The following is a 243,419-nucleotide window of genomic DNA, read 5'->3' as shown; positions in this document are numbered from 1 at the left end:
AAGCCCACCCACCAGGAAATGGGAGGCTGGCACCCCTCACTCCAGGTAGAGGGACGGTGCAACGGGCCATGCTATGGTCTCACCAATCCCTTCCCAAGATTCTGGAACCCGCAGATCACCTCCACCATAAGGACTCGATCCAGGCCCAAGATGAGAAAACACATGCTCCTGGCCAGGCGCAGTGGCTCATGCCTGTAATCCCAGCACTTTTGGAGGCCGAGGCGGGCAGATCTAGAGGTCAAGAGATCAAGACCATCCTGGCTAACATGGTGAAACCCCGTCTCTACTAAAAATACAAAAAAATTAGTCAGGTGTGGTGGCGGGCACCTGTAGTCCCAGCTACTTGGGAGGCTGAGGCAGGAGAATGGCATGAACCCAGGAGGCAGAGCTTGCAGTGAGCCGAGATGGCGCCACTGTACTCCAGCCTGGGTGACAGAGCAAGACTCCGTCTCAAAAAAAAAAAAAAAAGAAAGAAAGAAAAAAAAAAAAGAACACATACGCTCCAGCTAGGCACGGTGGCTCATACCTGTAATCCAGCACTTTGGGAGGCCGAGACGGGTGGATCACCTGAGGTCAGGTCAGGAGTTGGAGCCGCCAGCCTGGCCAACATGGTGAAATCCCATCTCTACTCAAAATACAAAAATTAGCCACGCATGGTGGCGGGTGCCTGTAATCCCAGCTACTCGAGAGGCTGAGGCAGGAGAATCGCTTGAACCTAGGAGGCAGAGGTTGTAGTGAGCTGAGATCGTGCCACTGCACTTTAGCCTGGGAGAAAGCAAGACCTCATCTCAGAAAAAAAAAAGAAAAAGAAAACACACGGTCCAAGTTACTCTGCAGGTTGGTATGAGTATGGACAGGTAGAACAGGTGAAGCAGGCGGCAAGGCTGCGCCCCACCCCACCCCAACATTTGGCAACATCTGAGACATCTTTCATTGGCACAGGGTTGAGGCCAGGGCTACTACTCAACATCAAAGATGCACAGGGTAGCTCCCTGCACAAAGAGTGATCTGGCCCCACATGGAGAAACCACAGGCCGGGCGCAGTGGCTCATGCCTGTCATCCCAACACTTTGGGAGGCTGAGGCAGGAGGATTGCTTGAGGCCAGCCTGGGCAACACAGAGAGATCCCCATCTCTGGAAAAAAAAAAAATTTTTTTTTTCTTTTTTGAGATGGAGTTTCACTCTATTACCTAGGCTGGTGTGCAGTGGAGCAATCTTGGCTCACTGCAGTCTCTGCCTCCCAGGTTCAAGCGATTCTCCCACCTCAGCCTCCCAAGGAGCTGGAATTACAGGCACTCACCATCATGCCTGGCTAATTTATATATATATATAATTTTTTTTTTCTTGAGACAGAGTCTCACTCTGTCGCCCAGGCTAAAGTGCAGTGGAGTGATCTCAGCTCACTGCAACCTCCATCTCCCGGGTTCAAGCAATTCTCTGCCTCAGCCTCCCAAGCAGCTGGGACTACAGGTGCCTGTCACCACGCCCGGCTAATTTTTGCATTTTTAGTAGAGACAGGGGTTTCATCAGGTTGGCCAGGCTAGTCTCGAGCTCCTGACCTCGTTATCCACCTGCCTCAACCTCCCAAAGTGCTGGGATTACAAACGTGCGCCACTGCGCCTGGCTTAATTTTTATATTTTTGTAGAGATAAGGGTTTCACCATGTTGGCCAGGCTTGACACCCCCCCAGGTTTTTTTTTTTTTTTAAATTAGCCAGGGGTGGTGATACACACCTATAGTCCCAGCTACCTGGGGGGCTGAGGCAAAAGGATCACTTGAGACCAGGAGTTCAAGGCTACGGTGAGCTATGATGGCACCACTGCACTCCAGCTTGAGTAACAGAGGGAAACCCTGTCTCAAAAAAAGAAAGAGGCTGGGCGCGATGGCTGACGCTTGTAATCCCAGCACTTTGGGAGGCCAAGGTGGGTGGATCACCTGAGGTCAAGAGTTCGAGACCAGTCTGACCAACATGGTGAAACCCTGTCTCTACTAAAAATACAAAAATTAGCCAGGCGTGGCGGCGGGCACCTGTAATCCCAGCTACCCAGGAGGCTGAGGCAGGAGAAACCCTTGAACCTGGGAGGCGGAGGTTGCAGTGAGCTGAGATCATGTCGAGATCTTTTCAGAGACCCTGTCTCTAAAAAAACAGCCTGGGCGACAGAGCAAGATTCTCTCAAAAAAAGAAAGAAAGAAAGAAAATAAATAGCAGCTATTATTATTGTAGGGGCTCCAGAGATCACGTCCAGTCCCCTTTTAGCTCTTAAGTGAGCCCTTTGCCAGGATCAAGAATCCAAATTGACACCAGACAAATTCATGAGGAGAACATATAAATTTTATTAGTTTTGTGTGTTCATTAGATCTTCACAAGAGAGTGAAATCTGAAGAACTGGCCAAACCAAGATGCTCGTATACATTTTAGATAAAGAGGGATACATTTAGGGTGAGGTGGGTGGATTGCTTGAGGCCTCCAGTTCTAGATCGGCCTTGGCAACATATCGAGATCCCTGTCTCTACAAAAAAAACTTTTTTTTTTTAAATTTTTATTTTTTCCCAGACGGAGTTTCGCTCTTGTCACCCAGGGTGGAGTGCAGTGGCGGGATCTCAGCTCATTGCAACCTCTGCCTCCTGGGTTCAAGCAATTCTCCTGCCTCAGACTCCCGAGTAGCTAGGATTACAGGCATGCAACCACCATACCTGGCTAATTTTTGTAGTTTTAGTAGAGATGGGGGTTTCACCATGTTGGTCAGGCTGGTCTCGAACTCCTGACCTCAGGTGATGCGCCCGCCTCGGCCTCCCAAAGTGCTGGGATTACAGGAGTGAGCCACCATGCCTGGCCTAAGAAAAAAACTTTTTAAATTAGCTGACCATGGTGGCCCACATCTGTAGTCCCTGCTACTCAGGAGGGTGAGGTGGGAAGAATTGCTTGAGCCTAGGAGTTTGAGGCTGCAGTGAGCTATGATCACGCCATGAGCTCCAGCCTGGCTAACAGAATGAGACCCTGTCTCAATAAAAAAACAAAACAAAACAAAACAAAACAAAACAGGAGTTGGAAGACAAAGTTTTGGAGAAGAAGTGAGATTCTCACTGGCCTGGAACACCAAGCAAGAGGGGGCTTGGGGCTGCCTGGGTTCCTGGGAAGAGCTGCCAAGGGACCTGTCCAGTCTGGGGAGTGGCCAGGCCAGCAGGGAAGACAGCAGGAGCATCCCTCCTAGCTGAGGGTTGTCCCCATCTTTTCAAAATTTACAGGTCAGCTGCCAGGGAGGGAGCCACCCAGAGCAGAGGATGGGCTCACTCGGGTTATCTGGGACAATCACAGGTAATCTCAGTCTGTCTGAGGCAGCCTGAGGGTGGGGCAGAGAATTTCCCAGGAGCCCTGTGGGGTGGGGTGTGCCTGGCTGTGTGGGACCCGCTGGGCCTGGACAAGGCAGCTGTGAGAGTTAAGGAGACCGAGCTAGCCCGTCCAGTCTGACCAGAAACCCAGGCTCAAGGTTGGGATATGAGGCCATGGGGGTGGATCCTAGCTCCAGACTCCCAGCCTCAGGGACAGGGCTGGCTTAGTCTTCGTGGAACCACTGGGAGGTTGAGGGATGTGTGTGCCTGCCCCACCCTCCACCCCAGGGATGTCCAGAGAGTCATGAGAAAGAGGGACAATGACCAGGCGTAGTAGCTCATCACAGCACTTTGGGAGGCAGAGGCAGGAGGCTCACTTGAAATCAGGAATTGGAGACCAGCCTCAGCAACATAGCAAGACCCCATATCTGCAAAAAAAATTAAAAAATTAGCCAGGCATGGTGATGTACACCTATAGCCCCAGCTACTTGGGAAGCTGAGGTGGGAGGATCACTTGAACACAGGAGTTCAGGGCTGCAGTGAGCTATGATCATGCCACTGCATTGCAACCTGGGTGACAGAGTGAGACCCTGTCTCTAAAAAAACAAACAAAATAAAAAAGAAAAAGAAGAAAGGCCGGGCTCACGCCTGTAATCGCAGCATTTTCAGAGGCTGAGGCTAATGGATAACTTGAGGCCAGGAGTTTGAGATCAGCCTGGCCAACATGGTGAAACCCTGTCTCTACTAAAAACACAAAAATCAGCCAGGCATGGTGGCACATGCCTGTAGTCCCAGGTACTGGGGAGGCTGAGGCAGGAGAATTGCTTGAACCTGGGAGGTGGAGGTTGCAGTGAACTGAGATGGCACCACTATACGGCAGCCTGGGTGGAAAAAAAAAAAAAAAAAGTCAAGAAAAAGAAAGAGGCACAAGCCTTGGAGAAAGGAGGGGAACCAATGAGGATCCCAGGCATGTGGAGATACAGCAGTGCCCACTCAGTGCTCAGAGAACAAAGGCCCTCCCACGAACACCCCCAATTACAAGTGGCCTCATCATAGCACTGCTGCCCTGCCCCTGCCAGAGCTGCAAAGCAAAGCAGAGAGAGGTTACATTATAGACATGTAACATATGTTCTTATGTACGCCATACACATGCAAAAATAACTGATTTTCTTGAGACTGGGCCTTGCTTTGTTACCCAGGCTGGAGTGCAGCGACATGATCATAGCTCACTGCAGCCTCAAACTCCTGGGCTCAAGCCACCCTCCCGCCTCAGCCTCTAGAGTAGCTGGGACTACAGGTGTGTTCCACCACACCTGGCTAATTTTTTGCAGAGATGGGGGTGTGGTGGTCTTGCCATGTTGCATAGGTTGGTCTCGAACTCCTAGCCTCAAGTGATCCTCCCACTCAGCCACTCAAAGCTTTGGAATTACAGGCATCAGCCACTTTGCCTGGCTTAATTTTTTTTCTTTTTCAGATGGAGTCTCAAAGTCTGGAGCAATGAAACCTCCTCCTCCCGGGTTCCTGATTCTCCTGGGTCAGCCTCCTGAGTAGCTGGGGCTACAGGTGCATGCCACCACCACCAGCTAATTTTTGTTTTTCTAGTAGAGAGAGGGTTTCACCATGTTGTCCAGGCTGGTCTCGAACTCCTGACCTCAAGTGATCTACCTGCCTCGACCTCCCAAAGTGTTGGGATTACAGGCGTGAGCCACTGTACCCTCTGAAACCCATGGTGAAACCCTGTCTCTACTAAAAATACAAAAAGTAGCCAGGTGTGGTGGCACACGCCTGTCGTCCCAGCTACTCGGGAGGCTGAGGCAGGAGAATCATTCGAACCTGGGAGGTGGAGGTTGTAGTGAGCTGAGATCACACCACTGCACTCCAGCCTGGGCAACAGAGTGAGACTCCGTCTCAAAAAAGAAAAAGAAAAAGAAAAAAAACCTCCCAGACTGAAGAGAAGGCTTTGGTAGATCCAGGGGCATGCACCCTCAGCTTCCCCCTCCAAACTGGCTTCATATCCAACCCTCATGGGAGGGAATTTCTGGTCCCAAACAGCATGACAGCACTTTGAAAATTCCAGTATCTGTTTATAAGGTAGTGTCCGCAGGGGTTTGGAAGGTGTCTGGAGAACGCGTGGAAGGCAGCGCGCAGACTTTAGTGGCCTCCCCCAGCCAGCAGCACGAAGGGGTAAAAGGGTCCCAAGAGCCCCACCCCACCGACCGCCACCTCATCCTGAGTCTGAGAGCTGCAGCCCGCACAGACCAGGCAGTGAGTAATTACAGGTTTGCTTCAAGCCTTCCGGGTCGTGAGAAACCAAACAAAGTTTCACTCCGGAAGGGCGCGCCTCGGCAGCAGGGGAGAGAAGGAAGGGGGTTGGGGGTGGGGTGGTCTCAGGTGGAGGTTGGCAGCGAGCTGGCCTGGAGCCCAGGCTCCAGAGCTTACCAAGCCCCAGCTGCTGGGCCCCGGCCCCTCTGGCCTCTGACACGCCCCTGACTAGGCGGCCTCCCGACAGGCCCTCCCTGCCCCCCGGTCTAAAGGCTGAAGCAATGAGCCATTTCCTTTCCCGTGAACTCAGCCAGGGCCCCGCTGATTGCAGACACCACCAGCAAGGATGGGTACCGGGGAATGGCGGGGGCAGAGGGAGGAGATTGCAGCAGCCTCTCCAGTCTAGCAGTTTGATCATGCTCAATAAATAATGTTTACAAAACAAGTAAATAAACAAGTGAGGGTGGGGCGCAGTGGCTCACGCCTGTAATCCCAGCACTTTGGGAGGCTGAGACAGGTGGATCACGAAGTCAGAAGTTCAAGATCAGCCTGGCCAAGATGGTGAAACCACATCTCTACTAAAAATACAAAAATTAGCCGGGCGTGGTGGTGCACGCCTGTAATCCCAGCTCCTTAGGAGGCTGAGGCAGAGAATTGCTTGAACCCGGGAGGCGGAGGTTGCAGTGAGCCGAGATCGCGCCTTGCACTCCAGCCTGGGTGACAGAACGAGACTCCATCTCAAAATAAATAAATTTAAATAAACAAGTGAACAACAGCAAACAAAAAACTTTGTCTTTACCCAGCCCCTGGACTGAGCGTGCACAGATTGACCCCTGGGGAAGTGTTCATCCTGCAGAAAGGGGAGAAGAGAGGAAAATGAAGTGACCTGGCAAATGATTCTAAGAGGGAACCTGGTGAGTGATCAGCCCTGGATATGAGGAAAGAGAAAACAGGTAGCCCAGGAGTGGCAAGGAGACCTGGGGTGCGGCTCTCAGCTCCCAGAAGGAGCTGGTTCCTTATCTGAGAACCAGAGATAGAAGCTGGGTTTAAGCAAAAGTTCACCAACCAGGACAAAGGTCCTCACACTCTCCTCCTCCCCGCCGAAAAGAAAAGAAAAGAAGAAAAATCCGGCCGGGCGTGGTGGCTCACGCCTGTAATCCCAGCACTTTGGGAGGCCGAGGCGGGCAGATCACGAGGTCAGGAGTTCGAGACCAGCCTGACCAACATGGTGAAACCCCGTCTCTACTAAAAAAAAAAAAAAAAAAAAAAAAAAAAAAAAATTAGCTGGGCACGGTGGTGCACGCCTGTAATCCCAGCTACTCAGGAAGCTGAGGCAGGAGAATTGCTCGAACCTGGGAGGCGGAGCTTTCAGTGAGCCAAGATTGGGCCATTGCACTCCCACCTGGGCGACAGAGCAAGACTCCGTCTCAAAAAAAAAAAAAATCCAGGAGAGGAAGAATGTCAATGGACTTTGCTTTACTGGACAGGGTAACCCTGGACACTTTGTTTAACCACTCTGTGCCTCAGTTCCCCTCTGTTCCCTCATCTGTAAAATGGGGCTAATGAAAGTGCCTACCTGGTGAGGCACAGTGGCTCACACCTGTAATCTCAGCACTTTGGGAGGCTGAGGCACGCAGATCACCTGAGGTCAGGAGTTCCAAGACCAGCCTGGCCAACATGGTGAAACCCCATCTCTGCTAAAAATACAAAAATTAGCTGGGCGTGGCGGTGCATGCCTGTAATCCCATCTACTTGGGAAGCTGAGGCAGGAGAATTGCTTGAACCTGGGAGGCAGAGGGTTCAATGAGCTGGTATCGCGTCACTGCACTCCAGCCTGGGCAACAGAACAAGACTCCACTTCAGAAGGAAAAAAAAAAAAAGGCCGGGCGCGGTGGCTCACACCTGTAATCCCAGAACTTTGGGAGGCCAAGGCGGGCGGATCACCTGAGGTTGGGAGTTCGAGACCCACATGGCGAAACCCCCCCCTCTACTAAAAATATAAAATTAGCCGGGCATGGTGCCCATGCCTGTAATCCCAGCTACTCGGGAGGCTGAGGCAGGAGAATCACTTGAACCCAGAGGCGGAGGTTGCGGTGAGCTGAGACCGTGCCATTGCACTCCAGCCTGGGCAACAAGAGTGAAACTCCGTCGCGGGGGGAAAAAAAGGCCTACTTTAGGGCTGGGCTGGGCCCGGTGGCTCATTCCTGTAACCTCAGCACTTTGGAAGGCCGAAGGTGGGAGGATCACTTGAGCCCAGGAGTTAAAGACCATCCTGGGCAACATAGCAAGACCCCTAAAAAAAAAAGAGTGAAGTGCCTACTTTTTATCCTGACCCAGGCTTGTGGTGAGGATTAAACAAATGCATGGAAGTGACCAAGTACAGCATACCTTCAGGGCCTGGGGCTGCCATAAGCATCAGTAAGTCTCTCTCTTGACTATGGGAGAGGTTATCTTATCTGTAAAAAACCGGAAGCCTCCAGGGCAGAAGCAAAGTCTCTGGGGCCTTTGGAGGCTCTCGGAATCTTCCGAGGGCATTTCTCAGACTCTGTGTGTAAACAGAGGGGACTTGGCTTGAAGCCTTAATTAACACAGCAGTTAATTCCCCCAACATGACTTCTCAGGGCTCCCAGGAGAAACAAACAGTTTCCAAGGCTCCCAGCCCTCTCCTGCCCCTTAGGGAGCTCCTAGACTGCCGTGTCCTCTTGGTAGGCCCTTGGGAGAACTTCTACAAGCCAAGGGAAACTGAGACCCAGGCTGCCAAGGGAACTGACTCAGGGATCGTGGCCCCTAGGTAAGCCCAGCAAGGCAGCTAGAACAGTGGTTTGCAGACATGGCTGTTCCTTGGATTTACCTAGGATGCCTGGGTTCCCTGACCCCATCCCTGTCCATGCCCTGGAGATCCTGGTGTAACCTATCTGGGGAAAAGCCTTGAACGTCTCTGAGCTCAGTGCACAGGCTTCTCCCAGGCTAGCCCTGCCCAGTCCCTGACTGCACAGCCCTCAGCAATAGAGGAGAAAGCCCTGTAACTCCATCAAGTGAGAAAAGGTGTGATTCACCTCACCCCTCCTAATCACACTCACAAAAGCCTCAATTAACACAACAGTTAATTCCCGCAACAAGATTTCACCTCGGGCTGCCTCTGCCCCTTCCCACAAGGCGGGACCTGGGAGGTGCTCCCTGCAGCTGCACCCCGAGGAAAGGGTTAACAGGAAATGCCTGGCGTCCTGCAGCCACAGAAGCCCCATTGTTCTCCAGCCTGTCCCCTCCCCCTCGTCCAGGAAGACCCTCTGGGGAGCCCCTTCCAAGGGGCCGTGGAGTCTCTCCAGGCTGAAGGCCAGCCCGTCGGGAGAGTGTGCACAGGAAAAGGAAACCGGCTGGGTGCGGGCTGGGGAGGCACAGCTGTCACTGACGCATCTTGGGCGGGGGGCAATTTCCGAGGAGGGGCGCTCCACCTTGCCCGCCTGGTGTATGTGGGAGGGGGTCAGCCCTCCCTGCAGTCCCCATCTGGAAGCTAAAAGCCTTTGATTTGGGGTTCTTAGGTAAAACTGGATCCTCTGCCTCCCTCCAGCCATGCCCCCGCTCCACCCCAAGCATCCCTGGGTCCGAAAGTTTAACATCCCACCCCTCCTCCATCTGATTTCAGATCACTCCTCCAGGTCCTAACTGTCAGCTTTTTCTGATTAACTGTGCTGGGTGGGGTGGCCTGGATTGGGGGTGGGGAGGTTGCAGGAAGGAGGAGAACTGTTGGCAATTCCCTGGGAGCCCGAGGGGGCGGGCTGGCTGAGGGTGAGCAGCTGGCAACCAGACAGGCCGAGGCCCTGGGTGGACAGGCCGAGGAGGAAATTAATTGGTGCCAGTCGGGTGGCCAGCCGGCTGGGATGACGGCACCCCCGGGGGCCCGGCCAGCCGCCGAGGTGCGGGAGAGCTGGGGGATGGGGGACAGTGAATGCTGGGATTATGTCTTAACTAAGACTCAACAGTGTACTGGGGGAGGGGCCAATTGGGCCAGGAGGCTCGAAGACAGTGCAGGGAAGGGCAGCAGGGCTGGGGCCCCTGAGGGTTTCGTCTGAGAAAGGGATTCACCAAAGGGCCAGGCGGGGAGCACAATATGGGGAGGCCTGAGCTCCTGAGCTCAGCTCACTTGGACATGTTTGGGGAGACACAAGCTCCCCTTAACACAGACGTGGGTGGGATGACCCCCTAGGCTGAGCCTCAGGAAACAGGAAAGGTCCTAGTCAGAGCGCTTCTGGACAGAGGTGGAGGAGGTCTGGGCTTCCCTGGACAAACGTGGGGGCTCTGAACTCCTCTGGACACAGGTAGAGAAGATCTGGGCTCCCCCAAACACAGGTGTGTGGATCTGAGCGCCACTAGACACGGCTGTGAGGGTTGTGGGCTCCCCTAGACACTAAAAAACCGGGGAAGGTGTAGGCTTTCCTGAACACGGCGGGTTTTGAGCTCCCCTGGACAGAGGTGTGAGGTTCGGGGCTCCCTGAATACACGTGGAGGCTTCAGCAACCCCCAACCCAAAGAGAGTAGTGTGAGCCTCAAACTCGCAAGTCTCATTACTCTTTCATTCTCTCGGCCCTTTTTCCCTGATTGGGAGCCGAACCCCCAAGGGCGGTGCAGAAGCCACGACTTCCCATTGCCTCTGACGCCCCCGGGACCTGGGCGCGGCCCCCTCCTCCGCCTTCCCGCTGGGCCGCAAGCTCCGCCCCCGCCTCCCTGGGGCTGGCAGGGCGCGTCCGGAAAGGGGGCGTGGCCCGGGCAACTGACTACGCGGGGATTTCTTGGAAGTCGCGGGTTGCAGCGCGCGGGGACGGAGCCCGGGGAAAAGCCAAAGGCGGGAGTCAATTTGCATGCACCGCCCTTGGGCGTGATAGATACAGGATGGCTCCGCCCTGCATAGTGACGACTTACCCACCTCCAACGCTCGGCCTCCCGCTCACATTTCCTTGGCAAGATCAAATCCCCACCCTGCCTGGCTAGCAACTGGGCCGCGGCGTGGCCTGCGTCGTCCCTGCCCTCGGGCGGGTGGACTTCGCCCAAGGTCCTGGAACCGGGTAAACCGGTCTGGGTGCTGCTTCTGGATTGGTCCCGACCTGTGGCCCGGCCCTTTCCCAGATCTACAGAGGCTGAACTGGGGCGCCCTTCCCTTGGGTCCTGCACGGCAGGGCAGGGCAGAGTGGGGAGGAGGCTTCGGGATAGAGGACCCGACTAGAGCTGTCCTTTACTTGCTGTCTTGCAGAGCGAAACTCTGTGGGCCTGTTTCCTCATATATACACAGTGGACGTTAAGAGGACAGATCTCAAACGAAGGTTGCAAAGGCATCATTCATTCACAAAAACCGCTTAACCGTCTGCTAGACTTGGAGGCAGTAGGCTACAAGAGGAAACTAACTCAGAAACAACGGTTTAATTCTACAAAGGTAAAATTGCACTTGTGATAAGTATTAACAAAAAAAAAAATTTTTTTTTTGAGACTGAGTCTCACTGTCACCCAGGCTGGAGTGCATTGGTGCTATCTCAGCTCACTGCAACCTCAGCCCCCCGGCCCCGGGTTCAAACGATTCTCCCATCTCACCCTTCCGAGCAGCTGGAACTACAGGTGCGCGCCACCACGCCTGGCTAATTTTTGTATTTTTAGTAGAGATGGGGTTTCACTATGTTGGCCAGGCTGGTCTCGAACTCCTGACCTCAAGTGATCCGCCCACCTCAGCCTCCAAAAATGCTGGGATTACAGGCATGAACCACCACTCCCAGCCCCGCAAAAATTTATTTTATTATTATTTTTTGAGATGAATTCTTGCTCTGTCGCCCAGGCTAAAGTGAAGTGGTGTGACCTCGGCTCACTGCAACCTCCGCCTCCCGGGTTCAAGCGATTCTCCTGCCTCAGCCTCCCAAGAGGTGGGATACAGGCTCCTGCCATCACGCCCGGCTAATTTTTGTATTTTTAGTAGAGACGAGGTTTCACCATATTGGCCAGGCTGGTCTCGAGCTCCTGAACTTGTGATCCGCCCACCTTGGCCTCCCAAAGTGCTGGGATTACAGGTGTGAGCCACTGCGCCTGGTCTCTTTATTTTTCTTGAGACGGAGTCTTGCTCTGTCGCCCAGCTGGAGTGCAGTGGTGCCATCTCGGCTCACTGAAACCTTCTCCTCCAGGGTTCCAGCGATTCTCCTGCCTCAGCCTCTGGAGTAGCTGGGACTACAGGCGCGTTACCATGCCTGGCTAATTTTTGTATTTTTAGTAGAGATGGGGTTTCACCTTATTGGCCAAGTTGGTCTTGAACTCCTGACCTCGTGATCCTCCTGCCTCGGTCTCCCAAAGTGTTGGCATTACAGGCGTGAGCCACCATGCCTGGCCAAATGTTTTAAATAAAGTAGCTCTTGATCCGAGTGTCAAATATAGGGGTCTTGCCTCCCATCAGAGACTGGTTAAATAAATAAATAAATAATACCAGCCTGGGCAACATGGAAATTCCATCTCTACAAAAAAAATAAAAAATTAGCCAGGCATCGTGGTGTGTGCCTGGGGTCTCAGCTATGCTGGAAGCTGAGATGGGAGGATCCCTTAAGCACTAGACTTTGAGGCTGCAGTGAGCCTTGGATCACGCCGCTACACTCCAGCCTGGGCGACAAAGCAAGACCCTGTCTCAAAAATAGATTAATTAATTAAAATAAAATAAAATAGGCCAGGTACGGTGGCTCATGCTTGTAATCTCAGCACTTTGGGAGGCTGAGGCGGGCGGATCAGGGGATCGAGACCATCCTGGACAACATGGTGAAACCCCGTTTCTACTAAAAATACAAAAATTAGCTAGGTGTGATGGTGGAAGCCTGTAATCCCAGCTACTCGGGAGGCTGAGGCAGGAGAATCACTTGAACCCGGGAGGTGGAGGTTGCAGTGAGCTGAGATCGCACCACTGCACTCCAGCCTGGGTGACAGAGAGAGACTCCATCTCAAAAAATAAAAATAAAAAATAAAATAAAGCAGTCCTTAGGCCAAAAGAGGGTTAGACAGGGAACACTTCCCTGAGGATTTGCCCCTTGAGCTGAGCTGGCTTCACTAGGTGAGCAAGGAAGCTGAAAGATCTTCAGGAGGTCACGGCATATCCAAAGGCCATGTGGCTGAGAAGGCTGTGGAAGTATGAGGAACAAAAAGCAGGTCCATGTGGCCAGAGGGTGATGCACGATTCATCCAGAGATGGGATGGCCCCAGATCAAGCAGGGCCTTGCAGATCATCATAGGAGTTTGTCCCTCTTCCAGAAGCAGAATTTTCCATATTCTGGGACAGTGTGGCAAAATAATTCAAGGTTATTTATTTATTTATTTATTTGAGACAGTCTCACTCTGTTGCCCAGGCTGGAGTGCCGTGGTGTGATCTTGACTCACTGCATCCTCTGCCTCCCGGGCTCAAGCAATTCTCCTGCCTCAGCCTCCCAAGTCGCTGCGACTACAGGCACTCACCACCATGCCCGGCTAATTTTTGGATTTTTATTAGAGGTGATGTTTCACCATGTTGGCTAGGCTGGTCTCAAACTCCTGACCTCAGGTGATCCGCCCACCTCGGCCTCCCAAAGTGCTGAGATTACAGGCGTGAGCCACTTCGCCCAGCCCAATTCAATGTTATTTAAATAACGTGGACTGGATCTCTCCAAATTTCTCCCTTGTCAACTTGCATCCCCCTTCTCAGCCCAAGCATAGTTTTCTTCCCTTGGAAACAATATGTCGTTAAGGCTGGCTAATCTCTCTTTGAAACTATTAAACCTGTTACTGTTTCGGCAGGATCTTTTGACATTGTTTTATTTTCATTGTAACCTTTTAAAAAACTGTTACTTTCTAAATAGGGAGAGTGATTAATAAGTGGGTTAACGCAAAGAAAACTATTACATGAATACAGTTAGCTGGGCATGGTGTCACACGCCTGCGGTCCCAGCTCCTCCAGAGGCTGAGGTGGGAGGACTGCTTGAGCCTAGGCAGTGGAGGCTGCAGTGAGCTATGATGGCGCTGCTGTTCTCCAGCCTGGGCAACATAGCAAGACCCTGTCTATAAATGATAATAATAATAGTACAGTAGTTATGAAAATATCACAAATATCCTGACCCCTCAACCATCTGAGGTTTGAGAAATTCTAAGAGTCATGTAGAAGCCACTGATTTAATGAGATGATAAACATTAAGCATGTAACACCTGTTTACCCAAAACAACCTCATTCACTCATTCAGGCTCAGGCTGGACATTGGTAGAATTAACAGAATTAACTTCTGAGTTAGGGCACAAATCCTAAGTAAAAAATAAATACGTCCAGGTGCAGTGGCTCACGCCTGTAATCCCAGCACTTTGGGAGGCTGAGGCAGGATCACTTGAGCTCAGGAGTTCCAGACCAGCCTGGGCAACATGGTGAAACCCTGTGTCTGCAAAAAATATAAAAATTAACCAGGCACAGTGGTGTGCACCTGCAATCCCAGCTACTCAGGAGGCTGAGGTGGGAGAATCTCGTGAACCTGTTAGGAAGATATTGCAGTGAGCCAAGATCGTGCCACTGCACTCCAGCCTAGGCAATAGAGCAAGACCCTGTTAGAAAAGAAAGAGCCAGGCGCGGTGGCTCATGCCTGTAATCCCAACACTTTGGGAGGCTGAGGCGGGTGGATCACGAGGTCGAGATGGAGACCATCTTGGCCAACACGGTAAAACCCCATCTCTACTAAAATACAAAAAATTTCGGCCAGGTGCGGTGGCTCATTCCTGTAATCCCACCACTTTGGGAGGCAGAGGTGGGTGGATCACCTGAGGTCAGGAGTTTGAAACTAGCCTGGCCAACATGGTGAAACCTCGTCTTTACTAAAAATACAAAAATTAGCCAGGCATGGTGGCGGGTGCCTGTAATCCCAGCTACTCAGGAAGCTGAGGCAGGAGAATTGCTTGAACCCAGGAGGTGGAGGTTGCAGTGAGCCAAGATTGCACCACTGCACTGCAGCCTGGGTGACAGAGCAAGACTTCATGTCAAAAAGAAAAAAAGAAATTAGCTGGGCTTTCGGCTTTCGGCTTGGAGGAGCCCAAGGTGCAACTTTCTTCAGTCGTCCAGAATCCAGGTTTTTCCGACACCAATCACCTCCACCATGCTGCCAAAGTTCAACCCCAACGAGATCAAATTTGTATACCTGAGGTGCACTCGGGGTGAAGGGGGTGCCACTTCTGCACTAGCCCCCAAGATCGGCCCCCTGGGTCTGTCTCCAAAAAAGCTTGGTAATGACCTTGCCAAGGCAACAGGGTGACTGGAAGGGCCTGAGGATTACAGTGAAACTGACCATTCAGAACAGACAGGCCCAGATTGAGGTGGTGCCTTCTGCCTCTGCCCTGATCATCAAAGCCCTCAAGGAACCACCAAGAGACAGAAAGAAAGAGAAAAACATTAGACACAATGGGAATATCACTTTTGATGAGATCGTCAACATTACTCGACAGATGCAGCACCGATCTTTAGCCAGAGAACTCTCTGGAACCATCAAAGAGATCCTGGGGACTGCCCAGTCTGTAGGCTGTAATGTTGATGGCCGCCACCCTCGTGACATCATAGATGACATCAACAGTGGTGATGGCTGGGCGCGGTGGCTCACGCCTGTAATCCCAGCCCTTTGGGAGGCCAAGGCGGGCAGATCACGAGGTCAGGAGATCGAGACCATCCTTGCTAACAAGGTGAAACCCCGTCTCTACTAAAAATACAATATAAAAAATTAGCCGGGCATGGTGGCAGGCGCCTGTAGTCCCAGCTACTCGGGAGGCTGAGGCAGGAGAATGGCGTGAACCCGGGAGGTGGAACTTGCAGTGAGCCGAGATCGCGCCACTGAACTCCAGCCTGAGCGACAGAGCAAGACTCCGACTCAAAAAAAACCCCCAAAAAACCAAAAAAACCCACAGTGGTGCTGTGAAATGCCCAGCTAGTTAAGAAGCACAAAGAAAAGTATTTCAATAAAGGGTCATTTGACAACCGGTGGAAAAAAAAAAAATTAGCCAGGCGTCGTGGTGTGCGCCTGTAGTCCCAGCTACTTGGGAGGCTGAAGCAGGGGAACTGCTTGAATCCGGGAGGCCGGGGTTGCAGTGAGCCGAGATTGCACCACTGTATTCCAGCCTGGCAACAGAGCGAGACTCTGTCAAAAACAAAAAAGAAAAGAAAAGAGAGAGAGAAGGAAGTAAAGAGAGAGAAGAAGAAAAAAAAAGAAAAATTAGCTGGGTGTGGTGGCGTAGTCCCAGCTACTCCAGAGGCTGAGGTGGGAGGATTGCTTGAGCCCAGGAGCTCAAGGCTGCAGTGAACTGTAATCAAGCCACTGCACTCCAGCCTGGGTGATAGAGAGAGAGAGAGAGAGACTCTAGTCGAAAGAAAGAAAGGAAAGAAAGGAAGAAAGGAAGGGAAGAAGGGAGGGAAAGAAAAGAAAAAAAGAAAAAGGAAGGAAGAAAGAAAAGAAAGAAAAAGAAAGAAAGAAAGAAAAAAGAAATAGCTGTGCATGGTGCCTGAGCCTGTGGTCCAACCTGCTTGGGAGGCTGAGGTGGGAGGATTGCTTGAGTCTGGGAGTTCGAGGCTACATGGCTACATTGAGCCATGATTGCACTGAAAACTCTTGGCCTCAAGTGATCTTCCCACCTCAGCCTCCTAAATTTTTGGGGTTACAGGCATGAACCATGGCACCCAGCACATTTAGCATTTTCTATGTGCCAGCACTCTGCTAGATTTGTTGTAAGGATGACATGTGTAATCTCAATCCTTACAACAAATCTAAAAGGCAGGGACTATTATTGTCCCCAATATACAGTTGGGGAAACAGGCCCAGAGAGGTCAAGTGACTCACTCAAGGATGCATAGCAAGAAAAAGAAAGTAGACCTGGTTGTCTCCCTCCCTCCAGAATATCTTTATCTTCTTCTTCTTCTTCCTTCTCCTTTCTTCTTCTTCTTTTTTTTTTTTTTTTTTTTTTTTTTTGAGACAGAGTCTTCCTCTGTAGCCCAGGCTGGAGTGCAGTGACACCATCTCGGCTCACTGCAACCTCTGCCTCCCGAGTTCAAGCGATTCTCCTGCCTCAGCCTCCAGATAGTTGGGATTACAGGCGCCTGCCACCTTGCCTAGTTAATTTTTGTATTTTTAATAGAGATGGGGTTTCACCATGTTGATCATGCTGGTCTCGAACTCCTGACCTCAGGTGAGCCGCCCACCTCAGCCTTCCAAAGTGCTGGGATTACAGGCATGAGCCACCATGCCCGGCCCGGAATATGTGCTTCTTACCTGACTTCTGCAGCTGGCCTTTGTCACTCAGCATCATGTTTCTGGTACCGAATTATCTGTGTGGCCTGTGTGTGTAGTTCTGTCTGGCTCCGGCCTTTTATCCTCTGGAGAGGACCCATCTGGGAGGATGGGCATGTAGGCTGTGCTGTTTGCAGTTTGTGCCAATTTAGTACAAGCCAGCAGCAAACACCTTTCTGGAGTCTCCTGCAGCAGGCTTGGGGTTCCCTGCTGGAACCTGCTGGTCACACGATGGGCGACCTTTTTAGTTTTCACAGCCATTGTCCAATCAATTAGTCCAGGCCTCACCAATGTTATTTGCTGTGACAAGGTTCAATGCTGCCTTTTCTGATGGGTCCAGTGGGGTCTTGGGGATGGGTGTGTCTTAAGAGGATGTGTCTGTAGTGTATTTGTTCCAGCCCCATCTTCAGTCCCATCACTTTCAGTCCCCAGCCCCACGGTGGCCGGGCACCGGAAACCCCCAAGAGGCCCGGGCGGGGGCGGGGGTCGGCCAAGCCGCTTCCCGCGGAAGGAAGGGCCCGGCGGTTCCTGCGACAGGATGCGCGGCGAGGCCCCCTCCCCAGGGGCCCGGGACTTCCCTGAGCCTTGCCACGCTCGCGGGGGAGGAACTCCGACGCGGGTGCATTGAGCTACCGCCTGCGGTGTGGGGCTCCAGTGCCCCCACGTCCCCTGGGGGAGTTGGGTGGGTCAGGACTCGGAGTAGGTGGCGCCTTTTAAAAGTCCCCCCACGTGTTCCCAGGAAGGAATCAGGCAGCCGTGGGGGCGAGCTTGGCTGGAGAACGGTGAGAAGCTCTCCTTCACAATCCACACAGGAGGGGAAAGGGGGTGTGGGTTGGGCGGGAGGGGAGCCAAAGCTCCCAGATTCCACCAGCAGACGTTCTGAGGCCGGCTTGCCCCTCCTTCTACCCTGTGGCCACGGGGTCAGTTCCCCTGGGGTCATGGGAAGCCTGCGGCGGCAGAGCCAGCCGTCGGGGGGGCGGGGCGAGCGCTTTCCCGGCGCCTCCCGCCGCCACCACTCCCCGCACCTGCGACGCCTTTGTCTTCCCGACAGGCCCCCTCCCTTCGCCCTAGGGCAACGCCCACAACCCCACTCCTAAACCTACGTGGGGTATATTGAAAGGGCGTTCTCCTTTCAGGGTGGTTATTCTAGAGCTGGAGAGTGACCCAAGAAAATAACTAGGGCTCTAATGGGCATTTTTAAAAACCTAATGCCGGGTGGAGAAGCTGCTTAGAGGCCCATTTCACAGATGAGGAAACTGAGGCTGCACGTCCCTGCCTGAGACACACAACGATTCCTCGAGGAAGATACGGGAACTGGGGACTAAAGAGCCCTTCAAAGCTCACCCGCTCAGCTCCACCTGAGACTGTAGGGCCCCGGCCGCAGCTGATTCAGTTTGGTCTAGGGGGTGGGGGCGAGATCTACCACCTTTCAAGGCTTCAAACTGCGTGCGATCGATCCCCAGCTCCGCTTGGGGCAGTGTGTTTAGCACTATTCTCTCAACTCAGAAAGCCCCGACCTCCCTGTCCCGGAGTTGTAGGACAATTTCAAGGGAACCCACAAATCTGGGGGAGGCGGGGCTCCACCAGTTAGGGAATGCCCGGGCAGGGAAAAGGGGGCCCAGCCCTCTCTCGCCCACGTGGTAACCGGTCAGACCGGTTCTTGGGGCCCCAGCGAGCGGCTGCCAGCCCCTGACCCTTTAACCCCGCCCCTCCCCCACCAGAGCAGAAAACCAGACAGCACCGGCTTTTTTAGTCAAATGGTTTTTATTTTCCTATCTGACATTTCTAACAAAACGCCAGGTAGACGGAGTTTAAAAGAATCCACCGCACGAAAGGTAAACAAAGCAGACCCTCAGAAACTCCCTGGCAAGGATGTTCCCCTCCCCAGGTTGGCCCAGTTTCACCAGCAACTGGTCTCAGCTCAGCCTTATGCCTTTCCACTGACACCCCCCACCCCTCCACATTCTCGTGATTCAGACCAGGAACTTCTCGGCTGATTGTGTCCGTGTGTCTGAGGGAGGGGCACGCTGGAACCTGGGAACTTACTGGGCACCTCTAATGCAGATGAGAAAAACTTGAATGTGAAACTAGATCAGCCCCCGCTCCCACCCGAAGGTGCAGAGGCGCGGGACATTAACCAGCAGCACGCGGGGGTGAAGTAACTCAGGCCACTCTCCTCCCCATTCCCCAGGGTGAGTGCACGCCCCAGAACCTCCTCCCAGGCCCCACACCCACGCAAGGCGACAGGAAGCTCCCCACGCCTGCCCCATGACGCAACGATGACCGCTTATACAAGTATGTCAGCGGAGGGGGAAGGGGAGTGCCTGGAATTCTCCGAGGTTGGAAACGCAAAACCAACTCTCGAAAAACCTTGAAAGGGCCAGCACAGCCCACAGTACAAAATGAAGTCCGACCCTGAGGAGATCTTTAAAAACAAAACAAAACAAAAAAACCACAAAACCCAAGCCTCCCTTCTCCCAGTCCAGAAGGAGAGCGAAAGGTTCACGTCCCAGTCCACTAAGACAGCACCTGTGGGCGCAGGTCTCTGCGGAAGGCGCCCGCGCCCCCGGCTCAGACTCCTCGGTGCCGTCGCTGCACACTGAAGGCGATGGCTCCCCGGGGACAGAGTCCCTCTCCGGGCCTCTCAGCAGCCCGGGCGGCGGCTTCTCTCCACGGTTTTCGCGGGCGCTTCCCCCGGGATGGAGGGGGGTGGCCTCGCCTCAGGTCTGCGCCCTCGGGCCGACGGTTCGACGCGCGCTCTGGGCTCCGGCAGCGCCGCTCGGGGTCCTCAGAAGGCCACCACGGCCCGCACGAGCACGTTGAGCATGCTGTCCGCCGGGCGGCAAGCGGGCTTTGCCTCGCACGCGGGCGGCGCCGTCGGAGGGGCCGCGGGGCTGCAGTTCAGGAGGCCGGAGAAGCGCCTCTGCAGGACGCGGGCCAGGTTGGGAAAGGCGCCCTCCGCTTGCGCCGGAGGGGGCTGCAGGCGATCGGCGACTTCGGATGACGCCCCCTCCTCTTCTTCCTTTTCTTCCAAACGGGCTTTCTTGCTCGGGACCAGTCCAGCGTCCCCGCCGTCGCTCAGGCTGCTGCTGCGTCGTTTGCGGCTGACTTTGGCGGGGCGCGGGGCACAGCAGGCGGAGGTCTCCTCGGCTGTCGGCGCCTCCTGCGTGTCCATTGGCTCCGGAGACGGGTGCTCACCGTCGGGGGTCGCTGTCTCGGCCGTGGACTCGGCTTCTCGGGGCGGGTGCAGGCGAGGGTCAGAGGGGAGGGCGGCCGGCAAGGACACCTCGGGCTCGAGGGCCTCCACCTTGGCCGAGAGGTAGAGCTCCCGGGCGCTGCGCATGACCAGCGACAGCTGCAGACTCCGGTGCAGCCGCAGGCCACCGCGCTGCATGCGGGAGTGATACATCTTCCACACCGACAGGGTCATGATGCGCTGTGCCTCCTTCTGCACTTCCATGGCGACTCGACGGCGACAGCGGCGGGGGCTCCCGGGAGGGACAGAACAGGCAGCAGGTGCACTCCGGACAACGGGCTCACTCACGCCTCTCTACACAAACCAACCCACGCAGTGACACTGCTAGGACGCTCTGCCCAGACGCCCGCCACCCAGGCCCTTTTATACCCCCAGTGACGTCACTGAGACACCCCGCCCAACCGAAGGACGCATCCGGGCTTTCCAACTCGTCGCGGCCAAACACTCCTTAAAGAGACAGAATGCGATTTACCCAGCAGGGAAAGGGGACGGGAACCCTGGCGAGGAGGAGCGTCCCCCGACTCCACGCTGAGCTTTCTGGGTGGGCTCCTTTCTCTGAGCCCCGCCGATGCATCAGCGCCTTGGCCCAAGGGAGGGGGGCCGGGGGTGGAGCTCACGGCCTACCCACATGCTTCCGTCTGGAGGCCCCAGTGGGTCGTGGGCAGCAAGTTTCCCTTCACACAGGGGAAGACCCGGGTTCCAGCCTGAACATCCCCTGTGGCCACTGTTCTTAGCATTTACCAGGTGTGTCTAATGAGTGTTTTCTGCACCAATAATCATGCTAACAGCGCTTACAACGTGCCAGGCTAGGTTAAGAGCTCTCCTTTTATCAATAATTCACCGATCCCCAGCCTCCACTCCTCGGAGGATACTGTTCTATCTGCTTCCTTCAAGTGGGGAAACCAAGGCAGAGTCACTGGGCCAATATTTACTAAACAAACAATATTTGCTACTGCTGTGAAAGGGGGCCACTGGGGCCTCCAGCTCTTGGGTCTCTAGCTTACGCCAGCCCTTGCTTGTAGGCGGTGACCCGCCCCGGGCTACGGGTTCCCGTGATTCGTACCAAGCCATTCCCCCGCAGTTTCCCGCGACAGGAGCTCCACGGGTGGGTTCAGAGCTCGCACGGCTGCGAACCCGGCGCGCACGACAGTCCCCGTGAACACGTGGCTGCCGCCCCCCAAACAAGGGGGCCGAGTTCCGTCTCCGCGTTCGGGGAGGCGGGGTTAGGTTGGGAGCTGGAAACCCAGCAATGCAGAGACAGAGCAGATAGAAAATCTCCGCCCTACCCTCCGCTACGCGCCGTCTCTCCAAGAAATACTAATTCCAATTCCTCCAAAAATAGGATGCAGAATTGTTCGAATGGCTCCATTCATTCCTGGTGCGGGCCCTTTAAGGGGTGGTGCGCCCCCCCCGCCCCCCGCCCTTTCCGCCCGCACTGGCTCGCGGCGCCTTCCCGCCACCAGCGCCCGCTGACTTCCACAACTAAATTTGGACGGAGTGACGTAGGGCAGTCGCGCGGGCCGCTTCCGGTTGCCCATATTAGGACAGGGCCCGTGATCGCCTTAGCGGCCGGCGGCGGGGCTGCCGGGGGGGTCGCGGAGGGGCGGGGCTTTGCTCTCCGGCCACGCCCCTCCCCATCCGCGACCCGGGCAGCCGGAGCAGGCTGGAGCCCCAGCCTTCCTGACTCGCATTCCAGCCGGGTGGGTGAAGAGGAGAGTTTCACTTCCTTCCCTCCAGGGGCCAGGAAGGCGTGACGCCAGGAAAGCACCCCGCAGCGGGTAGGGGCGACCTGAGGGCTCCCAGGGACGCCATCTCCCAGAGACGCTACAGAACGACCCTGCATACACAGGAGATGACCCGCTGGGGCCCCCTTCATCCCATCTCTCCCCTTCCCAATTATTTCCCCCATACAAGGCCCCCTCCCAGGTTATTCCTGACCCCTGCCCCACACTGATCTTCTCAGGCCTTGGGACATCCTCCCGTCCCGCCCTTCCCCCGCACGCTGGGAACTCAAAAGTTATTCCCCCCTAAAAGACCCTTCCCAAACTCGTCCCCATTCAACGATGGTGCCAGACTGCGACGACCTGCCGAAGACGCCCCCGTCCCCACCCCGCTAACCTTACCACGGAGACCCCACAATGACTTCCCCAGCCCAGGCGCTATCTCTGAGACCCCACGCAGCAACTCTGACGCGCAAGGGGGCGACCCTCCGAGGACTCCCTCAGATAACCCGCCCACCCTCCAGGGGAGACGAGGCCCCCTATCACTCAAAAAAAGTGCTTTCCCGAAGCTCCCCAACACACAGCGCCACTGTCACACATAGGGACGACCCTGAGTCCCTCCGCTGATATTCCTGGCCCCTACCCAGACGGAGACCCCACACACACAGAGCCCCCCTGGAGACCATCCTCAAAGCCACCACACCTCCCGCTACCCCCAGGCTCGCACCCAGAAAGACTCCACACTTCTGAAGAAACCCACCTCCACGCACGCTCTCAAAGGTGACCTCCCCCCGCCGCTGGCATATCTGGGACCCCCCACTCACGACCACCTCGCCCCAAGGCGACCTCGAGGTGCCCCCAACTCCCCCACTTCTCAGGAAAGAGAGATTGGGAGAATGCGGCAGAACTCCCCGGAGGAGCAGGCCCGCTCCTCACCGCGCCCCCGCAGGGAGAAGGGAGGACCACCTCTCCCCCAGACCCTAGCCAAACCTGACACTCGGGACGCTGGGATGGGACGATCTCCCAGGTGCCAGCTCAGGGAGTCCATGAAAAGCTTCAACGAATCGAATGAGCCCCTTCCCCAGCCATAATACCCAGCCGCCAGAGATGAGGGAGGCTATCATTATTTACATTGCCCGTGCCTGGAAGGGAAACTGAAGTTGCGCAGGAACAATCCGAGGAACTGGGTCTTGAACCGAAATTCCGAACTCGGACCCGAACAGGCCCAGACAGAACTCCGACACCGCCCCCTACGGTGCGGCACAAGAGGGCGAAGGGGCGGGGGCATGTGCACCGGAAGCTGCCTCTGCCCACAACCAAGATGGCTGCGGGGAGGGCGGAAGTGTCCGCACGCCGGGCCTCCGAGGCTTCTCTTTCTCCCCTGGCGGTCCCGCTCTCTATGGTGGCGTGACGGGGGCGGGGGTGGCGGCGCGTTCTCCTCGGTTGGGAGGGAACCAGCCCGCGAACCCAGGCCGGGAGGGGGGTTCGGCCTGGGGGGGAAGGGACTGACATGTCTCTCGAAGACCCCTTTTTTGTAGTCCGAGGGTGAGTGACAACGACGGGGGAGGGCGGAGGGTGCTCTGTACCCAAGCCAGCCAGTGCCCGGGTGTCGGCCCCAGCGTGCCCGGCGGGCTGGGCAAGGCCGTCGGGGTGCAGAGTGGGAGGCGCACGCAGGGGTATATAGGGGTCTCCGGAGTCCCCCATGCGTTTGGGTTTGCAGTCGGGGGCAGAGGCAGGCGGGAGGACCGCCTGCCCCCAGCCGCGCCCGCCGTGCCCCTGCCCGCAGCGAGGTGCAGAAGGCGGTGAACACGGCCCGCGGGCTGTACCAGCGCTGGTGCGAGCTCCTGCAGGAAAGCGCGGCGGTCGGACGCGAGGAGCTGGACTGGACGACCAATGAGCTGCGGAATGGCCTGCGCAGCATCGAGTGGGACCTCGAGGACCTGGAAGAGACCATCGATATCCTAGGGCTTTGTGGCAGGGGGTGGCATGGGAGAGCCCATTGCGGTGGCAGCCCACCTTCGGGTAGGGCTGGACCCCTAGGGACGGGGATGATATCTGGCTCCGGCCTTGACCCTTGACTCTCAGCCCACGTATAGTGGAAGCCAACCCAGGCAAGTTCAAGCTCCCAGCCGGGGACCTGCAGGAGAGAAAGGTGTTCGTGGAGCGGATGCGAGAGGCAGTCCAGGTCAGGAAAGGTCCTGCAGGCGGGGAGTGGGGGAAGGTTTGAGTGTGGTTTTTTTTTCTTTTTTTTTCTTTCTTTCTTTTTTTTTTTTTTTTTTTTGAGACACAGCCTCGCTCTGTCGCCCAGGCTGGAGTACAGTGTTGCAATCTCGGCTCACTGCAACCTCCGCCTCCCAGGCTCAAGCGATTCTTGTGTCTCAGTCTCCTGAGTAGCTGGGACTACAGGTGCCTGCCACCATACCCGGCTAAGTTTTGTGTTTTTAGTAGAGAGGGGGTTTCCCCATGTTGGGCAGGCTGGTCTCGAACTCCTGACCTCAGGTGATCCACCCGGCTTGGCCTCTCAAAGTGCTAGGCCACCGCGCCCAGCCTGAGTGTCTTTCCTCCCTAATGCTGTCCTCACCTCCAGGAAATGAAGGACCATATGGTCAGCCCAACAGCCGTAGCATTTTTGGAGAGGAATAACAGAGAGGTAAGCCTTCCTGACCCACCCTGCCCACCTGAGCCCCTGGGGGTAACCAAGCCAGATCCGTCTGTGTGTGTTCACCTGTTCCCTTTTGCGACAGTGCCCGTCCTCTCTGTGGGCAGTTGTCTTCTTGCTGTCTACCTGCCTGCACTTTCTCGGTGTGTGCACCTGAACCTCTCTATGTGTATATGTCCGTGGGTTCCTCTCTACTGTGTCCTCTGGGTCTACACTGGTTTTCTGTTGCAGTAGAGGGCTGGGGGCCTGTGTACCTATCTCCTTTCTGCTTCCATGCCATTTGTCCTGTGTGCACCTGTTTCCAGGACGCATGCCTGCCTTTTACTCTTTTTTTTTTTTTTGAGACAGAGTCTTGTTCTGTTGCCCAGGCTGGAGTGCAGTGGCTTGATCTCAGCTCACTGCAACCTCTGCCTCCTGGGTTCAAGCGATTCTCCTGCCTCAGCCTCCCAAGTAGCTGGGATTACAGGTGCCCGTCACCATGCCAGGGTAACTTTTGTATTTTTTTTTTTTTTTTTTTTTTGAGATGGAGTTTCACTCTTGTTCCCCAGGCTGGAGTGCAATGGTGCAATCTCGGCTCACCGCAGTCTCCGCTTCCTGGGTTCAAGCAATTCTCCTGCCTCAGCCTCCCAAGTAGCTGGGATTATAGGCATGTGCCACCATGCCTGGCTAATTTTGTATTTTTAGTAGAGACGGGGTTTCTCCACGTTGGTCAGGCTGATCTTGAACTCCCAACCTCAGGTGATCCACCTGCCTCAGCCTCCCAAAGTGCTGGGATTACAGGCGTGAGCCACTGCGCCTGGCCTAATTTTTGTATTTTTAGTAGGGTTTTGTCATGTTGGTCAGTCTGGTCTCGAACTCCTCACATCAACTGATCTGCCTGCCTCAGCCTTCCAAAGTGCTGGGATTACAGGCGTGAGCCATGGCACATAACTTCCTTTTTTTTTTTTTTTTTTGAGATGCAATCTCACTCTGTTGCCAGGCTGGAGTGCAGTGGCGCAATCTCGGCTCACTGCAACCTCCGCCTCTTGGGCTCAACGATTCTCCAGCCTCAGCCTCCTGAGTAGTAGCTGTAATACAGGCACATGCCACCACACCCGGCTAGTATTTTTTTTTTTTTTTTTTTTTGAGACGGAGTATTGCTCTGTCGCCCAGGCTGGAGTGCAGTGACGTGATCTCGGCTCACTGCAGCCTCCGCCTCCTGGGTTCAAGCAATTCTGTCTCAGCCTCCCGAGTAGCTGGGATTACAGGCACCCACCACCATGCGTGGCTAAATTTTGTATTTCTAGTAGAGACGGGGCTTCAACACCTTGGCCAGGCTGGTCTTGAACTCTTGACCTCGTGATCCACCTGCCTCGGCCTCCCAAAGTGCTGGGATTACAGGTGTGAGCCACCACGCCCGGCCAATTTTTGTATTTTTAGTAGAGACAGAGTTTCATCATGTTGGCCAGGATGCTCTCGATCTCCTGATCTTGTGATCCACTAGCTTCAGCCTCCCAAAATGCTGAGATTACAGGCGTGAGCCACCGCGCCCGGCCAGCTTCCTTTTTTTTTTTTTTTTTGAGACGGAGTCTTGCCATGTTGCCCAGGCTGGGGTGCAGTGGTGCAATCTTGACTCACTGCAACCTCCACCTTCCGGGTTCAAGCAATTCTCCTGCCTCAGCCTCCTGGGTAGCTGGGACAACAGGAGTGTGCCACCATGCCCAGCTAATTTTTGTGTTTTTAGTAGAGACAGGGTTTCCCCATGTTGGCCAGGCTGGTCTCGAACTCCCTACCTCAGGTGATCCGCCCCCGCCTTTTCATCTGTGCATGCACCTAACCTATTTAGGTGCGTGCACTTGGCCTCTGAGTGTATCTGCACTTTCCCCCCTCATATCCTAATATCTGCTAGTTTCCTCTGTAATGTGCCTGCCGTGTGTGTGTGTGTGTGTGTGTGTGTGTGTGTGTGTGTGTGTGTGTTTCTGTGTTTCTCCTAACCACCTCTGTCAGTCCATTTTTTCTCTTGGTGGTCTCTGTTGATATTTTTCATATGTTGAGAACCACCAGCCTTTCTCTCTCCCTCATAAGCGTACGTGGGGTCGGGGAGGGTGGGGGACTGAGGCTTCTCCCAGTTTGTCATCCCATAGCAGTGCCCACGTGCCTTCCAGATGTGCTGCCTTGGGGGAATTCAAGTCCAAACTCTAAAATACATCTGTTGGAGCCGGGCACGGTGGCTCACACCTAAAATCTCAGCACTTTGGGAGGCCCAGGCAAGTGGATCACCTGAGGTCAGGAGTTCGAGACCAGCCTGGCCAACATGATGAAACCCTGTCTCTACAAAAAATACAAAAATTAGCCAGGCGTGGTGGTAATCACCTGTAATCTCAGATACTTGGGAAGCTGAGGCAGGAGAATTGCTTGAACCTGGGAGGTGGAGGTTGCAGTGAGGCGAGATCACACCACTGCACTCCAGCCTAGGTGACAGAGCAAGACTGTCTCAGACAGACAAACAAACAAACAAACAAACATCTGTTGGGCCAGGCATGGTAGCTCACGCCTGTAATCCCAGCACTTTGGGAGGCTGAGGCAGGTGGATCACTTGAGGTCAGGAGTTCGAGACCAGCCTGGCCAACATGGGGAAACCCTATCTCAAGTAAAAATACAAAAATTAGCCGGATGTGGTGGCAGGTGCCTGTAATCCCAGCTAAAATCCCCCCAAAAATAAACAAATAGTAAAATGTGACATTTACTAGCATTACTATGTGTTGGGCACTGCTGTAAGTGTCCCCCATCAATTAATTCTTTTTTTTTTTAGTTTTTTTTTTTTTTTTTAATTGATCATTCTTGGGTGTTTCTCGCAGTGGGGGATTTGGCAGGGTCATAGGACAGTAGTGGAGGGAAGGTCAGCAGACAAACAAGTGAACAAAGGTCTCTGGTTTTCCTAGGCAGAGTGTTTGTGTCCCTGGGTACTTGAGATTAGGGAGTGGTGATGACTCTTAAGGAGCATGCTGCCTTCAAGCATCTGTTTAACAAAGCACATCTTGCACCGCCCTTAATCCATTTAACCCTGAGTGGACACAGCACATGTTTCAGAGAGCACAGGGTTGGGGGTAAGGTCATAGATCAACAGGATCCCAAGGCAGAAGAATTTTTCTTAGTACAGAACAAAATGAAAAGTCTCCCATGTCTACTTCTTTCTACACAGACACAGCAACCTTCCGATTTCTCAATCTTTTCCCCACCTTGCCCCCTTTTCTATTCCACAAAACCGCCATTGTCATCATGGCCCGTTCTCAATGAGCTGTTGGGTACACCTCCCAGATGGGGTGGTGGCCGGGCAGAGGGGCTCCTCACTTCCCAGTAGGGGCGGCCGGGCAGAGGCGCCCCTCACCTCCCGGACGGGGCGGCTGGCCCGGCGGGGGGCTGACCCCCCCCACCTCCCTCCCGGACGGGGCCGCTGGCCGGGCGGGGGGCTGACACCCCCACCTCCCTCCCAGACGGGGCGGCTGGCCGGGCGGGGGGCTGACCCCCCCACCTCCCTCCCGGACGGGGCGGCTGGCCGGGCGGGGGGCTGACCCTCCCACCTCCCTCCCGGCCGGGCGGCTGGCCGGGCGGGGGGCTGACCCCCCCACCTCCCTCCCGGACGGGGCGGCTGGCCGGGCGGGGTGGCTGACCCCCCCCCCACCTCCCTCCCGGACGGGGCGGCTGGCCGGGCAGGGGGCTGACCCTCCCACCTCCCTCCCGGACGGGGCGGCTGGCTGGGCGGGGGGCTGACCCCCCACCTCCCTCCCGGACGGGGCGGCTGGCCTGGCGGGGGCTGACCCCCACCTCCCTCCTGGACAGGGTGGCAGCTGGGCAGTGGGGCAGAGGCGCTCCCCACATCTCAGACGATGGGCGGCGGGGCAGAGACGCTCCTCACTTCCTAGATGGGATGGCGGCCGGGAAGAGGCACTCCTCACTTCCCAGACGGGGTGGCGGCTGGCAGAGGCTGCAATCTCCGCACTTTGGGGGGCCAAGGCAGGCGGCTGGGAGGTGGAGGTTGTAGCCAGCCGAGATCTCACCACTGAACTCCAGTCTGGGCACCATCCAGCACTGAGTTAACGAGACTCCGTCTGCAATCCCGGCACCTCCGGAGGCCGAGGCTGGCGGATCACTGGCGGTTAGGAGCTGGAGACCAGCCCGGCCAACACAGCGAAATCCGGTCTCCACCAAAAAAATTCGAAAACCAGTCAGGCGTGGCGGCGCGTGCCTGCAGGCACTGGGCAGGCTGAGGCAGGAGAATCAGGCAGGGAGGTTGCAGTGAGCCGAGATGGCAGCAGCACAGTCCAGCTTTGGCTCGGCATGAGAGGGAGACCGTGGAAAGGGCAGAGGGAGAGGGAGGCTCGGTATGAGAGAGAGACTGTGGAGAGGGAGAGGGAGCAATTAATTCTTTAAATCCTCATTTCAACCCAGGAAACACGGATTCTAGCTCTTCCCATTTTATTTTATTTTATTTTTTTGAGGCAAGCTCACTCTGACACCCAGGCTGGAAATGCAGTGGTGCGATCTCGGCTCACTGCAACCACCGCCCCCCAGGTTCAAGCGATTCTGCTGCCTTAGCCTCACAAGTAGCTGGGATTACAGGCGTGTGCTGCCACACCTGGTAATTTTTTTTTTTTTTTTTTGAGAGAAGGTCTTAATCTGTCACCCAGGCTGGAGTGCGGTGGTGTGATCTCGGCTCACTGCAACCTCAGCCTCCCAGGTTCAAGTGATTCTCCTGCCTCAGCCTCCCTAGTAGCTGGGATTACAGGCACCCGCCACCAAGCCTGGCTAATTTTTGTATTTTTAGTAGAGACGGGATTTCACCATGTTGGCCAGGCTGCTCTCAAACTCTCGACCTCGTGATCCATCTACCTCGGCCTCCCGAAGTGCTGGGATTACAGGTGTGAGCCACTGTGCCCGGCCCAATTTTTGTATTTTTAGTAGAGATGGGGTTTCACCACGTTGGCCAGGCTGGTCTCGAGCTCCTGACCTCAAGTTATCTGCCCACCTCCACCTCCCAGAGTGCTGGGATTACAAGCATGAGCTACCATGCCCCATCCTGCTCTCTGCATTTTACAGATGAGGAAACTGAGGCACAAAGAAGCCAAATGATGGGGTCTCTGGGTCACCTTGCTAGTAAGTGGTGAGTGGGGAATGCAGGCTGTCCTGCCCCAGAGTCTGCCTCCCTGACTTACCACCGTGGGGATTTGCCCCACAGGCCCTGCTGTGAGTTGGGGTCTCTCCCTGAGCCTATGTTGTGTGCCCCTGCAGATACTCACAGGCAAGCCAGCTGCCCAGAAGTCACCCAGCGACCTGCTGGATGCCAGCGCAGTCTCGGCCACATCTCGCTACATCGAGGAGCAGCAGGCCACACAGCAGGTTTTGGGGCCAGTGGGGTGGATCCTGGGAGGGGAGAGCCTTGCAGACTGATCTGAGGTCTGGGGTCCCTTTTTGTTGTTGTTCTTGATATGGAGTCCCGCTTTGTCGCCCAGGCTGGAGTGCAGTGGCGCGATCTCAGCTCACTGCAACCTCCGCCTCCCAGGTTCCAGTGATTCTCCTGCCTCAGCCTCCCTAGTAGCTGGGATTACAGGCGCCCACCACAATGCCTGGCCAATTTTTATATTTTTAGTAGAGATGGGGTTTCACCATGTTGGCCAGGCTGGTCTCGAACTCCTGGCCTCAAGTGATCCGCCTGTCTCGGCCTCCCAGAGTGCTGGGATTACAGTCATAAGCCATAGCGCCTGGCCTTCTGGGGTCGTTTTCAACAGCATCTCCCACCCCTTCGCTCTGCAGCTGATCATGGATGAACAGGATCAACAGCTGGAGATGGTGTCTGGGAGCATCCAGGTTCTGAAGCACATGTCCGGCCGCGTTGGGGAAGAGCTGGACGAGCAGGGCATGTGAGGCCAGGACCCTGGGGGTGGGCCAGGGGCTCTCGGCCGCCCTGGTGTGTCTGGGCCGTCTGGGGCTGATGCCATCCTGTTCTTGGCAGCATGCTGGATGCGTTCGCCCAAGAGATGGACCACACCCAGTCCCGCATGGACGGGGTCCTCAGGAAGTTGGCCAAAGTATCCCACATGACGAGTGGTGAGTCCCCTCGGGGGAGGGGTCAGTCCTGGTGGGGGCAGGTTGTAGGTGGTACCCTCTCCCCGTGACCCCTGACCTTCTTGTTCCCAGACCGCCGACAGTGGTGTGCCATCGCCGTGCTAGTGGGGGTGCTTCTCCTCGTTCTCATCTTACTATTCTCTCTCTGACCCCAGCCCTCCCTGGCAGGCTGGTCCCTTAAGCCTGGGGAGCCACCAAGCACTTTGGAGCTGGCCTCGCCCCCTAGCAGGAGAGGGTCCCTCCTGGGTAGCTGGAGAGTAGAGGGTCCCGCCTGGGGAGCTGCCCCCATGGCTCTCCCCTAGAGCCAGTGGGACCCTTCAGGACCCTGGGCCGGAACCACCACCACTGGTCCTGTCTCAAGTGCACTTAGGGGGTGGTGGAGGCAGGGACACCTGAGATACACCCGTCTCCATTTCCAGTTCCAGGACTCCAAAGCCATTTGCCCCTGTGCCTTATACACGTGCCAACCTGGAAATAAAATGTCAGCCTTTTTTATACGTATTTGTGTCGTGCGGTGTGTGTTGACTGCAAATGCGTGACCGAGCCCTGATTGGGACTCCCATTCTAAGCCACTGCTTGCACAAGTGCTCCAGTGTGTGTGTGCACGTGTGCGTGTTCCGGGTTTCTTTTCTTTTTTTTTTTTTTGAGACAGAGTTTCACTCTTGTCACCCAGGCTGGAGTACAGTGGTGCAATCTCTGCTCACTGCAACCCCCACCTCCTGGTTTCCAGCAATTCTGCCTCAGCCTCTCAAGTAGCTGGGATTACAGGTGTGTGTCACCACACCCAGCTAATTTTTGTATTTTTAGTACAGATGGGATTCCTCATGTTGGCCAGATTGGTCTCAAACTCCTGACCTCAAGTGATTTGCCTGCCTCAGCCTCCCAAAGTGCTGGGATTACAGGCGTGAGCCACCGCACCCATGTGAGTCTTTTTTTTAATGGTTTAGGTTCTCTTGATCTTTTTATTTTTATTTATATTTTTTTGAGACAGAGTCTCGCTTGGTCGCCCAGGCTGGAGTGCAATGGCGTGATCTCGGCTCACTGCAACCTCTGCTTCCTGGGTTGAAGCGGTTCTCATGCTTCAGCCTCCTGAATAGCTGTGATTACAGGAATGCTCCACCACACCCAACTAATTTTTTATTTGTAGTAGAGATGTGGTTTTGCCATGTTGGCCGGGCTCGTCTTGAATTTGAACTCCTAACCTCAAATGATCCGCCTATTTCAGCCTCCCAAAGTGCTGGGATTACAGGCATGGGTCACTGTGCCTGGCCTATTTTGGGTTTGTTTGTTTGAGACAGGGTCTCTCTCACTCTGTCTCCCAGGTCGGAGTGCAGTGGCATAATGATGGCTCACTGCAGCCTGGAACTCCTGGGCTCAAGGCAGCCTTCCACCTCAGCCTCCCAAGTAGCTGGGACCACAGGCACATGCCACCTCGCCTGGCTATTTTATTTTTGTAGAGACAGGGTCTCCCTATATTGCCCAGGCTGGTCTCAAACTCCTGGGCTCCACTGATCCTCCTCTCTCAGCCTTCCAAAGTAATGGAATTACAGGTGTGAGCCACCATGCCTGGCTTCTATGTTATTATTTGTTTATTTATTTATTTTGAGATGGAGTCTTGCTCTGTCACCCAGGCTGGAGTGCAGTGGCGCAATCTCGTCTCACTGCAACCTCCACCTCCTGCATTCAAGTGATTCTCCTGTCTCAGCCTCCTGAGTAGCTGGTATTACAGGCACCCGCCACCACACCCAGATAATTTTTGTATTTTTAATAGAGACGTGGTTTTGCCATGTTGGCCAGGCTGGTCTTGAACTCCTGATCTCAGGTGATCCACCTGCCTCGGCCTCCCAAAATGCTGGGATTACAGGCATGAGCCACCGTGCCCAGCCCAGTTACTTTAATCTTGTGTTATCTTTGAGTCTATGGGGACCCACGGTGCATCCATGGTTTTTCCTACTTGATAGAACCATTTGTCCTTTTATATTCTTGGGACCCTCTTGTCCACCCAGATATTTCCAATACCAGTTAAATTTTGTGATCTCTTTTTTTTTTGAGACGAAGTTTTGCTCGTCACCTAGGCTGGAGTGCAATGGTGCGATCTTGGCTCACTGCAACCTCTGCCTTCCAGGTTCAAGCAATTCTCCTGCCTCAGCCTCCTGGGTAGCTGAGATTACAGGTGCACTCCACCACGCCCAGCTAACTTTTGTATTTTTAGTAAAGACGGGGTTTTGCCATGTTGACCAGGCTGGTCTTGAACTCCTGGCCTCAGGAGATCCATCCGCCTCAGCCTCCCGAAGTGCTGGGATTACAGGCATGAGCCACCGCGCCCTGCCGATCTCTTTTATGTTCTTTTAATACATGAATGCTCTTCTGAATGCGGCGTGGTGTGTGTATGGGATGTGTTTCTGGGGCTTGGCATATCAGCCACGGCACAGGCGGGCACCGAGTGAGCCAGTGTTGCTGTAAAATTGACAGAGCCACAGCTCCCTTTTTTTTTATTGAGATGAGATCTGACTCTTGCCCATGCTGGAGTGCAGTGGTGCCATCATAGCTCACTGCAGCCTTGACCTTCCCAGTTGAAGTGATTCTCCTGCCTCAGCCTCCAGAGTAGCTGGGAGTACAGGTGCATGCCACCACACCCAGCTAATTAAAAGTATTTTTTCAGGCTGGGTGTGGTGGTGGCTCATGCCTGTAATCCCAGCACTTTGGGAGACAGCCTGACCAACATGGAGAAACCCCATCTCTACTAAAAATATAAAATTAGCTGAACCTGGTAGTGCATGCCTGTAATCCCAGCTACGCAGGAGGCTGAGGCAGGACAATCATTTGAACCCGGGAGGCGGTGGCTGCAGTGAGCCGAGATCGCGCCATGGCACTACAGCCTGGCAACAAGAGCGAAACTCCGACTCAAAAAAAAAAAAAAAAAAAAAAAAAAGAAAATGCTGGGCGCGATGGCTCACACCTGTAATCCCAGCACTTGGGGAGGCCAAGGCGGGTGGATCACCTGAGGTCAGGAGTTCGAGCCCAGCCTGACCAACATGGTGAAACCCTGTCTCTACTAAAAATACAAAAATTAGCCGGGCATGGTGGTGGGTGCCTGCAATCCCCACTATTTGGGGGGGCTAAGGCAGAATGGCTTGAACCCAGGAAGCAGAGGTTGCAGTGAGCCGAGATCGCGCCACTCTAGCCTGGGCGACAGAGTGAAATTCCATCACAAAAAAAAGAAAGAAAAAAAAATTGTGTGTGTGTAGGACCAGCTCATATGTTGCGTTATCTGTATCTGTTGGGGTAACTTGCATGCATGTTAGAATCGGAGGCTGTCAGTTTGCAGTCAGCAACCTGGGTCTGCTGGGCACAGTGCAGGTGTGTGTTCCTCCCTGGGCCCCCCAGTAACGAGCATGCGGCAAGGCTGTTACAAAGGCGTTTAGTTTATTCTCATCAGTATCACTGATATTCTCATGGTTCACATTTGCCAACGCCGCTCCTCTCCTTACAGTAGTTAAATGTGCAATCTCACTTGGGGGCCCAGGGAGGGGTGGGGGCTCGGCCCAGGGTGGGGAGGGCGTTGGCACTTCACGTGGACAGGGTGGGCAGCCTGTCCTGCGTGAAAGAGGTGTGGGTGAGTGGGCGGCCAGGGAAGGGGAGTTGGCAGGGGAGGGCCCCACAGTCTTTTTTCTCTGGTGGTTGGTGATTCTCCATTCAGATTCCTTCCTGGCTGCCCAGGGTGGGGGAACCATGCAGCTCAGGGCAGGGCAGGGGAGGAAGAGAAGGAAAAAGCAGCAGGCCGCCCAGGGGTAGGGGTGGAGGGTGAACGGCAGGGCAAGGGGGGTACAGGGGTGGCTCCTGGGGTAAGGCACAACCCTGTCTTTGGCTCTCCTGGTGAGGAGTTTCCTCCCCTGCACCCCCTGCCCGACCCTTCTCCCCACCCCCCACCCCCCGGACCCACACACAGTCCTGGGAGCCAGGGGGCACCTCCTGGGGTCCCTGAAACAAGTGGGCTCTGCCACCAAAGCCAGTGCCGCAGGGGCTCGAGGAGGGACACCCGAGGAAAAGGCAGAGAGGGGCGGGCAGGGGCCTACCCAGGACAAGGGGGTGGGGGTGAGAAGACCCCAGGCCCAGGAGCTGGCCCCCCCGCCCCAACTAAGGCCTGGAAGTGGGGGAGCACCTGCTTCCTTTCAGGGGTCTGGCTGGAGCCCCGGTCTGCCCCTCGGCCTCCGTCAGGCCCAGCCGCTTGCCAAGTGACCAGGGCATTGTGCTTTGGGGTAAACGCTGGGGTGGGGTGGCAGGCCAGGAGGTGGGGGGAGAGGAGGAGTGACTAAGGTGCTTGTGCTTTAGCTGGGGGTGTCAATATCCCCCACTCAGGCCAGCTGGGGGCTAAGGTGCCAGGCCCCGGCCAGGAAGACAGTGCCAAGACCCCAGCCAGACCCTGGCACTCATGACTGACCCCCGCAACAAGCAGATGTTAAGAGGGACCCCCAGTGGGCCGGCAGGGCTGCTGGTCCCATCGGGGGGATGTTCTCCAAATCAGATTACAAGGGTCCAGTAGGGGCTGGCCCCCACCCCATCTCCTAAAATCCCCCTGCCCCTGGAGAGACGCCTGGGAGCAGTGGGTAGGTGGGGGGTTGGGGAGGCAGATGAGAGGCAGGGAGGACGAGGGCCAGAAACGCAAACAAGGATGTGGATGTGGATGGTGAAATGACACCCTGCATAGGGGGATGGGGAGTTAAAAAAGAAAAAAAACTCTGCCTTCACATGAAAATCTAAAACAACAACAAAAAACCACCCACTCTGGGCGAGAACAAAAAGAGAGGAATGGTAAAAGAGAAAATTCTGCAAACAACTGCTAACAATGGAAGTGGACCCGGCCCTGCCCTGCCCTGCCCAGCCCAGCCCCCAGGAGCTGGGCCCAGCCAACCAGCCAAGGCCTGGGACACCCTTAAACTATAGCCCTGTTGGGGAAGGTGAACAGGGGAGGGGGAACCCGGTCGGACCCACAGGAGCCTAGGCAGCAGCTGGGACTGGAGTCCTACCATGGAAACACACACTCACACTCCACACATACACACCCACACACACACATTCAGCCTGCCCCCCAGTCCCCCAACACTGCCCTGCCTTCCAAGGCCCCCCACCCCTGGGGACCGAGGGGGACAACAGACACAGCCCCATTGGTTTGAAAAATAAAAGGAATCTTATACTTCAATATTTCATTCGCTAAAAAAAGGTTTTAAAAATTATGTACAGGAGGGTGGGGGCCAGGAGCCCTGCTGTGGGGTGGGGTGGGGGTGGGGAGATGGAGGGAGGGGCAACAGCCCCCCAGTCTGCTCCCCTGGGTTCCAACCCAGGTCCTACTGCCTCTTGTATCTTCATTTGTTTGAAAGCAAAACTTCTGCACACACACACGCACACACTCTGCCAGCCCTGGAAACCTCTCATTCTATCCTCCGAGACCCTCGGTCTGCCCCCAAGAGACCCCCCCCTCCTTTAGGACCTGCCTCTCTGAGGCCCCAGAGGACCAAAGGGAGCAACAGAGGCGGAAAAGAGGAGAAAGGGCACCAGGCACGCCACTGCCGGCCACCTTAGGTCGGTTGTGCAATTTCTCGGAGCCTGTTTCCCCAGCTATAAAATGGGTAGTCCCCACGGCCTCGCCTACCCCAGCCCCCAGGCGCAGGGATAGACGAGGGTGACAGGAAGGCGCTTTTGGAGACGTGGAAGCACTGGGAGGTGGTGGGAGGGGTCCTGAGAACCCCTGGGGCCCGCCTCAAGTCCCAAGGGGCTGCAGTGAGGGGCGGAGGCTGAAGGCTTCCGCGAGGTGGCCTAGGGCCTGGGGAGGGGCCTTCCCAAGACCCCCAGGCCAGCCCCCTCCCCTGGTGGGCCTGGTGAGTGTGGAGATGACGGCTAGGGGTTAGGTTGGGGAGCCAGAACTCCCCCACTGCACGAGTGTGTGTTAAAGAAGGCAACACGGACCTCACGCCACCTGCCCTGCGGTCCTCTCCCGGCCCAGCTCTCGGTGGGGAAAGGGGGTAGGACAGGAGGGGCAGAGGGCCGGGAACATGCAGCACCCACCGCGGGTCCTGGGGAGGGACAGACAGTAGCTCATGACCAAGATGGCGGGTGTGTGTGTGTGTTGGGAGGGGAAGTGTGCGGCCCCGCGGGAGGCTGGGCGGGTTACTGCAGGGCTTCAGCCGAGGGACCCGCCTCGCCCTCGTGGCTGGCGGTCTCGAAGCCATGCTCCACACCCATCATGTCCGGCTCGATCTTGCCCGTTTCACTGATGAAGGTGGTGTAGGCGTCATCCTCAGCCTTGAGCACCTTGACCTTGGGCATCCAGCTCTTGCGCACGACGCGGCGGGCGTTGGTGCACATGTCGGCCGCGATGGCATTCATCTCGCTCTCCTTGAAGTTGGGGGCGAAGTTCTGGCAGTAGTCTGTGGGGCAGGGTGGGTGCGGCCTTGGCACGGGGGCCAGGTGACTCCCACAAGGCCTACTCACTAGCTCCCCTACAGCATCTGCGACTCCCTCTCAAAGGGGAGACGAGTGAGGCCACGCGGCCAGGACACCACACTACGTGCACCCAACCCTACACCGGACTGAGTTCAGCCATGTGTGGGGATGTGTTGGTTTTGATGGGATGGCCCCGTGTTCTTGAAAAATTCAGATCATTTGCCAGAATTTAGTAACTGGGAGTGGCCACTTGAAAATCTAGATGCCCCCCATGACGAGTGGCTAGCACTGTCTGGCTGCCTCACCCTCCCAGACTGCCCTGAGTTCGAGACCCTCCTGCCTGACACAGGCTCCCTGGCTTCCCTTCGGCACGTGCATCCCCCAAACACGAAGAAATCTAAGCAATCACAGCCGGTTTCCCAGCAAGGCTAGAATGAGCCCCAGAATGCTTCTCAACACTGAACTCTAGCCCTCTCTGAGAGCCAAGGCTGGGAAAAAACATCAACCTGCGTGCCCCAGGCCCATGCCCCGTCCAGCTGGGCCAACACTCACACTTGACAGCGTGGAGCACGCGGCTGTCCAGGGGCTTCCGACGGGGATCGTTGGTAGAAGAGCGGATGCCGGTGCCACAGCTGTTGGCCAGCGTGTTCCTGGGGGCAGGGGACGTGGAGGGAGTCAGCGCTCAAGTTGGTGGTGGGAGGGACATGGGGAAACCCCACCCCCCTCCCTGGGGCTCTGGCAAGGGCCTTACCGGTCAAAGAAGGAGGCCAGGAGCCGCCGCAGTAGGACCTTGTGCCGCGTGCCTGCGCTGACGTGGCAGTTCATCAGCTGCGCCCTTGTGATGTACACGTTGGTGCCTGGTGAGGAAGCCGGAGGATGGCCTGGGGTGCCCCAAACCGCCACAGCCCCCATGATACCAGGCCTCATCTCAGAACACCCCAGGCCCTCCCTGCTGGGCTCTGGGTCCCAAGAACTCACCCAGGGACCTTCTCCCCTACACCTCTACCCACCAAGGGCAGTCAGGGGAGGCTCCCTGGGGCTCCCCCAACCTCATCAGTGCTCAGGAAAGGACAGAAAGGGTGGCTTCACCATCCTCGGGGCGCCTGCTGTGTGGCCTGTCGTGCCGCAAGCCTGTGTGAGGTGGGCACGCTGGCAGTCACCAGCTAGAGATGAGCCCAAGCTCAGCAGGACCAACAGGGAGTGGAGGCTCACACCTAGGCACTCTGACCCAAGGACCAAACACAGTCTTCTTCTTCTTTTTTTAAGAGATAAAGTCTCACTCTGTCACCCAGGCTGGAGTGCAGTGGCCACCATAGCTCACTGCAGCCTTGACCTCCTGGGCTCAAGGGATCCTCCCACCTCAGCCTCCTGAGTAGCTAGGACTACAAGCATTCGCCCCTGTGACTGTCCAAATTCTTAACCTAGGTAGTAGCTGGCCTTCACAGGAGCCCGGGAAGTAGCTAATCTACCCATGCGGCCAAACAATAATAGCCAATGCTCGCCCCAACCCCTTAAGCCAGAAACCTAGAAGCCAGGCCTTGCTGTATCAGCTCCTCCATCTCACCAACGCCCCCACCCTTAGGGTGGCTGTTACCAACACTACAGCACAGATAGGTAAACTGAGGTGCTGGGGGCTCCTAACCAGCTGCCCAGCCCAGCCCAGGACGGCCGGCTCCAAAGCTGCGGAGGGGAGAGATCTGGGGCGAGACCGGCCCACCTGTCACCAGCTCCAGCTTCTCAGAGGGGTCGCCCTCGTCGTAGAGCTTGGGGTGGCAGCGGTTCCCAATCTGGTTGATAAGTTCAGCCGGGAGAGACGCCAGGTCTTGCCGAACCCGGATGCGATTTCGGGACTCGGGGGCTACCTGCTCCGGGAGGGCCTCCACCTTCTCGGCTGCAGGGAGAGAGTGGCGCGCGAGTGGCAGGAGGAGCAGGGGTGGCTGGTGGGATGGGGGACAGGGCGGCACCTCACCTGTCTGGCCGACGTTCATCATGCTGTACATGGTGTACATGTTGCAGATCTGCCGGTACTGCTCATCCATGCCCTCCTCGCCACCGTCCTCCTCCTCGTCCTCCTCATTGTGGTAGGAGCCAGGGCTGTCGCTGGTGTAGGCGCTTGAGGTGCCTGGGCTGGTCCGCTCCGACGTGCTGGGCCCACTCACCACACCCCCTGCTGCCGCCACCCCACCGGCTGGCTGCCCTGCTCCCGCAGCCACGGCGGGCTGGGCTGCTGCCACCACCGGAGCCTGTTGGGGTGGCGGGGGCTGGTGAGGCCGGTTGGCAGCCAGGTCCGGCGTGGAGAACTTGGCCATCTTGCGGCTGCCATTGCCGCCGCCCCCGGCCTCCTTCTGGCCACTGTCCCACAGCCGCTTGGCCACGGGCATGCACTGCACGGAGTCCGACTCCTGCTGCTCCGTCTTCACCCGCGACACGAGGGGCAGCGGGGTGCTACAGGCTGGCCAGCCCGATGTCTGCGCCACGGGGCTCTGGGGCTCCGACGATGGGGCCTCCTCCGCATGCAGGCCCTGGGAGTCGCAGCTCGGGGAGCTCACCTTGAGGAAGAACTCGGTGCCCTTCTCCATGATCTCCTGGATCTGCAGGAAGCCAGCTGTGTACATGAGCAGGAACTGGTCGCCCACGTTCATGCTCAGCCGGCCCGTGTAGCAGAAGCTGAGGATCTGCTGGAAAGACTGGGGCTGCACGGCCGCCGGCAGCTCCACCACGGCGCTGCGGCTGTTGTTGAACAGGTCCCGGAAGTAGGAGCTGCTGGCAGCTAGCACGGCCCGGTGGGCCTTGAAGGCATGGCCCTTGACCACCACTGACACGTCACAGTACAGGCCCTGCAGCCGCTGCTCATTGAGGCACTCCAGGATGCTGTTGCCGAAGTTCGGGATCTCCATCTGCAGTGTCTGGGCCATGGCAGCGGCTGCACGGGGGGCAGGGAGGAATGGAGAGACAGAGACAGAGGGACAGGGTCAGGTGGCAAATGTGGGTGCTGGCCTAGCCCTGGCCCCAAAGACCTCCCCTGCTGGAGGGACATCCGCACGATGGAATCTACCATGGTGCTAAACCACACAGGGCCCTCTACCCTATCTGTCCGGGTACAGACTCACTTTTACAATATGTGGTCAAATCTGCTAAGCTAGCTGCAGACCAGGGTGGCCACACGCTATCCCTTGCAAAGAGGAGGGGGCAAAGGCATACTTATTCATATGTACTTGAAGAGTAACTGAATATGCTTAAGTGCTCGGAAGAGTGGCTAGGACACAGTGTGCTACCTCTGAGTGCCAGCTATTGCAAGCACCAGGTACATATATGGTATCTCTTCAGGGTACTGGCATGGAAATGCCAGAAAGGCAGGGTCATCTGACTGTGCAGCAGAGTCTGCAGTGCTGGGCACATGCCCTTCAATCACTGTTTGTATAATGACTAAATGACCACTCAAGAAATTACATGAGGTCAGGCGCAGTGGCTCACTCATGTAATCTCAGCACTTTGGGAGGCTGAGGCAGGCGGATCACTTGAGGCCAGGAGTTCGAGACCAGCTTGGCCAACATGGCAAAACCCTGTCTACCAAAAATACAAAAATTAGCCAGGTAAGGTGGTGTGGGTATGTAGTCCCAGATACTAGGGAGGCTGAAGCCAGATAATTACTTGAACCCAGGAGACAGAGGTTGCAGTGAGCCGAGATTGTGGCACTGCACTCCAGCCTGGGACATAGAGTAAGACTGTCTCAAAAAAAAAAAAAAAAAAAGGAAAAAGAAATTGCATGAGGCTGGGTGCAGTGGCTCATGCCTGTAATCCCAGCACTTTGGGAGGGCAAGGCGTGTGGATCACTTGAGCCTAGGAGATTGAGACCAGCCTGGGCAGCATGGTGAAACCCTGCCTCTTACGAAAAATACAAAAATTAGCCCGGCATGGTGGAGCACACCTGTGGTCCCAGCTACTAGGGAGGGTGTGGTGGGGGGTGGATCTGTTGTTGAGCCCAGGAGGTCAAGGCTGCAGTGAGCTGTGATTGCGCCACTATACTCCAGCCTGGGATACAGACAGAGACACTGTCTCAAAAAAAAAACAAAAAAAAAAAAAACAAAAAACTTACATGAAAACGTCTCTAGTCATCAGGGAAATTAGAAGAAAACATCACCAGGGAAATGCAAATCCTAACCACAATGAGACACCATCTCACACCCACTAGGATGGCTAGAATCAAAAAAGTTGGTGAGGATGAGAAATCCGGAACCCATTTCCACTGCTTGTGGGAATGTCAAATGGCACAGCCACCATGGAGAACAGTCTGATGGTTCCTCAAACGGTTAAAGAGAGTTACCATATGACCCAGCGATTCTACTCCTGGAATTTATGCCCAGGAAAAACGAAAACATTTGCCTGCATTGAAAACCTGTACACAAACGTTCACAGCAGCATTATTCACAATAGCCCAAAGGTGGAAACGATCCAAACGTCCATCTGCGGATGGATGGGCCAACTAAACATGGTCAGTCCATACAATGGGATATTATTCAGCTATAAAAAGAAAGGAAATTCTGACACATGCTACAACATGGATGTCCCTGGAAAACATTATTCCAAATGAAAGAGGCCAAACAAAAGGACCACAGATTGTATGATCCATTTATACGAAATGTCCAGGACAGGCAAATCCACGCAGACAGGAGGCAGATTAGTGGTTGCCAGGGGCTGGGAGGCGGGGAGAATGGGGGAGTGGTGAGGGAAAGCAAAAGGAAGGCAAAGGTGTGTGGGGTTTATTCTTTTTTCTTTTTTTTTTTTTTTGAGATGGAGTCTCGCTCTGTCGCCCAGGCTGGAGTGCAGTGGCACGATTGCAGCTCACTGCAAGCTCCGCCTCCCGGGTTCACGCCATTCTCCTGCCTCAGCCTCCTGAGTAGCTGGGACTACAGGTGCCCGCCACCACATCCGGCTAATTTTGTGTATTTTTAGTAGAGACGGGGTTTCACAGTGTTAGCCAGGATGGTCTCGATCTGACCACAGGTGATCCACTCGCCTCAGCCCCCCAAAGTGTTGGGATTACAGGTGTGAGCCTCCAAGTCCAGCCTTTTTTTTTTTTTTTTAAATTGAGATGGAGGCTCACTCTGTCGCCCAGGCTGGAGTGCTGGGATTCCAGGCGTGAGCTATCACACCCGGCCTCCTCTGTAATTCTATAGGGTCTCTAGAGGGCAGTGGTCCTAACTGGGCAGAGTGCGAGTGAGAAGGCTTCCCTGAGTAAGGCAGATCTTTCCAGACACTCCAGCTGGCCAGCAGGAGAAAGTAACAAGTACATGCAAAGGCCCTGGTGCAGGAATGCACACCTTCCCTCCCTTCCAGTTAGCTCTCAAGCACCTTCCATGTTTCATTAGCAACTCCACTCAGATCTGCCTCCCTGGGCTGGGCACTGAGAATACAGTGGCCACTCTCCTCCTATCTGGTAACACCCGTTCCGTCTGAAAGGGCTGCTGTGAGGAATAGAAACGGCAAGTGTTCAAAGGCTCAGAGGTGCAACCTAAGGTTGAGTCCTGGCTCCAGCACCGACCTGCTCCTCTGACCAGGAGCTCCAAATCTCTGCTTTCTCCATTTGGAAATCGAGGCTGAGGAGGTCAACCTGATTCTACAAACTCAACCTACACTTATTGTTACTGAATGATCATTCAAGAAATTACACGGAAACATTACTAGTCATCAGGGAAATGTGAATCCTAACCACAGTGAGATACCATCTCACTTACTGAGCTGCTACCCTGTCAGGCCACAAGCAAGACACAGGCCCTGCCCCTTGCAACACCCAGGCGAATGGAGGAACCAACTCACAACTTCTATGAGCTCCCCGAATCCTCTTAGCAAGATTTCAGGGCTGGTTTCATACTCCCCTTGCAAAGCTGGAAAAACTGAGGTCATGTGGAAATTGAGGACTGTCCTGAGGTCATCTAAAAATTCATTCACCAGGTTCAAAATTCAAAAGATATGTCCTGAAGGGCGGGATGACTCAAGCCTGTAATCCCAGCACTTTTTTTTTTTTTTTTTTTAAGACAGAGTCTTGCTCTGTTACCCAGGCTGGAGTGCAGTGGTGCCATCTCGGCTCACTGCAACCTCCGCCTCCCAGGTTCAAGTGATTCTCAGCCTCCTGAGTAGCTGGGCCTACAGGCGTGTGCCACCATGTCCGGCTAATTTTTGTACTTTTAGTACAGATGCGGTTTCACCATATAGGCCAGGCTGGTCTTGAACTACTGACCTCAAATGATCCACCTGCCTTGGCCTCCCAAAGTGCTAGGATTACAGGCATGAGCCACCACACCTGGCCAATCCCAGCACTTTGGGAGGCCGAGTCAGGTGGATCACCTGAGGTCGGGAGTTCGAGACAAGCCTGGCAAACACAGTGAAACTCCATCTTTATTAAAAATACAAAAATTAGCTGGGTGTGGTGGCAGGTGCCTGTAATCCCAGCTACTCGGGAGGCTGAGGCAGGAGAATCACTCGAACCCAGGAGGGTGGAGGTTGCAGTGAGTCAAGATCGTGCCATTGCACTCTAGCCTGGGCAACAGAGTGAGACTATGTCTCAAAACAAAAACAAACAAAAAAACCCAAGATATGTCCTGAGCTATCTGCTGCCCCTACCACTTACATGCAAAAAGTGGTAAGGCCAAGATTCAAACCAGGGTCTGCCTAGGCACCACAGCCTGTGACTTCCCTTGCTTGTATCTTCCTTCCTCTTCCCCTCCTCAAAATCACTGCCACCATCCTACAAAAACACAAACAAAACAAAACAAAACCCCAAAACCTCCTTAGGGCAATCAGAGGGTGGAGGCTGGATCTAGGAATCCCAGTTACAAGGCAACAAAAATCTCTGCCCAGGAGCTCAAACTCAGAGCTGAATGGGCCAGGAGCTGGCCACTCTGCATGAAGAGGCAGGAGAAACAGGCACCATGTTGGGGGGCAAAGGACAGGGCCCAGAGAGCCTACTTCAGGAGTCCTGGCAGCCCTGAACCACCTCCCTGGGCAGCCAAATTAAAGCCACCCCTGGTACTGGGGCCCAAATGACAAGGACCAAGATGGTCAAGGGAAGAGGCTGGCATCCCAGTTCCTAGAGGGGTGCTCCAAGCTCATTCCCCAGGGAGGAGGACAAAGCCAGGACAGGTGTGCAGTGCTGCCAAAACCCTGCACCTGCCTGTGCCTCAGTTTATTCATCTGTAAAATGGGCTGTTCATCCAACCCATCCTGATGAACCGCATCCTCCTTTGTGGGAGGTGCTGGGGACACAGCCCTAAAAGGACCAGCTGTGCTTATGTGGAGCTGTCTAGTGAGGAGACACCGGGGATGATTTAATTACAGTTGGGGTGGGTATGTCAACCGAGCAGATGGCCTTGGTGGTAGGGACCATTAAAGGTTGAGCAACTGCCAGGACAGAGATAACACTTCTGGGCGGGAAGGTATCAGGTGTGGTCCAGGGACCCAAAGAAAGCTGGTGTAGCTGAAGGGCGATGCAGCAGGGACAGGGCTGCCAGGAAGGGTATGGGACAGGTGGGGTCCTGGCCTACGGAGTGTGGACATCTTTGAAAGTGAGCCCCAGGGTCAGGGCAGCATTTTAAGAGTTATATGTACAGGCCAGGTGCGGTGGCTCACGCCTGTAATCCCAGCACATTGGGAGGCTGAGGCGGGCGGATCACCTGAGGTCAGGAGGTCAAGACCAGCTTGGCCAACATGGTGAAACCCCGTCTCTACTAAAAATACAAAAATTAGCTGGGTGTGGTGGTGCACATCTGTAGTTCCAGCTACTCAGGATGCTGAGGCACGAGAATCACTTGAACTTGGGAGGTGGAGGTTGCAGTGAGCTGAGATCGAGTCACTGCACTCCAGCCTGGGCAACAGAGTGATACTCCATCTCAAAAAAAAAAAAAAAAAGAAAAGAAAAGAAAAAAGAGGTGTATGTACAGTTAACCCCTCCAAGGGCACTGTCAGCTCAATGAAGGCAAACATTCTGGCTGGTTTTATTCAAGATTAGTTCTTTAGAATGAAATAGATGCTCAGTAAATATTTGTAAATGTGTTAAAGAACAGTGCAGAGAGGCTGGGCACGGTGGCTCACGCCTGTAATCACAGCACTCTGGGAGGCAGAAGCAGGAGGATCCCCTGAAGCCAGGGGTTCAAGACCAGTCTGGGCAACATAGTGAGACCCCTATCTCTACAAAAAATTTAAAAATTAGTGGGGCTTGGTGGCTTGCACCTGTAGTCCCAGCTACTTGGGAGGCTCAGGTGGGAGGATCACTTGAGCCAAAAAGTTAGAGGCTGCAGTGAGTGATGATTGTGCCACTATATTTCAGCCTGGGTCATAGAGCGAGACCCTGTCTCTAAAACAAAAAAAGCAAAAACAAAAAACCACATCCCCCGACCCCACTACCCCACCAAAACCAACCAACCAACCAACCAAACAAACAAACAAAACAGTGCAGAACGGGCATAGGACTGCTTCAAGGTGACCTTACCAAGCACCCGGCACCGGCCACAGGTAATTTTTTTTTTTTTTAAAGACAGGGTCTATGTTGTCCAGGCTGGTCTTGAACTCCCCCATTTGGCAATGGAGACTGAAAGGTTACGGGGATAATAGGAGGCAACAGAGATGTGGGGGTTGGGAAGGTGGCCCAGGTCCCCTCCTGAGAATGAGAGCCAACCTGATGCTCAGACTGAGGTCCCCCATACCTTGTGAACCTCAGCTTCAGAGCCCAGCACCACAGCACCCAGGGCTTTGGAGCCTTTGATTAGCAATTGGTCCAAATAGCTCAGCCAATTAGCGCACGGGAGCTCTCCCTCCCTCCATGCTGCTGGGGACGAGCGGAGTGGGGCGACGGGTCTGTGAGCCACAGTGACCTGAATGCTGTTCCGTCTAGTTCCCCAGTGGCCCCCGCACAGAGTGGACAGGGGTGAGCTGCAGTGTGGGCCAGAGCAGACCCATCTCTGGGAACCCCTCCATCCCTCTGTGATTGGCCCAATCCGGCCCAATCCTGCCCAATGGACTCAGGAGAAAAACTATGTGGGCCCCTGCAAGAAGCCCTCACCCACGCTAGCCCCAGGAAGGGAGCTAGCATGACTGGACTCTCAGAGGAAACGGGTCTCTCGCTGGCAGGTCCCTGGCAGGGTCACCTGCTGGCTGAAGCAGGGGTGGGATGGAGTCGGGGGTTGAGGTCTCTAAACCACCTAATGGTTCTAGTCCCCACCAAATCCCCACCTAAGTCAGGCTCAAACACACTGCCTGGTCCCCCTCTACTGCGGTGAGGCCTTTGCCCAAGCTGTGCACCCTGCCTGGAATACCCTCTTCCTCCACCCTCAGCTACTCACTTCTCCAGGCTAGAGAAGATGTCCCTCTCCTGCCCCACCCCAGCCACAGTGCCCTTAAGCTTACCTCTGAGGAAACTAAGTCCCACTTGACTATAAACTCCCCAAGGGCAGAAAACCATATCAGAATCATCTCTCCTTAAAATTCAGCATATCAGCACCCCTGAGGGTGTGGGGGACAAGGGCAGGAGGCCACAGGGCAGCTGGGACCTTCCTGGCCAGGACAGTGCCTAGTCCTGGCCCTGGGCATGAGCAGATCTTCTGGTGAGACCCAAGGGCACAGCACACGGTTTCCATGACTTCCCAACAACTACTCAATAAATATTTGCCAGGTCCCTGCCTGGGCAGGCCACAATGGTGACAAAGTAGCCCTGCCTCTGGAGCTCACAGTCCAGCAGGAGACAGGGCCATTCATCCTTGGTCACACAGATCAATGTGCTACACACTGGGGTGCCTGACCTTGCCCAGAAGGGGTGACACTGGAGCTGAGATCTAGGAAGGGCAGTAGTGGATGGGGAGTGTGGCCCTTCCAGAAAGGGTTTTCACCTCCAGGGGACTGGGCTCAGTCTCAGGGCTCTGCTATGGACAAAGTATGTCCCTCCAAATTCACAGATTGAAACTCTGAGCCCCAATGTGCCTGTATCTGGAGATAAAACCTTTGGGAGCTAATTAAGGTTAATTGAGGTCATAACAGTGGTATTAAGAAGGCAGCTGTCTGCAAGCCACGAAGAGAGCCCTCACCAGAACCTGACCACGCTGGCACTCTCATCTAGACTGCCAGCCCCCAGCACTCTGAAATATAAATGTCTGTTGTTTAAACCACCCAGTCTGTGATATTTTGTTGTGTGGCAGCTTGAGCTGACTAAGACAGGCCTGAAGCACCATCTATTCACTGATGCCTCCCCCACTGGAGTCTTTGGCCCGGACTTCCCTGTGAATGCCAGACTCGCACACACCCCAGACACCTCCACTCAACAATTTCAGGACCTGGCTCCAGTCCTTCCCAAAACCTGTGAATGCCGTAGCTTCACCAGCTCTGGCCCTCCTCATTCAGATCCTTGGATTCATCTTCAACTCCTTCAAAACCACTTTGTACTACCTTGGCCCCAAGTGACACTGCCTGGGCCCCTACAATGCTTTATTGGGGCCCCTGGCAGTCTGGCCCTGCTTGCTCTCGGACCTACTAGAATGGGAATGGGACAGCCATAGCTCTTCATACTCTCCCTGGTCACATAAAGCCCTTTCTCTACTCTTTTGCTTTTGGAGACAGGGCCTTGCTCTGTCACCCAGGCTGGAGTACAGTGGCACAATCATAGCTCACTTCAGCCTCAAACTCCTGGGCTCAAGCAATCCTCCCACCTCAGCTTCCCAAATAGCTGGGACCACAGGAGCTACATCCAGCTAATTTTTTTTTCTTTTTTTTTTTTTGAGGCAGAGTCTCGCTCTGTCGCCCAGGCTGGAGTTCAGTGGTGGGATCTTGGCTCACTGCAAGAATCGTTCAAGCGATTCTCCTGTCTCAGCCTCCTGAGTAGCTGGGATTAAAGGTAACCACCACCATGCCTGGCTAATTTTTCTATTTTTAGTAGAGATGGGGTTTCACCATGTTGGCCAGGCTGGTCTTGAACTCCTGACCTCAAGTGATCCGTCCACCTCCCAAAGTGCTGGGATTACAGGCGTGAGCCACGGCACCCGGCCCATCCAGTTAAAAAAAAAAAAAAAGTATATGTATATGTATGCTTTTTTTTTTTTTTTTTTTTTTTTGGTAGAGACGTGATCTCACTATATTGCCTGGGCTGGTCTCCAGCTCCCAGCTGAGTGGTCCTCCTGCCACAGCCTCACAAAACCCTGCGATTATAGGCATGAGCCACTGCGTCTGACCAACAAAGCCCTTCCCGACACTAACTCCCTGGCTTGATTCTCCCTGCTTGACTTATCCTTCTTGGGAGTTCCTATGATTTATTTAGCAAGCTGGCCATTTTTCTTTTTCTAAAAAAAATTATTTATTTGTGCATTTTTTAGTAATAGAGACGAGGTCTCCCTAATGTTGCCCAGGCTGGTCTCAAACTCCTGGACTCAAGTGGTCCTCCTGCCTTGGCCTCCCAAAGTGCTCGGATTACAGGTGTGAGCCACCACCCCTGCCAAACTGGGCATTTTTTGGGGCTTCATGTCAGTTTCCCTGGGGCAGGGAGTTTGCCTGTGTAGATCCCTGTTGTGTCCTCTACCCCTAGGACCTGGCCAGGTACACAGTGGGTGCTCACAGTCCTTTGTGGAAAAAAATGAACAAAGAATTACTTCCATTCCTCCTAACCTAACTCCCTGTTTTGTTCCACATTACCGTGGCTCAAACAGGAATAGGGCTCAGAAGCATTATCTGTGGCTGGGCAGACAGACGACCTCCCTTGACAGTTGCCAAGGTGGGTAGCCAGCAGTCAGGGGCCTACTGAGACCTCAGTGTTACCTGACGAATTGCTCACACTGCCAGTGGATCCTGCCATCTGCAGGAAGGGGGCTGGCAGGATGATTCCTGGGAGTAGTAACTGCCAGCTCTTAGGGAAGAGAGCCGCGGAATTCCCCAGCCAGCATGGGCCTGTGAGAGACTGTCAAAGGCACAGTCCTTTCCTGATGTCTTTCCAGGGAAGCTGTGACATGGCCGTCGACAGATGCTATGGTCTGAATGTTTGCTTCTTCCCAAAATTCACATGCTAAAGCCTATCTCCAATATAGTGGTATTAAGAAGTGGCGCTGGCTGGGCACGGTGACTCACGCCTGTAACCCCTGCACTTTGGGAGGCTGAGGAGGGCGGATCACGAGGTCAGGAGATAGAGACCATCCTGGCTAACATGGTGAAACCCCATCTCTACTAAAAATACAAAAAATTAGCCGGGCACAGTGGTATGTGCCTGTAATCCCAGCTACTCGGGAGGCTGAGGCAGGAGAATCGCTTGAACTCAGGAGGCGGAGGTTGCGGTGAGCCGAGATCGGGCCAATGCACTCCAGCCTGGCGACAGAGCAAGACTCCGTCTAAAAAAAAAAAAAAAGTTAGGCCTTTCAGCCAGGTATGGTGGTTCACGCCTGTAATCTCAGCACTTTGGGAGGCTGAGGTGGGCGGATCACCTGAGGTCAGGAGTTGGAGACTAGCCTGGCCAATATGGTGAAACCCCATCTCTACTAAAAATACAAAAATTAGCTGGGCGCAGTGGTGCACGCCTGTAATCCCAGCTATTAGGGAGGCTGAGGCAGAATTGCTTGAACCTAGGAGGCGGAAGTTGCAGCGAGCCAAGATCACGCCACTGCACTCTAGGCTGGGCAACAGAGCAAGACTCCATCTCAAAATAAAAAAGAAGTTGTTGATCAAAAATTTAAAAAGGGCTGGGTGCAGTGGCTCACGCCTGTAATCCCAGCACTTTGGGAGGCGGAGACAGGCGGATTACCTGAGGTCAGGAGTTCGAGATCAGCCTGGGCAACACAGTGAAACCCCATCTCTACTAAAAATACAAAATTAGCCTGGCGTGCTGACACATGCCTGTAATCCCAGCTACTTGGGAGGCTGAGGCAGGAGAATCGCTTGAACCTGGGAGGCGGAGGACGCGGTGAGCCGAGATCGCACCACTGCACTCCAGCCTGGGCAACAAGAGTAAATCTCCGTCTCACCAAAAAAAAAAAAAAAAAAAAAAAAGTGGGGCCTTTGGGAGGTGATTCAGTCAGGAGGGCTCTGTCCTCATGAATATGAACTGTGCCCGTATAAAAGAGGGGGAGCTTGTTTGTCCTTGCCACCCTGTGCAGATACCTAAAAGGTGCTATCTATGAGAGATGGGCCCTCACTAGACACAGAATCTGCTAGCACCGTGATATGGGACTTCCCACCCTCTACAACTATGAGCAGCTCATCTCTGTTGTTTATCAATGGCCCAGTCTGTTTTGTTTTTTTGAGACAGGGTCTTGCTCTGTCACCCAGGCTGAAGCGTAGTGGTGCAATCTTGGATCACTATAGCGTCAAACTCCTGGGCTCAAGTTATCCTCTCACCTCAGCCTCCTGAGTAGCTGGGACTAGGGATGTGTGCCACCACGCCCGGCTAATTAAAACAATTTTTTGTAAAGACGAGAGACATATGTTCTCAGGACCTCCTGAGGGCTGTGTCACGGGTGAAAGACAAATTAAAATTAAATTTTTTTGTAAAGATGAGGTCTCACTGTGTTGCCCAGGCTGGTCTCGAACTCCTGGGCTCAAGCAATCCTCCCATCTCAGCCTCCTAAATGCTGAGGTTAGAGGCATGAGCAATGTGCCTGGCTTCCAGTCTAAGGTATTTTATTACAGCAGCCCAGATGGGCTAAGACCTACAAGCCAGTTAAGGGAGACCAGCAACTCCAAGTGTAACAAGGAACAAAGGCCCCAGAGAGCCCCACAGTCCTTCATGCAGCTCAGCAGGATGTGGCTGGATCCTGGCAGCTACTCAGGTTGCCTGCCTGACCCAGAACCAGGAAGACCCCTCTGTAGGGGCTGAATGTGAAGGCAGTCCAGGAAAACGGTTAGTGAAGAACAAACTGTTCAGCGGGGGGCGGTGACTCATACCTGTAATCCCAGAACTTCGGGAGGCTGAGGCAGGAAGATGCTTGAAGCCAGGAGTTTGAGACCAGCCTGGGCAATATAGCAAGACCTCATCTTGCATCAGTATTTTTTTTTCTTTTTTGTTGAGACAGTCTTCCTCTGTCGCCCAGGCTGGAGTACGGTGGCGTGATTTCGGCTAACTGCAACCTCCGCCTCCTGAGTTCAAGCAATTCTCGTGCCTCCGCCTCCTGAGTAGCTGGGATTACAGGCACACACCACCATGCCTGGCTAATTTTTGTATTTTTAGTAGAGACTGGGTTTCTCCATGTTGGCCAGGCTGGTCTCAAACTCCTGGCCTCAAGTGATCCGCCCACCTCAGCCTCCCAAAGAGCTGGGATTACAGGCGTGAGCCACTGCACCTGGCCTGTATTTTTTTTCTTATACACCCATAGATTTAATTCGTTATCTTTTTCCCTGAATGACTGTTGTTAAATCCATGGTGGCAATAGGATTAGTAACAGTGTCCCCTACTCAAGCCTCACTGACTGAGCCCATACCTGGCCAGGGCTCAGACAGGCTCATTTAACTTACTCTTCTTTACAGTTTCTGAGGAAGAAATTAGCCTGCCTGCCATTTCATGGATGGGAACGAGGCCCAGAGAGGTGAAGCCAGAGGCGGGGAACATGTAGCTGGTGAATGGCAGGCACAAGTTTACACCCAGGCCGTCTAGCTCCCGAATCAGGCAAAAATGTGAGGCAGCTGTGACTAGACCCATTTCACAGGTGGGAAAACTGGTGTTCAGAGAAGCAAGGCAGAGACCAGACGGGAACCCCGGACCTGCCGAGCCCAGAGCTGGGGCTCTTTACCTGAGCTACTGGATGTGTCCTCTCCAGAAACAGGGTCTTCTGCCTGTCTGAGGACCTCCACCTCAGGGTCTGGGGTGCCCTCTCTCTAATCCCCAAGGAAGGCCTTCTTCATTCTTTTCATTCTTCCTTTCCCAATCCTCCCATCTGCAGCTATTCTCTAGCCCTTTCTCCCTGCAACCATCATCTCCGGGAATGAGCAGTCTCCGCGTGCTGCCTCTCCCTCCTCCCACTCGCTCCTCCTCGCAGCCCTCGGCAATCTGGCCTCCCTTTGCAGGCAGCAGCTCCAGCTCCTTGGAGAGCCTGGCAGAAGCTCTGCCTCCGTCCTCATGGAGCTCGCAGCCTGCCCGCTCCCTCCCCACCAACTCCAACCATAAGCCCACCCTTCGGAGTTACATCCCACTCCCTGCGTGTAATCAGATCATACCCAAAAGACAGGGCAGCAGTGGCGGCAACCAAGGGTGGAGGGAACAACAGTAAGTGCAAAGGCCCTGAGGTGACCCTGGTGCCGCTAACACAAAGGAGGGTGGAGGGATGGGGATCATCCTGGGAGAGGGGCCTGCTGGGCTGTGCTAGGGAACCACGCAGAGCCTAAGATTTTGAATCCTACTATTGTACTAGGCTCAAATCCCTTATAGAGCTTGTCACTCAGAATTACCCTCAATACTGCTCACCCCCCATATCAGTCTCCCATCTAGAAAATGGGCTGACAGCAGCAGCCACCTCACAAGGCTATTTCAAGGATTAAACAACCAAAGAACACAGGCCGATCGGTGCTCGCCCCGTAGTCGGTGCTCATGAATGCCAGCTGCTGTTAGTCGTATCGCCTGGCCCCGTGCTGGGCCGCAAACTCCCTGGGAGTAGAAGACATCTTATGCCTCTCACCATCTCCCAGACCTTGCACATTTCATGGGATTAACAGGCAGTGATCGCTGGGGTTTTCCCCAGAGCTTTCACAGCACTGTCCACTCACACCCCAGACGCCAACCTCTCCCGCAAACCTCATGATAACCAGACAGTGGAGATTCCCCACCCAGCCACTGCATTTGCGTCAATCATTCTTTGTGGTGGGGGCTGCCCTACACACTGTCTGATGTTGAACCGCATCCCTGGCCTATAGACCCACTAGATGCCAGCAGCACCCCCACCCCCGGCAGGGACAACCAAAAATGTCCCCAGACATTCCCCAAGTGTCCCCGGAGGAGGTAGGACTGTACCCAGTTGCGAATCACAGCAGTATAGTTGTGCCCACTTGTCACTCCTTATCAGAGGAGGACACTGAGGCTCAGAGATAAAGACCTTTGCCCAGAGTCTCATGGCTGAGACAGGGGTGGTGCTAAGTGTGAAATTTCACTCTCCACTAGACCGTGTCTGCTCACCCTTACCTACCCTCTCCCTTTGCTCGATTTAGAAACCACGAACTGGACACAGTCAAAGCCCTCAGAGAAGACGCACAGGTCTCTAAGAACTGAGACCTTCGCCAAGGAGGCAGCACATGAGAAGGCTGGAGGGACATGACCACAACCACACACAGATCACAACCTAAGACACGTCACCTCTGCCGCCTCGGCTGGTCCTCACCCCACCTAATGTGCAAGCAGGCCCAGTCCCACCTCCCGGCCCCACCTCATGCGGCCCAGAGGGTTCTCTAGGGGAAGGCAGTAGCGGCTGAGAGGACTGAGGAGCAAATGCAGACACGAGGAACATGAAAGTGGCTGGAAGGCGGCACAGGGGTGGTAGCCAGACCACTTTGCAGCTTGCGTGAAGGAAGGACTAGGGTGCCTCAGTTGCCTTGTGTGTCAAATGATGATAACAGGCAGGACTTGCTAGCCATGGGCTTAAATGAGTTCGAGTGTGTACAAGTGCTGAGAGCAACCTAGGAGGAGAAACGAGGGGCACGGAGGATCTGAGGACACAGAGTGGCATGAACACTGACTCATGTTTTCCAGCCCCGGTGGCTCACCACCATCCCAAAAGCAATATGCCCCACCAAGCCTGATGGGATCCCTCTCTCCACACAGGCTCTGGCAATGACACTGATGAAATCTAGGGTCAGACAATGTTGGGCCAACCCCAAACTCTCTCCAAACCCCCGGGCCTCCAGGCAGACTCCTTCAATAGATCCTGTAAGGCTGACCAAAACTCACATCTCCTCAAAGCCCAGCTCAAGAACCTGCTGGGGCTCCCTGCTGCCCGGCCAGGAGGCCAGATTTTTTAAATACCCTAGATGCAGGCCAAGGGGTTCTGAACTTCCATCTGGGGGTGATGGGCAGATCCAGGAGACCCAGAGACAAGGCTTCACTTTCTTGTGAATGGTACTAAGAGTCTCTGTCTCCACAGTAGGGTCATCCCCCCACTCCTTCCCTCATGAAGACAAAATGTTTAGAGCACTCAGAAGAAGACTGGTACATACTCAAGAAAAGCTGTGAATGTGCTGTCCCCTGAGCCTAGAACACTGACCCCTCCCTGCGCCCCAGCACCACCCACCCCTTAGCTAATATTATTATTCAGATCTTAGCTCTCCCGGAACACTTCCGGCCACCCATCGAAACCTCCCCATCCCCTCATGGCTCATGATGACTTCACTTTGCTACACCATCTTTGTAAACACAGAGGTATGTCAAATTATGTTGATCCTTTGCTTGTGAAAGTTTGGTCGCTTGAGAGCTAGCTGCTCTGGATCTGTTACTCCGGGATGCTTCCCCAGCCCCCAGCGGGGAGTCAGCACCCAGCAGTGAAATAAAACTGTCTCAACGGGCTGCCTACTTGTTGCACTTGCCCCCACAGAGTCTGTGCATGCTAAGTTCTCACCGAAAAGCAGTTATTACTGGTGCCTTCTCCTCTACCTCTAGGCACAAACTGGAGCTGCCCGAGGCACTGCCTGTCCCCCGCTCACCAGGGCCAACTCCCAACAGTCTCAGCTAAGTGACTGGATGGTACCCCCAACCCCCATCCCTGGTATCCAACCCAGCTTAGGTCCAGGAGGACCCAGTCTGTGCTGAAGCAGACCTGCAGCAATCCTGGCCCAACCAGCCAGGAAGGATGGTTCAGTCTCTTTGCGGGACTGCTGGCCCAGTTCCTACTCCTCCTAGAACCAAGTGGCTAGCCAGACAGGCAAGAAGGGCAGGGCCCAGGTTGGAGGGTGTCCTGGGAACTATAGGGAGACTGGGGAGAATTAGGGTGACAACCCATCATTAAACCCAGAAGAACTGGCTGACACCACTTGACCCAGCAGTTTGTGGTTCCTGCCTCAGGTGCTGAGGATCCCAAATCAAAGTCCCAAGGACACCCTGGTAACAGCCTTGCAATTAGCCCAGAAAGGAACAAAAGCTGCTGCCATCTGACTGGGGGCCAAAGTGGGGCAAAAACAGTCTAGGCAAGCAAAGTCAAGTCCAGCCCTGGTGGTGCCAGGCCTCCTCAGCTTCCCACGGTCAGCCCACAGTTCCATGACTCCTGACCTCTTGGCTCTCAGGAGGGAAATGGGGAAGAAGGGGTGACCAGGCCTCCGAGAAAGATACCTCCACTGTTCCATTCCCCGGGGACACCATGGAAACTCAGTCTGTCCCAAAGGGGATTGACCCATCCCTCGAGGTGAGGAGAAGGGAAGGCCTGGACGGATGAGAACGCCCTCCAGGGAATCCAGAACGAGGAGCTCCTTCAGTCACCCTCCTGGAAGGTCACTTGAGTGACTATGGGTTTGGGCTGAGGGTCAGACAATCCCAGTTCAGCCACTGTCTGCTCATGTGATCTGAGACAAGGCACACCACCCCGAGCCTCAGCTTCCTCGTCTGGACCACAGAGAAGGCCTAAGTTGAACCGGTGGTGGTGAGCCATCAATGAGCTCATCCGACCAGCGAGCTGGGCACAGGGCCTAGCCCAGGACGAGCGTCCCAGAGGTAGATCCCTGGGCCAGGGTGTGAGTGCCTGATTTGATCCCCTTAACTCTTCTCTGTGCCCTGCCTTCACCCCATCGGGAGCCTCCAAACCACCATCAACAGAGTTTTACATGCTCACTCCCTCTAATTCTTCACCCCCAGGGAGGTGGCACACAGAACTCAGGCTCAAGGAGTTGGTGCCTGGGAGGCCATGGTACTAATATATACGATGGTTGCTGTGAGGTCCCATCCACTAGGCTTGAACCACCAGCTTCTGGCCACAAAAGGTAGAGAAAGAATGCAGGATCCTAAAATACCCAGGTAACGTCTGCTGGGCTGCCTCCCTGTAGATATATAAGGTGGGGGTGGGCGAGGGCCACCTTGTGATAAACAAGATGCCTAAGCTAGGTGTTCCAGACTGTCTCCAGCTGCCCACACAAACACCCACTGGCCAGCGCCTTTGAACAGTTGGCAGAGGCTTGCCCAAGGGGTAGGGTCAGGACTCTAGAGGCTTCAGGGATGAGGTGTGAGAAAGAGGGAACCCCTTAACACTTGGAGTTGGGGGCGGTGGGGGGCGCATCTTAGTATATACCTTCTGGTCACACCAGCTTTTCCTGACCTGCCCCCACATCCCCCCTAGCCTAGCCCAAAAGGTTCTGCTCTCTCGACTCCCAAAACTCCTACAGCAGTCCCTCACCTTACCTGATCGCCCCCACATCTAGCCTCCCCCTCCCCACATCTGAGTCCTGACCTCATGTGACCCCCGGAAAACATCTCTGGGATCTCCTATCCGCCCCCACACGAAGTAACTCCGCCCACACCCGCCGTGCCCCACTTCCTGGGCTTCTCCTCAGCCGCCCCCAGGCCTGTAACTTGACCCACCCACCTCCTCCAGCGCCCAGGCGGTACCTGCAGGCCCGGCCCCTCCCCGCCCCGCTCCGGCCGCGCCGCTCTCCTCTCCTCCCCCACTCGGCCTGGCCGGAGCCCGACTCCGACTCCCCCTCCCCCTCCCCCTCCGGCATCCACGGGAACCTCCTCACTTTTCCGCCTCGGACCCTCCAACTTCCCCGGATCCCCGGTACCTGCCCCGGCCAGACCTGACCCCCTCCCTCGCTGGGAGCCGGGGGAGCGGTCCAGGTACGATCCTGCCGCCCCGAAGCTCGGGCTGGACGCTCAAGGCCGCCCGCGGTAGCTGGGCCTCCACACACTCGCCTGCCCGGGCACAGTGCAGGCTGCGGGCCCGGCTCCTCCTCGGTCCGAGAAAGCACCCAGGCCCTCCCCACTCAGCCCTCGGGCCGCCCCGGCTGGAGGAGGCCGGAACCGGGCCTGAGGCGGGCCGCCTCACCTGCGCCGTGGCCGCGCTCCGGGGGGTCCCGGCGGGCTCCGCAGCGGCGGCTGGGGCCGGGCCTGGGCCCGGGGCGCGCCCCGCTGCGCCGGGGCCTCGGCCTCCGCCTCCGCGGCCTCCGCGGCCTCCGCCTCAGCAGCAGCGGCAGCCGCGGCGGCCATTCATTGTGGGCCAGGCCGCCCCAGCCGAGCGCCGAGCGAGCGCAAGCCGCGCCGCCGCCGCAGCCAGGCCAGGGAGGAGCGGCCCCGGCCCCGCCCGCGCACCGCCCTCGGGCCCCGCCCTCCAGGCGAGGCCAGCAGAGTTCCGAGCGCGCCCCTTCTAACCGGCTCAGTTTCCTCTCTATGCCCCTGGGGGGATCCTCGCCAGTACGTCGGCTCAGCTCGATGGTTCGAATCCCGACCCCGCCACCTTCTAGTCCCGCGACCTTGGGCAAGTCGCTCTACCTTTCCGAACTTTAGTTTCCTGTAAAACAAAAACAATAATGACTGCTGTTTATTGTGGCAGGCACTGCGTTACGTTCTTTATGGGAATTAGCTCGTTTAAACTACACAGTAACATTTTTTAGTGAGAACTGTTACAGACACACTATAGAAAATAAAGGCAGCTGGGCGCGGTGGCTCACGCCTGTAATCCCAGCACTTTGGGAGACCGAGGTGGGTGGATCGCCTGAGGTCAGGAGTTCGAAACCAGCCTGGCCAATATGGTGAAACTCTGTCTCTACTAAAAATACAAAAATTAGCCGGGCGTGATGGCATGCGCTTGTAATCCCAGCTACTCGGGAGACTGAGGCAGGAGAATCGCTTGCACCCAGGAGGCGGTGGTTGCCGTGAGCCGAGATCATGCCACTGCACTCCAGCCTGGGCGAGACTCCGTCTCAAAAAAAAAAAAAAAAAGAAAGAAAGAAAAGGAGGCACAGAGAAATGAAGAAAGCTGGTCAAGATCATCACACAGCAAGGAAGTGATGGCAGGTGCCAGGATTTAAACACAGGCTCAAAAGCGACAATAAGAGCTAAGACTTTTATGATGCTTACTTACCGGATGCTAGGTTCTGTTAGCATTTTACCTGCACTAACTCGTTTACTTCTCACTACAACCTAGTAACAAATGGTAAAAAAAGTTCTGCCCATTTTGCAAAAGCGGTAACTTAAGTTCAGAGTTAACAAGTCGCAGGGCGAGCTGAGACTGGAACCCAGGTAGCCGGGACCACTTCGCTGTCCTACCTTCATACACTGGTTAGAACTTTACCGAGCGCTTACAATGTTAGAGTGGTTCTTTGCACACTTTCCAGGAATCTGTCATTTAATCTTTGCTCTATCTGAGAAACCACGATTCTCATTTAATAGGTAAGAAAAGTGAAGCCGCGGGAGTAACCTGCCCAGAGCATGTGATGGGACTGAGATTCAAACCCGGTAAATCCAACTCCAGAGCCTGAGTCATTCCTGCAGGGTGCTCTGAAATAATGTGTATATAGCACCCAGAACACAGAAGAGGACCAATAAGTGTTGGGTTTCTCCGCTTACCGCCCCTTTTCTGAGCCACAACTTCCTCATCTGTGAAATGGGACTAGGGACGTGTCCTCTCCCAGGGGATCCACTGTGATTAACACCCCCGGAACAGCACGATCAGCGCGCTTCCTTTATGGCTTTCATTTTGATCCCGGCCGCCCACCGTACGTCTCCTCATTGACTGGCCAACCACTATCATGTGATTCGCCCACCCACTGTGCCAGCATGGCGGCGCCCAGGTCCTAATTCGGGAAACGTGCACCTTGACTAATTCGGTTTTCTGTGGCTACGAGAGCAGGTGAGGACGGGCTAGGCAGCGCGGGGAGGGATTCGGACTCGGGGCGGGCCTGCACGAGGGCATCGGCTCCACAGGGACGAGTCATCCCCAAAACGAGGGGATATCAGCTTACCGAGGCCGCAGGTCTTCCTAGTCCCTACCTCATAGATATGTAGGACACCCCCGGGCCCGGAATGCGGCTCTCTGACCCTCTCTGTGCCCTTCCCCGCCCCCCGAACCAGGCTTGGCGGGCGGAGGCGCCAGCGGATGTCTCATGCAAGGATCGTCTCTGTGGCTAAGCTTCACTTTCCGCTCCGCCCGGGTGCTCTCTAGAGCCCGGTTTTTCGAGTGGCAGTCCCCAGGGCTGCCGAATCCAGCAGCGATGGAGAACGGCACCGGGCCCTACGGAGAAGAACGCCCACGTGAAGTCCAGGAGACGACAGTCACCGAGGGGGCTGCCAAAATCGCCTTTCCCAGCGCCAACGAGGTCTTTTATAACCCGGTGCAGGAATTCAATCGGGACCTGACGTGAGCAGGGGTCAGACGTTAGCCTGGCATCGGCTAGTGGGTCAGTGTGGATGGCGGGGGCGGGGTATGAGCTAGTCCTCTGTCTCCCACCAGATGTGCTGTGATCACCGAGTTTGCTCGCATTCAGCTTGGGGCCAAAGGAATCCAGAGTGAGTGGAGGTCCAGGCTTCTGGTGGGCGGGGGTCACGCAAGTTTATCTCCCTGCCTGGGCTCTTCTGCCGCCCAAATCCAGAGAGGCTTCAGCCACATAGCAGGCCCTGGGTTCTGCTCCTTCAGCCTTTCCCCAGGGATTTCAGGGACGATATTTTGGAGATTAAGGGGAGGTTTCTCAGAGGGGACCTTGTTATTCTCTGCAGTCAAGGTGCCAGGAGAGAAGGACACGCAAAAAGTGGTCGTGGACTTGTCAGAGCAAGAGGAGGAAAAGGTTGAACTGAAAGAGAGTGAAAACCTGGCCTCAGGAGACCAACCTCGCACAGCGGCCGTGGGGGAGATCTGTGAGGTGGGGCCTGAGCATAGGAGCTGGCAGCCCTGGAATTTAGTGGGAGACAGAGGGCTCCTGGAGGGGGAGAGCTATAGGAGGTGGGTGGTGGGGGCTCCTTGGGGCCCAGAAGAGGATGGAGGTGGAGATGTGAGGGAGGCTTTCTGCTTACTCCAACAGGAAGGCCTGCATGTGCTGGAAGGCCTGGCAGCTTCAGGCCTACGTTCCATTCGATTTGCCCTAGAGGTGCCTGGGCTCAGATCTGTGGTTGCAAACGATGCCTCCACCCGGGCTGTGGATCTCATACGCCGGAATGTCCAGCTCAATGACGTGGCCCACCTGGTACAGCCGAGCCAAGCAGATGCCCGGTAGGTTCTGGGCATCACAGCCTAGCTCTGGGACAAGCCTGCCTGGGGTCAAATTCTGGCTCTGTCATATTCTCACTCTATGACCTTGAATGAGTGACTTAGCCTCTTTGAGCCCCAGTTTCCTTGTCTGTCAACTGAGAAAATTAGTTTTACAGGGGTTGCTGTGATGAGTAATAGATAATTATGGTATGATCCATACTCTATGCCAGAAATAAGTAGCATCCTGGTCTCTGTTTTAACTTCTTACACTCCTTTTATTCATTCAAATGAGCCATAGTATATCCAGTGTCTGCTATGTGTCAGGCACCATTTTCAGCGCTGGAAATGCATCAGGAAACAAAACATGCAAAATTGGTGACCTTCGCAAGAGTTGGCAAACTATAGCCTGTGGGGCTCACAGCCTTTTTTTGTTTGTTTGTTTTTTGAGATGTAGTCTCGCCCTTATTGCCCAGGCTGGAGTGCAGTGGCACGATCTCAGCTCATTGCAACCTCCTCCTCCCGGGTTCAAGCGATTCCCCTGCCTCAGCCTCCCAAGTAGCTGGGATTACAGGCACGTGCCACCACGCCTGGCTAATTTTTATTTATTTATTTATTTTTTGACACGGAGTCTCGCTCTGTTGCCCAGGCTAGAGTGCACTAGCGTGATCTTGGCTCACTGCAACCTCCACCTCTCAGGTTCAAGTGATTCTCCTGCCTTAGCCTCCCGACTGAGTAGCTGGGACTACAGACATCTGCTACCACACCCACCTAACTTTTGTATTTATAGTAGAGATGGGGTTTCACCATGGTGGCCAAGATGGCTCGATTTCCTGACCTCGTGATCTGCCCGCCTCGGCCTCCCAAAGTGCTGGGATTACAGGCATGAGCCACTGCGCCCAGCTATGCCAGGCTAATTTTTATATTTTTAGTAGAGACAGGGTTTTGCCATGTTGGCCAGGCTAGTCTCAAACTCCTGACCTCAAGTGATCTGCCCGCCTCGGCCTTCCAAAGTGCTGGGATTACAGACGTGAGCCACTGCGCCCGGCCTAGCCTAGTTTATCAATGGCCCACAACCCAAGAATGTTTTTTACATTTTTTTTTACTTTTTATTTTTTATTGATCATTCTTGGGTGTTTCTCGCAGAGGGGGATTTGGCAGGGTTACAGGACAATAGTGGAGGGAAGGTCAGCAGATAAACAAGTGAACAAAGTTCTCTGGTTTTCCTAGGCAGAGGACCCTGCGGCCTTCCGCAGTGTTTGTGTCCCTGGGTACTTGAGATAAGGGAGTGGTGATGGCTCTTAACGAGCATGCTGCCTTCAAGCATCTGTTTAACAAAGCACATCTTGCACCGCCCTTAATCCATTCAACCCTGAGTGGATACAGCACATGTTTCAGAGAGCACAGGGTTGGGGGTAAGGTCACAGATCAACAGGATCCCAAGGCAGAAGAATTTTTTCTTAGTACAGAACAAAATGAAAAGTCTCCCATGTCTACCTCTTTCTACACAGACACGGCAACCATCCGATTTCTCAATCTTTTCCCCACCTTTCCCCCCTTTCTATTCCACAAAACCGCCATTGTCATCATGGCCCGTTCTCAATGAGCTGTTGGGTATACCTCCCAGACGGGGTGGTGGCCGGGCAGAGGGGCTCCTCACTTCCCAGTAGGGGCGGCCGGGCAGAGGCGCCCCTCACCTCCCGGATGGGGCGGCTGGCCAGGCGGGGGGCTGACCCCCCCACCTCCCTCCCGGACGGGGCGGCTGGCCGGGTTGGGGGCTGACACCCCCACCGCCTTCCCCGACGGGGCGGCTGGGTTAAAAAAGAATATGCAGTAGGGACCACATATGACTCACAAAGCCTAAAATACCTTCTGACCTTTTACAGAGAAAAAAGTTTTTACTTTTCTGACCTTACTAGAATCCAAATAGTAATCACAGACAATGAAAAGTAATTAGCTGGGCATGGTGACTCATGCCTGTAATCGAGCATTTTGAGGGGCCAAGGTAGGAGGATCTCTTGAGGCCAGGATTTCAAGACCAGCCTAGGCAACACAGTGAAACCCGTCTCTACAAAAATTTTAAAATGAGGTCAGACGCAGTGGCTCACCCCTGTAATCCCAGCACTTTGGAAGGCCGAGGTGGGCGGATCACTTGAGGTCAGGAGTTCGAGACCAGCCTGGCCAACATGGTAAAACCCCGTCTCTACTAAAAATATAAAAATTAGCCAGGCATGGTGGCATGTGCCTGTAATCCCAGCTACTTGGGAAGCTGAGGCAGGAGAATCGCTTGAACCCAGGAGGTGGAAGTTGCAGTGCGCCGAGATCCCACCACTGCACTCCAGCCTGGGTGACAGAGCGAGACTCTGTCTCCAAAGAAAGGAAAAAAAAAAATGTGTTAATACATCTATAAACTGCTTGAAATGGTGTCAGGCAGATACGTCTTATATCAGTATTGTTGTTGTTTTAGATGTGTGGACTGAGTTCCACATGGTGCTTTTCCTAAGTAGGAAAATTGTGCAGTTTAATAAATGACCAAGGCCAATGCGGTGGCTCACACTTGTAATCTCAGCACTTTGGGAGGCCGAGGTGGATGGATCACTTGAGGTCAGGAGTTTGAGACCAGCCTGGCCAACATGTTGAAACCCCATCTCTACTAAAAATACAAAAATTAGCTGGGCGTGGTGGCACATGTCTGTAGTCCCAGCTACTCTACTCGGGAGGCTGAGGCGCGAGAATTGCTTGAACTGGGGAAGCGGAGGTTGCAGGGAGCCGAGATCACGACACTGCACTCCAGCTGGCCGACAGAGCAAGACTCCTACTCAAAAATAAAATAAATAAATAAATAAATGACTGAGCCAGGACTTGAACTTGGGAATCTGGCCGCGGAGTTCAGACCCAAACCACCGTGCTGTAGGAGTTAATATGTGTAGGGGACAGAGAAGGTACCTGGCGCGGGAGGCTGAGGACCTGGCCCTCTTTGCACCCAGGATGCTGATGTACCAGCACCAGAGGGTGTCGGAGAGGTTTGACGTCATCGATCTGGACCCCTATGGCAGCCCAGCCACCTTCCTGGATGCAGCTGTGCAGGCTGTGAGTGAAGGAGGTGAGGCGGGGATGGCACTGGGGTGGGAGCAGGGCTTGGGGTGTTGGAGGGTTCTCACTGCCCAGCCCCTCTCTGCAGGGTTGCTGTGTGTGACCTGCACAGACATGGCGGTGTTGGCGGGGAACAGCGGGGAGACATGCTACAGCAAGTACGGGGCCATGGCCCTCAAGAGCCGGGCCTGCCACGAGATGGTGAGGGGCCCTCTGCCAGCCAGCCAGGGAGACCGGGGGACAGGTGGTTGTCTGAGTCCCTTCCCAATACACTTTCCCCCTCCTCAGACCTGCTCAGCTTTCTCCAGGCTGATGTCCAGATGCATCCCAGGCTGTTAACGACAGGCGTGTCTTCAACCTACATAGTTCCTAAGAGCATGGCTGATAATCGTGGTCATCTGGGGACAGTGGCTTTGGCCAGGACAGGAGTGCATGGCCACATTATTTTAGTTTTCTGTATTAAAACAACTTTTCAAAAAAACATTTTTTTTTTAAAGGTGGTTTTTCCAGGACTGGGTTTAAATCCTAGCTTTGCTGGTGGCTCTGGGCAAGTGACTTCACCTTTCTGGTCCTCAGGTTTTTTTGCATCTGTAAAATGGGCACAATTGATGGTCTGAAGGCCGGGCGCGGTGGCTCACACCTGTAATCCCAGCACTTTGGGAGGCCTAGGCAGGTGGATCACCTGAGGTCAGGACTTTGAGACCAGCTGGCCAACATGGTAAAACCCTGTCTCTACTAAAAATACAAAAATTAGCCAGGCATGGTGGCAGGTACCTGTAATCCCGGCTACTCAGGAGGCTGAGGCAGGAGAATCACTTGAACCCAGGAGGCGGAGGTTGCAGTGAGCCAAGATCACTCCGCTGCACACCAGCCTGGGCAACAGAGGGAGACCCCGTCTCAAAAAGAAAAAAAACAGGCCGGGCGTGGTAGCTCACGCCTGTAATCCCAGCACTTTGGGAAGTCGAGGTGGGCGGATCATGAGGTCAGGAGATTGAGACCATCCTGGCTAACATGGTGAAACCCGATCTCCACTAAACATACAAAAACTTAGCCAGGCACGGTAGCGGGCACCTGTAGTCCCAGCTGTTCGGGAGGCGGAGGCAGGAGAATGGCGTGAACCCTGAAGGCAGAGCTTGCAGTAAGCCGAGATCTGGCCACTGCACTCCAGCCTGGGTGACAGAGCGAGACTCTGTCTCAAAAAAAAAAAAAAAAAAGGGGGCTGGGTGCGGTGGCTCATGCCTGTAATCCCAGCACTTTGGGAGGCCGAGGCAGGTGGATCACGAGGTCAGGAGATCGAGACCATCCTGGCTAACACAGTGAAACCCCGTCTCTACTAAAAATACAAAAAAATTAGCCGGGCGTGGTGGCGGGCGCCTGTAGTCCCAGCTACTCAAGAGGCTGAGGCAGGAGAATGGCGTGAACCCAGGAGGCGGAGCTTGCAGTGAGCTGAGACTGTGCCACTGCACTCCAGCCTGGGCGACAGAGCAAGACTCTGTCTCAAAAAAAAAGAAAAAAAAATAGGCCGGGCGCAGTGGCTCACGCCTGTAATCCCAGCACTCTGGGAGGCCGAGGTGGGCGGATCACCTGAGGTCAGGTGTTCAAGAGCACCCTGGCCAACATGGTGAAACCCCGTCTCTACTAAAAATACAAAAAAAAAAAAAAAAAAAATTAGCTGGGCGTGGTGGTGGGTGCTTGTAATCCCAGCTATTCGGGAGGCTGAGGCAGGAGAATCACTTGAACCCAGGAGGTGGAGGTTGCGGTGAGCCGAGATGGCACCATTGCACTCCAGCCTGGGCAACAAGAGCAAAACTCTGTCTCAAAAAAAAAAAAAAAAAAATGGTCTGACCCTATTGAGTGTCTGATCAGGATTCAAGAAGGCTGAGTGGCGAAGTGCAGCGGCTCATGCCTGTAATCCTAGCACTTTCAGAGGCCAAGGTGGGAGGATCACTTGAGGTCAGGAACCTGGGCAACATAGCGAGGACCCCATCTCTACAAAAAAACCCTAAAAATTACCTAGGTGTGGTGGTGGATGCCTGTGGTCCCAGCTACTCTGGAGGCTGAGGCAGGAGGATCACTTGAGCCTAGGAGTTCAAAGTTATTGTGAGCTTTGATAGTGCCACTGCACTCCAGCGTGGTCCACAGAGGTCTCTTGCCCTTGTTCCTAAAGGGTCCTGTCATGAAGTCAGCCTGGGAAATGCTGTTTCCTTTCCCATATCAGAGTCACACTAGCAGGAAAGCCCTGGCTGTTTTGCTTTTTTTTCTTTTTTGAGATGGAGTTTCACTCTTGTTGCCCAGGCTGGAGTGCAGTGGTGAGATCTCAGCTAACTGCAACCTTCGCCTCCCAGGTTCAAGTGATTCTCCTGCCTCGGCCTCCTGAGTAGCTGGGATTACAGGCGCCCGCCACCACACCCAGCTAATTTTTTGTATTTTTAGTAGAGACGGGGATTTCATCATGTTAGCCAGGCTGATCTCAAACTCCTGACCAGCCTCCCAAAGTGCTGGGATTACAGGCATGAGCCACCATGCCCGGCCCAGGCCCCAGCAGTTCTACAGCACCTAGTATCCCCACTTCCTGCCCACAGAGCCCTTGGGGGCTGGAATGTGGGTCCTCAGTACATGCCACATGGCACACCGATAATGGTGGTCAGAATAGGTTGGATCTATGCTTTCCTCACTCATTTAGTGCCCCCAGCAGTGCCACAGACAGGGACTGTTGTGATTTTGCAGATGAAGAAACTGAGGCACAGAGAGGGGATACTCACTTGTTGAGGGTCCCACAGCCAGGACTTTCGGGGGTGGGCTTGGATCCCAGGGAGCTGGCCCTGAGCCTGTACTTGTGAGTACCACATAGGGCTCCTGGTGGGGTGGGTGGATAGTGGAGGGGAGGCTGACACTCACCCCCCACCCCCAGGCCCTGAGAATCGTCCTGCACAGCCTGGACCTCCGCGCCAACTGCTACCAGCGCTTCGTGGTGCCGCTGCTCAGCATCAGCGCTGACTTCTACGTGCGTGTTTTTGTCCGTGTCTTCACTGGCCAGGCCAAGGTCAAGGCCTCAGCCAGGTCAGCCCGGGCGCAGAGAGTGGTGGTGGATTGAGAGAGGAGACAGGACCTTGCCCTGGGGGATCTGGGGCTTCTTAAGGGACAGAGCCAGTCTAAGGGAGGAGTTAGGGTGTCGTGGTCACGCTGGGAACTCGTGGCCACTGGTACCCCCCACAGCAAGCAGGCGCTGGTGTTCCAGTGTGTGGGCTGCGGGGCCTTCCACCTTCAGCGTCTCGGCAAAGCGTCAGGAGTCCCCAGCGGCCGGTGAGCAGGGAGGAAGGAGGAGAAGGGGAGTCCCAGGGTTTTCCTCCCTCCCTACCAACCACCCCTCTCTGTTTAGGGTCAAGTTCTCTGCAGCCTGTGGTCCCCCCGTGACCCCCGAGTGTGAACACTGTGGGCAACGACACCAGGTAGGGCTAGGCCAGGGGAGGCAAAGGAGCGAGAGGGTCTTGAAGGTCATGGTCCCTGCTCACCTGTCCCCGGTGCGCCCCCAGCTTGGTGGCCCCATGTGGGCAGAGCCCATCCATGACCTGGATTTTGTGGGCCGTGTCCTGGAGGCTGTGAGCGCTAATCCCGGCCGCTTCCACACCTCGGAGCGGATCCGAGGCGTCCTGAGCGTCATCACTGAGGTGAGGGCCGGGCTGTGACGGGGAAGGGAGCTCCACCTGTGCCCACCCATCTCCACTCATGCCCATCCTGTCCCCCATCGCAGGAGCTCCCGGATGTGCCTCTGTACTACACCCTGGACCAGCTGAGCAGCACCATCCACTGCAACACACCAAGCCTCCTGCAGTTGCGGTAAGAGCCCCTGGGGTCGGGAGGAGCCTGTCCCAGACCACAGGGTGGCCTGGGGCAAGTCCGGGGATTCTCATGCATAGAACTTGCGAGGGGGTGGGGAGAACCCGGTGCAGTGTCTCATGCCTGTAATCCCAGTATCTTGGGAGGCTGAGGCAGGAAGATCACTTGAGGCCAACCTGGGCAACGTAGTAAGACCCTATGTCTAACAAATAAATTAAATCAATAAATATATATATACATACACATACATACGTATGTATACACACACACACACACACACACACACACACCCATTAGCCTGGCATGGTGATACATGCCTATAGTCCTAACTACTCAGGAGGCTGAGGTGGGAGGATCATTTGGGTCAGGAGTTTGATGCTAAAGTGAGCTATGATCATGCCACTCCAGCCTGGGTGACAAAGTGAGACCCTGTCTCTTTAAAAAAAAAAAAAAAAAAAAAATTAGGCCAGGCTTATTGGCTCATGCCTATATTCCTAGCACTTTGGGAGGCTGAGGCGGGTAGATCACTTGAGGTCAGGAGTTCAAGACCAGCGTGGCCAAAATAGTGAAACCCTGTCTCTATTAAAAATACGAAAATTAGCTGGGTGTGGTGGCACATGCCTGTAGTCCCAGCTACTCGGGAGGCTGAGGCACAAGAATCACTGGAACCTGGGAGGAGGAGGAGGCTGTGGTGAGCCAAGATTGCGCCACTGCACATCAACCTGGGCCACGGAGCGAGACTCCATTTAAAATATAATAATAATAATTAGGAAAAGAAAAAGGCCAGGTGTGGTGGCTCATGCCTATAATCCCAGCACTTCGGGAGGCTGAGGCGGGCGAATCACTTGAGGCCAGGAGTTCGAGACCAGCCCGGTCAACATGGCGAAATCCCATCTCTACTAAAAATACCAAAATATTAGCCAGGCGTCGTGGCACATCCCTGTAATCTCAGCTACTCAGGAGGCTGAGACAGGAGAATTGGTTGAACCTGAGAGGCAGACGCTGCAGTGAGCCAAGATTGCATCATTGCACACCAGCCTGAGCGACAGAGTGAGACTCCACCTCCAAAAAAAAAAAATAATAAATCAAAAGAAGGCCAGGCACGGTGGCTCACTCCTGTAATCCCAGCACTTTGGGAGGCCGAGGCGGGCGGACCACAAGGTTAAGAGATCGAGACCATCCTGGCCAACATGGTGAAACCCTGTCTCTACTAAAAATACAAAAATTAGCTGGGCGTGGTGGCACGTGCCTATAGTCCCAGCTACTCGGGAGGCTGAGGCAGGAGAATCGCTTAAACCCAGGAGGCGGAGGCTGTGGTGAGCCAAGATTGCGCCATTGCACTCCAGCCTGAGCGACAGAGCGAGACTCCATCTGAAAAAAAAAAAAAAAAAAGAAAAGAAAAGAAATGAACTCTGCAGCCATGAGCCCTTGCCGAAGGTAGTCTTACCCACCCTGGTCAGCTTGGGCTTTGGGGTCAAGGGGTCCGGCATCTCCCTCATAATCCCTGCTGTTCCCCAGGTCGGCCCTCCTCCACGCTGACTTCCGGGTCTCACTCTCCCACGCCTGTAAGAACGCTGTGAAGACGGATGCCCCTGCCTCTGCCCTCTGGGACATCATGCGTTGCTGGGTGAGGGCAGGACTGACCTCATGCAGGTGGGAGGGCAGGTGGTGGTCACCTGGAGGTCCCTTGGGCCTAGTATTCCCTAACCTCTGACCTCTGCCCCCAGGAGAAGGAATGTCCGGTGAAACGGGAGCGACTGTCAGAGACTAGCCCAGCGTTCCGCATTCTCAGTGTGGAGCCCAGGTAGGGGCAAGCACATGCAGGAGCGGCCAGGGCTGCCCACAGACATGGGAAGCACATGTGTGTGCAGACAACACAGATGCTGCCCCACACAGACTCGTGCCCATTCTTCAAGTGAGATTCAAAATCTGCTGACTGGGGCTGGGTAGGTGGCTCACGCCTGTAATCCCAGCACTTTGGGAGGCTGAGGCAGGTGGATCACCTGAGGTCAGGAGTTCAAGACCAGCCTGGCCAACATGGTGGAACCCCATCTCTACTAAAAATACAAAAATTAGCTGGGCATGGTGTGGTGGTGGGTGCCTGTAATCCCAGCTACTCAGGAGGCTGAGACAGGAGAATCGCTTGAACCTGGGAGGCAGAGGTTGCGGTGAGTCTAGATCGCGCCATTGCACGCCAGCCTGGGCGACAGAGAGACTCCATCTCAAAAAGAATAAAAAAATAGCTGGGTGCGGTGGCTCATGCCTGTAGTCCCAGCACTTTGGGAGGCCGAGGCAGGCGGATCACGAGATCAGGAGATTGAGACCATCCTGGCTAACACAGTGAAACCCCGTCTCCACTAAAAATACAAAAAAAAAAAAAAAAAAAAAAATTAGCCGGGCGTGGTGGCGGGTGCCTGTAGTCCCAGCTACTCGGGAGGCTGAGACAGGAGAATGGCGTGAACCCCGGGGGGCAGAGCTTGCAGTAAGCCAAGATCGCACCACTGCACTCCAGCCTGGGTGACAGAGCAAGACTCCGTCTCAAAAAAAAAAAATAAATAAATAAATAAATAAAAATAAAAATAACTAAATCTGCTGACTGGGCTGGGCATAGTGGCTCATACCTGTAATCCCAGCACTTTGGGAGGCCAAGACAGGCAGATCACCTGAGGTCAGGAGTTCAAGACCAGCCTGGCCAACATGACGAAACCCTATCTCTACTAAAAATACAAAAAAAATTAGCCAGGTGTGGTGGCACATGCCTGTAGTCCCAGCTACTCGGGAGGCTGAGGCAGGTGAATTGCTTGAACCTGAGGCAGAGTTTGTAGTGAGCCGAGATCGCACCACTGCACTCCAGCCTGGGCGACAGAGTGAGACTCCGTCCCAAAAGAAAAGAAAATTAGCGTTACCAGCATACCAGGGGTAACTTTTTGTCCATTTTGTTCACTGTGTATTCCCAGCACTGAGAACAATGCAGGCACACAGTCGTTAAATAAAAATGTTTATTAAGGCCAGGCATGGTGGCTCATTCCTATAATCCCAGTGCTTTGGGGGCCAAGGCGGGAAGATCGCTTGAGCCCAGGAATTTGAAACCAGCCTGGGCAACACAGTAATTAAGACTCCATCTCTACCAGAAAACTAAAAAAATTAGCTGGGCATGGTGGTACCTGCCTGTCGTCCCAGCTACTCAGGTGCTTGAGGCGGAGGCAGGAGGATTGCTTGAGCCCAGGAGTTCCAGACTGCAGCTTTGATGGCGATTGCACCACTGCACTCCAGCCTGGGCAGCAGAGTGAGACCCTGTATCTTTATTATTTTTTTTTTTTAGACAGAGGCTCACTCTCTTGCCCAGGCTGGAGTGCGGTGGTGCGATTTCAGCTCACTGCAACCTCCGCCTCCCAGGTTCAAGCGATTCTCCTGCCTCAGCGTCCCGAGTAGCTGTTATCACAGGCACCCGGCACCACGCCTGGCTAATTTTTGTATTTTTAGTGGAGATGGGGTTTCACCATGTTGGCCAGGCTGGTCTCGAACTCCTGACCTCAGGTGATCCACCCGCCTCAGCCTCCCAAAGTGCTGGGATTTACAGGCATGAGCCACCGTGCCTGGCCGAGACCCCATCTCTTTAAAAAAACCAAAAATGTTTATTAGATGAAGGAGAGAATCCTGACATGAGCAGACACCTCGTGCTGTGTTGTGGAGGCAGACAGGCCCTGTGGGGAGTGGGGACACACTCGTGTGGCAGCTTCCCCCAGCCCCAACGCCCCACCCCTGCTTCCCTAGGCTGCAGGCCAACTTCACCATCCGGGAAGATGCCAACCCCAGCTCCCGACAGCGAGGACTCAAGCGCTTCCAGGCTAACCCGGAGGCCAACTGGGGTCCCCGGCCTCGTGCCCGGCCAGGGTGAGTGGTGGTAAGGTGGGGGTGGGGCTCAGCCAGGGAAGGAAGGGGTAAAGGGCAGATGGGGTCCCACCTACTCCTCCCCTCGCACAGGGGCAAGGCGGCCGACGAAGCTATGGAGGAGAGACGCAGGCTGCTTCAGAACAAGCGGAAGGAGCCGCCGGAAGATGTGGCCCAGCGGGCTGCCCGGCTCAAGACATTTCCTTGCAAGAGGTTTAAGGAGGTGAGGTCCCTCCTCCCTTTCCCCCACTGCAGGACACATGAGTCTCCCCTTTGGGCAACAGGGAGAGAATTGGGGGTGCTGGGGCCAGGCAAGTGTTTGGGAGTGGGCTTCCCATCCCAGGAAAGGATCCCATCAGGGGCTGCTGAGCTCCGGGCAGGGGTTCACACCCACCATCGTCCCACCAGGGCACCTGTCAACGCGGGGACCAGTGCTGCTACTCCCACAGCCCCCCGACACCCAGGGTTTCTGCTGATGCTGCCCCTGACTGTCCAGAGACCTCCAACCAGAGCCCCCCTGGACCTGGGGCTGCCGCTGGGCCAGGCATAGACTGAACCAATAAAGAGATGTCACGTCACCTTCTCCCGATTGCCTGTGGTTTGTGTATTGGTCCATACAGCTGCATGACTGGGATCTGTTCCTCTGGGGATCGTTCGCCCCTGCCTGACTGGAGTGTTGAGTCTGTATGGGAGGTAGGAGCTGACCATCTGCACAGTGGTCGGCCCCTCTGCAGCGAGGGTCACTGAGCCACCCCAGAGCCGGAGCCTGCGATTCCCGAAGCGGCCACGGGGCGGCAGCTGTGCGCTCGCTCCCGCGGGGGTTCTGCCCCTCTTCCCCCTCCCACCTTCAGCGATCTCCAGGCCACGGGCTTGCGCATAGTGGGGCGCTCCTGCCCGGTAGCCCCCACGTGTCCTCGCGCCGCTGCCTCCTCGCCGCCTGGTTTCTTTGGCCCAGCTCTCCAGGGGCCGCAGTGGCGGAAGCTGGACCGGAACCAGGCGCCCTGTGCATCCGCTCCAGACCAGGTGCTTCCTGCCCTGAGGCCCGGGGCGGGGGGGCGTGCACACAAAGAGGGACCTCGCAGGCTGCTGCCCAGACACCCAGTGAGGGGGAGCTGTACCCTTCCCTGCCCTCCAGAGTGGGGTTTAGTAACGTTAACGAAGAGTCCTGGGGCAGGATCCCCTCTCTGGCTCCTGCTCCCTTCATCCCCATCTGTAATGAGGCTAATCTTAGGACCCTCCTTGTGGCGATATCAGAGTTAGAGCTCAATTTTTTTTTTTTTTTTTTTTTTTTGAGGCAAGTTCTAGGTGTATGGCCCAGGCTGGAGTACAGTGGCACAATATTGGCTCACTGCAGCCTCCACCTCCCAGGCTCAGGCCATCCTCCCACCTCAGCCTCCAGAGTAGCAGGAACTACAGGCACGCACCACCACAACCAGCTAATTTTTGTATTTTTTGTAGAGATGGGGTTTTGCCATGTTTCCCAGGCTGGTCTCAAACTCATGAGCCCAAGCAATCCGCCAGCCTCAGCCTCCCAAAGTGCTGGGATGACAGGCATGAGCCACCACGCCCGGCCTTTACTGCATAAAACTTTAGTTCCTGCTTCTTTGGAGGAAAGCAATGGAGGTGTTGATCGTGGGGTCCTGGGCTCCACCCCATTCCTGGGGGGGGGGGGGGGAGTCCTGGTGCTGGGTGCCTGCCTGCCTGGGGGCTCTTGCCGTTGCCCAGATACACAGACGGGCCAAAGCATGAGTATAACAAGTGGGTGGCAGTCCGGTAGCTGCTGCTGCCTGGCTGTGCCCAGAGCCTCTCCCTGTGGGAGGCTCCAGTAGGGTCTTGAGGTTTACCACCAAGCCAGGATAACTGCCCCCCATGAAGGGGCTGGGTGCTGTGGGGTGAGGGCCATGGACCACCAAGTTGGAGTTATGTGATCCTGTAGCCAAGAGGCCTATAGTTGTGGGGACCTGTTGGGCATCTACTGGAAGGTCACACCAGCCCTGGCACCCTAGGAAATCCAACTTCCCCACCCCACCCCTGACAGCCGTGGCTCTTCCTCTCACCCTCCTGGGCTTGGAAATGTGTGGATACTGTGCTGAGGGCTTGGGACACCTGCCCAGGCTGGACACCCAAGGCCAGACTGTTAGAACTGTTCCCCTTTGGGTGCCCCACTCCCGGGTAGGGGTGGTGGAGAGGAGGGAAGGGCCTCTGTAAAAAGAGGAACCAGGCTGGGTGAGGAGAGGAGGTGGGGGCTCAGGGTCACGCGGCCCCAACGGGCCGGAAAGGGCTCTCCCTCACCCCCATCAGCATAGACATTCGGGCAGGGAGTGTTCAAAGCCAAAGGGCAGACTCGGACATAAGAGGAGGCAGCTTCCCTGCCTCAGTTTACCCCCTGCGTGCATCCAGGCACCTCCCTCCCCGGCTGCCCTGGGGCCCGGGTCCCCAGAGGCCCGGGGTCCCTACAGTGGCTGGGGGAGCGGAAGGCGAAGCCCTGAGGGGTGGCGGACCGAGTCCTGCCAGCGCCGGCTGGGGGCGGGGCCGGGAGGCCCGCGCTGCTAGGTCCCCGCCCGCTGGTTTCCTCCGGGGTCAGCCAGGCTCCTTATCAGGCGCGGCCAGGCAGCCTGGCCCTTATCTGCACTGGGCCAGCATCCTCCGGCCGCTGCGCCGCCAGGGGTGAGAGGGAGGAAACCGGGCCGCCGGGGGCGGGGAGAAGGCGGGCCGGCCCGGGAGCCGCTCACTTTCCCTGGGGGGGACCTACGCGGAGACCTCGGCTATCCTGGCCCTCCGAGGCCCACGAGGAGGCGCGGCCCAACGCCGGGGCCTGGAGCATTGAGGCCGGACCCTCGCGAGACAGCAGAGCCTGGCCTGACGCTGGAAACCACACCCTGGCCCAGACTGCCAGCCCTGACGGGACAGAGCCAGGGCACTCACCAGGCTGCAAGAACAGTGCTGGGGTAAGAGGGGAGCGGGCCTAAAGGAGGATCCCGGGCCTGGGACCCAGCCTGCATTCCTTTGTTCATTCCTTCATTCATTCATTCACCAGCAGGGACCCACTAGTGAGGGGCCAGGCTTGCTTCCCCAGGGCCTAGCTGAGGAAGACAGGGCAGAGGGGCCAACAGTCTCACACCTTGCTGGGACATCCTGGACTCTGGAACCAAGAGCAAACAGGGATGTCAAAACAGTATGCAAAAGTGTGGATGATCGCGGGGCATCGTGGTGCATGCCTGTAATCCCAGCACTTTGGGAGGCTGAGGCAGGAGGATCACTTGAGCCCAGGAGTTCCAGACCACCCTGGACAACAGAGTGAGAACCTGCCTCTACAAAAAAAATCTTTTTTTTTTTTTTAAATTAGCCGGGCATGGTGGCACATGCCTGTACTCTCAGCTACTCAGGAGGCTGAGACAGGAGGATGGCTCGAGCCCAGGAATTTGAGGCTGCAGTGCGCTATGATTGCACCACTGCACTCCAGCCTGGACAACAGAGGGAGACCCTGTCTCTAAAAAAATAAACAAATTTTAAAAAGTGTGGATGCTGATGAGGATGGGGGCTTCCAAGCCAGAGGGAGGGTTGGGGCATGACTGGACTGGACTGGGCAGTGGGGTCAGTGTTTGGGGGTCTAGGGTCAGCATTTGAGGTCATGGTGTCAGTAGTGGGGTCACAGGGTTGCTATGGGGGAACGTTTGCAGTGGGAGTGGGGGTCACTCAAGCAATTATGGAGCACTTTCAGGGACAGCAATGGGAAGAACCGCAGGGTCATTCTTGGGGTGCAGAGGGTCAGCCTGGGTGGGGGCTGGGGGCCTTCCGTGAAGGGTCAGAGTCCATCTTGGAGGGATTCCAAGCTCACATGGCATCAATGAGTTAATGAGGAGTCTCTGGGTTGGATCTTTAGATCTGAGGATAACAGGGTTAATCTTGGGGTTTCTGGGGATCCCAGGATCAGTTAGGGGCTCCCTGTCTTGTTCCCTCTCAAGCCTGCAGAGGTGAGGGAATTCTGGAAGAAGGAATATTTGCTCAGAGGCTGGGCAACAGCGCCCCTCCTGGGTCACAAAGAGCTCAGGGACAGTGCGCTGCCTAGCACCTGGGGGGCGCCTCCTACTCTAACGTAGGACCCCCCCTCCTGTGTCCTGGAAGTTTCTGGGCCTGCCCCCGCCATCTGCCTTTGCCTACTGAAACTCCTCCCCTCCTCCTTTCCCCCTCCCCCTCCCTCCTTCCCATTTGAGGGGTTTCTTGAGCTAAGCAGGTGGGAGCAGGGCACCTAGTCCTCCTCCCCACTGGCTGCCTTCTTTCCTACAGGTGAGTACCCCCACGTCGGGGTCCATGTGCCCGCCTCAGGCACAGGCAGAGGTGGGCCCCACCATGACTGAGAAGGCAGAGATGGTGTGTGCCCCCAGCCCAGCGCCTGCCCCACTCCCTAAGCCTGCCTCGCCTGGGCCCCCACAGGTGGAGGAGGTGGGCCACCGAGGAGGCTCCTCGCCCCCCAGGCTGCCACCTGGTGTACCAGTGATCAGCCTGGGCCACAGCAGGCCCCCAGGGGCAGCCATGCCCACCACAGAGCTGGGCACTCTGCGGCCCCCGCTGCTGCAACTCTCCACCCTGGGAACTGCCCCACCCACTTTGGCCCTGCACTACCACCCTCACCCCTTCCTCAACAGGTCAGTGGGGATCTGGGGCGGGGGGCAGTGGGGATTGAGGGCCAGGGTCCTTGCCCACAAGGCATTAGTGACCCACGACCCCTTACAGTGTCTACATTGGGCCAGCAGGACCTTTTAGCATCTTCCCTAGCAGCCGGTTGAAGCGGAGACCAAGCCACTGTGAGCTGGACCTGGCTGAGGGTGAGTGTGGGTTTGTGTGCCTTGTGGGTTTGTATGCCTGTATGTGCACTTGTGGGTGCACAGAAGGCCTGGCCGTCTCTGTGTGGGGCTCATGTCTGTCCTCTACTCCACCTCGGGGAGACGTGCTTCCAGCACACACAGAGAACAGCCCACATAGGTTCTACCCATGTGCAAAATCGCAGTCCCATAGCCAGCCCCACACAACCACCGCCACCCAACAGGCCAAGCCTTGTAGCCGCAGTCATGGCAAAACAGAGCATGCCACACCAGGGCATGGGAGCCACAAAATGACAGCTCCACTGGAATGTGCAGCCACGCAAAAGACAGCCACAAGACCACAGCCATGCAAGAGACAGCCACAGGGCCACAACCACACACAAGACAGCCGCAGGACCACAGCCACTTAGGACCACGGCCACACAAGAGTCAGCCACACAACCACAGCCACTCGTGAAACAGCCACATGGCAACATCACACATAACCACAGCCATGAGACATAACAAGAGTCTCACACAGTCATACAAGACACAGGACACAGACAGTCATAATAAGAGGACCTCTCAGACCCATGAGTACACCCAGCCAGCCGTACTTGGGCACAATCAGAATGAGGGCCCCACGGACAGCTTCCCAGACCAAACAAACACAAGGAAATCTTTCTTTAGGGAATCTCAGTCATTGACATAAAGGTGCCCATAGTCACAGATACAGCAGGCCCTTGTCCGTAGGCCGGGCCTGTGATGATTCTTGTCTGGGTGGCTCTTGGGAGGGGTGGGGAGAGCTGCCCGTGGACCCCTTGGGTGGAGAAAGCCCCAGCCCATGGCCTGGGTTTAAGTTCCCACGAGGGTGCTGCGTGTCTAGCGGGAGGGCAGGAGGGGCCGCCCTTTGGGCCATGGCACCAACCCGGCCCTCCTTGTCCACAGGGCACCAGCCCCAGAAGGTGGCCCGGCGCGTGTTCACCAACAGCCGGGAGCGCTGGCGGCAGCAGAACGTTAACGGCGCCTTCGCCGAGCTGAGGAAGCTGCTGCCGACGCACCCGCCCGACCGGAAGCTGAGCAAGAACGAGGTGCTCCGCCTAGCCATGAAGTACATCGGCTTCCTGGTGCGGCTGCTGCGCGACCAAGCCGCAGCTCTGGCCGCAGGCCCCACCCCTCCCGGGCCCCGCAAACGGCCGGTGCACCGGGTCCCAGACGACGGCGCCCGCCGGGGATCCGGACGCAGGGCCGAGGCGGCAGCGCGCTTGCAGCCCGCGCCCCCGGCCGACCCCGACGGCAGCCCCGGTGGAGCGGCCCGGCCCATCAAGATGGAGCAAACCGCTTTGAGCCCAGAGGTGCGGTGACCGCACGCGGCAGCACCTCTGAGCCGGAGGGCACCAGGGACTCGGCCCAGGGCCGTCAAGGAAAGGGCAGTGGACGTGCTGCGCATGTTCGGGAGCGAACTCCCCCGAAGAAGGACCAGTGAAGACGTCAGGGGCAAGGTCTCGGGGGTCCGGAAGGGTGATCATCGACCCCCAAGGGACCCGCAGACCCTTAAAAAAATCACCCACAACCCTCTGGAAGTGGCCTTGCCCGGGTCCCCTTCCCAGGGGCGAGGTCGGCAAAGCAACATGGCAGAGCAGTCATAGGACCCAAGTGGTGCCTCATTTTTTCCGGGCTGGGGTCGCGGGGGGAGGCCAGGAGGAGCTGGGGAGGCTTCGCTTTTCTCACCGTCGGCCCCTCCGGGAGACCCAGGGGCAGACGCTCGTTGACGGCGTCTGCTGCGCTCCCGGCGCTTGGAGAGAGGCGCAGAATCCAAGTCGGGGACGCACCCTACCGACCCCGACCCAGTCCCGCACGGTCGCGTTAGCGAAGGGTCAGGCGCTCTTGCGTTTGTTTTTCTTTATTTCTTTATTTCACATACACATTAGCCATTCAATGGAGAAGCCGGAGAGAGTCAGGCAAAGATGGTATAACAGAAGCGCAGTGACGGGGGCGGGGCGGGGCGGGGCGGAGAGGGAACAGACGGGCTGGCTGCCTACTTGCATTCCGCTAGGACACTGAAAACCCAGAAAACAAAACAGACAGTAAACTACCCTTGTTTCTTATGTATCTCAGTGCAGAGACGGGGGTGGAGGGCAGAGAAGAGGGGGAGACCAGGCTGAAGGAGGAGGAGCAGAGGGAGGGGGACGCTAAGGGGGAAGCACACCAAATCCATTAGTACTATATATAGAGATACTCATATATACTGCGTTTCTTAGCCTAAGAAGAAACTTGTTTGACGGGACGGGCGGCCTTTGCGGTCCGCGATGCTGGTGCTGGTCGGGCGCACGGATCTCCCGGGAGGGGCCGAAGCGGGGCTGGCCCAGGCTGGCTTGCGGGGGGAGGGGGGCGCCCCGAGGGTGGGTGGGGTGGGGGGGAGCAGAGGCGGGGCTGGGGTGCCCCTCGGGCTCTCGATTGGGGGACGAAAGTTCTCGTGACTTTATTGCTCCTTTATTTTCTCTCGTGTGGGGGGGTCTGTTCAGCACGGTCAGGGTGGGGGAGTGGTGGGTCGTCTGAGCCACCCGGCCCCTCTGGGACCCAGAGCGCGGCGTCCGCTCCGCCAGCACGGGGGTGAGAACAAGGCACTAGGTCGGCCGGCCAGCGCGGGGGCGGGTGTGTAAGGCAGTCGACAGGGCTGGTTGCGGGGTGGGGCGGGGCTGTGTGCGGGGCCGTGTGCGTGCGTGCGTGCGGGCGCGGGCCTGGGCAAATCGACCTGTCAGCGTGGCTGGTCCTGTCCTGGAGCGTCGAGCCTTCCCGGTGTTCCCCGGAGGGGGTCGGGGATAGGATGAGAGATGTTGAATGGGGGCGGGAGGGGCGCCGGGAAAGGGGGGAGGAAACTACCAACTTGCTGAGCGCGCTCCTGATAATGCTGGTGAGGGTCAAGTTGGCGTCTGGCTCAAAGAAGGGCGCTCGGGGCGGAGAGGGAGGGAGGGAGGGGACGTTTGTTCGTTGGCATTGACCTCTGCGGGGGAGGGGCCGAGGACCCCTGCCGCGCCCCCGTACCCGGACGGGGATGGGGCGAGGAGGGGTGCTGGGCCCCAGGGAGGGGCGCCCGGGGAGACCCGCGGCCGGAGCAGTCCAGCCGCCGGGGGCACGCCGCTGTCCCGTTCCGTTAAACTCAACAAAGAAGGGATATGCGTATTCCTAACAAGTGCAGGATATTTAATTGATTCATAAACTTATGTATAATAGTTTGTGGGTTCTTTAAAACGTACTTTATAATGTAAGAAGCACCAGGGTTTTATGTTTAATTATCTTAAAAATAATTTTTCTCTCGTCCTTTTCCTTTTTGATCTTGTGTTGGTTGATTTTTTAAATGTCGAGGTGTTTTTTTTAAACTCTAAAATGTGAACGTTTCCTTCAGCCCTCCCACCGAAACAGAACGAACGACGAAACAAATAAAAACCCCAGATCATCCTCGTCAACGCAGGAAAACGACTTAAAAAAAAAAAAGAAAAACTAAAAACGAACAAAAAAAAAAAGGGAAAAACACTCAGCTTTCGTTATCCCCGCGCAGGGCGGGGCAGGCCCGGTTCTTTTAGCGTCCCCAGAGCCGCGAGGACATTACAACAAAAATAGAATTTTTTTTTCTTAATCTCTTAACATACAAAGATAGGAAAACTCTCTGATGCATTGCACTTGGTTCAATGAAAAAAAAAAGTTAATTTCCCCCATATATATTTTTGTTTTTTTTTTTTTTTTCTCTCCTAACACGTCCCCACATCTCCTGTTGCCCTCATTGCCCCTCACAACACCACTTGGGAAAGGAGCAGCCCCCACCCCCTGCCCGCCCGGGCAGCCCCGCCGGGCACGCTCCGGCCCGGGCCCAGCTGGCCTGCAGCTTCCGACCTCGCCCGGGCAGGCGCCCCGCAGACCCTAGCTCCCACAGTCCCACAGAGCCCGAGCCCTCGACTGTCGTCGAGGGAAAGGGCACGTGCGGCCGGACAGGGAGCCCCTTCTGCTTCGCTCTCAGCTCTGACCCTGTTTAGCCAACCGAACTGAAAAATCATTGCACTTTGACCGCGCGTCACGCCCGGCCCACCCGGCCCCCCACCCCCGGGGCCTTACTCCCCACGCCCCGGGAGACTCCCGCAGGATCCACTGCCCCTCAGCCCTGGGGTCCTCTAGGGCTGCACGCTGAGGACAGGGGGAGGGCTTCACTCAACTTCCAACAAAAGCCGCCCCTGGAGCCAGCCACCTTGTGGCTTCCAGCTGGGTAGCAGGCACCGTTCGCCTGCCCCTACGGCCCCAGGTCGCTGACCTCCTCCCCTCCCGTCACTCCCTCCTCTTCCCTCTCTCCGCCAGCTCGGGGCCACAGCCTCACAAACTAGATTCACAATAAATACAGCCCATCGCCCACCCCTACGTGGTGCAATGTTGATTTTCTCTCAGAGGATCCTGACCTGTGCTTTGTGTTTTCATACAATTAAGAAAGAGAGAGAAAGAGAGAGAGGCACAAGGACTCAAGAAGGGGCCAGGGACGGGAGACGCAGGAGGAGGAGTAAGGCACAGAAAGACAAGCCAGAGGGGCCAAGTTACACCCTGGAGGGGAGCTGGGCGTGCTCATCCTCCCCTCCCTCCCAGGGGGGCTTCTGAAGACCCTCTGGACAGGCCCCCCAACCCTCCCTTGAGGGAGGAGGGGGCTGGGGGGGAGAGCTACTTCCTGTGGTGTGTTACCAAATTGTTCCCAAGTTGCTCAAATGGAGGAGGAGTTCCCATTCCAACAGCAAAAGACCCAAACAATGAATGCCCCACCCCTAAATAAAGAGTAAAGACATTACAGCTAAAATCCAGAGAAAAGTGGCCACGTGGGGGGCAGGGAGGCGGGGGAAAGTCGGGGGGCACAGAAAGCTCCAAAACACTTTTGAAAAGGACGACACCCAACACCCTCCCAAGGAACTGAAAGTCGGCGAGCAGGACGCCTACCTAAGCGCAGGTGGTGGCTTAGCGCGGCAGCGGCGGCTGCCTGGTCCTCCTCGCTCGGCTCCGGGGTCCCCTTTCTGCTCCACCCTCCGGCCCAGCCCCAGCAGGGCAGTCTGCATGAGGGGCAGGGGCAGGAACTGATGGGGCGGAGCGAGGGCACCTGCATGCAGGGCTGGGGGCGGGGGCGACCTGGGGCCCGACTCCCCTCCCTCGTGGCAGGAAGGAGGCCCTCCTGGCCTGCAGAGAGAGGGGAAAGGCGGCCTGTCCCAGGCTGGGACGAGGCCGTCGAGAGCATTCCGACTTTTTCCTACGGACTGTACAGAGGGGTCCAGGGCCCCAGGAACTGCTCTTGCGGCTCAGGGTGGGGTGACAGAACACCCTCCATTCTGGGACACGCAACTAGCTCCAGGGGTCACCCCCTGCCCGCCTGGGGGCTTTTAGCCCAAGGGTGGGGTGGGGTAAGTGGAGGCTGCTCTCCCCCTCCTGGTCGGGAGCAGCTGGGGGAAGAAGCTGGAGCCTTGGCAGGGAGGGAGGGAGGGAGGGAGGGAAGGGCGGAGTCTGGAGGGGAGAGCCTGAGGGATCTAAACCCCATCATCTTTACAAGCTGGTCCTCCAGGCTCCCTAGGGCAGCTCCGGCTGTGTGGAGGGTGGGGTTCCCCTAGGAAGGGGTGAGGGTGGAGGCCAGGCCCCTTCAGAACTGTGCTGGTTGCTTTGTTTGGGGACTTTGTTCCTTCCCCAGAAGGCCGGGGCGGGGTCGGGGGGAGGAAGGCAGTTCTGCATCCTTTCTTGCTTTCTGTCCTCTACTTGACAGAGTCCATGTCGCGTGTTTCTTTCTGCTTGGCTGCTGGTGCACAGCTCCACCGAGACCCCTTCCAAGGGCTCTCTGAGAACTGGGCTGCTTCTGGGGCCCGCGGGGGTCCCCGGGCTGGAGGAGAGAAGGGCTGAGTGGCTGACGACGTGTAATTTTTGCTTTTCGGTGGGGCTGGGCTGGGCTGGGGGATTTTTCCATTCTCAAAATTTCTTCTCCCCCCTTTCGAGGAACCTCTTCTTCTCATTTTGTTGTTTCTTTTGTCGATCTTATCAGAGGAACCAGGACTGAAACAGGATGAAAAAGAGGCGATACTGAGAACAGTTGGGGCAGGTCCCATCTCACGCCTAGCTGGCCCAGTGACCTGGCCCCTCAAGGGTCCAGCTCCCAAAGAGCCAGGGTGCCGGGCAGCCACCACCCACCTTGTTCCCATGGAGAAGAAAGGGCATCCCCATTCTCTCCCTCCCTCCTGCGAGAACCCCGCCCCCTCAGAGACTCTGCCCCTAGTGCTAGAGTCCAGCTGGCCTTCCCGTGGGCACTGTGCCCAGCGGGTGGGACCCCCATGGCTGGCGCTGGCACAGGCCTGAGATCTGGCCATGTTTCCAATTGTTTAGGTTTTTGTGTGGGTCCTGGAGGGTGGGGAAGATGCCAGGCTGGGGCTTTTGTACCCAGAGGGGTTTTAGGAATGGGTTGGGGGTGGCCCAGCTTCTTGCTGAGTTTTCTTTCTGTCTCTTTGGATTAAAAGCAGAAATTCCCATCTATACACCCCAGCCAAGGTCCCACAGGCTGAAAGACTGGGGGCAGGGGAACCACATAGCTTCAGTCCCTAGTAGCGCCAGGCCTGGGGGAGGGGCCACGTAGCCCATGGTGCTGGATCCTCTACCCTCAGGGCACCAGACACTGAGGAAGGACTTGAGGCTCCCTGGGGTGAGCGTCACTTCCTTCATATCGCCAGCAGGGGGCGCTGCCTTCCCACAGACAGGGCCTTGTCTGCCTGTGTCTGGTGGCTCAGCTCAGAGCACACCCAGGGCGGACCCCAAGGGTCTGGGCTGCTTGGCTATGCCCTCCATCCAAGGCTCCAGCCCCACCTCCTGGCAAAGTGGTGGGTCAGGGTCTACTGTGGTCTACTGGGCCTGGGTGCACCTGGTAGTACCGTTGGGGCAAAATGAGGGTCCCTGAAAATGCATCTTGGGGCCTCTCCCAGGCTATCACAGACTCTGGTCTGCAGGGGCCAGGCAGAGCCAACTACAGAGCACATACCAGGTCCTGGTTCACTCCACCCCTGCCCTGACCCCACCAGGAAGCTAGGCACAGAGGGGGTGCGTGACCTGCCTGAGGCCACACAGCCCTCGGGCAACAGAGCCAGGGTTCAAATGTAAGGGGCAGTGCAGGCTGTGCTCCTAACTGCTGCCTGTGCTGCGAGCACGAGGAAGCAGGGTCTGTGGTGGCCAGAATGCCTGTGCCCTGCCTAGGGTCAGGGTGAGGGCCCAGGGCAGCTCATCTGCCAACTTTTCAAAAGAAACCAGAAGCCCAAACAGAATTTCATGTGAAAATTTCCAATATTTAAAACATTGCTTTGGTCAAACATTCTGCCTGCAGGCCAGACCTGCTCTCAGGCTCTGGTTTGGGACTGAGGATAGGGACACTGAGTTTCAGAAAGGGCCTTGGAGATCATCTAGCACTTTCTGTGACAATGGAAATGTTCTCATTTCCATTGCAGTAGCCACTAGCCACAAGTGGTTTCTAAGCACTTGAAATGTGGCTACTGTAACTGAGGAACTAAATTTTTCTTTAGTTAATAATTTAAATGTAAACAGCCACACATGGCCCGTGGCTACCACAATGGACAGTGCAGATCAAGAGCATCTGGAAATGTGGCGGTTTGGGATTGCCACAATGAGCAGGCGCTGCTGGGTGGGCAGAAATGCTAAATTTCCTGTATGTGCTGGACAGTACGCACAAGAGACCTGCCCTCCCTCAGCGGGGCTCCTCGAGCACCTGCCCCAAGTCCAACCGGTCAATTGACTACAGGCCAAACAGAGGCTCATTGGGGCCTGGCGAGGCTAAGGCGGAAACCCAGGCCTGAGGCATCCCCAGAGTGGGTGGGGGAGAACCGGCCCGCAGCCAGCTCCTGGGCTTCTGGCCCAGGCCCGGGGGTGGGAACCGCCTGGGCTGGGTGACCCCCACCTGCCACAGGCTTGGGCCTGTTCCCTGGGACCCCCTTCCCAAGGGGAGACTATACAGAAACCCTGTGCCATTGCCCCGAGGTTGAGGGGGAGGCTGACTCTGGTGGTAGAGCCCACCCCTCTCCTCACCAGGCAAATGAGGCTTGGGGACAATAGGACAGGGAGGGCCCCACCTGCCCTATCTGCTCCTGGCAGATCATGCCAGGGCCTCACACTGGCCCCTTTGGGGTCTCCTGAGCTGTACAGTTGGGGACAACTGCCAATGCTCAGACTGGGGGGTCCTCCTCAGGGAAGGAAGACTCTGGTTCCAGGTCTGGAGTTAGGGACAAAGGCTGCCCCAAGGGGGCTCCCCGGCACCTCCCCACAGGTCCCAGAAATGGGGGATCTGCTGCCAAGCACAGAGTGGCTTTCTCTGCTCACCCCTCCCTACTTCCTGAGCCAGGTCCAAAATTGATTAAAACTAAGTAAAAAGCGCTGCCCAGGGAATGACAAAATTGCTAAAATTCTCTTTTCTTCCCTCATTCTATTGTTCTCTCTCCATCTGGTGCTCCAGAGATCAGCTAAAGTCACTGGTTACTGTGGAAACCACCCCCGGCTGTACCCCCTGCGCCCGCCCGTTGCAGCCGCCTGCCTGCCCCCAGGCCCGAGGGCTCCAGCTCCGCTTGTCCAGCTCCCGCTCCCCCAACCACTCCCAGACACACCTGCCTGCTCAGGGTCCCTGGACCCCCGCTGGGACTCCTTCCTCCTACCTCCTGGAGCCTAAGACACAGGGAACATGGGGGGAGACAAACTTTCCCTAAACTCTGACTTGGCCCCCAAACGTCCAAGCAAAGTGAGCAAAGAAAGTAAAGGAGGCAGCGGAAACAGGGTTAGCAGGGAGGGCTCGTGGCAGTGGTCCCCGGAGCGCACGACCGCAGAGCTGTGAGCAGCCCAGGCAGGCGGCAGGAGGGAGGGAGCGATGGAACCCTGAAGCCTGGTGCCAGCCCAGAGCTGGGAGGGGAGGCCCGCCTGCTGTCCCTTCCTCTCGCACCCCCTCCCGCCTCTGCCAGCAGGGCTCTCTCGGCCTCCCTGGCACAGAGCAGAGGGGGCTGGCTCCAGCCCCTGCTCGGAGCCATTGTTTTTCTTCTCAACACCCCCAAGTTCAAGTTCATCTGGGTGTTACATCATGTCTGGTTGCTCCTGGAAACCAGACGGGTCAGACGTGACTCTGGGGAAAGGGGGTGGGAAGCTGGAGGGGGTTGAAGTTCTCTTCCCCTCCCCTCCTTGCCACTAGGGAGCTCTGAAGTTTGAAGTTTGACAAACTTTTTTGGCTTTTTTTTTTTTTTTTTTTTTTTTTTTGAGGGAAGGAAAGGAAAAGAAAAAAAAAAAAAACAATCTCAAACCACACACACAACTTCCATCCACCAACTTTCTCTGGACTCAGGCCCCAGAACAGAGGCAGAGCAGGAGATGAGAGGTGGCCCCAGGGGCTCTTGAGAGAGGTGGATTTCCCAGGGCTGAGGACACCTCCAAGGTGGTGTTTTTGTAAAATGTGCAAAAGAAAGATCTTTGCATGTTCTTTTTCAAAACCCTGGGCTGTAAAAGCCTCAGGCCTCCTAAAGCTGCCTCTGTCCTCCTCCTGAGATGGGTCTTCCCTGTGCCCCCAAGGGCACTGGGCTCTGTGGGCACTGGCCTCTGGGGTCTCCACCTGGAGGGCTAAGAGTAGTCTTATCTCCTGCTTGTGACGGGGATCTGTCTCCTGGTGAGAACTAAGGGTGGTGTCAGCAGGGGATAGGAGCAAGGATGAGGTCTCCAGCATGCTGGCCTTCTCCCTAACATGACTCCCGGAGACTTGGGTGAGGGGCCTCTAGGGCGGCGGCCTGCCCTGCCCTCAGTGCCAGTTCTGGGCACGCAGCCCACCAGGCCCTCTGTCCCTCCTCCACCCGTCACCCAGCCCACCCAAAGCCAGGGGAAAGGGGAGGGCTAGGGGCCAGGGCTTCCAGTCGGGGCAGGTGAAAGCAGTGAGGCAGACTCTATTCTCCTCCCGATGGGCCTCAGGCTTCCATCTTTGCTTCTACCAGGCCTGGCCCAGAGGGCCTCTAGACTTGGGTCCTTGGCCGCCTTCCCCAGGGCCAGGGCTGTCAGAGCTAATTATCCAATTAGCTGATTAGCCAGGGAGCCTGGGGGCTGCCTGGGGAGACAGGCTCAGCTGGGCGTGCGAAAGCCTGGGCCCTCCAGCCCCACCTCAGACCTCTCTCTCCCTGTTAGCCCCAAGGACTCCAGGCTCTTCCCTAACACCAAGATACCCCCCAACCCTGCCTACTCCCCTGGTCCCTGCATCCAGGTGGCGGGCAGGGTCTCCTACCTGAGACTGCTGTGGGATGTTCAGAAAGTTGCCGTCCCGGGGTCCGATGCTGACAAACCGGTTGGCAGAGGAGGCGCCTGTCGTTGCGAATGCTGTGGGGAGCAGGGGAGAGAGGGAGAGACCCTGTCAGGCCTTGGGGCCCACCTGGGCACTGCCCCTCGGGGCTGCTGAGAGAGGGAGAAACTGAGTTAGACCATGCTGCCCGAGTTTAGGCTGGCAGTGGGAAGGACGGGCCAGAGGGGCATCTGAGCTGAAGGCCAGGCTCCGAGCCTGCCCCCCACTACAGAGGGACGACCTCATCCTCTCACTGACCAGGAACACACACTACACCCCCGACACACCCCCACTCAGAAGCCACAGTCTCAGCCAGGCATCCTTTTTCACAGCTGGGATGAGGGAGAGGCCCTGGAGGCTGAGACAAAAGTCTCTTGGACCCAGTTCCACCTGCTAGTGAGGCACTGGGCAGGGCTGGGGATAGCCCTGGTCCCCAAGTACCCTCAGTGGATAACCCTGCTTTCCCACTGGCCCCTCTCAGGTACTGAAGAGGGGGGGCCAGGGGAGGGTGGAGGCTTTGGCAGTCCGGCCCCACCCTGCTTCGGGAAGGCCTTCCCAGCCAGGCTACCTCTCCAACCTGGGTGGCCTAGCTAGATGTTATACCTCTTACCACTCTGGGCAGGCCCAAGGACCAGGCAGGCAGGCTTGGGGAACCCAAAGGGTGCCCAATGGAGGTCTGAGCCAGGTAGGGCAGGGTCAGAGAAGGGCCTAGGAGCTGGCTGCCTGGCTTGGGCCCATGGGTGGCAAGGCTCAGGCCTATGGCATTCTCCTCCTCTGACTGATGCACCAGGTCCAACAGGCCTGTGGTTCCAGGACCAAGGCAATAGAGGAGGAGGAGGCTGGAGAGCCTGGCAGAGCCCTAGGGCTCAGATGCCTGGGAGCAGCCATCCTGGGGCCCAAGGACAAAATGATCTCAACAGCCCTGAGTTCCTCTCAGGTTGTCCAGATGGAGCCCTGCTGGAGGGAACAGGCCCTGCACTCCCAGAAGGGAAGATACCCCCAGAGGAGGCAAGGAGTGTCACAGGTTACCTGGAAGGCCGGCCGCTGCCCTGCACCAGACACACCCAGGGACTCCATGCTTACCAGATTCTGCCCACCTCTCTCCAGAAGTGGCCCCCGAACCCTGTAGCCCAGCTCCCATCCCCCACCCTGCCCACCTCCAATGACTGTGATTTCATGTCTTATGGTGGATGCAGATGGGAAGATGGCATGAAGAGGATGGAGAGGGGAAAAGAACTCAAACCACGAGAAAGGAGGAGAGACAGAGCGAGCGGAGAGCAGTGTGAGATGGGCCACCCCTCCCACCGCCACCGAACTGCCCTGGCCTGTGGCCTGCCCACCCCCAGAGCTGCCCACCCTGGCCCACAGACAGCACCCGCCCCATCCTCCTGTCCTTCACGCCGGGTCTACCTGGGACCTCTCGACTGATTTTTCTTCTTTTCCCTTTGACAAAATTTGTCATTGGTTTAAGAGGAAAAAAAAAGAAAAGAAAAGAAAAGAAAGAGAGACAGAGAGAGAGATGAAGTAAGCCAAAGCCCACAGCCCTCCCTCGTCCTTGGAACATCTAACCTGGGAAAGGAATTGCGGAGAAGGGAGGGGAGAGGGATGGAGGGGGGGGGAAAAAAAAAGAGGAACAACGAGAAACCAAATGTGAGACTGAGGGGGAAGGGGTCGGGGCTGGCCTGCTGCGTCTTTGAGGCCCAAGGGCCCAGGGATGGAGGTGAGGGGCAAGGCAAAAAGGGGATGGTGGTGGCGTCGCCTTGTGGTTACATTTGATTTTCTTGGTGTGGGGGGAACAACGAAACAACAAAAAAATTAAAAAACAAAAAACAAAAAACAAAAAAAAAAAAACAGCAATCAGGCATGAAGATGGCATGGCTGTGCCTCCCCGCCCCCTCCCACCCCCGCCAGCACCCCTGGCCTGCGCGCCCCAGCTGTGCTCTCCCTCCCGCCCCCCAGAGGGGCCTGGGCCAGGGGCCCCGGCTGGGAGCAGCGGGCAGGGGGCTCGTGGGGTGCTGGCTGGTGCGACTGAGGCCCGGGAGGGAGGCTGTGGTTGGGGGGCTCGGCTCTGCTCTTGTCCATGGTGCTCTGGGTTGGGGGGCTTTGGTGGTGGGGAGGGGGAAGGCTTTTCTTTTTGCAGTGGAGACTGTTTGGACGGGCCGGGGACGCTGGGCGTTGTGGTTTCGGTTTCATCGTCCACTTACAAGGTGATGGAGGAGTCAAGGCGGCGCCGTCTGGGGCAGTGCTGGTGGATTTGGAATCAGGCATAGGAAGGGGCACAGGTCTGGCCACTGGAGGCGGCGGCGGTAGCAAAAATGACCCCGGGACTTTGCCCTGGCCGCTACCGTTGGGCTGCGAACAACATAAATAGAGTGACGCATGAAGGCACATCACACACAGACACACGCTCCCCTGCGCGGCCGCGCCAGCTCGCTCCTGAGAGCGGGCGCTCCCGGTGGAAGATCCAGGATTGGGTCCTCTCCTCCAGGGCACAGGATGGGTGAGGGTGTAAGGCCTCTATTTGGTCTCTCAGGTGTTTCTCTTTTTTTTTTTTTTTTTTTTTTGGTCCTCTTTTGAAGTTGTGGGAGGGAGGGAGGGGGTGTTCGACGGGTGGTTTGTTACTTCTTAGGGAAAATGTTTTAGGTACCAAAATGTGCCACCTAGCAAATACGTGCAGCTGCACCTAGAACTCTCACACTCCTGAAGACCATCTCCTACAGCAGGAAAGATGAGCGCGCTCACCCTGCTCCCCCAGCTCCCCAAAGCACATGCCTGCCTCCCTCTGAGGGCTGTCGGGCTGAGCTGGTTCACCTAACCAAGGACGGCAGGCCTGCCAGCACCCACCCCACAACATGTCCTCAGGAGGCCACCAGAAGTTGGGGAGCTCGTCCTCGGCTCCAGCAGCCTGGGTCCTCACTGCCTGCGGGTGGTAGGGCGCTGACCTGTTCTCTCAAGAATGGCCAGGGAAGAAAATCCGTCGCTGCCAGCTCTAGTGCCCGTGAGGTTCTTCAGGAGGACTTCCCTGTACAACGCCCTCAGACGCCATGGATGCTCGGCCACCAGGATGCATTCCTTGTCCTTTATGCCCTCATTTGCTTCTAACTGGATTTTCTCCTCCAGGCCCTGTGCATGGCCTTGCGTGGTTTGGCCTTCTGGCTTCAGGACACATAGGTGCCAAAGGACAGACAGAGGCGCCCCTGCCTCTCCCAGGCAGGTTCCTTGGAGAGACCTCCCTGGAGGTTTGGGCACACACCTCCTGCTGCTCTGAACAGGACCCTGATGACCACTGCAGCGTGGGCTCAGGAAGGCCTGGCCTGCGCTCTTCATCCTAAACCAGCACCTCTCCTGTGGGATAGAGTTCCGCCCTTCCGGGCACCCAGATGCGAGACCCAGAGAGGATCCTGTGTGCTCCTCCTCCTATCGGTGAGCAAGCCCCGAGGAGCCCATCCCCTTGATGTCTCCAGCCAGTGCCTTGTTCTGTCCTCACAGATTTCAGCTGGACGATGACAATGAGTTGGTGTATGGGGCTCCCCTGTGCTGAGACTGTGCTTATCAGCTCAGGACCCTCAGTGTCCAGCCCTGGACCAGGTGCTTTAGTTCTGTTGTGTAACCCCTGACCCACCCCAGAAAGCATCAGTTCTCACCCAGGGGTAATTCTGTCCCCCTCAAGGAGACACTGGCAATGTCTGGAGACACTTTCAGTTGTCACAACAAAGGGGCTGGAGGGGCTGGGTGGAGGCCAGGATGCTGCTCGACATCCTGCGGTGCACAGGACAGCCCCAACAACAAAGGATCATCAGTCCAAGCATTAACAGGCCTGCCCTGGGAAGCCTTGCCACAAAGGAAGCTCTATTCTCCTTATTTCACAACTGAGGAAACTGAGGCTCTGGGCCATTAAATGGTTTATCCTAAGTCACCCAGCTGCAACTGGCCAGACCTGGAATTCACAGCCATGTCTGCCTGACTCCAGGGATGCTAGGATTCTTTCCACCAGGCTCATCAATCCTCTCCCCCAAATCCACATCAGCTCAGGTTTCTCCAGTCCTCTGAAACCTTCCACGGCCCCAGCTATACCCAACATGAAGTCCAATCTCCTCAGTTGGGCATTCAAGGCCCCCATGGATGCCTCTACTGGTCCAGCCCCTACCGCCCCTCTGCACTTCCCATTCCAAACTGACTGGGGTTTCCAGAACACAGGCCGAGCAGGCAGGACTGCACGCTGGCTTGCTGCGAAGCTCTCTGTATGAAAGACTATTTCCCACATCCTTCAAGACCTGCTCAAAAAACGCTGTCCCCTCTGTGGGGACCAGCCAGATCCCCTGAATCACAACCTATCTTTCTCTGCCCTGTTCCTCTAGGACATTCTTGATCTCACTGGAACCTTCAAAACAGGCCACTCCCCCATCCCTGCCAGCTCCCCAACAAGTCGGCAGAAGCATGCAGCACTCAAGTACCACTAAGCACGTGGGATCGACTTGTCCTTCCTGCTGCACTTTAAAGTCACGGAAGCCCAGGCTGGCCTGTGCAGCCGCGCCCTTCTGAACTCTGGCTTCTCTGCCCACTGTTTTTTTACCACGATGACCAGCATCTAGGTCTGACACACTGTCCCTCTAAATGGTTCCTTTGACCCATTCCTGCCCACTCCAAGGGTGACAACTCTCAGTGACCCTTGACAAAAGCAAACCGTGGCTGCTGGTCCCCATATGTGTCATGGGCTGGAGAACTTTTGTGCAGGTGTTGTTTTGGAAAGGGACCCTCAGTTCCAGGTAACAGTGCAGGTCAGAGCGTGGGGGTTTGCAGCTCTGCAGAGAAAGGTGATGCGACGCCTCCCCTCATCTCCACGCGTGCCTAGAAGGAGGGAATGGGACGGTCTGATCACAGCCTCATTCCTCCTCTCCAGGTGTCCCGAGCTCAGGCTCCCAGGGGACTGGGACACAGAGGCCTTCCAAGCAACCACAGGACGGCCTCTGCCTTCCTCCAGCTTCAGAGCCTGTCTCCCCGAGGAGTATCTAAATCGTTAATCCCACCCGATAATGCTAATCCCCGCCTGATATGGCCAGACATTGAAACCTGCTGATTTACAACATTCAGTTTCTAGATGTAACTTCCAACCAGGCTGGCATGTCTCAGCTCTGATTGGGGTACAGTTGAGGTTTTAAAAACCTCAAGGTCTTGTGACTGTGCAGTGCCTTAAAACCTCAGGAGTTAGGAGCTAGAAGGAGCCTGGAAGGTGGTATAGCTCCTCAATTTTTTTTTTTTTTTTTTTTTTTGAGATGGAGTCTCACTCTGTCGCCCAGGCTGGAGTGCAGTGGCGCAATCTCGGCTCACTGCAACCTCCGCCTCCCGGGTTCAAGCGATTCTCCTGCCTCAGCCTCCCAAGTAGCTGGGATTACAGGCACCCACCATCATGCCCGGCTAATTTTTGTATTTTTAGTAGAGACGGGGTTTCTCCACGTTGGTCAGGCTGGTCTCGAACTCCCGACCTCAAATGATCCGCCCACCTCGGCCTCCCAAAGTGCTGGGATTACAGGTATAAGCCACCGCGCCCGACCAGCTCCTCACTTTCACCTTACAGATGAACACGTGGGCCTGGCTGTTCTGACATTGATGGTCAAGACTGAGCCAGGACCAGGCATCCTGCCTCCCAGAGTCATGCTCTCCCATTGGGCCCTGTGATTTCTCCATCATGTTCACTTGGCAGTCTTTTCCTTCTCACTGAAACACAGCTAACCAGGCATCCTCTTAACTGCCCTTTGCATCTCCTCTGCATAGTGTCTCCACATGGCCTTGGCTGTTAATACCCTAGGGTCCAAGGCCAGGCTATAGGTGTGCCCTGGGAACCCTTCTGCAATTGTCTGTAAAATTCTGGGTTTTTTTTGTTTTTGTTTTTGTTTTGTACACAGAGTCTCACTCTGTTGCCCAGACTGGAGTGCAGTGGCGCAATCTTGGCTCACTGCAACCTCTGCCTCCCGGGTTCAAGCGATTCTTCTGCCTCAGCCTCCCAAGTAGCTGGGACTACAGGCACACGCCGCCACGTCCAGCTAATTTTTTGCATTTTAGTAGAGAGGGGTTTTACCGTGTTGCCCAGGCTGGTCTCGAACTCCTGAGCTCAGGCAATCATCTGCCTGCCTCAGCCTCCCAAAGTGCTAGGATTACAGGTGTGAGCCACCGCGCCCAGCCTAAAATTCTTCTATGCAGACATTTTCCTGCAAAACTGATCTGTGACTTCTGATTCTCAAGGAGGTTAGAAACAGCATCAGCATCACCTAGAAAGTTGGGAAAAATGCTAATTCTTAGTCCCCACCCCAGACCTGCTGAATCAGATGCTCTGGGGGTGAGGCACAGCCATCTGTGTGTTAGCCAGGGCTCTAGTTGACTCTCGCGCATGCCAAGTCTGAGAAGCACTGCTTAACAGTGGCTGTAGTGCAAGCACAGCTGGGCGCTGCCACTCCCTACCCACTGGATCAGTGGCAGAGCCGGGCCCTCTGGCTCTCTGCAGCTATGCATCAGCCTCTTGTGTAGCACAGTGCTGTCTCTAGCCTTCTCCCAGAAGCCGGGCGTGGGCTCCATCAAGCAGGCTCCCCGCTGAGCCCCCTCTCCCTCTCTTCAGTACAACGGGCCACACAAGGAAACTCAGAAGTTGCTCCCCAGCTGGGCCACACTCCTTGCTTAATCAAGGTGCCTGTTTGCGGTGTTTTGTCCATGGTCTGCTTGGAGCAAGTGCCTGCCTCAGGAAGAGAAGCTTCTAGGCAAAATGAGTCCTCTGTCGTTTTTTTAAAAACTATGGCTCTATATCAGAGTCCTCAATCTTGAACAGTCAAGTCAAGGGAGAGGCTCAGGACCCAGCCCTCAGGACCAGAGGCTCAGAATGGCCAGAGGACTAAATGACCCACTTTCTCAAGGGTTCTGTGGTTAGGTTTGGCTCCTTGGCCTAACCTTGGCTGGTCTCTAGGCCAGCCTGAATTTGACTCCAAATCCTGGCTGCCTCAGCAGTTAAGAAAGCAGGTAAGGTAATGTTCCAGGCTTCTCTGCGGCATATCCCAGACCCCAGGCCCCTTGGGGGCTGGGCATAGGCTGGTAGCTCCCCGTGAACTCTGCTGGCATCTCTGATGCAAGCACAGCAGCTGTCAGAGGTCAGGTCTGCTCTTCCCTCCATGGCCCTAAAAGTGGACAGAGCTTGTCCAGAGAGAGGTGGGCGAAGCTACCAGTACACTAAGGAGCTGCAGAGTCAGCCAAGAGAAACCCTCGACGGGCAAAGGGAGAAGGGAGACGAGGAGGAAAGGAGCAGGAGGGGAACAGTAGGGAGGGAAGAGGACTGGCTTCCCTTAGGGACAGAGTGAGGAGGCGGAGCCACGGCCCCGCCGCAAATCAATACACCAGCACTTAGCAAATGCTCGCTCTGCCAGAGCACACCAAGGCAGCACGGGGCTGGTGGCAGCAGGCAGCCTCTGGTGTGGGCTTCCGGGATGCCTTTCCCCACCACAGCCCTTTGAGCATCCTCCCTGCCTGACCTCTCGCAGCAGGCTTCCAGGCTGGGAGGGCTGGCTACAGAGGAGCTAGAGCTTCTCCTATTACAGCATGCTGCTGAGGCTTCTGGACTTTTCCCAGAGGTCTAGAAACCTCCACATTCCAACCACGGACCGTTGTCCCACTGAAGGGTCATCTCTGGCCCACCACCTCCTGGGATCATTCTTTCGCTAAGCAACCCTGAGTTTCTGTCAGTGACAGAGAAGGGCTCTGGGGGGAGCCAGTGTGTCTCCCAGGGCTGAGGAGCAGCAGGGTTTCACTCTAGAACCAGGACCATCCTGGGAACCCTTTGTTAAAAGTCCTGCCAGCAGGAGTCTCCGTGGCAGCTATGTGGATTGGGGCTTTCCCTTGACACAGTGCTCCTCACTAGGGACGGTCTTGCCCTCCTGGGCACACTGAAATCTGGAGACTTTTTTTTATTATCAAGACTGGGGAGGACGAGGTGCTCCTGGCATCTAGCAGGTGGAGGCCAAGGATATTGCTCAACATCCTACAATGCACTGGATGGTCTCACACAATAGTGAATAAACAGCCCCAAATGTCAACAGTGCTGATACTGGGGAAACCCTGGTCTAGAATCTAGCAAATCCTTGCAGCCCCGAGGTTTAAGAGGAGCGCTGGGAGGTCAGGGCCCAGATCCGGGTTGGATCATCATGAGTTCACTCCTGCTGAGGGGGCAAGGACCATGGGAAGGGCAAGGAGCCTGACTGAGCAAGGGGGCCCAGATGCTGCCCCCACCTCTCCGGACCATGATAGACAGGCCCTGGCATAATACACAGACCCCTGTCCCCAGACCCAGAAAATCGAGGCGTTTGGTACTACCAGCTCCCTGCTGCTCCAGCCCCAGGTGGGCTCCTGGCTTTTGGGCCCTCTCCCTGTGAGCCCTGAGACAGACAGATAGATGTGGAGATGAGGCTGTAGCCGGGCTCCTGGGGCCCTCTGGACTCACCTGTCCGGTGGCCTGGCCCGAGCCATCCGAGCACACAAACTGCACAAACTCCTTCAGTGAGTCCTGCCCGTGGTGGTGGTGGTAGCGGATGGTCGGGTGCGTGAAATACGGGCTCGACTGCTGGATGATGGACGTGGAGGGGAAGTGCAGGGCTGATGCTGTGGCCCGGGGGCTCCCTGCATGCACGTGGGCAGGGAAAAAAGGGTGTCAGGGCCAAGGAGGCAGCCAGTGGGAGGGACAGGAGAGGAGGGGAGCTGCCGGTCAGAGGGTCCTGAGGATCCAGAGCAGGTAAGGCAGCCGCCACAGGCACAAAAGTTAAGGCGGCACAAAAAAGTCAGTCATCAGGATCCATGATGTTTTAATGCAATACAAAAATAATAATAATAACAATAATAATAATCAAATAGGCAAACTAGGGTCCAAAGGCCAGCCATTTGTTTTTGTAAATAAAGTTTGATCACAACCAGCGCTGGGAGATTAGGATGAGGCAGATGAGGCAGGGTAGGATCTTGTCTTTATTTTATTTGGCTTTTTAAAAAAGTGTTATTATTATTATTTGAGACAGGGTCTCGCTCTGTCATCCAGACTGGAGGGCAGTGGCACAAACACGGATCACGGCAAGCAATCCTCCTGGGCTCATGCAATCCTCCCGCCTCAGCCCCCCAAGTAACCAGCACTACAGGTGCACGCCACCAGGCCTGGTAGATTTTTGCTTTTTTTTTTTTTTTTTTCTAGAGATGAGATTTTGCCATATTGCCCTGGTTAATCTCAAACTCCTGGGCTCAAGTGATCTGCCTGCCTTGGCCTCCCAAAGTGCTGGGATTACAGGCATGAGCCACTGTGCCCAGCCTAAAGAATTTTTTTTTTTTTTGAGACTGAGTCTCGCTCTGTCACCCAGGCTGGAATGCAGTGGCGTGATCTCAGCTCACTGCAAGCTCTGCCTCCCGGGTTCATGCCATTCTCCTGCCTCAGCCTCCCAAGTAGTTGGGACTACAGGCGCCCACCACCACGCCCGGCTAATTTTTTGTATTTTTAGTAGAGACAGGGTTTCACCGTGTTAGCCAGAATGGTCTCGATCTCCTGACCTTGTGATCCGCCCACCTCAGCCTCCCAAAGTGCTGGGATTACAGGCGTGAGCCACCGCACCCAGCCAGTATCTTTTAAATAGAGACGGGATCTCGCCCTGTCATCCAGGCTGTAGTGCAGTGGCATGATCACAGCTCACTGCAGCCTCGAACTCCTGGCCTCAAGCAGTCTTCCTGCCTTGGCCTCCCAAAGTACAGGGATTACAAGCATGAGCCACTGTGCCCAGCCTCAACATTTTAAACCATTTTAAACAAAGACATGGCTGAGTGCTGTGGCTCATACCTGTAATCCCAGTGCTTTGGGAGGCCAAGGTGGGAGGATCACTTGATCCAGGAGTTGGAGGTCAGCCTGGGAAACATAACAAGACCCCGTCTCTACAACAAACATTTAACAATTAGCCAGGGTGGCACACAGGAGGGATCACTTGAGTCTGGGAGTTCAAGGCTTCAGTGAGCTATAATCGTGCCACTGCATTCAGCCTGAGTAATAGAGCAGGAAACTGTCTTTCAAAAAAGAAAAAGAAAAACAAACAAAAAAACTGGTGTTTGCTTATCATACCCTTTTTTTGCAATAGTTTGGATTTTAAAACATATTCCATTAAAATATTATTTATCTTGATGACTGAGTTTTTTGATACTTGCTGACACTATGCACCTAAGGTGAGTGCCTCACTAGCCCTGCCTTAATTCAGGCCCTGGGTGGGAGACTGGGTGGGGGACAAGAGGAGGCAGAGGGTTCCCTGGGGCTCTGGATGAAGACAAAGCCAGCATCTGCTCAGGATGGCCGTCTGACATATGCACACACATCTCCTGAGTGCGAGCTGGTGTGCACCCAGCCACCGCCACCTAGGCGGTGTTCTCATGTGCTCAGCCTCATCACTCACACACGTGTCCTCACATACGCGTCCTTGCACATGCAATTCCCAACCCAGAGCAGGCCCCAGCTCTTCCTCCTCCCGTCTGTTTCCAATCAGCTCGCTCTTGCTCTTGGTTTCATTAGGGGGCTGAGGAAACTTGGCTTCTCTCTGGAGTTCATAAAAGCTGAGGTGGAGCCGGAGGAGCCAGGCCTGCACCCTCCTGCTGCCTGTGTAGAGGGCCTGGGCTCCCCACCCCCACCTTGCGGCCACCACACCCTGCCCCAGCACCGGCTGCCTCTGGGCTCCCAGCCAGGAGGCCCCAAGGAGGAAGCCAGGAGGTAAACCTCCTCATTTTCTGTGTCCTACATACGAGCCCAGGAGATGGCAGGCGGACATAGGGCCATATCCAGAAAAAGTCCAGGCCTCTTGCTGCCAGGTGGGTGCCCAGAGAGGGAAGAAGAAAGTGAAGGACTGACAGGGCTGAGGTCTCAGCTCCCACAGCCTCCTGCCTGATCCTATCTCCTCAGGGCGATCTAGGTGTTCTCAACCTGAGCACCTTCTCAACTGGGACACTGAAGTCAGATAGCAGCCCCACGGCAGTGGGCAGTTCCTTTTCCTGGGGAGCAGCCCAGGTACCACCTGTCCCCTAGACCCAGCCCTTCCTTTCTAGAAAGCGGCAGGGAGGCCCAGACAAGGTAGCTACTTGCCGCAGGAGCCTGGGCTCCTTAGGAGTACTCTTCTCCATCCAGGCCCCACATCAACCTGGGCTCATGCTGGCAAAAAAACAGAGCCTGGGCTCAGCCAGGAGCTGGGAGAGAGGAGCCGGCAGGAGGGCAGAGCAGAAGGCTGTGCCTTCCCGCCCACAGCTGGCAGGACAAAAGGAGAACTGGGCCAGAGTTGGGGACGACTCGGGACAGGCTTGTGTTGTATGTAGCACCCATGCACGTGAGGAGTGAGAAGTGGGAGGTTGCTCAGGAGCCAGGTGGGCAGCCCAGGGGCCCGGCCTGGTCCTCGATGAGGTGCTACGTGAAGCAGGGGCCGGCTCCCATGCCCACCCGCTGCTGCACCATGGCCCACTCGGAGAGCGTGGGGCTGTCACTCGGGGTCAGCTCTGGCCCCTTCACCTGGCCAGCTGCCCCTAGATACTCAGCCACCTCCCCAACTGCCCCCCTCCGGGGCCCCCCATTTCTCACCTGGTCTGACTCCAGCAAGCACAGGCAGCGGGTGGTGGGTGAAAGCCATGCGCGGGGAGCTGCCCTGAGAGGAGAGGGCACTGCAGAAGTCCAGCTTTCCTGACTTCTTTAGAGAAGCCGGGCCTGGGGGGAGGAAGCAGCAACACAGGGCAGGTTTAGCTGGGCTGGGGTGGGCGCGGGGAAGGCGGGAAGCCAGCAGCTCGCTCCTTCTCTCCTCAGCCCCTCCCCACCGCCCCTTCCTCCACTGTGCTCCCTCCTGCTGCTCCTTGCCCAGTCCCAGGCCTTGTTCTAGGCCTGGTTCCGAGGCCCTGTGTTTAGGCCAGCCAAGGGGTGCTTCTAACCAGAGAGGAAAACGAGGCCCCTGGGTAATGTGGGGTGGTGTGTGCCAGGCAGGGGGTGAGCAAGGGCCCCAGCCTGTGCCCTGGCAAGCAGGTAATGAAGTGAAAGGGTGGGATGCAGGACCAACATTGGGAAAGGAGTGCAGGAGGAACCCCAGGGCGCCAGCCTGAGAGCCGGGAAGGGGTAAGTTTGGGAGGGACAGGCTGGGGTCTATGCCATGGTGCCCTGGGCCATGGGAGGTTCTGGTGGGAAGAAGCCAGGGCCCTGTTTAGGGAAGGGAGCACACAGCCATGAGCCCTCAGGAGGGACACAATGCCCAGCGAGAGAGCAGGGACAGAGGCCAGAGGACCTGGAGAGTCCTTGGGCTGCTCAGGCCTAGCCAGGCTGTGCAGGCAGAGACAGAGGGGAGAGGACTCCCCCAGCCAGGGGACCCAGAAGCTCAGCTGCCATAGGATGGATAATTTCAGGGCTCTGCCCTGCTTCTGGTGCCAGAGGTGTGGGTGGCATTCAGCATGAAACAAGGGCACAGAGAACACCTTGTTTGACGTCTGTCTTTAGAAATTCATCTCTGCCCAGTGGCCATAGCATCCAAATGACAAAGCAGGGCCCCCAGGGGGCCAGGTTCTTCTGGAAAGATCAACTCCCATCTTGGGCTGAGCTTTAAGGTTGTGCCCAGGCTGGGAAGGATAAGGTAGAGTTGGGGCAGATCTCAAGAGCTGCCACCCTTGGAGGACAAAATCAAGTCAGTTTGGGTGAGGGGTGGAGGGGCTGCAGAACAGAGAAATAAAGAGCCATCTTAACTGCAGAGGGAAGGGGCGGGGGAAGGGCGAACTCCCAGCCGCCAGCAGAGGTGTTATCTGGCAGCAGCTGTGTGCCACCTGATAGCTGGCACAGTGGGGAGGGGGGAGCATCCTACCAGCTGTGCACAGCTGTCCCCATGGCCGCACAGTGCCTCCCCAGCTGTTCCCTGTCCTGCAGCTGGGCTGCTTAATTGGCAATTTGTTGCAGCCCATGGAAACAACACACAGCGGAGTGAGGGGAAAAGGGAGCCGGAGGGTGCTGCAGGAGGATGTTGGGGGGCCATGCGTGGCAGGACTGCCGGAAGGAGCAGAAATGCAGAAATGGCAGGCACAAAAGCAGACAGCCAAGAAAGGAGAGAGCAGGAGCCAGGAAGAGGGGGGCTCCTCAGGAACTAGGTCTGGGCACAGGAGCCCAGGAGCCCTTGCCCCAGGAGCCAGCTGCAGACACAGTCCTCTATGCACCCCAGGGGCAGTCCTTGCAGAAGGGGTCACCTACTGAGGCCCCGGCCAGGGACCCAGGATGTAGCCCAAGAGTCTCCCGGGCCTTCTCAACTCCTCTCTCTGCCTCTCAAGGCTCCCCTAGGGAAGCATGTGGCCCATGCTGGCCCAAGTCCCTGCCTGCCACGAGGAGAGCCTGGGAGGGGCCCCAGAGTCACACAAGGAAGCCTTCTCACAGAGGCCAGCCTCTGCTGGCCATCTAGAGGGTCTCCAGCCCATTCCCTCAGCCTGAGGCCTGGAGGCGAGCCCTCCTTTCCTCCTCCCAGGAGGAGGAGAAGCTGCCGGAACTTGCATTCGTTCTGGGGCAGCAGAAAAGCAGGAGTGCTTCCCAGCCCCACCTCGCTCCACCCCAGCCTCTGCCTGCCCACTTGGCCCTTCCCAGTAGGGGCATATCTGGAAAACATCAGACAAAGTACCACTAGGTCAGACCCTCACCTTTTGGAGGAGGAGAATGATGCCCAGGGCCCAGGCCTGTCCAGAGCAGACATGCCCTGTGCACAGCCCACACACGTGAGTCTGCACTCCCAGGCCCTGTCACACCCACAGTGAGGATAAACACAGGCTGTACCACTGGCACGTCAGCGGGGACTCTTGCGGCCAGCCTCCTCACACACATGTGCTCATGCACATGCACACACACACACGCACGTGTTACACGCTGTCTTCCAGAGTCCTCTCTAGGTCTGTCTGCACCCTCAGTCAAGAATGGAGGTGAAGGGGGGTGGGTTCAACAAGAAGAAGATCCCTAGAGGGGACTGGGAAGGTCTGAGCTGGCTTCCTCTGTACTTTCTCCCCTTCGCTAGCTTCCCTACCTGGTCTCAAAAGGACTCTGCTCATTCTTCACTAGACTCTGAGCCTCTCTCTGTAAAGCTGGGCCCTTGAGACCAGTGGTTCTCATCCTGGGAGGATTCTGTCCCACTAGGGAACGTCTGACAATGTCTGGAGGCATTTTTGGTCATCAAAACTGGGGGTGGGGGTTTTGCTGCTGGCATCTTGTAGGTGGAGGCCAGGGATGCTGCTAAACATCCTGCCATGCACAGAACAATCCCCCTACACAGAATGATGAGCCCCCAGGGTGAGAAACTGCTTTAAACCATGAGGCCACAGGGTGGGGCAACCTCTAGAGAAATACCAGGAGGGGCTGCGGCCATCCCACTGTGGGGCACCAGAGGCTTGGCACCCCCTCTGCTTCCCACCGCCATACCACGGGCTCTGCTGCTGACTCTCACAGCACCCCTCCTCACCTCCACTCCCTTCCTTCAGCCTGCTCTGCCCTCCCTGGAAGATCAGGAGGCAAGAAAACAGATGGGTAATGCCCCCCGACAGGGGAACAACTGGTGGGAGGCTCACCAGGTAAACTGAGAAGAGGACAAAAAGACTCTGGGCTGCCCTTGCTCTGGGTCAGGATCCCCCGCACCCATACCTGCATCCACATCGTTGGGCCACCCGCTGGACTGGCTGCTGCCAGCTGCTGGGGAACGGCCTGTCCCGGGATAGAACACGTCATCAACAGGGCTCTCCATCTCACTGTCATCGATGGACTTGGGGCGCTTGGTGGTGCTGGGGAAGAAAGAAAGGGTCAGATGGGCCAAGGATGGGCTGAAGCTCCAGGGAGTGACCAAGTGTCCAGGCTAAAGAACTGTGCGTAGATGGCCCTCTGGGTGGGGAGTGGTGCTGGCCGACAGCAGCATTTCTGGGCACTCACTGCGTGCCCAACCCCAAGATCAGCCCTAGGGCCCCTCAGGCCATCAGCTTCAACCTGCTCCTCTTCCTCAAGCCCCTTCCCAATCTGTGATGCCACGGTCCTCCAAGCTGCCCACATCAGAGAAGTCAGCAAAACCCTCAGCTGCCTCCTGTATCCCACCTATGATTTCCTGGCAGCCCCCAGGGCTAGGGTGAGGTGAATGACGTACTCGCAGGGACAAAAATGTCAGGGGGACAAAAATGCCATAAAACTCAGTCATCAATATAAAGAATATTTCAGTTCCTTTTTTTTTTTTTTTTTTAAGATGGAGTCTCACTCTGTCGCCCAGGCTGGAGTGCAGTGGCGTGATCTCGGCTCACTGCAAGCTCCGCCTCCCGGGTTCACGCCATTCTCCTGCCTCAGCCTCCCAAGTAGCTGGGACTACAGGTGCCCACCACCACGCCTGGCTAATTTTTTGTATTTTTTAGTAGAGATGGGGTTTCACCGTGTTAGCCAGGATGGTCTCAATCTCCTGACCTCGTGATCCGCCCATCTCGGCCTCCCAAAGTGCTGGGATTACAGGCGTGAGCCACTGAGCCTGGCCTAGTCCCATATTTTTAAAAAATCAAAATGAATGCCAAAAATCTCGCAATTAATATAAACACCCGTTTAAAAAAAAAAAAAAAAAAAGTGGAGTGGACCCTGCCCAGCACAACTTGCCCTGGCCAGAACCCACATCCCTGCCTCCCAAGCAGCTCCCTCCCTCTCCATCCACCCCACCCTCCAGGCCCTCCCCCACTCTAGCCTTTCCAATGGCCTCCTAACTGGCTATCAGTCCCGCCCACACACACTGCTGCTGGAGAGAGCTTTCTGGAACACACACCCTCAGCATCCCCTGCTTAAAACCCCTCAGGGGTCCCCACTACCCAGGGATGAAGTCTAAATGCCTTCTTCTGGCCTCCAAAGCCCTCTGCAGGGTGCCCCACCAGCCTGTGCAGGCTGAACTGGGATACAGGCTACCCTCTTCTCCTGGAACATTTTCCCCACACCCCCCAACAACCCCCTCTGTGTCTGGGCTCAAATGTCATCTCCCCAAGACAGAGACCTTCTTGGACTCCCACTTCCAGGCAAAGCGATGCCTTGTGCGAGTTTGTGTCCCCAGGGCTGGGTCCTTCATGACAGCACAAAGCAGGAGCTCAGTGGGTGACTGCGCATGGTGGACTCTAAAGTGTTAGAGCCAGTGCCCTCAATGAGAGGTGACATTCTGAAGCACCCTAGCCTCGGTGACACAGCTGACTATAGCCACTGGGACGGCCCTGGCCCTGGGGGGAGTGGAGAGAAGATGGAAAGGCAGGGCCACTGAGCTTACCTGGTGGAAGGAGGGGAGGTGATGGACCGCCGCCCCAGGGTCACCTGGTTGATGTTGTAGTAGCTGGGACTCTCCAGGTCCGCCAGCGAGAAGTTGGGCCCTGATGCTGTTGCAACAGGAGCTGGGAAGAACGAGAGGGTGATGAGGTTTGGAGGTGGGGGGAGGCCTGATGGGGTCTGTTTCGTTGTCATGAACAGCTTCCCAGAAGCCCAGGGTGAGTTTACTGTGGGGCCAGGAGATGGGAGAAAGTGGGCCATCTGGGCTGCTGAGGAACCTCCTCCCAGCTAGTGGGTCACAGAAGAGCCTTTGGTTGTGACTTTTTCTTTTTCCTCCAAAGCAATGGAGACTGGAGACAGGCCTCTCTGGAAGACTCTATTGTACCCAGCCCAGCACCAGTGAAGCCGAGAGTGTCCCAGAAAGCATCTGTCCCCATCCACCTGCCCTAAGACCCCATTAGGAGGACATCCCATGAGGTCCCACCTCCTCACTTTCAATCCCCATCCCTGGCCTGGAAGGAAGGACTCACTTACTCTGTGATACTCTCACCAGCTCCGTCACATTCCAGACCCCGGAAGTCACAAAACAGTCCTGGAAACTTAAGTGCCCTGAAGAGGGGAAAGGATGAGTGAGTCAAGACAAGGCCAGAAGGGGGATGCCTGGCTATTTCCAAAGGTCTTCCCCACTGTTGCTTCTCCCTCCCAAGTCCCATTTCCAGCTCCAGGCTGGCCCTCAGGTCTACACCGAACAGGGGGCGATCCTCTAGGTGTGCCCCCATCCCCTCAGGACAGCAGGCTAAGCTCAGTCAAGGGACAGCTGAATGAAGGGGAAGAAGTGAGGGTGGCCAGGACAGCCAGGGTGGGGGAAGGAAGTGGAGGGGCATGAAGGATAAGGGCAGCTGGGCAGGTGGGGGGCACTGACCGTTGGGCAGTGGTTTGATGTCCGCATCTCCTTGCTGGTTTGAACTATCTGATTGTCCGGATTCTGCAGGAGACACAAAAGGGGAGAATGTGTCAGGAGCAAAGTTCCCCATAAGCACCAGCCAAGCATTGGCCCCTCCAGCCTGGTGCAGGAGCAGGGACGGCCCACCCTGGCTACAGAAACCTTCACCCCATCCTCTCCCCAAACCAGCCCCAGGAGGCTCCGGGAGACCCAAAGCAGGAAGGAAAGACAGGCCCAGTGCAGGTTTCTCAGCCTCAGCACTGCTGACATTTGGGCTGGATTGCTCTCTCTGGTGGGGACCATCCTGTGCACTGTGGGGTATCTGAGCAGCATCCCTGGCCTCCACCCACTAGATGACAGTAGCACCCCAGTTGTGACAACCCAAACTGTCCCAAGACATTGTCCACTGTGCCCTTAAGGGCAAAGTCACCCTCAGGTAAGAAGCACCGGCCAAGAGTCAGGAGCAAAGAGGGGTCCCAAGAGAGAAGTCGGAGACCATCTCTCTCCACAGCGGGGACAGACCCAAGGGTCCCCCATCCCCCACCCAGCTCCAGCTCCCAGAGGAGCATCCCCTTCCCTAACTTGGTTAATTGAAGCCATTCCTGTCTGCCTGTGCCTCCCCCACCTCACCTTTATGCTCAGAGGCAGTGCCTGGCAACCCAGAGGGGGGAGGTTTGCCCTGACGCTGTCGCCCGCTCTGTGCCAGCCTGTCTGGGCTGTCTCATGCCCCGGTGCCACAGCTGCTCAGAGGGAGCCCCGAGACAAGGGCTCATTGTGCAGTGGGAGCTCACAGAGGGCTGGGGGCAGGGTGGAGTGTGTGTGTGAATATTTTGCTGAGCTTGGGAAAGCCCCCCACCCCGGTCCCCCCGGTCCTCAAAGCTTTGTGTGCCAGGGGCACAACGGGGACCTCCAGAATGCCTGCCTAGGCATGACAGCTGGCGAGAGGGTGGTGGAGGGGGGCCAGGCAGGTTGTGGGGCAGGAGGAAGCCAGGCATTTGGTGAAGAATCAGCTGCTCGCAGGGGGACCACATGGGGGTGGCATCTGAAAAACGTGCCTTGGTATTGGCCAGGGCTTTGCCCGACTTCAAACAGCATTCCTGCCTCCTGGGTCTCGCCACCACCCTGATTCAACCTGCTGGCCCCCACCATAAAGGAGGTTCACAAAAGGTGACATCAGCCCTAGGGGTGGGGTGAGGCACCCCATCAGTCACTTGGGAGGCAAGGAACAGAGCTGGGTTCTGGGGCTGGAGGGCAGGATGCAGCCCACCCGGGTGGCACCCCTGCTTGCAGCATGAGGGCCCCACCATGCCCGGGGCTGAAAGCACTGGCCATGCTCCAGGCTGCCTGCCTTAGTGTAATGGGTGAAAAAGGGTGACTGTTTCAGGCTCCACTTCCCCTCCACCCCATCCCCACTTAACTTTTGATTTTTTAATTCCAAAAAATAAATACTATTGTAGCGAGTCAAGAAAAAGTAGTTCTTTTTAATACGGAAAGTGCTAACAAGTGCTTTTAATATGGAAGGATATACTTCACCACCTCTGGTTTGGGGTGTATCCTTCCATACCTCCCCTTTCGCTCAGCCCTGGTGGTGTGTTTGGCAAAAGAGGTTCCCACCCTGAGCCATCTCTTTGTTAGTGGCACTCTCTGCTCTGGAGGAAGCCTACCCATGTTCCCTGAGAGGGCAGCCTCTCTGTGCCATAGCATGGTGTGAATGTGAACTTTCTTGATACTACCTCACTCTTTCACCTTGGCCCATTGCTGGGTTTCTGGGTCTGATTTGAGCCCCAGCCAGTCCGGGAGTGACAGCCAAGGGGTCTACGGAGCAGGCAGCCCACCCCAGGGCCTCCTCAGACCCCAGTCCTATGGCTGCTCTAAATCATGGCTCAGGAAGGGCACAACCTCAGGACCCATGTGCAGAGCTCAGCGAGGGGCACGTGGTCCCCACTCTGCTGCCCAGGGGTCTCTCTGCTATGAACCCCACTCATCCTAGGGACAACTTGGTCCCCACCAAGCCCTCCAGAGCTGGATCAGTGGAATCAGGGGAAGAAGGAGGAAGCCTCACAGTCCACCCCATGGGAGCGGCCCCGACCCACTGCGAAAGGCCAAGTGGAGATGGCAAGTCATGTGCCCGTGCACACGCGTGTGTGGATGCGCATGCGCGTACCCAGCCCAGGGACAGCCGAGAGGGAACCCGACAAAGAGATGGAGGTGGGCCAGCGACTGAGGCAGAGACAAATAGGGCTCCAGGAGAGCGCGACAGACAGGAAATCCTTCTAAATCAGGACACAGCCCCAAAACGTTATTGCTGTTATTACTATTAGCTCTGTGTAAAGGAGCAAGTGGGAGCAAGGATCCGGTGCGAGTGCAGTCCCTGCCACGCGCCTCCGGGCGCTGCTCCGGGCGCTGCTGGCAGCCATTTTAGACCTTGGCAGCCATCTTACGGCTGGCGGCCTCAGCCGGAGGCTCACAATGCCGCGACCGCCGGCCCCTGACATGCTCAGCTCAGCTCCAGGACAAAAGGCAGAGACATGGGAAATCTGGACCCAGGCTCAGAGGCACAGGAGCCAGGCCTGCGGCCGGGGCAGCTGCAGCCAGGGCCCCACTGATCTGCTCAAGTGGTGTTCTCCTTCTCCCCTCTGGCCAGCACAGTGAAAGGAGCAGGGAAGGCTGAAGCCAGGGGCAGGGGACACCGCAGCTCTACTCAAAGGTGGCTAAAGTCCTCACAGGCCATCTCTAGCCAGGGCCTTAACTAGCTCAGCAAGAGTAGACCCCTGCCCCGATAGGGCCGCAGGCACCTCGGGACACCAGGGATGTGACGGGGGAAGGTCTCTGAGCACCCTGTCAGCTTGGGGATGTGCCTTGGATAGACAGAGGAAGGAGGCTGGCAGGAACCAGCCAGTGGCTGCAGGGCCCAGAGAGGCCACTAGGTCCATGGTGAAAGGGCTCCTGGGGAGGCAAGGAGACGTCCTGCCCACCAGAGGCACAACGTGGGCCAGCTTTCTTACCTGGCGTGCTCTTTGGGGAGCCTTGCCTTGAGGTCTACACCTGCTCTGGACAGGTGACAGGAGCTGCAGAGCATCTCCATGTCGTGACTGCCTTCCCTGTCTGGGCTTCCCCAGGGGAGGGGATAACCCTGGGATTTGGGACAGAAAGGAGCAAGGCCCCTTTAGGATGCCCCTCCCCAGGCCCTGCCTCGTGGCTGCTCTGCTTTTATCTGGCAGAATGGGGCTTATCAGAGCCACCAGCTGAACAAATACACAAATCCACGGTTAGTGAGAAAAAACACTCTGCCTGAACTCTTTATCTCCTGTTCGCAGGCCCCGCACACTGCCCACTGCCAACAGCACAGGAGGGGACCTGACTGCAGCACAGCAGGGCTCTGTTCTCCACTCTGAAGGTGGAGGGCAGCCTCCCGGACACCGGCCGGGCCTCCCACTCAGTCTCCACGCTCCGTCTCTTGGCCACCCCCACTTCTTTCCTCCTTGCCCCTGAGCCCGGGGTGGCTCTCCCCTGGCAGTCCCTGCCAGGCAGGCGTACATGAGTGATCCCCTGCCCACAAGGGAGCCCCCTCCAGTGTCTGCTCTCTCACTGGGGACAATGGGCCAGCTGGTGGCCTGTGGGCCAGTGGAGGGGCAGGGACAGTGTTGGCTGGCACAACGCGGGCAGGTGCCGGGCTCCATCTTTCATCTTTTATCCTCTGTCATCGGCCGACGCCCCCGAGGACTGTCTCTCTGATTCCCCAGTCTTCTGGGGCCATGTCCCCTGGAAGGCTTTCTGGCCTCAGGCTTCTTGCCAGCCAGTGGGGACACTAACTGTGCACCCCCAAGTTCAGGGCCACCCAACCACCCTCCCAGTCTCTTCAGGGACTGTGGCTCCCAGCGCTCCCTGGAGATACTGGTTGGAGATGGGATAGAGTGGGTGCTGCTGCTTCCCCTCGCCCCACACCAACTCAGAGTTTCCCTCCATGCTGGTGCTGGAAGCTGGAGAGTTCTTTCTGTGCTCTCAGCTGCTTCCCACTTGGCCCATCGAATGCAGCTGCCTAAAACCTGAGCCCAGCCGCTGTGTCCGACAGGTGCCTTGGCCAGGCTGGCATTCGGGGTCCCTGGTTTCTGGGCCAGGCTAGGGGAGGGAGAGTATCTCAGAGCCCACAGCTCATTCTCGATGCTGTTTGGGGGTGTCAGGCTGGCTCGTGTCACACAAACACGCAGCTCTGCTGGCTGTCCTTCTCTGGGGACCTGGGCTACTCGTGAGATCCATGTCTCTGAGGCAGAGGCCTCCCCTGCCCATGGTTCTGGCCACTTTGCAGGCTTCTGGAAGGGAGGGCTATGAAGAAGCAGGCGATAAGACTGGACTCCCTCCGCATGGGCCCAAGTGGGCTCTGCTGAAGAAGCCTTTGAAACGGGATTTGGCTCCAGGTTCTGGGGCCACTCTGTATTCATCTGCACACCACTGGTCATTCCACAGCAACAACAGCTTGTGGGCTGGAGGCCTCTGGCAGTGCCCAGACCAGAGCCAGGCTCAGCCAAGTGGCCACTCTGGGCCCCTCTCTTCCTTGGGGGCCCCTCAGTATCCTCTGGAACAGCCACAAAGTTCTCCTGCAAAATTGCCCTTCTCACAGCCACACCAGCTCCCCTTCTCAGCCCCTGGAACAAGTCCCCACCTTACTTCTTTTATTCAGCTCTCTGCCTTTCCCCTTGGATCCCCATTTCTGATCTTACTTCCCTGTCTCCCTTGGCTCCCCTCCCTCTGTCCTTCCTTTGCCTCCCCCTCACCTCTTCAGCACCCCCCTCTTCCTTCTGCTGTTTGCAGGCACGTGTGCTTGTGCGTGTTTCCAAGAGGACACTGCCTCTTCAGTAGAGCTCTGGAGGGGAAGCTCCAGCAGCCAGGAGGAGCCTGGGATTGCACATAAACTCCAACTGACAGCATGTTTTTGTTTTTTGTTTTTTTTTGAGATGGAGTTTCGCTCTGTCACCCAGGCTGGAGTGCAGTGGTGCGATCTCGGCTCACTGCAAGCCCCACCTCCCGGGTTCATGCCATTCTCCTGCCTCAGCCTCCCGAGTACTGGGAACTACAGGCACCCGCCACCAGGACCAGCTGATTTTTTGTATTTTTAGAAGAGACGGGGTTTCACAGTGTTAGCCAGGATGGTCTCGATCTCCTGCCCTGGTGATCCGCCCGTCTCAGCCTCCCACAGTGCTGGGATTACAGGCGTGAGCCACCGTGCCCGGATGCATGTTTTTAATATATATATATATTTTCCACCTACAGATGGGAAGATAGTTATGGCTCCCACTAGGGTGAGGGAGGAATTCCTGCTGGCTACAGCCAACACTGCCCTCAGCTCCCGCTCGAAACAAACTTGTACTGTGAAAGGGGCCATGTATAATTTGCTGGCCAATTGCCCCCACGGACTTTGGCCTAACAAGTTTTATGGAGGCTGAGGGGTGTGCACAGATTTGGCCTTAGCTGAACCCACATATGCATACCCAGGTATGTGCATACACTTGGATGCATACACTCATATGCTCAGACTCAGACACACACACATACACACACACGCACACACACACGGAGGTGCCACTAGCCACTTCTTGCTGTCAAGAAAGGGTGGAGTGAGATGGTACATCTGGAGCCACCAGAGAGGAATCCCCTTCAACTCTGCAGGAACCGCTGGCCTTTGGAAACGGGCAGAACAGCCCTTGGGGTGTGCCTGCCCATCCCCTGGCCCTCCCAGGCCTGACATTCCAGAAGCAAGTGGGGGTACATTCTGTTCTGGGGGTGCCTCTGGGCAGCTGCAACACCCCATCCTCTGAAGGGCTGATGCGATTCTGGGGCCAATCACTGGCCCTCCCAGCACTGCACCCGCCTCCTACTTCTCTCCCCCTTCCTCTGAGATTCCGGAGCATCCAGGGCACGGGAAACCCAATCTCAAGGGGAGCCAGAGGCCCCGCCTGTAGCAATCAGAGCTGGAGAATGTAACTATTGTGCCTCCTGAAACTCAAGTCTGAGAATCTGAGACACCCTGAGGAGGGGAACGGTGGATAGATGGGGGGCTAAGGGGACAGGTCACAGAGGGGTTCTCCCCGTCTCAGCAGACAGGAGACTCAGGGGACCAAGGAAGTCCTTGAGAATGCAGGGCAGCCAGAGGGCAGACCAGGGGGATGAGGCTTGGCCAGGGTCTGGGCCCACGGGGCTTCTAGGATCTTCCTCTCCTTCTCTCCATTCCTCACCCTGCTCCACCAGCCACCATGCATGTGCACACACACATGTGCACACACACATGTGCACAAACACACACACATGCACACACACATCCTGGAGTCATCCTGAGGTGGCAGGTTTTTCCCTCCTCTGTCATCCCTAGAGTCTCACATGATTTAAAGCAGGAGCCTGAACAAGAAGCAGAGCCCGCAAGCTGTGGGTGGGGGCAGGGATAAGGACAGGGGAACATGCCACCCCATTATCATCCTCTCCCCTTTCCTCATTCCCTCCCTGCTCATAGATCCAAAGGGGCTTCCGCCTTTGACTTGACTGACCTGCTGGAGATGGGGGAAGAGGACATGGCAGGGGGGATAAGTGACAGGAAAGAGGAAGAAACCGAGTGACACCCACATGTGGTCTAGGCCTGCTCTGGCTGCCCCTAGGGCCTAGGCTCAAGAAAAGCCATGGTGGGGGGAGGGGGGGGTAGGGAAGGCACAGGAACCTGGCAGATGAAGGGCCAGCATCTGGATGGGACATTCCCCTCTCCATCCCCTGACCCCAGGAAGAACTACTTTCTCCATTCCAACACATCCCGGCCTCTACAGGTGCCCCTGGAGCAAGTGCCAGGCCTGGCTACTACAGGACTCACAGCTCGGCAGTGAGGCTTCGGGAAGCGAGGAGAAAGCAAGTCCATCAGCTCATCTTGTACCCAGGAGACCAGCAGAGCAGTCTCACACTTCATCTGAAAGCCTCAGGCCCCACACGGTGTCGAGGTGAAGAAGGCCTGTCTCCTACAGTCCTTGGTTGCCTCCACTCCCCATGTGGAGATAGACTCGTAGCCAGAAGCCTTCCAGCCACACAGCCCATCACTGCCTCCCTCATATAATGAGAAAGGTGTTCCTAAGCTTAAAATTTTCCTCCAAGAAAACAATAGAACTCCCACCTCCCTTCCATCCCCAGCAAGTGGCCCCAGAGCCCTCCAGGGAGTTCTTCTGGTGTGAGCTACTCAGTGTTCTCTGCTCGGCTCCCGTTCATTAGCAGCCGTCCCCAGCCCAGGGAGAACTCCTTTAGATGGGCCCAGGCATGGAGCGGCAGAAGCAGCCAGGAGGCACTGGGGAACTGAATGCTCAGTTGCTCTTCCCCAAGGGATGACAGGCAGTGGCCAGCAAAGGAGAGAGAGAAGGGATATGCCCCTAGTGCACAACAGAGCACCCAGCAGGTGGACAAAGGCCCACCTGCCAATGGGTAGGAATTCCCATCAGAGCAGAAGAGATTGAAGATGACAGGCAAAGATCAGGCAAGGAAGAAGGCAAAGAAAAACATCTTGGGGAGATGGAGAAAGGCAGGAGCCATTGGCCTGGGTCTGCTTCACCTGTCCTCTGAGCCTGCCCTTGGCCTACCCAGGGAGGTGCCCTTGGTCTGGAGCCTGTGTCCACTGAGGGGGTACAACACGGTGCTCTACCACTGTGGATACCCTATCCTGGGTGAGCTGGCCTTGCCCCAGCACAGAGGGGCCGAAGGGGGCATGCTGAAATGGAGGGTAGGAGGAGGAAGGAGGTGGGTGGCCAGCAATGGCATACCAAGGCTCCCCCGAATTCACATCCGTGCTCCAGAACCTACCAGCCTGTGACTTTGGTCAAGTTATGAACTGTTTCCTCATCTGTAAAAGGGAGATAACACCTACCATTAGCATTCCTGGGTAAGGAATAAATGAGAAAATATGTATAATAAGGTGCTTAGCTCAGGGCCTGGCTCATAGTTGGGGCTACATAAATGTTGCCTGTCCTTCCACCTGGATTACTATTTCCCTTCATCTCCATTTGCTGAATGCTTATTCCTCCTTCTCAACTCTGTTCAAATGCCACCTCCCACCCTGGTGGGGGAAGCTGTGGCTGACCCTCAGCTCCCCTCCCCAGGAGCTCACGCTCTTGAGTACATGGTGAGTGTGTCCTAGATTGCAGTTTTTGGTGTCTTACCCCAGGGACCACTGCCAGTGAACAGAGGGGCTCCCTTGGGGCCTGGCCCACTACCATCTACAAAGAGCAACAGATAGGTTTCTCTGCAAATATAATGGCAGAGCCTGGGCAGACACCTGTACAGGCATATCCCTCCCCACATCGGTATGCAATAGCCATCCAACGGTCTCAAGACAGTCACCATACTAGAAACAGGGGTCGGGGAGAGAGGGCCAACAGGGAACAGGGAGGATAGAGCTTGTCCCCCTAGACTCTGGGAGTGCTAGGCCCAAGGCCTGCCCAGCCCAGCCCAGCCTTGGAATACAGAGAGCTGAGAAAACCAGGAGCACAGGCACAGGCCCATGGGCGTCCAGGCCAGGCGCCTCTCCTGGCAGTGCTGGCTGGTGCCACGATTCAGCCGGCAGCTAGAGCCAGCATTTCTGAGAGGGCCTGGGGCCAAGAGTCATGTGATGGTGGGGTCCAGGCAAGCGGCCCCCAGCCCCTGAAGCTTCTATCCCCTCCCCAACTTGACGAAGAAAAACTGACAGTGGAGAATGCCCTCCATACCCCACATGCCAAGAAAAGAGAGGGGCCCTGGGGAGGGGGGGTCCCATCCCGGCAAGGGGCCTGCAGAGCTGCTCTTCCACCCCCACCCGCTTTCTCTATTTCCAGCACTGCCCTTTCTGGCCCTTTGAGCTGCCCAGGACAGGACAGGCTGGCCAGACAATCACCCTCACCCCCAGCTGCTCTTAGGGCTATTAATAGTGTCCCAACCTCCCAGGGCTGGGCATCACCCTCCTCCTACCCCCAAATACACTTGCCCTTGGTCTAATTATTCATAAAGGGACAGAGTCCTCCAGACCCTAATGCCAACCTGGTATGAGAAGCAGGAGGCGGAGGCTCTGCAGGCCACTCAAGGGATGCGCCTGGGACAAGCAAGAGTTTGGAGGAGGGATGCGAGAAGGCAGGAAGCCCCAGAGCCAGAGAGCAACCAAAAGACAAAACTAAAACTAAAAGATAGAGAAAAAGGGAGAGAGAATGAGGAGCCACAGTAGAGAATCAGGGCCAAAGCAAAGAAAGAAGACTGGGGCAAAAAGAATCAGAGAAGTACAGTACAAGATTCTGAGAGAGGCAGGGAAAGGGGACAAAAACAAAAAAGAGCAGAGAGGAAATTATTCCTTTGGGCGAAGAAAAAAAAAACAGAAAGAGGAAAACTTTCCTAAAGATACTCAAGAGTGGCTTTGTGTGCACAACTGCTGGGCTGCATGCAGCTGCCAGCATCTGTCTGGTGGGCACTCAGCAGAGTGAGGAGCTGGGGAGACCCCAGGACAAGGAGCCCCTACTCACCCACCCCTGAATGCTTCTGGGGAAGGGAGGGAAGGAAGAAGAAAAGGAAAAGGAGGAGGCTCAGAGAAGGAACAACTGGCTAAGAAAAGGAAGGTGGAAGAAGTGAGACCCTATAGAGCAGAAAATTGACTTTAGCCCAGGGCAGGGGAAGGTCCCTAAGCTCTCTGCCTATTTGCCTGAGGAAATCAAAAAGGACAGAGGGTCGGCAGGGATTGGGGAGCATCAGCCTCCCCCACCACCTCTCTCTGCCCCCTGCTCTCTTTCTGGCCTTAAGCAGAGCTCTGCTCCTGCCTCCCTCCACTGTTCCCTTTCCTTGGAAGAATCCATCCAGGAAACCTCAGGGCCTGGGATTAGAACTGTAGAACCCACCGACTTCAATTCACCCTGTGGGGAAGGGGAAGTGGGAGTCAGGCTGAAGCCACCTGCCTCCCCTCCTCAGGTGCTAACTTCCTCAACCCCTATGAGAGAGCACTCAATACCCAGGCTGGTGACTCCAAAGGGGCCTCCTTCACCCGGAGACTTGCCTTGGTGCAGCACGGACTGACCCTGGCTCATGGACAAGCAACAAACACAAATGCCCACCATAATCAGATGTTTAAGTGGGGCCCTTCTCCCACCTGGAGGCTGGAAACTAAACAGCCTTTCCTCCAAATCCCACCTACACAGGGAACCTCTGGCTGGTCCACGGCTGGGGAAGTGGGAGGCTCTAGCTCTGGAAGGCATGAGAGCCCCAGAGACCTGGCCACCAGGCCACTCAGGCCAGGAGGTCCTGACCAGGAACACCCCACTAGACCATCAGCCCCTTGAGGACAAGCCCTCTCTGTTGGTTTTGTTTGCTGCTACATCCCCCACATCTCAAAGCACAGCTGCAGTGGATGATAAGACTCCAAAGAGACCCTTCTAGATCCTTCTTCAAACCATGGCTACACTGACCACCCAGGGAACAGAGGCACCAGCTAGCTGACACCTTCCCCCTCCTGAAGAAAGAATAGCTTTCTTGCAACCCAACCACCGACACTCATGTCCAGTGAATTAATGTGGAAACCCTGATGCTGCTAATCTTCCTGCAAAGCCGAGCTGGTTCCAGACACAGGACTGAACATACTTGCACCATACTCAAGGGCTGGAATGACCAGAGGAAGGAACTGGAGCCTCACTGAGAACAGCACAGCAGGGGAAGGCAGCAGAGCACTCTCTCGCAGGCCTGCTCTTCTCCTTGCCCTGGAGACCCGAAGGCAGCCACTGTCCAGAGCTGTCCAGAGGAAATACGAGGAATCTGGGCCTTTGACTGCAAAGTTCCAGCTTGGAGCCCTGAGAGCCTGGGCAGGGATGGGTTGAATAGGACGGCACCGAGTGCTGCATAGAGCCCTGGGCCTGGAATCAGAAGCCTAGGCTCCAAATCCTAGACTTGCTGCTGTTAGACCTCCAGTGTGTCTCTCCTGCTTCTTGGTGCAACACAACCAAGACCCGCTCAGCAACATGAGATGTGAGTGGGGAATTTTACAGATTTTTTTAACATATTTTAACTTTGAGTTTTATATACTATAAAGTACCAAGCTTGCATAAGGACAGCAAAGGCTGCTGAAGGAACAAAGTGACATTGATCCTCCGACTGACAGCTGCCAAATTCCTCATTCATAACTCCCTGAAGGACCAAAAAGAGGTTTTCCCCAGGCTGCCGAGCAGCACGGATCAGGGAGCGGCGCGGCTCAGGAAGCGACGCGGTTCAGGGAGCGACGCGGTTCAGGGAGCGAAGCGCTGCACTCCTGGACGCCATAGCTAGGTGGCGCAGCGAGTTAACACTAGCTGCCCTCCGAGGGCTGCGGCGGGGCGCGGCCAGCGACCGGCCCAGAGCTCCAGGGGATGTGGTTCCCTCTGCATACCCAGGGGGTCCCAAGAGGAAGGAGAAGAACCCACTCAGGCCCAGGCCACTGGGACCCTGGGTTATGCACCAAGGAAGGAGCTGCCCGTGGCAGCGGCTCCTGTTGCTGTTGCTGCCAAACACATCCCGTGATATGAGGGCCGAGTTTCCCGTTCGCATTGATTAGGAACAGCTTGCGGTGCGGGGGCCGGATGGAAAGGGGACTGCGAAATGGGTGGGCGAATAGAAGGCGGGGGACCTGCCAGGTGCATAGCTTGACTGGGGGTTATCCAATGAGCCCTGTCCCACCCTGCGTGGCTGCCGCTCTGAATCCTGCCTGCTTCTTTCAGAACGGAGCTGCCCTCGATTTGGGGGGGAGGGGGGGGGTCTAAGGCCACGTGACTCCCGGAGTATTCCTAACGCACCCAGGATGCCCTCACCTTTTGGCAGTGCAGACTTGTCTCTGCAATTGGTAAACACTTGAAAAGGAAGATCTCTACCCCATCCCCATAAAAAGTGAAAAAAATGGAGAATAAAAGTCAGAGATCAGGAACCAGAGACAGAGAGAAATGGAGAAAAGTCAGGAAGAAAAAAAAAAAAATCAGCGCCCTCTGCAGTGGCGGCAGCAGCCGGGCGGGCACACCCTCCCGGGCAGGCGTGGAGAAAGGCCCCTTTGTTCCGCTGGGAGGTTAGCCGAGGTGAGGCCTACCCCCCCATCCCCCTGACCCTGGGCAGTGCAGATCGCTTCACAGGGCCCCAGGCTGGGCCTGGTTGCTTCCCTGGCCCCCCAATCCTCAGGCCCCAGAGCAAAACAGTCTAGCTGGCTGTGCGAGGGCTGCTCCCTACCCCCCTGCCTTGCCAGGCACCAAGGGTCACACATGTAGGGCTGGACTAGGCTCCTCCAACAGGTCCTTGGACACCCATACTACCAGCCATTAGCAGCTTACCCAGGCTTCTCCTAAGCTATAGGTTTCGGGGTAGATTCTGCACACAGCAGGCGCCCCACAAAGTTGTGGTCAGAGGGTGCAGCACAAGCTGGGAGCTGATGCCCCAGGAGGCAAGGCGGGCTGACCACGCCCCTCCCACCCACAGTGAGGCTCCCGGGCTCTCTCCTTCACCCGTTCCGGATATAGGCCCTTTCCAATGGCCTCAGGCTCTGGGCCAGGAATGGCCCATCCAAGGCTTCCTCAGAGTGGGGGCTGGGCTCTGTACTAGGTCCCTCTGAGAGGTGGGGACTGAGTTCATCCACTCTGTTCTCCAAGAAGCAGCCAGAGTGGAATTACCTGTCCCTAGTAAAGGGGAGCTGAGAACAGGCTTACTCCCACCCCAGAGCCTGCCAAAGCAGAGGCTGAAGTGGAGGGAAGAAATGGAGGCCAAAAGCGTTCCTCTTGGCCGGGTGCGGTGGCTCATGCCTGTAATCTCAGCACTTTGAGAGGCTAAGGTGAGTGGATCGCCTGAGCTCAGGAGTTCGAGACCACCCAGGGCAACAATGGTGAAACCCCGTCTCTACTAAAAATACAAAAAAAATTAACCGGGTGTGGTGGCACATGCCTCTGGTCCCAGCTACTTGGGAGGCTGAGGCAAGAGAATCGCTTGAGCCCCAGAGGCAAAGGTTGCAGTGAGCCGAGATCGCACCACTGCACTCCAGCTTGGGATACAGAGTGAGACTCCGTCTCAAAAAAAAAAAAAAAAAGAATTCTAATTAAATCAAATTAGAAAAAAAAAAAGCATCCCTCTTGCCCTGCAGCACACCCCATCCGCTGGCACCACTCCCCCAATCATTATGGCTCCTGGCCACTCCGGTAGGGTTCCCCAAAGCCCTTAGACCAGACTCTCCACCTTTTAAAGCCAGGTGGCTTACACTTGGCCAAGAAGTGTGTCCACTTTCCAACCAGTGGCAAGCAGCCTCCAGCTCCCACTCCAAGAATGGGCAGCAGAAAACCTGGAAGGAGGGATTTGCCTGGACTGTTCTATTCTGACAGTGCCCTGGCCTCACGCTGGGGGTACCTCCTCCTCAGGAGGCCCTAACCTCCCACTAGCTCCCAGAATGCAAGTGAGAGAAGGGAGGAGGAATACATTGGGTCTCCCCAGCCTCCCCAGGCCCTGTGCTGGGGGGCTCTGGCCTAGGAAGTGAAAGGAGAGAGAAGGGGAAGGGGAGAGGCGACAGGCGCAGACCCAGCCACCTGCCCACAGGGAGCAGCAGCGGCTGGAATTACAGGGAGACTGAACCATCAGCCCTTGAAACGGCTGCAAGAGGCTGCAGCTCAGATACACAATGTCCTGCCAAACCCCAGTCCTTTAATTCAATTAAGTATGGGACAGACTTCCCAGATTTGTCTATGTGTGTGAGTGCATGTGAAAATCCCGATGTGCACAAATCCTGGGATCTATGCGCTTGTGTGCACGTGCATGTGGATGTGTGAATCCTAATGGTGGAGGACTAAGATGAGAGGAGGCAAATGAGGATGGGGGATGGGACAAGAGAAAGGTGAGACGGTGGCTCCGGGGAAGAGTGGGAACCTACATCTTCCTGGAGGGACCAACTCCAGACCAGGGTTCTCAACCCCCACACCCTGGGGATTGGGGCTGTTTCATTCACTCAGTCTAGCTCTTTTCTCAGACCGTCCCCTCCCCACCTTACCTGTCTGGCCCCCAGAAGGAGGCTCAGCAATGGTTTCATAAAGCTGGGTACGTTTCATGTGCTCCTGTACTTCTCTCCCTGCAAGTATCCGGGCCCTGGGCTTTTTTTCTTTTCTTTTTCTTTTTTGCTTTTTTTGAGACAGGGTCTTGCTCTGTCGCCCGGGCTGGAATGCAGTGGTGCCATCATAGCTCACTGCAGCCTCAAACTCCTGGGCTTAAGGACCCTCCTAGCTCTCCTAAAAAATTAGCTGGGGGTGGTAGCATGCAGCTATGGTCCCAGCTACTTAGCCTCCCAAGTAGCTGGGACCACAGGTGCATGCTACCACCCCTTTTTAACTACTAGAAGAGGCAAGTTCTCCCTGTGTTGCCCAGGCTGGTCTTGAAACCCTGGGCTCAAGCGACCCTCTGGTCTGGGCCTCCTAGTGCTGGCATTGATTACGGATGTGAGCTCCTGCGCCCAGCGCACATCCTGAGCTTTTAAAGTCATGGGCCTCAGGTCATGCCTACCGAGGTCCAGATGGAAGCCTGTGCTCTACACAATTCCAGGCAGGGCCTACAGGAGAGGTGAGGGCTTTCCTGAGGACAGATCCCTGGAAAGGTGTCCTGCTCAGCCCCTGGAGCCTGGTGGAAGCCCATGCAAAACCCCTCTTGCCATCCAACCACCCCTCCTGCTTGAAGGCTCCAGAGAAGCAGGAGCTGGGAGGGTCCCCACCTCACCCCAACTTAGGGCAACCCCCTCCCCTGTTCCTAGGGTCACTTGTAGCTGTACTGTCCTGGGGGTGGGGCCAGTTCCAGCTGTCTTCCTCCCCTCAGGCCCCAAGGAGCTTGCCTCTCTCCCCAGCCCTCCAGGATCCCTGAACAGCCCCCTTCTGGGAGCAGAGCCAAAAAGATGGGAGAAGGATGTTTATAAGCTGCTAAAAGGGAAAAGGAAAAAGTGGGAGTTGGGGCAGAGAGGCCCAGGGTTCCAGGTAGTATAGACTAGGGCCTCGGCTGGGGGGAGGGAAGGAGGAAGGGAGGGAGGCTGCCTTCCCCAGGTAGTCCAGCATCTGGCTTACTGGACAAAGAAGTGCCCCCTGCCCTGCCCAGCCCACCACAACCAGATCTCAGTGTACACACTCAGGGGTCTCTAGGCCCCATGCTGGCCTGCCACATGACAGTTTCTGACATTCTTATCCTGACCCACAGGACTCTGAGACACTAGTGGGTTTTCTTTTTATGTATTTATTTACTTTTAATAGCTTGTTCCCCTCTCCTCAGCCTGAGGAGGACATGAGCAGGGGAGGGCCCGGGGCCCTGGGGAGCCGAGGCTGGGGGTGTGGCATCAGGAGCCGGCTTGGTGGGAGCGAAAGCCGAGTCTGCAGCTCGTAGGGCTCCTCGCACACAGCTAATGGGAGGCTGGCAGCGGCAAATTGTTGTTTACTTTTAATTAAGTAAACAATGTCGGCTTTCCGCCTCCTCCCCTGCCATCCCAGCCAGTAATTTGGGGGATGACAATGGGGTTGTTTCCTTCCTCCTGCCTGCTTCCCTCCCTCCAAGCACTCCTGCTCGCTCCCCGCTCTGCACAGGCACAGCCGTCAGAACTTGTCATTGGTGGTGGAGGCTCCACCCGAGGAGGGGAAGGTCCCACTGACCCGCTACTGGCTGGGCCCAGCAGGCTGCAGGTTCCACCTCACCAGGGATATGGTTCCACTGTCAGGTTCACCTAAGTGCGGCCTTGCCCTGAGACTCTAAGCACTGAAGGTGTGATCCATTCTCATTCTGTTCCCTCCCCTCATAGCCCTCCTCCCTAAGCAACATCTCTAAAATCCAGAAAGTTAGAGTCTCTGAGGGATGTGGCAGCAGGGAGACCACCGTCCCAGGTTGGGAAGAGATTCCCCAGGATCCAGGAAACAAGCAGGTGGAACCTCCTGTTTCAGATCAGGGCAAAGGCCACAGCCCCTGAACCAGTGGGCTGCTGGGTGGTACCAGCTTTCCTTGGAAGCAGGGCTGGCTTCATAACCTTGACTTCCACTGTTGCTGTCTTGAAATTCTTAATTTTTGAACAAGGTGCCCTGAGTTTGCATTTTGCACTGGGCCCCACAAATTCTGCAGCTGATTCTGCTCAAGGGTCCAAGTAAGTGAGGAACAGAAAGAAGAATGTAGCTAAGCCAGGTTTTCACCCTGGGTTCCCTGGCCTCGGGTGTAGGCACTGGGCTCCCGAGTGGAAGGACAGGCAAGAGGGTCCCACCCCACCCCAGGGAGGCCAAATTTCAAATGAAGCATCCTAGAAGGTGGGACTCCACGCAGGATCTTTGTGAAAACAAAGTGCTCCTAACACCCTTTAACAGTAAGAGTGAATACCACCGGGTGGGTGGGCCCACCCTATGCGGGCCCACCCTATGCAAGCTCACCTCTCCCAAGCCCTCTGCACACAGTGAGCACCTCATAAGCGCAGCAGAACTGAGCAAAACAGAAAGGAAATCCCTCCCCACTCCCTCCTCTGCCTCCCAAGGATCAAACGGTCGGGTCCAGAGCCAAGCCTGACCCTCAAGCTCCTCCCCGTGAGGCAGAAGAGACTCTTCAAGGTGTGTGCATATAGAACGGGGCGGGGGGGCCTGAGTCATGTGCAAAGCCCGCTCCTCCCCCTGCCCGCCTGCTTCCCCAACTCCTTCCGAAGGGCGGGTACTGCGGCAGCAAAGTTGGCTGGGGCTGGATGCAATTTCAGCCGCAGAGCAGGGCTCCCTGGCTGGAAGCAATTTTCTCATTAGGACCCCAAGCCTGCTTGCTCGTTGCTTTTCAGCCCTCACTCCCCTCCTGCGAAACCGCACCCCACAGGCCTCCCCACAGACCACTCACACGCACAGGGAACCACACGTGTATTGAGTTGAGGGGCGACTGGGGGGTCACCCCCGTGGGGCTGGGTGCAAGGAGAGATTTGCTGGCCAAAGTCCCTGGCCAGGGAGGCACGAGGTGAGATGAGGACTCCTCACCCAGGCTCCCACACCCAGAAGCCAGTCCCTCCTGGCCTGCCCTACAGAGAGGATCCTAGACTGCAGGACCCAGAGGAGAGGCTGGGGAACCTGGGGCCAGCCGAGCCTGAGGGCTGGCCTCACGCGACACTCCCAAAAGAGACCCCCAAGCACTCAACCCGCCCCCTTCTTCCTCAGCTAGGCCCGGGGCGAGCAGATGGGCTCTCAGGAGGCAGACCCCCCCCTCCCCCAGCCCTGAGGCTGCTCCAAGTGGAGGGTGGTCTTGGCTGAGGGAGGAGGAGAGCCGAGGCCCCGTGAGGGGCGGCTCCTCACTCCACAGACACATGTGGTTGGACTTAAAAAGCTATTAGGGAGCAAGGCACTGGCGGGAGTGCGGCCGGCCCTCGCACCAGAGGCAGGGGGAGGGCAGATGCCGAGGCGGTGAGCTCAGCACTGCCCTCCCTGGCGGGGCCCCCGGATGCAAGAAGGACTCGGGGGACCCTCACCCTGCGGGAGAGTGGGGCAGGCCCTCGGGGAAGGGCAGGCAGGCTGCTGGGCCTGGGTCCAGGCACAGATTCTGGGAAGCTTAGCAATCTGAAGACTCTAGGCCTGTGGGGGCCAACCTCTAAGTGGGAGGGAGGAGTGGGGAGTGGGGGAGGGTTGTGCCTGGCGCTTGGATGGGGCCCAGGAGGGCACAGACAGGTCCTCGGCTTTCCTCCAGCTTTCTTGGGGTGACAGCCGGCGGGAGGTCTCCTAAAGGGTGTGTGTGTTTGGTGAGGCTGGAAAGGGGGGATTATTAGGAGAGCGGGGGAGAGAGAGAAGGAAGGAAAAAGTGGGCCCCACCCATCACGAGGCCAGAAAGAACCGACGGAAAGTTCCCTAGAGCCGCCAGCTTGTAAAAAGCTCCTTTTCTTTCCAAATTATGAACATTTTTTAACAAGAGGGGGGGAAAACCCCCCAAAGCAGTGATCTAGGACTTCATTAGGACCGTGTGTGTCTCTGTGTGTGACTGTGGCTGGTGACTGAAGGGTATGCATCTGCTGACATTCGAAAATGTTCTCCAAAAGCTGGGCCATCTCTCCTTGGTCCCCCTACCCCCGCCCTCCTCAGGTCTGCTATTTTCAGGGCTCTAGGCACCAACCACCCTGCTATGCCTAACCCAGGGAGGACACCCCACTGCTGTTACAGACTGACATGGATGCCAGGAGGGGCTGGGGGCACACAGAGCAAGACCAGGCCTAGGACAGGCAGGCCACTTGCTAGGGACCCAGCTCCAACTCTTGGAGTAGGACTCCCTGGGGTACTGGCCTCAGCACTCCCAGGAGTGGGCCATAGGTTTGGGGCACCCACAGGAGTGCAGGGAAACGTCCCACCCAAGACTCTGGAGACTCCTCTGAGCTCCTCAGCCGCCCACCAAGCCCACCTCCAGCCCCCTAGGAACCCAGGGAGCAGTGCAGAAATGGGGAGCTCGAGTTACACACTGCCTCTTCCACTCTGCGGCAAGCAGGAGCTCTGTGTTTTGGAGACATTGAATCTGCCTGATAGCCCCAAGGGGTGGTTGTTTTCCCCATCTTTACAGATGAGAACATATCAACAGAGGCTCGGCGAAACCCACCAAAGTCAGCTGGAGCTGGGATGGAGTTGAACCTCCACTTGTCCCCCAACCCCCACCGAAGGCCCAGTGGCCAAGCTCCTGGGAGTTTCCCTTCTCTGTCCATATCTGTCCACGGTAGAGACGGGAACTGGGGGAGGACCCTGGGCAGGACAGGAGAGGGGACTGCTCTGAGCCACCAGGAGTCAGGCCGGGAAGCAGGCTGGGTGGGGGAGGAGCTGACCACGAAGCTGGGATCCGTGCTCAGGAAACACGCAAAGAATGCCGCTGGCCGCAGGCCAGTAGGCCAGGACCACAAAGAGGCCTTTGTTTTAGGAGGTGTCCAGGGAGTGGATGGACAGAATGGTAGAGGTGGGGGCAGCACCCCTTGAGGGTGGGACTGGGGGAGGGCAGTGATCCCTGTACTGTCCTCACACACCACCCCCTCCTGTCTGTTCCCCCACACCTCAACCCCAGCAGTGGCAGGTTCTTCTATCAGGCCCCAGACTCCCAGGGAGGGAGCCCTTGGGGACAGATTCTCCTACTTCTCAGCTCCTGATCTCCCTCGACTGGTGGGGGTATATGTCCCAAATCCACTCCTTTGAACCCCAGAAGTTCCTAGGTGCCCCACTGACATCCTTCTCTGCCTCTACCTCTACATGCTGCTGGGGGCTTTGGGAATGAGGATGGAGGATGGGCTGGGGGGTAGCAAGGGTGGGATGGTTAGGGGCCTTTCTGCCTTCCAGGTGGACTGTCTGAGGGCACCAGAGTCACCGTGCTCCCCTAGTTATCCTCACCTCCAGGCGGAAGGGAGGGAAGGCCTTGGAACATTTCCTCTCCCCTTCCCCCCTCTGCAGTTGCAGTTTCCCTGGCCCCTTCTTGGCATCTGGAAAAGTTTGGGAAACTTAAAAAAATATTTTTGGAGAGTTTGTCTGTTGCTCCCCAGCCCTGTGAGGGAGCTACAGCCAAGAGGAAGAAGGAAAAGGAGTGGGTTGGGGTGACTAGGGGATAGAGAGTAAAGTCAAAGAGAAGCAGAGCACTCGGAAAAAGGGCAGCACCCAAGGGTGCTCCCTCAGCCAGCCTGACCCCCATCTAGGTTTCCTGGAGCTACAGGAAAGACCCCCACAAAACACTGTCAAACCACCCAGCACACCAGGCCCTGATGAAGCCCTACCCCGCATTCTGCTTAGCACCTTCTCTGGGCCATCTCCTGCCAGACATGTGTGCACTGTGCAGGAGGAGCAGCCTGTGGCTGTGGGGCCACACGGAAGGAAGGGACGTCTTAAGGCTGGATGGCCAGAAGCAGTACCAGCAGCTTCAAGTGGGGATGGAGGAGAAGGCAGGTTTCTGTCTGGATTTCCACCTCCCTGTGAACAGGACGAAGGGAACATGGGAAGACACAGACTCCTGGGGACTGGGGCTGCAGTGCCAGGCAGAACAGAACTGTGATTAATGTCCCTGTCCTCATCATCCTCGCTCCTCTGGTCTGTGTGTGTGGACAGGTGCAGGGGGTACCAACCTCATGGCCCTGGAGCCGTTCCAAGAAGCACAGAAGCACAGCCTCAACTAGGTCGAGATGAGCACAGTATATGCAATCGGCAGGGTTAAGGCCAGGCTATGAACAACTCTAGGTTCAGCCCAAGAAAGGGCACATGTCTGACATGTGACTGTTTCTCTGAGAGAATCTGGATTGTCTTATCTAAGCCAGGAGTGTGCCCTCTTCACCCTGACATGGCCCTCAGCAGAGCCAGGGCCAGCAGCGCAGGAAGCTCACTGGCATGACCCCCAGTGACTCATGGTGGTCCTGCCTGGCAGCTCCTGCATCGTCACCAGGACATCCTCAGGTGACCCACCTGTGTTCTGAGAACAGGGGGATCACTCAGGTGGTTCGTGCCATCCAGGTGGGCTCCCATCTGGGCTCCGCCCCCAGCCTAGATGGCCAGCAGTGTGCCCCTGTCTCCTAAGGATGGCTCCATCCCTGGAGACAAAAGAGCACATCTCAGAGAGGCAGCAGCTGGCAGAAGCAGGGGGAAAGCCTGGAGGACCAACAGCACCTGGGTACTAGGTGGAAATGCAGATTCACGAGCCCTGCCCAGACCTACCCACTTGGACAAGCCCCAGGATCTGCATTTTAACAAGCCCCGAGAGGTGCAAGGGCAGGCAGCTGCATATCAACCCGGGCACCACCTGGATGCCTGAGGGCGTTTGGTCCCAAATCCTGCAAGCAGAGTGGACAGCAAAGGAAAGACAGAAGGGAAGTGGGGCACAGAGGAGTGGGTAATCGGCAGGAGGGAGGTCTGCAAAGGAAGTGGAGAAACCTGGAGAGCACGAAGCCGGAGCGGAGAAGGCGGCGCTGTGAGGAGGAGGCGGCGCCTAAGAAGTGCCTTCCCGCAGCCGCCTGGCTGCTCCCGGGAGCCGCCCCGCCCCCTCCAGGCACCTGCTAAGGCGGCAGCGGCGGGTTGTGTTTCTTTAACCCCTGGGGCCTGTTGACACAGATTAGTATCGCTGGTCAGGGGTCAATAGGGAAGGCTCTTGAGGTCAAGACCTGAACAACTGGAGTTGTAATGAGCCACGTGGGGAAGAGGCCCAGGGAGAGGAGAGGGCCAAGAAGGGAGGAGGAGGAGGGCTGGGCTTCTCCGAGGAAGGGCCTCTGGAGCTCACTCGCCTGAGAGGCTGTCTCCTCCCCGAACCTGCCTGACTTGAGGCTTGGAAAAAAATCTGGCTCACTGGCCTCGGTCACGGGGGAGATGTCACTGGCTGACTAGAGCTGGAATCCCAGCTAGAGAAGGACAGGGTAGAACCAGCGGGAAGAAAAGCAGCAAAGAGCCACCTTGCAGGATGGCTGACTTGTGCAATGCTGTCAGGTCAGACAGCATTCCCCTCCTCTTCCCTTCCATCCCTAGTAACCTGAGTGAGCCCTGGGTAATGGCCAGGCACACCCCTCTTCCTCCTTGAGTCTTTGGCAGCACCGTGATGTGCCCACCTGAGGCATCCCCCTACCCTGGGCCACCTGGCAAAGCCAGAGCTGAGTGACTCATTTAGAGCCCTCTGGCCCTGAGTGGGGCTGGTATAGGGGCCAGACAGCATCCCAAACACCTGGTGGGACAGCCTTAGCCACACCTTCAGTGATGAGATCTGCAGCACAGCACCCAAGCCATGGGGCAGCTGCTCCGTGGCTCCCCTGCTACTATCCTCCTGGAGGTATGCACCCTCCTCCCTCCACTGCCAAGTCATTACCAACAACACCAGGGTAGCAACTATGCTTTTCTCCCGGGACCTGGAGGCTGGTTTGGGGCCTGCCTTCTCCCTGCCCAGGGCCATCTCCAAGGGGGCTGGTCTGGAAGGACGGAAGGGACAGGCCATCTGTCTGCAGGCCACTCAGCCACATGCTTAGAGGAGTGAAGGGAAAGAGCCAAAAGACAGGTCGCATGTCCCCTGTGACCAGAGCTTCCCCAGCAGTCTGGAACAGTTAGGTCACCTGTTTGGGTTAAAGGGGACTGGGTTTCCTCAGAATCACTCTAGAGCTCTCCAAGTCCTGTCTGGGTCACAGAGAAGCAAATATGAGGCCACTGACACCCAGGGGTCCAGAGAGTAATGGGAGGTACACTTTGATTCTATATTCATTTGTATGTCTGCAGGGGCAGACATACAAATCTGTGTGGGTCACACACAGATCTGTGACATGCACACTTGGAAAAGCACATGCAGTGCCTTAAAGTTAATTCCACATGTGTTTGTTGGCACCTGCTAGACGCCAGGAACCACACAGATACAGAGCCAGAGAAGCTGCCTGGGTAACACCCCCCTGCAGCTGAAAGCTGGTGTGTAATGGACAAAATGGAGGCCCCCTCAGAGGGAGGGACTGGCCTCAGAGGATGAGAAGTGATGCAGGAGAAGGCTGCACCAAGGAGGTGACAGCCAGGCCGGGGGTAAAAAGATAGAGGCCGTCAGACAAAAGGGGAAGGGACCACGCCAGATACACATGAGCAGAAGCCCAAAGGCAGGAACAGCACAGCACACTCAGGGGCTATAGAGAGCTCCAAATGCTGGAATACGCAGTATAGGAGAAGTAAAGGAATGCGGTGATGGAAGGGTCAGCAGGGGCCCGACCCAGAGAGACCCTGGGTGCCCACTAAGCAGACAGCACTGCTGGGCAGACAAGATGCATAAGGAATGCAGTTATGAAACTCTAGGACAGGGCAATTCCTAAGTATATACCCTAGAGAATCCAAAACATACATCCACATAAATGCTTGTACATGCATGTTTATTGCAACATTACTCACACCACAAAGTGGAAAGAGCCCAAATATCCATCAATGTATGAATGGATAAACAAAATGTGGCACAGCCATACAATTAAATATTATTTGGCCTTAAAAAGGAACTGGCGGGGTGCAGTGGCTCTCGCCTGTAATCCCAACGCTTTGGGAGGCCGAGGTGGGCGGATCACGAGATCAGGAATTCGAGACCAGCCTGGCCAATATGGTGAAACCCCGTCTCTACTAAAAACACAAAAATTAGCCAGGCATGGTGGCGGGCGCCTGTAGTCCCAGCTACTTAGGAGGCCGAGGCAGAAGAATCGCTTGAACCCAGGAGGCAGAGGTTGCAGTGAGCAGAGATCGCGCCACTGCACTCCAGCCTGGGCGACAGAGTAAGACTCTGTCTCAAAAAAAAAAAAAAAGGAACCACTGACACTTGCTGCTACAACATATAGGAACCTTGAAAACATTATGCTCCGTGAAAGAAGCCCGACATGAAGACCACATAGTGTATGATCTCATTTATATGAAACATCCACGACTAGGCAAATCCATAGAAACAAGCAGATTAGCGGTTGCCAGGGCCTAGGAGGAATGAGGAATTGGGACTAACAACTAATAGGTATGGAGTTTCTTTTGGGAACGATGGAATTGTTCTGGAATTAGATGGTGGTGATGGTTACACAACATTGTGAAGGTACTAAATGGCACTGAATCCTATGCTTAATTTTTATTTATTTTTTATTTTTTATTTTTTTTAGAGGCAGAGTCTTACTCTGTTGCCTGCCCAGGCTGGAGTGCAGTAGCGTGATCGTCGCTTGCTGCAACCTTAAATTCTTGGGTTCAAGCAATCCTCCTGCCTCAGCCTCCCAAGTAGCTAGGATTACAAATGCACGCCACCACCGTGCATGGCTAATTTTTGTTTTGTTTTGTTTTGTTTTTTAGACAGAGTCTTGCTCTGTCGCCCAGGCTGGGGTGCAGTGACGCGATCTCGTCTCACTGCAACCTCTGCCTCCTGAGCTCAAGTGATTCTCCTGCCTCAGCCTCCCGAGTAGCTGGGATTACAGGCTGCATCACCACACTTGGCTAAGGTTTTTTTTGTATTTTTAGTAAAGACGGGGTTTCACCATGCTGGCCAGGCTGGTCTCGAACTCCTGACTTCAAGTGATCTGCCTGCCTTGGCCTCCCAAAATGTTGGGATTACAGGCATGAGCCACCATGCCTGGCCCTGTACACTTTAAAATACTGAATTTTATTATGTGAATTAAATCTTAATAAAATACAAATCCAAGTACTGCTAATTTTTTTATTTTTTATTTTTTGCAGAGATGAGGTCTCCCTGTGTTGCCCAGGCTGGTCTTGAACTCCTAGCCTCAAGCAATCCTCCTGCCTCAGCTTCCCAAAACGCTGGGATTACAGGCATGAGCCACCATGCCTGGCCTTGTACACTTTAAAATAGTGAATTTTATTATGTGAATTATATCTTAATAAAAGACAAATCCAACCTGGGGAGATGGGGAATTTAAAAAAAAAAAAATACAACAGAGAGGAGAAGACACTGAGTTCAGAAAACTCAGCCTGGTGAAAAGGCAGGGAGGCTTCAGCCCTTTCACCGGCCTGTGGTTAGTCTGGTTGTGAGGGCTCAAGTGCTTGGCTAGGTGGTGATGCCCACAGCCAAGACAAGGAATGGAGCAGGGAGCAGAGGGCAGCCAGGAGCACTGGGAGGTACCTTGTGGATATGGGGGCAAGCTGTCCACAAGGCGTCTGCCTGGTAGCTGGAAAGAAGAGTTTAGAGTTCACAAGGAGAAATCAGACCCTGAGATAAGCCAGGGTGGTCAGCAGTGAGGGGCAGATGTGCAGGGTGGGGACAGGCCCCAGGGCTGCTGCTTGCTAGTGGGTGGCCTTGAGCAAGATTCTTCCATCTGCCAGCTTCTAGGCATAACACAAGGATTATAAAAGTGCCGAGTTCACTGGACTGTCATGGGCTTAAATGAGATAGGGTTCAGAGACACTGACAAGTGGCATTGCTGATTACAGGTGAAAACACAGGTCGAGAAGCAGAGCATGGGAAGATCCCAGGGAAATCAGCCTTTACCTTCATCGAGCAGACGGAACAAGAGGACCTGGGAAGGGTGGCATGCAATTAACCGGGCCGGGATGCTGCCACCATGGGACAAAGAGAGGGGCCTGTCTTCCCCAAGTCCACAGACCAGCCATACCATGGGCAACTGCAGATGGAAAGCCAGGAGAGAGAGAGCAGGGGACATGGCAAGTCCTCAGGTTCTTGACCCAAGGTACGTGGGGATGTCCGGGAAGCAAGGGTCTCCTCCCCATGGCCTCCTTATCCTATGCTTCCACACTCCTCACCCTGAGCAATAACCCTGCCCACAGTTCTGGGGCCTAGAGCTCAACACATGGCACCACTCAATGGTTTCTGGCACCGAAGAGGAATTTATTTCCTGGACGAAGCAGCCAAAATCGTTTTGCACCTTTGTTCGCAAGCATGGTGTAGTCAGAGCCGACATTTTCTAATGGGGCCAGGGAAGAGCAACTCAAAATGGATTCAGGGAGGGTGTCAGCTGAGGAGCAGCTCAAAAGCAGAGCATTCTGTGGTCTGGAAAGCTGATGGCGGGAAAATGGATGTGGCCACGTTTTTGAAATCAAACTGACCAATGTTTTTAGTGAGTTTGCTGTAAATCAAATCATAGGATAGGTAAGCTACCTGAAGCTTAACAAAGGAGTCCATCTAAAGCAACAAGGCGTCCTACTTTAAAAAAAAAAGAAAGAAAGAAAGAAAAAAGAATAAGGGAGTGGTCTTGCAGAGGAACCTGTCTCCAGGGAGAAATGGGTTTCCCATTCACAGTGGAAGACTGATATTGATCCCAAGAATCCAAGGCTCATCGTTGATGCTGGGCAGGAGAAACAGTCTCCATTACAACCTACCCTCAGAGCCTTAAGAGTCCTGGATAACTAGACTTCGAGGTCAAGTTCCAGATCTGGCAGCCTTAGTGGGGAGTACAGCCCCATCATCCCATTCCAGCCCTCTGTGAATAGCCAATCCAGAGCCACCTCAGATGGCAGTAGCTTCACTTCTGATGTTCTTCTTGACTCTTCAAGAGTCTGGAACTCTGACCCTCTCCTGATCAGGCTCTGTGATTTAGACCAAGAAGAAAGAGAGCCATCCCAATGCCCCCAAACACCATCCCTCTTCTCTCTCCTCCCTTCTTCTTCCCTTCCCTTTCTCTCTGCTCCTGACATTCACATGCTTGGAGACATGCTCAGACACAAAAAGATGCTGGCATACACAGGGATCCATGTAGAATGACTGCCTCGCAGCCTATTTACAGACATTTTACCAAACAAAACATCAACTCCCAATGTTTGACAGGAAGCCCCTCCCCTCTTGTCAGGAGCAATCCCTCCTAAAGGGGGTCCCCAGCGATGAACGGCAAAAGCCCCAGGAACGGGAAAGGGAAGAAAAAGAGTGTATGCAAGGAAAAAGAAGGTAAAATTATAAGGTTGGAGCTGTCAAGGCAAAAAAAAGAGGTGGGGGAAGGCAACGCGATTCCACTATTAGGGAGTCGGTGTGAAACGCAGAATTCACAACAGCTGAAAATCTCCATGCTTTGTCTGCAGAAAACACAAGACACAGTGGCCCAAGGGCTGGGAGGGCATCAGAAGCCACCCTGCCCACAGCAAGCAGGCAGCACACATACCCTTAAACACAGGGCTGCGTTCCCACACCCATCTCACCCAGCCCCACAGACTACCCTCCATGGTGCCCTCCTAACCCACAGGCCTACCCTCTTTCCCGAGAACTCCTTGGTAGTGGGAGTCAAAGTTGAAAACAAAAGTGGAAAAGGAGGCAGGAGTGCCTGCAGGGATGCCCCTTTGGTCAACAGGAATGAATGGTGGAAGGAGGCTTCCTACACTCCATCCAGAAAACAGCAAACAGGTTTACTTGCCAGGCCTCTGCCCCACCCAGCTCCATTTCTCAGAGCAGAAACCAGGCCAGATGTGTGTTAGGGAGAAGCCAGGGTAGGGCCTGTGTCCTTGCAAGATGGAAGCTGGAGAGTGTCAGCCCTTCCCATCTCTGCGTATCCTCCTCTGGACTCCTCCCACCTGGAGGGGTCCATGGGGCTCAAGCTGAGGAAGAATGTCCAAGCCCCTCACTCCCAGGTGCCTCAGTCGGCAACAAGGACATGGAGAGGTGGGCAAGAGCAAATTCTCCAATCCTGGATCCAGCTCTTGCACTGGAGGAGGAAGAAGCCTACCAGAAAAGGGAGGGAGAACGGACAGGCGCAACCACAGCCTGTGGTCCCCTGATGCCCGCCATGGGGTCAACACAGTGCGGTTGTCAACCCAGTGTGCCTGCTGCCCCTCTCTCCTACCTCCCTGGCAACAGACTGCTGAGCACCGTGGGCCAAGGTCTCCAGACTCAGCATCAGGGAGTTCTTAGAGCCCTCCTTGGGCCTGGCTTGCCCTGCTGCCGTTCCTTTCCTTGGCTACAGTCAGGGTTTCTCAACCTCATTACCCCTCATGCTGGGGCTAGATACTGTCTTCTATGGGGGGTTGTCTTGTGCAGTGTAGGACAGCTAGCAGCATCCCAGCCTCCACCCACGAGATGCCAGTAGCAACCCCATCCCAAGTAGTGACAACTAAAACTGTTTTCAGCCACTACCAAATATACCCTAGGGGCAGAACCACCCTCACTGAGAACCCCTGTGCTATCAGGAACACATGCATCACACACAGCTCTGGGGCCCATGCTAGCCACAGACCAGGATACCTCTGTTTGTCCACCTAAATCCATGGTGGCTGTGGAGCTCCCTCAGAAGAGAGCCACTGTCTCACCATGACAAGTGCCACTAGGTCTCTTCCATTCTATGCAGGTGAAGGCCTGTCCAGAAGTAAAGCAGCCTTCAGCATGGAGCCCATGTGGTCAGGGTGCTGAGCCCTGTGCTGCTCCCAGGTATCTGAGCTGCCGGCGGGCCACCGCTGTTCTCACCATCCTCAGTACTGCAGTCATCCCGTGTCATCCCACAGCCTGCAGTGGGACCTTAGCCCACTCCTCACCCCCGGAACCTGACCTGCCTCTTGTCCCAGATCTCCTTAGCCCCCGGGAAGGGTTGTTGTCCTTGTGCCATATCCAAACAGAGGGCTTTTAATAGCAGCTTCCTGTAGGGCTGGGTTCCTCCCATCCCTTGCCTCTCACTCAGCTCAGTCCTGACGGTGGAGACGCAGTGCCCTGTAATTACGACAATTGTAATCTCTTTTACTAACAGGTAGATTAATAACGAGGCAGGTTCACAAAGAACCCCAGAAAGGAACTGCTCAGCTGCTGAGCGAACGGGAAAGGCCTGACACTTCTCACAAGCATGCACGCCCTCTGACTCAGAAGCTACAAGCCACAGGGGCCAGGTTGGAGTTGGGCCCAGGGGGTACATACCTGCTGTGCCCCCTACTCACTGCACTCCTACTACAGCTCATAGGAGTAACAAGAACTTGAACCTCATGACTGAGAAGTTTCCTCTTACGTTCTTGGGGTGTGAATTAAGCTGACATTTATACACACACACCCCAACCCATACTTGTACACAGACACCCACCTCCTGACACTCAGACACCCACACAGACACCCGCAGGTTAGCACATCCTGAACACCCTGCAGAGGAAAGAACAGAGCAAACCTCATGAACATATGCATCCCACCCACGACTGCATGGCCAAAGCCCTCTAGACACTGGATGGCCCACACTGCCATGCCACAGCCCCAGCTGAAGGAAGAAAGGGAAGAAACGATGCTGTCGCCTCCCTCTGTCCTACACAACTACCCACCTCCATTGCTGCAATTCAAAAGCCTCTTGTGGGGCCTCAGGAGTCTTGAGGCAGCTCCCACCACCCAGGGCCTGAGGACAGTCAGGTTCTGGGTAAGGTGGAGTATCACAGAGAAAGGGTTGGGGACAAGGGTCAACAGAGGCTGAAGACACTTACGCTTCCATGGGCCGAATAGGATGTAGAAAATGATATAAGGCCCGATTTTCTCTTTTTTCTTTTTTTTTAAATTTTATTTTATAGAGATGGGAGTCTTGCTATGTGGCCCAGGCTCGAACTCCTGGGCTCAAATGATCCTCCCACATCGGCCTCCCAAAGTGCTAGAATTACAGGTATGAGCCACCACACCTGGCCCTACAGCCCAGTTTTCGAGATGAATAAGCATGCATATTCAGGCACACAGATAAGAGTGCCATGGCAGTGGGGACCAAGTCTGATGAGAGCATGCTCACTTACACACAGGGACTTGGGGCAGGGCACAAGGGGGCTGTGTGTCCCTGCCTGCATGGCCCTGGGGGACACTGTCTGGGATGCAAGGGTGAGAGAGGGGGTGTCTATGAGTGATGTCAAAGTCCACAGTCCACAGCAACAGCTCACCCTCCCCTAGTCCCCCTTCAAGTCCTGGGAGGACATGTGCGACATTGGCAGCCCCAGGGGCCTGGTGGCAGACTGCGCAGCTGGCCTCAGGTGTCAGCAGCAGCTGCTTCCTCAGGAGCTCTCTGGCACGTGCTGGTGGCCAGCATGGGCTTGCACCTCAGAAGTGGACCTGGGGGCTGCTCCCATTAAGATACCATGGCCAGCACCTGCTCACCACCAGACAGCCTCAAGAGCCACTTCTGCAGTCCCAAGGCCAGGAGCTGAGAGGAAACTGCCATGCCACGGTGACCCCCAAGGGTCCCTCCCCTTCTAGCAGTGCTAACAGGAAGTGGCTGCAGAGGCCTGGAAGGGGGCACCTCAGATTCATAAAAACATGGATTGGAGGGTGTGAGAATGTGGGCTGATGTCCATGATTAGCTTTTACACTGGGTAACACCATGTGTCCATCAAGGAATGTGTGAGCTGATGCAGAGAATAAATACAGGAACGGGACATACACCTATGACAGGGATGGGAGACTTGACTTGTAAAAGTGCATCCTGACATGACATGTATGTGCAATGTACACGATATGTACAATGATGGCAACATCTTTCTGAGGCTCTGGGGAATAGGAACAGGGTACAGGGACAGAGTGAGATGGATCCTTGCGTGCTGCCTGAGGGTGTCAAGTTTCCAGATGGCAATTTAACAGGATGGACGAAGAGCCTTCAAGAGAGTCCATACCTTTTGCCTAGTAATTCAACTGCTAGGAAGCATTAGCTGAAGGTAACAAATACAGCAACAAAGCTTGGTGTAATAGGATGTCCATCCCAGCAGAATTTACAATGGGGATGAACGCAACACAACTCAAAGGCCTCAGTGGGGTGGGGGTGGGGTTTACATCAGCTCTGGCGTGATGAAATCTCATGAAGCTGTTTAAAAGCATGTTTTTTCTTTTTCAGGCCAGGCATGGTGGCTCACTCCTGTAATATTAGCACTTGGAAGGCTGAGGCGGAAAGATCACTTGTGGCCAGGAGTTCAAGACCAGCCTGGCCAACATGACGAAATCCCGTCTCTACTAAAAACACACAAAAAAAATAGCCAGGTGTGGTGGCGCACACCTGTAAACCCAGCTTCTCCTGAAGCTGAGGCATGAGAATTGCTTGAACCCTGGAGGCAGAGGTTGCAGTGAGCTGAGATAGTGCCACTGCACTCCAGCTTGGGTGACAGAGCGACTCTGTCTCCAAAAAAAAAAAAAAGCATGTAAAAGCATGTTTTTATTTTTCAGTAAGCACCTATTACACTTATAATAAGAGGTAATTTCTCATTTTCAAAAGGAATAGGGGACAGAAGTCATTAGAAAAGTTGACAATTTAGGGATAATGCAGCTAATAAGAAAAGATGCTAAGGCCAGGCGCAGTGGCTTACGCCTGTAATCCCAGCACTTTGGGAGGTCAAGGCAGGCGGATCACGAGGTCAGGAGATCAAGACCATCCTGGCTAACACGGTGAAACCCTGTCTCTACTAAAAATACAAAAAAAAAAAAAAAAAAAAAAAATTAGCCAGGTGTGGTGGCAGGCGCCTGTAGTCCCAGCTACTCGGGAGGCTGAGGCAGGAGAATGGCGTGAATCTGGGAGGCGGAACTTGCAGTGACCTGAGATTGCGCCACTGCACTCCAGCCTGGGTGACAGAGCGAGACTCCATCTCAAAAACTAACAAACAAACAAAAAAGAAAAAGAAAAGATGCTAAACTACTAAAAATTAGATTTTGAAAAATAGCGACATAGTAGAATACACAATGGTACTGATTTTTTTTTTTTTTTTTTGAGACGGAGTCTGGCTCTGTTGCCCAGGCTGGAGTGCAGTGGCACGATCTCGGCTGACTGCAACCTCTGCCTCCTGGGTTCAAGTGATTCTCCTGCCTCAGCCTCCTGAGCAGCTGAGATTACAGGCATGTGCCTCCATGCCTGGCTAATTTTGTATTTTTAGTAGAGACGGGGTTTCACCGTGTTGGTCAGGCTGGTCTTGAACTCCTGATCTCGTGAACTGCCTGCCTCGGCCTCCCAAACTGCTGGGATTATAGGCATGAGCCACTGCGCCCTGCAGTATTAAATTTTAAAAGCAGCATCCCTAAGTGTCTATACTATAAATTCCAGTAAAAAATAAAATATGTGCATGAATAAGTAAGGGAAAATGCAACAAAAGTTAATAGCAGTTATTTCAGTGGCATAATTGTATAATTTTAATTTCCACCCCCTGACTTCATGCTAATTTTGTATTTTTATTATGAATGTACAGTAGTCTTATAATCAGAAAAATAACCTTTTTAAAACAGTGGACAGATGAGGGACTGTACGTACCAGGCACACTCCCCAAATCATAGAACAACATAATCAGCTGATCGTGAAACTAAGCCCCTGTGTGTCCAGAGTTTGTGAGAGGCAGGCTTGGCCTCCTGAACTTTCATGCTCAAGTGGACTCCAGCCCAAAGAGTGGTAGCAAGGAGGGAAATGTCCTCATGTTACTGTCATGCTGTGGCATGTGACACTACCAAGACCGGGTGCCTGGTGGGCCTCTAGCTACCCTTCCACTGAACAAGGAGGACTTCAGAGGGGAAAACCGGTCTCAGAGAAAGTCAAGAACTGGCACATGGGGCCAGAGGAAAGAGGTTTAGGACCAGGTGAGAGGGGAGGAAGGAGCTATCTAGAGAGTCTTAAGGTAGAAAGTGGAGTGCTCGGAATTCACTCAAAAACTACTGGAAACAGTTCTAAGATCCGAGGCAAGCAAAGGTACAGCAGCGGCAGCAGAATCAACTTTAAGATCTGCTTCGAGAAGTGGCTGTGTGTGTGCGCGAGTGTGTGAGAGACAAACCTCCCTCCCTATTCACATTCCTTTAATAATTCATTGTTAATAACCAAACCCAGCTACCAGAGCCGCAAGCACATGTACCAGCTGGGGGACGGCAGTCATCTCTGACCCGAGAGGCCCAGACTGAAGGGGTCTCCAGGAGATGGAGGGCAGGAATAGCAGCCATGAGTCTGTCCACACAAGGAGCCTGGAGACCAGGGCTCCTGAGGAAAGGGAGGGAGGCGAGGAAAAGCCTCAGAGCAAAAGGCAAGCAATCCCAGTGGGCCCAGGACTGATCCCTGCCAACCCCTGCCGCAGGGCATCCACCAGGCTAGCGTGGCAGGGAAGATCTGGCACGGGAAGAGACCCTGTCATGAGTGAGTTTGGCTGCTCCGCAGACCAAGTCTGGAGAGGACATGGCCTCTGGGGGGCTGTGTGCTTTGTGGCCAAAAGGGAGGATGTCCCCAAAGATGACTATCTAGCAGGGACAGCCAAGGAGATCAAGAAAAGGCCTATGAGAGGGTGGGGTGGGCTGAGCCCACCAAGCAGTAGCCCCTGTAACAAGGTATTCAGCGGGGGTAGGGGTGAAGGAAGGGGCTGAGAAGAAGGCTGCTCCTTCCCCATTTTCCTGAGAGCTCATTCACATAAAATAAAAACAAGTATTTTGAAAAACCAAGTCTCTTTGAACCCATTAACCCACAGCTTCTCACTTGCCTGCCACACTCCTTCCAGCATTCTGGAAGCTTCCACTGCCCCTCCTCTGTCAGGATTCTCCCCTCATAATGCCCACTCAGAGAGCACACCTGCCACTCTCCCATCTTGGCTCTCTTCCTTCATCAGCCCCCTTTCTGATTTTTATACCATCGTGAGCCTTTACATCATCTCAAGGATGGGCCATGGGCTGCTTCCCATCTGAAGGTAATTCAGTATTCAAAATGGGTTTATGGAGCGTATAAAACTATAAGCTGCGCGAGAGACAGATGCAAAGGCGGATAAAACACAGTCCCAGCTCCAAGATTCCAGCCTAAGAGAAACTACAAAACTGCATGCTAAGTAACACAACGGAGCAAAATAAACTGGCCCCCAGCTGAGCCCAGGGCCAACTTGCATAGAAACGGGGCCTCGCCCAGCAGATTGCTCCCCTCTGCAGCAGACTCTCCAAGGTCCCTGTTTTCGTGACAAGACATGTAAAGGCAAGACTTGCCACCATGGGGATGCACTGCCTCTCCCAGGGTGCACTGAGGAGGCCAACACATGCCTTCTGCCCCATTCACAGGCAAGGTAGCAGAGCTCAGGCTCACCAGGGGCATTTCTGCAGCCGGAGCACTTTGTTGAAGAGGAACACAATTCAAGAGGCCTTGCCAAGCCAGGCTGGCATCTGAGTAATTATATTAATGAATCTCTGAGTTACAAAATCTAATATTAGACAGTGGCTTCAGTACCATCATCCTCAGTTACTGTCCCACGTGGCTGGGAACACTCCTGGGCAGCAGCAGGGCTTGAACAGACCCTACACACACACACACGTGTGTGTGTGTGTGTGTGTGTGTGTGTGGTGTTTAATTTAAAAGAAATGCATGTATTTGAAACTATGCCCAGAGATTTGTGTGCTGGGCCCACTTTGTAAACCACGATACCATAAATAAGTGAGAGAAATCTGGCCATTGTCCTCAGGGCAGGGGCCTCTCTCTTGGCCATATCTTTTGGGCTGGCAATATCCTGAGGATTATTGCTCCATGGAGCAATGGCCTTTGTGTTTGGAGCCAGCACTGTTCCCCACAGAGTCCCCTTTGGCACAGCAGGCAGGTCCTTGCATGTAGACCCTTGGGCCCTTCCTCCCCATCCACGCTTATTAGCTGCCTCAATCTCAAGTCCAAACTCAAAAGTTGGGCCTGACACACACAACGGGTAGCCCACAGCCCAGCTGATCCCCTCTCTCTGGCCAAATCTCTGGTGCAGACCAGACCACTGCGCCACCACCACCATCCTGGCCTTCATCTGTGGGCCCTGTCCGAGGCCAGCAGAAACGATGACCCAGTTGGCCACGCTATGCATGTGGTCAAGGCCAGAGGGCGCCAAGTCAACTGCAGCCAGGTAGTAAACTAAACAGGCACTAAAGGCAGGTGAAAAACAGTGTCTGCTATGCTTTCATGATTACATTTCACATATGCCGGGCTAAACGGAAACTTCTATAAATGACATGAGAACACTTAGAACCTAGATTTCTGTAAACTCCATGTGCCAGAATAGGATTTGGCTCTCTTCTGCTCCTGCCTCATTTGTTTCATTTGGGAAGCTTCTTTGGGTGGCAGAGTCCAGCCCTGGTCACTGGGTCTGGGAAACTGGCTTTTATGGAAGTGAGTTCTCACCCTGGGACTGGTACGCTCAGGAAGCCCCAGGAGCCACAGTGGCCTGTTCAGGTCTATATGGGAAGAGGTGACCTGAAAGGCAGGGAAAATAGGCAGGCTTTGCCTTTTAGAAACTCTTTGGTAGGCAATAAGGGATAGGTATTTGATGATTTTTCCATTCTTTTTTAAATAACAGATGAAGGATCCACACCAATACCATACTGCCTGGCAGGGCTTGCTGGCAGGGCTTGCTGTCAGCACTGTCTCACTTTGAGACGGCACTGTCTCAAAGGGTCTCTGAGCTTTGAGACGGGAAAGACCCTCTCAGAAGCCACACGATTTCCTAGAAAAGGTTTCCAGGCCACAGAACACTAAACACAACCAATCAAAGCACAGAAAACAAGTGCTGCAAGAAATTCAGGAAGGCAGCCAAGCAGCCCACTCTGCTAGCAGAGGCAAGAGGCGTCCTGAGGAGAGACCACGCACAGCAGGGTCTGCTTATTCTCCCTCTAAGGCTGGGTTTCTCCACCTCCGCACTTGTGACGTTTGGGGGCGAGATGATTCTTTGTTCCTGGGGGACTGTCATATGCAGTAGACTCTTCCCACTAGATTCCAATAGCACCCTCCCCCCACAACTGTGACAACCAAAAGTGTTCACAGACATTGCCAAATGTTCCCTGCGGGACAAAATTGCCCTTGGTTGAAAACCACTGTTCTAGGGTGACCAACAATCCCAGTTTGCTGGAGACTGAGGGGTTTACCGAGGTGAGGGACTGTGAAACTCCGAGCAAACCAGGACGAGTTGGTCATCCAGCCTTCTTCCAATCCCCTCATCTGCCAAAGGCAAATTTCCTCCTCTATGCTCAGGGCTATGAAGACTAGTTCTTCCCCACCCTATATGAAGCAGTCTCCCATACACCTAAAAAGATTATATCCCACCTCATAGTTTCTTCTGGGGCCAGAATACTATCCTTGTCTCCTCTTTCTTCCCCAGGCGCCATCTCTCAGCGCCATTACTTCCACGAGGCTCTCTGAGATCCGCATCAAATTGCTCACATATTTCTTAGATTACTAAGGCTGAAACTGGCCTACTACATCTGGTAGGGGAAGCGGTCATGCCCTGGGGAGGATATGACCGGGTGCAGAAGTCGGGTCTCCCTTAAGCAAGTGGCCCCAGAGCCCTGCAGAGGTCACCTGGGAGAGAGAAGGAAGACTCTGTAGCTCCCCTCTTCTCCCTGACACACAGCCAAGGCTGGCAGAATCTGCTACACACAGGAAAGGGGACTTGAGACCCCCTAAAGATGAAAGGAAACGGAGTCTACTGCCTTGCTTCCCGTTGGGTCAAATACCCAAGGGCAGATGGCCTGTCTCACCCATTAAGGACTCTGCCCAGGAGACCTCACCCTGTTCAGCCCCACGCTTAGCACCCACCCCCAACTCAAGCTTCCTATCCATTTGCCTCCTCCCTTTAAAGGCCTTTCTTCACTTGGTCCCCCGGGAGCATTCCTGTTACTAAGGAAACAATGATGTCATGTGTCCGGGTGGGGCCGCAGGTCCCTCCTACCACCCCCTAACTAGGTACCATGCCCGCTGACGTCACTGCTCAGAAATTTATAGCCCAGCACGGGTATTTATAAGGTGGCTCTGGTGTGACCACATATTTGGTGTGGGGCTGGTGGCTATTTATAGCCAGAGGATATACACTTATTACACCCCCTGTCTGTATTCTGGGCCACCTGTTATGTAACTGCCATTATGCAATAACGCCCATTATATAATAATTATGCGCTAATGGGGATATAATCTGCAGGCATAATAAGGACACACTCCCCAAGGGCTGCACTCGGCTGGCCTCCTGCAGGTCGCCTCCGGGGATCTCCCGATCGCTCCACACAGCTCCGCCCAGTCCACAAGAGTCACCAGGTGTCACCCTACTCTCCGCTGTCTGGAGAGCAGCCTTCTCCAGACTGGCAGACTCAACCGCAAAGCCCTCTCTGGATTCCCTCTCTGTCTTGTCTGGTTTCTCATTTCCACAGCCCCACCCCTGGCCTGGAGAGGACGCTCTTCTTCCTCTGCCACTCTTCTCTCTGCTGTATTGTTAAGCCCAAAACAAATAATTATGATGAAATAAATCCTGGAAGCATGACTGACGCTTCATCCCCCCATTTTAAGAAAGGAAACCTCCTGGACACGCCAGGCCAGTTGGCGAAGGGTCTGCTCCACACGAAGGAGAGCCCTCGCCTTCCTAGGAGACTTGGGAAGTCGACTCCAGAGGCCAAGCCAGGTGCAGCCAAGCAGGATACTTCCCAGGGGCCCCTCCCTCCAGCCGCAGCCCCCTTGGTGGGGATCTCAGGGCAGGCTGAGGCTTAGGCCCTGACTTCTGTGGTCGGGGTTATACCACCAGCAGGAATCCCCCAGAGTGGGATCCTAACCACTCAGACACCAGTACATGCCCTGCTGGTCACTCCTCCCAGGAATGACACGCTGAAACTGTCACCTCAGGGAAAAGAAGACAGGGACATTGGCTCTGCACTTGGGATGATGCGGGCAAGGGTACAAAAGGCAGCGGGTGGGAAGAGTTAAGACCACAGTGGCACTTGACGGAGCCAATTCAATTAGCCCAAACATACCATCTGCTCTTAAAATAGATACCTCTATATTTAAAAGTTACTTGATATATGAATTGATGAAAAAAATTCGAAGAACTAACATGGATCTGCGAAGTGAAGTTGTCTCAGGCACAGGACAGTAGTTTGGGGAACCTATCTGTCTCTCACATTCTCTATTGTTAAATTTTTACAAAGAATGTGTTTTACTACTATAATAAAAAAAAAAATCAAATCATTTAAAAACAGTAGTACTAAGACCCAGACAACAGTTCTGGTCTCCGTGTCTCATGCTGCAGAAACAAACGTCTGCTGTTCTTTGGGGTCTGATACGGGCCTGACAGGATTACCGGTTGCTGCACAGGCCTGGGTCAGCCCAGCAGCAGATCCCCTGTCCTGTTCCCCAGATCAGCAGCCCCAGCACACAGAGACCACTATGCAAAAAATCAGAGAGGAATAACTCAGTAGGGGACTTGGAGGCAGGCTTACAGTTCCAACCACGGGGAGGTGAAAGGGGAAAGCCCCCAAACTGCTTCTGCTTCAGCCCAGGGCTCTGCTATCCAGAAAAGCGAAAACAACACAGGACACACAGGAGTAGACGATGCTCAGAGGTTCAGCTGACATTCAACACAAGGTAAATGAGGACCTAAACTGGCGGTGAGGCAAGAGGTGAACGCAGGTGGCATTCTGTCTGAATCCCTGTTTCTTCCAGGCCAGAGGTTCTCAGCCGTGCATGATTCTGTTCCCAGGGAACTCTTAGAAATGTCTGGAGATATTTTTGGTTGTCACACCTTGGGGAGGGAGGTGCAACTGATTTCTAGCGGGTCAAGGCCAGAGATTCCGCTAAAACTCTACAATGTCCAAGACAGTCCCCCAAGACACAGAATGATCTCACTCGAATGTCAACAGTTCCGCAGTTGGGAAATGCTGCTCAAGGGGAGCTGATATCAATGGTGAGAGGTAAGCCTCTGTCTAACTAGCCATGGACACAGATGAAAATCTAGAGCGGTGAGCCAGCCTCTCCCTGAACCCAGCCCTAGTCATGCTAGGAGAGTTTTTATATACACAGCCCGAGAGTTTTCCAACTTTAAGAAAGGGGTAAAGGTGAGAGTCAATGTGAAGAAGTGAAAAAGGCAATGAGTAGCAGATTATTGTAAAACTTCCAGCGATCACCTGGTTAATTATGATAATTACATTCATTTTTATTTCAAACTGATTCCAAGGACACTCCCAGGAAAAGGGTGTGACAGTGCAAGGATCAGGAATCCCAAGGTCTAGCAGAACCTGCCTGGCCTCACACCTAGACTTCCTGCCTCCTCTACCTGCGAAGGTCAGGTGGGATCCCTCCCCCATGCTCCAGGGAGATATGAAAAGAAGCAGAGCTGGCTGCAGCAGGGTGAGAGCATCCAGCCAACCTGGCCCCTGTCTATGCTAGACTCAGCCCGTCTATGCTAGCATGCTGCCTCTCGAGGTTGGTGGCAGGGATCCAGGAAGCCATGGCCTGTCAGGAGGGAGGGAGGCCAGTGTCAGGACAGGGCCAGGTGCCCATTCTCTGTTTCCACCCCACATACTCAGCCACTGGGGGAGCCCTTGAGCTGAGCCGCAAGCTGGGCTCTCTTCTAGAGAGTGACAGAGACCACAATGATGAAACTGGCTCCAACAGGGACCCGTGAGGTTTTCTCCTCTGAGACTCTGCCAAAGCCAGTAATCCTGATGAAGTTCAAGGAGCAGCGATGCCCTCAGAATGAGCTCCAGGTACTCAGTGACCTAGAACCCGGCCCCTTCTGCCAGAAACTCATCATGTGACCAGAGTCCCCTGTCATCTCTGTACTTCGGGTCCTCCTCTGTACAGTAGATACAATAATACCTGCCCTGTCTATATCACTCAACCATTGTGAGGAGGGAATCAGCTCCAGGCACACTGAGAAGGCTCAGGCAGCTGACAAAACGAGCTAATTCCTCACTGTCTTTCAAGGTGCAGGTCAAGTAGGTCGTCTTCTAGGAAGCCTCCCTGGTCCCCAGGTCTGGTTTGCTGATTCCTCACTACACACATTATGCACATCACCTGAGTGCACACACACCCAGCCAGGAGCACAGGTTTAAAACTAGAATCAGGGTGAGAATTCAGGGAATTAATACATAGAGAGGACTTAGCCTGGTGCTAAAGCCATAGAGGGCCTTCAATGGAAAAATGGAATTAAAGCAGGGGATAGAGACCAAGGGCATGCCCACAGGGGACAAGAAGTTGTTAGGAGCCTAGACAAACAGGTGCCCCTTAAGTTACTGGGTGTCCCCAAATAACAGCTAATAAGTACCCTGTACTGGGGTGGTGGTGGCACGCCATGTCATCAGTAAGGCATCAGGAGTGAGAGAAGAGCCAAGATGCCCCCTACTGATAGTCCATGGCAGCTGGTGGTGAAATAAGTCACTTGGGAGACAGACCCATAAAGGGCAGCCCCAGAATATTTTTTATATCCCCAAAGGGCCAGGAAATAAGGTACGAGATATCCATTATAGACAAAGTAAGGGACCCAGGCACCTGAGGGGTAAGGTCCAGTCCAGCCAAACTTCTCCTCCCTAGGCCCTCCGCCTCCTGGGACCCTATTCTAACGCCAACAACCCTTAAACTCAAACATGCTTAAAATGGCGACGGCGGCCTGCAGGGCCGGGCGTTTGTCGTGCTGTTTTCCACGGTGCCCTTGGTGCCAAGAAAAACCTATCATCAGAAATGCCATCAGCTATATTTATCTATCTCTCAGCCCCCCAGCCTCCTCCTCCCGTCTGCCAACCAGGCCCTGTGAGCCCCCCCTCACCCAATGGGCACACTTCCCTGTTGCTGATGCCCGTGACCACCTGCCTGAGTCTCGGTCTGTGGCACTCTCTTCCCAAGCCCTGACAATTAGGCCTCCATACAGGCATGTAAACCAGCAGGCTGCACCTCTTCTTACTGGGATATAGGGACGTGCCCACATGTGTTAAGGTACGCACCCCAACAGGCACTGGTTTGGGTGTCTCTTGTTCGAAACCTTGGACAAGCATGGCCTTCCATTTCTTTTTGGCCTCAACTCCCTACTCACCAAGGTCTCAGCAGCACTGACCTGCCCTCAAAGTCCAAAACAAGCTGAGGGCCCAGGTCCTCTGCCCACCATTCCCAGGAAGACACCTAGCCGCTCTATAAACCTCTCACTCCCTCTCCCTCATTCTCTGATTTAGGGCGGGAAGCCCCAACCTGTATTCTGAAGTACTGAGTCTCCAAGAAATGTGTATGCTAGTAGAACCCCCTTCAAAGGTGGAATCTGGGACAAAAAAGGAAAAATAACAGAGTCAAAGTTCACAACTGTGCAAATCCACAGCTGTGAGGAGTCCTCGAAGGATGCAACACACAGGGGAATGTCATGTGCCAGACACCTCAGACCTTTCCTCTACCCAACAGGCAGGGCTGCCCTTAGGCCTAGCACATAAGATCTGCCCAAAGTGTTTGTAGGATGAATCAATAACTATATTTAAACCCCTACACCTCCTCCTGTCACCCTGGGAGCCCCACCCAACCCTCCACTCCTACACTAGCCCTCTCTTCAGAAGGCTGCCGTTCAACTCTGAGCCCCCAACTCAGAAAGGAGTTCCAGGGAGCCAACTCCTCTGAGAATGAAGCAACCCAAATAAAAATTTTAAAACCCAGAAGCTCTTTCTCTCCTGCCCCCCTCCCCCTCCACTGGCAAATGAAAACAAACAAGAAATCAAAGAGGCCTTTTGTGCGAGCACCGCGCTGACACGGCTGGGGCCTTTGAAAAGACTTCTGAATCGGACACTGAAGGATAAAATAACTGAAGCGTGGCAGCTCCTGAGACAGAAGGGCGGGGGTGGAGGGGTGGGACGGACAGGGCAAAGAGAAAAAGGGGTGGGGAGGGAGTCACCTTCCCTAGGCAGAAAAGGGGACACTCAGCTGTCCCCTCTCTGCCCAGCTGCTACAGGAAGCCAGGACAGAGGGAGAACGTAGCACTGGCCTCATTACCCCTTCTAACCCACTCTTCCTCCGGCATCCCAGGTCTCTGTAACACTACAGGGTGGCCAAGAAGGACCTTGCCTCCCACTTCACAGCCCACTGTGAGCTATCCCCCAAATAAGGCCCTTTGGGCCTTCCCTCCCCTCCAGCATGGGTCACTGCAGGTTCATGCCTACGCCTACGGGAGGAAGCCTTCTAGAAGATATCATCGGGCCTTTACCCAAAGCCTGCCAGGTACATGCAAGATTCTCTTATTCTTAGAGATCTAGGAACCCCTAGGCCAGGACCTTGCTCACAGTAAGTTGACTAAGTGTGCATTTCATGGATAAAGGGAATTCTACCATGCTTTGGAAGCGCCAAAAAGTAAACCAAGTTCTCAGGAAGTCCTTCTGCACGTCTGGACCCCAGCCCTTCTGCTGCAGAGTAGCCCTGTTTCCTCTGGGTCAGCAATAGAGCACAGCTGGTCACCATGCCCATAATTATGGGATCAGGCCTCTAGGTCCCCTCTGGCTTGTTCACGGTCGGTGCTTTGCTGGCTCAAGCTCCGACAAAGGTGACTCTTTTTTCCCCCATGTCATAGCCTCCAATTCAGCCAGCAGAGCAAGCACTCTACTGAGAAACCCCCTGCATGTTGTAGGCAATGGGAGCTCTTGACTGGTCGGGTGGACAGCACTATGAACAAAAGGGACAAGAGCAGGTGGTCAAAGGAGTCTGAGAATAAGACCAAGCCCAAGCATAAGGATTGGGTCTGGGCATTTCTGTTCTCCTCTTTGGGGTCATGCCCCCCTCTGAGGCCAGCCTGAGCCCCATCATTATTCCACATCACCCAGACCCAGCACCCCAAGTTGTATTAACAGACACGAATGTCCAAAACAAAGGTGGCCAGGGCCAGCTTCACGGGTGTGCAACTTGCGTGCCCCCCACGCTTGGTTAAATGCTCTAACTGATGTCGTGCTGTAATTCCTAAAAATTTTGAACAAGGAGCCCCCACATTTTCATTTTGCACTGAGCCCTGCACAGTATGTAGCTGGAAGGCCCTGAAAATTATGTAGCCACCATGGCTGGCTAGGATCTGATCATGCTTGGAGTTTCTGTGTTCAATTCTGAACACTCCAGTTTCAGAAATTTTATGAATCAGAGGGACCAAAACAAACCAGAGGGCTTCCAGGAGGTGGTTACCAAAATGGCAAGGGCACTAGGAGCCATGTGAAATGTGGGAGGCATTAGGGACTGGTGATATTCAGGCTGGAGAGGAGACAGCTTCCTGGGGAGAAGGGTGGAAGGGAGACATAAGAGCTGCCTTTGGTATTTCAAATGCTGTCCTGTTACAGAAAAATCAGCTTTCACCTGGGTCATCCCTTAAGAAAAAAAAAGACCAACAAATAAAGGTGACAGAGAGTCAGCCTCGGGCTCCCTAAATCATAACAATTGTTCTCAATCACAGCAGCTGCCGTCCTGCTATGTGCCGGTATCTTTACATATTAGCTGGTTTAATCCCTGGAACCATCCTACAAGCTAGACATGGAAGAATGGAAGAATTTTACAACCAAAGCTGACCTTTGAATGACAGTGACACCTCTTCTGGGATGTTCTAAAGGGGACCCTACATTGGGTTAAAAGATAATCTGTAGATCCTGCTAATTTTAGGCGTCAGTTCCAGGGCCCTATGATCTTTGTCAGCCCTGGCACCAGATGGCGCTGCCTCAAAGACGCAGACCAGTGGCATTTCTGGGCCTTGAAAAAGGAGGCAATGGATGAGGCAGCACAGGGTCCATGGTGGGGGTGGACCCAGAGAAAGCAGCGGGTACTCCTGTGGACCCTCCCACATACTCACCCCAGAGCCAACAGTCGGGTTGGGCATCCAGCAAAGGCTTGGGGAACCTCGCTGGCACCAGCCCCGTCTTGGCAGTATGGACACAGCTGAACAATGCCCTCCACCGCCAAGGAAGGACGTGGATGGGCAGCCCTCCCTCAGACCTGAAAACTAGTGCCTGCTACAAAGCCCCAAACCCTAAACTAGAGTGCCGAAACCAAGAAGCTCTCATACCTGAGAAGCCAACCCCACAGGTGAAAAAGTTCACTTAGACAAATCTTCAGGTGCTAACCCATTTCCTGCGACAGGTAAGGCCAAGCTCAGCTGTCCCGGGACCTGAAGGTAGGGAGGGAGGGGAGGCCGAATCTGCTCTCAGAGCACCACACTCACTGAATCACCCGGGGCAGCGCAGCCTGCAGAGTCCAGCTGAGGAAACCCCACAGGACAAACAACCTGTTTCCTTCAACGACAACAATGACAACTGCCAGAAAAGAAACCAAGACTAAGGAAGAGGAAGAGGAGAAGGACTACCTAGAGATTATGATGAGTCTTTAGAGACTGATCAACCCATCGCAATGCAGGACCGACCCCATCTGGATCCTGATTCAAACAAACTATAAACAAAAAATTAAGTGATAATTAGGGAAATGTGAACATTAACCAGTATCTGATGATACTAAAAAAACATGCTGAATTTTTAATGGGTATAATAGCGGTATTGTGGTTTGGTTTTTCAAGAGTCCGTATCTTTAGAGATGTGCACAAAAACATTTACAGATGAAAAGCTATAATGCCTGGATCTTCTAAATAACTCAGCGTGGGTGGGCAGTTGGGAGGATGGTTGAATTGAGATTGGCCGTGATCTGGCGACTGCTGGCACTAGTGGTGGGTACACAGGAGTTCTTTCTATGTGGGAAGCTCTCCATCATTAAAGAGTTTAGATAAAGAAAAGAGCCACCACTCAAATACCTGGACTTCGTGGGGATTCAGCTGCAGGCCCACAGGAGGGATCTGACAGGGTGACGCTGACAGTTCCATTCGCTCAAGTATTTTGTTAGCTTTGGATTTTTTTTTTTTCTTTCCTAGGACCAAGGCTTAGGTGTCAGGGAAGGTCTGAAGGCACTGGTTCACCTCCAGGGTGCTGCAGAAACTTTGGAGATAGTCTAGCAGCAGTTCTAGGCCAGCTCGGCCATCCTTTCTCACACAAGCAGAGATCTCTCTCCTGGCCCTCCCCAGCTCACCCGTCCCTGGCCACCTGTTCTGGGATACCCGCTTTGAATGGAAGGATATCACCAGGAAATGGATACCCTCCTCCCCACGGCAGTGCTCTCTGACACTGCCCTGCCTCAACCTCCCTTCCTAAACACAGACAGACACACAGAGAGACTCCTTCCCAGCAGGAAGGCCAGCCTCATGGCAGCCTTTTGGAACTAGTATTCTGTATTTGGACCCAGTATTCTGGGAGTGGAGTTTCAACGCCAAACACACGTCCTTTATTCCCTCTCGAACATGTCATCTCTTGAAGCTTCATCTGGGACATAACAAGGGCTCAGGAAAGCCATGGGTGACAATGGCACCTGGGAGCAAAGCCACACCCCCACATTTACCACCACATCACCGTTACTGTCATCAAACCCAGGACCCGCAGCTCAGCCCAGATCTGGCTCTTCAGCCCTGTCTTAAGAAAAGGAAAAACACTTATTTCAGAGTCCAAAGCAGCTCTTGTCTGAGCCTGTGCCATCCCGGCCCCTGTCCCCAGTTTATCATCCTGGAAGGAAGGAGCAAGTGGCAGCTCTGCTGAGTGTGTCTGGCAGGCATGGGCATGGAGAAAGTGGTGCCCACAGATCGATGCTGTTTGGTGGCTCAGCCACAGAAGACATTTTCTAGCAAAGCAAGAAATGTTTTTGTTTTTTGCCAGCTCAAGGAGGAAGCAAGCCATGCCTGGTCTGTGCCATCTCAAGACCACCCAACCCAACTCCAAAGAGGAACAAGTGATGCAGCCCACTGGTGGCCCGGGCTGCACCAACTCGCCTCAACTCACTTCAGGAAGGCACACTCAAACTAAAGCAATTCCAGTGAGAAAAATCCTACCTTCACTGAAATTATCTGGAGTCTGGGGCCTGAATGATATAAAATACACCCTTAGTTCCCTACTCTGCTTTTGTAGAGGAGACTCGGCCTCAGCCCCAGCCCAGAGAAGTGGCCTCGGCTACACGGAATGGGGTATGAATTCACTCATATTCCTGGGCAAATGATCTCTTAAGCTGGCAGGGAGGCATGGTGGGGCCTTTCTTCTGGCCAGGAAACGGTCTGCTTCCTCACATACTTTTCATCCTACCTTAGCCCCACACTGGCAGCAGTCAAGAATTCGGCCTAAAATAAAAGAGGCCAGTGAAACAACTCAGCTACAAGGATCCAGTCAGAGAGCGGGGTTGGAGGAAGCCAGCTCATAGGAAGATGAGTGTTGATTTTCATCTTAGATGCTCTCGAGCCTCTGGTTCTAAAATTGGAAGGTGCAGAATCCCCTTGTGCAGGAGTATCTGATGGCCACACTGGTAAGCTCGAGGCTCCGAGCCTTCTGCAAGCCACCAGTCACCTCCAATACTACCAGGCACACACCCTCCCAAATCTGGCTTGCTGTATAGACAGAGAATGAGGGGATAACTTTTTTTTCCCTCTCAGTCTGTTTTCCAAAAAGAAAAAAGACAAAAGAAAAAATTCAAGCTGAAGGGAGGGGGAATGACTGGCACCTGGCCCTTCTGCATGACGGGTCACGATGGTCACACAGGGCCTGGTGCAGGCCTAGAAAGATCCACAGAAGTAGGTAGGGACTTCGGGGGTGAGAGTGGTGTCCCCTGCTTCTAACCAGTTACCAAAGCAACCTCTCAGGACAAGAATTCCAATACCACCTTCTCCTCTCCACAGTTCTCCAACATGTAAACTCAGGGCTCACTCTAGTCTAGATTACATTCCTGACGCAGTGCTGAAAGCACCCCCAAACCCGAATTTTATTTCTGGATCCAGTTATATCATTCCTCCCAACTTCCCAAACAGGCAAGGGGGTGACCACAGCCATTGTGAATCACTTTTCTTTTTTGTGAATGAACAGGAAGGAAGACACAGAGACACACACTCGCGGAGAAACAACCTTTGCGAGAGTTGAAGTTAAGCCACATTCTCTCAAATTCGCATAAAGAGAGGAAAAAGGGAAATGAAGGGGAAAAAATACTGGAATGGTGGAAAGGAAACACACACATACACACACACACACACACACACAGAGAGAGAGAGAGAGAGAGAGAGAGAGAAAGGTTTGGTAGCCCTCTCATTACAAGTTGGTTGGGCATAATGTAAACACACTTCTGCCTTGCTTAATCACAGAGTGCCGCCCGTTTAGGTTTCAAAGGCGGCAGTAAATTGGGCGTAGCTGAGTGGAGGCTAAAAATTAACCAGCCATCTCTGTTTCAATTTGTAAGAAAACAAAAGCGGAAAGAAATTATAAAAAGGGAAAGGGTAAGGGAAAAAAGGAACAGAGGAGGAGAACTAAACCACCCTGACCCAAAATGCAGGGTAAAACTGGAAAAGCGAAGAGAAGCAGAACTACTTGGAACATAAAAGGAAAAGGAGATTTTACAGAGTTTTTTTTTTTTTTGGTTTGTTTGTTTGCTTAAGACCTCTTCCACAGCAACGCTGCTCCCTGCCATGCCTGTGCCCCGAGAAAGCCTCTCTGCTCCCCAGCAGAGTGCCAGGGCTGTGGGCATCCATCCTGAGGCCTTGCCACTTTAGCTGAAATAAGGAGAAGGGAAAGAGCTCAAGGAATCTCGTCCTTGTTTTCACTCTCTATGAAATCAAATTACTTTCATACTGACAGCCAAATCCCAGCCAAAACAGCTCCCGCCTGAGTATTTAGGCCACAGAATCTGCCCACTACTGTCTTCTCTCCTCTTTTCTGTTCATTCAGTCTCATATCCCAGGGTTTCACATGCCCCTTCTCTCCACCGAACTCCTGCCCATCCCGCTTGTACCAAACCCAGTTTTTCCTGGGACTGGAGGTGAAGCTGCAGTAAAACTAGCACCTGCCCCTCAATACTTCTTCTGACTCATTTTAATAAGAGCAATTACTGGTTTGCTGTTGTTGTTCATCTCAAACTCTCACCATCATGGATAATTCTGGGGGCATCATGTCCCCAATCCTAAGACCTGCAGCATCTTTCTGATCAGTTAAGTCCTCCAAAGATGGAGATGCACAAAGTCGATACCATGGCCAGGGGGCAGAGGAGGAAGAATAGAACAGGTCGTGGGAGACAGAAGACAGGAAAAAGGAAAAGGGCCCATAGAACGTGTTGCAGGCCCCGCAGGACGGGCATACACCAGTTAGGCCCATGGCGAGTTATCGCTTGGAAATTAGAGGAACAATAAACAGAACAAATGCCAGCAAGGAAAATAAAATGAGAGGGAAAAATGGTTGAGAACGACCTACCCGGAGTGTGGACAAAGTAAGCCAGATAAAGATCCAGTTCTTTGATTGTGACTCCAATGTGATGTGGCTGGACGCACAGGCCGGGGTTCGAGCACTGAGGCGACTTGTAGAGCCGCTCCCCATCAGTACTTTCCAGGGGGATCCCCTTAAACAAAATCACCATGACCAGGTCCAGCCGCCACACCTTGTCAGCCTGGCGCAGGCAGTCAATCCGCCGGATCTTGCCCTTCTGGTCGGGGTTGGAGAGCACGCAGCAGGGGGGCTTCTTGCCCGTGATGGTCAGCACGAAGTCCTCGCGGAACTCGGGCCGGATGTCCTTGCGCAGCTTGGCCAGCAGCCGGGATGCCCACTTCTGCTTGATCTCGGGCTTCTCGCCCAGCAGCTCGTCCTTCACCGCCCGCTCCTCGTCCTTCGACATCCGCTTTTCATGCTTCTTGAAGTACTTGCGCTTCCGCGCCTGCAGGTTGAACCAGGTGTAGGAGAAAGCGCGGACGTGAGGCAGCAGTGCCTCGATGAACGGGTGGAACTCATCCTGCAGGCGGCAAGCCGGGAGCATGCGGGGCGAGGGAGGACGGGAGGAGGGGAAGACGGGATGAGGGGGAAAGAGAGAAGGAGAAAAGCAGCGTTAGAAGGGGGGGCACAAGGAAAACCGCCTTCTCCTCCTCCTCCCTCCCCCCAACAATTTTCTCTTGCGATTGTTCTACAAAAGTGTGGTTTGAAGCCACCACCAGCTTCGCCAGCCACTTGCTCCCATCTCAGCCTCAGCAGCCAGACAGAGGCACCGGGAGCCTCTACACACACCTATTCTCTCTCTCTCTCCCTCACTCACTCACACACACGCGCACAGACAACGTTGCCGTCCACACACACACGCTGCTGGTATCCCCGCCAGGCTCTGTCGCGCCCATGACATCTCCATGTTCTATCGCAGCCGTGAACTCCTGTCAGCTCGCCCCGGCACAGTGTCCGTCTGCACAGACGCCCGTGGACGCACACGCGGGGGCGTGCGGGGCCGCCTCTGGTCCCCGACACCGGTCGATTTTTGGCCGCCCCCAAGAAGACAGAAAATGACATCCACAAGCAAGCGAGTGAGGAAACAGATCAGGCTTCCCTCTCCCCAGGCTGTTTTCATTTTCTTTTCTCCTGATCCAGTTGGAACATCCACCCCAGCATTTTTTAATCAGACCTAAATCCTAAATATGTGATTTCAGCTTTGTTATCGACACCAATACTAATGTTAATCACAGTAATAATGAACAAAACACTTCTTGTTAGCACAAATAAGGTGCTTGTCTCGGCCACATTAGGGTTAAAAGCTACATGGGTCTTCTTGCGACCCCTTCCCCAGCCTCCCACAACCCCTTCACCCTTTTTCCCACTCAGTCAGGTGACAGAAGGATGGGCTCTCTCGGTTTTGTTTGTTTTTTTTTTTTTTTTTTTGGTTGTTTGCTTGTTTGAAGTTTAAATAATAATTGATTTCTGTTTACAAAAATAAAACTGGAAAAAATTAAATAATTACCATTGATCTGAAGCACCCGGCAAAGCCCAACGCCCGATTCTGAGATTCTGGACTCAAAAGAGTTGTGAGTTGGGGGCGGGTGGGGGGAGGGGGGAGGAGGAGGAGCAGGGGAGGAAGGTAAATGTTTTAAAGGGGGTTATTATTGGTGTTCTGGGGAATAGGGGCCGGGCTTGGGTGGATTCTCAAACCCTTCCCCCTCCTCCCCCCCCCATGCTCCATTGCACAGAAGGGGGAAATTAATATTTTTTTTGAAAAGGAGCAAAAAGAAAGAAAGGTCAGGGATAGCAAGCAGATAGAGGGAGCAAGCCGGCTGCCACACACGCCAGGTAAACAAAAGCCAACAAAATTTTTTTTCAATTTCTTCCCCTGTGCATCCTCTTCCAGTTTAAAAAAAAAAAAAAAAAAGAAAAAAATGCAAAATTTAAAAATCAAAACCAGCCTCCCACCATCTCCCCGCAACCAACAACGCACCCCACCCCACCCCCGTGCAAAACAAAAACAAAAACAAAACCCAGGAGGGAAAAAGCGGCAGCTGAAGAAAAAGGCTTTCGGCTTTGGCAGCGGCACAGGGGTGTAAACTTCGAGCTGCCTGATCGGAGGAAAAGGGGGAGCTCGCAGATTCCCGGGGAAGAGGACGAGTTCTGACCGGCTGCAGACCGTTGCTGGCAGACGCGTGCAAAAGAGAGAGAGGGAGCGAGGGAGGGAGGAAAGGAAGAAGGGGGGGAGGGAGAGATCGAGGATCGAGGGAGGACGTGGATGGGATGGGGCATGTGTGTGAGTGTGCGCGTGTGTGTGCGCACTGGTTGGGTTTTTGGGGTGTTTTTTTTTTTTTTGCTCCTTTTCTCTCTCTCAAACTCCCTCTCTCTCTCTCCTTTCAGGCTCAATCCCCATCCATTTGCTTGTGCCAAGCCAGTAAAAAGGGGTGGGGGGAGAAAGAGACAGAGAGAGAGAGAGAGAGAGAGAGAGAGAGAGAGAGAGAGAGAGAGAGAGAGAGAGAAGGATCCACCTATTTGGCAAAGAGACATCCACGAGCAGCCAATGGCTGCGTCCAAGGGGAGGAGGGAACCGGGCGAGCAGGGAGGGTGGGGAGAGCCCCCGGCAGTTGGAGACCAAAAACAATTTGCCCAATCGACAAGTTCACGTCTAATGAACAAGCAAAGTCCAGCAGTTATGAATTTTTCATTCCAGGCTCCCACTCGGGTCCATTTGGCAGCAGCCACCCAGCAAATCTGGGGGTGGGGTGGGGCAGTGGGGGGGACTGGGATTGTGGAAGACTCGAAATTTTTTTTTAAGCCTGAAAAATAAATAAATAAAGGCCTGACTCCGGGCGGGCTGGCGGGCGGGAGCCCCAGAAGGCCTTGGGGAAGCAGCTGCGCCTTCTCTCTGTGTTTTGGTTTCAGTCTTTCTCTCGGGCCTGCACACTCTCTTTTTCTGTTTCTATTTCTTTCTTTCTTTTTTTTTTTCTTCCTATGGAGCACAAGGGGCGAGTGGAAGTTTTCCTCCCCGGCCACATACACATGGGCCTGCGGTGCTATGAATAGAAGTAAGAAGAAAGAGAGCTCAGAAAGTGTCCATGCCAGCAGTACTTCCAGGGCAGGGATCTGGTGCCCAGGGTACTGCCACCTTGTGATGCCCCCAGGTCTGGCTGCTGAAGGAGCACTCTCAGACAAGGGGGAGGCCAGCACCCCACACGTCCCTCCCTTCTTCCCCAGCCCCCAGCAAGCTCAGCCTCCTCCTTCGGCCCACACCCAGCCACGCACACTCCATTAGCGGTGACGAGGGATGCCAACGCAACACAGCTCGGCTCGAGAAACTGCAACAGTTTATTAAAATAGCCTCCTGTCACAGCACTCCGCCTGACAAGCTCTACACGCAGCCACAAACAACAGCCAGACCCGGGGAGAAGTGACAAAGGCAAAAAGATGGACACTACCTCTGAGCAGAGGCAAGGAATCTGACCAACGCCCCTCACCACTGCACAGGCATTTAATTCTCCAGATCTGCCCTCTCCAGTTGACCTGAGATTAGTTTTCTTACCTGTCTCCCAAATCAATTTAGACTAAAGGGCCCAAACCCTAGCAGTGCAAAGTGCAAAAGTATAAAATGAGAAACCCAAATGAAAAGAAAAGAGCTAAGAAAGGACACAACAAAAAACAGCAAAGGGCTCTATCAAAAACAGGCCACCTGGGGGAAATCAAGTCACCGAGAAGGGACCCACCGGGGAGCCCCTGCTCTGGTCCTCCACTTGGGGACCTTCCTCACAGCAGGCAGAAAGGGTGAGCACTGGGGAGGGGAGTCCCACTTCTGAGGGGGTCTCTCCAGTTAGAGCTATGGAGCAGCCATGCTTGAGGCCTTCGAAACACAGTAAGAAGGAAATAGATATGACATGAAAGGAAAAGCAGAGGAAGAAGGATGTGGCTGCAGACAGGGAGAAAGGGATCCAATTCCACTCAGAACCCCATCCCTACAGCCGCCCTCTCCCTCAGCGAGGCTCAGTCCTCAGCTGGCGACGGAAAAAAGGTCACTGCTCACTCGTGCCCCTTTCTTCCCCAACTGAAACCCTGTGCTTTGTGGCCTTTATGTTGCCAGAAAGGTTCCCGGAAGAGCACCTGGGGCGTGCCAAAATAAAACATCCAGCCCTGGGCTGGCGCTGAACCCTGACAATGGGAGAGGGGCTGCCCAACACCTGGGACCCCAGTCTGTGCCCTGAATTATCCATCTCAAGTGAACTGAGCTCATGGCTGATCCCTGAAAGAAACGGTTAGAGGTGAGAGTACAGAAGGCAGGTGGTATCAGAGACAGGCCTCTTAGGGTGGTGTCCAATAATTCACATCATGTTAATAACCAGCTTCAGTCCAATCAGCCAAAGATGTTAGCTTAGAGACATGACATAAGGTACCAAATCCTGCCTCTCCACCTTGTGGAAACAATTTTACCTTCTAAAGTCAAGATGAGGTCATTAAAAACTACAAGTGAGTTTATATTTGGCATGGAGGTGTTTTTCTTGTATTCTGATTTATACTAAATATTAGACACCAAACAGAAAATGGCCAACACGAGCCTCCTGGAGAATCCTGGCATGTTCCGCTTCACAGACCACAGTGCCACAGTAGAAGAGACATGCTTGACATGGGTTGAATCTGAATCTGGTGGTACAACTGGGTCAGGGATAGAGGTGGGGGTAGCAACAGTCCCACAGCTGGGAAATGACAGATGGAAGGATCCATGTAGAAGTTAGGGAAACAGGACAAGATGCACGACTGGCTCCTGGAGAGGGGTTGGGGGTCAAAACTCCATGGACTGGCGGAGAGATCAGAGGAGAGGCGGCAGAAGAGTGTCTCAATAGAGCCTCAGGGACCTACAAAGAGCCCCAAGCACCCCCTCAAGGCTCTCTTAACAGAAGAAGCAACAGGCCTTTCCCAGGGCAGAAAGTTGGAGGAAGAACAATTGTCAATTGTCCTTCTCCTGCCAGTGGCTATAACCTTGCAGGTGGGCAGAAGATTCTCAGGCAAATACTTTCCCCTCACCCCATTCTCTCTATGGGCTGCTGGCTCCCAGTGGAGGAGGCCTTTCTGGAGGAGTGGCCAGGATATTCTGATGCTTCGGGAGATGAGAAGGTCTCTTTCTCTATTTCTCTCTCCTCCCTCCCTCCCTTCCTCCCCTCCTATTTTGGGCGCACACAGAGGAATTGCTCAGGTTCCATTAGAAACATTTCAAGCACCCTTCACTGCGGGCCCCCTCCTCCTGCATGCCACTGGTGGCGGCCATCAGCCCAGACACGCCCCTCATGAGCCCTAGACAAAAGGAAACTGTCCCCCTTTTGTTAAGAGAGTGGAGGCTCCTGTTGGAAGATTACCTGTTCCCAGCCCAGCCTCCTTCCCTTCTCCCCTCCAGCCCCAGGCAGGAGATCAGACCGCTTTACATCCTGCACCAAAGACCAGAATCAAGACAAAAAATCCCTCATACGATTCAAGGCTTCTCCAGGTCTGAGTCACTGGCAAGTGTAAGAGTTCAGGTGATGGAAGGAGCAAGGGGACATGCAGGCCACAGAGTAGAAGGACATGGGAAATGGGGAAAGGAAGCCAGTGATGCTGGTAATAGGAAGAGAAAAAAAAAAGACAAGGGGTGAAAAAAGGAAAAGCAGGAAACATTGTGGGGGAAAGGTATTTCCCCCATTGGAGAGAAAAATCATCAAGAAGCCAGAAATAAGACTTTTTAAAAATTCACATGGGTTTTTGGTTTGTGGAAAGGGATTTTGCTGCCATTGTGGAAGAAAAGCCTCTGTCTTTTATTGTTGAGTACTATTTGGTAAAAAAAAAAAAAAAAAACCAGCAACAGTTTTCACTGAAACATTTCTAAAATACATACCCATGCCAGTTTCAGCCATCACTAGGAGAAATGTGCCCCCAACAGAAAAAGACTGAAAGGGCCATGGAGAAAGAGAAATAGAGAGAAGGAGAACGAAAAAAGAGAAAAAAGCCAAACCTGGAGAGAGAGTGCCGAGCTAGGCCCACAACTGAAAAGAAAGGACAAAGATGGAGGGAAACAGAACAGCAGAGGAAGAAAAAGAAGAAGACAGAAAAGGGCTCTGCACCGCGGCAGATAAAGAAAAACCAGTTAAGGAAAATGACTGCTTCTCCATGAGAAGAAATGCATGGTTTTCAAAAACTCTACACAACAGACCTGTCCACTGAGGCTGTATGGATTATTTGAGGAAAAATAGGAAAATATGTACAGCACCTCACTCACATATACAGTGTTAAAAATTCTTCAAGGAAACAAAATAATCTTCCCAGACTGAGATAGGTTTTGCAACCTGCCCGTACCTACCTATAGTGAAACATCTAGAAGCATAAGAAGTTGTATATTTTAAGACAGGGCCACTTTTAGTAGCCTTCTTTATCTTAAAAAAAAAAAATCCTATGTGTCCACATCCTGCTGGCTTTAAGGCCCAGATTTATTCTTTCAGATCCTGGACACTTGGGCCCATGTTGATCTGGGTAACTACAGGCAATTAGAGCAAATAACTTACAAAACTTCACAGAAATGACCAGATATTCCCGTATCCATTTTAATAAAGCATATCTGCGGCCTGGGTATGAAAGGACATGGGAAATTAAAAAGGCCATAAACAGGGCCCCAATTAGTTTGCCCAATTGTTGGAATTTTATAATTCAGCCTTGGTCTGAACCAAAAGAAGCCGGCTTCGTAACCCTGAGCTCTCCCACCTTGTCCCAAGATTACTGCTGCTTCGTGGAAGGCCACAAGAAGACAGTGGCCAGACAGCGGCCAGAGATGGGAAGGGAACTGCAGACATGACGCAGCGGCAGCACTGGGCAGCCAGGGAAGGGGCCCTGCTGCTTATCCTAGAGGAGGGTGGGGCCTCCCCTCAGTTGGGTGCCAACGAGAAGGGGCTCTGTAGTCAGAACAAAATCATCCAAGAGTCTGGAAACTCCAGGAATGGAAACCGGAAAATGCACTTTGCGAGGGAGCTCGGATAATTTGGACAAAGCGGGTTTTTGGCTGACTTGGGCCTGTTTTCCTCTGCTCAGGAAAGGCGGCTCTGCGCAGTTTCTTTCTAGTGTCCTCATGCTGGCTGAATGGATTCGCCCCACACCCCGGTGCTGGGTCTAGGACAGGGTCTGCCTCACAGCCAGGCCGCACACTTCTCTCCTGTAAACCGCGCCCCCCGCCCCTTCCTTTTCTCCTCCAGACTACAAACCAGGAGCGGTGGCCTGGGATCGGGCCAACAGGCAGCCTCGTTCTGGCTCCAAATGCTCCTCTGCTCCAGGCACATCTCCCTTACCCTCTTGGCACAGAATAATATAGGGTGGGAGCGGGGATATTAGGGGAGACAATCTATTCTCTCTAAGGCAACTGGAAATTGTTTACTTTCATCTCATCCTCTACAAGGAATGGGAAACAAAAACCCTACTCTTTAATTCATTATTTAGCTTGAAACTTCCTTGTGTCACCAAATAGAAGTAAAAGCCAGGAAGGCCAAAGCTCTCTTCTCCAGCCGGCAGGCTGCATGGGGATGAAACCTTCCGAAGTGCGTGAAGGACAGATGACAGGAAAGGGCTTCCGGGGGCAAGGGAAGGGCAGAGCCTCACACACCTAACCGGCTTGGGAAGTGTCACTTCATGGTGTCCAAGGGCCCGGGAAGAGGGAAGAACTGCACAGGCCAGCTTCACAACTCTTTCTGAAGAAGAACTGAAAAAGTGACAAAAGGCAAGGCAAAGAGAGACCAGCGCGTGAAGATGAGGTCTGTGCCCAGCACACTGTGAAAATATCTGGAAGTCGAGAGAGAAGGCCAGAGCAAATGGCAAAATGCTGAAAACTCACCCCAGGCACCACAGCAAATCCCCTCCTTCGGAGGGGTCAGGGCAAGGTGACAAAACCCAAAAGGCAGGGGTCTTCCCAGTCCCTCTGCAAAAGCTCCATCAGGATCAGTCCAGACACCCCCCTTCATTTTTTACCAGTTCTGTTTCCCCCGCCACAGGAGAGACAAGGAGCAAGGAAGGATTTCTCCTCACCACCTGCCCTCAGATCGGCCTGGCACCCCTCGGTCCTGAGGGAACCTCTTTCTTGCAATTGCTTCAGCCACAGGCAGTGGCCAGAACCCCAAAATGTACAACTTTAGGAGTTAGAAAGAGGTCATTTTTCAATTCCTCAAAATGTATTGCTCCCGCAACTATTTTATTATCAGGATCATTGCCCAGGAAACCCAAGAATCCACATTTCCCTGGTGTCTAGCCCCTGCAGAGAATGACACCGGGGGTGCTTTGAGGAGCTCGGACCATGCCCACCCCTCGGCCACGCTCCGTCCCTCCCCGGCTCCCTTTCTTTCTCACCCTCTCTCCCCCTCTGCGTCCTTCAGCTCCAACACAAACTGTTTGCACGGGAAGTCTCCCTCTATGACCCGATTCAGCACACACAAGAGAAAACTGTGGGCGACAGACCCAACGTCCTAACGAACTTGAGTTAATTAATGCTAAGGAAGAAAAGAGGCGCCCTCGCTCTGTTGAATCACGGTTCACTAGTCCTTTCAGTTTGCTGTGGGTGGAGGAAAAAAAAAAGAGGCTTTTTGGTTCAAATATTTTTGGGGGGCGAAGAGAAAACAAAAACACCACAGAAGGGCCATGGAGGGCGAAGCTGTCAGTACCTGCCCGGAGGAGCAGAGGCTAAAGGAAGGAGCCCGGCAAGGGCTGCCGAGCGTCCTCCCCCTCACTGCTGGCCTGAGCAGTTCTGGGAAGACAGAGAGGGCGAAAGGAAAGGGAGGGGATTATCAATGGCTCCTGGGCCTGTTTAAATAAATCCCTCCAAAAATTATACTGTCAGACTACGAGATCCATTAAAAAAAAAAAAAACTCAAACCCAACAACCCAATTTGAACAGAGCCATGGAATTGTTTTAACAGTGCAGAAAACCCAAGTATAAATGGCAAGCGTACAAAAAATTTAAGTGTGCAGAAAAAAAAGAAGAGGTGGCAATGCGGGGGCGGGGGGCAGGGGCAGAGAGAACAGCTGCAATTTTGCTTTCCAGATGTTGACAGCAAAATGTAATTGGCAAGTAACTTACTCCTCACCATTTCTTATCCTTTAGCCCTGAGATGTTAAAATCCTACCTCTATACCTGTCTGTAGGCGGTTTTCAGGCACTCCACACATGTGGACGGGTCAGGATGCCTTGTGGACCACATGTCTGCTAGCTTTTGTATCAGCCCGCTATTTTTTACAAGCCCTCCCACCATTCCTAGCAGGAAGGACTAAGCAAAGCAGGCTGGAGGAAATTTTTATTTAAATTTTTATTATTATTTTGTAATGCACAGGTTTTTCTTTACCTTTGAGAGTGGGGCTTCTTTTTTTAAGTAAACTTTTTAACTGAAGCAAGGCAGGTATAAAAAGTGCACACACTGTAAGTTAGGCCGCTTGATACACTTTCACAAAGTGAACACACCCACGTAACCCCACCCAGATTAAGAAATAAACATTTTCAGCACCGCTGAACAAGCCTTAAATTTTTAAGCTATACAGTTCTCATAATTTATATGGCTTAGAAATACCTCGTCACACCAGTATCATCAAATGCAAACACCTATGTGCATACACGTGTTATAGAGCAGAGTGTGCTATTCATGTGACCACAAAAATGTGTGGCAAATAGAAGCCCCTCTCATCCTCACTGCTGCAGAGTGCGTGTGCGTGTGTGTGTGTGTGTGTATGTGTGTGTGTGTGTGTGTCGTCTCTCTATGCCTGCCCAACTCTGATCCCATCAACAGGGCAACCAACTGTGCAGCGGGTTTAGCAGACTAACAGGGCATGTATGGGGGACAAACAGGACCCGCCGAGCTGAAAGCCAAACAGCCTTAGTGTCTGAGGGGAGCAAGGGCCCCTCCTCTCGCCCTGCTTGCCTGGCAGGCAGGGAATGGGGGGCCTCAGTATGTAGGTCATGAAGGAAAGTGACTCTGCAGAGCCAGGGGTTCCCAAAGGGAGAATGGGCACCCACTGGGATACACTGTCCCCATCCCTGTCCACAAGAACCCTGCAGGAAGGTGAGGGGAGCAGAATGGCATCAAGAGAAGAGAGCAGAGAGAGTGAGCAAGCGACACCAGGCTGGGCCTAGGGTCCTGGGGCGGGGCTGCCTCAGGAAGGGAGGCAGAACCCTGCCTCTGCCTACCCCTTCCCTGGCTCCAGCCCCAGCTGGTTCCCCCCTCACTTTCACTAGCACTAAATTTACTTTATAATTTTAAAATTAAATTTTAAAAAAAGCAGGAAAGAGAAAGCACTGAAGGCAAAATACCTCCCACAGTATCTCTCTAAGGAGGAAAAAAAAAGTTTCTGCTTATGTAAAAAGACGAATACAAGGGATCGCTGAAAAGTCTAAGGACCAAATAACAAGGAAAATAAAAGGGAAACACATGTAATGAAAAACACCTGAAGCAAATAAATAAAAAGCTCTCTTTGCGCCTCAAAGGCACTTCACAGCCACTAGCGCCTGTGGGCACTAACCCCTACGCCCATCTATTGCCCATTTTTCCCATTGCTTTCTCACAGGTAGCTGTTTCTTCCCCAGGCACTTCAGGATCCCCTTTCCCTTCTAAGCGGTCTACCCCACACCTGGCGGAAGGGCCACCGCAGCCACCCCGCCTACCACCAGCCCCCTACCACCAGCCCAGAGCCGAACCTCTGCAGCCCTGATAAAAAGTCCTTTCCCCAACTCCCACATCTCTCCAGGCCGTGCTCAGCCACTGGCCCTGGACCCTGCTCTTCCTCCCCAAATCCAGGCCCTGTGGCCAGTGGCAAGAGCACTCCTCTGGGGCTGGATGCCAGGCCCAGCCCAAGTGGGCAGCTCTCTCTTCTATCAAGGGCACAGGGTTGCCAAGGCGGGCTCTCCAAGACCGCATTTTCTCTTCCTATTGCATATGGGGCTGGAAAGAAAGAACTGTTCAATTTAATTTAAAATATGACAAGGGATCTGAGCCCTCTGAGCAGGCGATCTCTAGAAATACTTGATTCTTTTTAGGGGAGAGGATGCAGAGTAGGCAGCGAAGCTGCTTCCCCACACCCGGGTTTGACTCTCCCACTAGCCCGCCGCCTGGGAAACGCGCCCTCGGCTGGCATCGGGGTACCAGAGCCCGGCTCCTTTCTTCCTTTCTTTCTTTTTTAAACGGCTCTAGCGCAAACCAGGCAGTGGGTCAGGGCCCAGAGGCGGGGGAGGGAAGAGGAGAGGGCTGTCTCCAACTCGGGGAGAAGAACCGCCGGCCGCAAGTTTCCCGGTTTGTGCCAGTTTGGGGATTTGCGAATCAGACCGGAGCGGAGGGAACGGCGGGTGAGAAAAAAAAGCCCGCATTAAAAACTAACCAGCTCTGCCGAAAAGCGCGCTTTCCGCCCTTAAATAAGACAATGCTGAATGGAGAGGAGAGAGGAGAGACGAGTTATTTCTCACTCTTTAATTATTCCAATGCTTAGCATTATTTAAAAAGAAAACCACACACATTAGCCAATGATATATTCTAACCCTCAACAAAGCTGGTATTTTTCTCTGATTACAGACTTTGCCGTGGCAAACCCGGGCTCCGACGACAGAGGCAGCGCAGAAGCTCGCTCCTAAATGAGACAATTTTATTAAAATCATAATTCCTTGCATTTCTATAGCGCCTTTTCAGTGGCGGAGATCTCAGGTGCCCCACGCCAGGGTCTACTAGAGAATCGGGGCGACCGCAAGCTCAGTCGCGGGACAGGCGAGGCTCGCCAGCTCCACGAAGCGTCACCGGCACGTATTTTTCTTTTTTTAACAGCCTGTTTCTACCATTCAGCCTCTGTCTCACATGCTTTATAAAAAAAAAAAAAAAAGTAATAAAACTCCTTTAAATTAAAAAAAATATTTTTAGAGAAGAGGAAAAAGACTCGAAGAGTAAGGGGGAAAAAAAAAAGCTAAGTGTGGTCTGGGAGCTTGGGGCGGGGGGTGCTGCTGGGATGGGCCGCGTCTGGGTCCAGGGTACAGGGCGCAGCAGGGTCAGCCGCTGCCCCAGGGTCACCTCCCCGGGCGCAGCTGCAGCGGGCTGAGTCATCCGCACGTGGAAAAGGACCTAACACCATCAAAGCTCATTTAAGTAATTCGGGTGATGAGAAGTCGGGTTTATGACCGGCTTCCGAGGGGACTGGGGACGGGCGGCTTTCTCTGAGTGCTCGGGGGCTGCTCTGGCTCCGGGGGTGGCTCGGGGGACTTCAGCCCGACGCCAGCTTCCTCCTCCACCAACAGGTTAAGTCGGGTCCTCTGGGCGCACACGTTCTTTTTCCACTTTTCCGTCCTCTCCCCTGGCCTGCCCAGGAAGTGCTGCAAAAGGGCTGGTAGCAATGGGTGGGGAGGCCTCGACGCCCCAAATTCAAGAAATCAGCCCTGAGAGGGAAGGTGGCGTAGATCGAAAGGGACTTGGAGGGGAGGTTTTGGGTTTTTAAAGGTTTTTTTTTAGAGTCTGCGCAACTCCCCGCGGCCCGAAGGCAGAAGAGAGAGAAAGGGAAAGCGCATTTTCTGCCACTTAGTCACATTTCTTCCCCGCGCTCGCTGGAGGACAAACTCCCCCAAACCCAGCCAACCCTGGAAACAAAAATCTCCCCTGGTAAATTTCCCCGCCTTTACTCCCCCAAAAGAGAAGGCTCGGGGATTGAAGGTGAGGCTCCTCGGAAACCGGGGTAGTGTAGAGATGACGACGCTCACTATGCGACGCGGAGAGATCCTCTCCGAAGGGACGCCCCCAAGCTGTCCTCGGATTTGGGGGCAGTTAAACCCCAAACTCTCCCAAGCACCCAAAGAATCACAGCAATCATCAACATCGCATTCACGGCCAAAGCCCTCCAACGCGCATTATCCTCCGTCGGATGTCAGGATGGGCGCAGGAGGAGAGAAACTGAGGCACAGGCGGCCCTGAGCCCCCAACCCCCGCGCGCCTGGGGGACAAACTAGCCTTAAGGCAAAAATGCCGACATCGGAGCCCCTTTTGGCGGCGGCCTTTGACGCAGCAAATGGTGAACCGGGACAGTCCTCCATGCCCACCAGCGCGGGGTCACTTTTTGGGGGGTGGGTCGGGGGGGTCACTGTGAGGGGCAGGCCGCGCCCCGGCAAGAGGGAGCCGCGCTTGAGCAGCGAGGGGCCGGGAGGACGCCACCCAGACCCACTAGAGGGCCTACGGTGCCTGGGAGGGATCATTGAGAAGACTCTGGCGGCACAAACGGTCGAAAGCCAGACCTAGGCTCCCAGTTTCCCCTCACCTGCCCCCGGGGTCCGCGGTCCCCACTCTCCACTCAGCACCCATGGCGGTTCCGTCGTCGGAGCCAGCCTGGTACATGCCACACAGGTCGCGTCTGACATCCGGGGCCTCGAAGCGCCGCTTCCCGCCTTTTCGTCGCTGCGCACGCGCGCGCCAGGCTTTGCGCACGGCCCGCTCGTGTCCCGCGGCCCCTTCGCGCCCCGGTTCTGGGCCTCCTGCACGGTCTAGGCATGTGCTGTCCTCTCCCACCCCTCAGTGTGCGATGCAAGTGACAGTGACCGTCAGCACCCATTTTGCCCGCGACATGGAAAGCACACGACCTTCCCTCCTCCTGCCTGGGCCCTGGGGAGACCTCCCCACCACCTCTACCTCCATGAGCCCCCTCCCCCCGGTCTTGAGTCAGTTGCAGCGGGTCCAGGAAATGCCAGGCGCCTTGAGAACCTCCAGGGAGGCTACAATGAAAGGAGCCCGTGGGCGACCGGCACCTGTCGAGGGGCGCACTTGGCGGAGGGGCGGTCTCAGGTAGGGTACGTACAGGCACGCGACCTAATGCACAGAGGCACTGGGGAGGGAGTGTTCGTGCCAACATGGGGTGCAGCCCAGCTTCTCTCTTCCGGGGACCCGGAGGAGACGCTGGAGTACCATCTAACTTTCTCCAGCCGGGCTGGGATATCGAAGAGCTATGATTGGGCAGTGGAGCGTCTGGGGAGTCCCGGCACACCCCCCTGCCTCTGCTCCCACCCCTCCAAAACCCACCCACCCTCACTCCTGAAGTCCATGATGCGCGCAGGGAACTCGCCTCCACCGCCCGGGCGCACCTGGAGCGAAGGCCTGGAGGGCGGGTAGCGTGCGGCCCGAGCTGGACTCGGGGGCAAGTGGAAATTTCTCCCGAGGTGGGGTGGTGGGGGGCATTAAATGGCCTCCTTGTGGAGAATTGCAAGCCGTCCCTCAGGGTTAATTTAAGCGGTAACAGCAAACACACACCAAAAAGCAACGTCTCGCCGCCAGCACCCACCCCCGCGATTGTGTTTCTGGGGCTGCGGGATTCTGAGCTGCAGTCCGGCCCTTGGGGGAGGGGGGTCCCCGGTCTTTAAGAACGTGGGATGTCCGTCCGCAGTGGAGAGGGGGAGGGCTGCTCCCGCCTCCCTCTACATCCCTGTTTGGCGAAATGGTTTTTGCAGGTTTGGGTCGAAGCCTAGTGGGGGTGGTAAAATCCAAGTACAAACGTGGAGCGGGAAGAGGGGGGAGCGGTTCTTACATATAAAAAGTATATATAAAGGTACAAATTTCAAATATAAATATAGCACATGCAGGGGCGCCACTGGGCAGCGGCAGTTCTGGGATGTCCCACCTGTGCCCCAGGGACATATGGGGAGGCGGGTGTTCCGAGAGGGATGGGGGAGGTGGAATTAGGCCTCCCTTCCCTGCCGGCTCCCGCAACAACCTGAATGCCGCTTTGAAGCCAGATGCCCTGGGCGGCCTGGCAGGTGTGTGACTCATGTGAAACACGCGTGTGCAGGCTGGGGAGGTGTGTACCCGCGTGGGCCTGGAGCCATGTGTGTGGGCACCAGAGCGGGCTCACGGACCCACCTGGAGCTCCCCCTTGGGGCGCAGGGCTCGAGTACCTGTGCTCGAAAGCTCCATCGGAGGGAAAGCAGGGGAGTGAATGCTTGTGTTCGGGACCCCCATGTGGTGCCCGATAGGGGCATGTTATGGGTGTAAGTGCGCCAGCCAGTATCGTTGGGATGTCAGGCCTAGGTGCGCATATAAGCTTTCGGTGCCTGAGATCCCGACTGGGGGCGCCAGGCAAGGGCATGCTGCGGACCCAGGTGGGAGCAACTGTACGAGAGCGTGCTTATGTGCGTGCGCACGTCCGAGTTGCCGGGCTGGGGTGTCAGACAGGGACGTGCATGAGCGCGCCTAGGTCCCCTTCGGGGCCGCAGGGCCAGGGGGTGTGCGAGTGCTTGCGCACGCCTTGGGAGTAGCCACGTGCGCGAGGGCCGCCGTCTGGACCCAGCTGAGCCCGGATCTGGCCCCTGAGCGGGCCATGGGGCAGGGCCGGCCGCCCGCCCGGCAGGCCAAGGCGGGATGTCGTTGGAGCCCTGTTGGTTTTGGCCGAGGCAACTCCAATGGGGGAAGCCCCAGGAGCAGGCGGGGGAGGAACAAAGAAGGGGAAAGCAAGGGAAAAGCGGGTTGCAGAGGAGGAAGCGCCCTGGACCGCGGAGGGCCCCTTGGGTGGTGGAGGCTGGGGCCTGCCTGGGCCAGGGGGCTCCTGGAGGCCCCCCGGGCCCAAGGTGGGCCTCTCCACCTGTGTGGACAGGGCTAGGCTGTTGGTTTGAAGTCCTGAGACTTCTCTTCTCTGCCTTTGAAGACCCCAGGCCCCGTTCTACCCACCAAATCCCCCAAAGGACCACAAGCTGCCACCACTGCGGACCAACTCCAGCCGTCCACATGGCCACTCACACATCAGACACTCAAGCCTAGTGCTACTGTACTTGTAGTTGCCCCTCTGATAGCCCTCACACTGCCCATCGGTTTTTCAGTGCCCATCAGTACCCCACTTGGAGCCAAGTAGCATTTGGTGGGGAGGGTGTGGCCCTGTTTTCCCAGCCAAGGGCAGACAGTTTGAACACCCTTAAGCGGGGAATCAGGAAGCCTCTTCCTCCTGTTTCTTGCTCTGGGCTTCTTAGAACCGGGGAATAGGAAGGGAATTCCCATGGGAAGGCCAGGAGGAGGAGCCTCAGGTGGCCAGAAGGGGGATGAAAAGCTGGAGTGAACCTGTTTAAGTCTTGCTCACTCCTGGGAATCTGGCTGGGTAATCCCCACCACCCTGCTTCTAGCCCCATGACCTTGGCACTTGACCTTGCGGCCTCTGTTTCCTCATCTGTAAAACAGGTTACTCATACCTGCCTCGTGTTGGGAGGGTCACAGGAGGTCACATATGCCTGCCTTCCCCCCACCCACCCACTGCCCAGGCATAATTGCTCTGGAGTCGGTAGCTGTTATTTTTATTGTGAGGAATCTATGGCTGTGACAAGCTGTGACGCTTGGTGTGATCGCGTGAGGCTGGCTGTGTGTGCGACTGTGCCGCTGTGTGTGTGTGTGCGTGTGTGACAGGTTGTGTGTGAGACTGTGCGTGGACGACAGATTGTGCCGGTGTGCGGCGGTGCTTGTGACAGGCTGTCACTGCGCGACAGACTGCGGGTGGCGGGGTGTTGCGGGCGTTGACTGTGAGTGGGGATGAGGCGGTGTGTGGGACTGGGACTGGGAGACCTCCGCAAATCTACCTCGGTGAGGACCTGGCTACAGCGAGGATGGGGAGGCTCTCTGGAACTGCAGGAGGAACTCACTCCGGTTTCCTCTTGGGCCTTGGCTTTTCCATCGGATTCAGTGGCGCTCCACCTGTTTGCAAACCTTGGAGGTGATAGGTCTCAGAGGACCCTGTGACAGAGCCTCTCCTTCACCTACTGTGTCAGCTCAAGTACCCAGCCTCCAGCTTCTTGCTGGGGTTTGGAGGGGGGCCAAAGGAGGGTCATCAGGGGGCTCAGAGCATGGAGGACTGCAGGCCTGGCTGGCTTCAGTGAGAGATGCGTACCCTATGCCTGTTTCACACGTTTTCCCTGAGCTCCAGGGCCTGGGCAGGGCCAGCGGAGACCTGGAGAAAGAAGAAGAGGGATGTGGGGAAAGATCAAGAAAAGCTAGGAGAGAAAGAGAGGAACAAAGTGAGAAAATCACAGAGACGGGAAGATTGGAGCAAGCGAGTAACATCAGCGTGGGCTCCTCCCGGGACCCGGAGAACCCCAAGCTGCTTGGGGTCAGGGCCACCAATCAGGATGAAAACACACCAGGTTTATGGGGTCAGGACTGGCAGAAATGCCTGCCGACACTGGAGCATTGCTTGTATACCAGGCCCTGTGCTCAGAGCCCACTTTTAGGGACTCATCTTTAGGGATGCAGCCCTGCCAGGGGGATGAAAAAACCCAGGCTGGGCTGAAAAGTCCATAGTGTCCCTCTGTGGATGGGGAAACTGAGGCTGGGGGCCTCATCCCAGCACCCCCTCAAGCCCTGGAGTCATGAGAATACAGGACCCCAAGGATCGGAGCCGTACGTTTTTCCCAACATGGCGAAACCCCACCAGCTGGAAGAATCCCAGGACTCCATGGGCTGGGGGGTAGTGCCCTGTCACCCCCTCCTACCTCCTTAACGTGTCAACATGTGTGTTTGTTGTATGTGTTATGTGTACCATGCTCCAAGGCTGTCCTGCAGCTATACCTGGTGTTTAGGCCACAGGATGATGTCTGCGTCTCTGTAGGCACAGGCCTATGTGTGTCTGCTCTGTGTGTCTGTGTGTCCATTCAGGGCCAGCCCCTGCCACAGAGGGGGGAGTGGTATTGGAGCACCCCCCCACCGAAAGTGTGTCTTTGATACTTGCAGCCTCGGCAGCGAAAAACAAGTTTCCACAGGGCCGCCTTGGGTTGAGGCCAGGCCGTCCTCAAATAACATTTGAAGTTACTTAGCAAACTTTGTTTAGTGCCGAGAGAGGCGCGGGCAGCGGGTGTGGGGTGGGGGGGAGGGCATTAAACCGGTTCCTCCGAAGTCCCTTGCCCCATCTGGGGACACAAGTACCCAAGGTGAGGCTTGGTTCCCCCACCCCAGCTCTGGGGAGTGGAAGCAGGAATCTTGGAACCTTGGGGGGAACTTAGGGAAAGGGAGAGGTTGGGGCACACCACAGATGAAGCCTTGCCCTTGCCATGCTAGGGCCTGGGCTTGGGCAGAGATGCCCACCCTAGCCCCCTGGTGGCCCAGATGCCAATACCAGGTGCAGGGCAATCAGAAATGGGAGGGTCTTCACTTTTGCTGCAGTCCTGCTCTGCAAGCTTGAGGCAAATGAAGGGGTGGATGGAGTGAGCTGGCTTAGAACATGTGCCCCCCAACCCCAGAGATACACACGAGCACGCAGAAAGCCCCTGATGTCCACATGCCCGGCCCCCACCCCCAAATTCCCATTTCCAGGTCCCAGCCCCAGGCGGCAGAGAAGGCCAGAGAGCCAACGATGGCGGCGGGTTTGGAAGTGAGGTTGGCGCCTATGGGAGGGGGAGGGGGAAGAGATGCCAAAAATGGTGAGCCATTACAGGCGAGCAGGCGAGAGAGGGAGGAAGGGAGGGAGCGAACCGGGAAGATGGAAGCCAGGCGGGCATCCTTGCTGAGCTCCAGGCTGCAAAGGGGCAGCGGAAGAGGCAGCCCGGCCCTTCCAGGGAACAGGCATGGGGGATGATCCCCAGGTGGCACGGGACAAGCAGGGGCCTGGAGGCGCCCAGCACTTCCCCACCCCCACCTCAAGCTTCGAAATGGAGACTGGCAGCAGCAGCCGCTCGGCTCTGCCCGGGCATGGGGTGGGGGTGGCAGGCAGGCAGGGCGCCAAACCAAATGCCACCAGGCTGGGCACGGTGGTTGCCAGCCTGCAGTGCCGACCCCGCCGGGCCCCAACCCAGAGCTCTCAAGCCTGGAGCTTTGGGGGTGGAGAGAATCTGGGGCCCTGGTGGGAGTTGGGGAACCCAACAGACAAAGCCTGATACCCCCAAGCTGTGGGCAGATCCCCAAGACCCTGCAAAGATGGCGCAGCCTGGTACTGCCAGGGTGACAGGCTGGGGTAAAAATAAACCCAGCCCGCCCCGGGGGAGCTAAATTGAGGGGCCCAGGTGGAAGTGCCACTCTGGGCCACCAGCTGCCCCTGCCCCATCCCCCAGCTCAGAGCAGCAGGGTTGCGAATACCCAGCGCCCATCAAGCCCCAGTTTCTGTAAAGGAAAGGCCTCGGCCATCTTGTCCCCAGGTTTTGGGCAGGCACCGTATGGCATATCCACAAATATGGATAATAGATGAGCTCAGATTGAAGAAATGACAGGCAACATGGTCTGGGCAAATGATGGGCATGCCATGCTGAGCCACACACCCTTGACCTCCAGTCTGCCCCCTGGAGAGAGAAAGGGGCCTGGCGGGCTGCACTTGAGCTATAGCAAGGCAGCGTTCAAAATCATCATCTCACCATGAGGCCTCCGTGCCCACCTCTGCTAAAACCACAGCTGCCCAGCACTCCTGAGGGCCCGGCCAGCTCTGTTCTCCCCACAGCACCTAGCGCCATCTCAAGGACTGGACACTCCCTTGTTTATCAGATTCACAGTCTGCCCTCCCACCGGGGCTGGCATCTTTGCAGATTTTGCTCCCTGCCGAGCCCCCGGGGCCTAAAACAGAGCCTGGCACCCAGGAGGTGCTTGGTAAATATTTGTCGAAGGAATGCACAGGCTCCCGGCTGCACCCCCAGCATTTGAGCTCCGGCTGGATGCCCAGCAAGGTGTGGGAGAGGATGTTTGGACCTGCGGGGGTGAGGGCAAGCCTGGCCAGCAGGGGTGCAGAGGGGGTGAGACCACCATCCACCTTTATTCTGAGCCTTGGATGGAAGAAGATCCGAAGGTCAGAGTGGTAAGAAAGGTTCAAGGGCCAACCACTAGGGCACGTTTCAAATGGGGGTGTGGGGGTGTGCAGGCCCATTTTGAAATTTGGGAAAGGCCAGAGAACAAGCTGCAATTTTGTCCCATCGGCAGGATTTAGGGTGGTGACCATCTTGAAGAAGGAGCTCCCCGCCCTTGACCCTAGCACTGGATACCTCTACTGAGTCTTGGTTTTTCATCCATAAAATCAAAGCAGGTTTTCACATCAAGCACAGTTTTAAAGTATGTGCTGTGAACCAACTCCTCAGATCCTTACCACAGCCCTGCTTCCTAGATACAGAAATTGAGACCCAGAGAGGTTAAGCAACTTGCCTGAAGTTACACAGCTAGTGAGTGGCAGAGCCAGGAGTCAAACCCAGGAAGCTGGCTCTGCAGGCCCCACTCTCCTAATAACAGTACCTGCTGAACACAGGATTCAAGAAGACAAGCTGGGAAGGCACTTAGCAAGGGTGCAACGCAGCAAGCACACAGTTCACATTAGCTGTTGCTACGATTTTTAGGACAAACATTTATTTTGCCTTTATCCTATCTTCTTCTACCATTCTGCCGACCACTGTCTCTTCTGTCTTTCTCTGGGGTCAGAACTGGGGAGTCAAAGGCCAAAGGATTAGTGAGACAGCCCCACGGAGGACAGGAGTCTCAGAACTTAGCTTTGCTGGCCAGGCACAGTGGCTCACACCTGTAATCCCAGCACTTTGGGAGGCCGAGGCGGGCGGATCACTTGAGGCCAGGAGTTTGAGACCAGTCTGGCCAACATGGAGAAACCCTGTCTCTACTAAAAATACAAAAATTAGCCAGGTGTGATAGTGCACATCTGTAATCCCAGCTACTCGGGAGGCTGAGGCATGAGAATTGCTTGAGCCTGGGAGGCCAAGGTTGCAGTGAGCTGAGATTGCACCACTACACTCTAGCCTGGGCAACAGAGTGAGACTGTTTAAAAAAAAAAAAAAAAGAACCTAGCTTTCTCCCCATCCCTTCTCTCGGTGGCTGCCAGGAGCAAGGAGGTGAGGGTGGAGCCCTCGACCACTGAGTCTAGAAGACTGCGAGTGTCCTGGGCAGGGATGGGCATGTGGTTTTTCCAGGCTTTGTCTCACCCCAGGCTTCTACATACCAGGGCAGGGATTTGGGGCTCCCAATTCTATCCTGAGAAGCCGGGGTGGCTGTAGCTGCTGCGCAAAGACAGCTGGTTGTGGCTGACAAGCAGAGGGGAGGTGCCACCAGGGCAGGTCTCAGCTCTCAGGCACCATTTCCAACCACTGCCAGGTGTGGCCCAGGTGCGAATGTGTGTGAGGGTGTGGCTCTCGTCCCTGTGTGCTGGGGTAACACCGGACTGTGTACATGGCACGCCGACTGTGCCTGGGTTTGGCAGGGGAAATGGGGTATATATGCGACAATGCCTGGGTCCTAGTGAGGGAGAGTGTGTGTGTGTGACACTGTCAGCTGGCGTCTTGTTTGGGTGTGACTGTGTATGTGGGTGCATGTATAATGAGTGTCAAGGGTTAGCTGTGCCTGTGTATGTTACTGTGTATCTGGGGATGCATGGCAGGGTTTCCAACCTTGGCACTACTGACATTTGGGGCTGGATCATTCTTTGTGGTCGGTGACGGTTGAGGGGTTCCATTGTAGGGGACTGAGCAGCATCCTGGGTCTCCACTCACTAAATAGCACCCCCTCCACAAGTGTGACAACCAAAAATGATTCCAGGCTGGGCATGGTGGCTCATGGCTCCCAGAACCTTGGGAGGCCGAGGCGGGAGGATCACCTGAGCCCAGGAATTCAAAACCAGCCTGGGCAACAAAGCCAGACTTCATCTTTACTAAAAATTTAAAAATTAGCTGGGTATGGTGGTGCTCGGCTGTAGTCCCAGCTACTTGGGAGGGTGAAGCGGGAGAACTGCTTGAGCCCAGGAATTCAAGACCAGCCTGGGCAACATAACCAGACTCTGTCTCTACAAAAAAAATTTAAAAATTAGCCAGGTGTGGCGGCATGCACCTGTATTCCCTGCTACTCAGGAGGCTGAGATGGGTAGATCGTTTGAGCTTGGGAGGTCAGCGCTGCAGTGAGCTGAGATCGCACCACTGTGCTCCAGCCTGGGCTACAAATGACAGTCTGTCTCTAAAAAAAAAATATGTTTCCAGACATTTCCCAATGGGCAAATTCACTCCTGGTGGGTGACACTGGGTTAGGGAGTGTGTGGGGTGTTTTGTGTGTCTGAGAGCATGTTATTGCATGCATGTGCATGTACCTGTGTGCTTGGTGGCGTGTGCGGGTGTATCGGTGCTCATGTGTGTGTTTTGGGCACCTGACATTATGACTGAGTGCGTGTGCTGCGTGTTTCTAGCTGTGCCTGTGGGTCTGCATTTGACGGTGGCAGAGCCTGTGTCTGTGCTGTGTGCTTCATGGCATGTGATCGTGTGACTGCGCGTGTCCCGTGTGTCTGCACCCACGTGCACGTCCCTGCGTGTGTAATGCCGCATCGATGTGTTCGGGTGTGGCCGGGTGCCTCAAGGTGTCTGTGAGTGAGGGCAAGATTCTTTGTATGGGGACGCCTGTGTCTGTTTGATTGAGGGAGGTGCAGCATGCCAGTGTGTGTCAGCGTGATTCTTTGTGCCCGCATGTGCCAGTGAGAGTGTGTGACTTTGTGCGAGATGGACCCGGAATAAACCCCCCCCCCCACTCCCCGAGATGATTCGACCGAAGCCGATATTTGGACGGAACCACCTGGATAATTTGGCCCCCATCCCTAGCTGCTGCCTGCCTTGGACTAAAAGGCCCAGGGGGGTCGGGTGCACCTCCATGCTGTCCCTTCCTCCAGCTTGGCTCACACAGATTCAGGTGGGGACAGACAGATCCCCGCTCTTGCCCGATCTGTGCCAGGAAGGCTGGCACTGAGCTTCAGCTGAGGGGGCAGGGTCCTTGGCGATGGTGGTGGGCACTGCCCCCTGCCCGCTGCTGGCCACCACCCCCGGCTCCCCTCAGGGTGGGGCCCAGTGGGGGGAGAGCTCCCCAGTGCAACCCCGGCTTCCGATTGGCTGCAGAGCGCCGCAGTGCCCGCTACCCGCCTCCCCTCCCTGGCTGGCGCAGCCACATCGGTAGTGGTGGCAAATGCAACTTGGAGTTCTGGGCACAGCTGCGCCTCACAGAGGCCTGCCAGCCCCACCAGAAGCCAGACACCCCAGCTCCGTGCCCCCGACCCCTCCCTGCCCGCCCGCCCCGCCGGGCAACTCAGTCACCCTGCCCATTGCCTCCCTCTGGCTGCCAGGCCCTGTCCACCCTGTTCCCTCACCCGCCAGGCCTGTGCCCCCCTGGCCAAGCCCACTCAGGGGGCCCAGGCCCCTGCACGAGGCCACTCCCGCCCTCAGAGGGGCTCCTCGGGAGGGGGGAGGTGGTGAGGAAGGGGGGGTTGGGGAGCTAGCCCTTCTTCCTTTAGTGAACGCGCCCAGAGCTGGAGCCAAAAATCGAGGAGGAGAGATATTCAGATGGAGCCAAGACGCGTTTGGCAGGAGGAGAGAGAGAGGGAGAGAGGGAGCGGGAGGAGGGGAGGAGGGGAGGAGAGAGGGAGGAAAGAGAGAGAGAGAAAGGGGGAAAGAAGGGGGGACCTCAGTTTCCAAATCCGCGCCCTCAGAGCCTCGGAGGGATGGCGGGTGGCCCAGGGGTGTGGGGCCCAGGGCCTGCCTGGCTGTGGGGGCAGCGGGGATAGTGGGCTCAGGCCCACGGAGACAGCCGGACACCCAGCTGGCCAGGCTAGAACGGACACAGGCAGAAGCCAAGATCAATGTGCGCCGGGCAGACAGAGGGAGGCCTGTGGGCGGCCCGAACACACGCCCGCACCTCGCTGCCGCACAACGGGCTTCTGTCCACGCCAGGCCAGGGGCACAGGCGGGGCCCCCAGCAAGGCCACCGCGGCCGCTCAACCTCATGGGAAGGGACTGAGCAGCCAGCCCGCTCCCAGCCGCTTGCCCGGCCGCCATAGCAGGCATCTCACATGGTGCTCGGAGGCCAAGGGAATGCCCAGGAGAGGCGCCCGTGGGGTGAGACCCACAGTGATCGTCACGGGGACAAGCCCAGGAGGCACAGTGATATGAGGGTGGTGACACTGGAGACACGTGCGTTGACACATATGTGGACACAAGTTGACACGGACAGGCCAACACGTGTGTGAGACACACGGATACACTCTTTGCCGTGACGCACAGACACCCAGAAAAACACTGCTGTAGATGTGACGCATGTCGCTGGGACACTGTCACCCCAGATACAAAGCGCAGATACAAAGATGGTGACCGGTACACCAATACCCGTTGACGCGCGCAGTGCCACCGTGACACAGAGACTACATCCGGCACACTGACACGCATGGTGGCATGCTCCCCGACCCCCACTACCAAATACACAAGAGACAGGGCGTGCGATGATCCGTGGAGTCACATGCAGGTAGCACCCAGTGATGGACGCTGGGAGACATAGAGAGGCATGGAGAGGGACCTGGGCAGACACACGCTGCCACACAGACATCCTCGGGAAAATGGTGGCTCTGAGGCCTGACATGCCGATTAACACGCACACCGATCTGGGAGAACCCAGATAGTGGCTCACAGCTGTCCTCCTGGCCCACTTGCCCCCACATCCAGGGCTTTGGGGGCAAGAAAATTAAGACACCCCCCTCCTTTTCCCCACCCCAGCTGGGAGGGAGGGGACAGAAGGCCCATCCTCAGCACCGCGTTGGAGAAAGTGCCCAGCCTCCCCTATCTCTCTGGTCCAGCAAGTCCCCAGATTCCAGCTTCATGGGGGTGGGGGAGACAATATCTGAGCAGATTTAAAAGGCCAGGCTCCCTGTGGGTTAGATGGGGAGGACGGTAGTCAACACACCAACCACGGGGGCATTTTGCCCACAGCCACGGCGCCACGGCCAAACACCCAGCATTGCTCCCACCCGCAATGTGCCCTGATCCAGCCAAGTGCCCACATAGGGTCCTGCACATATGTCCTGTCTCCATGGCGGGTCCAGGTGACAACGCCCAGGTGCAGACGCAGAAAGTTCTGGAGCTTGGGGACGTCCCTGAAGTCATCATCTAGATGCACTGGGTCTCTTTGTCCCACGTACATTTGGATGAATGCGTGCACACATACTCTTATACCAGGACTCAGGGCCCCCAACCAGGGTATCTGGTCCTCATGGAACAGTGGAGGCCTCGTCTCGCCCCTCCTGCCCCCCACTCTCCCCCACCATCTCTCCCCTATCTTGAAGTTGTGCCGCCCTCTGCTTGGCCTACAGGCCCCCATCCAAAGGTAAAAGAGCTGGGCCATGGGCAAACTCATCCTTCCAAACTCTCCTCTTGCCTCCTCCTCCTCCAGGCAGTCCACTTGGATATCTATGGTTGGGAGGCGCTCAATCCTGTCTTCTACCCCTCAGAGGCATCCCTCTCTCAGCTGGGAGGGTCTGGGAGGTTGACAACCAACAATTGGCAACAATTACCATTTATGGAGCACACACTATGTGCCAGGCACCACACTGAACCTAAGTACAGCCCAAGAGATAGACACTGGTTTTTGCCCATTTTACAGGCCAGGAAAATCCTGTGCTTCAGGTCGCAAGATTAGAACATGTAGAGCTGGAGCTCGAACCCATTTCTGTCTGACGGCAAAGCCTAGCCCTTGACTCTGCTCCTGCAGCCTCCGTCTGGGAGCTCTTGAGGCTACACAAGACATTCCAGGCCCTAGAGAGACTGGAGCACCCTGTTCCCGGCAGAGCCCTCGGCTCTGAGCTCGGCCCAGCATCAAAACATCTCAGGGAGCCCCAGCTCATCTCATGAACTACCCCATCCCGGCCCACACCTGGGCACACCTCCCACCCCAGCAGTGGGCATGAATCAGGCAGGGCCAGAGCCGGAGAGAAAATGCCAAGTGCCATGAAAACAGGGCACCAGGCCGGAGCAGGGACAGAGAGCTATAGTTTCGCAGGGACAGAGGGGTGGCCAGAGTGACCCAGAGAGAAAGCTGGGGGAAGGGGGCATCAGGGAAGCCCCAGCCATCCCCCTCCCATGGAAGGAGTGTTGGGGGAGCTATGCAGACACAGAAGTACAGGAACGTTCGGCTGCTTGTATGGCCAGGAAAATGGGCGTAGGTCGCTGCGTGTCTGAGAGCCGGTGTATCTGTGTGTGCGCCCATGTATGTCTTTGTGTGTGTCAGCAAATGTCGGCATGTTTGCCTGTTTATCCCTGTGGCAAGGAGGGGGAAGCACGCATTGGTGCATATCTGTGTGTGTGTGTGTGTGTGTGTGTGTGTGTGTGTGTGTTTGAAAAGGTATTTGTGGCCGGGTGCAGTGGCTCATGCCTGTAATCCCAGCACTTTGGGAGGCCGAGGCAGGTGGATCATGAGGTCAGAAGTTCAAGACCAGCCGGGCCAAGATGGTGAAACCCCATCTTCACTAAAAAATACAGAAATTACCCGGGCGTGGTGGTGGGCACCTGTAATCCCAGCTACTCAGGAAGCTGAGGCAGAGAACTGCTTGAACCCGGGAGGCGGAGGTTACAGTGAGCCGAGATCACGCCACTGCACTCCAACCTGGGCGACAGAGCAAGGCTCCGTCTCAAAAAAAAAAAAAGAAAAAGAAAAAGAAAAGGTATTTGTGTACACACCTGGGCGAGCCAACTGCATTATGTCTCTGTGTAAAGATGTGTATCCATCCATCCGCCTGTCCGTCCTTGGGTCCATGTGAGCGTGTGTGGGGGTGAACGCACATTTGTGTCTACCTGTATCAAAGCATGTGCTCAGGGCTCCATAAGTCTGGGAGGTGTCGTGGTCTCCATGTGCCTTCGTCGCTATCTGTGTCATCTCGAGGGGTTTGTGAGTGTTTATGTGTGCGCTGGGGGTGGTTGTGAACACAAGTCCACAGTTTCCTGTGTCCATATGTGCGTCAAAGAGGTACTGCTGTGTCGCTAAGCCTACACCAATATACGTGTCCCATTTCAAGAGGTGCGTGTGTGTTAATGGGTGTGTGTGACAGTGTGAACACAAGTCGTCGGTTTCCTGTGTCCGTAGGTCTGTAGGCTCGTCGATGGTCGTGGGTCTGGACATCAGTGTGAACAGGACACTTACATCCCCATCTTGGCGGTGATGGTGGTGTACGTGAGTTCACATCCTGGTTGTGTCTCTGTTTCTTGGCAGGGTTGGGATGGGGAGGGGGGTCCATCCATCCACCCCCCACCCCTCTCTCCGCCTGAGACTCAGGACTGTGGCTACAATGGACTCCAGCAGTTCCAGCAACCGCCCCGCCCGGCCGCCCTGAATTTCGATGCTTTTTCTAGAAGGAGATTTTTCCCCCCACCCTTCCCCCTCGCCCACAGTACCTTTCCCCGCCAGGGCCCCGCTGCTCCAAGCTCGTTCCTGCTCAATCATTTATTGACTTTAAAATCGAAGCCAATTCTGGTTAGAAAAAAAGAAAAGGGAGAGAGAGAGAGGGAAAGAGAGAGAGGCAGGCCAGAGAGACAGAGAGAGAGAGAGTCCGAGACGCCAGTGGAGGGGGGAGCAGAGATGGGGCCAAAACTGGAATCAGAGACAGAGACAGTCAGAGACATACAAAAGGACAGAGATGGAGAAAGAGAGATGGAAAAGGGCAGAATACACCAGAGACCGATAAAAACAGACCGAGAAAAAGACAGCAAAGGAAAGAGGTTGTCAGAAAAACAGAGACCAGTGGGGCAAACTATGGAAGCAGAAAGATTTGTAAAAACAGAGATGTGATTGTTAGGGAGGGGCAGGCCAGACCACACTGACCAGCCGACAGCAGCCACCTGCCCAGAGCTGAAGGGTTTCCCTGCCCACCATGAAGGGCTGGCAGCCTGGTGACACCATGCCCACTGCCCTCTCCAGCCATCCTGGCACACTGGAACTGTCGTAACCTGGGCCTACAATCACACAGAGCCAAGCACCACCCATCGCCCTGGGTCTCGCAGCCACCCCAGCCCCTTCCTAGCCGTGTCACCGGCGTATCCACAGGCGTTTTCTCTCCCAGGGTGCTGTGAAATCTGAGGGGCTGGTGTCTCACCCAAGCCATGGGGGAGCAGGCTCAGATGTCTGGCGTGCTTGGCATGGGAGGCCGGGCTGGCAGCCTGGTGGGCAAGGGGCTGCTTGAGCGTGGGGTCTTGGTTCCACTAGGCCCCAAACATCGGCCACACAGCCCAGCCAAGTGTAGCACCAAAGAGGCCCAGCTCAGCCACCGCTGGGTAGGCAGTTGTTGTGAGGGGCGCCCAACATGGAGTGGCCGTGGAACTGGAGGTGCAGATGTGGGGGTTCCCCACACTGCCATGGTGCTCAGGGTGCCTGCTCACACCTGCATGCACACTGCAACATGTATGCATGCCGGTGCGCCCTCGCCAACACGTACTCGGGCCTGCTTTCTACAGGAAAACCCGCTCCCTGGGCCATACACACGGCCATGCCACGCAGGCCTGCCCATGGCCGGCCCACAGGGGCTACACACAGACTCTAGATTGATTCACACTTGCATACACTCTCACCTGTGCATACAGCAGTGTGGTGTAGCCACAGCTGACACACACCCCGACAAACCCCTCGCCCCTTGACACCACTGCACACTCCCGGTACGACCCAGACAAAGTAGAAGCCATACCCATGTGGACTGCCACTGTAAGCTGTGGACACACTTGGCACATGGCTGACAGGGATCAGGCTGGGCAGAGGGGACAATTAGGGCCTGGCCTAGAGAACCCCCACATGCAGACCTGGCTGGCAACAGGGCTAAGCAGCCCCTAGATGTCCCCTCTTCGGAGACTGTTACCAGCTGTGGCCTGGCCCTGCAGGCAACGCTGTCAGGGCCACTGTGGGACTCTGGGCAGCTTCTGTGCCCTCTTAGAGCCTCAGGCCACAGCCCAGGGAGAGTTAGGTGGCCCGACAGGCATCCTCGAAGCTTCTGCCGCAGCCGTGCGCCGCGCAGGGAACTTCGCTGCAGGCGGGACGCGCTCTAGCAACGCGCCAAGGTCGACGCTGTTGTGCCCGAGGCTGACCCGACGGTGTGGCCGCAGCACTGTCGGCTGTGTCCACGGCTGCCTCCCGCCCCTCCCGCCTCCAGGCGACGGGACGGGATTCCCCAGGCCTGCCGGGTCCACTCCGCAGCAGCCTGGGTCGCTGGGGCCAGAAAGTTTGCGCCGAGGAAAGTTTGGGGGTGGGGGGGCAGAGGCTGCGACGTCCGGGGTCGGAGAGGCGCGGCCACCGCTGGCAGCGCGCCCGCCCCCCTCTCCCCTCCCCTGCCCCTCCGAAATTTGGGAGCCCCGCCATTTTCTTAGCCCCGCTCCCATGTGAGGCCTGAACAAAGACTTTGGGGAGACGCCCGGGCCGCTCGGCCCACCCCAGGCACCCCGGCCGCACGCAAGGGCCGCCGCCACGCACGCCGGCCACTGCCACCCTCGGGAACCGCTGCGCCCTCCCCAGGAAGCGTCGCGGGACCCAGTGTCCCCTCTGCGCCCTCGGGACCACCCTCTTGCCACTCTGTCAACCCCGCAAACACTGCCAGCGACCACGCTGCCCGGGTGCGCGCTACAGTAGCCCACAGGTCAGCCGGAGTCCCGCTGCCCATCGCACCCCAGTCGAGCGCGCACACACACACACACACACACGTACACGCACTCCCGCCTGCGCTCCACGGGTAGCGCCACGACGCAGCTGGCCACCCCCGGAACCCCCAAAAGGAGTCCGCCCGGTGGCCAGGGTCGCACGCGCACGGTGACGCCCGCACGCGTGCCTGGGCTCCCCGCGGCACAGCCTGCACCCCTCGGCGGCCCGCGGGCTCTCGGCCCCCCCTTCCCGGCCGCCGCGCGTCCCCTCCGCCCGCGCCGCCGGCCGGCCTCCCGCGCCCGCTCCCCTCCCCCGGTCGCGCGGGGGCGGCGGCCGGTACCTGGGTGAGGCAGTACGGGGAGTACATAGCTGGGCGCCCGGGCGGGAGCGCGGCGGCCGGCCGCGGCGAGGGGAGGCCCGGCAGGCGGCGGCCGCGCTCGGGCTCGGGCTCCGGCTCGGCTCCTCCGGCCTCCGCCGCGCTGCGCCCGCCCGGCCCGCGGCCCCGCGCTCGGCCCGGCGCCGCTCCGCGCTCGCCGCTCGCAGGCTCGGCCCCGCCGGCTCCGGGGCCGCCGCTGCCGCCGCCGCCGCCGCGCTCGCCGCTGCCTCTCGCGTCCGCCGCCGCCGCCGCTGCCGCCGCGCGTCTACTCCATGCCGCCGCCGCTCGGCCGGTCACCCTCGCCCGCCGCCGCCGCCGCCGCAGCCGCCGCGCTGTGAAAGTGAAAGTTTAGACAAAGTTTGGAAGCGGCGCACTCCGGGGAGAGGGAGCGGGCGGGCGGCGCGGGCGGGAGGAGGGGCGCGGGGAGGGGCGGGCAGGGCGGGGGAGCGGCGGCCGGCGCACACACACACGCACACACATGCACACACACACACGAACACACGCACACGCGCGCGCGGGGGCGCACACCGACGCGGCCGCCCTGACACGTGCTGGCCCGCGTTCCAGCGCAGACACACGCTGACACGCAGCGGGACTCGGACCCCGCCACACATGTCACGTCCAGAACGCCTGGCCACACGTTCCGCCTTCGAACACAAAGCACACTCGGACACCAGTGCACACAAGGCACAAACACACAACCCCTACACACGGGCACACACACACACACCAGTCTGGGAAAACACCCACGACCCACGCTCCGACATGCACCGTCCCACCGTGGTATCCAGGCACACAACAAGGAACCGCGTATAGACATACACCAAAGCAGGCGTCACGTAGACACACACTGATATACACGAAGACACACCAGTGCATGACACATAGAGATGCACACTGATGCACACACACGCATGTTCCTGCAGAACACAGACACATGCAAGATCACACAGCCACACGCTGACACCTTCCAGACACACAATTCCTACACGCAGACACATACACAACACACACACATCGCAGTGCCAGAACACATTGGCAGTTGTGGCAGTACACCCCGATGTACAGAATGACACTGATGATTGGGAGGCCGAGGCCAGTGGATTGCTTGAGCTCAGGAGTTCAAGACCAGCCTGGACAACATGGCAAAATCCCTCTCTACCAAAAATACAAAAATTAGCTGGGTGTGGTGGTGGATGCCTGTGGTCCCAGCTACTTAGGAGGCTGAAGTGGGGGGATCCCTTGAGCCCGGGGAGGTCAAGGGTGCAGTGAGCCATGACAGTGCCATTGCACTCCAACCTGGGTGACAGAGCAAGACCCTGTCTGAAAAAAAATAACTAAATAAATAAGATGACACTAATGAAGGGAAGATACACAATGTCACGTAAACACACACCAAACACCTGGAAGTGAATGCAAAGGACCCCAATACAAAGAGATACACAGCGTCACAGATACAAAGCAACACTGGCTGTCACAACACAACACACAGACACACACACACACACACTGGGTTGCCCAGATGTACCCACAGGCCTTGGACACACTGACCAACTGTCTGATGCCCAGGCAACTGACAACCCCCATGGGAGAATCATCTAGCCATGCACACAGGGATCACACACATACACCCATGTCCCTTACATGCCCCCCCACACACACACACTTGTAATGTGGCCCTGATCATCGACATAGGCGAATATAGCAGGAGACCCACAGCTCAGCTGTCAGGGACAGAATTGGGCATGAGGGCCTCCGTACATGTACACACACACACACACACTGTGGTGAGGTTCCAGCCCCTCTTGCAGGCCCTGACTCCTCATTTTCAGAACATAAAGGCCCGGGGGGAGAGGTAGTGCTGGGGACCCTGGAGCAAGGGGAGAGGAAGCCCTCTGGTAACCCTCAGGGTGGGTGGGGAGGCAGTGCCTACAGCCCCCAGGCAGCTCCTGCTGAGACAAAACACCCGCCTGCTGCCAGGTGCAACCAGCACCTTCTTGCTCTCTTGGGCCAAAAAGCTGTGGCAATTCTCAGCTATGCGTTGTCTGTTAAAGGGGGTGTCAGTGCCCAGGGCGGGGGGTGCGCACGCACACAGGGTTGGCTGTGCCCATTGGGCTCTTGCAAGCAGGCACAAAAGTATGCATGTGTACGTGAGTATGTGTGTAAATGTCCCAGAAACGATATGCTCCTTGTCACAATACTGTATTAGGCTGTGTGGCAGGCAGTGTGTCTGTGGGTGTCTAGATGGGTCTGGTGTCTTCCGGGGACACTGAAGAAATGCAGGTCATGATAGGTGCAAGAGTCTGGCTGGGCGCGGTGGCTCATACCTATAATCCCAGCAATTTGGGAGGCCGAAGCGGGTGGATCACCTGAGGTCAGGAGTTTGAGACCAGCCTGGCCAATATGGTGAAACCCTGTCTCTACTAAAAATAAAAAATTTAGCTGGGCATGGTGGGATGCCTGTAATCCCAGCTACTAGGGAGACTGAGGCAGGAGAATCGCTTGAACCTGGGAGGCAGAGGCTGCAGTAAGCCAAGACCATACCACTGCACTCCAGCCTGTGGAACAGAGCAAGACTCTGTCTCAAAATGAAAGAGAGAGAAAGGGAGAGCTCACGCCTGTAATCCCAGCACTTTGGGAGGCCAAGGCAGGCAGATCATGAGGTCAAGAGATCGAGACCATCATGGCCAACATGGTGAAACCCCGTCTCTACTAAAAATACAAAAATTAGCTGGGTGTGGTGGCGTGTACCTGTAGTCCCAGCTACTCAGGAGGCTGAGGCCGGAGATCACTTGAACTCGGGAGGCGGAAGTTGCAGCGAGTGGAGATCGTGCCACTGCACTCCTGCCTGGCGACAGAACAACACTCCAGCTATAAATAAATAAATAAATAGTAAAAATTTTAAAAAACAAAGCAAGAATCTTTTTGTGTGGATCTGTATGTTGTGCAGCAGAGACTGGGTCTGACTTTGTACTTAAGGTGTCGTGAGGCAGAGAAGGTGCCTGCCCGGTCCTATACCAAGCACTGGGGACATGGTGGGGGAAGAAAATAAAGACCATGGCCAGGCGTGGTGGCTCATGCCTATAATCCCAGCACCTTGGGAGGCCGAGGCAGGCAGATCACCTGAGGTCAGGAGCTCGAGACCAGACTCACCAACATGGTGAAACCCCATCTCTACTAAAAATATAAAATTTAGCCAGGCATGGTAGCAGGCGCCTATAATCCCAGCTACTCAGGAGGCTGAGGCAGAATTGCTTGAACCCAGGAGGCAGAGGTTGCGGTGAGCCGAGATCGAACCACTGCACTCCAGACTGAGCAACAGAGCAAGGCTCTATCTCAAAAAAAAGAAAAGAAAAAAAGAAAGAGAGAGAGAGAAAGAAACAAAGGAAAGAAAGAAGGAAGGGGAGGGAAGGGGAGGGAAGGAAAGGAAGGAAGGAAGAAAGGAAGAAAGAAAGAAAAGAAAAAGAAAGAAAAAGAAAAGCAAGCAAGCAAGCAAACAAACACCAGCCGGGCACGGTGGCTCACACCTGTAATCCCAGCACTCTGGGAGGCCGAGGCGGGTGGTCAGGAGATCGAGACCATCATGGCTAACACGGTGAAACCCCGTCTCTACTAAAAATACAAAACATTAGCCAGGCATGGTGGCGGGCGCCTGTAATCCCAGCTACTTGGGAGGCTGAGGCAGGAGAATGGCGTGAACCCGGGAGGCAGAGCTTGCAGTGAGCCGAGATCACGCCACTGCACTTCAACCTGGGCGACAGAGCAAGACTCTGTCTCAAAAAAAAAAAAGTGTCAGTGTAGGCCGGATGTGGTGGCTCATGCCTATAATCCCAGCACTTCAGGAGTCTGAAATGGGCAGATTGCTTGAGGTCAGGAGTTCGAGACCAGCCTGGCAACATGATGAGATTCCATCTCTACTAAAAATACAAAAAAAAAAAAAAAGCCAGGCGTGGTGGTGCATGCCTGTGGTCTCAGCTACTCCAAAAGCTGAGGTGGGAGGATGGCTTGAGCTCAGGGGGCGGAGGTTGCAGTGAGCCATGATCGCGCCACTGCACTCCAGCCTGGACAACAGTGCAGTGTCAGTGTATACGGGTCTGTGTGTGTGTGTATCTTGGAGTGTGATCACGTGAGTGACTGTGCAAGGGTCCCAGTGGGTCTGGGACCTGCTTGCAAGAGCCCAATGGGCATAGCCAGCCCTGTTTGTGATCAGGGTCTGTGGGGCAGAAAGTGTCAATGGGTGTCACTAGGTGTGTGTTTTGCTATGTGGACCTAGGGCAGTGATGAGGATCTTTGTGTACCAGGGTGTGTACACAGGTGCTCAGGAGTGTCAGGGATCAGGGCTGTCAGGACATGGGGGCTCTGTGTGTCAAGGATGTGAGCCTGTGTGTGTCAGGCCATGCCAGAGAGTGTGTGTGTGTAGCCACGCATGTGTGTATGTTTGTGTGTGTGAGAGAGCAAGAGCGAGGCCATGTCAGTGTGTGTCTGTGTATGAGGGAGGAGGTCTCTGTGTGTCCAGATACATGTGTCTGTGTGTGTCAGGTCATGTGTGTGTGTCTATGTGAGGCCATGTTAGTGTATGTGACTAGGTGTGTGTACGTGTGTGTGCCAGGGAAGGGGGAGTCCCTGTGAACCTGTGTCAGAGATGTGAGTCTGTGTGTGTCAGGCCATGTCAGTGTGTGTGATTAGGTGTGTGTGTTCATTTATCAGGGAGGGGCAGTCTCTTGTGTTTCTGCGTCAGACCATGTCAGTGTGTGTGTGTGAATCAGGCAATGTTAAAGCGTTTAACTATGTGGGGGTGTGTGTGGGTCTCAGGCCATGTCAATGTGTGTGTCTGTGAGGCCATATCAGTGTAACTAGGAGTGTGTGTGTGGGTGGGTGTGTGTGTGTGTGTCAGGGAGGGGGGTCAATGTAAACCTGTGTCAGAGATGTGAGTCTGTGTGTGTGTCAGGCCATGTCGGTGTGTGTATACACACACTGGTGTATGTGTGTGTCCGTGTCAGGGAGGGGTCTCTGTCCTGATATGTGTGTCTGTGTCAGGCCATGTCAGTCTGTGTGTGGCTAGCTGTGTGTGTGTGAGTGTATCAGGGATCGCGTCCCTGTGTGCCTGAGAGTGTGTCTGGGTATGCGTGTATCTGTCATTCGGTGCTTGGGGGCCTCGGAACCCCGGCTCCCTCCAGTCTGGGCCTCCCCACTGTGCCTGAGGCTGCCATGCCACCGAGGCAAGGCTGTGGAGCAGGGAATCGATACGTCCTTAAAAATTCAAGGGTTTCTCGTAAACAGAAACTTTTAACACCGTTTAAAGTTTCAGGAGTGCTGCGGCTGCCTGCCTCCACATCACCGCTGCCCCAGAAGGGGGAGGGGGCTCCAAGGGGCGGACGGAGGAGGGGTTGGAAGCGGAGCGGGGGTGGAGGCGGGGGCGCAGAGGGGAAGGGGCGGGGCCCCGTGGGGGGCTGGGAGCGGTAAGGGGCTGGAGGAAGGGCCAGAAAGGGATTTGGGGATCAAGGGTGTTGGGCCCCTGAATGGATGGTTCTGGAAAGGGGTAGAGGACAGAATGGGGGTCCAGGTGTAGGGAGGGGAGGGGAGCTGGAAAAGGCAGAAGGGATGAACGGAAAAGCGTCTGGGGGCTTTTGAGGGGCCCTAGAGAGGCTGGGATGTCTGGGAGAAGGAGTTGGGGACATGTGGGCTTTGAGGGAGTGATGGGGGATGGAGGCAGGGCGGGGGCTCAGATGGCTGTGGAAAGGAGCAGAGGCAATGTCTGGGGGATCTGGGGGGCCTGGGTGAAGGGGACAGCAGAGCAGTGTGGGTCTGTGAGGGGACTGAGGGGGAAGCTGTGGGAAAGGGCCCGGGGAGGTGTGAGACCCTTCATGGAGCTGGGGGCTTGGAGGATCTTGAGAGCCAGGCAGACCCTGCCCACCCCCCTGCAAATGGCTGTGAGGGGGCACATGGCTCAGAAACCCCAACTCCGGCTGCCCTACCCCACCTGCCAGCCTGTGCTCCAGCCGTGACCACCAGCCCCCAGGCCCCGGGCTCCTGGGCTGATGGTCCCTCATGGCCTTCCTGGTCCTTGCACCTGGCCCAGACCTAGGCTCTGCTCAAACCATCAACCCAGCCCCACCGCACACACCATGCCCATCCTTCATCCACACACACAACACCCAGCCTTCACACACACACAAAACACTCATACTTCATCCACACACACAATGCCCATCCTTCACCCACACAAATAACACCCAGCCTTCATCCACACACACAACACCTATCCTTTGTTCATACACACAACACCTATCCTTAATTCACATACACAACACTCATCCTTCACACGCACAACACCCATCCTTCACTGACACACATGCACAACACCCATCCTTCATTCACACACACAACATCCATCCTTCATTGACACACATGCACACATTCAGCCTTCACTGACACACATGCACGACATCCATCCTTCATCCACACACACATCAGCTTTGCATAAGCACACACAACGCCCATCCTTTCACATGCACACACACAACACCCATCCTTCATCCACACAGACAACACCCATCCTTCATCCACACAGACAACACCCATCCTTCCATACGCACACACACACCCCCAGCCTTCCATATGCACACACACAACACCCAGCCTTCCATACGCACACACACAACACCCAGCCTTCCATACCCACACACACACCCCCAGCCTTCCATACGCACACACACAACACCCAGCCTTCCATACGCACACATACACACCCCAGCCTTCCATACGCACACACACACCCCCAGCCTTCATCCACACACACAACACCCAGCCTTCCATACGCACACACAACGCCCATCCTTTCGCATGCACACACACAACGCCCATCCTTCATCCACACACACAACACCCATCCTTCCATATGCACACACAACACCCATCCTTCCATACGCACACATACAACGCCCATCCTTCCATTTGCACACATACAACAACCAGCCTTCCATACACACACACACAACACCCAGCCTTCCATATGCACACACATACCCCCCAGCCTTCTGTACGCACACACACCCCCCCCAGCCTTCCATACGCACACACACACCCCCAGCCTTCCATACGCACACACACAACACCCAACCTTCCATACGCACACACATACACCCCAGCCTTCCATATGCACACACACACACCCCAGCCTTCCATACGCACACACACACCCCCAGCCTTCCATACGCACACACACAACACCCAGCCTTCCATACGCACACACACACCCCCAGCCTTCCATACGCACACACACAACACCCAGCCTTCCATACGCACACACACACACCCCAGCCTTCATCCACACACACAACACCCAGCCTTCCATATGTACACACACAACACCCATCCTTCATCCACACATACACGACACCCAGCCTTCATCCACACATACACGACACCCAGCCTTCATCCACACACATATCTCTCCTACTTTTTTTTTTTTTTGAGACGGAGTCTCACTTGTCACCCGGGCTGGAGTGCAGTGGTGCGATCTTGGCTCAGTGCAAGCTCCGCCTCCCGGGTTCACACCATTCTCCTGCCTCAGCCTCCCGAGCAGCTGGGACTACAGGCGCCCACCACCACGCCCGGCTAATTTTGTTTTTGTATTTTTAGTAGAGAGGGGGTTTCATCATGTTAGCCAGGATGGTCTCAATCTCCTGATCTTGTGATCCGCCTGTCTCAGCCTCCCAAAGTGCTGGGATTACAGGCGTGAGCCACCGCGCCCGGCCATCTCTTTCATTTTTACACACATAACACACCCTTCATTCACACCCACACAACACTCATCCTTCATTCACAAACACAAACTTGTCCTTCCATTCATACACACAGGACACCAGACTTCCAAAGGTGCACACACACACATCCTTCACACACACAGTCACGGACTCTATGACACTCAGTATCACACCAGAACACCTATTATTCATTCACACACACAACTCATCCCTCCATTCACACACAAAAACACACTTAACACACATACACTTCCATTTGTATACACATACTCCTCCCATAACACCCTCCCCATGTACACGCCACACACGCACACACTTCCTTGTATTCAAACACAACTGTCACACCACATCCACACTCACACAGACAAGACACTCACTCTCACACTCACACACACATCCTCATTCAAAGTTCTTTCCCCACATTCAGCACCCCTCCTCTACACTGACAGCACCCTCCTACACACATACACACACACACTCCCTCACTCTGCTCCCCTCCACAACTGCAATGGGAAGAATTTATGGGAAGGCAGAGGGACTGCCAGAGAGGGCAGCGCTGCCCCTCCCTGTCTCCCCCTCCCCAGAGCCCAAGTATTAGGATACACCTGGCCTTCAAGAAATCTCACGGGAGGAGGGTGCCGCCAGGGGGCTGGGCACAGCTGGCATGCCACAGCTGGAATCCCCCACATTCCTCCCTGCCAGGCTGCCCACCTGGCTGTGGCTGGCAGCAGGTGTGTTCCTACCATGCAGGTGTGTTGGGGTAGGATGAGGAGCAGGAAGCGGCAGCCAGGCCCATGGCACTACCTGGCCAGGATGCTGCGGGCAGTGTGGATGTGGGTGAGGGGAGGGCTGAAACATCTGGGCTCTGGCAGCTACATTCCGGGGCACAGAAGGTGGGGCCGGGCAACATGAGGCTCCAGGGCTGTTTGGCAACTGAGCAGGGCTCTTGGGCAAGGTGGGCAAACATCTGGCATGTAGCATAGGCAGGGAGCCAGGCCATGGGTGCTGCCAGGCTGGGAGAAAAGGGTGCTCTAGGCACCCCCAGTAGAACCTGGATATCCCCACTCCCACCAAGAGGGCCTGATGTCCCCGTACTTAGCGTGGTAGGCATGATCGGTGCTCCAGGCCTGGGGTCCTAGCCTTAAAATCACTGTCTGCCTTCCAGGGTGATCTAGAAGCCCCTATTAGGGACTCAATTTGGGGAGTTACAGGTCGTTGCTTCTGAGGCACACCTCGAGGGACACCCACAACCACACCACACACATGTGAATGCAGACACCAGACTCTCACTATCCCACTCACTCAGGGGCACCCAAACATACACAGGCACACTCAGACACACAGAAATACAGACCCTTCTCCTTCCCTCTCCCCTCCCCCCTTTTCCTCTCCTCCTCTGTTCCCACAGATAAAATCCAGAATGACACACAGACACAGGGTCACCCAGATACCATCACACACCCTTCTAGAATATCACATAGACATACAAACACACACAGTCACGCCAAAAATCCCACACAGGCCTTCCCAGAGCCACCCACAGAGTGACAGCCAGGTCATACACACAAAGACCTTCACCATCACATAGATCCCCATAGAGACCCAGACAATACACCAGGTTGCAAAGACACACACAGACGCACAGTCACGTGGACTCCCAGAATCTCATGCTGAGTTACACAGGTACACACAGGCCACACTAAGTCACACAGGTTCACAAAAATCTCACACAGGACTGCATGTACCCGATGGGTCACACACGTTGATGTTCTCAAAATCATCCACAGATGTAGCACACAAAAAGTCACTCAAAGGCCAGGCGCCGTGGCTCACGCCTATAATCCCAGCACCTTGGGAGGCCGAGGCGGGTGGATCGATTGAGCCCAGGAGTTCAAGACCAGCCTGGGCAACATAGCGAGACCGTGTCTCTACAAAAAATTTATAAATTCTCCAGGCATAGAGTGTGCATCTGTGATCCCAGCTAATCTGGTGGGAGGTTCACTTGAGTCCGGGAGGTTGAGGCTGCAGTGAGCACTCCAGCCTGGGCAACAGAGTGAGATCCTATCTCAAAAAAAGAAACAGGCCGGGCGCAGTGGCTCACGCCTGTAATCCCAGCACTTTGGGAGGCTGAGATGGGTGGATCACCTGAGGTCAGGAGTTTGAGACCAGCTTAGCCAACATGGCAAAACCCCATCTCTACTAAAAATACAAAATTTAGCAGGGCATGGTGGCGCACACCTGCAATCCCAGCTATTTGGGAGGCTGAGGCAGGAGAATCACTTGAACCTGGGAGGCGGAGATTGCAGTGAGCTGAGATCGTGCCACTGCACTCCAGCCTGGGTGACAGAGTGAGACTCCGTCTTGAAAAAAAATAAAAAAGAAACAAAAAGTCACACAAAGATATCTAGATCATGCACACACACAGGGAAACACAGACACACACTCACACTTGCCTAGGCAGCACAGCCTGGCCAGGGCCTCCTGTGGCCGTCGCTCATCTGGAGACGAAAGGGAAGGAGTTGGGGAAACGTTTCATTTGCAGCGGGCCAGCCGGAGACCCACCCGCCCTGGAAACCTGGCCCTGGCTCCTGAAAGGAGCCTCTGTGTGCTGCCGCTGGGGCCGCCAGCAATGCTCAGCCGTCCCAGGGTGTGGGTATCAGAGGGGGTGAGTCGGCCACACTGAGTTCCTGGCCAAGCCACGTATGCTGGGAACCTGGGGCCTCCAGGGCCACCCAGCCAGAGGCCAGAGTCCCCTAGACCAGAGAAGCACATCCCGCCCCACCCCCTGCTGGTCCCAGCTGCATCTAGAGGCCACTCCTCCAAACCCAGCCTATGGGAGGGGAAGATGGAGGGAGGAGGTTCTGTGCCCCAGCTGGCATTGGATCTCCAGGTGTCCCAGTCTCAGGCTGACGTGCGGCCCCTGGCGAGGCAGCTGCCAATCCCATGCCAGGAGCCCCCTCACTCCAGCACCCGGCTCCCTGTGCAGCCTGGAAGTGAGGGTAGGACAGTCATAGCCCTTTGGTTCAGATCATCAAACACAATCACTGTCACACCTTCAACCACACAAAGATCCACGCAGTCACTGCCGCAGTGTCACCTGCACAGCAACACCATCACACCCTCAGCCACTCTGTCACTTGAAGAACTACGGTCACACCCTTGACAATTCTGGTGACACACACCTCAGCTGCACGGTCTCACACATCCTCCCAGGAACCCCGACACTCTGACCCTCACACCACATCAACGTCACACTGGCCAGCAGAGGCACACTGACATACTCAGTCCGCATGTCCCTGCAGCTGTGCTAGCCACGTGGCCACACGGAGTCACCGCCCCACCCAGTCACAAGGAGGAAAAGCAGCTCTGACCACTGCCTCCCCAGGGTGCAGACCGCAGCTGTCCCTTGATCAAGGTTTGAACCAACCCAGTTATTCCAATAGCACAATAACACACCCTTGTTGTCACTGTGTCACAGAGCAGGCAGCCAGTAGGTACAGACCACTGGTCACAGTCACTCGAATAGCACACACTCACAGTCTCCCTGTTGCAGGTGACAGGTACACAGCTCACTCACACTGCCACACAACGCCCACAGTCCCCAGACCAAGGAGCTACAATGCAACCGTGGGTGACAGCCTCACCACGATTTCAAGGACAACCTGTCACACAACAGTCACTCTCCCAGTGCCTGTCACAACATTGAGACAGCCCCTTAGCCGTCCACACAAGCAGCCAGGCATGCTGACTGGGCCCCCACGATTGTCCCTAGGACACCCCCGCCCCCGAGTCTTGGAAACAGGGACAGACACACGCCGACACCCCCCCTCCCCTTTGCAGTCAGTACGGGCAGAGCAGGGAGGGGGACTAATGGACGCGCAGCTGTTGGCAGTGGGTGCCAGCCCCCCCACCTCATGAATATTCATCAGCTGGGGCTCTCCTGAACCTGTGGGGAGTCGGAGGTCCCAGGCAGCTGGTCACCCCCTTCCGTGCCAGGAGGCCCCCAGGTGGAGGAGGGAGACTCAGCCAGGTCCCCGAAGTCCTCAGAACCCACACCCAGTTCCACACAGAAGCACACGTGAGTTTGTGAACACAGGCCCCGTGACACGCAAACAACATTCACACAAACTCACAATCACACCCAACAACACAGCCATCCATCACAGACACACATACACCCATACACACACACACCAGGCATGCAAACACAGCCACACACACCACATCCAAACCATAGACACCCACCACACACACACACACACGCCAGACATGCAAACATGGTGCACAGTCACATGAACTGGCAACCATACAACCACACCCAAACCACAGACACCCATCATACACATACACACACCAGACATGCAATCATGGGGTTCAGTTACATGAACTCACAACCACACCCAAATTATAGACACCCCCCCCACACACACACACCCCAGACATGCAAACATGGGACACGTAGTTCCCCGAACCCACAACCACACCCAAACCACAGACACCCACTATACACACCACACACCAGACAGGCAAACATGGGGTGCACAATCACAGGACCACAAACACATGGACACGTTATCACACACAAATGATACCGGCTAATACCATCACACACAAGTGTGCAAATACACACACACTTCCAAACACATGGGCCCCAAGTCACCCCCAAATTACAACCAACCACTTCTCAACTTCTCATAAAACACCCACACAAGCGTGCAAACATGGACCCACAAATTCGCACACACATATACCCACTGACTCATGCAAACTCAGACACACAACCATCCCCAAGGAGCACCGCCGCCTTCTTCCCCTTTCTCCCTTCCTCCTTCTGTCTCTTTCACACTCCGATCTAGCTTTGCCCATCGCCCCCGTTTTACAGATGGGGAAACTGAGGCACTAAGCAGCTGAAGGCCCCTTGAAGCGGGGAAGACCGCCCCTTCTGACTCCGGGCAGAGGCTACTGCCGCGCGCCCCCTGCTGGCCTGGCCCCTCCCTGCAAGAGCGCGCGGGACGGCGGCGCGCGCAACGGGCACGCGCCTGACGTAACCATGGCATCCTCTTGGCACGCGCGGCCCGAGCGCAGGGAGGGCGGGGCGGGCGCGTTGCCATGGCGCCGGCGGCCCGCGTGAATGGGGCATTGTTCGCCGCGGCGCCCGGGCCGGGCCGTCCCGGACCCACCCGGACCCACCCGGGCCGACAGAGACGGGGAGACTGGGATGGGGAGAGACAGAGAAATGGGGAGAGAAAAAGACAGGAGAGACAGGGAGAGACCAGAGATGAGAGAGACGGAGACGGGGAGAGACAGAGAAATGGGGAGAGAAAAAAGAGAGACAGGGAGAGACCAGAGATGGGAGACCCAGAGATGCGGAGAGAGATGGGAAGAGATAGGGAGACCTGGTGGGGACAGACAGAGATGGGGAGAGATGAAGACACTGGGAGGGCCGGAGAAAGCTGGAGAGATTGAGAGACAGAAGGATGGGAAAAGAAACAGATGAGAGAGGCCGAGTGCAGTGTAATCCCAGCACTTTAGGAAGCCGAGGCGGGCCGATCACGAGGTCGGGAGATCGAGACTATCCAGCCCAACATGATGAAATCCTGTCTCTACTAAAATACAAAAAATTAGCCGGGCATGGTGGTGCGCGCCTGTAGTCCCAGCTATTCGGGAGGCTGAAGCAGGAGAATCGCTTGAACCCGGGAGGCAGAGGTTGCACTGAGCCGAGATCTCCCCACTAAACTCCAGCCTGGCGACAGAGTGAGACTCCGTCAGAAAGAAAGAAGGGAGAGAGAGAGAAAGAGAGGAAAGAAAGCGAGGGGGGGGGGAGAGAGAGAGAGAGAAAGAAAAAGAGAAAGAAAGAGAGATGAGAGAGATGGGGAGAGAGAAGAGATGGGGAGACATGGAGTTGGAGAGACATGGGGACTGGGTATGGAGAGACAGATGGGGAGAGACAGAGACACGGGAAAAGCTGGAGAGACTGAGAGACAGAGAAATGAGGGGAAAAAAGATGGGTGAGACATGATGAGAGAAGAGATGCGGGGACTGAGAGATGGAGAGAGACAGGGAGACTAGGCAGGGAGAGGCAGATAAGGAGACACTGGGAGAGAAAAAATACGGGAAGAGACAGGGATAAAGGGAGAGAGGAGGCCGAGCATGGGGGTTCACACCTGTAATCCTAGCACTTTGGGAGGCCAAAGTGGGCAGATCATTTGAGGTCAGGAGTTCAAGACCAGCCTGGCCAACATGGAGAAACCCCCGTCTCTACTAAAAATACAAAAATTAGCCGGGTGTGGTGGTACGTGCCTGTAATTCCAGCTACTCCGGAGGCTGGGGCATGAGAATTGCTTGAACGTGGGAGGTGGAGGCTGCAGTGAGCAGAGATGACGCCACTGCACTCCAGCCTGGGTGACAGAGCGAGACTCTGTCTCAAAATAAATACATAAATAAACAAGAGAAAAAAGGAGGAGAGATAGGGAGATGAGAGAGACAGGGAAAAATTAGGAGAAAAGGAGAGAGATGGAAAGAGACATAAATAGGACAAGATTTGGGGCTGGGAAGAATGGACAAGAGGAGATGGAGTGGGAGAAATGAGACACAAAAGGGGAAAGAAGGCCGGGCACAGTGGCTCATGCCTGTAATCCCAACACTTCGGGAGGCCGAGGCAGGCAGATCACGAGGTCAGGAGTTCGAGACCAGCCTGACCAACATGGTGAAACCCCGTCTCTACTAAAAATACAAAAATTAGATGGGTGTGGTGGTGCATGCCTGTAATCCCAGCTACTCGTGAGGCTGAGGCAGGAGAATCACTTGAACCTGGAAGGTGGAGGTTGCAGTGAGCCAAGATCACGCCACTGCACTCCAGCCTGGGCAACAGAGCGAGACTGTGTCTCAAAAAAAAAAAAAAAAAAAAGGAAGGCCAGGCGCGGTGTCTCATGACTGTAATCCCAGCACTTTGGGAGGCCAAGACGGGCGGATCACGAGGTCAGGAGATCGAGACCATGCTGGCTAACACGGTGAAACCCCGTCTCTACTAAAAATACAAAAAAATTAGCTGGGCGTGGTGGAGGGCACCTGTAGTCCCAGCTACTCGGGAGGCTGAGGCAGGAGAATGGCGTGAACCTGGGAGGCAGAGCTTGCAGTGAGCCGAGATCGCACCACTGCACTCCAGCCTGGGCAACAGAGCGAGACTCTGTCTCACAAAAAAAAAGGTGGGGAAAGAGACAGAAGAGAGACAAAGACAGAGACAGAGATAGGGAAAGACATGGGGAATCCAAGAGGGAGAAACAATGGGAGAGACCTGGAAGGTGGAGAGAAACACACCAATGAGGAAGGACGGGTGGAGGGAGAAGACCACGGAGAGGCAGAGTCCGGGAGCAAGATGGGAGAGGAAGGGTTGGGGTGAGAGACGGGACAGGACTAGTCAGCCAATACCCCTGGACCCTCCTTGCCTGGTGTGCTGTGCTTAGCAATGGGAAAAATCAGGGGATGGGGGGTTGGGTGCGGTGGCTGACACCTGTTATCCCAGCACTTTGGGAGGCCGAGGCGGGTGGATCATTTGAGGTCAGGAGTTCAAGAGTAGCCTGGCCAACATGGTGAAACCCTGTCTCTACTAAAAATAGAAAAATTAGCCGGGCAGTAGTGGTGGACGCCTATAATCCCAGCTACTCGGGAGGCTGAGGCAGGAGAATCTCTTGAGCCTGGGAGGCAGAAGTTGCAGTGAGCCGAGATCACACCATCGCACTCCAGCCTGGGCGACAGAGTGAGACCCTGTCTCAAAAAAAAAAAATAAAAATAAAAAATAAAAAATAAATCAGGGGAATGGGGATAGCCAGACAAAGTCAGAAGTGCTGAGAGGTCAGAGGACACACAGCCATAGAAAGACATAGCGGCCGGGTGTGATGGCTCACACCTGTAATCCCAGCCCTCTGAAAGGCCAAGGTGTGTGGAATGCTTGAGCCTAGGAGTTTGAGACCAGCCTGGACAACATGGTAAGACCTCATCTCTACAAAAAACATGTTAAGGGCTGGGCACGATGGCTCACGCCTGTAATCCCAGCACTTGGGAGGTCAAGGCGAGTGGATCACCTGAGGTCAGGAGTTCAAGACCAGCCTGGCCAACATGGCGAAACGCCGTATCTACTAAAACTACAAAAAATTAGCCGGGTGTGGTGGCATGTGCCTGTAATCCCAGCTACTTGGAAGGCTGAGGCAGGAGAATCGCTTGAACCTGGGGGTCGGAGGTTGTAGTGAGCCGAGATTGCACCATTGCACTCCAGCCAGCACAACAAGAGCGAGACACTGTCTCAAAAAAAAAAATAAAATAAAATAAAAAAAGAAAAAGAAAAAAGAAATTTTTTTAATTAGCCAAGCGTGGTGTCCTGCACCTGTAGTCCCAGCTACGGCTAAGGTGGGAGGATCACTTGAGCCCAGGAGTTTGAGGCTGCAGTGAGACATGATCGCACCACTGCACTCTAGCCTAGGTGACAGAGCCACACCCTGTCCCAAGGGGAAAAAAAAAAGACATAGCAAGATGGAGGGTGAGATATACCCAGATGTGAGGGAATGAAGGAGAGAAACTTGGTAACAACCCCAGCTCCCTGCTCTGAGAGTCTCTGGTCCCACCTGCCCCTTCCACTCACCCTGGTTTGATACTCTCAGAAAGCATACCCTCTGTCCTACACACCTTCACACAGCCCCTGATAAGACACCGTTGACACAGAGGCTCAGCCTTCAGGAACACTGCTTCTTTATTTTATTTATGTATTTATTTTGAGATGGAGTCTCACTCTGTCGCCCAAGCTGGAGTGCAGTGGTGCGATCTCAGCTCACTGCAACCTCTGTCTCCTGGGTTCCATCATTCTCCTGCCTCAGCCTCCCGAGTAGCTGGGATTACAGGCACATGCCACCACACCCGGCTAATTTTTGTATTTTTGGTAGAGACCAGATTTTGCCGTGTTGGCCAGGCTGGTCTCGAACTGCTGACCTCAGGTGATCCGCCCGTCTCAGCCTCCCAAAGTGCTGGAATTACAGGCATGAGCCACTATGTCCAGCCATATTTATTTATTTTTGAAACAAAGTCTTGCTCTGGCACCCAGCCTGGAGTGCAGTGGCACAATCATAGCTCACTGCAGCCTTGAACTCCTGGGCTCAAGTGATCCTCCCACCTCAGCCTCCTGAGTAGCTGAGACTACAGGTGCATGCCACCATGTTCTGCTAACTTTTAAAATTTTTTGTAGAGACAGGGTCTTGCTATGTTGCCCAGGCTGGTCTTGAACTCCTAGGCTCAAATGGTCCTCCCACCTTGGCCTCCCAAAGTGCTGGGACACTGCTTCTTTTTTTTTTTTTTTTTTTTTTTTTTGAGACAGAGTCTCACTCTGTCACCCAGGCTGGAGTGCAATGGCGCATGATCTCAGCTCACTACAACCTCTGCCTCCCAGGTTCAAGCGATTCTCCCACCTCAGCCTCCCTAGTAGCTGGGATTATAGGCACACACCACCATGTCTGGCTAATTTTTGTATTTTTAGTAGAGACACTGTTTCACCATGTTAGCCAGGCTGGTCTTGAACTCCTGACCTAGGTGATCTGCCCGCCTCAGCCTCCCAAAGTGCTGGGATTACAGGTCCCGCACCCAGCCAGGACACTGTTTCTGACACTCCAGGACACTGTCACCCAGTTACACTTCCCCCAGATGGTCCCAGTCATACCTATGGATACCTATAGATTCCTAGTGACACAATCATAGATGCAGACACATGAATATGACACGGACATGGACTCATACAGGGGCTCCTGGTGACATCTCCCAGTTATAGACACAACCGTGTAGGTGCACTGTCTCATGAGGACCTTATCAGACATCTGAATACAGTGAGTGGTGGCCACACACCATCCAACATACAGGTTCACATTTTTGTTGTTGTTGTTGTTTTGTTACATAGATGAGGGCTTGAACGCCCGGCCTCACTTTTTTTTTTTTTTTTTTTTTTTTTTTGAGATGGAGTCTTGCTCTTGTTGCCCAGGCTGGAATGCAATGGCACTATCTCAGCTCACTGCAACCTTCGCCTTCTGGGTTCAAGCAATTCTCATACCTCAGCCTCCCGAGTAGCTGGGATTACAGGCACGCGCCACCACGACAGGCTAATTTTTGTATTTTTAGTAGAGACGGGGTTTCATTATGTTGGTCAGGCTGGTCTCGAACTCCTGACTTCGTGATCCGCCCACCCAGCCTTGGGCCTCACTTTCTTATGCGCCAGGACAACAGGCCTGAGCCACTGCGCCTCCCAGGCTCACACTTCTTAGCAATGCTGTCATATGTGGCCACTCCTGATGAACGGTGCACCCTCGCCTTCACACCTGGACATGTTTTCAGACACTCATTGTCACCCTCATGGACACACATGGCTTCAACCCTGGGTCTGACCTACTCACTGGGCAGGCACCTTGTCCCACGGTACTGTTCAGAACGCTGTGGGGGTGCTCAGTCCAGTTCTCCACGTTTGAGTCAGTGGGGGCTGACAGATTTCAGGTCCCAGCAGAGACTGGGATGGAAGTGGGGGAAAGTGATGTCAAGCCCCTGGTCCTCCTGAAAGGGCTGAGTCCAACTGGGCCACAGTGGTCCCAGACTCCTCCTCCAGTCGGGCAGCTTGGACCAAATGTAGACCAAGGGTGTCCCCTGGTGGCCATAGGTGGTCTCTGCACCCATCCATGGAGGGACGACAGGCAGCCGCCCAGTTGCTGAACTTGGAGCTGTGGACAGAGAGAACACAGAGCACACAGGCCCAGAGACTGAAGTCCAGAAGCAGGAACGCAGATACAGAACTAAGAGCCAGTAATCCAGATCCCAGGACCCAGGATTAGCATCTAGAGTCCAATCATACCGGGCTGGGCACGGTGGCTCATGCCTGTAATCCCAGCACTTTGGGAGGCCAAGGCGGGCAGATCACTTGATGTCAGGGGTTCGAGACCAGCCTGACTAACATGGTGAAACCCCGTCTCTACTAAAAATGTAAAAATTAGCTGGGTGTGGTAGTGGGCACCTGTAATCCCAGCTACTCAGGAGGCTGAGGCAGGAGAATCGCTTGAACCTGGGAGGTGGAGCTTGCAGTGAGCTGAGATCGCGCCACTGCCCTCCAGCCTGGGCAACAGAGCAAGACTCCATCTCAAAAAAAAAAAAAAAAAAGATTCCAATCATACCAAGATCTACACTCCAGATCCACGAACTCAGCCAGGTGTGCTGGCTCACAGCTATAATCTCAGCATTTTGGGAGGCCAAGGTGTGAGGATCACTTGATGCCAGGAGTTTGGGACACAATAGGCAACATAGCAAGACTTTATCTCTACAAAAAAACTTAAAAATTAGCTGGGTGTAGTGGCACATGTCTGAGGTTGCAGTGAACTATGATGGTGCCACTGAAACCATACTCCAGGATTCAGATTCCAAAAATCTAGATCCTATTACTCAAAACTAGAATCCACCAGACCCAGAATCTAGCTCCAAGAATTTAGAATCCAAAGGCTACCTTACAAAATTGAGAGCTTTTTTTTCTTTTTTTTTTTTTTTTGAGACAAGGTCTGGCTGGCTCTATCACCCAGGCTGGAATGCAGTGGCGCAACCTTGGCTCACTGCAACCTCTGCCTCCCAGGCTCAAGCCATCCTCCCACCTCAGCCTCCTGAGTAGCTGGGGTTCCAGGTACACACCACCATGCCCAGCTAATTTTTCTTTTTTTTTTTTTTTTTTGAGATGGAGTCTTGCTTTGTCACCCAGCCTGGAGTGCAGTGTCGCCATCTTGGCTCACTGCAACCTCCGCCTCCTGGGTTCAAGCGATTCTCCTGTCTCAGCCTCCCAAGTAGCTGGGATTACAGGCACGCGCCACCACGCCTGGCTAATTTTTGTATTTTTAGTAGAGACGGGGTTTCGCCATGTTGGCCAGGCTGGTCTTGAACACCTGATCTCAGGTCATCCACCCACCTCAGCCTCCCAAAGTACTGAGATTACAGGCATGAGTCACCACGCCCGGCGCCCAGCTAATTTTTAATATATTTTAGTGGAGACATAGTTTTGCCATTTTGGCCAGGCTGGTTGTGAACTTGTGAGCTCAATGAATCCACCTGCCTTGGCCTCCCAAAGTGCTGGGATTACAGGTGTGAGACTCCTCACCCAGCCAAAATCCAAATTCTTAAGCCGTCCTCAGAGCCCTCCAGATCACAGCCACGTAGCAGGAGTTGGCGAAGATAGAAACAAAGGGATAGCTGAGGAGCTCAGCAGTACCACACATGGCCTCTCCCAAAGCTGATACCCCTCCCAACCTACCCCTGTGCATTTACACACACACACACCCCCCATCAGGTTGGGTGTGGTGGCTCACGCCTATAATCCCAGCACTTTGGAAGGCCAAACCAGAAGGATGGCTTGAGCCCAGGAGTTCGAGACCAGCCTGGGCAACACAGTGAGACCCTGTCTCTACAAAAAAATAAACAAAATTAGCTGGGCGTGGTGTCATGAGCCTGTAGCCCCAGCTACTCGGGAGGCTGAGGAGGGAGGATCACTTGAGCCCAGGAGTTTGAGGCTGCAGGGATCGGGCCATGATCACTCCAGCCTGGGTGACAGGGCGAGACCCTGACTCAAATAATAATAATAATTAATACTACTAATAAAAGAAAAATAAAAAGACACACTATCATCCAAAGAGACACCCTCCTCCATACGTTCTTGTCCCAGCATGCAGATGCACGAACATCTGTGCACCCACAAAATCTCGGAGCTCCGCCCCCAGCCATCCCACCAAACTCCTAGACACACAGCCACCATGGAGACACACACAAACCCACGATTTCCAGCCCTGCACCCGGACACACTTGAAGAATTGTGGAGACTGGGATGGGTGTGCACACACACACACATACACACACAGACATAGTCCCCGAAGAAGCTCCACGCCTTGGCAGTCACGCAGCCTCTGGGAAGGGTACCCCAGGGATGGGGCTCACCGTGCAACCCCGTGCCCACCCCAGCCCTCCCCCGCCTGGCCGGCTGGCAGGCTTTAATACAGATGCCAAACTCATAATTGTAACTGAGGGTGACAGGGTCACCTTGAGCCCCAGATGCTCGTGCGGTGACAGATGGCGTTGGCAAACCTGATTAGCGGCCCCTGTGCCAGCGCCTGTGGCACCTGCATCCCCTGCCCCTCCCCCGCTCCCCCAGCACTCATTACCCACCCATTACTGGGCCTGGGGGGGCGGGGCAGGGGCCGGCTGGCACTGCCCGGGAGGGGACAGGGACTCTGGGGGCTCCCCTGGCACCAAGGTTCCCAGCTGGCTCCCCTGGCTGGCAGGAGGTGGGCACAGTGGAGGGAAGGCAAATGCCTCATGCCCACCGGAGGGGGGCTTGCCCATGGTGCCAGGGCTGAGCTGCCCACTCGGACACTGCCTGGGGTTTGGCACAGAACTCTGGAGGGAACAGGGATGGGGCAGCCCCCCCAGAGCCCTTCATGACCCTCCCCTCCAGGGCCCTTCGAGCAAGGGGCCTTGGGAGCTGCCTGCCTGTCCCGTTCCCATCTCTCTGTGAGGCCTGCGAGGTCAGGGGTCTCAGGCTCCCACGCCCCACTGGCCCATCTGTTTCCTCGGGTCCCCTCCTGCTCCCCTCACCTGAGGCCTTCCTTCCTGAGGCAGGAAGAGGGCTGAGAAGGGCCCGGCCGGCTCCCCGCCCCACGCTCCGGGGGGCATTTGGAGGCAACACTGACAACGCCACATGTCCCTGCGTCTGTGCCAGACAGGCCCATCTGCCAGGGCCCTGGTTCCAGCCGCCCAAAGCCAGGCCGCCCTCGCCCGCTGAAGACCCTGAGCCCCAGCTGGGGAGGGAGCACTCAGATGCCCACACCCTGTCATGGGGCCACCCACTCCCAGGGAACCCCAGTTGGAGGAACAAACAGATGCACATATAGACAGCTGGACTCAGCCAACCTTTATGGTTTCTGTGGAATGCCATGCCAGGCGTGGGGCTCTGTGGAGACTCAGGTGGGGGGTCTGAGAGGGACACAGCAACCACTATCAAGGCAAGAGGCAGCTGGGAACACGAGGGTCCTGCCTCTGTCTCAAGGACCCCAGGATTTCCCCCAGCAGCTGTCTGCCTGCCTGCTTTGGTTTGCGTTTTTGGTTTGGGTTTTTTTTTTTTTTTTCTTTTTTGGTGTCCCTAGGCCGAGGTCATCACTGTGTCTCTCGGTCTGGGTGGGGCCATCTACCCTCCCTGCAACTGGGAGTGTCTTTGACCTCATTCTATAAGAGACAGTTCAGCCTAATGATTAACAGTGGATTTGATCCCAGCACTTTAGGAGGCCGAGGTGGGCAGATCACCTGAGGCCAGGAGTTTGAGACCAGCCAGGCTAATATGGTGAAACTCTGTCTCTACTAAAAATACAAAAATTAGCTGGGTATGGTGGTGGGTGCCTGTAGTCCCAGCTACTCAGGAGGCTGAGGCAGGAGAACTGCTTGAGCCTGGGAAGTGGAAGTTACAGTGAGCCAAGAGAGCGCCATTGCACTCCAGCCTGGGTGACAGAGAGAGACTCCATCCTTAAAAAAAAAAAAAATAAGGCCAAGGCAGGCAGATCACGAGGTCAGGAGATAGAGACCATCCTGGCTAACATGGTGAAACCCTGTCTTTACTAAAAATACAAAAAATTAGCCGGGCGTGGTGGTGGGTGCCTGTAGTCCCAGCTACTTGGGAGGCTGAGGCAGGAGAATGGCATAAACCCGGGAGGCGGAGCTTGCAGTGAGCTGAGATCACGCCACTGCACTCCAGCCTGGGCGACAGAGCGAGACTCCGTCTCAAAAAAAAAAAAAAAAAAAAGTGAGTTGTCAATCATTGTGTGCTGTGACTATCAGTGGTGCAACTCCAGGACGGGCACTGTGTCTACTGTCTGGGGAGCAGGGTGAGGACTCTGGGGACCTGTCTGCCTAACCCTGCATCCCTGGTCTCTTGACCCAGAGTACATCATCCAGGTCCACGTCTTTCTTGGTCCATCTCCCCTCATTTCTCCAAGGTGCGTGTCTCCGTGCACCCATCCACGATGCTCAGTTCATGCTTTTGGGCTGCAGTGACACCCCTCGATCAGCATGGTGGATATCTTCACCCGTCGACGGGAGGCTGAGCTGCCAGTGAGACACCACAGGACCACGGGTGCCCAACGCTTGAGAGCAGGCATACAGCTGTTGCACAGGACTAGTGGGGTGGGGTCCGCGCCAGGGATGTAGAGAGAGGAGCAACGACCAAAGCACAGATGATTTCGGAGGTGTATGGCTGAGCAGCCGGGCCGGGAGAACACCTGGGGCCGGAGGCATGGAGACGGTCAGGGTGGCGGAGTTTCGGGCCAGAGTGGTGAGGATAATCACCTGTCCACTTCCACCCCACCTTGACAGGCATGGATGCTGCAGCCAGGCTGCCTGGGTTCAAATCCTGACTCTGCTGTCTCTTGGCTGAGACATGGGACAAATTACTTAGCCTCTCTGAGCTTTTGTTTCCTCACCTGGAAAAATCAATGAAATTCAACAAGGGCCGGGCGCGGTGGCTCACGCCTGTAATCCCAGCACTTTGGGAGGCCAAGGCGGGCGGATCACGAGGTCAGCAGATCAAGACCATCCTGGCTAACATGGTGAAACCCCGTCTCTACTAAAAATACAAAAAATGAGCCGGGTGTGGTGGTGGGCGCCTGTAGTCCCAGCTACTCGGGAGACTGAGGCAGAAGAATGGTGTGAACCCAGGAGGCGGAGCTTGTAGTGAGCCGAGATAGCGCCACTGCACTCCAGCCTGGGGACAGAGCGAGACTCCGTCTCAAAAAAAAAAAAAAAGAGAAAAGAAATTCAACAAAGACAGCCAGGTATGGTGGCTCAAGCCTGTAATCCCAGCATTTTGGGAGGCTGAGGTGGGCGGATCACTTCAGGCCAGGAGTTTGAGACCAGCTTGGCCAATATGGCGAAACCCCGTCTCTACTGAAAATACAAAACTTAGCCGGGCATGGGCGCATACACCTGTAATCCCAGTTACATGGGAGGCTGAGGCGGAAGAATTGCTTGAACCTGGGAGGTGAAGGTTGCAGCAAGTTGAGATCATGATTGCACTCTAGCCTGGGTAACAGAGCGAGACTCTGTCTCCGAAATAAATAAACAAATAAATTAATTAAATGAGAAAAAGAAGAAATCACTTTAGGCCTTTCAACAAAGAGGACTAATTCAGGGAATTGGTTACCTCGGAGTTAAAAGCCAAGGGTGGGATGTGGTGGCTTGAGACCAGCCTGGGCAATATAGTAAGACCCTGTCTCTACAAAGAAATTAAAAAAAAAAAAATTAGCTGAGCTAGCCAGGCAAGGTGACTCACGCCTATAATCCCAGCATTTTGGGAGGCTGACGCAGGCAGATCACGAAGTCAGGAGATCGAGACCATCCTGGCTAATATGGTGAAACCCTGTCTCTACTAAAAATACAAAAAAATTAGCCAGGCATGGTGGTGGGCGCCTGTGGTCCCAGCTACTTGGGAGGCTGAGACAGGAGAGTGGCATGAACCCAGGAGGCGGAGCTTGCAGTGCGCCGAGATCACGCCACTGCACTCCAGCCTGGGCGACAGAGCGAGACTCCGTCTCAAAAAAAAAAAAAAAAAAAAAATTAGCTGGGCTAATGCTGTGCGTCTGTAGGCCTAGCTACTCAGAAGGCTGAGGCAGGAGGATTGCTTGATCCTAGGAATTCACATCTGCAGTGAGCTATGATCGCACCACTGTACTCCAGCCTGGGCGACAGAGTAAGACCCTGTCTAACAAAAAACATGAAAAGGCCGGGTGTGGTGGCTCATGCCTGTAATCCTGGCACTTTGGGAGGCTGAGGTGGGTGGATCATTTGAGGTCAGGAATTCAAGACCATCCTGGCCAACATAGTGAAACCCCGCCTCTACTAAAAATACAGAAATTAGCTGAGCATGGTGGCAGGCGCCCGTGGTCCCAGCTACTCGGGAGGCTGAGGCAGGAGAATTGCTTGAACCCAGGAGATGGAGGTGCAGTGAGCCGAGATTGCACCACTGTACTCCAGCCTAGGCGACAGAGTGAGACTCTGTCTCAAAAAACAAAAACATGAAAAGAAAAGTAAAGAAGGCCGGGTGCAGTGGCTCATGCCTGTAATCTCAGCACTTGGGGAGGCCGAGGCAGGTGGATCATGAGGTCAGGAGTTTGAGACCAGCCTGACCAACATGGTGAAAGCCCGTCTCTACTAAAAATACAAAAATTAGCTGGGCATGGTGGCGTGTGCTTGTAAAACCAGCTACTCGGAAGGCTAAGGCAGGAGAAACGCTTGAACCTGGGAGGCGGAGGTTGCAGTGAGCTGAGATCGCGCCATTGCACTGCAGCCTGGGCAGCAGAGCGAGACTCCATCTCAAAAATAAAATAAAATAAAATAAATAATAAGAAAAGAAAAGTAAAGAAAAGCCAAGCAGGATATGATGATAAGATGGCCTGATGATGGTACCAGTAGGAAGCCAACTAGCACCCTAGGGGTAAGGGACAGCAGTATCACAGGAGCCCGGAAGCATCCAACAGAAAGCCCTTAGCCCACTGCCTGGCACAAAGTAGGTGCTCAATGCATGTTAGTTCCTCCTATGATCCCCTCCAAGTGGATCAATCATCTCTCCCCCAAATCCTGGTCCTTCTCTGCTTAAATCCTGAGCCATCTTCCTCATAAGAGACTTTTCATTGGCCTGGCGCAGTGGCTCACGCCTGTAATCCCAGCACTTGGGGGGCCGAGGCAGGCGGATCACCTGAGGTCAGGAGTTGGAGACAAGCCTGGCCAACATGGCCAAACCACGTCTCTACAAAAAGTACAAAATTTAGCCGGACATGGTAGTGCACATCTGTAATCTCAATTACTTGGGAGGCTGAGGCACGAGAATCACTTGAGCCCAGGAAGTGGAGGTTGCAGTGAGCCGAGATTGTACTGCTGCCCTCTAGTCTGGGTGACAGAGTGAGACTGTCTCAAAAAAAGAAAGAGAGAGAGAGAGAGAGAAAAGAAAGAAAGAAAGAGAGAGAGAGAGAGAGAAAGAAAGAGAAAAGAAAGAAAGAAGGAAAGAAAAGAAAAGAAAGAAAGTTGGTATATCAAGCAAGAGACAGGGGCTCACACCTAGAACTCAGGAGGCTGAGGTGGGAGGAGTGCTTGAGGCCAGAAGCTCAAGACTAGCTTGGGCAACATAGCGAGACTCCCGTGTCTAAAAAAACAGAAAGAAAGTTGGTGTCTGAGGAAAAGGAGGCTGATGTGTAGAAGCAAAGTAACTGGGGGAGAGTGGGAGGAAGTGAAATCAGGGAGGTAACAGGATCAGAGAGTACAGAAATTTGTGGGCTGTGAGGAGGACTTGGGCTTTTGTTCTGAGTAAAGTGGGAGCCATGCAAGGCTCTAGGGGGAGGGGGAACCAGATCTGACTCTGGTGTTCACAGGCACCCTCTGGCTGCTGAGTGGAAAAATAGACTGGGGGGTGGAGAGGGGCATGATAGTGGAATCAAGGAGACCAGGATAGAGGAGGCTTGGGTCGCATTTTACAAGGGAGGAAACTGAGGCACGGAGACATTCAGGTGGAGGATACAGGACTTGAACCCAAATCTTTCTTGGGCCACAGCCTGTGCCTTCTGCCAATGGTGAGACCCAGCCCTCTCCTCCCCACACCCACCCACTCACCTGAACGAAGGGCACAGCCTTACACATCCCCTGGATCACTTCCTGAGGGTTCAGCGGCAGAGTCACAGCAGCCACCTCGTCTTGCCCACGCTGCAGCCTGCCCATCCCCAGCTGCCTGGCTTTCTGCAGGCCCAAGAAGGCCTTCCAGCTCCCAAGGGCAGGAGCTGGCACCAGTGGGGGCAGGGCCCCTGGGCCCAGAGCCCAGGTCTGATTGGCTGCAGCCCAGGACTGAGGTCGAGGAGACTGGGGTTCAGGCCTCCCTGAGCCTGTAGGCAGGGCCCCGCTAAGCAGGCACAGAAGAGTGGATAGCCGGCCAAGGAGCATCTGCTTGTCCGTGCGTCTGTCTGTCTGTCTGTCCAGGACTGGGCTCAAGGTCACTAGCAGTCGACCCTGCTGTCTGGTGAGTGGCATCTGAGCCCTCTGAACCTGCTTTTAATCTCTTGGCCCCTCCTGGATAGCCTGGGAGGCATTTCTGTAGACCCACAGCGGGGGAGGAGAGTAAATTCAGACCAGCTGGGTTCCCACACCTCCTCCCAACTTGCTGAGAGACCTGGGGGCTGGTCCTGCTGTGTGCGAGCTGTGGGGACCAGGAAAGACAGGTCTGGGGCCAGGGGCCGAGACACACAATGTCTGAAGACCCTGGGCAGCTGCATTTCCAGTCCTGGGACCCCGATTCTCCAATTAGCAAAAGCACACTTTGGGTGAGGCTCAGTGGCTCACACCTGTAATCCCAGCACTTTGGGAGGCCGAGACGGGAGGATCACCTGACGTCAGGAATTCAAGACCAGCCTGGTCAACATGGTGAGACCTCGTCTCTACTTTAAAAATACAAAAATTGGCTGGGCGCGGTGGCTCACGCCTGTAATCCCAGCACTTTGGGAGGCCAAGGTGGGCAGATCACGAGGTCCGGAGATCGAGACCATCCTGGCTAACATGGTGAAACCCCATCTCTACTAAACATACAAAAAATTAGCCGGGCGTGGTGGTGGGCGCCCGTAGTCCCAGCTACTCGGGAGGCTGAGGCAGGAGAATGGCCTGAACCCAGAAGGTGGAGCTTGCAGTGAGCGGAGATCACGCCACTGCACTCCAACCTGGGCGACAGAGCGAGACTCCGTCTCAAAAAAAAAAAATTCGCCAGTTGAGGTGGCTCACGCCTGTAATCCCAGCACTTTGGGAGGCCGAAGTGGGCAGATCACGAGGTCAGGAGTTCGAGACCAGCCTGGCCAACATAAGTGAAACTCCGTCTCTACTAAAAATACAAAAAGTAGCCAGGCGTGGTGTCACATGCCTGTAATCCCAGCTACTCGGGAGGCTGAGGCAGGGGAATCGCTTGAACCCAGGAGGCGGAGGTTGTAGTGAGCCGAGATCGCGCCACTGCACTCCAGACTGGGCAACAGAGTGAGACTCTGTCTCAAAAAAAATTAAAAACTAGCATACCTTGCAGCCAGGTTTCTTGGGTTCGGCCTAGGCATTGCAGTTTCCTGGCTGTGCAACCTTGAGTAAATCCCTTAACCATCCTGGTCCCTACCTTCTTCTTCTGTAATATGAAGATAAAACAGTCCCTATCTCATTGGGTTATTCTGAGGACTCGAGGAGGTAATTTATGTAAGGAGCTTAAAACAGAGGTTCCTACACAGTAACACCATGAATCAGCTCTGAGTAACATTATTGTTGCTGGGTTTTTGTGTTCTTTTTTTTTTTTTTTTTTTTTAGACAGCGTCTCACTGTGTCTCGTCTCACTGCAACCTCCGCCTCCTGGGGTCAAGTGATCCTCCTGCCTCAGCCCCCCAAGTTGCTGGGATTACAGATGTGAACAACTATGCCCAGCTAATGTTTGTATTTGTAGTAGAGACTATGTTGGCCAGGCTGGTCTCCAACTCCTGACTTCAAGCGATCCGCCCACCTCAGCCTCCCAAAGTGCTGGGATTACAGGCATGAGCCACCACGCCCTGCCAGTTCTTTTTATTTTATTATTTTTTTATATGACACAGGGTCTCACTATGTTGCCCAGGCTGGTCTTGAAAAGCAGGTCTCAAAATGCTGGGAATATAGGCACAGGAGGCTATCTTGCCTGACTTGTTTTTCTCTTTTTCTTTTTTTTTTTTTTTGAGACAGTCTCCCTCTGTCACCCACAGGCTGGAGTGCAGTGGTGTGATGTCAGCTTACTGCAACCTCCGCCTTCTGGGTTCAAGCAATTCTCCTGCCTCATCCTCCCGAGTAGTTGGGACTACAGGCCCCTGCCACCATGCCTGGCTAATTTTTTTTTTTTTTTTGTATTTTAGTAGAAATGGGGTTTCCCCATGTTGCCCAGGGTAGTCTTGAACTCCTGAGGTCAGGCAATCTGCCCGTCTTGGCCTCCCAAAGTGCTGCAGTTACAGGTGTAAGCCACCGCACCTGGCTTTTTTTTTTTTTTTAACAGGGTCTTGTTCTGTCACCCAGGTTGGCATGCAGTCCCACAATTGCATCTCACTGCAGCCTCAACCTCCCAGACTCAAGGAATCCTCCTGCTTCAAACCCACCGAATAGCTGAGACTACAGGTACACAACACCATGCCTGGCTGATTTTTTTTTTTTTTTTTTTTTTTTTTTGAGAAGGAGACTCGCTCTGTCGCCCAGGCTGGAGTGCAGTGGAGCGATCTTGGCTCACTGCAAGCTCCGCCTCCCGGGTTCACGCCATTCTCCTGCCTCAGCCTCCCGAGTAGCTGGGACTACAGGCGCCCACCACCACACCCAGCTAATTTTTTGTATTTTTAGTAGAGATGGGGTTTCACCATGTTAGCCAGGATGGTCTTGATCTCCTGACCTCATGATCTGCCCGCCTCAGCCTCCCAAAGTGCTGGGATTACAGGCGTGAGCCACCGCGCCCGGCCTGGCTGATTTTTAAATTTTCACAGAGACGGGGTCTTACTATGTTACCAGGTTTGTCTCAAACTGCTGGCTTCAAGTGATCCTCCTGCCTCAGCCTCCCAAAGTGCTGGGATTAAAGGCACATGCCACCTTGCCCAGCTGTTTTTTTTTTTTCCTTTAACAGTCAGTATAGGCCAGACTTAATCCTGAGCCCTGGTGATACAGGAGGACAAGACAGAAAATGCCATGGATTTTACACTGTGCAGAAAACAGACAATAAAAGATAATTAAGGGGCTGCACGCAGTGGCTCATGCCTGTAATCCGAGCACTTTGGGAGGCCGAGGAGGGCAGATAACTTGAGGCCTGGACAATATAGCGAAACCCCATCTCTACTAAAAAATACAAAAATTAGCCGGGCAAGGCCAGGCGCGGTGGCTCACACCTGTAATCCCAGCACTTTGGGAGGCTGAGGCGGGTGGATCACCTGAGGTCAGGAGTTCCAGACCAGTCTGACCAACATGGAGAAACCCCGTCTGTACTAAAAATACAAAATTAGCCAGGCATGGTGGCGCATGCCTGTAATCCCAGCTACTTGGGAGGCTGAGGCAGGAGAATCGCTTGAACCCGGGAGGCGGAGGTTGCGATGAGCCGAGATCACACCATTGAACTCCAGCCTGGACAAGAGTAAAACTGCGTCTCAAAAAAAAAAATTAGCCGGGCGTGGTGGCATGAGCCTGTAATCCCAGCTACCTCTGGAGGCTGAGGCAGAAGAATTGCTTGAACTCGGGAGGCGAAGGTTGCAGTGAGCCAGATCACACCACTGCACTCCAGTCTGAGTGACAGAGTGAGACCTTCTCAAAAATATTAATAATAATAATAATAAAGATCATTTCACAGTCTTGATTAAGAAGCTGCTAAAATGGGATGTTCCTTAGAGGCGTCAGGGCGGGGGCTTCTGTCTCCAGGGTGGTCAGGGAAGGCCTCCCCGAGTAGGTGGCATTTTTACAGACACCTGAGATGGCGCTGGAGGCGGTGGGAACAGCTTGGTGTGGGGGTGGAGGTTGGGAGTGTTAGAAGCAGATAAAGAGGGTGAGAGTCGTATCCCAGGCTTTGGGGCCCCGGAGGTGTCTGGGGGGTCCTGGCTGGATCCTGGCACCTCTATCTCGCACCCAGGTGAGGAGCTTGGAGGCCAGGGGGCCGTGGGAAGAGACCAGGCCAGCCTTTCCCGCGCCCTCCCCTCCACGGAGCTGCGAGTGCGATGCGGCGTGCTCGCCCTCTGGCGGCGGCTCCAGGGACTGCGCGGCGGCCGCGCCCAGGACACCCGCCTCCCAGAGGCCAAGCCTGGAGCGGCGGGCGTGCTTCCCACTCAGCTCTGCTACATCCCAGCTCCTGACTGTCCCCCAACCTGCCCTTCTGCTGTCCTCTAGACCCAGTTAAAGGCAGCTCTGTCCTGCCAGGTGCTAAGGCTCCAAACTTTGGAGAGCACCTTTGACCGATCTCTTTCTCTAACACCCATCCCCGCCCCCAATCTTATATGACAGTAACTCCGGTCAGCTCCAGAATCTACCCAGAATCCGCCCGCTTCTCACCCACTCCTTGTCCCCCTACCTGGATCAGTGCAGTCGCTTCCTTCCAGGTCTCCCAGTTCCCGCCCTGGCCACCGGCCCCCCACAGTCTATTCCCCCCACAGCGGCCAGAGGGCGCCTGTGAGCACCTGAGTCAAGACTGGTCCCTGTGATGAGAACCTTCCATGGCTCTCATCTCCCTCAGAAAAAAGCCTCAGGAGGAGGCCCACGAGGATGTGCTCCCATCACCTGCCAACCCTCGTCTCCCCACAAGCCCCCCTTTTCTCCCTCCAGCCACACTTGCTCATTCCATTTTTCCAAACGTACCAGGCACACCCTGTAATACTATGCCAGCTATACAAGAATGCAGAAGCTCTTTAAGTTTCAGCATGGAAAGATATCCCCCCAGAAATTAACTAAAAAGGAAAAAGTTCAGAATAGGCTATCATTCTAACCTTTTGGGGAAAGAGAAAATAATAATTTACAGCTATTGTTTACTTGTATTTGCATGTTGTAAAAAGCAGCCAGGTTTTCCTGCTGAGGAGGGAGATGGTATAAGGGAGCCTCACTCTAGACTACCAAAATTGTGGCCAGGCGCGGTGGCTCACGCCTGTAATCCCAGCATTTTGGGAGACCGAGGCAGGCAGATCACGAGGTCAAGAGATCGAGACCATCCTGGCCAACATGGTGAAACCCCGTCTCTACTAAAAATACAAAAATTGGCCGGTCGCGATGGCTCACACCTGTAATCCCAGCACTTTGGGAGGCCGAGGCAGATGAATCACGAGGTCAGGAGATCGAGACCATCCTGGTTAACATGGTGAAACCCCATCTCTACTAAAAATATTTTAAAAATTAGCCGGGCGTTGTGGCGGGCACCTGTAGTCCCAGCTACTCGGGAGGTTGAGGCAGGAGAATGGGGTGAACCTGGGAGGTGGAGCTTGCAGTGAGCCGAGATCACACCACTGCACTCCAGCCTGAGCGACAGAGTGAGACTCCCTCTCAAAAAAAAAAAAAGAAAAAAAAGAAAAAACCCAACAACTTAGCTGGGCATGGTGGTGCGTGCTTGTAGTCCCAGCTACTCAGGAGACTAAGGCAGGAGAATCACTTGAACCCGGGAGGCGGAGGTTGCAGTGAGCCGAGATCATGCCACTGCACTCCAGCCTGGCGACAGAGTGAGATTCCGTCTCAAAAAAAAAAAAAAAACATTGCTTTAATCAGGCCAGCCACGGTGGTTCACGCCTATAATCCCAGCACTTTGGGAGGCCGAGATGGGCAGATCACCTGAGGTCAGGAGTTGGAAACCAGCATGGCCAACATGGTGAAATCCCGTGTCTACTAAAAATACAAAAAAACTAGCTGGAAGCCATCTCAGCTACTCGGGAGGCTGAGGCAGGAGAATGGCTTGAACTCGGGAGGTGGAGGTTGCAGTGAGCCAAGATTGTGCCACTGCACTCCAGCTTGGGCAACAGAGCAAGACTCCATCTTTAAAAAAAAAAAAAAAAAAAAAAAAGCTTTAATCTCACGACTCTTAGCAGATGATTTTTTTAAATTATTTTAACTATGTGCAATGTACTGTCAATTCAACAAGAAACTTAAGAAAAAGTCTCCCTGTCCTCCTAGAAATAACCACTGTTACTTTCTTGTAAATATTTATATATTTATCTCTTCTAGTCTCTTGTTTTTTAACACAAATGTGCCCAGGCTGGAATGCAGTGGTGCAATGATAGCTCATTGCAGCCTCAACCTCCTAGACTCAAGTGATCCTCCCTCCTCAGCCTCCAATTAGCTAGGATTACAAGCACGCACCACTATGCCTAACTAATTAAAAAAAAAAAAAATTCAGGGCCAGGCACTCCAGCCTGGGCAACAGAGACTCCATCTCAAAAAAAGAAAACAAACAAAAAAAAGACGCTATGCACTTCAGTCTTGTTTTCTTGAGAGTCAGCCACCATTCTGTGAGGAAGCCTAAACTGCCCCATGCAGAGAGACCTCTGTGTAGATACACTAGCTGACAGTCCTGCTGAGGCCCCAGCCAACATCAGTCATTAGACATGAATGAATGATGTTTCCTGATGATTCTGGCTGCCAGGTTTCAGGTTGCCCCAACCTTCAGATCTTCCCAGCTGTGGCTGCAGATAGCAGTGAGCAGGGACAAGCTATCCCCACTGGGCCGCACAGAAAATCCTGATCCACAGAATCCATGGGCTTAATAAAATGGGAAAGTTTGTTGGCAGCAATTGGAGCCAGAATACCAGTATATACACACATGTATATGTGCCAGAAATGAAAGTTTTGTAAAACAATACTTATGCTTACTACAGTGTGATAGTAATTACTAGAAACAATCTGGTAATTTTATTCTATGCTACTTTATTTCATTAAGAATAAACACCTGAGGCCGGGCACAGTGGCTCACGCCTGTAATCCCAGCACTTTGGGAGGCCAAGGTGGGTGGATCACGAAGTCAGGAGAATGAGACCATCCTGGCTAACACGGTGAAACCCCGTCTCTACTAAAAAAAAAAAAAAATTAGCCAGGTGTGGTTGTGGGCACCTGTAGTCCCAGCTACTTGGGAGGCTGAGGCAGAAGAATGGCATGAACCAGGGAGGCGGAGCTTGCAGTGAGCTGAGATTGCGCCACTGCACTCCAGCCTGGGTGACAGAGCAAGACTCCATCTCAAAAAACAAACAAACAAACAAAAGGAATAAAAACCAGGCTGGTCACAGTGGCTCACGCCTGTAATCCTAGCACTCTAGGAGGCCAATGCAGGTGGATCACCAGGTCAAGAGTTCAAGACCAGCCTGGCCAACATGGTGAAACCCTGTCTCTACTAACAATACAAAAATTATCTGGGTGTGGTGGCATGTGCCTGTAATCCCAGTTACTCTGGAGGCTGAGGCAGGAGAATTGCTTCAACCTGGGAGGCAGAGGTTGCAGTGACTTGAGATTGCACCACTACACTCCAGCCTGGGTGACACAGCAAGACTCTGTCTCAGCGGGGAAAAAAAGAATAAAAACCTCAGCACTTCGGGAGGTGGAGGTGGGCAGGTCACTTGAGGCCAGGAGTTTGAGACCAGCCTGGCCAACATGGCAAAATCTCATCTCTACTAAAAATACAAAAAAAAATTAGCTCGGCGTGGTGGTGCACACTCCTGATCTCAGGTGATCCACCCACCTTGGCCTCCCAAAGTGCTGGGGTTACAGGCGTGAGCCACTGTGCCCAGTCATACTCCCAGTTACTTGGGAAGCTGAGGCAAGAGAATCGCTTGAACCTAGCAGAGGTTGCTGTGAGCCAAGATCGTGCCACTGCACTCCAGCCTGGATGACACAGTAAGATTCTGTCTCATAAAAAGAAGAAGAAGAAAGAAGAAAGAAGAAGAAGGAGAAGGAGAAGGAGAAGAAGGAGAAGGAGAAGGAGAAGGAGAAGGAGGAGAAGGAGAAGGAGAAGGAGAAGGAGAAGAAGAAGAAGAAGAAGAAGAAGAAGAAGAAGAAGAAGAAGAAGAAGAAGAAGAGGAAGAAATGCTGTACACCCATGTTCATAAGATCATTATTCACAATAGGCAAAAATTGGAGGCAGCTCAAATGTCCACGTACAGATAAATGGATAAACAAAATGTAGTCCATTCTTTTTTTTTTCCTTTTGGAGACGGAGTCTCACTCAGTTGCCCAGGCTGGAGTGCAGTGGTGCAATCTCGGCTCACTGCAAGCTCCGCCTCCCAGGTTCACGCCATTCTCCTGTCTCAGCCTCCCGAGTAGCTGGGACTACAGGTGCCTGCCACCACGCCGGCTAATTTTTTGTATTTTTAGTGGAAACGGGGTTTCGCCATGTTAGCCAGGATGATCTCGATCTCCTGACCTCATGATCTGCCTGTCTCGGCCTCCCAAAGTGCTGGGATTACAGGCGTGAGCCACCGTGCCTGGCCGCTTTTTTTTTTTTCTTTTTTTTCGAGATGAAGTCTCACTGTGTCACACAGGCTAGAGTGCAGTGGCACTATCTTGGCTCACTGCAACCTCCACCTCCTGGGTTCAGGCGATTCTCCTGCCTCAGCCTCCTGAGTAGCTGGGATTACAGGCACGCACCACCACGCTCGGCTAATTTTTATCTTTTTAGTAGAGACAGGGTTTCACCACAGGCTGTTCTCGAACTCCTGACCTTGTAATCCACCTGCCTTGGCCTCCCAAAGTGCTGGGATTACAGGCATGAGCCATCGTGCCCAGCCTAAAATGTGGTCCATTCTTTCAGCCTGACATCTGCAATTGGGGGAAAAAAAAAATGTGGTCCATTCATACAGTGGAATAGCATTCAGCCTTAAAAAGGAAAAAAAATTTTTTTTTTGAGACAGTCTCGCTCTGTCACCCAGTCTGGAGTGCAGTGACATACTCACAGCTCACTGCAGACTTTACTGCTCAGGCTCAATTGATCCTCCCACCTCAGCCTCCCAAGTAGGAGGGACTACAGGGATGCACCACCATAGCCAGCTAATTTTTGTATTTTTTGGAGAGACAGGGTTTCACAGTGTTGCCCAGGCTAGGAAAGAAATACTGACATGTTGGCCGGGCGCGGTGGCTCAAGCCTGTAATCCCAGCACTTTGGGAGGCCGAGGCGGGCGGATCATGAGGTCAGGAGATTGAGACCATCCTGGCTAATGCGGGGAAACCCCGTCTCTACTAAAAATACAAAAAAAAAAGAAAGAAAAAAAGAAATTCTGACACGTGCTACAACATGGATGAAACGTTAGGATATGCCAAGCACGGTGGCTCACACCTGTAATCCCAGCACTTTGGGAGGCTGAGGTGGGCAGATCACTTGAGGTCAGGAGTTTGAGATCAGCCTGGCCAACATGGTGAAACCTCGAAAAATACAAAAATTATGTGGTGGCGGGCGCCTGTAATCCCAGCACTTTGGGAGGCCGAGACGGGCAGATCGCGAGGTCAGGGGATCGAGAGCATCCTGGCTAACACGGTGAAACCCTGTCTCTACCAAAAATACAAAAAAATTAGCCGGGCGTGGTGGCGGGTGCCTGCAGTCCCAGCTACTTGGGAGGCTGAGGCAGGAGAATGCCGTGAACCCGGGAGGCGGAGCTTGCAGTGAGCCGAGATTGCGCCACTGCACTCCAGCCTGGGCAACGGAGCGAGACTCCGTCTCAAAAAAAAAAAAAAAAAAAAGGAATAGTGACTGCCAGGGACTGGGCGAAAGGGAAACTGGGGAGTGAGTGTATAGAGTTACAGGTTTGCAAGATGAAAAAATTCTGAGGTCAGGCATGGTAGCTCATACCTGTAATCCCAACATTTTGGGAGGCCAAGGTGGGAGGATAACTTGGGTCCCAGAATTCAGGACCACCCTGGGCAACATATTGAGACTCTATCTCTACAAATAATACAAAAATTAGCCAGGCTTGATGGTGAGTGCCTGAAGTTCCAGCTACTTAGGAGCCCGAGGTGGGAGGACCACTTGAGACCAGGAGATTGAGGCTGCAGTGATATGCCAGTGTACTCCAGCCTGGGCAACAGTGAGACCCTGTCAAGAAAGGAGGGGAGGGGAGGGGAGGGGAGCCCAGGAATTCAAGACCAACCTGGGTAACATAGAGAAAGCCCGTCTCTACAAAAAAATTTAAAATGTAGGTGGGAGTAGCGGTTCATGCCTATAGTCTTGCCATTCAAGAGACTGAGGCGGGAGGATTGCTTGAGCCCAGGAATTCAAGGCTGCAGTGAGCTATGACTGAGCCAGGGCACTCTAGCCTGGGCAACAGAGCAATACCCTGTCTGAAAAAAATAAAACTTAAAAAGCAATCATATAGGTCCTCTTCCTTTGTTGCACATTATGCTTATAAGCATCATCCATCTTGCTGTGAGAAGATGTAATATTTGCTCTTTCATTCCTGTGTAGTATTCCATTGGCTGAAACAGCATAATTTAGGTGTCCATTCTACTTCAGATGGACATTGGGTGTGAGCTATTTCCAGCTTGGTAATGACATATATATGTGGTGTTGCTATGAACATTCTTGTCTTGAGAAAATTGCAGTTATTTTTTGCGGGGGTAGAAAAGGTGTGCATGTGTGTGATTAAAGACAAAAACAACAGGCCAGGCGCGGTGGCTCACGCCTGTAATCCCAGCACTTTGGGAGTCCGAGGCGGGTGGATCACAAGGTCAGGCGATTGAGACCATCCTGGCTAACACGGTGAAACCCCGTCTCTATTAAAAATGCAAAAAAATTAGCCGGGCGTGGTGGCGGGCGCCTGTAGTCCCAGCTACTCGGGAGGCTGAGGCAGGAGAATGGCGTGAACCCGGGAGGCGGAGCTTGCAGTGAGCGGAGATCGCACCACTGCACTCCAGCCTGGGCAACAGAGCTAAACAACATCTCAAAAAAAAACAAAGAAAAAACAAAAAAAAAACGTGGCCAGTCGTGGTGGCTCACACCTGTAATCCTAGCACTTTGGGAGGCTGAAGTGGGCAGATCACTTAAGGTCAGGAGTTTGAGACCAGCCTGACCAACGTGGTGAAACCCCGTCTCTAGTAAAATATGAAAATCAGCCAGGCTTGGTGGCTTGCGCCTGTGGTCCCAGCTACTTAGGAGGCAGAGGCTCGAAAATCCCTTGAATCTGGGAGGCAGAGGTTGCAGTGAGCCAAGATTGCATCACTGTACTCTCACCTGGGAGACAGAGCGAGACTCTGACTCAAAACAAAACAAAACACAAATTCGTTTTATTTATTTTGTATATTTTACAATATAAAATATATTATACATTATAAGCAATAACTCCCACTCCTCCACCCCCAACCCCTGGAACTCCTAATCTACTTTCTGTCTCTATGAATTTGACTACTCTAGTTACCTCATATAAGTGGAATCATACAATATTTGTCCTTTGGTGACTGGCTTCTTTCACTTAGCCTAATGTCCTCAAGGTTCATCCATGTCACAGCACGTGACAGAATTATTTATTTATTTATTTATTTATTTATTTATTTATTTATTTATTTTGAGACAGAGTCTCGATCTGTTGCCCAGGCTGGAGAGCAGTGGTGTAATCTCAGCTCACTGCAACCTCCGCCTCCCGGGTTCAAGCGATTCTCCTGCCTTAGCCTCTCGAGTAGTTGGGATTACGGGTGTGCGCCACCACACCCAGCCAATTTTTGTATTTTTAGTAAAGACGGGGTTTCACCATGTTGGCCAGGCTGGTCTCGAACTCCTGACCTCAGTGATGCCTGCCTCAGCCTCCCAAAGTGCTGGGATTACAGGTGTGAACCACCGCGTTCAGCCACATTTACATTAAAAAAATAATAAATGCTAGTGGGCTTTTTGTTTGTTTGTTTGTTTAGACAGAGTCTCACTCTGTCACCCTGGGTAGAGTGCAATGGCACGATCTCAGCTCATTGCAACCTCCACCTCCCAGGTTCAAGCAATTCTCCTGCCTCAGCCTCCTGAGTAGTTGGGATTACAGGCGCCCACCACCATGCCCAGGTAATTTTTGTATTTTTAGTAGAGACAAGGTTTTGCCATGTTGGTCAGGCTGGTCTCCAACTCCTGACCTCAAGTGATCCACCCGCTTCAGCCTCCCAAAGTGCTGGGATTACAGGCGTGAGCCACCAAGCCCAGCCTAATAAATGCTAGTTTAAATGTATAAAAGTAAAGTTAAAAATATAATTTTTACGCAGCCATAAAAAATGATGAGTTCATGTCCTTTGTAGGGACATGGATGAAACTGGAAACCATCATTCTCAGCAAACTATCGCAAGGACAAAAAACCAAACACCGCATGTTCTCACTCATAGGTGGGAAGTGAACAATGAGACCACATGGACACAGGAAGGGGAACATCACACACCGGGGACTGTTGTGGGGTGGGGGGAGGGGGGAGGGATAGCATTAGGAGATATACCTAATGCTAAATGACGAGTTAATGGGTGCAGCACACCAACATGGCACATGTATACATATGTAACAAACCTGCACGTTGTGCACATGTACCCTAAAACTTAAAGTATAATAATAATAAAATAAAATAAAAAAACTTTTTGAAGGGAAAAAAAAAAAAAAGACTAGCATGGGGGAAACCACCCCCGTGATCCAACCACCTCCCTTCCCCGACATGTGGGGATTACAGATCCCTCCCTGGACACATGGGGATTATAATTCAGGATGAGATTTGGTTGGGGACACAGAGCCAAACCATATCAGTGGCCCTGCCACAGCCTCTTATTTTTGATTTTTCAATGTGTTCATTCAACATGATTTCAAATTATTCATTGGAGGGCTACTGTGTGCACAGAAGACACATGGATGAATAAAACAGTATGGTTTCTGATATGCAAAAAACAAAAATACAATTTTTACCCAAAGAACACTGAACACTTAAAAAAGAAAAAAATATACACATATATATATTTGTAGCCAGGTGAGCGTATATATATATTTATGTGTGTGTGTGTGTATGTATGTATGTATTTATTTTTATTTATTAATTTTTTTAGACGGAGTTTCGCTCTTGTTACCCAGGCTGGAATGCAATGGCACGATCTCGGCCCACCCCAACCTCCGCCTCCCGGGTTCAAGTGATTCTCCTGCCTCAGCCTCCCGAGGAGCTGGGACTACAGGCATGCGCCACCATGCCCGGCTAATTTTGTATTTTTAGTAGAGACGGGGTTTCTCCTCTCCTCCCGGAAGGCGGAGGTTACAGTGACCCGAGATCACGCCATTACACTCCAGCCTGGGCGACAGAGCGAGACTCTGTCCCGAAAAAAAAAAAAAAAAAGTCAGACTGGTCTCGAACTCGCGACCTCAGGTGATCCGCCCGCCTCGGCTTCCCAAAGTGCTGGGATTACAGGCGTGAGCCACCGCGCCCGACTAAAAATATATATTTTTAAGTGTCAGTGTGCAGAAAGGAGAAGAAAAAAAGTGAAAATTAAAAATGACTTTAATCAGTAACTGCTTACCTAAAATTTAAAGTTATACTTGGAAACGTATAAAACCCATACTATCCCCTTCGCCGCCCTCCCCCGAACTGAGGCAGCAGGGACACCCCTCGCCCTGCCCTGGCCCACACCGGGCCTCGCGCTCAGGCACCGGGCGTGGACAGCCCGGCGGGCCTGTGAGGACCCCGCACAGCCAAGATGGCGGCGTCCGTGCGACAGGCACGCAGCCTAGTAGGTGTGGCGGCGACCCTGGTCCCGGGTTCCCGTGGCTACCGGGCGCGGCCGCCCCCGCGCCGCAGGCCGGGACCCCGGTGGCCAGACCCCGAGGACCTCCTGACCCCGCGGTGGCAGCTGGGACCGCGCTACGCGGCTAAGCAGTTCGCGCGTTACGGCGCCGCCTCCGGGGTGGTCCCCGGTTCGTTATGGCCGTCGCCGGAGCAGCTGCGGGAGCTGGAGGCCGAAGAACGCGAATGGTACCCTAGCCTGGCGACGATGCAGGAGTCGCTGCGGGTGAAGCAGCTGGCCGAAGAGCAGAAGCGTCGGGAGAGGTGCGTGCGTGCAGGCAGACGCGGGGCTGCCCTCTGTGCCCCGTGGGCGAACTGGGCCCCAAACCGTGCCTACCCCTTCGGGGTCACGTCGCAGCATCTGCATGTTGTAGATTTATGTATACGCTCACCTGGCCGCAAAACAAACTCAGAATAACGTCCATTTAGTCATTCATCAGCAAGGTTTTTTTTGTTTGTTTGTTTTTTGGAGACAAGAGTCTCGCTCTGTTGCCCAGGCTGGAGTGCAGTCGCAAGATATTGGCTCACTGCAACCTCCGCCTCCCCGGTTCAAGCGATTCTCCCGCCTTAGCCTCCCGTGTAGCTGGGATTACAGGCGTGCACCACCACGCCCGGCAAATTTTTGTAGTTTTAGTAGAGACGGGGTTCCACCATGTTGGCCAGGCTGGTCTCAAACTCCTTACTTCAAGTGATCCACCTGCCTCAGCCTCCCAAAGTGCCGGGATTACAGGCGTGAGCCATCACGTCCGGCCATCACGACCAAGTCTTTACTGAGCGCATACCGTGTGCAAGACCCTGTCCCAGGCCGGGGGCGGTAGCTCGTGCCTGTAATCCCAGTTATTTGGGAGGCCGAGGCAGGCCCCAAAAGGGCCCTTAATATCAGATGGCGACAGCTGACAGGCAAGATAATACCAATGATGACAGCCGACTAGTAGGAAGGTAAAAGAGTGAAGAGTGCGTGCCTGAGGGCAGCTTTGGTTTGGGAAGCCTCAGGCCTCTCTGAGGAGGTGATGTTTAAGCAAAGACCTGAATAACCAGACTTAGCTATGGGGCGATCTCTTGGGTAGAGAGTTTCTGGTAAAGGGAACAGCTGGGGCAAATGCCCTGAGATACGATATGCCTTAAAGAACAGCCAGGAAGCCAGTGTGGCTGGGGAAAAGGTGAGGGCAGGAAGGTGACGGGTCCTGGAACCAAGAGGGCAGAGGTCAGATACAGAGGCAGGTCTGAAGGACCAGGGGCATCTTTTTGTTGTTGTTGTTGTTGTTGTTGTTTTGAGGCAGAGTTTTGCTCTTGTTGCCCAGGCTGGAGTGCAATCTCAGCTCACTGCAACCTCTGCCTCCCAGGATCAAGAGATTCTCCTGCTTCAGCCTCCCGAGTAGCTGGGATTACAAGCGCCCACCACCACGCCTGGCTCATTTTTTGTATTTTTAGTAGAGATGGGGTTTCGCCATATTGGCCAGGCTGGTCTCAAACTCCTGACCTCAGGTGATCCACCTGCCTCGGCCTCCCAAAGTGCTAGGATTACAGGCGTGAGCCACCGCGTCCAGCCAGACCAGGGGCATCTCTTATAGATAATGCCACATCCTGGAGCGTGAAGGGGGTAGGTCAAGTGTGTTCCTGGTGTTTAACCTTCTTGTTTTCCTAATAGCCTTAAGAGGAAGAAGGGATTGCCCTAATTTTAGAGATGAGGAAACTGAGGCTTGGCGAAGTGAAGTCATGCGTCTGATCACCCAGGCAGGGAATCATGGAGCAGGGACTCCTGTTTCTGCCCCTCCTCAGCCAGATGACCATTATAGGGCTTAATTCTTTTACTCTTCTAATCCTTAAATGAGGCTGTCATAAAAAAGAACGAGATCATGTCCTTCACAGGGACACGACGGGAGCTGGAGGCTATCATCCCTAGCAAACTAACACAGGAACAGAAAACCAAATACAACGTGTTCTCACTTGTAAGTGGGAGCTAAATGATGAGAACACATGGACACACAGGGGAGCAACACACACTAGGGCTTTTTGGAGGGTGGAGGGAGAGGATCAGGAAAAATGACCTCTGGGTACTAGGTTTAATACCTGAGTGATGAAATAAATCTGTACAAAAAACCCCCATGACACAAGTTTACCTATGTGACAAACCTGCACTTGTACCCCTGAACTTAAAAGAAAAAAATGGGGCTGTGACTGGTAGCTACAAACTCAAGGATTGGTGGGAAATGTCTTTCTTGCTTTCACTCCTGTGCCTAGAATTGGGCCTGGCCTCTGTACAGGAAGTGCTCAGCAATGTCTATGAAATAAAGGTGTGAAATTATCCATGGGAGTGGCACTTGGCTTGCTCAGTAGGCAGCTCAGTGAAATGTTGATTTGGCTTTGGCACCTGGGGTTTACTGGGGCTTGACATGCCCTTGTGATCAAATTCATGCACAGGTAACTTTCTCATCATCTCTTCCTGTTTCTTCACTTGTCAAGGGCTTTTCCTGACAGTTAATCTACTGGGGGAGTTGAGGAGGCAGGCTCGTGGGCAAAGGCCTATGGGTGAGATATGGGTGGGTGGGCTCTGCCCTGGCTGAGTGCCAGTGTCACAGCCCACTCTCCCTCCCCTGCAGGGAGCAGCACATCGCAGAGTGCATGGCCAAGATGCCACAGATGATTGTGAACTGGCGGCAGCAGCAGCGGGAGAACTGGGAGAAGGCCCAGGCTGACAAGGAGAGGAGGGCCCGACTGCAGGCTGAGGCCCAGGAGCTCCTGGGCTACCAGGTGGACCCAAGGAGTGCCCGCTTCCAGGAGCTGCTCCAGGACCTAGAGAAGAAGGAGCGCAAGCGCCTCAAGGAGGAAAAACAGAAACGGAAGAAGGAGGCGCGAGCTGCTGCATTGGCTGCAGCTGTGGCTCAAGACCCAGCAGCCTCTGGGGCACCCAGCTCCTGAGGCTTTGTCCCTTCCCAATAAAGCCTGCTACCTGGCAGTACCCCTGAAGAGATCTGCGTCCTCTCAAGGTGTGCCTCTCTGGGTCCCCTGGTTCCTCCCCCAATACTTAAGGGCTGGGGAATCCCCCACTTGACTGTACTCAAAAGGGGACAGGGACTCTAGGCCCTGCTGACTAACTGGGGCTTCAGTGGGAGGAAAAGGGGGGTGTGCAATGGGCAAATAATGGAGAAGCAGATGGCAGAAGAGAAGAAGGCTTCTGTTTACCAACATTCATCTCCAGTAATTAGCCAATTACAAGGCTGGTGGGGGAGGGAAGTATAGCCAAAACAGACTGTGGTGATGATGGTGGGGGCCGGGGAGAAGCAGTCCTTGTAACGTTGGGCTGGGGTCCACTGCCTGGAAATGACACACTGGGGAAGGAGACACTGGAAGCCTCAATCTGCAGGGACTCACAGACTCCTCTCCCCCTTCCAGGCACCCGTCACCATGCCTGCCTGTGCCCAGCCAGCCCCCCAAGACCCAGACAGGTGGGCGCGGGGAGCCCCAGCAGGCACAGACCATAGGGCTGGTTTTTAAAACTTTATTCACTTCAAAACCTTTATCAGAGACACGGTTCTGTTCTGGGGTGGGGGTGGCCTTGACAATGAGCTGATGTTAGCCCTTCTCCAGGCTGGAGGCCAAGGCCAGACTGGGGAGGGGGCCTTGGGCCTTTCAGGACTTGCCCTAGATGGAAAGATTTGGGCCACTCCAATGGAGGATCAAAGTTGGGGCTCCAGCTTCCCCTCATCCTAGAAGAGGATGGGGTGGGGGGCGGGGGGTCCTCAGGGGTTTTTCGGAGGATGGAGAGGCAAGCAGCCGCCTTTCCGTCTGGCTGCAGAGAGCTGGGACAGAGGCCAAGAGGGGCCCATCTGTCGCCTCCCAGTCCTGCCAGCTTCTCTGAGCAGGCTGGGCTGGGGAGGACGACGGGGGGACAGCTGTCTGGCCTGGGTCTTCTCAGAGTGAGATGGGAACAGGGGCCACTTTAGGAGGACAGGAAGCTGGACTGTTTGCTTGTTTTTTTTTTTAAGATTTTTGATTTTTTTTTCCATTTCTTAAATAAACATGAATATATATATATTTTTTCTTTTATAAAACTTTCATGGAATAAGGGTAGGGTGGGGGCTTAGGTGGCCTGGCTTCCTGGCATCACTCGTCATCAAAGTTCTGACTCAGGAGGAAGTTGGCAGCCAAGTTCTCATTTTTTTCACACGCGAAATAGGCCTGGATGACCAGGCTCTCTGGGAAGCCCAGGGCCTTCAACTGTGGGAAGATGGGTTAAGTGTGAGCAGGAGAGGGTAGGGGTCCTGCCCACCTGCAGTCACCCCTCAGCCAGGCCTCTTACCCTCTCTATAGCTTCTTTCTCCTGCGGCGTCACCTGGATGTAGTTCATCTGCGGGGCCTCCTCTCCTATGGCGCCCACCTCCCCCTCCACATCTGAGATGTCCGCCAGCTCCCCAGGGGGCTCGTTCAGCATCTGGATGAACTGCTCCTGGTGCCGGCTGATTTGCTGCAGGAGAGGGTGGGGAAGGGAAGGTAATTCACAGCCCTGGTCCCCTCCTCTCCCCAGGTCATCACACTCCTTGCTTTTTCATTCAGTCAGGCAAATATCCAGAGGAGCCTGTTCTGGCCAAACACAACATAGCAGTCGACACAAGCCCTACCCTGGAAGAGCTGATCATGTGCTTTTAAGTGAGCCAAGAAATAAGCCGGGCGCGGTGGCTCACACCTGTAATCCCAGCACTTTGGGAGGCAGAGGCAAGTGGATCACTTGAGGTCAGGAGTTCGAGTCCAGCCTGGCCAACATGGTGAACCCCCATCTCTACTAAAAATACAAAAAGTAGCCAGGTGTGGTGGCAGATGCCTGTAATCCCAGCTACTTGGCAGGCTGAGGCATAAGACTGAACCCAGGAGGCGGAGGCTGTAGTAAGCCACTGAACTCCAGCCTGAGCAACAGAGCAAGACCCTGTCTTGAATAAATAAATACATAAATAGGCTGGCTGCAGTGGTTCACACCTATAATCACTTGAGGTGATTCTAGACCAGCCTGGAGTTCGAGACCAGCCTGGCCAATATGGTGAAACCCCGTCTCTACTAAAATACAATAATTAGCTGGGTGTGATGGCACGTGCCTGTAATCCCATCTACTCAAGAAGGCTAAGGTAGGAGAATCACTTGAACACGGGAGGCAGAGGTTGCAGGGAGCCGAGACTGTGCCACTGCACTCCAGCCTGGGCAACAGACTCTCAAAAATAAGTGAGTGAGCCAATAAATGAACCAGACAACTGCAAGTGTCTGGCTAGGAAGGAACTGCAGATGAGGGCTGGTGGAGAGGCCTGCAGTATGGCGGATGCAGAGGGTTTCCTCCAGGTAAAGCAAACAGCAAGTGCAAAGGCCCAGGGTGGATGCATCTGGGAAGTCTCAGAAACAGAAGCAGGAACAGAGTGAATGGGGCTGGGCACGGTGCCTCATGCCTGCAATCCCAGTACTTTGGGAGGCCGAGGCAGGCAGATCACTTGAGGTCAGGAGTTTGAGAGCAGCCTGACCAACATGGAGAAATCCCATCTCTACTAAAAATATAAAATTAGCAGGGCGTGGTGCCACATGCCTGTAATCCCAGCTACTCTGGGGGCTGAGGCAGGAGAATCTCTTGAACCCAGGAGGCGGAGGTTGCGGTGAGCTGAGATCGCGCCACTGCATTCCAGCCTGGGCAACAAGAGCGAAACTCCATCTCAAAAACAAACAACAACAACAAAAAAACAAAAAACAGCGAACAAGGGAAGGGGGAGGAGGCAGACAATGACACCAGAGAGGAAGGCCCAAGTCAGACCCATTTTCTAGAGCAGGGGGAAGCCACGGTGGTGACAGTTACACGGGAAAAGACGTGGTCTGTGGATCTTTTAGAAAGGTGAACTTGGCCGGGTGTGCTGGCTCACGCCTGTAACCTCAACAATTTGGGAGGCAAGGCAGGAGGGACTACTTGGGCCCAAGAGTTCAAAACCAGCCTGGGCAACATAGAACCTGTCTCTATTCCCACCTACCAGCCCCCAAACCAAAAAAAGTGAACTCATCTGGGTGTTGGGTTTAGGTATCTGAAAGTTCATTTGTTCATTTTTGTTTCTGTTCTTTTTGAGACACTCTCACTCTGTCACCCAGGCTGGAGTGCAGTGGGGCAATCTCGGTTCACTGTAATTTCTGCCTCCTGGGTTCAAGCGACTCTCCTGCCTCCGCCTCCTGAGTAGCTGGGACTACAGTGGCCTGCCGCCATGCTCAGCTACTTTTTGTATTTATAATAGAGATGGGTTTTTGCCATGTTGGCCAGGCTGGTCTAAAACTCCTGACCAAGTGGTCTGCCTGCCTTAGCCTCCCAAAGTGCTGGGATTACAGGCATGAGCCACTGTGCCCTACCTGGGTATCTGGAAGCTCTGATATAACTCTACCATTGTATGCATCTGATCTTTTTCACATTAAAGAAGAAAGTGCTTTTCAGTCAGCCAGGCGTGATGGCTCACGCCTGTAATTCCAGCACTTTGGGAGGCCAAGGCGGGCAGATCATTAGGTCAGGAGATTGAGACCATCCTGGCTAACAGGGTGAAATCCCGTCTCTACTAAAAATACAAAAAATTAGTCAGGCGTGGTGGCGGGGCGCCTGTAGTCCCAGCTACTCGGGAGGGGGCAAAAGAATCGCTTGAACCTGGGAGGCGGAGGTTGCAGTGAGCCGAGATTGCGCCATTGCACTCCAGCCTGGGAGACAGAGCGAGATGATTTCCTCTCAAAAAAAAAAAAAAAAAAAAGAAAAGAAAGTGCTTTTTAGTCATCTGCCTCATGGATGAAAAGTGGACTGTGGGACTATGCAGTGGCAGAGGCCCAGGAAGAGGCTGCCAGGGAGCTGGAGTGCAGGGAGGCGCTGAGTGGGGAGAGCAGACAGGACAAGGGGTGGACCCCAGCAGATCCCCAGGGCCTGGGGCTGAAGCAACCCCAAGCTAATCCTTGCAGAGATCGGGGAGGACTGGGGAGGTCTGTTCTAAGTCTTAGAAGTCTAGTCTAGGGAGCACTTTGATGGAGAGTTAATTAAGCCAGCCATGGAGTATGGCATTCAGAGAGGCCTGGGCTGGCTACATAGATTTGGGGGTTCCCATACAGACTGAAGGCCCCAGGACACTATGAGGGAGGGCTGAGTGCAGATGAAGAACACGACCGACCAGGAGGAGCTGGCAAGGGACTGAGAAGTGAGAGGAGCAGGGTCAGACAGCAGGGTCCTGAGCCAAGACCGGTAGGCACTTCACCGAGAACCCGGAGGAACCTACTTGCACCCAGGGGGCCACTCCCCTACTCTTCCTGTGAACCTTCAAGGGCAAGATGGAGCCTCACTGAGCAGAGTCGTCCCAGAGCCAACTGGGGCACAGCTGTCCCAGAGCCAACTGGGACACAGCTGTCCTGGGTGACGTCATGCCACCTTACAGACATTTACGCAGCACCATCTGTATGTGAAGCCAGAGCCCCAGCCCAGGACCCCACCCCGAGGCAGGAGGCAGACACACACACTACCAGCTGCGTGACCCTGGAAATGACAGGCTGCTCTAAGTTTCCGGTGTCTTCTTCTGTGGGAGGTGATGTTGACAGCACCCACACCTTACAAGGTGGTTGGGAAGACTGAGAAACCGTGGGGGTCACCAGGTCACAGGAAGCACAGGGGCGTGGGGGAAGCATGTGCTTAGTCCTGCTTTCCAGACTAGAACGATTCCTACGTGTTATGGACTCTGGTGCCCGCAGGGAAGGGAAATGGTGGCTGCCTTAGCTCCCTCTGCCCTTGGGACCACACCTGTAAAAGCTGAGGGTTCTCCTGGCCCAGCTGCTGGAGCAGGGCGGGCAGCAGCGCAGGGTTCTGCTGAATCACCTGCCGCATGTTCTGGAACTGGGGCTGGTCCCGCAGGAACTCCAGGGGGTTCTCTCCTGCTGGTAGTAGGAAGGTGTGCAGTCAGACACCACGCCGGGCTCCTAGGAGCACTGCGGGGTAGAGTGTGATGTGAGTCAGGTACCTGGAGGGCAGATGCGGCATGTGCACACCCACCTGCTTCCGTGGCCGGCTGCTCCGATACCTGGCTCTCCTGGACAGAACCGTGTTCCGGCTCGGGGCTCCCAGGAATTCCCTGTCAGGGGTCCTGTTTAGTTCTAATGCACAGACCTCCTGCTGCCACCCTCCTCCATGCCCTGGCAGGACACAGATGAGGCCTCGGCCCTGCCCTCCAGAGGCCCACCCACCACTCACATCCAGCCTCCTGTGGGAAGCCTTTAGTGGCTAGAATCACTACCCAAAGGCTTTTCAGGGCAGGTTTTGCCTTCCCAACCGCCCATCAGGGCAGTGACGCCCGTGTACTCCCTCAAGGCCTCCCCGGGAGGCGGAAGCCCCACCTCACCGTGAGCAGATACTCCACGGCTCGGTGGGGGTTGTTGTAGCTGGCTCTCAGGGCGGCCACGACCCGCTCCCGCTCATAGCCCATGGACATGATCTCCGTCAGCATCGTCTCATACTCAGAGCCCGTCACTGTGGAGGAAGCAGCAAAGCCTAGGTCACCAGGAAGAGGAAAGGGCAGCTCCCAGGCCCTCCCGCACCCAGACAAGGCCCAGCTGATGGCTGGGGCACCCAGTCACCTCTGCCCTGGGGACCACCCACCCACCTAGCGTGGAGGCCGCGTCTTCCTCTCGCCCGCTGCTACCTGAAGAGGGAACAGAGCTGCAAATTCAAGAGAGAGAAATCGGACCCTGGCTTCTGGCGGCTTGCCCTCCCTCCAGGTGTGTGGGACCACTTATGTGGACGCTGGAATGTGCTAGGAGGACAGGGCCCAATCTGGGACTGCTGCCCCCGCCTTACCCTGACACAGACTCTGGGGACGTCGTGGGGGCGGATTCCTCTGATGGGCTCTTGTCCTCTCTGGCGGCAGGTGGGGGATGGGACATGCCTGAGGTGGGGGCAGGCGGGAAGGATGTAGAGGACTCTGGGGCAGCTGTGGGTGAGGCCTCTGGGGGTGCTGAGGTACCCTGGCCGGCTTTGGTCTGCGACAGCAAGAAAAAGGGAGCTGGCATCAGCAACCCTATCAGACCCAACAACCCGCTCCACTGTGGCCCCGCCCTGTTCAAGGCTAATCTCTCCTGGGCACACAGGCTCTTTGCCAGCTACCCAGCTCGTCCACCCACCCTCCCAGCCAGCACACGTCACTCACCTTGGTCACCATGACGACCACAAAGTTCTTCTCATCGATGCGATAGTCCCTGATAGGGACATCGTCACTCAAGATCTTGCCGGCATAGATGAGTTTCTGTCCAGCCACAGGGAAGGCATCACGACCCTTCTCAGCTTCTATCTTCTCCTTTAGCACCTTCACCTAGAGGGAGTGGTACAGACAGTCACTGGAGACCCCAAGATTCTCTTTTCCCTTCTAGTTTAGGACAGAGAAACTGCCAGCCCTGATGGCAGAAAGGCAAGCACGCTGGGTTTTTTAAGCTTTCTCAGCATCTAAAGCATGCTAGATTTGAATTCATTCAATCATCATGCCATTCAACACAGTATTTACTTATACTAAACACTCATTATGTACCAGGTGCTGTTTTAGACACGGAGGCCACAGCACAGAACAAACTCAACACAAGTAAGTCCCTGCTCTCAATGAGAGAACACTAATGTGAAGAAAATGTAATTTCGGGTGGTATAAAGTATAATTAACAGAATAAAAGGGACAGTCCCCCACTCTACACTCTACCTTGGACAATAAGTGACTAATAGTTAATAGTGATATTTCTTTTTTAATTTTAAGAGGCAGGATCTCGCTGCCGCCCACGCTGGATTGATGTGGCACGATCATCGCTCACTGCAGCCTCAGACTCCTGGGCTCAACTGGTACTCTCGTCCAGCCTCGGGAGTAGCTAGGACTAAAGGTACACACCACCACTCCAGGCTAATTAAAAATATTTTTTTTTTTTTGTAGGTAAGAGTCCCCCTATGTTAGGCTGGCTGGTCTCAAACTCCTGGCCTCAAGCAATCCTCCTGCCTCTGCCTCCCAAATCATCAGGATTAGAGGCATGAGCCACCGTGCCTGGCCAATAGTGCTACTGTAAATATATATGTGTCATACCTTTTAAGTTTCCTATGAAATACGTTTAATTGGTCTCATTTTATTTATTGATTTTTGTTTCTTCTTTTTGTAGAGAACGGGGTCTCACTGTGTTGCCAGGATGATCTCGAATTCCTAGGCTCAAGGGCTCCTCTTGCCTCTGCCTCCCTAAGTGCTGGGATTACAGGCGGAAGCCAGCAGGCGACCGGTTCATTTGATATTTGAGAAAACGGAGGCACAGACAGGTAGGCAGGTTAACTTGCCCAAAGCCAAACACTTGAGCTGATCAAAAAATGTGTGTTTCCTTTTCTACAAAAAGTGGACTTCAATGTCTCCCTCACTATGCAAAAAGCGCCAAGTACCCAATAGACATTCAGTATGTTTGAATTAGGTCCTAATTCTACTTTTGACTAAAAAGGCAGCATAATATTTATACCGTGGACGCTCACACGAGGCAGAACCGAATTTGAATCCCAGCTCTGCCATTACTTGTGTGTGACTGTGGCAAAGTTCCTCAATCCCTAGGTTTCCACATCTGTAAAATGGTCAGAGGTCCCCAATGACAAGCCCGTTTTGCACAGCGGTAAAACAATACTACAACACTCGGTGACTGATAAAAAATAAACGGCCAACAAACACGGACCACCAAAATTATAAAGACTGAGACCCGTTTATTATCATTAACATCGTTGTTGTCGTCACTACTCAGTATCTCCTGGTCATTACTCCTAGATTCGACCACCAGTGTCCCAAGGAGACGCCTGCAAAGCTGGGAACGTGGAGCCCAGTCCTGGAGAGCTTGGCCTGCCCAGGAATCCGAGCTTGTGAGTCCCGCGCCCCGCGAGAGCGCTGACATTGGAGCCGGGGCCTGGCCAGCGCCCCGGGGGTGGGGCCCCGCCCGGAGACTGGCGCAGGAGCGCCGCCCGATCGGCTGGGGGCTGGGCCAAAGACCATCGGGGGGTCCAGGAAAGTCGGGCAGGTCGGGGGTCTGGGCAGGGCCGACCCGCGCCGTCCTCCCTGCCCCTCCCGTTGGGATTCTAGCCTCCCCGCCCCCACCCCACCCCCGAAACCCGTCGCTCCCGCCCCCGGGCTCCGGCCCGGCCCGCACCGTCTCGTCAGGCTCCATGCGGATCTTGAAGGTCTGCTGCTGCAGCGTTTTGAGCGTGATGGTGACGGCCATGGCGGGGCCCGAGCGACGCGGCGGCCCCGGGATCCTCACACAACATGCAACTCACGCCGCCGCCATCTTAGCGCCCAGGCGCGCCGCGCCGCGCGCCGACCACTTCCGGGGCAGGCAATGCGCGCGCTGACCACCGGCGCACGTGACCTGCGCACGCCCTCCTTGGCCTTTGTGGGCATGCGCACGAGCGCGTTCTCGAGCGAGGCACGCGCAGACTAAACTCCAAGCTGTGGGCGGGGCTTCTTGCTCGGCCCGCACACGTGGTCTCCTGAGTGACGCCATGCCCGTTATCGGTGACGTCACGGAGCTGCAAAGTGACTCTGATGTCCCCACTCTCACGCTCAAATGAATTTTTAACAAAGTTTTTATGTACCTGTACTGGTTACAGACATTTGTATTTCTTCTGTAAAAACCTTATTTTTTGCCTCTTCCAAATGAGAATTTTTTCTTTGAAACAGTCTCTGTCACCCAGGCTGGAGTGCAGTGGCGCGATCTCGGCTCACTGCAACTTCCGCCTTCCGGGTTCATGCAATTCTCCTGCCTCAGCCTCCCGAGTAGCTGGCATTACAGGCACCCCCCACCACGCCCGGATAATTTTTTTGTATTGGGTTTCACCGTGTTGGCCAGGCTGGTCTCAAAACTCCTGACCTCAGGTGATCCACCCGCCTCGGCCTCCCATAGTGCTGGGATTACAGGCGTGAACCACCGTACCCGGCCCCCAAATGAGTTTTATTCTGGTCTGGGTATCCTGGCAGGAACCCTTGTAGAGCAGTCAAAGTGAAAGTTACTCAAGACTAGAAATACCTGAAAGGCCACCAAGCACAGAAAAAAAACCTTAAGTTGGAAGCGGGGACAAGGTGCCATTTTGCAGCCTCATTCATTCTTTAGGGATCTGGAGTTTTGGAATGAACCTACAATTTTCATTCTTGGGTCTCTGGGCAGGAGTACTTTGTTGTACTATCCCTAATCTGACCCCAGAAGTATTTAAAGATGTTAACTTTCAAAGCCTCACTACATTAAATACAGAATTCTCCCTTGGATCTACCAGTCCTGGAGGCATCCCAGAGGGGTTGGGCTGAGCCACAGGACCCCAAAGGAATAGAAGCATGAAGAAGGCCAGTTTAAGGGGCAGGGTGAACCAGATTGAGCCACTGTACGCCAGCCTGGACAACAGAGCGAGAGTCTATCTTAAAAATAAATAAATAAACAGAACCAAAACTTACCAGTTAGGTTCAAGGATTCAGTAAGTTAGTATGTGGAGTATTTACAGCAGCAAAAGCCATTCCCCCGTTGGTTTTGAGGGTTATGGGGTAAATAAGGGTCCCTGGAATCTTGTGGAACACTCAGCAACCTCTCTAGCAATAGCTGAAAAAGGAGATATACTGGAAAACCCCCCCCCACCCCCAAAAGACCACTGCTGGGTTTCCTTAAGTCTGTCTTTCCCCAGAAGGAGACACAGGAGGGAGACACAAAATTTAATTTAATAGAAATTTTGTTTGTAGTTCTTACATTCTCAGTGTGAGCCAATCTGGGACCCACTGCCCCACCCAGAAGTGGCCCAGTCCTGGGGGCAGGGGAGAAACGGAGGGGTGAAATGAGAAGAGCCCCGTTCTTCCTCAGTGCTGGGGGGTTGGAGACACCACCCCCTTCTGCTGCCCTCCTCTGGGCTCCAGGAAGGAGAGCAGATGAAATCTCAGGCCTGTGGCTTCTCCACACCACTGCCCCCCAGGTTGGAGGGGCTAAGAGATGAGAGAAGGGGACAGAGGCAAGAAAAGATGTTGATCAAGAAAGATGAGAACCAGGAGTGAGGGCTGAAGGAGAATCAAAGATAAAATACCAGTTTAAAAAAAAAAAAAAGGGGGGGCGGGGAGGGGGTGGGGGAGAGTGGAGGAGGGGAACAAAACCAAAATCCACCCCAAATCCGAACCAGCCTGGAAAAAAATGAAAGTTCTCGAGTCTCACAGAGACATTATTTGGCGCGGCCAGCTCTGCGGCAGGAGCGCTCAGGCCTCAGTCCAGCCCTGGAGGCAGGCCTCTCTACAGCTCGTCCTTGGCCTGGCTGGGGACATCTTCCTCCTCATCTTCCTCCTTGTCCTCCTCATCCTCCTCATCCTCATCTTTGTCCTCATCATCCTCCTTGTCCTCTGCCTCCTCCTCCTCTTTGCGTTTCTTGTCTTCTTCCTCCTCCTTAAGCCTCTGCTCCTCGTCCTGTTTGTCCTTCATTTGTTTCTCTGCTGCCTGCAGGCAGAGCACACACCTCAGGGCCTTGCCCCCTGCCAGCCCTGCCCGCCCCCGACATCAGGACCAGGACCAGGCCTCACCTTTGTTACGCCCCACGTCTCGTTGCCAAACTCCTCAGCGTATGCCTCATCGTTGGTGATGAGGAAGTTGTCAAAGATGGTGCCAGACTTGACCTGGAGGATGAATGGGAAGGATGGTCAGAGGTGATACCCGATAGCCCTTGCTTTGGACAGGGTTTCCACCTGTGTTCCTATAACCACTATATCCTGCTGCCTGCATCTGCAGAGAAGACAAGGAACACCGCTGACACTGCAGTTAAAAAGATGGAGAGGCCAGGTGAGGTGGATCACGCCTGTAATCCTCGCCCAGAGGCCAAGGTGGGCAGATCACGAGGTCAGGAGATCGAGACCACCCTGGCTAACACGGTGAAACCCCGTCTCTGCTAAAAATACAAAAAATCAGCCAGGTGTGGTGGCAAGTGCCTGTAGTCCCAGCTATTTGGGAGGCTGAGACAGGAGAATGATGTGAACCCAGGAGGCGGAGCTTGCAGTGAGCCAAGATCGTGCCACTGCACTCCAGCCTGGGTGACAGAGTGAGACTCCATCTCCAAAAAAAAAAAAAAAGATGGAGAGACAGCCAGGGACGGGCTCATGCCTGTAATCCCAGCACTTTGGGAGGTCATGGCAAACGGATCACTTGAGGCCAGGAGTTCGAGACCAACCTGGGCAACATAGTGAAACTCTGTCTCTACTAAAAAAATTAGCCCGGGGTCTGTGATGGCGCGTCCCCGTAATCCCAGCTACTCAGGCCGAGGCAGGAGAATCGCTTGAATCTGGGATGCAGAGGTTGTGGTAAGCCGCCGAGATTGCACCATTGCACTCCAGCCTGGGCAACAAGAGTGAAATTCCATCTCAAAAAAAAAAAAAAAAGAGCCCAGCGTCGTGGCACATGCCTGTAATTCCAGCTGCTCAAGAGGATGAGGCATGAGAATCACTTGAACCTGGAAGGCAGAGGCTGCAGTGAGCCGACATCAAGCCACTGCACTCCAACCTGGGTGACAGAGCAAGACTCTGTCTAAAAAAAAAAAAAAAAAGATGGAGACTCAGGTGCTGTACTGCCCAGGTTCAAACCCCAGCTTTGTGGTTTCCTGCCCCCATGACCTTGGGCCACTGTCTTCAGTTCTCTGCACCTGTTTCTTCTGTTTCTCACTCTCTTATTCAGGTATTTTTCAGGTACCCACTACACGCCAGAACTGTCTTGGGCACAGAAGGTATTTCAGTGACCAAAACAGACAAAAATTCAGTCCCAGCATTTTTTTTTTTTTTTTTGGGACAGAGTCTCGCTGTCACCCAGGCTGGAGTGCAGTGGCATGATCTTGGCTCACTGCAAGCTCCGCCTCCCGGGTTCACGTCATCCTTCTGCCTCAGCCTCCCGAGTAGCTGGGACTACAGGCGCCCGCCACCACACCCGGCAAATTTTTTGTATTTTTACTAGAGATGGGGTTTCATTCACCATGTTAGCCAGGATGGTCTCCATCTCCTGACCTTGTGATCCACCCGCCTTGGCCTCCCAAAGTGCTGGGATTACAGGTGTGAGCCACTGTGTCCGGCCAAGTCCCAACTTTTTTTGAAAGAGGGTCTCACTCTGTCACCCAGGCTGGAGTGCAGTGACACAATCATGGCTCACTGCAGCCTTGATGCCCCAGGCTCAAGTGATCATCCTTCTTCCTTGGTAGTTGGGACTACAGGTATGCATGACATCTCGCCAATTTTTAAAGTTTTTGTAGAGGCTAGGCATGGTGGCTAACTCTTGTAATCCCAGCACTTTGGGAGGCCGAGGTGGGCAGATGACCTGAGGCCAGGAGTTTGAGACCAACCTGGGCAACATGAAGCCCTGTCTCTACAAAAAGGCTGGGTGAGATGGCTCACGCCTGTAATCCCAGCACTTTGGGAGGCCAAGGTGGGTGGTTCATGAGGTCAGGAGATGGAGACCATCCTGGCTAACATGGTGAAACCATGTCTGTACTAAAAAAAAATATAAAAAAATTAGCCAGGCATGGTGGCGGGTGCCTGTAGTCCCAGTTACTCGGGACCCTGAGGCAGAAGAATGGAGTGAACCTGGGGGGTTGTGGGGGTGGTGCGGAGCTTGCAGTGAGCAGAGATCACACCACTGCATTCCAGCCTGGGCGACAGAGCAAGGCACGGTCTCAAAAAAAAAAAAAAAAAAATTAGCCTGGCATCCATAGTAGCACATGCCTATAATCCCAGCTACTCCGGAGGCTGAGGCAGGAGAATCGCTTGAAGGAGGGCGCAGTGAGCTGAGATCGTGCCATTGCACTCCAGCCTCAGCAACAAGAGTGAAACTCTGTCTCAAAAAAAAAAATTTTTTTGTAGAGATAGGGTCTCCTCGCTGTGTTGCCAAGCTAGGTTGAGTTGTCTAACTCCTGGCCTCAAGCAATCCTCCTGTCTCAGCCTCCCAAAGTACCGTGATTGTAAGGGTGAGCCACCGTGCCCAGCCCCAGCTAACTAACTGGGTTACCTGACCCCCTTCTAGGTCTTTGGGGGTATTTAAAGAAGTTAATTTGCATAAAAGTACTTGGGGAAGTACTTGGTGCACAGCAAGTACAACCTTAAAGGGGTTGCTGTGAGGACTTCACAGGGACAGACCAGGAAGTACTGTTTATAAGAAGTACCATTTTTGAGTCAGACCCACCTGGGGTGCCTACCCTGTCCCTTTCCTCTTGGGTGATCTTATGCACTTGAGGTACCCCAGGGATCCTCCTTTTTCCTCCAAGTCTCACCTGCCAGAGGTCCAGGCCCAGCACGCCAAAGTTATCATAGGCATAGATACTGGGATCAGGAGAATACTCGGGGTTGTCAATTTCTGGGTGGATCCAAGTGCCCTTGTAATCTGGGTTGTCGATCTGCCGGGGCTTCCACTCACCCTGCAGAAGGGAGAAGGAAACCGAAGGGTGAGTAACGTTGGTGCACTCCCCACTGTGAGCCCCAGCCCTGCTCAGAGCCCCAAACTCACCTTGTACTCAGGGTTCTGAATCACTGGGGGTTCCCACTCTCCGTCCATCTCTTCATCCCAGTCCTCGGGCTTCTTAGCATCAGGGTCAGGGATATGCTCGGGCTTGTCCCAGTCCTGGGGGGTAGATGAAGAGATCAGAGTTGGCCCAGATGTCTTCCACACCCTCCAATGTGGAGAGCAGAGCCCCTGCCCAAACACCAACCTCAGGCTTGGAGTCTGTGGGATCATCGATCTTGGCCCGCTCATCCCAGTCTTCCGGTTTTGAAGCATCAGGATCCTTTATCTTCTTGGGTGGCAGGAAGTCCCAATCGTCTTCCAGGGAGCCGGACTCCACCTGGCTGTTGTCAATCTTCACCTCATAGGTGTTGTCTGGCCGCACAATCAGTGTGTACAGGTGTGTAAACTCATCATCCTGAAGAAGGAAGAAGGTGAGCGGGGACCACCCCTCAATGAGGCTGACCTCTGAATCTCCCCATGACAGCCATTTGCCACCACCCCCAGGCACACCTTGCAACGGATGTCCTTGTTGATCAGCACATTCTTGCCCTTGTAGTTGAAGATGACATGAACCTTCTTGGTGCCAGGGCCACAGATGTCGGGACCTAGGTGTGAAGCAGATCCAGTTAAGAGTCAGAGACTACCCAACATCTCGAGGCTGTCACCCCTCTTTATAAAAGGAAGACCTGGTTCTTAAACTCGGGTCTGTCAAGGCTGAGAAGAGCAACTCAGACCCTGATTCTGTCCTGAATGGGCTGTGGGTGGAGCCTTAAGTTTAAAGGAGAAAAAAAAAATTAGTGCTCTAGAACTCAAAATCCTCATTAGTAAGATTGGGAAATAACTATATACAAACACGCAAATTAAATTAACAGCCTAGATCTGCGATCATAATGCAATAAATTGTTGCTGGGACTTATTCTTTTAGCTCCCCTTCCAAAGAAAATCATTATTAAGAAAGTCAATGGGGTCTTGGTCTCTCTCTAACTAATGGGACAGAGGTCAGCACCAGGAAGCAGGCCCTCACCAAACATGATGTTGTATTCTGAGTCTCCGTGCATGTCCGTCTGGTCCAAACTATTAGGAAACAGCTTCACATAGCCGCCCCCACAGTCGATGTTCTGCTCATGTTTCACCGTGAACTGCACCACCAGCGTCTGGCCTTTGTTGCTGAAAGGCTCGAAACTGGACGACAGAGCATAAAAGCGTGCATCCTGGCTTGTCTGCAAACCTGAGACGGGACGGTAGTGAGGTCACCGTTGGGCCTTGACCCGCGAGGACCCTCAACTTAGAGAATAGAGAAGACTCCCCCACTTCCTCCACCTGTCCTCCTCCAAGGGGACTGTCCCGGCTGTGTGTGTACCGACAAGGACTTCTGCCAGGAAGTCCTCCCGGATCTGAGCACCCACTCCTAGACTCTTACCTTTATCTTTCTCCTCGTCACCGTAGAACTTGCCGGAACTAAGAACGAATTTGCCAAAATCTGACTTGTGTTTGGATTCGATCCAGCGGGAAGTCCACCCGTCTAAGTGGGGGATTAGAGGGGTAGGTCAGCGCGGCTGTGCTAATCCCCCCCCACACCAAACATCTGCCGAGAGCCACAAACTGCTGGGGACAGGAAAGGAGATCCCCGACTCTCCCCATTCCAACTTCTAGTTTGACACGTCGGGTGCCTTCAGAGATCCTCGGGATAACCCTAACTCCCGCCGCGGGAGGCCGCTACGCCCTCCGCGCTCCCCAGGGACGCAGAAGAGGAATCGCCCGCGGCTCTAGTCCCCGGGGGCCACCGTGTTGGACCTCTAAACGGTAATTACGGGCGACAACGCAGATCCAGGATCGGGGACCGGCCGCGTCGTCGGGGCGGCCTCGAGGCGGGACCAGGCGTTACCTCCGTCCAGAAACTGCTCCTTGAAGTAGACGGCAGGCTCGGCGACGGCCAGGCCGAGGAGGCCGAGCAGCAGCGGCACGGATAGCAGCATGGCGGGCCGAGGGGGCGGCGGCGCGCGGGCCCTTTAAAACGACTCTCCGGCAGCGGCTCTGCAGTACGGACGGACGCCGCCGCCCGCCTTGCACTTTTATACCCACCCGCCTCTCAAACCAACGTGACCCATCCCTTGGGCCCGCCCCTACCACTTTGTCATTGGTCTACGCCCATGGTCGTCTTTTTCCATTGGACCTTCGTCGGTTCACTATGTTAGGCTGCGCCTCGGAACGCTGGGTTCCCAGATGGCCGATTTCTATTGGCCTCACCACCGACCAATGATGGTCGACCACGCGTTGGGGGGGACGCCCACTGGTGGGGTGGGGGGCCGCGAGCACCTCAGGCCAGGTCATGTGACCAGACCTGAGCCCAACCCCGCCCTCGTCCGCGCGCGTCGTTGCCCATCTGGGCGTTTAAAGAACCCGCGGGAGCGCAGCTGTCTCTACGCGGGACCGGGACCCTGCCCTCAGCTTCTCTCCCTCCCATTCCCTCTAGGTGGAGGGGCTGGGCAAGGCTTTCTTAGCCAGCTCTTATCTTGCATTTGAGAACCAGCACCCCACTGCTGCTCCCCCACCCCCGCCTGGGATGGGAGAGAGCTCACGGGTTGGGGCCCTGGGGCTTCGCTGCACCCCGGTGCTACAGTCACGCGGGCCAGTGGGAAGAATGCCAGCCCTCTCCTCCTTCTGCCCCTAGAGCCCTGGCAGCCTATCGGACTGCTGCTGTGTGACTGGGGCAAGTCACTTAAGCTCTCTGAAGTGACAGACGTTCCTGAGCAGACAGAGGGGGCGACCCTGGCCAGATGCTACCTAGCAGAAATGCTTTTAACGTTTTTAAAGCTGTCCTGGGACAAGAGGGGAGGAAGGCTTAACGATGTGACTGTGACTCCTGGGGTGGGGATAGGGTTATTACCCAGATTGCAGCAGCCCCTTTACTCTCCTCTCAACCGGTAAATGAAGGGGGTCGCTGTCTGTGGTCTCCCACAAACGGCCTGGCTTTTGCAATTAACGGCTATAGGCGAGAGGGCAGGGGGTTCCGTTTGGGGAGGGAAAAAAGACACAGATGGTAGGGACGATAAGATGCCAGGGAGATGGGCAGGACCCACCCCCCGACCCCAGTCTAGAGTCTTCTTCTGAAGCCAGAGGCACGTGACTGGCACCAGTACCCTGCCCCCACGCTGTAGAAAGGAGGAAGGAGAGCTGGGGGTTTTCCAAACTCTGGGCAAATAAGCCCTGGACCTGGGGGCGCGGGAGTGGACTATGGAAGGAGGGAATGAGGGGAATCCAGGAAAAAGGGTGGGGAGGGGGTGCTTCCTGGCTAATGGTTGTGACTCAGAAAAGAGAGGAAGGAAAAAATGAAAAGGAAAATAAAGTGGAGTGGGGGGAATGACTTGGCAAGGGTCTTTGGTTAAAAAAAAAAAAAGAAATGGTGGCCGGGCGCTGTGGCTCACGCCTGTAAACCCAGCACTTGGGGAGGCCAAGGCGGGCGGATCATTTTAGGTCAGTTCGAGACCAGCCTGGCCAACAAGGTGAAAACCCATCTCCACTAAAAATAAAAAAAATAAAATAAATAAAAATTAGCCAGGCGTGGTGGCGGGTGCCTCTAATCCCAGTACTCGGGAGGCTGAGGTGGGAGAATCGCTTGAACCTGGGAGCCAGAGATTGCAGAGAGCCAAGATCACGCCACTCCACTCCAGCCCACCAGCCCAGGTGACAGAGCAAGACTCCATCTCGAAAAAAAGAAGGGGGAGAATGAACTGGGAAGTTGGGGTTCTACCACTTCCTCTAGGTAGTATTCAGTATTGCCTAGTCTGGTCCCCCCCATGAGGATCCCTGGGACCATCCCAGGCCTCTTGCTGACCCTTCCTCCTGTTCCTGTGTCAGGCAACTGTGGGCTTGGCGCTTCCTACTTGAGGTTAGACACTGCCTGTTTTGTTCACTTTGCATCCTCCAGTGTCACCTACAGCACCTGGCACAGAACAGGCTTAAAAAGTACTTGCTGCATGATAGAAGAGAGGAAGGAAGGACTCTTGTGGAAATTAACTAAAAACACACTGGGCACAGTGGCTCACGCCTGTAATCCCAACACTTTGCAGGCCAAGATGGGAGGAATGCTTGAGGCCAGGAGTTCAAGACCAGCCTGGGCAACATAGCAGGAGGCCATTTTTACAAAAACATTTTTTTTAATTGCCAGGCGTGGTGGCGCCTGCCTGTGTTCCCAGCTACTCAGAAGGCTGAGGCAGGAGGATCACTTGAGACCAGGAGGTTGACGCTGCCATGAGCTGTGTTGTTGCCACTGAACACTCTAGCCTGGGTGACAGAGCAAGACCCTGTCTCAAAAATAAATAAAAATAAGCCGGACATGGTAGTTCACACTTGTAATCCTAGCACCTTGGGAACCTGAGGCAGGCAGATTGTTTGAGCCCGGCAGTTCAAAACCAGCCTGGACAACATGGTAGAACCTCGTTCTTACAAAAAATATATATGTACACATATATAATATATTATATATGATATATAATGCATAAATATATGAATAGTATGTATATTATATATAGCATATATTATAATATATAATATGCATAACACAAATTAGCCTGGCCTGCTGGCACACACCTGTAGTCCCAGCTACTCGGGAGGCTGAGGTGAGAGGATTGCTTGAGCCCAGGAGGTGGAGACTGCAGTCAGCCAAGATCATGCCCACTGCACTCCAGCCTGGGCAATAGAGTGAGACCCACTCTCTAAATAAATAAATAAATAATCAACATAAAATGGGAGGAGAGAAGGGACTTTGAGAAACGTATCCTTAATACAGAACCTCATATAGGGTGAGGATTGGGGGATATGAGTAATCCCATTTTACAGACTCAAATAATAATTGTGATGTAAAAGGAATAAATGTGTTCGGCTTATAAGAGTGTTCGAACATGGGCCACACTCAATTTAGTAAGCAGTGTGAATATGTGTGGGCATTTAATTCTCACAGTAACCTGGGCTCCAATCACCTCCATGTGAGCAAGAAACTGAGGCACAGAAAGACTATGCCTTCTGGTTGAATGACATAAATAACAGATCTAGGATTCTTTTTTTTTTTTTTTTGAGACAGAGCCTTGCTCTGTCACCCAGGCTGGAGTGCAGTGGTGCGATCTCCACTCACTGCAAGCTCCACCTACCAGGCTCAAGTGATTCTCCTGCCTCAGCTTCCCGTGTAGCTGGGATTACAGGCACCCCCACTGCACCCAGCTAATTTTTGTGTTTTTAGAGGAGATGGGGTTTCGCCATCTTGGCCAAGCTGGTCTTGAACTCCTGACCTCAGGTGATTCACCCGCCTCAGCCTCCCAAAGTGCTGGGATTACAGGCATGAGCCACTGAGCCTGGCCAGCAGATCTAGGATTCTAATCTACCTGTGCTGACGTAAGTCACCACTGCCCACATGTGATTACTGACCATTTGAAATGTGGTTGGTCTGAACTGAGATGTGTTGTAAGTGTAAAATACGCATCAGATTTTGAAGATTTAGTATGAAAAAATGTGCACTTTTTTTTTTTTTGAGACGGAGTTTCGCCTTGTCACCCATGCTGGAGTGCAATGACACGATCTCGGCTCACCGCAACCTCTGCCTCCCAGGTTCAAGCGATTCTCCTGCCTCAGCCTCCCAAGTAGCTGAGATTACAGGCATGCGCCACCACGCCCTGCTAATTTTGTATTTTTAGTAGAGACGGGGTTTCTCCATGTTGGTCAGGCTGGTCTCAAACTCCCGACCTCAGGTGATCCACCCGCCTTGGCCTCCCAAAGTGCTGGGATTACAGAGGTGAGCCACTGTGCCCGGCCGAGTGCAAAATATTTTATTAGTCATCTTTTTTTTTTGTAAGAGTCAGGGTCTGGCTGGCTGGGTGAGGTGGGTCATGCCTCTAATGCCAGCACTTTGGGAGACCGATGCAGGAGGATAACCTGAGCCTAGGAGTTTGAGACCAGCCTGGGCAACATGGCCAAAACCCATACTTAAAAAAAAAAAAAGCTGGGTGTGGTGGCGCGCGCCTGTAGTTCCAGCTACTCAGGAGCCTAAGGTTGGAGGATCCTTAGAGCCTGGGAAGTCAAGGCTGCAGTAAGCCATAATTGCGCCACTGCACTCCAGCATGGGTGACAGAGCAAGACCCTGTCTCAAAAAAGAAAGATGTTTTGCACTGTATTTCTATAGGACAGTGCTAATCTAGGCCATGCAGTATTTGCACTGACGTTACTCTCAGCGCACAGGGGTGGGAGGATCTGAAAGGTTTATAATTTATGACTTCATTTCCACCAACTCTCTGTAGAACCTTGGGCAAGTCATACCACCCTCTGAGCCTGAGTTTTCTCACATGTGTAATGCGGTTATATCAGTATCTACATCATAAAGTTTTGGGGAGAAATGAAATACTACACG

General features: G+C 54.7%; 11 protein-coding genes and 1 pseudogene across 32 annotated transcripts; 6 read left to right on the top strand and 6 right to left on the bottom strand.

The window, feature by feature from the left end:
* The first annotated feature begins 14,693 nt into the window (after positions 1-14,693).
* LOC101125448 (large ribosomal subunit protein uL11-like) lies at positions 14,694-15,321 on the top strand (annotated as a pseudogene).
* Positions 15,322-18,625: 3,304 nt separating this feature from the next.
* IER2 (immediate early response 2) lies at positions 18,626-23,116 on the bottom strand. The gene has a single exon (XM_063701782.1). The coding sequence runs from the start codon at positions 20,338-20,340 to the stop codon at positions 19,669-19,671; it is 672 nt and encodes a 223-aa protein (XP_063557852.1). The 5' UTR covers positions 20,341-23,116; the 3' UTR covers positions 18,626-19,668.
* A 48-nt stretch (positions 23,117-23,164) lies between these two features.
* STX10 (syntaxin 10) lies at positions 23,165-31,119 on the top strand. Of its 2 annotated transcripts, XM_004060126.4 has the most exons (8): positions 23,165-23,402; positions 23,644-23,813; positions 23,948-24,042; positions 24,445-24,507; positions 29,785-29,892; positions 30,307-30,413; positions 30,506-30,600; positions 30,691-31,119. In XM_004060126.4, exons 1-8 carry the CDS (start codon positions 23,368-23,370, stop codon positions 30,765-30,767), a joined length of 750 nt encoding a protein of 249 aa, XP_004060174.1. In that variant the 5' UTR covers positions 23,165-23,367; the 3' UTR covers positions 30,768-31,119. The 2 variants fall into 2 exon arrangements, with proteins under 2 accessions (XP_004060174.1, XP_018870985.1); XM_019015440.4 differs by lacking the exon at positions 30,691-31,119 and having other exon boundaries at positions 23,207-23,402; positions 30,307-30,409; positions 30,506-30,594.
* A 2,904-nt stretch (positions 31,120-34,023) lies between these two features.
* NACC1 (nucleus accumbens associated 1) lies at positions 34,024-58,648 on the bottom strand. 5 transcript variants are annotated; one of them, XM_063701774.1, is made up of 7 exons: positions 58,541-58,616; positions 57,464-57,482; positions 39,029-39,982; positions 38,777-38,950; positions 37,811-37,916; positions 37,612-37,709; positions 34,024-37,043 (listed from the first exon to the last, which is right to left on the bottom strand). In XM_063701774.1, the coding sequence occupies exons 1-7, from the start codon at positions 58,568-58,570 to the stop codon at positions 36,784-36,786; spliced, it is 1,641 nt and encodes a 546-aa protein (XP_063557844.1). In that variant the 5' UTR covers positions 58,571-58,616; the 3' UTR covers positions 34,024-36,783. The 5 variants fall into 5 exon arrangements, with proteins under 5 accessions (XP_063557844.1, XP_055227756.1, XP_055227755.1 ...); XM_055371781.2 differs by lacking the exon at positions 57,464-57,482 and having other exon boundaries at positions 58,541-58,648; XM_055371780.2 differs by lacking the exons at positions 57,464-57,482; positions 58,541-58,616 and adding an exon at positions 57,344-57,459.
* On the top strand, positions 39,929-58,368 carry LOC134757714 (uncharacterized). The gene is made up of 2 exons (XM_063701783.1): positions 39,929-39,982; positions 57,021-58,368. Exons 1-2 carry the CDS (start codon positions 39,973-39,975, stop codon positions 57,476-57,478), a joined length of 468 nt encoding a protein of 155 aa, XP_063557853.1. The 5' UTR covers positions 39,929-39,972; the 3' UTR covers positions 57,479-58,368.
* Positions 58,649-58,726: 78 nt separating the features above from the next.
* On the top strand, positions 58,727-71,556 carry TRMT1 (tRNA methyltransferase 1). 7 transcript variants are annotated; one of them, XM_019015436.3, is made up of 17 exons: positions 58,733-58,823; positions 59,045-59,330; positions 59,424-59,479; positions 59,687-59,829; positions 59,989-60,176; positions 63,140-63,255; positions 63,334-63,446; positions 66,157-66,305; positions 66,462-66,548; positions 66,625-66,694; positions 66,779-66,913; positions 66,997-67,082; positions 68,601-68,709; positions 68,810-68,886; positions 70,857-70,976; positions 71,067-71,196; positions 71,382-71,556. In XM_019015436.3, the coding sequence occupies exons 2-17, from the start codon at positions 59,077-59,079 to the stop codon at positions 71,526-71,528; spliced, it is 1,980 nt and encodes a 659-aa protein (XP_018870981.1). In that variant the 5' UTR covers positions 58,733-58,823; positions 59,045-59,076; the 3' UTR covers positions 71,529-71,556. The 7 variants fall into 7 exon arrangements, with proteins under 7 accessions (XP_055227705.1, XP_018870981.1, XP_018870982.1 ...); XM_055371730.2 differs by lacking the exon at positions 63,334-63,446 and having other exon boundaries at positions 58,727-58,823; positions 63,140-63,242; XM_019015437.3 differs by lacking the exon at positions 66,462-66,548.
* Positions 71,557-73,477: 1,921 nt separating this feature from the next.
* Positions 73,478-77,426, top strand: LYL1 (LYL1 basic helix-loop-helix family member). The gene is made up of 4 exons (XM_004060123.5): positions 73,478-73,921; positions 75,261-75,619; positions 75,708-75,799; positions 76,724-77,426. Exons 2-4 carry the CDS (start codon positions 75,285-75,287, stop codon positions 77,137-77,139), a joined length of 843 nt encoding a protein of 280 aa, XP_004060171.2. The 5' UTR covers positions 73,478-73,921; positions 75,261-75,284; the 3' UTR covers positions 77,140-77,426.
* Positions 77,427-77,662: 236 nt separating this feature from the next.
* On the bottom strand, positions 77,663-180,787 carry NFIX (nuclear factor I X). 10 transcript variants are annotated; one of them, XM_055371762.2, is made up of 11 exons: positions 180,397-180,787; positions 150,689-151,220; positions 103,352-103,414; positions 102,964-103,038; positions 102,434-102,554; positions 100,804-100,940; positions 97,744-97,866; positions 94,609-94,784; positions 88,337-88,484; positions 86,079-86,170; positions 77,663-81,835 (listed from the first exon to the last, which is right to left on the bottom strand). In XM_055371762.2, the coding sequence occupies exons 1-11, from the start codon at positions 180,421-180,423 to the stop codon at positions 81,821-81,823; spliced, it is 1,509 nt and encodes a 502-aa protein (XP_055227737.1). In that variant the 5' UTR covers positions 180,424-180,787; the 3' UTR covers positions 77,663-81,820. The 10 variants fall into 10 exon arrangements, with proteins under 10 accessions (XP_055227737.1, XP_055227739.1, XP_055227736.1 ...); XM_055371764.2 differs by lacking the exon at positions 180,397-180,787 and adding an exon at positions 152,208-152,893; XM_055371761.2 differs by lacking the exon at positions 180,397-180,787 and adding an exon at positions 151,522-151,663.
* A 21,345-nt stretch (positions 180,788-202,132) lies between these two features.
* DAND5 (DAN domain BMP antagonist family member 5) lies at positions 202,133-207,564 on the bottom strand. The gene is made up of 2 exons (XM_004060120.5): positions 206,892-207,564; positions 202,133-203,512 (listed from the first exon to the last, which is right to left on the bottom strand). Exons 1-2 carry the CDS (start codon positions 207,300-207,302, stop codon positions 203,267-203,269), a joined length of 657 nt encoding a protein of 218 aa, XP_004060168.4. The 5' UTR covers positions 207,303-207,564; the 3' UTR covers positions 202,133-203,266.
* A 12,809-nt stretch (positions 207,565-220,373) lies between these two features.
* On the top strand, positions 220,374-223,478 carry GADD45GIP1 (GADD45G interacting protein 1). The gene is made up of 2 exons (XM_004060118.5): positions 220,374-220,771; positions 223,108-223,478. The coding sequence occupies exons 1-2, from the start codon at positions 220,422-220,424 to the stop codon at positions 223,424-223,426; spliced, it is 669 nt and encodes a 222-aa protein (XP_004060166.1). The 5' UTR covers positions 220,374-220,421; the 3' UTR covers positions 223,427-223,478.
* A 514-nt stretch (positions 223,479-223,992) lies between these two features.
* On the bottom strand, positions 223,993-231,919 carry RAD23A (RAD23 homolog A, nucleotide excision repair protein). 2 transcript variants are annotated; one of them, XM_004060115.4, is made up of 9 exons: positions 231,680-231,919; positions 229,684-229,845; positions 229,335-229,516; positions 229,141-229,196; positions 228,880-229,007; positions 228,534-228,612; positions 228,285-228,418; positions 224,808-224,972; positions 223,993-224,725 (listed from the first exon to the last, which is right to left on the bottom strand). In XM_004060115.4, the coding sequence occupies exons 1-9, from the start codon at positions 231,749-231,751 to the stop codon at positions 224,612-224,614; spliced, it is 1,092 nt and encodes a 363-aa protein (XP_004060163.1). In that variant the 5' UTR covers positions 231,752-231,919; the 3' UTR covers positions 223,993-224,611. The 2 variants fall into 2 exon arrangements, with proteins under 2 accessions (XP_004060163.1, XP_018870747.1); XM_019015202.3 differs by having other exon boundaries at positions 228,285-228,415; positions 231,680-231,917.
* A 1,295-nt stretch (positions 231,920-233,214) lies between these two features.
* Positions 233,215-239,230, bottom strand: CALR (calreticulin). Its single transcript, XM_004060119.4, has 9 exons — positions 238,908-239,230; positions 238,443-238,544; positions 238,047-238,250; positions 237,533-237,627; positions 237,228-237,437; positions 237,026-237,139; positions 236,793-236,936; positions 234,073-234,165; positions 233,215-233,989 (listed from the first exon to the last, which is right to left on the bottom strand). The coding sequence occupies exons 1-9, from the start codon at positions 238,996-238,998 to the stop codon at positions 233,789-233,791; spliced, it is 1,254 nt and encodes a 417-aa protein (XP_004060167.1). The 5' UTR covers positions 238,999-239,230; the 3' UTR covers positions 233,215-233,788.
* Between the last annotated feature and the right edge of the window lie 4,189 nt (positions 239,231-243,419).

Source organism: Gorilla gorilla, chromosome 20 (genome assembly GCF_029281585.2).
Source record: "Gorilla gorilla gorilla isolate KB3781 chromosome 20, NHGRI_mGorGor1-v2.1_pri, whole genome shotgun sequence".
Taxonomy (NCBI): Eukaryota; Metazoa; Chordata; class Mammalia; order Primates; family Hominidae; genus Gorilla; species Gorilla gorilla.
Note: the sequence above shows the minus strand (reverse complement) of the source record. Positions and strands in the feature narration are given on the sequence as shown.

Bases quoted from the DNA above. Each gene is read 5' to 3' on its own strand.
- NACC1 (XM_063701774.1), bottom strand. From the start codon at position 58,570: ATGAGGAAGTTGTGGCTCAGAAAAGGGGCG. The intron at 37,917-38,776 runs GTGGGCCGGTCT...CTTCCTCACCAG, and splicing joins GAAGCTGGAGCTGGTGACAG to GCACCAACGTGTACATCACA. The intron at 37,710-37,810 runs GTAAGGCCCTTG...CCCTGCCCCCAG, and splicing joins CTGGCCTCCTTCTTTGACCG to GAACACGCTGGCCAACAGCT.
- NFIX (XM_055371761.2), bottom strand. From the start codon at position 151,596: ATGGGCGCGACAGAGCCTGGCGGGGATACCAGCAGCGTGTGTGTGTGG. The intron at 103,039-103,351 runs GTCAGTGCCCCC...TCCCCTCTTCAG, and splicing joins CATCAAACCACTGCCCAACG to GGCACTTAAGTTTCCAGGAC. The intron at 88,485-94,608 runs GTGAGTCCAGAG...TGTTGTTCGCAG, and splicing joins CGGGCCAGGCCACCGGACAG to CCCAACGGTAGCGGCCAGGG.
- CALR (XM_004060119.4), bottom strand. From the start codon at position 238,998: ATGCTGCTATCCGTGCCGCTGCTGCTCGGCCTCCTCGGCCTGGCCGTC. The intron at 238,251-238,442 runs GTAAGAGTCTAG...GTCCCGTCTCAG, and splicing joins TGACGAGGAGAAAGATAAAG to GTTTGCAGACAAGCCAGGAT. The intron at 237,438-237,532 runs GTGTGCCTGGGG...TTCCTTCTTCAG, and splicing joins ACAAGGACATCCGTTGCAAG to GATGATGAGTTTACACACCT.
- TRMT1 (XM_019015436.3), top strand. From the start codon at position 59,077: ATGCAAGGATCGTCTCTGTGGCTAAGCTTCACTTTCCGCTCCGCCCGG. The intron at 66,306-66,461 runs GTCAGCCCGGGC...TACCCCCCACAG, and splicing joins AAGGTCAAGGCCTCAGCCAG to CAAGCAGGCGCTGGTGTTCC. The intron at 67,083-68,600 runs GTAAGAGCCCCT...GCTGTTCCCCAG, and splicing joins CCAAGCCTCCTGCAGTTGCG to GTCGGCCCTCCTCCACGCTG.
- GADD45GIP1 (XM_004060118.5), top strand. From the start codon at position 220,422: ATGGCGGCGTCCGTGCGACAGGCACGCAGCCTAGTAGGTGTGGCGGCG. The intron at 220,772-223,107 runs GTGCGTGCGTGC...CCTCCCCTGCAG, and splicing joins GAGCAGAAGCGTCGGGAGAG to GGAGCAGCACATCGCAGAGT.
- RAD23A (XM_004060115.4), bottom strand. From the start codon at position 231,751: ATGGCCGTCACCATCACGCTCAAAACGCTGCAGCAGCAGACCTTCAAG. The intron at 229,197-229,334 runs GTAAGGCGGGGG...TTGAATTTGCAG, and splicing joins TCCCCAGAGTCTGTGTCAGG to CTCTGTTCCCTCTTCAGGTA. The intron at 229,008-229,140 runs GTGGGTGGGTGG...CTTCCTCCACAG, and splicing joins AGACGCGGCCTCCACGCTAG to TGACGGGCTCTGAGTATGAG.
- STX10 (XM_004060126.4), top strand. From the start codon at position 23,368: ATGTCTCTCGAAGACCCCTTTTTTGTAGTCCGAGG. The intron at 23,814-23,947 runs ATATCCTAGGGC...CTCTCAGCCCAC, and splicing joins GGACCTGGAAGAGACCATCG to GTATAGTGGAAGCCAACCCA. The intron at 29,893-30,306 runs GTTTTGGGGCCA...TTCGCTCTGCAG, and splicing joins AGCAGCAGGCCACACAGCAG to CTGATCATGGATGAACAGGA.
- IER2 (XM_063701782.1), bottom strand. From the start codon at position 20,340: ATGGAAGTGCAGAAGGAGGCACAGCGCATCATGACCCTGTCGGTGTGG.
- LYL1 (XM_004060123.5), top strand. From the start codon at position 75,285: ATGTGCCCGCCTCAGGCACAGGCAGAGGTGGGCCCCACCATGACTGAG. The intron at 75,620-75,707 runs GTCAGTGGGGAT...GACCCCTTACAG, and splicing joins CCTCACCCCTTCCTCAACAG to TGTCTACATTGGGCCAGCAG. The intron at 75,800-76,723 runs GTGAGTGTGGGT...CCTTGTCCACAG, and splicing joins TGAGCTGGACCTGGCTGAGG to GGCACCAGCCCCAGAAGGTG.
- DAND5 (XM_004060120.5), bottom strand. From the start codon at position 207,302: ATGCCACTCACCAGACAGCAGGGTCGACTGCTAGTGACCTTGAGCCCA. The intron at 203,513-206,891 runs GTGAGTGGGTGG...CTCCGGCCCCAG, and splicing joins AGGCTGTGCCCTTCGTTCAG to GTGTTCTCCCGGCCCGGCTG.